Genomic DNA, 262355 nt, shown 5'->3' on the forward strand with positions numbered 1-262355 from the left:
ATAAACTTAAAGAAATATATGAATAACTCCTGCTTATGAAAAATAAGATGTGAAACATATATGAATAACTCCCTGCTATGTCCTTACATACACAAGGAAATGTAGACTTTCATTCACATCATGGAGTGAGATCAAGGTTGGAGAGAGGATGAAGCTTACATTTATACTTCTCTGTATTCTTTGGTTGAGGCAGGGAATATTACTGCTTTTGTTTTGGAAGACCTGGCAGAGATTGATATTTGCCTATTCAACACTCCTTCGCTTCATTCTCTTCAGTAACAGAAGTCCATTGTAACCAAGAATAAAGGACTACATTTCCCAGCTTCTTTTGTAGCCAAATATGGCCATATAATCAAGTTGTGGCCAATGATAGGTATTTGATGTTTTGTATGGAACTTCAAAGAAGTCTTATTAAAATGGAAAATTAAGTCCTTTTTTTCTTTTTTTTTTTTTAATGCTGCCTGGAATGTGAACGTAATAGCTAGAGTACTTGCAGCCACAGTAAGCCATGAAGTTACCTGGAGGATGGTAGAGCAGGAAGAAGGAGCCTGGAATCCTGATGACACTGTGGAGCCCCTATAATGACTCTAAATTAGTTACTTTTAGACTTATTTTGTGTGAGCAAGAAAGTTCTATCTTGATTTAACTGTTGTTATTTTAGGGCTACATTCACCCAAATATAACACTAAATAATAAAAAAGGAAAAACCCAATAAAGCATTTAACAAATGAAAAAAAGAGCCTTGTTGACTATTTTCCCCACTTCCTGAGAGTGATGTTGGAGATGAAGTCTGTAACCTACTAAATGGATATACAAGATCTAAAACAAGGGTTATGTGTTCCTAAAACAATATAGTCCTAGAAAAATTACACATATCTACTTGTTATTCTAACTTAAATCTTACTTCAACCATCTTATAGATGGCATTTATCCTAGAATGTGTCTTCCAATTCCTCCAATAATTTTTTGTCTTTTTACAATCAAGTCCTATATTACCAAAAAGTTTTTCAGGTCATAAAATATTTTCTCCATGGGTTGCAATATTTCCTGGCATTTGTTCACTTCAGTAAAATGATCAGTGCATTAAAAACCCAATGGAGTTTCTGCCAAAGCCAATGATGGCATGGCACCTCTCTTGTGGCACGCGTGAAATCTGCCCATCACTATAGACATTCTTCTGCAATATGACACTTTGTCCTTATGTCCATTTTACATGTGGTGTCCAGTGTGCTGGGAATACTGAAAAATAAAAGATTCTTTTTTAGGGACTACTCATATAGAATCAAGACGTTAAACCTAGAAGGGGCTTCAGAGGTCATTTTTTCTAGTCCCTCATTTTACACAAAAGGAAACTGAGGCCTAGAAAGGCCACTTGACATTCTTAGAGTAACTCAGCTGGTTGATGATGGGTCGAAAAATAGAACCCAAGGAACTGACTTCAGATTCTAGCCTCTTTCATTTGTTTCATCTGTTAATTGATACTCTCATGAAGACTCAGGACAAAAAAAAGTTACTTTTTCTTTCAAGGAATATCTAGCTTTATATTACCAAATTGGCTGTTTTCTGGCTGGCATTCAGCTGTTTAGCATCTAAGAGCAAGGGAATATTTTAGAAAAGCAAAACAATGTGCTCAGTCTCACTATGTGGTTGAAAAAAGGCTTTCTTTATAGAAGATGTTCATTGACCTTCTTAACTGGCTTCCCTCCCCCTCCCCACCACATAGCTAAAGCATGATGCTATTGAGTTCTAAGTTGAGTTTCCATCCTTATATGAAAAGTTAGCTTGGCACAGAGTTTGGTAGAGCTAAGTCTGACCAGCTGCGCTCTCAGCCACAAGGGAAATTAAACGAGACAGTGTGGCTGGTTCAGTACAAATCAATCAAAGTCCCTCGAAAATAATCTCAAAAACACATACCAATAAAGATACGTGAACAGTCGTCTTTCCACATGAACTAATTTTAGTCTTGGTCTCTGAGGTGTTACACATGTGGACAAAGAAAGCAAGGTGTCTTTTTTAGTTTGACCATGTGGTAGTTCATACTTCTTTGTCAGTTCCATGAGAGTTTTGGGAGAAAGTGGCCAAATCTGATATAGTTTGCCAATATCTGAGGTTACATTTGTGTGTCTGTTGGCCACCTTGAAACAAAACAATGGCTATAGGTCTATCTAACTGTATTTTCTCATGGCCCATATATTTTTAAGTGAACAATTCCGTGGTTTTTAACACATTCACAAAGTTATACAACCATCACTACTATCTAACTCTAGAACACATTTTCATCACCCCCCAAAGAAATTCCACATCCATGATCAATGACTCCCAATTCCAGCTCCCTTCAGCCCCTGGAAAAAAGTCAACCACTAATTGACTTTCTGACTCTGGATTTGCCTAACATGGGCATTTTATATCAGTGGAATTGTATACTGTGGTCTTATGCACCTAGCTTCTCTCACTTAGTATAGTGTTCTCAAGATTCCCCATGTTGTAGCATGTATCATTATTTCATTCTTTTATATGCCCGGTATTTTTTTTCAGGACATTTCTTGAAAAAAGGAAAATGCTAAGTATATCCCAACAGAAACACTTGCTATTCTTGCAAAAACAAAAAATAAGGCAGGATTTTCAGTATAGAAATTTGGCTTGACAAATTAATATTAACATATTACTGAAAAATGAGAAAGAAAATTAAAACCAATAATTGAGAACTGATGAATACAAAAAGCCAATGGGAGCATAAACATTGTCATCTGAACACAGAGATTTTTTTCCTATAATCTTAGTGAAAATTAAGGTATATGTTGAATTGGCATATTATGATTTTTAATTTAATTTTTTATCATCCAGCAAACATTCTGTACTCCTGACTTGACACATGCCTCATCAGACAGAAAGACAAGAGTAAGAAGGAACACGGAGCTGCAGCTGAATTTAGAAAGTTAGAGGTGTTCTCAGAGCCACACGAGATGGACAGGAGATTCCTTCCAGTAGGGGAGAGAGCAGAGTGCAGACAACAGATGTGAGAAAGGTCCTCATAGCTGTCAAGTTCCAGCATCCTTGTGTTGAAGAAAGGGCGGTGCCAACGTGATTGCTGTGCAGACACAGTATAAAAGCACTGGACTTCTCCCCAACTGCTTGTCACGCTGACCTGCACCATCTCTCACTGTCTGTGGGGTTTCTGTCAACTAGTATCAGAGGGGAACAAACTTTTGGAGAATAACGTTTTATTGTGGTCATGCCAGAACCCACTAAGAAAGAGGGTAAGACTCATCCATAAATCTCTTTGTTGTACTTTTGAATACAGTATGCTCATTTGGGTATTTATTTTCAAACAAATACCCAGTTTCTTAAACAGACTATAAGATATAGAATCACTGTGATTTAAGGAAAAGATCCTTTACAGTACACAGACCAGAGGAAAAATATAGGAAGAGTATAACGAATTGAAAAATATCTGAGAAAGATGGCTTATGAAGGGATAGTGACTAAAATGATCAAATTATAATTTTATCATTCAGTTGAAAGGTATCCTCAAAGTGTAATTTAAGGATGTTAATTGCTCATGGTGAATATGAGCATCATGCTCACCATGTATTTGCAATTTGTGGGTGGTGGGAGAAGCTTGTAATGCTTTCTTAGTTAATGAATTTGATCAGATTTTAAAAAATAATTTGCAACAAATATCTCCAGATTTGCTATATGTTTTTTCATGGGAAGACATTTAAAATATACAGATATACAGATGCAGCTATTTTTTTATCAGTGCTTTTGGAGTTTCTTACTTATTATATTATTAAATTCTTGCATGCAAAGAAAATGAGACAACTGGGTAAAAGAGAATGTCTTTGAACATCGCTGCTACATTATGTTCTTCAATGGTTTTTCTTATAGACATATTCTTAATATGTAGCCTTTTAAGGATAATTACACTGAAAATAGGATAAGATTCTTCATTAGAAGAAATGCTTCCTCTAATAAAGTTTCTCCCTTTTATAAAAAAATCAATATTTAAGAATTACTAATTAGTAACATAAATAAATTAGAATTAGAAATTACTAAAATGACTAATGAAAAACACAAATTAACAGCACAAGTACAGGAAGCTTAATTTTTAATGGAAATGTCTTTTTAAAATATTATTTCATTCATATTAGTCTTCATTAGTGCTTACCAAATCTTTATTTTTGACATCTTTTTTTTAAAAACACTGCTCATTTTATTTTATTTTGTTTTTCTAGTTTTTGCATTTTTTTCTTTTCTAATTTAAAATTTGAGTTAGTTAACATACAGTGCAGTATTGGTTTCAGGAGTTTATTTTTGACTTCTGCAAATAAAAGCAAAAAAAAAAAAAGATGAGCAGAAGCATAAAAATAGTATTCAGTATTTTCACTTTTAATTCTTAAAACTGCTTTTAGTCATTGTTTTGAAGAACCTTGAAAAAGATGCTAGACATGGGGCCTAAAATTGAAATACTACCCAAATTATCAAAAGTCTTTGAAATATATTTTCTTTATGTAATTAAGTAACCAGTGTTGACAGGCTGTGGTGATCAGTTTACAGGTTGGCTTTACTTAGTGGTGGAGGCATTGATGGATGAAGTCTTCCACCCGAAATAACCACACCAAATGCATGCATTAATATGGGAACTTAATCCCAACTACCAGGCAGTGAGTCCAACCCCTGCTAAAGTGTCTTATTTGTAATGCAAATGATTTACATGTGTATTAAGTGTCCTTTTTATTTGATCTGTCACTTGACTAGCCTCTTCAAGGCTTATTTGGATGAAATGCATTCTATGTTTCCTGGCTAAGGACAGAATATTGTTTTAATTATCTTGCATTTAGTGGATAAATTTGCATGTGTTTTTTTAATGTTCAATTGAAAATGACAAGCTGAAAAACTAATAAATAAGATGACAGACTGTAGAGCTTATAAAGCCAATCAAATTACGTTGGTTGCTAGATGTGATAAAGTTTTACTTTTGGTCTGGTTTTACAACTCAATCTGACCCACTCCGCTTTTAGACACCATGAAATTTTAGAGCTACAAAAAGGAAAATCTATCTTTAACTTCAGCATTCCCCCCTCCCCCCAAATATTTATTTTTTCTTTTTGAATAAATCAATACAGATGCCAAGGTCCCCATGATCTTCTTTTGCTATAAATGCACGGTTGATATTCTGTGTAAGAGTCCCCCCCCCCCCCAGGACAGTAATTTTATACTCATAGATTCTGCGGTTAGTTTAAATTTGGATGGTGGGGAGTGGGGATAAAAAGAGGGTTACTGATGTATTTAAAATCCTTTAAGGAAGTGCACGGATTTTTTCCGTTTCCTTACCAGCAGAATGGGTTCTTAAAGGAACTGCACCTTACATAATTTTCCTGGTGAAATCATTGCACTTTCATATTACTTACATTAAAGAGTAAGATGTATGGCAATTCAGGAACTATTCTGGTCCTTGTACCTCCTCCTAACTTACTTCATTTTCCCTGGGGTTGGTTTTGTTCCATCCACTTGGATCCCTCTGAAAGATAGCCTCAAGAATAAAACCTGCCACCAAACCAAGTCTTCAGAGTCACTTTAAACTATCTGCAGAAACACTTCCAAGGGACAGGTTCCTCCAGCTCCTATAAATCTTACATCTTCTCTCCACCTGGGAGAACCATGCCCAAGAAGGACATGACCACTTGCTGTGACTCTTGATAGGACACATGAACCTAGGATCCAGGAGGATGCAGTAACTCCTCAAAAGAGGCTGAGTTTTCAGCATCTGAATGTGTAAAAGATATCTCTCTTAACTGCCTCCCAACCTACAGTGACCAAATTCTGGGAGCTTCATGTTGGGTCTTGGGAGAACTAAAATCTTCTAAGGAGGTGGAGGAAGGACAGGTGTAACTTTGGACCTCAAGGAGGAAGTCTAATGGAAGTAATTAGTCAACAGTTCTGATTTAGATTCTTGAAAACATTCTGGATGGCTCAGTAACCCCTTCTGGAGAAAGAAAGCATTATTTTTTTTTAACTTTAGTTATTTATTTTGAGAGAGAGATAGAATGTGTGAGTTGGGGAATGGCAGAGGGACAAAGAGAGGTAAAATCCCAAGCAGGCTCTGCACTGTCAGCCCAGAGCCCTACATGGGGCTTGAACTCGCGAACCACGAGATCATGACCTGAGCTGAGATCAAGAGTTAGACACTTAACTGACTGAGCCATCCAGTTGCCCCAGGAAAACGTTATTTTTAAGGAGTAACCATTTCCTATTGCCCTCCTCTCCACCTTCATCAATTGTATATTTATTCATTAGACAACTATAGTATTTTTACTGTCAGTTCCAGATAAAAGGGCTATCTTTTGCTTGGGATTCATGCAGAACCTGAGGCTTAGTTATTCCAATCAAATAGTAACAGGATGTGGATGGAAGTTTCAGATTTGTGGGAATCTCCCAGAGTCTCTGATACATGTATTTATGCATCAACTATTAATTGAGCACTTACTGTAAGCTAGTCTCTGGGATTTCAGAGACATATACAACATGGTATCTATTCTAAAAGCCCTCATGATTAATTGCCTCTGAGCATTTAATGTGTAAAAGAATCACTTTTCACTGGAAATTTCTCTTTTCCTTCAAGGAGTGACTTTATCAACATGAAACTTGAAAATTTCTAATTAGAAATTAGAAAATACTTCTGTGGTAGAACCTCTAATATTTTAAAAATGCCATGAATGGCCTTTAAACCCATAAAATGATTTCATCAGAATTTTATCTCTATAGTATGTGATCATTAAAATCTGGTTCTTTAATATACTTAGACAATTGTAAACTATCAGAATCTACAGGACCTAGAAAAATTATCTGAGGCCTTAACACCAATTTCACTTTTTGTTATGTGATATACCAGGCCCTATTGTATTTCATGTACTTAACTCATAGGAAAAACGCAAAAGTTCTCCTTGTTGCCTGGGTATGATTCAAAAAGCTTTGGGAAAGACACTATAGCTTTCTCACCTTCCATGTCAAATCTCTTCTTGAAAACTCAAACATGACAAAACATAGGTTCATTTATGGCCATAACTTGAAGGGACCATTCTGATAACTCCAGGAATCAAAGGTATGGCATTGTTGCTACAGACTCTTTTGTTATATCAACATACAGGATCTATCTGTCAAAACTATCTTGACCTTTCTCAGTAGGAATGGATGGGAACGTGGTAAAGGAGAATAACTTTCTTTCAGTCCATAGAAGTTTTTCCTCTGCTTTATCTTTTTTTCTTGGTCCCTAGAGATTTCATCACATCTTAAAGTTCTGCCCCAAATCTATCTGAATGTAGAGCAGGATTCATCACCTCTTGCTTATTTCTCAGCATCGCCCAAAGCTTAGTCATCATCAGAAAAGGTGCCCTGGTGATGGCCAACCTCCTCTCATATTTACTCCTTGACCTTCAGTTTCCACCTGCATGAGACTGGAAGGCCTATTTCAAACACCAAAATAAATTTGTTTTGGGAGAAGTCACCTTACATATAGAATATTACCTTTCATTCAAATTGGGGAAAAGTTAATTTGTAAGAAGTAAGGGAAAGAACGGGAGCAGAGGGAAGAGCTATTTTATCAAGGGCGACTATTTTCCTCCAAATCTGAAATGGTTCATTTAGGTCAAGTTGAAGATTTGGATGAGGAATGAAGAAGTTGTATAAATGAATGTCACAATATTTTTCCCCCTGACAAAACTTTGCCATTCTGTACAGGAGAGAAGTGGTGTAGATCTGAGCTCTCTGCTGTTGGAAGGAATACTCTGGGACAAATGCATGCACACCAGAGAAGCTTAATACTTGGCAAAATCATTCTTTTTCAGTAGCCTGCTTTTATGACTGTCCGGGCTGCACCTGTTAGGAAGATAAATAAAGGACTGGCCAATTCTTTCCTCTCAAGTGCCCTAAATATATCGCTTAAAAAAAACTTTGGAAAAAACAAGTTGTATCCTTGTTTCTCATCCAGTAAATCTGAAGAAGTCTTCTCCGGGTCTTTCAAAGTACAACAAAGTCAGCTGTAAGGGAGTTCCTGAAAATGAGCAAAGAAAAAGGCTGGGCTCCTCAGTGGGTCTGAGGGTCCCAAGTGAAAGAGACAAGGAAAGCATTTGCAAGCCTCTGTTCCCTCAATGACTCCCTTTATTTTGGACCTGAGACATGGCCTTGAAACATTTTATTTTAGGCCCCTTATGGGCACACAATTCACACTTTCCTTATTTATAGCCATTTCAAAGTATCCCCGAATCCTACATGAATGGTGAAGAAACCACCCTGGCTGAAGTCACTTTTAAGAAATGCACAGGCATAATAATAAATAAACAAGTGGTCTTTCTAAAAAACTTGAGCAAATATGAAAACAATGTTTTTGCCATACTTTTGTAAGTAAATATATCCCTTTTTAAAATTTTAGAGAGTTGTTGTGAAAGAAAATAAGTTCTGTGGTTTTTACAGCCCTAAAAAGCAAAAGCATTTTTGTTATTTTTGCAGAAATTTCTTATAAGTATTTTCTCTAACATGTATTTGTAGGCTCTTTAGGCACACACGGAGAAAAATTTTTATTATTGTTAATAATTACTATTTTTATCTGCACTCCTCCTTAATTTGTCTTTGAAACCTATATTAAGAGACACAATATACTCTTGGCAGCCTGTGATTTCTGGTAATTCTAGATCTCATCTCTAGACACACTTGGGTGTGTTAGATAATAAAGAACAGAATTAAAGCCCTAGAAATCAAAAATCAAAAATCAAAAAATCAAAACCCATTTTATGTGTGTACCTGAGGGGATACGGCCATGTCTCCTTTCTTGGTTTTTATCCCATATCAGCTCTTGATAGGAACAGCTGTCTTTTCTGGAGTCCTTGTTGGTCCAGTCTGTTAAACCTGAGGAAAACCCAATAAATATGTGGAAAGGCAGTTACTGAATTATAGTGTTCCTAGTTGGGGTAATTATGAAGTAATCATTTATTCAAGAGCAGTTTCCGAAAATTTGAAAGCATAGTGATTAAGGAATATGAAACTGTGAAAAAGAAGACTTTATCAATGAATTTCCTGTAAGTATGCAAAGCGTCTCATAACCAGAGAGAACAGGGCTTCTGTCCCCACAGCTTTTTATAAAAACAGTCCCAAACCATCAAAGGGACAATATCATGTGCTCTACTTTGCGTGGCTAGGCCCAGTTTTAATTTATAAGAAGTACATTTGTTTTGGACAGCTACGCAGATAGACAGTAAGCCAAATTTCAGGATGTTCCCATTCGTGGGGCAGATTATTTATGGGTTTTCCATTTCTATATTATCGGCAGTGTATTATTTATGCATTTCCAGAGTAAAGTCTTAGATTCCTTCAGATTGGGGAGTGAAGTGGTCGATTTGGCAAACCAGGATCATTTCGTTACATGCTTATTTCTCTCTCTAAAAATGAGTTCATAAAAAGCTAACTGTAATCTGGCTTCTGTTATGCCTTTCAAGTCTGAAATCCACTTTGATAAGTCTTTTGCCCTTTTACGGTCCCTCAGGAATCTTTTTTATGGGCCAGTTTGGCACATCAATATAAGACCTAAAGTTATGTTTAATATGTCAGATGTTAGATCTTTACTTTTGTTTTATTCATTTTCTTTGACTTGTACTATAGATATTTGCAAGAACTAGGCTAGAAAATGTTTTCCTTTTTCTCCAAAATCATCCAATTCTTCCTGTAAATAGTATCAAATCTCTTTTCAAACTCCTAAGAATTCTTTGCTTGTATCAGATATTACCTTCTGCATTTTATAAAATTTTATATATCTTGCTCTACTTGTAACTTAAAAATAATATATTTGTATGATTCTTTCTTTTCATTTCTCATTTTTTAAAGTTAGATGGATTTAGAATTATTCTGCATAGTATTTTGGCTTTTCCCTTATGCATATTAAGTCATAGTCATTATTAAACACAGTAACATAAACAAGGTATACTATTCATAGAACATTCTAGGCTGTTCAAGTTCCAGCTGTACCATGTATTGAGTTAGTTACACTTCATATGCTTCAGTTTCCTCCTCTGTGAAATGTGAATAATAATAGTACCCGACCCATTAGGTCTTTGCATGAAGGAAATAAGATAAATAAAGTAAAAAGCTCAGAATAGGACCTACCATGTAAGAACTTAAGTATTTTCCTTCTAAAACAGCAAACTCAGAATCTGGCATAAGATGTTAAATGCCTTACCCTTAACATAAACTTTGAGGGCATTTCCACCAACATGGAGCAACCCCTGTAAGGTACATAATAACCCTGCTCCTCTCCTTAATATTTATTTAATAACTATTGTTAATATTTATAATATCTTCCAAAGAAGTTGCTGTTATTATCATAGCCATCACTGCCACTGCCATGAGAATTTCCTTTTTTAACTTGGGGTGAATCATCTTAGTTTTCACCCACAGAAGCCCAGATAAAATAAGAGGTCTCTACTCCAGAGCCTATGTTGTGTTCCCACTGAAATATATCATGTCCACTTAGGGGTCTCCAGTTGTTAAACAGACGAAGATAACCAGTTATTTCTCCACTGTTCCGTTGTGGGAGCATGGTCTTTCCCACTTAGTTGAAAGAGTCACCCTGTGCAGTTGAACATGTAACTATATCCGCCACCAACGGCTGAAAGGCTTGGGTTTGTGGAACATTAAGATTTCTCTCCCCACAGGGGTGCGTTTAGCAGGTGGGGTCTTCCAGGTCTGAGTATTTCTGAGATAGTCACATAAAGAACTCTCCATGACCACATATGGTTGTGATTGATTGAGTGCCTTTGTGTTTACTGCTGTGGAATTTTATTTTTATGACCCCACCTGGCATCAGGCCTGTCCTTCCTCTATTTTTAAAAAGTCACCCAATCAGAGGCCCAGCAATGCGTTGGGGCAAGGCCTTTAAGGGATTTATCTGATAACCGTATAACCACATGAGAGTGCTGTGATTGTGGTGATGGTCTGCCCAGGAACAGACCCCCGGGAGAGGCAGAATAAGGGACTAAAAGGGGAAATTGTTAACAATTTGAATCACTTTTGCAATAATTTCCTTGTGACCTGTGCTAAATTTTTAAACTTTTTCAATTTGAGTAAAGATTTTCCCACACCACCTCCACCCCATCTATGCCACTCAACCCCCGTTTGACTCTTACTTCAAATATGGTAAGAATCACGCTAAAGAAACAAGTCATCAGATCTTAGCAAAAGGCTTCATTTTAATCCAGCCCCATGTTAACAGTGAGAAGCTATTTGTTGCTGTGCAATTCTAACCCTGTTTCAATTCTTTTCCTGTGTGGAATGACATTCCGAAGTTGAAACATGCATAATTAGAAAGACATAAGACCAACCTGACTGGAGGTTGGGGTGGGGGTGAGGGGGCACCTGGCTGTCTCAGTCGGAAGAGCTGCCAACTCTTGACTTCAGGGTTGTGGGTTCAAGCCCCACACTGTGTGTAGAGATTACTTAAAAATAAAATCTTATAAAAAATAACAATTCTACAAGGAAAGGGGAAAAAATCCTGTGGGTTCAGGGAAATTCCATCAAGCTGAATAATGAGTCATTGAAAATTTGCATACCTGATGCCCAAGTAGACTTCATGTATTCAGAACCTTAGAATACATTTTTTGGCAATATTTAGCCACAGTAAATGAATATGGATTTAATTGACTGAAGCATTCTGAATAGCTGGTCTCCTTGGAATCTCAGAGTTTATTTTGTTCTCAAACCGTATTATTTCAACCAATTTAGATAGAAACATGCCTTCAATGTAACATTTTACTCCTTGCTTTTTTTTTTTAATTTTTATTTATTTTGAAAGAGAGAGTGTGCATGCATGCATGCATGCACAGGGTAGGGGCAGAGAAGAGAGAGAATCCCAAGCAGGCTCTGTGCTGCTAGCTCACAGAAATGTGAGATCATGACCTGAGCCGAAATCAAGAGTCAGATGCTTAACCAACTGAGCCACTCAGGTGCCCCTACTTCTTACTTTTAAAAACAAAGTACAAGGGTGCCTGGGTGGCTCAGGTGATTGTCCAACTCTTGATTTAGTCTAGGTCATGATCTCATGGTTCATGAGTTCGAGCTCCACATCAGGCTCTGTGCTGACAGCCAGGGCCTCCTTGAAATTCTCCCTTTCTCTCTGCCCCTCCCTGCTCTCATTCTCTCTGTCTCTCTCAAAAATAAATAAATAAATAAATTAATTAATTAAAAAAACCAAAGTACAGTGGAAATAACTTTGTCTTAAATTATAGATGTCAGTTATTGTGCCACGTGACGCCTTGAGAGCCCAAATTATTTGCTTTTGTATTAATTTGAATCATATTATTTGCATTTTGAATGCAATTTTCCATAGCTCTCCTGTTTCATCCCTTGCTAGAAGTCCACTATCTTCTTTTATTACTCTTGCCAGGCAGTATTTTAAGCTGTCCCCCTCTCTTTTCTGTGGACCCCAGGGGGATTCTGGAATCCCCCTGAGTGGGGCTACACTGTGGAGTGTCCACAAGGCACCTAGGGCATCACGTTTAAGGAGGCACGCACTCTCAGAGTCATGCAAGGGTCGAGTTGGCACTTGTGAGTGAGTGCCTCCTTAAATCCTACCCCTGGCCTGCCTCACCAGAGTCCCAATTCCCAGGCTTGTTAAGGACCTGGGTGGGCTCTCTTGTGAATCAAGCACTTAGGCTTTTAGTGTCCAGGGCTTGAGAAGCTTGAAACAAATCCATTTTGCTCTTTGGACACCCTTTTAAATTGACTGGTCAGCAGCTGTTCTCTGGATAAGTGAGGTTGCTAGATAGCTGAATTCTGAATAGGGGAGGTATTACCAGACAGTATTTTGCCTCTATTATTGTCTCCATTATTGTACACATAGGAAAATAAGTTATATTTAAGCCCACCAAACCAATTTATAGTTTTTATTTTGACTGCTTCATTCATTTAATTCATCAAGGCTACAGATTTTTCCTGAATGAGGCATATGACATAAGTTTATTTTTTTAAGTGTCCACGCACAAAATAATTTTTTAAGAAGATTTATCATAAATTCTAAATGTTTCTCAAACTTTGTGGTCTCAGATACATTGGCACTTAATAACTATTGAGAAACTAAAAAGCCTACACACATTATATCTATCAATATATACTGTATTAGAAATTAAAACTGATAAATTTTTAAGAGATAAAAATACACAGCACATGTTCTATTAGTTGTCAGAGAGTTGATGTCATCACACATTATATATCCTTTGCATATTTGTGAGAGAATATGAATGAAAAAGGCAAATAATGTCTTAGTATTATTATGAAAATAGTTGTGACCTTGTGGACTCCCCAGAAATGTCTCAGGTGCTCTCAAGGATCCCAGATCATACTCTAAGAATCACTATTATAAACCAATAAAGAATTGTCTCTAAAAAATGTCTAATCCCAAATCCCTAAATCCCAAGGTATAAGATATCCACACCCACAGCCTATAATGAATATAATAGGGAACAAATTAAGCATCTAACTGTAAAAACGTTAGATTAAACATTAATTTATTTCTCAAACCTAGATTCTGATGCCTAAGGAATATGGCCAGTACAAAAGGCATCGTCATTGTGTTTGCTGATAGTTTTGGTGACAGTTATAATTCATATAATTAAAACTTCTCTAAGTATTATGAACACCTCCATACAAATAATATTTTATACTAAAGCAGTTTCCATTGTGCTGGGCATAGGCTGCAACATGCACACAGTGTCAGATCCCACTATCACCAGGGGATATACCTGACAATGTTTATATATTTAACCTGGGAAGAAAGATAATTTGCTATACTACCAAACATGACAAAACAGAAGTCGGCCAGATAAAGCCTCATTCACCACGATGCTTACAATATATAAAGCATTCACATATTTTATTTCAAACCAAGAATGTGACTTTGAGAATACATAATGAGGAACAACATAACAATTTTCTCCCGCACAGAAAATTACCAAAGGATGGTTTTAGCACAATTATTTTATCCAAAAAAGTGACAAAAGGAAAGCCACAAAAAAAGACCTGTAATTCTACCACTCGATGATAACATAACAAGTGTTATTACATGTTCTTCCTGTCTTTTCTATGCCTCTGCAACATATTCATAGGATGTAATTGTGTTCTCCATGCTATCAAAAGGCTAAATTAAACTGCACCTGAGAGCCCATAAAACATTTTTAAAGAAGCCAAACAATGTATTATCTGAGTCAGTGAGCCCATGGGAAGGAGAGAGCTGGGATGTTTATATCATTTTGGTGTAGAGACACATACATAGAGAGAGGCAGGTCAGTTAATGCCTCCTAAGACCGGATTGGTTTTTTTCCCCCCTTTAATTTACTGACCATGGAACCCTTGATTGTAGAAAACAGGAATGGATTGCATCGGAGAAAGCAGACCATTTATGGAGCTTCTGGGTTCCTGGTCTTTCAGCAGACCCCAGAGGCCACATACGGGCTGTGTGTTTAGCAGCTGCCACCAGTGCCCGTCAGTTAGAGTGCCCTGGCACTCGCTGCGCAGACATGCCATTGGTGGCATACCTGTGCTTCTTACAGTAGGTGGTCATAGGAAAAATCCACCATAAATAGATCAAGCCCTTTAAAAACGCTTCAGTGTTGCAGAGGGAGGGTAAGTCTATATCTGTGAACTAGAAAGGATCAAAGAACAGCCGTCCTTGACTAAGGAAGCACGAGGTAACTTTAGTTGCTGGTTCAGAATCTAATTAATTTTTATGTTGTCCACAAAAACATTTTGGGGTGCCTGGTTGGTTCAGTCGATTAAGTGTCTGACTTCGGTTCAAGTCACGATCTCACAGCTCATGGGTTTGAGCCCCACGTAGAGTTCTGTGCTGACAGCTCAGAACCTGGAGCCTGCTTTGCATCCTATGTCTCCCTCTGCCCCTCCCCTGCTCATGTTCTGTCTCTTACTCCTTCAAAGGTGAATAAACATTAAATATATATATATATTTATAAATATATATATTTATAAATATATATATTTATAAATATATATATTATATTTCCTTGGACTTATTACTTTCTGGGTTTCCAAGTTTCTTCCTTTTATTAAAAAAAAAGTTACATCCCTTGTATATCCTTTACTCCATCCTGTCTGTATGTTTCCTAATCAAGACAACGGGGGAGGATGAAAGAGATGGACAAAAATCCTACTTTATTCACCTGGCAGAAAAGTTCTGAAAAATTTGCCTTTTGGTTTTTGAATTAGCAGAAGTAGAGCAGGGCCTCACTTCAATAAATAACCTTTGCTCCAAATCTAAAGATTTGGAGAGTTTCCCAAGGCCAAGTGCCTCCTGACAGTTAGGACAGGGCTAAGCTAGTTGACCGTGGAGTTAGCATGGCTGATTGAGGGTTATGTGCTAAGAAATGCAACCCAGATTTTGAGAGGGGGAATTCCTTAGAAAGGCCAATGTTGTACCGGCACTGAGGGCCAAAACTCTAGCCTAATTGCTCTCCTGCCCTTGTTAAGAAATGATGGGGTTGGGTGAATGCCTCACAGCATTCAGCCAGCAGAAGGGTCGCCAATGGGAGACATAGTGTTCCCTGTGGGTAGTGCAGATGAAGAAAGCTGCCCTTGGAGTGCCAGCGGACGGTTCTTGATATCTTGGCAGCGAGGAGAAGGGGCTTTTGTGCCGTACTGAACAGGCTGCCAATCAACTATATTTATAGAGCACCTGCTGTGCAGAATTTGAAAAGGAGGAGGAGACAGGCCTTGTCCTCAAGAAGCTTGTGATCAAAGAGAGAGGAAAAGTGCCCATGTATGGTAACCCCTTACATTCACAATCACATTTGAAATGCGACAGAATTAGGTGATATTTAGGACACAGTCTGAGACTTCTTACTCAAAGTGTGGGTTGTGGACAGACAGCATCAGTATCAGCTGGGAGCCTGTTAGAAATGCAGAAACTTGAAGCCTGCCGCTGACCCCCAGAATCAGAATCTGCACTTGACCAAATCCCCAGGTGATTCATATCCACACAGCAATTTCAGAAGCACCAGACAGACTGTAGAGGTGTTGAGTCTCGAATGTTCTGAGAGAGCAAAGCCACTTGGTTTGGTCACTAACTTGATAGAAAAGGGTAGTTCCTTTACCTGTGAGCTTCTTAAACACTGGCACCTCATCTTTGCCTCTCTTATAAATGCCTACTCTTGTGAGATTTATGTTGGATTTATGCTTAATGAGTTCTGGTTGGGTGGGCCCTTCTTCCTATGGTCTCCATTCAGTGAGTACCGTGGAAATTGTTGTGAATGAGTGATTGTTATAAAGGCAGCTAATGAATCTGGGAACATGCAAATGGCTTTTAGAGGGGTGGGCAAAGCTGGGCACCACAGAACCTGTCAGTGACAAAATATGACTTGGAGTAAGAGAGATGCATTAGCAGCTCTTTTAAGGCAAAGGAGATACCTCAGGTCCTGAGACTCACCTGCAACTATGCATTTCCAGTCCAATTCCTTTGCTGCTTGACCTTCACTACACCCAGTTCTCCATTTCTCTAGGTTTAGGACAGCGGGAATTCTTTGTTTCAAAGGCTTGGAAAACTATGGAGGGTTCATCTTTTCATCCTTTCTGTCCTACCAAGATTGATTGACTGATTGGTCAATGTATCTACATTAAACAAACTCTACAATGTATGTAATTTTCATCAAAATCAATTATTATTACCACTGCACAGTAGAAGAGCATGGTCCCTACAACCTCTGCTCAGTTCCCAGATGCTTCCTCAGCCCCCACCCCAATTCCAAACATGTTCTGACATGATGCAGCCACAGACCTAGAAATAAGGCAAATCCCTAGCAAGTGGCATGTGTGGAAAGGCATGAGTGTCATTCTCACAGTTGTGTCAGAGTAAAATTATGACAATAATGATGATAGCCACAAAAAGAGAGATTGCATATATGGTATTTACCCCTGTAGGAATTCATCTGTTTCTGTCAATAACTCTTAAGATAGGTTATGCTATTATTTCTATTGCATAGATAAGGAAATTGAGGCATATTCCACTCCTACAGAAAGGACAGCATCCATATGAGGTTATGTGGCCATAACAATAAGTCCAGTCAATTCACTAGGAAAAATGCAGTAATATTTCTGAAAAGTCCATCAATCCACTTCTGCCTCCACAAGTCTGAGCAGCTGAGAAGGGAAGTGCAGCCCCATCTTGGGGAGCCCAGGTTCTGAGTCAGGCAGACCTGACTGCACCTGGTGGGGCAGAGCTTGCCTCCATCCTTCATGGGCTGTAGGACCTTGCCTCAGTTGCCATCTGCAAAATGGGGATAATTAAAGTACTGATTTCAGGGTCACCTGGGTAACTTAGTTGGTTAAGCATCCAACTCTTGATTTCATTCATGATCTCATGGTTCGTGAGTTTGAACCCCATGTCAGGCTCTGCACTGGCAGTGCAGAGCCTCCTTGGGATTCTCTTTCTCCCTCTCTCTCTGCCCTTCCCCTGCTCATGCTCTTTCTCTCTATATATAAATAAATAAATAAACTTAAAAATATTTTTTTAAAAAAGTACTGATTTGATAGAGTTGTAAAGATTAAAAGAATTAATATACACTATGTCCTTCATGCAGTTGGTGCCTGTAAGTGGTTGTTATTTATTTATTCCTCCAATGGCTATATAGTAACAGGGTTTCTATGATTTTAAGAAGGAAAAGTTCTGGCTCTACCGCCATGCCAGACAGGCATGCATTTTCCTACTTCCATTTCCTGAAAACATCCTAAAAATATCAGTATTAATATCCTATAGTATTTCTATAGTTCTCTAGTATGATATAGTCGGTTGTTAATGACTGAAATTCTGTGGATTTGTTGGAAGTTGAACTAAACCTTTTAAATTCTCATTTTGTTTCGATCTTGGGGCTTTTACATAGAGCACTGGGGCCACAGACACAATGGAAATGGACAATTCACATTCAGAATACATTTACGGTTTCAGTGTCCAAGATAATTCTCCTTTATTTATTTGTTTAGAATTCACCCTTTGCCTTACTTCCAAATCAGGATTTTGAGTAATCACAGCTTCCCTTACAAAAATTGGCCTTTGTTTAGCATGGTCAATGTGATAACCAATGAAGCCCTTCGAATTCTTTTTTGTCAATTCACTATGCATTTAATGTATTTCCAACAATAAAATGAGGTCCCAGGGAGATGGGAAAGGAATGAAAAAAGTCTCTGTTCTTGTTCAGTTGGGAGGGAAAAGAAACACATATATACTGAGATAAATGGAAAATAGTTAAAAAATAATTAGTGAATAAAGAGTGTATTATCATGTGGTCCAGAATGCAAAGAGAATAAGGGAGGGGAGAAGAAGGGAATAATTAGCTCTGGGAATCTTAAGAGAAATGTCAAGATAGAAAAAGATTGACAAAATAATGATGGTAGTTATAGTTGTAAATTATAGAGCTCTACCTATAGGCAGGAACTGTGCTTGCAGTTTGCATAGATTACCACCTTATTATTGTTATTTCACAGATGAGGACACCAAAATTGACAGAGATTAAGGAATTGTCCCAGATTACACAACTAATAAGGCGAAGAGTCAGGATTTGAACCAAGGTCTATCTGATAAAATCACATGCAGAGAATAATCAAAGGTCTGTCGGGGAGAAGACCATCATCGTCTTCTTGGTGGCAGACAGGTCAGAAGTTGAAACGAGAAACCAGCTCTAGAACAGAGGGGTCACCGGGGTGCACTTAAAAAGAGGGAGGGAGGAAGTGTCCACTGGCAATGGCTTTGAATATGAACTTGAAGAGTGTAGACCTCACTAAAGAGATAACCGAGACCCTCTAGAGAGAATAACAGGATGAAACACAGTTGTGTCATTAAGTAATCCCTGCAGCTATGGGAAAAAAGAGACCAGAGGACAGAGAAATTTGCCTGCAGGGAGAGCCAGGAAGATGTTCTTGGGCATTGGCTGACAATGACCCTGTCCAAAAGATAGTGTGCCAAAGAAGTTGGGCTCTTGCTCTGAGTATTCTCATATCCGTGTGCTGCAACAACTCACGCAAAGCCAAGAGGTCAACATTAGATTTCCATCTGCACTCAGATCTCTGAAAATAAAAGGCTTTTACCAAGGGTTTTGTCTTCTGGCTAACACTGGCACCACAGATCCTTTCCATGATGTGGTGAAGAAACTAAAGCATGTCCCTTGATGCCATCTAAAGGACACTTGTTATATCTTCAAACTACATTGTATCCTGCCATGTTAGCTTCTGCTATAAGCGTATATGCTTATCTCTTTTGGTTTTATATTTTTCTCTCTCTTTAGTAAATGATAATATATTTACTTATGGTCATTTGAATGAAAATAGTTATTTTTTTAAATTTAAGTTTATACCCAACACAAAAAAATTAGTGATGAAAAAATATATCAATGCATCCTAACAGCCTGTGTTGCTCCTTTCTGATTTTTTTGAGGTGTAGTTCATTCTTGATATACTCATTCCAGCCTGTCTAGACTGCACATAGTGATGACTGTTAGACCAAACTGGGTTTTTTTTAAATTTTGTTTTGTTGTTGCTTTTTTTAAAAAAAGACTTTAATTTTAAGTAATCTCTACTTACTTAAGGTGGGGCTCGAACTCACCGCCTGGAAATCTATAGAATTCCATTTAGTCCTCCTGGAAATCTATAGAATTCCATTTAGATCCTTACCTCACACCATATACCAAAAGGCAGTGTGACTTGGTCACAGGTTGATGCTTTTCCTGCTCTGTCCCTCTTGTCAGTGCAGGTGATTAACTGCCTGGAGTTGAGCACAGCCTGGGGCTGTGGAAAGTAGCTTTTCTCTCGGAGAAGTGAGACTAATACTTCCATTATTCTTTTCATTTCTAGAAAATGAAGTGCCTGCCCCAGCCCCAGCTCCAGCCCCAGCCCCAGCTCCAGCCCCAGCCCCAGCTCCAGCCCCAGCCCCACCCCCAGGTGAGTAAAAACACTACTTCATACGTCTGGGCTGCAAATACAGAACCTCCATCCCAGCATGATCTGGCCTCCATTGAAACTGTGAGTTTTAATCTAAGTCCTCCAGAGAAATTGGATGACCACAGTTGTAACAGGTTTATAATAATAATGATAATAATAATGATATAAAAAATAATATATTGTGTTTGTATAGTCCTCTCACATTAATCTGATTTGGATGGCACATCATACACTTACGGAGACCCTTCTAGTTATGCCAAAGTTGTTGTCATGCGCACGTTTTAGCGTTGTGGAGCCTGGGCCTCTGAGGGGATGAAGGATTTGCAGAGCTTTTTCACATATAGCTAAAGCCAAACAAAGCCCACATCTTTCTTGTGAACTACGTCACCATCAACTCCTCAAGAAACAGTTTCCAGGACAGTTCGGTGGCCTCTGAGGCTCAACGCCTCCACTTCATAGTACCCTGTTGTCCCCCTGGTGATAACAACAACAAAAAAAACAGGAATAAAGAGTTCCAGCAAGAGGCATCTGGGTGGCTCAGTTGGTTAAACATCCAGCTTCAGCTCAGGTCATGATCTGGTGGTTCAGGAGTTCAGGCTCAGCGTTGGGCTCTGTGCTGACAGCTCAGAGCCTGGAGCCTGCTTCAGATTCCATGTCTTCCTCTCTCTCTCTGCCCCTCCCCTGCTCACACACTCTCTCTCTCAAGAATAAATAAACATAAAAAAAAAGAGTTCCAGTGAACCCCTTGGCAGGTAGATGTGATGCCCAGCGACAGTGGGCATTACTATTTCACACAACAGGTGGAGCCTGCTTTTACGTTCACATAGACCTAAGGAAAAGAACAATATTGGAACTCTAAGAAGAAAACATTATCTTGAATTCAGTTTGCTTACAACCACATAGAAAATAAAATACAGCCTGGAGAACCACCAAATATAATACAACCACTAAATTGAAACACGAGGAAATACTGTGAGAATCTCACAAGGCAGAAAGTGATTTAATGCAGGTTTCTTGAATTGACAATGTGGTGTGAAGTCAAGGGGTGAGAAGTCACTGTAGACCAACCCAGTCTAGGTGAAAGCAGAAACTGAAAAGGCCTCAGTTGCTGGTGATTTTTTTTGCATGGAAATTTGAAAGGTGATTATGAAACTCTTCCATCTGGAGATCATTTTCAGGAAGCCACTTTGAGAAATTTGACTGTCCACAGGAGCCCCTTTGCCCGGCTAAGAATACAAGATTCACACACTCAAAACCCTTAACCAGTGTAGAAGAATATTGCCATGTGTCAAAATGAATGAAGGAAGCTCAGTGCCACGTGAGTTCAAATAGGGACGATCTCAATTTAGTTTTCTTTTAGCCAGTATAGATGTGTGACATTCTTCTTAGGATCTTCTTCTTTGGTGTGTTTTCTCCTTGCAAATAAAAATTTATTTTTGCCAATATTGAGTACACTGAAAACCTACAGGCCATTGAAGACATAACGTCTCCCTTCTGTTCTTCAGATCTGTTGAAGTCACTGGGCTGCTCTAAAGTTCCCCTTATTATGGCATAGGCATATTTCATATTCATCACAAAATACTGACTTCCTGTTGCTAAAGCAAGTCTCCTCCCAAACTGTTAAAGTAGTTATTAGTTAACTAAGATTCAGACCTCTACTTCACCCATCCAGAAAGAAAAAAGAATCCATGCTTAAAATAATTCTTTTCTCACATATATCACAAGTCAGACATATTCGCAAATATCTAAACTAATATAATTCTGGATGGAGAGAAGCAAGCTAGATGGTCTGCCTCAGCTGATGAAATTGGATGTTACTGCTCTCATGTTGCATTGATTATTGCCTCTCCATTCAACCTAGAAAATTAGTATATGCACCAAAATATTTGCTTTGAAACTATTGTATAATTATAGATTGTATACCCTGGCTTATTGCTATAATATCATCTCGAAGTCCAAACAATTAGAATCACTACGTGGGTCAAACTTCCTTAAAAAGTCAGTCCCTTTTGGGGTCTAAAATGAAGTGACCCACATTTTATACTCACTTCTACATAAGCACATTTAACATAGTCTCAGCATAGCTAAGTATATTTTAACAAAATCTGTATTGCATGTCCCTATGTATACTTTTTTCAAAAGTGATCAGAGTTATTCATTGCTTTTATTAAGCTTAATGGGATTCTACATTATAAATTCCCAAATCCATAACTCATGTATAGTGTAATAAGTGAATATGTGGTGTCATTTATGACCTGTACTGTTGTCATTAATTTCTTCTTTCCCACCCTCCACCCCATTGCTCATCACACAATTAAATGCTTTCTTTGAGACACTTTTAAAAATGTGCTTGTACTTTCCATACAGAACCAAATAAACAGAAAGAGGCCGGAACTACACCAACAAAAGGTGAGTTAAGGGGGAGGGGAAGTGAGGCTGAATTCAACAAAAGGAGGTCAGTAGAAAGAGGTCAGTAATGACTGCCATAGTGGTCCTATAGAACTTCTCCACATTACCTTTCATCGGTGTGGTTTAGAGTTCTTCTGCATCTTACCTGCATGACCAGTCAGCATAATGAAGGGTGCTTTGATCAGTTTTCATGATACACCTTTCTAAAAGAAAAACAACAGTGATAAAAATATCACAAGCATTTGTTGAGATGCCAGCAAATCAATTGGTAGTTTCCAAGTTACCATGTGCATGTGAAGGAAAAGAGTTATCTGGTATTCTTGGGATTGTGCCAGTTTGGAAAGTTATCTGGATTACACATTTTTTTTAAATGGAATATTTTCATGTTACTGATGAACTGTTCCAAGTTTCACTAGCAATTTTTTAAGGCTAGCATCTCATTTTGTAACATTGTATATTTGCATAGATTTATATGATGGTTTAAATATATTGACAGTACAACCTTAAGCAAACATTATGTTGATCCTTATTGAATTGGAAACTCATTTATGATTGTAATATTATTCTATTTTTACTTTATATGAAGATAGTCCAGTCTTAGAAAGTGAATAATCTTTATCATGTACTACTTACTACTGTGGATCCATGAAATATTCATTCCTTTGTCTCTCCATGGAGGAAGGACCAACTGTCCTAAGCTAAGGAGCATTACCCTTCTACAAAAGAAAGTTTTCACAGATATAGATTAGAGAATTCTGCCTATATGTTTGTATCATCATTTTTAAAAGTTCCTCTTTTATTTGTGGATCGAATAACACAGTTTAAATTTTGGAATAACGAATTATTTCTTGATTGCAATATTTCTTTTTTTTTTTGGACACTACTCAAAAGCATGCTAAGTATTTCTTTGTTCTGTCATATTTCATTACCTAATTCCTATGGTATTATTGTCTCCTATACATTAGTAAAATGCTTTTTTCTTTCAGTACATTGGACCTCTTTTCTTCAGTTAACTTGAATTGACAATATCATAAATGAACACATAATGTTGGTGCTTTTGTCCTTGACCTTCAGTGGCACCCATGGATAGTAACATGAATAGTAATCCTGGCCACATGGGCTACAGTCTGAAGGTTATTTGCTTATGGAATGTAGACAGTGCAAACTTCTAGAACTCCTTCCATGAGAAGGGTTCAAGGATGTTTAGACATCCTGGCTGAAGCTATTGAAACATTATTCTCTACAAGGCCAGTGGCATACCCCTCTGTTTCCAAATTTAGAAAGGTGGTTGGGCCAAGCTGTAAGGCTCAACCAACAAAGTAGATGATATAATACCAGAGGGCAAGCTGTCGATGTTTAAACAAAGCCTGTACCTGACCCTTAATGTGAAAAGTCATCATTATATTTGTATGCTTAAATGAGAAAATGTCTTCCTATGAGTTAAAATCAACCAATCAGCCAGTCAACTAATCAACAAAAACTCTTCTCTAAACACAGAACCCAGTATGATGAAAGAGCTAGACCAGATGACTAGGGAATTTTGAAATTAGCAGCACTTTTTCTAACATTTGCAGAATTAAGCAAGCCCATGGCCACATGCAGTCATGGTCCCAGCCACATAAACGGTCATGGTTCTATTTGCTCTCCATGACTAGGAAGCAAATCAGTTTAGGATAGAAAGTGACATCCCTAAATAAAGAAGGTAGATGGATGGAAGTTATTTTCTAATACACAGTCCTCTTGAACTATTACTTACTTTCATCAAGGAGAGGGAAATTTCAAAGAAAATGCTATGTAAAAGGTAGACACAGTAATCACCGCTTTATGTATTTCCCTAGTTGAGAAAGAAGGTTTGCATAAGCATAAACAGAATTGACAGGTGTAGCAGACCTTTTCTTTAGCCTTGACTAGAATGTCCCTATCTGCCCTTCACCCTCCCTCAGCCCTCAGTTCATCTCATTGTTTTTTAACCCGTTAATTCAGGTTTCACTCCTCGGTGCAGCTTTCCTGGACTGTCTTAGCTGTCTTTCATCTGCCCTTCCTCCTCCTGATTCCTCTTGGACCTATGGCCTCTGGCATCAAATCACTCTTTTCTCAACTTAATCACGTATTAGTGGTTCAGTCCTTCCCCTAACAGGTTTCAAGTTTTTTGACAGTCAGGCACCATGTCCTAACACTTCTTTGGTCCCCTTAGCTCATTTCTTCCAGTGTTTGGCAGAGAGCTGCACACAGCAATCTCCTAATAAATACTTGTAGAATGAATGAACAATTGAATTTCCAGGCAGGCTTAGCTATTTGGTCATATAGACAGTGGTACCCTGGATAGATTTTTATTTCCACTTACCATGTTTGCTGGGCAGGAGTATGAACATCCCCACACTCTTGAGTCAGTGAGATTCAGGATGAGACACTGGTGCTATGCATCCCCAGAAGAGATGGATGATTTTTACTGTGAGGCCAACTCACTTAAAACCATTGAGAATGGCCACTCCTGGATATTAGTGCATTCTCAGCACTTAGTCTTCTATCTAATTAGTTGAAGTATATTCAGTTAGTAGCTCCAAGACTGTCACTACTAAGAAAATTTTGCACAGCAGTGTAGACTTAATATTTTTCTCAGGTTGCCTGGATCTTTCTGGAACAATCTGGAAACGTTCTGAAAATTTTTTGATAGCCGCAGAATGTTGCTTCATTCCTCTATCAATCTTACAAGTAGTGTTTGAGGTTAGATTTGCCAACTCTTTCACATTTACTAAGAGTCTCTGTCTGGGAAATAGCTGATTTCCCAGGAAGGGGTTTTAATATTTGTTTGTTTATTTGCTTGCTTGCCTCTGGAGTTGTCCATCCAGCTACCCTGTTCCCTAATACTGATAACTTTGTCCTGGAATTGAAACAATAGAGATGACAATATAGAAATGTGTGTAACCAAGCAGCAATACCAGAAATTAGATGCACAAATCCCTTTTAGAGTGATCATACTGGGAAGCAATGTCTTTTTAAAAACAATGCTGCTATGGCTTAGAATTCTTTCAGAATAACACAGATGGCAAATCAATGGGGTGCTAGGTACAGGTTCTTTTCGACATGCTCAGTGGGGCCAAAAGATCTGTCTTTTATTCCAATGTCCATTTATTCAGCAAGTTTTCACTAAGTGTCGGCTCTGTGCCAGGCATGGGTCTGGCTGCTGGGTCCTGTTCTCCTGGAGCCAACTTTGGGGAGCTTTGGAGGGGAGAGCACCCATCAGCAGAGGACACTGGCTTTCAGTTTTGGAAACAGACAATTGTCATGGAGGGCCATGTGTAGAGAATAATGTTGGTGATCAAGTGGGATCATACTTTTTTTTGGCCAGTCAACCTTGTACACGTGAACACAGGGTAATGAGATTGGGTCTCATCTCCACCTTAACACCTGATCCCACGGGAAGTTCAAAGCTGGTCTTGGGAGTGATTCCAGGTGTGCCAGAGCATTAGAATCAGAGACTACTTTGAAAATCATTATTCACTTCAATACCTAAGTTCGGGCATTTAAAAACAATTTTTTTTTTAATTTTTGCGTCTTGATATATTTTGGTAAGCCCAAATGGGATATTTACTGCCTCTTTTTATTTTTCTTTCAGAAAAATATTCGCTTTTGGTAATCACTGCAAGTGAATAAAGACTTAATTTCTTTTTTTCCAGGCATTAACTTCAATATTATCCCATAAACTATCATGAATGAACCTTGTGCATATTAAAGATCTCACATAACTTGAGATGAAGAGCCTTTCATTTGGCATGAGTGTGGCTGGCAAATGAGGAAGTGAACCAGCGCAAGCTCTAGCAAGTTTTCTCCTAAATGATGTGATCCTTTTTTTAAATTCAAAGAGTGATTCCAATTTTTTGTCTTCATTTAGATCCCTTTTCTGCAATAGCATTGTTCTGGTGTTTTTAATTCACATGCTAACATTTTTTTGTGTCATTTTACCTTTAGGTATCAGACAACCAACCATCCAATGTACTTTATGCTTTCTAATTACATTACTTCTTTGTAATGATCTTTGTTAAAAACTAATATCACTGGGGTGCCTGGGTGGCTCAATTGGTTAAGCATTGGACTCTTGAGTTCAGCTCAGGTCATGATCTCCTGGTTCATGAGTTTGAGCCCTGTTTTGGGGCTGATAGCACAGAGTCTGCTTGGGATTCTCTCTCTCCCTCCCTCTCTGTCCCTCCCCCACTCTCTCTCTCTCTCTCAAAAAATAAATAAACTTTAAAAAAAATGAGAAGAAAAAGTACTACTATCACCACACATTTCAATTTTACGACACAGCCATTATAAGATACAACATTGATTTAATAGATTTGGAAAAGAAAAAGACTCAATAAATGTATATATTTACTGTAGGATGAATCTTGACTTTAGAAGTATCAAGGTGCAAGGGACGCCTGGGTGGCTCGGTTGGTCTAGGGTCCAACTCTTGATTCTGCTCAGATCCTGATCTTGAGGCCCAATTCAGGCTCTGCCCTGAGTGTGGAGCCGGCTTGGGATTCTTTCTCTCTCCCTCTCTCTCTCTGCTCCTCCCCTGCTCACGCTTTCTCTCTCTCTCAAAAATAAATAAATAAACATTGAAAAAATAAGAAGTATCAAGGTACGAAGGCATGTGCCTTTTCATTAAGAAAATATGATCGTAGGTGCCTGGGTGGTTCAGACAGTTAAGCATCTGACTTCAGCTCAGGTCATGATCTCAAGGCTTGTGGCTTCGTGCACCATGGTGGGCTCCATGCTGGCAGCTCAGAGCCCGGAGCCTGCTTCTTATTCTGTGTCTTCCTCTCTCTCTGCCCCTCCCCCGCTCATGCTCTGTTTCTCTTTCTCTCTCAAAAATAAATAAAGGTTAAAAAAATTTTAAAAAGGGGTTCCAGGATGGCTCAGTCAGTTGAGCGTCCGGCTTCAGTTCAGGTCATGATCTCACAGTTTGTGGGTTCGAGCCCCGCATTGGGCTCTGTGCTGACAGCTCAGAGCCTGGAGCCTACTTTGGATTCTGTGTCTCCCTCTCACTCTGCCCCTCTCCCACTCACGCTCTTTCTCTGCCTCTCAAAACTAAAGAAATGTAATAAAAAAATGTTTTTAATTAAAAAAAAGAAAATGTGATCAATTAATCAAATGCCTCCAAACATGATGAATTCATGTCAGCTGTTGATATTATTTCCTTACATACATGATTGTTGTTGCTGCTGTGGTTAATTTGGTAACATGAGCCAATGTTTTCCACAACTGATTACTATGCTTGAGGAATTCAGAACTTGGTCGCAATCAAACAAGGTTAAGTGGTTAAGTGAGGTTTGTTGAGAGTCACATATACTTTAATTTCATGTGCTTTTTGGTCTTTTTAAAAATCTCATCAATTGTCCCAAGTTTTATATGACTTAAAAATTAATTTAAAAAGGCAATTTATATCAACCATAGGTAGAAATTATTTTATGCCAAAGAGAATGTGTAGAATCATAAGAATCTATATATTCTATAATCTCTAGAGTTCTCTCCCTGCATTCCAGATTTTACATGTGTCCCCCTAAAATCCCAAGCTTGTAATATGAGACAGAGTTTTTCCTCTACTTTCCAGGCCCTCTTCTCTGGGAACTTCAGTTATTTAAAAACCGTTTTTATGGTTTTACAAAAAGTGCTATTTTCCCATGACCTAAGGACAAGTAAAATTCTGTGTTGGTAAATCTCCCTTCCGTGAGCTAGGGGAGGGTGTCTGGTGTTCTGGTCTGTGGTCTTCAGATATGCCGTATTCTGAAGACCCCAAAACAGATGTTTTTCATCGTCACTGTAGTGACTTTTAAATAGAAAAAAAGAAAATATGACTTATGTATTGTATTTTTTGTTCTGTTTTGTTTGAAAATGTTCTTTGTACGATGCCTTGGCTTTAATATATGTGTTGTGGAACTAGGCACAACCCAGAACAGTTGGATATTTTGTTTCCCTTCTAGCAGTAGAACCTGTTTTTCCATAGTAAATAAGAAAATTAGATCTTTCGTTCTCATCCAATTCAACCAAATTCAAGCAGGCACCTTTTTTAGAATTTAAGATGAGGATCCAGCATCTTAACTACATTCTCCAATCTCTGGGATGCCAGGACCAAAGCTACTTTTGAAAGGAGGGAATCATAAAATTTGCCCCTTGTCAATTATATTTTCTAGAACTTCAGTAAAGTTGAACATTTATGTACAATGAAGTGCCAGTTGGGAAGTAATTGATGTTTGGAAGTAATGTGGGATCATCCAGAGTATCATTTCATGATACTTCGAAGCACTGCTTTAATATGTGGTGCCTTAATAGTCTAAAACAATTGTGAATGTCCCTCCGATTAGTTTTAACATTTAGTAGACTCTGAAACTACTGCCCATCAAATTTCTGCTCAACAAATGGCTTCTCTTTTCACTTTCATTTTATGCAAGTATGTAAATATTCTTTTCTCAATTATTTTGCATTCTAAACAATTAATTCACTATGCACAGTGCACAAAGCAAACTAGCAACCACAAAAACCTGTATAAAATGTTCATTTGACTCAAAATGGTTCCAGCTTCTAGTTTCTAGTTAAAGAAGCTCCTTCCCAGGATTTGGTTCAGTTTTAAAACTTCATTTTCAAGAATTTTGACAGGACTGGGGCACCTGGGTGGCTCAGTCAGTTGAGTGTCCGACTTCGGGTCTGGTCATGATCTCACGGTCTGTGAGTTCAGGGCCCGCGTCAGGCTCTGTGCTGACAGCTCAGAGAGCCTGGAGCCTACTTTGGATTCTGTGTCTCCCTCTCTCTCTGCCCCTCCCCTGCTCATGCTCTGTCTCTCTCTCCCTGTCAAAAATAAACATTAAAAAAAAATTTTTTTTAAAGAATTTTGACAGGACTTTAACTCAAGATCCTTTACATACTTCAGTAAATAAAAGCCTTCGAATAGGTTACAAGAATAGAATACTAAATAATGAATTAAATGCATGACAAATGATACAGAAAAATCTCAAGGTATTTTATTTTTGGTTATGTAAAATTTTGATTATCTAACAATCTTCTGGAATAGCTCAGAAATACCTATACCTCCCCAAATGCACGGTTTTGTGGAATGTTAATGGATGTTCCAGGAGAAAAGGATTGAAAAGTGAACAAAATTTGGGAAGGGCTAACTGCTGTATCATTTTTGTCTCCACCCCTCAGTGCCAGTGTCCATTAGCATACAGAAGTCTGCGATACCCCTCAGTAAGAGCACATCCATACAATATAATAAAATACATTTGACTTTATTTAGCTTAGCATTTTCCAAGCTTTTTTGACCCCAGAAAGTTTCCTCTGAAGAATCCCAAATCCCAGTGTTCAGTGAATCCCCTCTTGTATTTTGAAGACATGACATCAAGTTTCTTGACATATTACATTAGTTATTTTGTAAAAAGCAATAAAACATATTCCTGTTCGGCAGTTTTAGAAAAGAAATCTCAGGCTAGTAAATAATCTTTGTAGTAAATATTCTAATAGTCTATATTATGTATAATTATATATAATGTTATATATTATAATTATAATTATGATATATTATATAAAAATGTGCTATTTTACCTTTTGTCAGGAATTTTTAAGCACTTTAAAATTAACAGCCATGTACATGTATTTTCTGTATCCTATTTTATATAGTCATAAGTTTGTTTTGAAATTCACAATTATTCTAGTGTTTTAAGTACAAAGATTATTATTATTTACACCGACATTAGTTTTTATGCTTCGAGAAAGGAGGGGCAGAGGTTCAGATAACACTGAATGCCTATTTAAGCATCTAAAATTATATAGACCCTTTGAAATTCAGTTTACAAAAGGAGAATATTCAGTGCCCCTGCACATGAACACTCTAAAGCAATTTTGTTTTGAATTTTACAAATGTGTTTTCATAAATATTTTTTTTAATTACACAGCATTTGGCCAATACCAATATAATCATGAGGAAATGCTCATAAAGTTCCTAAAATAAATATTGGTAAACTTAGTAAGTATGACAAACTGATTTATCTTAATTAATGTAGTTAGTGCTGTCTTTTGTCTCCTAAATATAAAAGGGGAATTAGTCACAAGGTTTTGGGGGGCAGGAGAGAACAAATTCTCTTTTTTATGCTTTTTTTATGCTTATGTTCAAATGACTGTGGCATGCAAATTATATCTGACACTGACTTTAGTTACAAAATAAGAACTCTAAAACACGTGTGTTGTTGATTTTGTCAAGGTTCAATTTTTAGCATTAATTTTTTTCCTAACCTACAGTCACATGAAATTTTTGCACAGAGCTCCATTTCTTAATCTACACTTTCACTGGATTGCTCTATTCTCTCACGCTTTTATTTATTTACTTTTCTCTTTGGTCTGTAATACTGAGTTTAATCTTTCAGGTACTGAGTCTTCTAAGGCTGACTCATCAGTTCAGGGTGTTTTGTGTGTTCTCTCTTTTTTCAGCCTTCTCTTTTTGCAGGAGACTTCTCTTTTGCAGGACAAAGTCCTTTTCTTCTTGACTTTTTCTTCCTATTTCTTGTTTCAGATGAAGAGGAAGCCTCCACGCCTAGTGCCGTGCCTCCAGGTTAGGATGATTCCAACTCCTTACCCCCACTTTGTAATTTATTGTTAATTGACAATAAAGAAAAAGAAAAGGCAGAGAACCTTGATGAGACAGTGTGCAAAGCGGGGTCACCAGCGTTTGCCTCTGCCAACACCAGCAGGGAAAACTTGGGCTTTAATGGTGATTTTTTTTTTTAAATGAAAGGAAACTTTCTTTGTGAAATAAATAAGATTAGTAAATCTTGGGTATGAATTTTAAGGACAAAAATGTTTTTCTTTCATTTCCAGCTATATGTCCTTGTTCCCTGTTCTTTAGATATTTGAATTCTTTTATTTTATTATTGTTCTTCTACTAATCTTCCAAACAAGCTGACTTCTATTTTTTTTTTCCCCAAGACGATTTCTAGTTTTTTTCCCCCATCATGAGGAGAGACAGGGTTTAGGGGAATCCAAGAAGGTTGGAGTCAGCTGTCCATTTTCACCCCTTGCCCTTGTATCATCCGAATCACACTTTCCTTTCAGGTGTGGGTAGTCGGGCCCTGGAAAGAAAAGATTCAGGTGAGCGCTCGCCTGCAGTAAGGCGTCCCGACCCCATCCTAATATAGTCACTAATGACCTCATTTCTTGAAGCTGTTTTAATTCTAATCTTTGTTTTATTCTGTTTGTAGCTTTTTTAAAAAAGCAATATTTTATTACAAATCTTCTTACAAGAAAACTAATGTATTGAGAAATGATTAATTTTGCATGACACACACACACACACACAAATACAGGAATTTAGCCACACATATCACAGATTTGTTTGTTTTATTGTAGATATCATTTTTTAACATTTAGCAAATACAAAGAGATCAAGAAACTGAAAATCTCCATATTTGGGATATGCTAAAGTTAGAGAATAATTCACACTTCTCTAGAACTTTATTACAGTTTGTAAAAACCTCCAAATGTATCTTGTCAGCAGTCACTACAATTTTGTGAGGTCGTACATTCACTCGACAAATTCGTGTTAAGGGCTCACTACAATCCCACTGTGGGCCTCTAAAGGGACAGGCACTTTTGCAGGCACTTGTGGGTATACAAAGGAACAAAACAATACAAATTCCTGCTCTCTTATTCCAAATATGAATGGCCATAATTCATTCTTACCATGAATATCACAGACATTCACACGCACACGCACACACACACACACATCATCATGTAACTACATTGTATAACTTCATTGTGAAAATGATGATTTCTAAGGATAGCATGACTGATACCTGAAAACTAAAATAACTAAATGTACATTTCCTTCTTTTCAAGAAACATTAACAGAGAGTTGGCAACCCATGCATTTTTTTTTCCAGTTACTAAGTGGCTGAAACTGAACTTCTCTGCGTTTAGCTTTTGGAGACAGAGGGAAGGGATGTCTACAGTTCTCTCTCCTGCCCTTCTTGCTGGAGTTGACCACTGATTAATACCAGCCTAGCACTTGGAGTGCAACCTAAAAAATGAAAATAAACTTCAACTTCACTTTCAGCTTCTCTCTCTTCATGGGAAAGCCTCAGAGTTGATTTTTCTTTTTCTGTTTTTCCCCCTTTGCAGGATGCACCTAGTATTCTTGGAACTTGTGCCTGCTGGTCATGATCCGTTACTTAATTGTCAAACTACCGCCTCATTTATGCAAATCCAGTGGAATCATCTAATCATATAAAAGCAAGGAATCTAGAAATATCAGGCTAGGTCTGGCCCTAGCCCTTCTCAGTTGACCAGCAAAGTGATTTTTTCCTTTAGTCTTTTCCAGTTCTGTTGTTGTATGGATGTGGCACATTATAGTCATTCACCTATTATGACACAGTTCTGCTTTAATATACTTCCCATCATTATTTATCTGTTAGGGGACAGACAGGACGGGGAAACTCTGGCTGCCAACAAACACAAAGTAACAACCTACCTGAAAAGTTTTACTATTTCTAGGAATTAGAAAATGTTCTATATGGAAGAGGCACCCCTTGTAAGAATGGGAATCTGTCACTCTACTGATGGCTCCAGGGGAGATGGATGGAAAGAATGATGTTATATTTATCCAGGTTTATTAGACAAAGAAAAGCTTCAGCATTGACAAGAACGACAAACCCAGGTAAGTCTGCCTAAGAAGGATCTGGCCCTGAAATGATCCTTTCCTTTCTTTCTTCTCAATAGAATGGTCTGTTGGCGAATCGCCTGCTACGGAGGAACAAGACAAGCAGAACGCCAATTCCCAGCTGTCCACCCTCTTCGTGGAGAAGCCTCAAACAGGATCAGTGAAAGTTGGTGAGTGCCAAGCGTTAAATCTTGCTTTCCTGTTGAAATGGAGGTGAAATTCACACCGCATGAAATTTACCATTTTAAAGTGAACAACCAGTGGCTGTTCGTACACTCAGTGCTGTGCAACCACCACCTCTATCTCAACATTTTCATCACCCCAAACAGAAACCATGTACCCCACTAAGTAGTTACTGCCCATTCTCTGTCCCCTACCCCTCCCCAGCCCCTGGCTAATCTGCTTTGTCTCTATGGATTTCCCTGCTCTGGATATTTGGTGTAAATGGTATCACACAATATGTGACCTTTTGTGGCTGGCTTCTTTCCAATAGCATAATGTTTCCAAGGTCCATCCAAGCTGTAGCATGAGTCAGTACTTCATTCCTTTTTATGGCTGAATACTATTCTATCATATTTATATACTAGATTCTCATTTTTCTAACCTGAAATGGAGAGTGAAAGCTATCATTTTAGGAACCTTTAGCACATAGTTGTTGAGTTCCTAGACTCAGGAGTCAGATTGGGTTCAAATCACTTTCCTCATCTGTAAAATGGGGATACTACCTGTGAGGTGCTTTGAACAATGTCTGGTGTATCTTAAAGCTCTGAGCCAGTTTTGCTGTCATTGAGGCATACTCATTCCATAAGATGATTACAAATCTGCACACACACCATATGATAACAAGTAGTATCTCAGCAGAAACTAGTGGGATAGAGGGTTCACTTTGGAGACATTCATTCCAAAAATATTGATTACACACCTCCTGTTTTAGACACTGTCCTGAATACTAGTATAACATGTGAGAATTCAGAACTTACAATCTTTTTAAAAATTTATTTATTTATTTTGAGAGAGAGAGAAAGTGTGGCAGGGGCAGAGAGAGAAACAGAGAGAGAGAATCCCAAGCAGGCTCAGCACCATCAACACAGATTCCAAGGCAGGGCTCCACATAACAAACCGTGAGACCATGACCTAAGCCAAAATTGAGAGTCAGATTCCTAACCAACTGAGCCACCTAGGTGCCCCAGAACTTACAGTCTTAATGGGAGGAACAGACAATGAGAAATTAAACAAACAGATAATCACAAAAGCCAAGTGCCATGAAGGAAATAAACAGGGTGGTAAGTTAGAGAGGACCTAGTGGTCCAGGAATTTTCACAAAGTAAGTTTTTATAAGGAATATATTGTGATCAGAACAAATGAGCCACCTAGCTGACTGGTTATATTCTAAAATGACCTCTTTCAGGTCTAGAATATAGAAGTACATTGCATGTGGATGGAAATATTTGTTCCCCTTGTATTTCTAGAAGACACCAAAGTGCTTGGCTGGATGCTAGGCTAGAATTTTTATGTCCTTAGGGCCCAAAAATCAATACAAATGGATAAGTAGTTTTATTTTGAAAAGGTCAATTTTATTTAGTCACATTTAGTCATGTAAATCCAGACTTCCCATCATCTTGCCTAATAAAGAGGATGGAAAAAATCCATACATTTGTGAGGCTTTCCATTTTTATTTCATTTATACATGATAAAGCCAAACAAAAATTACTTCCTTATTAACCCAATGCTCCTTTTCTGCCTCATAACTTCAAAAACAGAACAAGTTGGAGTACCCTAAGAACTCCTAGGGCATGCATAAAAAATCAGGGCACCAGTCACATCACAGCCTCTGCAGGGCAATCCTGTGTAACTCCTTCCAGCTGAGAGCAAAACTAATGGCACTTTTTACGCCACAGTCTGAATTTCTTGTGCTTTTTCTAGGTGAAAATATCACCTTTATAGCCAAAGTCAAGGCTGAAGACCTTCTTAGAAAACCCACCATCAAATGGTTCAAAGGGAAATGGATGGATCTGGCCAGCAAAGCTGGGAAGCACCTTCAGCTGAAGGAAACCTTCGAAAGGCAAACCCGGGTATGGCCCTTATCTCCTGGCACAGGGTTCAGTTCGGTCATTCCTTCTGTGTCATTTTGAGGTTCAGCTTTGAGAGATTTCAGCCCCAGAAAATTCTCTAGAGTTACCACTCCTAGTGCCTATACTTGAGCCTGGTTGCCCTGCTGTGCCAGAGGCTGGGGAGCACATTGACCCCCTCCTATGTTGACAGCACTGTGCTGGAGCTCCCAGATAAAAAACATTAAGCCAATGCTGAGGAATTTCAAAAATACCTGAGATGTGATAGCTTCTGTCCATTGGCAAGGTGGGGCTGAAATATGCCGGATGCATTTTGTTGCAGATGTACACATTTGAGATGCAGATCATCAAGGCCAAAGAGAACTATGCAGGAAACTACAGGTGTGAGGTCACCTATAAGGATAAGTTTGACAGCTGCACATTCGATCTTGAAGTACATGGTAAGAAAGTCTTCTTGTCTGGATAGATGTGTTTTTTCCCCCATGGGATGTGAGGGGATAGAGGAGAAGAGAGTCATTTAATACTATGAGATTTTGAAAATAAAGTTTTCTTTCAAACTGTGTGTGTTTCTGATTGTGGTAGTCTCAGCAAGCCTGCTGAGTTAAATTGTTATGAAGCAATTTAAAAATGGAGTTTCAGGGGATTTTACTGCTAGGTACCTCTTGTCCATGCTATCTGTATTCCTTCAATCTTCTGGATAAGGGGTGATGCCATTTGTTCTTCTACTGAATGTGCCTCTTTCATTGGGTCAACTTATTCCCACTCAAGTTTGGGGGATAATTTCATATGGTACCAAGGATGTCAGGATACCCAGGTGGAAGGGAGGATTTCTCTTCTAAGGACTAATGTCAGATGGGGAATTTCTCCATCCATATGTTCTGTGTGCTGCCCAGAGTGAATTTAATAGGGTAAATGTAAATGTGTGCATGTAGATTAGGAAAAAACCACTTCTATAAGTATACAAACAGAAAGGTGACTTGGCGGCAAAGATCATAAACTTAAGATGAATCCAAAGTGTGATAAAGCCACAAGAAACAAAGCTGGTGTAATTTAATACTGTGATATAACAAGTGGAATAGGATCTAGGCTTAGAAAATAACACTACTCTCGCAACATGCTACTTGTTCCACATTTAGAGTAATGTCTTTGGCCATGGGTACCATACATCAACCTGGTTCTCTTCTGGAGTAAGGTACCCAGCAGGATGAAGAACCCAGAAACCACACCCCTAATCAGCTGAACATGGTGTGAACGAGGCCAGGCATCCATAACAGATAAATAGGGGAAGTGCTGTCACACGAAAGTGTTTCAGACAAATTAGAATCTAAAGGTAGGAGTTATGAGGAGGTGAAAAAAAAATTTTTTTTTACTTAACTTCAGCATGAGTTCTTTCATTAAAGCTATGTACACAGCCTGGAAAGAGTATGAAACCCCATTTCAGGAGACGTCAAGTAAAGCCTGGGTGATCACGGACGTGCTGTAGAGATTTCTGTATCAAGTGGGAATCTGGTCCTGAGCAGGGCCTCTTCAACCTGGCCAGGAATCTCTGAGAATCACCTGAAGGGATTTTGAAGAGTATTAATTTCTGGGTGCCTGTCCCTTATCTGGTGAATCAAAATCTCCAGCAAGGAGATCAAGAAGCTGATTTTTTTTTTTTAATTCTTCAGGTAATTCTAGTGGAAAGGCAGGTAGAATGACAGCTAGATATGGTACCTCCTGTAGTCCCCACATCAATTCTGTGTGAGGGAGGATGAGGTATGATGCCTCAGCAGCTCAGCCATCCAGGAGGAGAGACATCCCCCACTCCACCTGGCGTTCCTTCCATCTGAGGAATTCCCACAGCCTGGAAAGGAACTGAGCACAAAATTGCCTTCTTAATGGGTATTTATTTTATTGTTTTCTTTCCTTTCAAAGAATCTACTGGGACTACTCCAAACATTGACATCAGATCTGCTTTCAAGAGAAGGTAACTTCAAAAGGGGAATGTAGGTAGCTTTGGTATACCGTGCAAGTGCAGGGTTTTCAAACACATATTCCCTTCCTCCACACTCTTGTCTTCCAGATGAGAGCACCTCTTCACTCTAGTCAAACATACTATGTATCCAAAGGTTAGTGTTCTAGAAAAGCTGTAGGTTTAATTTCAAATCAGATGTATACTGATCATTTTTTAGATTATTCTGGTCATAGTGAAGCTCCTATTTTTTTGAAAACACACTTTTAGTCTCTTCACGTGTGACTTTGTCCTTAATTACATTATTTTCCACCAAATGTCCAAGAAAGATGTATAATGATATAGCATCAGTTGAGTGATGTCAGAAAACTTTTATTTATATTGCTTTTCATCTAGAAATTGCTTATGGAGCCATTCTCCACAATTAAGTAGTGACTTATTGAAGTTAGCGCTATTTAAATATTGGATTATTAAATGAAAGACCGCTGAGTCCACTAGAATAAAGACTACTGTAGAAAGGCAAAATATAGATACCCATTGGATTTATTTTGCAACTGCCAAGGCTGAAAAATTGGGGGTTGGGGACATGGAAGAAAAATGAAAAACAAAAAAAGTTCCAGTCTACAGGAAATGTAACTAGCCCCTTCCAGACATTATCTTACTCTCTGTATTTAATTTTTCCATAGTGTAAGTTCATTAATGAGAGCAAATATTTTGTTCTTCTTAAGACTGAATCCACTTAGTTTTGTTGATAAGGAAAATCATCCCAACCTATCATAAAGCAATGATTTTGTCTGTTAATAAAAGTCATATTTCTCTCCTAAATTATGAATAAATGAAAATTTTAATTACTTAAAATATATTTAATGTTACCTGATCAATAAGTTGTTATTTTTTTTAAGTCATAAGTTTGAATCCTATTACTTTCCTTCCACCTTCCCTTTCTCCATGATCAGCAAATGCATAGGTCTAAAACTATGCTCATCCTATGAGCATAGTTCTAAGAGAGGGAGACATAATCTACTAAGTTTTGTGCTTTAAAAGAATAGAAATGTGTTTTCTTCAAAAGGTCTTCTCTAAATACCTGCTATTAAAGAAATTTTGGGAACACATTATTTGAGTTTAATTCTTATAACCTACGTGTTATACACACTGTTTTTAAACCTGCAGACTCTTTTCTTAGAAACCATAACTAACATTTGTAAAGAGCAGGAAACAAAATCTTCATTAAAAAATTAAACATGTAAGTAAATATGTAGTGCCATTTAAATGTCAGCTCCATAGCTTCTATTTAGAGTTTCTATGAAATCATGAAGGTGGCTGCATGCCTAATTTAAGATGCATTTCTCTATAGGAAAGTATTCCTAGTAAAGGGATCATCAATAATTTAAAGTCAAATTTTTGAAAAATACATTTGAAAAGGTATAAATATCAATAAGAAAATGAAAAGTTTATAATGATTTCCCTTTAAAACAGAAAGGAATGCATCTTTTAAAAAGCTCTGCACTAGTTCCATTTTTGTTATGTTGGTATCACATTATCTGATTCAACTATTGATGGACACAAAGAAGTTACCTTTGAATATAAGCTCTGTACTTATATATTTGACACTGGTATACTTCGTTCTCCAAGCCAATCTCTGACATCAGTAACAGAGATCAGCAAAAGTCCTTTGCTTTTTACACAGGTATGTTTCTACAGCCCCCAAACTTGGAAAAACAAAGTACTTTGTGTTGCTTGGCTTAAGTGCATTTGTGTTACTCTGTTTTAACACAAATCCAAGCAGTTTTATATATGCAATCTACAAAAATGCGTCTTCTGAAATCATAGAGTAACACAAGCTCTTCATGTTTACTTTTCCACAAGTACATACCCCAAAACTTAAAATGTCACTTGTGTGAAAAGAAATAGTTTGTGTTTAGTCCCATGACTTGTGTGCCAGTACAAAATTGCATATACGTTATATGTAGAGTGTTTGGGGGAAACTGTTGTGTATATGTCTCAGCATTAAACCCAGATTTGCTTTTTTTTTTTGTTAATGACAGTGGAGAAGGTCAAGAGGATGCAGGGGAGCTTGACTTTAGTGGTCTCCTGAAACGTAGGTGAGAACCGAGCGATGGAGTGAGGCGCTGTGGCCTGGAAATCTTTTAGACACTCACTGAGAGAAGTCAAGTTTAAAGTGGATGTTTTTCGAAGAATTTCTCATTTCTTAAAACGTGTTTCGCTTATAGAATATAACACAGAGTCAACTAAGAAAGAGACAGAGAAACCACTGCATACTAATCTGCTAAAGATTTTAGTTGATGCTTTTTAACCTTCTTTTTAAATCTTTCATGAGTTTCACATGTTTTCTTATTTGGGGATGAGGAGATCTGAAAACTGAGGCAGAAGACTTAAATACCTAGAAGCCTCTGATTTCTCTAATAATTTCTATCATTTCAAGCATGATCAAATAACTAGAGCCTCTATTCTCCTGCCTTTGATATTTTACCAAAAAATCAGTTCAGTTTCACAATTTTGGTAAAAGTCTGCAGGTGTATGTGTGTATATATATATAATGTTTTTAAGGGAAGACCTATTTTAAAATAGTATTTGTGATTGTATTTCATCAAATCTAAGACACCATTCATTTTAATATATGTGTTTTATAAATCAGCAAGCAATGAAAACATTGCTCCAAGGTGTTTATTATGACACACTATTGATTATAGGATACATCCTTATTTTAAAAATGTTTAGAAGTCAAAAAATATGCATTTTAGAGATAAAATAAATTAGTAAAATAGAAATAAATGTTTAGTATTATCAGTCACACTCCCTAACGTTGTTCTCTTACAATAAAATTTATAGATTTCATTATGAATATTCAGTACATAATGATTTTATAGGATTTCTCCCCATATATGCATATACATAATCATATAATGTATTATGTATGTGTTTTGTATAAAGCTATACATATTCAGATATTTATTATAGCACAACTAAAAGAAATTGATATTTGCTGAGATTTTATTTACCTACCAAATGTGCAAATAAATCATAAAACTATGATTCTAAATTAATAATATATAATATTGATATCAGTTTTCATTAACTTTTCAGGTTCACTTTTTATTACTTTTAGTGCTTTCTATGGTTACTAAAGAAATGTGTATAAATACACTTCACAACAAATTACAAGTAGAATAAAATGGACTTGTGTCTGTTCTCAGTTTAGTTGGATGGCTTTATTCAAGTCCTTATGAATGAAAAATTCCCCCAGGTCTAAAAGTTGAGGTTGAGAACAGAAATATTAACAGTATTGTTAATATTTAATAATTTAATAAATATTGGTAATTTATTAATTACCAGTGGATATTAGCCAATCAAGAGACGTTGGCAGTATCAAATATACCTTTCCCTCTTTGGCTACTTCAAATAATCATTAGTCTCAATAATATCTATTAATTCCCCAAATTTATTTAAAGCAATAGTATATGAAGTGACCCTAAGTGAAACTTACCCTTCCTCACTTTACAGGTGAGAAATCAAAGACCAGACCTATCAAGTAACTTACCCCAAGTCATACAGCTAGAGACAGGGCAGGGACCTAAATCCACGTTTTCCTCTGAGGCAGCTCATTCCATATAAGAAATACCACACTGAATCTACTTTGGAAGTTGGTGCTTCAGTTTATAATACAAATTGACACTGTAGGAAGACAAGAGATTTTTTTTCCTCCTGCAATCATTTACTCAACCAGGAAAACACTAAGTGCTTCCTTTGTGCCTTCTGTGTGCCAGTGCCTTCCAGTGCCTGGAATGCAGAAAGGGCTGTAATACACATTTGTGGGAAGGAAAAGGTGGTGGTAAAAATATGGATGTGGGTCTCAACTCTCCCAGTTACAAACTGCATGACTGGTCAAATTACATGTCCTCTCTGAGATTTGTTTTCCACATCTGTAAACGTGGAGAACAAAAACTACTTGAATCAAATGTAAAAAGCTGGCTCATAGTAGGTGTCAAATATTCACCCCCACCAAAAATGTGACATTTTCCTTTGAAGAGCCTTTATTCATAAAAAGACATAATACACACACACACACACACACGTATCAATCAATCAAGATGTAATACAATAGATTATTAAACACCATGCTCTGATTAAAAAGGAAAAAAGAAAGAAAAAAGAATGACTACTAGTAGTTTGTAGAGTCAAAGAAATCTAATTAATGATCAAAATTACTGAAGACAAAATGGGCAGCAAACATGTCTCCAGTTCTCACTTTCTTTACATCCCCTAATTATGATTTTGACTCATAATTAAATTGTTAGCCTAAGACTATATTCATTTAATATACTATACTAATCACCATTATAACTTTAGAAATCATTGTGTTTTCCTACTAATTTGTGAATTGCATGTGTTTTCATTGTGGCAATGACACCATTTCTACTCCAAGAGTGTGTGGCAAAATCCCTATCAAAATAAATATCTTTATATCTCTCTACAACATCCCTCTACAACAAAAGATCTCCTTGACCTGAACAAAACTGGAGTATTTCAAATAGACATTAGCTAAATTGGAATAAATCTATTAGGCAAAATCTTGTTATGGGATATTATATATATATATATATGTATATATATATATATATATATATATAGCAATTATAGAAATTTTATATAGAAGAAAACTTTCAAGTATATATATAGAAATTTTATATAGAATATAAATATATATTTATATATAAATATATATTTCTATATATATATAGAAATTTATATAGAATAAAACTTTCAAGTATATATATACTTGATGGTCCTAGTAAAGTACAAAGCAATCATAGAAATTTTATATAGAAAAAAACTTTCAAGTATACTTAAAAGTTTTATTCTATATAAAATTTCTATGATTGCTTTGTACTTTACTAGGACCATCAAGTTATAGAAATTTTGATGTAGATGAAAGTACTGTGAATGTTATATAGGTCTATCCCAATGCTTGAAAAGGAATCAGTAGTGCCTATAGAAGACGAATTTCTCTCCTACTGTAATTTAATATAACCATGCAGATAGGGCCATGCACAGCCACCATGGTAAGTAAAGATCTATTCTGGATGAGTTAAGGTAATGCTACAGGTAGAAGTCTTGACTTCACATTCAAGTAAAAAATAATGAATACTTCTCCTTGCAATTTGGAATTGAATTAAGTAATAGAAAAAGATGGACTAGGAAAGAGGTTACTGGTTTGTGGATACCAAGTTTGCTAAGATTAAGAAGATAGTAGAGCAAGGTGTATTTTGGTGTTTTAATGAAAAAAAAATGGTGAGGATGATTGGTTTTATGAATCTACCAACAAAACTGACTTAAGAAATCACACTGACAACAATGATCTTTATACTGGCTTCCCTTATATAAATATTCACATCATGGATCCAGGTATGTCTTAGTATTTGACTTGTTCTTCTTGCTATTTTAATCTAGTTTGGTATCTTTAAATCCTTTTACCAGTGTTGGGAGGATACTCGAAATGTGGATGTAATTCTTCTTGGTTGAAATACAAATTTAACACAATGTAATATGGCATATTTTTTACAGTGAGGGGACTATTTAGGCTGGAATACAAAAGAAAATAGAGCACTAATAAAGTGGTTGAAGAAACACATACAAAGACTATACATAGGTACACAGACACATTTTAATTGCAGTTTTCCAAGACTTTCTACAAAATATTTAAAGGATGTATTTGAAATTTAGACTGCTTTCAGACAGTAAACCTAGTAGATCTGGCAAATTATTACCAATATTCCAACTTCAGGACAATTTTCTTAAGCTTTTCAATATATCTGTGTTAATAGAGTGTGTAGTTATTATCTCAGTGACATATGAAAATAATACTTGCGTATTGAGCTTTTAAGAGGCACATTTCCCTAATGGTGTTATCTGGTCCTTCCCATAAAGGTTACTGACAGGCCAATGACCTCCCACTTCCTTCCACTTTCCAGGAGATTTGCCTCAGCATCCTCCTCCACTGGGCAAAAAGACTTACACGACAATGTAAATTAGATATTTAGAAGTCATCCTTGCCTAACGCCACCCTAAATTCTATGTTAATATTTATATTCTCCTCTCCTTCCCTATGATTACAATCCAGTATTTTCTCAAAAAGTACAGAAACAGGTGTAATTAATGTGACAATGCAAACACATGTAACCCATCATTTGCTAACATGATAGCAAGAATCTGTTTTCTCACTGGTGTTTAAGATGTGTTGACCAGTTTTCCTGAAAAATCATACCCAGACCAGCATTATTCACAGTAAGTAGTCACTGTAACATTTCCAAATTAACCTGATAAAAACAGTCACCTAAGTCTTTCTTTAAAAATCAGGATTATTTAGCCAACAAAGGAAATCAATTTAAGTTACATTTTGCTTTTAAACTAGTGTTTATTCTTGATTTTTTCTTTCATTTATTGGTTTTAAAATAAGGACAGACAAGTGTACTTTAAATCTCATATCGTGCGTGTCCTTTATATTTTCTGTATGTTCTTTAGTCAGTGATCAAAATTTGGGATCATAATTTTGATTATTACACTAAGAAGTTATTTTCCCGTTGTTCATGGGACCTTAGCCATTTGCTTTAAAAGTTTAACATTTAGGGGTGCCTGAGTGGTTCAGCCGGTTAAGTGTCTGACCTTGGCTTAAGTCATGATCTTGAGGTTCGTGGGTTTGAGTCCCGTGTTAGCTCTGTACTGACAGCTCAGAGCCTGGAGCCTGTGGTCTCCCTCTCTCTCTCTGCCTCTCCCCAACTCGTGCTCTGTCTCTCGAAAATAAATAAACATTAAAAAAATTAAAAAAAAATAAAAGTTTAACACTTATATTTTTATAATTCATACCCAACCTGCTTTCAAAAAATTTCAAGACAGTGCTTTAAGACGAGATATGAGAGCATTTTTGGCCTCATTTTCCTTTTCTCCTGCCAATTTAGAAAAAAAAATATTTAAAAAAGTGAATGTATCCACAAAAATCATATTTAAGAAAAAAACAAAAAAAACCATTCTGGCAGTGTCAAATTTTTTTTTTTTTGTATATAAAACAGCAAAAAATGGTTAGTGTACACATTTACTAATATGGTAGGAAAATGCAATTTGCAAAATCCTAAGATTTGAAATACTTATTTGTATGTACTGTCTTCACATATAAGCTAGAATGTATACAATGAAGGGAGAAAGAGATCATTTTTCTTTTATAGACCAATATTTAAATCTTCTCATTCTTAATCCACTTTTCCGAATTATTGCAGTTGCCTATAGCCTAGATGCCAACTGATCTTAAGTTCCTCAAAATCTCACCTTCTCTTTAAACTTTCAAGTTGAAAATAAGTAAAAACATCTTCAGAACACTTCCTGATACCTTTCTCTCTCCCTAATATTGTATTGTTAACTAGGAAAGCGAGGGCGTCAATATAAGCTCACACACCTGATCTTTATATGGAAGTTTCCTTGAGACCGCGGCCTTTACGTACTCAGTCTTTAAAAAGGGGGACTTTTAACACTGAACCGACAAATCGGTACTATACTCCAGCCTTTCCTGTGCTTCGGGGCCGGTGGGCGGCTACTAAACTAGGCAATGGTTCTCCCCGGTTAGGGAGGTGAAGCCTCAGGAGGAAGAACCCGAGGTAGACGTGTGGGAGCTGCTGAAGAATGCGAACCCCAACGAGTATGAGAAGATCGCCTTCCAGTACGGCATCACCGACCTGCGCGGCATGCTCAGGCGGCTCAAGCGCATGCGCAGAGTGGAGAAGAAGAGCGCAGGTGAGCTCTCCTGGGGGAGGTGGCAGCGGGGCCAGCATCCAAAGCGGACCAAAAAAATGATGGCGAACCCCCTGCAGGGATGCTTCCTGTCTCTCTCTGGGTTTGGGGCGGGGATGGATGGGGCGGAATTTGCAGGGGTTACACTTCTTACCTTTGGCTTTGGGCGGAGGAGTTCACTGCTCTGCACATCAGTAGCTATGAGGGTAGCAGGTAGCTAGTGAACACTTAAGGTAACGGAGATTGACTTTACAAGTACCTCATACAGTGTGTAACAGAACAATAAATATCTTCCTTCTCACTGGGAATTTCTCAGTGGCCCTTTCTCCAGACTCCGTATCTCCCTCACTCTGAAATTCTTGATTATTACTTACAGTAGATTCAATGTCTCTTTGTTTTGCCATCATATTCTTCCACCCATTAAATGGGGACTGGGGAATTCACTTCTCACACCCAGTGCGGTTGTAAAACAGCTATGCTGCTCCCTTGAGATCTGAAGTGAATGGATTTTGTTGTGGTTTTAAATATCTCTTAAAAAATACTTTGAGATGTTGAAATTTAAAATTTACAGAAAGAAAAACAAGAGCGACACATTTTAAACTGATCATAAGCTCTTCAAAGTTTCCTATATTTGGTCATGGTCAGTTATCCGTTTTGTGACACATCAAGGTAACATATCAATCCTATTATTGTTTACTGTTTGTTAATGTCCAAATCGAATTTATTTATTTATTTAGGCACCCAACCTGGATGTCCAAGCAGAATTTAAAGTCTCTTGCCATTTCTTTTAAAAAATCTGCCCTTTATTTCTAAACCTCCCTGTAAACTGGGTGAGAAATGGACCCAGAGAAATATAGAAGTGTTTTGTTTTTTGCTTTGTTTACATAAGTCAGCCATTCCCACTATTTCAAAACTTCAAAACCTTCAGAAGTTTAATTCTTGAGAGGTATCTGAGATGATATAGTCATCACAAACATGTTAAATGCCAAAGTATAGAGCCAGCTGATATCTCTTTTCCCCCACACTGGCCTAATTCTTGCCATTAGCTCTGAATTGATGTCATGAGGTATATGATAAATAACTTTTTTAAAGCTAGTATTTATTATATCATGTTAAAATATGAGGAAGTGAGTTTAAGCAATACTATGGCAAAGTCTCAATGATGGAAATAGAAGCAGAAAAATTCCATGAGGCATTCCACAGGTGTACATATTTTCCAAACTGTCTAAATGAGTATTATCTTTAAAATCAGGGAAAAACTATTAAATTTATTTTTTTAAATTTTTTAATGTTTATTTATTTTTGAGAGACACAGAGAGACAGAGCACAAGCAGGGGAGGGGCAGAGAGAGGGAGACACAGAATCCAAAGCAGGCTCCAGGCTCCGAGCTGTCAGCACAGAGCCAGACACGGGACTCGAACTCAGAAACTGTGAGATCATGACCTGAGTGAATTCGGACGCTTAACTGACTGAGCCACCCAGGTGCCCCAAAAACTATGAAATTTTAAAAGAAGTTAATTTCTGCTTAGGACCTCAAAGATAATCTTTTTTTAAAACTACTATGTTCTATGTTATTTAAAATGTTTTGAAGTCCTGAGTTCCTAACCATATATGTATGAAGTATTTAATATGTGTCACTATTTGGACAAGTTTCCACAGTACAAAACTTTGATAAGTCTACTATTTCAATTAGTCAAAGGCATTCAGTTTCATCTTATGAGTCATTGAATTTATCTCATAAATTCTGTGTTAAAAAACTGTGACATATAAGAAGTACAGAGATAATGCCAATAATCCTGATAGGAATCATGCTAGAATAGGCATATTCTTCGAGTTCACTTTCATCTGGATCCTTTATAATTTCCTGAAGAGTTAGGACAGTCATTTTTTTAATATTAAATTTATTGTCCAGTTGGTTTCCATACAACAGCCAGGGCTCATCCCAACAGGTGCCCTCCTCAATACCAGGACAGTCATTTTTAAAGGCTCTTCAATACTCTTATGTTTCTTTCAAAAACATGTGGGTTCTCTTCAAATTGCTAAGTCATCTTATGATATATAAATCAACACAGAATTCTAAAATATAGAGGATAATTTGGAAGGTTCCTAATTTATTTCTACTTTGAGTCTCCATTTTTCATTTAGTTTTAGGTTCTTATACATACATCGACTATTTAAATTCACAGCATATGTATGCACATATTGACATAGTTTTGCTTTTTCTCTCTACCAGCTTTTGCAAAAATTCTTGACCCTGCATATCAGGTTGATAAAGGAGGCAGAGTAAGGTTTGTTGTGGAACTGGCAGACCCAAAGTTGGAGGTGAAATGGTATAAAAATGGTCAAGAGATTCGACCCAGTACAAAGTAAGTGGGCTTTGCAAATAATCAGTGATAGCTACATAAATCAAACAGTAGTTTGACTTAATTTTCTATGAATAAAAACACGCTTTTGTTATACCTTTTTAATGCAAAATCACATGGAGGGGGAGTAAAAACTTTTCATGTGTTTTGGAGCCATTAAGATTACAGTGCTATCTAAATAAAACTTTGTTTTATGTTTTAATTCTATACAAACTATTTTGAGTTCAGTTCCAGTTTTGTGTCAATATAGGTTATATCTGATTATTTCAGAGCACTGTCAAAACTTCTCCCAATTTTTAAAAGAAAATTTTGAAAATTTTGAAATATATATTTGACATACCAGCTGGGAATCACACCTTATAATTAGAGAAATTTTGTTTTTCCAAAAGAGCATCTAAAGCCTGTATTTTATTTCTTGGCCCTCTCTCAAATGAAGGAAACAGACTAATCCCTGATGTCTGATGGTATTGCTAGTCTATTATGAAACTACTTTACACAGATCCTTCTCAGCCTGAGAGATTTTCAACTCCAATATATTTTTTTAAGTTAACAGGAGCCGCACGCACATTTATAAAAAGACTTTAATCCTGAAAATCTGTCACTTCTGGAGTGCAATTAGGTGGTTTCCAATTTCTTAATGTGGTCATGCCTACAGAGTGACTTTGTGATAATAATGTTTGTGTCTGATAAAAATCTCTTGAAAGCGGCTTGAATTTACCAAAAACATAATTTTAATCGGTTATTTTTATCTATAAAATGTTGTGTAATGCTTTATTCTTGAAGTCTTCAATTAGAAGATTTTCCAAATAAGAACTTTTTCTTTAGTTTGTTATAATGCTCTAATATACTCATCCATAATCCAGATCACAGACAATTAAATTTTGTGATATTCCTGGCTTTTAGTTTTTTGTCTCCAAATGCTCAAGTTCTTTTTTAGTAGATTGTTACTGTGATATGATAATACTAGTTCTTAAGCTCATTTAAAAGAACATCACGTTCTAAAAAATTACTGCCTGTAACAGTGATTAAGTTCACATTATTGCTTAAATTGTATAACCACTTATTCACCTAACAAAATCTATTGTGTCACTGCACTAAGCCATGAATGGAATCAAGGAATCAATGAGTAAGATTGAGTCCCTGTCCACCTGTAAACTAGATGAATCGGCAGGGGTGGGGGTGGTGCCTGAGTGGCTCAGTGGGTTAAACATCCGACTTTTGATCTCTGCTCAAGTCATGATCTTGCAGCAGTTCATGGGATCAAGCCCTGCCTCAGGGTCTACACCGACAGTGTGGAGCCTGCTTAGGATTCTCTCCCTATCTCTCTGTCCCTCCCCTGATCTCTCTGTCCCTCTGCCATGTTCTCTCTCTCTCTCTCTCCCCCCTTCCCCACATTCTCTCTCTCAAAAATAAATAAATAAACTTTAAAAAAATAAACTAGATGAATTGGTCATTTAAAAAAATTTACAGAGTTCAAAATCTCTCTGACAACCTTAGCCAATCCTACTTTCCAACAATGGGTTAAAAAAATTAAAAAGCAAATATGTGAGTACTAATTTATATATGAAATAAAACTTCTATAAAAATACAGATGTTAAATATTATGTGTAAATATGAATATGTATTACAGTGTGCATTATGAAGCTAACAACAGTTTTCACATTTTCTGTTAACTATGTAAGATATGCTACATAAATGGCAGATCATAATTATATCCTTGACTTTCAAACATTGCTGAATTACAAGCCAAATTTGCTGGTAATAAAAAAATAAAATCAAGTTCACAGACTGTTATCTCCCTCCCATTTCAAACAGATACATCTTTGAGCATAAAGGATGTGAAAGAATCATGTTTATCAATAACTGTGCGCTAACGGATGATTCAGAGTATTATGTGACAGCTGGTGATGAGAAATGTTCCACCGAGCTGTTTGTGCGAGGTAAAGTACAATCTCTTACTGTAGTCTTCAACAACCTTTGGCACTCCTTCTCTCAAGGGTAGTTATCAAAATGAGTGGGACAGGTAAGCTCTTGAGCTCTAGGGCACAGGTAACAGCACGCCTAGAAATGGGTTTGCTTGGGGACAGACTGGCTCTGCATGGAAGCTCCTCTACACTGGCCATTATTACGTATCCTAATTAATCTTTAAGTTTGTTGAAGACTAGAAAAGCTGAGGGGGGGGGAGGGAAGACTGGTGAGTCTAAATACCTCATGTTTTTGACTCAAGCAAACAGTATAATTATTCTAGTTATAGCTTCTGAAACCCAACAAACTTTACTGAATAATCCTCATTTCACACATTCAGCTGATTGCAAATACACTTCTCTCAAAATCAGTTTTATTAGTGAAAGGGAATCAATGGTTGACACCGAGGGTGCTGAAGACAATCTTTTACTAAAACATTGTGAAAAGAGCTGGAGGGTGTAGATGAAGCCCTCTGAATACAGAGAGCTCTGCAATCAGAGCTCCAACCAGAACCACCAGATCCTCCATCACAAACGTCTACCATGTGGTTTCTTATTTGCCAAAGGAAGGATATTTGATACATGTTTTGTCTGCTCTCCAGAACAATAATTGATTTGATTTGAAGAGTCTGAGAAAATTGGGAAAACTTACCCAGGGCTGCTAACTATTTATTTTGCCAACAAAGATATAAAACAAAACAAAACAAAAAACCACCTGCCAACTATCTACCACCATCTAACCATAACCCTATGGTAGATGATACTTTCTTACTGTTGGTCTTTTATCTGTGAACAAATCTGTGGTCATGAGCAGATTTCAAGCATTTAATGATTCTGATTCTCTTTTTTTTTTTTTTTTTTAAACAGAGCCTCCAATTATGGTAACCAAACAGCTGGAAGATATGAATGCTTACTGCGGGGAAAGAGTGGAATTAGAATGTGAGGTGTCGGAAGATGATGCTAATGTGAAATGGTAAGTAACTTTCCTGAGGTCTGTCCATTTTTAATAGATTTTTAAAAATATGCTTTTATAGATTGGAGAACAGGAAATGGCTTTTACACATATGAAAAAATTCACAACCTCATTTGTGTTAGTAGAAATGGTAACTAAAACTACAAAGATGCTGGGAGTTTTTTCACCTATGAAACTAGAAAATGATCCAGAAAATTAGACTGGTAAATGTAGGGAAGTAGGCACTTAGTAAGAAATGGATAGCTCATGGTTGTCCAGATCTGTTTGACTCCAAATCCCATGGATGCTCCTAAGTTCCAAAAGTTGCTTACTCTCACCATGCCACACTGGCAACTTACATGGAAAAATATTATATATTTTCCCTAGTTACCTTATTTTTATAGTACCTCAGAAAAATGTTTTAGGCTAAGAATCACCAATTATTTTAAAAAATAAAAGCATTTTTTTGTCCAGTTAAAGAGTGTTTTCGCAAGTTCTATGTGAGTAACATCAAAATTAAAACTAAGAGATCCATAATAAAATTAAATGCTTTGTTGAAAAGTATAGTAAATTACACAGCATGAATCTGTGGTAATTGGTACAGAGTAGATTGTTCATTCTAATCTATAATCATAGCTATCTTTAAAAAATGTTAAGTGAGGGGCGCCTGGATGGCCTAGCCAGTTAACCATCCAACTTTGGCTCAAGTCATGATCTCATGGTTGGTCCTGTCTCGGGCTCTGTGCTCACATCTCAGAGCCTGGAGTCCGCTGCAGATTCTATGTCTCCCTCTCTCTGCCTCTCTGTCTCTCTGTCTCTCTCTGAAAAATAAACATTAAAAAAATTTAAAACATATTAAGTGATGCAATTCTTATTAGTGAGTGGAAGAGTAATATTCTCTCGTAGCATATTCAACTGATTTTGAATGAGAAGAAAGAGCTTCTGTTCTTTTAATGTAATTTTTTAGACAATCCTTGTTACATTATTAATCCATTTGATGTAGTGATCGTACATTCTTTAATTCAACAAATAGTTCTTAGATACCAGGATATAGCAAAAACAAAAACAAACAAACAAACAAAACAAAACCAAGACCAATAAGGTCCATTTCCTGAAGGGTCTTTTATAAAACTTTTTATAATCTATTTAAACTCAGGTTTAAGAATGGTGAGGAGATTATTCCTGGTCCAAAATCAAGATATCGAATTAAAGTTGAGGGCAAAAAACATATTTTGATCATAGAGGGAGCAACGAAGGCTGACAGTGCAGAATATTCTGTAATGACAACGGGAGGACAATCATCTGCTAAACTTAGTGTTGACTGTAAGTAAGATCTCCTTGGGTATCTTCCAAGTTGCGTATCTACTGGTGTTGCATTTGTTAATTCAATTTTAGGAAAGTTTCTATCTTTTATTTCTACTGGCGGCAATTTTAAATATGTAAAATTGGATTCATTCTGAGTGTCTATGTCATATCAGTCAGGGTCTCTGAAAAAGAAATCTACTACTCAGTTTAATAGTAAAACACAGGATTGGGAAGGAAGTATAAAAATCACCTGCCACAGAAATGGTCCAAATGGTTAAGAAGCACTGTAATCCCAAGACCACATAAGTAGATGATAAATACTTAGATACAATATAAAATCCTGAAAATGTTTGTGTAACCCACGAGTGAATTTGCTATCAATTCATTAAATAAACATTCAACATTCTGCAATTACATTTGGAGTGAGAAGGAAGTTACTCAAACCAAGGGGGATCAAATGAGAACATTGTAAGAACCCATTTGCTACTAAGATCCAGAAGCATGAGAGAATTTATGTACTTCCCCAAATACCTCCAAATAGTAGTCACTCCTCAATGGCAGAGTCTGTCTCTTCCAGCTGGCCATGAAAATTAAGATAGCAAATCTCACAGGAAGTTTGGTAGTAACACATGCAGAGCAGAAATCCTGCTTCCTTACTTCTTTCTTAGTCCAATTATGATTCATAGGATCACTGAATTATTCAGAAGTTATCTCAGTTACACTCACTCTTTATGCATCGCGGAGTTGTGGTCATTTTCCTTTAATACCAAAACAGTTTTTTCAGCCGTGGACAGATATTTGTATCCATTTAAAGCAATTACAGTCAGTTCTGCTATAATACAACATATGCATTTCTAAAATCAATATGCTATACAAAGTTATGCAATAAAACCACAAAACTAATGGGCAAAATGAAGTTATGGGCATGACACTCAAAAGTTTTGTCAGCCACACATTAAAACAAAACAATAAGAACCTAATAAAAAACAGTATCACAGTTTTACACAGGCCAAATGGTTAATAAATATGGCACTTTATGTTAAATGAGACCTAAAATTTCCTTGTGGAAGCAGTGTGGGGAGTGTTGTGGTTACTGAGATACTGTGACATGGTGAGAAGAGGTTATTTAAAATTGGATGGACACTGGTAATCTCAGATGTGCATGAGTATGGTTTGTATTGCATGGGTGAATTCAAGCAGCTGGTAGATGTTTGATGTGTATGTGTGTGCACACGCGTGTGTGCATTTTGTACAGTTCTACCTGGCTCAGTTCACCTGGGTGCCATATCCTCTTTTTCATGAATGAAATCATGCATCATCAAACACAAAATTTGTGTTATGTTCTGGTTGTCCCCCAATATATCAATTGCACTGGAACAAATTCTCATTTTCAAAACAAGATACTGTCTTGGCCTGTCTGGAGTTTGGGTTTGGCACTTATAAATATTGTTTCTGTAGTGAAACCTCTGAAGATTTTGACACCTCTGACTGATCAAACTGTAAACATTGGAAAAGAAATCTGCTTGAAGTGTGAAATCTCTGAAAACATATCAGGAAAATGGACTAAAAATGGCCTACCTGTTCAAGAAAGTGACCGTCTGAAGGTCATTCACAAAGGAAGGTAAGCAAGTTAGGCGATCTGTAACTTGTCTCAATATGCACTCTTCCTCTACTTCCTAAATTACATATTTGGTGAGGAAGTTTGGAGAGTAGTCATAAAGAGAGGATCTTCTTCTGGTTCTTTGCTTCCAAATAGCAAGAATGTCTGACTTCTCTGTTCTATATCATGTCCTACCAGTAATCCTTTATCTGCACCTCATGGTATGGTACTTTGTCTATTCAAAAGCCATCAACTTGGGAATGCCAGCTGGTGCAGCCACTCTGGAAAACAGTATGGAGGTTCCTCAAAAAACTAAAAATAGAACTACCCTATGACCCAGCAATTGCACTACTAGGTATTTGTCCAAAGGATACAGGTATGCTGTTTCAAATGGGCACATGCACCCTAATGTTTATAGCAGCACTATCAACAATAGCCAAAGTATGGAAAGAACCCAAATGTCCATCGATGGATGAATGGATAAAGAAGATGTGGTATATATATACAGTGGAGAATTACTTTGGCAATCAAAAAGAATGAAATCTTGCCATTTGCAACTACATGGATGGAACTGGAGAATATTATGCTAAGTAAAATTAGTCAGAGAAAGACAAATATCATGACTTCACTCATATGAGGACTTTAAGAGACAAAACAGATGAACATAAGGGAAGGGAAACAAAAATAATATAAAAACAGGGAGGGGGACAAGACATGAGACTCATAAATATGGAGAACAAACAGGGGGTTACTGGAGGGGGTGTGGGAGGGGGGGATGGGCTAAATGGGTAAGGGGCATTAAGGAATCTACTCCTGAAATCATTGTTGCACTATATGCTAACTAATTTGGATGTAAATTTTAAAAAATTAAATTAAAAAAAGAAAGAAAGAAAGAACAATGACAAACGAATGAACAACAACAAAAAAAAGGGGCAAAAGAAAAACAAGCCATCAACTGATTCTTTCCATATAAACAGAAGGTTAAAAGAATGCTACTGAATCCTATGGATTCAATCAAATGGATTAACTGTCCCTAACCGATAAGTGCCACATGACCTTCCCACAATTTTGGGGGGCAGACATAATATCCTAGAATCTAGCAAAGATCTAAGGCAAGAGTTCTTAAACTTGGATCTAGGGATCCTGGTTGTGAATCTGGTTAAGATCATGAATGTACTCCAGGGGGGTCCCACAAATCCTCTGAAGTTGTAAGCCAAGTCTGTGTGTACAAAAATACATACTGTTCTCCAGAGAAAGGATCAATGGTGTCCATCAGATATTCGCTGATCCCCAAAAAGTTAAGAACTACTGCTTTTAGATTTGGCATATAATGCCAAAATCAAGAATGTTCTTGGTAATTTTTTAAATCTTAAATTATGGCACTAGTGAGATGTTGTATTTTAGCCTTTTTTTAAAGCTATGTGATGAAAAAGGAATATTAGACTCTTGTGTGCATAATAATCAGGCTGTATTTGTACAAATAATTTCATATACTCAAAAATGAACATTTGATGAAGATCCATAAATAGGATAATTAAGCCTTCGCATTTATATTCTCTCTCTCTGTTTCTTGGTCTGTCTTTCTCTCCAGCCTGGAGATAGGCTTATCTCTTAATCAGATAAAGTCCAGGTGTCTCTTCAGTTGGGCCATATACAATCTAAATCTTTGCAAACTCTTAGAAATGTTTTTCTAATTTCCTTAGAATCCACAAGTTAGTGATAGCCAATGCTCTTACTGAGGATGAAGGTGATTATGTATTTGCACCAGATGCCTACTCTGTTACTTTGCCTGCCAAAGTTCATGTTGTTGGTGAGTAGATAAATCATTGCAGAGTTGTGTTCTTGTTTTTTTGTTTTTGCTTACCATGGAAATATAACACATTCAAAACTGTGATATACATGAATTGGTGTAAGTCACTAAGCATAATAGTTGATTCTTAAGAAGTCTTACAATGGAGTAGCTTTGCAAGGTGCCAGGCACCAACTACTTTGACTCCTCTTATATTCTTTTTGGCCAGATAAAACGTTGGTTCTACCAATATTTACCACTAGCAAAGTACTGGCCCAGATATTCACATGGAAATGATTGTCTGATAACAAAGGCCATATTTAATATTCTAGATCCTCCTAAGATCATCCTGGATGGTCTTGATGCTGACAATACAGTGACAGTAATAGCAGGAAGCAAGCTTCGTCTTGAAATTCCTGTCACCGGAGAACCACCTCCCAAAGCCCTTTGGAGCCGAGCCGATAAGGTTTGTTTTAAGTACACACACAGACACACACACACACACACCCCACCACACCTCCTGCCTTCCATTAGTCAAATGAAAGAAGAAAGCAAATAAATGTACAAGGGTACAGTATAGATGTAATTCCTTGGATTAAGAAAGATCACTGGTTTGGGGCGCCTGGGTAACTCAGTTGGTTGAGCATCCGACTTCGGCTCAGGTCATGAACTCACTGATCGTGAGTTAGAGCCCTGTGTCGGGCTCTGTGCTGACAGTTCAGAGCTCTCTCTCATAGCTCTGACAGCTGTGACAGCTCTCTCTGACAGTTCACAGCTCTCTCTCTCTCAAAAATAAATAAGGATTAAAAATTTAAAAAAAAAAGAAAAATCACTGGTTTTCAGGCAAATATAATCATCATTCATCTACTTTTCATATTTCTGATTACCTACTATGTGACCAGGCATGTTTTCATGTGCTGTAAAGATCCCATTTTTCATTCTAATAAGTGTCAGGGAATGAAGTGGAAGAGAAATAGATAATGAATTAGTAAATAAACAATTGAACAAAATCACTGTGATAGTAATAAGTGCTGTGAAGATTTTTTTAAAACAGTGTAATATGATTAGCAAGTGATTGCAAGGTAAATGACAATAGTCTCTATGAATGACAAAGAAACCATTATACAAAGATCAAAGGAAAAAGATTTCCAGGTAAAGTCAATGCAAGGGCAAAGGACAAGAAGAGAGGAAAAAATGAGCTTGATGTGTTGAAGGAACAGAAGAAAAGCCAGTGTGACTGGGTCAGAGTGAATAAGGAGGAAAATAATAAATAAGATTGGGTGGTAGACTAGTACTAGCTCAAGTGTCATTCTGTGGCTCCTAAAATAAAATGTGTTATGGGCAGTAAAACTATTCCATATGATATTATAATTATGGACATATGTCATTATAGACTTGGCAAAACTCACAGATGTACAACATAAGAGTGAACCCTAATGTAAACTATAGACTTTGAATGGTAATGATGTGTCAGTGTAGGCTCATTGATTATAAGAAATATACTGCTCTGATGTGGGATGTCAGTTGTGGAAGAGGTTGGTTTGTGTGGGGGAGGGATTATATGAGAACTCTCTGTACTTTCCACAATTTTGCAGTGAGTCTAAATCTGACCCCAAAAATAATTTATTAATTAAAAAAAAGAGTTGAAGAGTGCTTTTTCCTTTTCTGTTTTCTGGAGGAAAAAACAAAAGAGCATCATTAAGCTTTGGAACAACTTGAAACAGTGAAATGTATGTGTAATTAGAATCCCCAAAGAGAAGGACAGAAGAATATGTAAAGAAATTAGAGCTAAAATTTTCCAAATTTGATAAAAACTAAAATTGCAAATATAAGAAGCTCAATAAAATCTAAGCACGAAGAGCATTAATAAAACCACACCAACTTGATAATAAATTATATTAAATAAATAAATAACAAAAATAAAAAATATAAAGAAAAAAAGAAAAAACCACACCAAGACCCATTAAAATCAAATTGATCAAACCCTATGATTAACAAAAAAAAAATGTTTTTAAGTAGACAGGGAAAAAAGTCACATTAAATATACAGAAATAAAGAAAAGAGTGACAGCAGATCTCTCTGGAAGCAAGGCAAGTGAGAGGACAGTGAGGCAACATCTTTAAAGAAAAAACTGTCAACCTAGAATACTATGAATTCTAAAAAATTCTATAAATTCTAAAAAAATATATCAACCTAGAATTCTATACTGAGTAAAAATTTCAGAAACAAAGGCAAAATAAAATTATTTTCAGATATATAAAAGCTGAAAGAAATAATCACTGGCAGACCTGCACCACAAGAAATGCTAAAAGAAGTCCTTAAGTCATAAGGAAAATAATGTCAGGTTGAATCATTTTCACAAAGGAACAAAGAGCATCAGAAATGATAACCGTGTGGATAAACATAAGAGTTTTTTTGTATTATTTCAATCTCTTTAAAAGATAATTGACTGTTTAAACAAAAATAATAACAATATACTGTGTTGTTTGTACTGTAAGTAAAATTTATGACAATAAAAACATAAGGTCAAGAAAAAAAAAGAAGAATGGAAAGTAAGAATTAGGAGGGTGAAAAGGGAGGTATTGTTGTAATATCGCATGAAAGTAGACTGTGAAAAGTTAAAGATGTATACCATAAACCCTAAAGGAACCACTAAAATAATGAACAAAAAGTTATAGCTAATAAACCAACAAAGGATATAATATGAAATCACAAAAAATATTTAATTAATCTAAAAGAAGGCAGAAAAAGAGGCACAAAGAACAGGGCAAGTAGAAAACAAATAGCAAGATAATAGAATTGCAATAGAAAAATTGCAATAGAAAAACAGATAAATTAGAGATTTCAATACTCTTCTCTTAGTAGTTGCTAAAACAAGAAGACAGACCATCAGTAAGGATATTTAAGATGTGAACAATACTGGCAACCATCTTGATCTAATTGACATTTACAGAATACTCCAATGACACATACAGAATGGGCATTATTTTATAGTTTTTTTTAATGCTTTTATTTATTTTTGAGACAGAGAGCATGAGCAGGGGAGGGGCAGAGGGAGAGGGAGACACAGAATCTAAAGCAGGCTCTAGGCTCTGAGCTGGCAGCACAGAGCCCGATGCGGGGCTTGAACTCACAGACTATGAGATCATGACCTGAGCTGAAGTCAGACCCTTGACCGACTCAGCCACCCATGCGCCCCCACAATGAGCATTATTTTAAAATTGCATATGGAGGAGCGACTGTATGGTTCAGTTGGTCAAGTGTCCAACTTCACCTCAGGTCATGATCTCAAAGTTTGTGAGTTCACGGGGCTTTGTGCTGACAGCTCAGAGTCTGGATCCTCCTTCTGATTCTGTGTCTCCCTCTCACTCTCCCCCTCCCCAGCTTGTTCCCTCTCCCTGCCTCTCTGTCTCTCTCAAAATAATAAACATTAAAAAAAATTAATTGCGTATGGAAAATGTCTAAGATAGACCATAAGTAAGTCTCAACAAATGTAAAAGGATTAAAGGAATACTACTAACAGTAAAGAGGAATGAATTACTGATGTATGCAACAACTTGGATGAATAATTATGCTGAATGAAAGAAGCTCAACAACAACAATTATTTTAAAAAACTGCTAATACCAAATACAAGGATATGGAATAATCAAACTCTCATACATCACTGGTAGGAATGCAAAATGGTCCACCCACTTTGGAAAACAGTTTGGTAGTTTTTTTTTTATAAAGTTAAACATGCACTTTACCATATAATCCTATAGTGAAATTCCTAGCTATCTACCCTAGAGAAATGGAGACATATGTCCACACAAAAACTTGTACATAAATGTTTATAACAGCTTTATTTATAATTGTCAAAACTTGGAAACAACCCAAAAGTCCAATTGTACAAACATACAGTTTGTACATGCATAACCCAACTGCACATGGAATATACAATAGAATACTACTCAGCAGTAAAACAGAAGGTACTAGTAATACATGTAGCAACATGGTTGAATCTAAACAGCATCATACTGAGTGAAAGAAGACAGATCCAAAAGGCTACATACTGTTTGAGTCTGTTATATGAACATTCTGGAAAAAGGAAAACTAGAGAGATAAATAACAGATTGGTGGTTGCCAGGGACCAGAGTGTAGGGGTGAATGAGTTGACAGTGAAGGAACATGGGGACACTGTTGGGGATCTTGGAAATGGTATGTATCTTGATTGTGGTGGTGGTAGTTACACAATCACACAAATTTGTCAGAATTCACAGAACTCTATGTATAAAAAGTGTGAATTTTACTCTATGTAAATTATATAGCACAACAGACAAGCAAACAAAATATAGAAAACTAAAGAAGATAATGCAACACCACCCTAAGTATTTTCTTTTCACATTAAAAATAAAGCAGAAAATCTTTTACAATCTTAAGATTTGAATTTGGCTAATATGAGAAAATTTTGTTCTATTATAAAACAGAAGAATTATGAAAACTATCTCAGGTATTCTTATTGTTCTCACAATCTTATGTTATTGAAGACTTATGAGTCCTAATCCAGACACAAAAAAGTAAAGAGTTAATTTAATAGTTATTAGAAAATTACCCAGTTTCTAAATTACCTTGACCTTCTCTGTTTTTTCTCTTTGTATGCTGGCTATTCATTGTCATATAGGAAATCTGACCTAGGAATCAGAAAAATGGAATGCTACTTCAAATTTCTGGTTTAAGAAAGAAAGAAGGAAAGAAGTGAGGTAGAAGAAAAGGAGAAAAAGGAGGAAAAGGAGGAAGAGGAGGAGAAAGAGAAAATAAAGAAAGAAAATATAATGGAAGGCCCAACCTCACTCTGTCTTTACTTTGGGAATTAGATATTCATTCATTCATTCTGTCCTATTAGAAGGGAAAAATCAGTACTCAATAACTTGTAAGGAAAACTGGCATTGTGGTCTTCTTCAACCCTTTTCAGTATTTCTAAATTTTCAAGACACATAAATAAGCAAGTCATGATTAGTTCTTAAATATTTAATTTCATGTACAAAGAGACTCCTCTAGTAAAATAACACTTCTGCACTCCTATTTTTAGTCCTCCAGCTTTCTCTTTGGTGGGTTCGTGCTTAGTGGGCTTTGGAGACAAATCCCAGTTCTTCTCATTGTTAGCCATGTGGCCCTGAGCCACAGCTTTCTCCTGTAATATGGGATGTTAACACCTTTATCTTTAGGGTTGGTGGAGGATTACATTAAGAACATGTATTTTAGGCCTTAGCACCACATCCAGCTTAAGTTCTAAGGTACTTTGGAATAGTCCTTATCATATAGGTCATGCCGTATTTTGTTTCTCTCCTCCTTAGGCTATTATGGAGGGCAGTGGCCGGATAAGAGCAGAATCTTACCCTGACAGCAGCACTCTGGTTATTGACGTCGCTGAAAGAGATGACTCTGGTGTTTACCACATAAATCTGAAAAATGAAGCCGGGGAAGCACATGCAAGCATCAAGATTAAAGTTGTGGGTAAGTCCTCTAGGTCAACAAACTTCTAGAATCAAGTTTACATGTCCATATCCAGAGTAGACTTTGCCAGCTCTTGGTTCTCTCAACTCTTCTGGGTAGTCAACAAATGAGACACAGATAGCTATGTTTTATAAATCACCGTTGTTCTTTTTCTACCTTTCCCATTCCTTTTCTTTCCTGTCCTTCCCTTCCCTTCTCTTCTCTTCGTGTATTCTTTTATCTTGCCCAGAGGTCCAATTGCAGGAATGTGTAACTAAAGTTAACTGTTTGGGGTTGCTGGTCATTAGCTCTCCACAGTTGTATTCCTTTCAGTTTCCTTTAAAGTCACTGAAACAATCACTAAACAATTTCCAACATCACAATCATTGTAGAAGAGTAAGATTTGCCTTAGTCCTTAGATGACGACTTAGGTGTATTTTTCCTAAGCTTGAAACCAAGTGAAATGAGTCTAGCAGATTATTGGTGGTCCAAGCTCTCATGATCTCTTCATCTCACTTTATTTCTCCCTTAAGAATCCTATTTCAAATGGACCAGAAACTAAGGTCACTTTATCAGACACTGAATTCTGTTAATAAGATATGGTAACTTGACATTTTTGACTTGGATTTTTACCAATCAACATCTTGATTCTTCCAACTGATTTACAGTTCACTTTGTAGTTCAAAACAAAACACAACACTAAATCACATCTGATATTTATGCAATAATTTCTTGTTTACCGTTTTCAAGGTAAAGGACAAGTATCTGGAGTTCCATATGGGGCTTGCTCTCTAATGTTGTGACACTGGTTTAAAGGACTTGAATACATATTATATTTATCTTTATTGGGCTCACCTTCCCTTATCCCATATGGAGCATGACTTTTTGCCCAAATTAGTTACTACATGCATTTCGATAAACATGGAAAAGTATTCAGAAAAAACACTGCTTCTATGATTATTACCAAAAACTGATTTTCCAATTAACATTTGTCTTGTGCTCTCACTTACTCTTACTTTTTCTATCCTATTCTATTCTATTCCATTTTTTGTTTGCTACAGACATCCCTGATCCTCCAGTGGCACCAAATGTGACAGATGTGGGAGATGATTGGTGCATCATGAACTGGGAGCCTCCTGTCTATGATGGAGGGTCCCCAATCTTAGGTAACTGCATGTCGGTCAATCTGTGAAACCACCATTGAAGTTGAAGTCCTCTTTATGCTTATTAGTACAGAGCATATTTTAAAATATTACATGTAGAAGAAAACCTATTCTACTTTGACTTTAAATATCCATTCAAATTGAAATATATTTTGGGATTCTTTATAAGTACTTGAGATTAAAATAACTCTGATGAATATCATCTGACTGTTCCCTTTTTTGTTTGACATCTACATTTAATATCTAGTTTTGCAACATCTATAGGTTTAACTTTAAGTTGTTCTAATCAGTAAATATCTAGTTCCATAGAATTATGTCTATGAAAAAAATTTTTTTAGAGATAAATACTTAGAAGAATTTGCTTCCCTGTGGAACAAGAATTTTTTCTATTTGAAACTCACAAAAGTGAGTTTTCCCTCTTCTAACCTACGTTGTTTGGACTCCTAGCCAAATCTATTACTCAACTGTAACAATGGTATTTCTATGGTCTATATAGGTGTGATTTATTTTTCTCTCTTATCTTCCTGTACAATTTTAATTTTTTTCTAGTCCTATTACTTTTATCTATATCTTATGATGTTAATGTTTGTATTCCCTATAATTTCTCTCAAACAACTGGTGAAATAAGGTGGCTTAAAAATATATGCATACCTGACTATTTTACTTAGAGATTTTATGAATTCTAATATCTGACAAAGTTTAATTTTGGAAGCCATGGAAAAACCTTAGTTTCCATTTCGTGTCACCTACAGGATACTTTATTGAGAGGAAAAAGAAACAAAGCTCCAGATGGATGAGGCTAAATTTTGATCTCTGCAAAGAAACAACTTTTGAGCCCAAGAAGATGATTGAAGGTGTAGCTTATGAGGTCCGCATCTTTGCAGTCAATGCCGTTGGTATCTCCAAGCCCAGTATGCCCTCCAAGCCTTTTGTTCCTTTGGGTAAGTCAGGAGATGTGTCTCTGTCATGGAAATCATTGCCCTGACTTGTGACTGCTCCCTCCAACTTCTAACAAGGCTTCTTAGAGTCGTGGGTGAGCAGGAGGTTGGAGGTGGTTAGGGGCACCTAAGAAATTGAAAAACAACTTTGGTAGAACTGTATGTCTTCATAGTGTAGACCCTGGAATTTATTACCAGAATTCCGGTGAAAGCTGTATGTGGATCTGGTTGCTGCTTCCCACTGAAAACACAAAGCTGAGCCATTGACACATGACCACTCCCCATTTGTCCTTCTGAAGGTATAACTCAGGACCTATGTGTAAACACTATAACTAAACAGAGACCACTTCTACAAAGCACTCTTGAAAACTAGTCTCTTTGCTTTACCATCACACCTTAAATGTTATCTAATGAACTAACAAAGTCAGCTCAGTAAAGGCAAAGAAATAGAAGATAAGATGTTTTCCTCTTTTATGGTAGTGAAGTACTACTTTTTTTCAATAGAAAGAAGATTCAGTACAGGATTTATACTTTAAAATTAGAGCGTTATGGGAAATTTACTCTGGATCATTAGATCTCAAACTCTGACTTTTTTCAACTTCCTTGGGCCTCCCAGCCTCTCATGCCAACCTCCCAAACTGGAGGGAAAGTGTGGCAGCTTTTCTGAAATTGTCCACGCCTAGCAGATCTTTACCTTCCACGCAGCATATCCTCAAGGAGTCTTCACTGAATTTTATTAAGACATAGTCCTCTCTGTATATTTTTATTTATATCCTAGTTAATTTTTAAAAAAATTTTTTTTAACATTTATTTATTTTTGAGACAAAGAGAGACAGAACATGAACGGGGGGAGGGTCAGAGAGAGGGAGACACAGAATCTGAAACAGGCTCCAGGCTCTGAGCTGTCAGCACAGAGCCCGACGCGGGGCTTGAACTCACGGACCGCGAGATCATGACCTGAGCCGAGGTTGGCCGCTCAACCAACTGAGCCACCCAGGCGCCCCTATCCTAGTTAATTTTTATCACAGCTTGTGCTGTAACACCATAGTTAATCATTTCTTCTGTTTCTTTCTTTCTTTTTTGTTTTTTATCTTTGAAGCTGTAACCAGCCCTCCTACACTTCTGGCCGTTGACTCTGTAACTGACACCACTGTCACAATGAAGTGGAGGCCCCCGGACCAGATTGGTGCAGCAGGTTTAGATGGCTATGTGCTAGAGTATTGCTTTGAAGGAAGTAAGTACAACTTGTAGTTAAAATGAATACCATCATCAATAGGTGAGATACTCCCCCCTTTCTTTTGTTATCATTCTGGGGAACTCTTCTCCTTCCTACCAAAAATGACAACAAGCAAAAGTCTTCCTTCTAAGATGGATAAAAATTTAGCCCTTTTTTGGTACTTGATGCTAACAAATGGAGATCTCAAAAATATACTAGATAGGCAGCCAGATTAGGCACCACGATAAGTCTAAGACATAGAAAGAAGGGATTCTGACAAAACTTCAGGGATTTCCACTTCTTGAATTGGTGGAGTTAAATTGCACCAAGAAAAATAAAAGTCTAGTTAGGATGAAGCAAGTTGGACATTCTAAACCCTATACAGAGTAGAGGTCTGCTATCAAAAAAGCTGCCTACTTCTGGGTAATAAAGGGAGACTATATATTTGGCTAGCTGCTGATTATGCCTTAAAGAAGAAGAAGAAGAAGAGGAGGAGGAGGAGGAGGAGGAGGAGGAGGAGGAGGAGGAGGAGGAGGAGAAGAAGAAGAAGAAGAAGAAGAAGAAGAAGAAGAAGAAGAAGAAGAAGAAGAAGAAGAAAAGGAGAAGCAGGAGGAGGAGGAGGAGGAGGAGGAAGAGAATTAAGAACAACTTTCAGTGGCAGCATTAAATCCCAGAGGGTGTAAGCAATAGGTTTGACATGTGACAGGAATTTGTCTCAGTATATAAAAATGTAATCACTGAAATTTAGAAGAGAAGAGAAACAGTTAAAAAACTTGTTGATAGAAATAATAGACAAAGAGAAAATGACACAAGAAAATATGGGCCAGAGTGTACCTAAAACCAAAAATGATGTGAAATTCACTGAAAGCCTGTTGTGTTTTTGGTATCCTGCTTGTCATGATTTGAAAATGGATGTCTAAAACTGTCCCAGTTTGAACTCAGGCTCCACTCTAGATGAGGTAAGTAAACAACCCACTGGGGAAGCTTGTACATATCACCACAAATGATAGGCCAAGATTTAGCCTCTGAGAAAGCTCTTTGGACTCCAAACTTTAATGTGGATCTTATCTGAAGGAAAGGGAGACTACAGAGCACATTTGGGAAATGAGGAATGTGACTACAAAGGCACCCTCCCAGGAGGAAAACCTCTGGAGAAGAAACTTCCTATGAGAGAAAACTGCGGCAAAGGAAATCCCAGGCCCCGGGATTGGGGCACCCCTGGAAACCACCATTGGTGCTGGTTGGGAGGGAACAAGAGACGGGGGGACAAGGCATCCTGGTAACAGTTCCATTGACATGTGCTCTGCTCACAGAGCACGCTGCTTCATTTCTCCAGGGCTTAGAAAGCCACTAACTAAAACTAGTAGGGGCATTATGAGAAAGTTCCCAGGCATCCCAGCATAGGAGGGGGGTAGTGTCACTAATGCAAAAAGGTAAATTCTTGAGCACTTCAGAATATGGTTTATTCCCATTCTATTCCTCTCCCATTTCAAAAACTCATGAGTACTCCACTCTGTTATTTATATCACCCCACCAGCAAAATCTCCCCATCTTACATGTGATGTGGCTGCTGAGCACGAACATTTGTGTTTGTATGAAACAGAGCAAATTCTTTACTCTTTTCTTTCTGCTAGGTTTAAAAAGTAAGAAGATACAGCAAAATGATAGATGCCTGTCATTTTGATGTTACCCACCTTAGATAAAATACAATGAAGTGTATTTTACATAATTTTGTGTGTGATCTGTGTAGATACATATGTATACGGGTATATACATATGTATATGTACACAGTCATTATTATGTATATATTTTGCCACATAACGTTTTGGAATTAGCTTTCTATGGAAGTTCTTTCATAACGTGTATATCTTTCTTCTCGCAGTCTTTTCTTTCTTTATGTGGCTGCCCTATTCTTCATTCTTTTTAATGGCTGTTGTCCTCCAGACTAATTTTCTGTAGTGTTTAATGCTTTTAGATATGTCAGGTTTTATTCTGTAAGAGAATTCTTTCTTTTATAAGATCGTGTGTTGGTTTTGACTCTGCCTTTCTCTTGTTTTTGTTTTTTTTAATGCCTGCAGCACATTACTCTTCTTTGTTTTCTTCCTTCACTCTAGCTCTTTCTTTTCGTTCTTAAAAATTCTCCTCATGTATCAAACAACTTTCGTATTCCTTCCCCATCCCCTGGACACCGTTTTCTTTCTCTGTTTTCCTCAATTAAAGTGGTTCAAACGTGAAGGGATGGGCTATTTTTGTTCCCCTCTGATCTTGTTTCGTCCTGTCTTCTCTTGAAATTTCTCCTTTACTAGTTCTTCACTATTCCAAGCACGTTTTCTGTCTCCTATTTTCACTTTCTCATCAACTGTCTCTTCACTATGAAAATATCAGCACAGTGACTCCCAACCTGACCATTGGCTTAAAGAGGTATTTCTTTTTCAGTGTCCTTAAGTAATTTTTATCATCCACATGCCCTTGCAGCCACCAGGATATTTTGGCTCCCTGCTCCTTTTCCCAGATACTCCTAGAAGGGATGGGATAAGAGAGAGGAGAAGGTTCCAAGGGGTTCCACTCCCCTGCTCCTCTCCTGATAACAGGTGAAAAGGCATCATCCCAAACCAGTGGGGGTATGCCCACAACCACCCCATGAGCCAGCAACATTCCCTCCAGTCACGTGGAACGCAGGGACCCAGGCATGCTCAATTTGTTTTCTTGACTGCAGAACTTGTTGTTATGGCAACCAGAGGCTGCCTGGGAAGACAGGGCTGGCTTTATCCTGAGTGCCTTCACTCCCAGACTGTGATGATTGAACCCCATAGCAGGAGTTCTGTGTTACCTGGGTGCCTGGGAGGACCCTCCTGGCTGGGGTCGCAGGGACAGGTGAAAAGATAGACTGTTCCACTGTGTGCTGCTCCCTTATGGAGTCCGGGACCCGCTCCTCCTTTCTCTTCAGGGTCTTGCTTTGTTCCTTTCTACCTCTTGTTCCCACAGCTGGAGGTGCCCAGCCTCTTGTCTCCTCTTGTCTCCTCTTCTTCTCTGTGGCAGATGCCTCAGGACAATAACCACAGTCTGAACACAGTAGGCTGTGGATCTCCTGAGGAACTACCCACCCCCCCACCCCAATGTGTTTGGTCTCTTCCGTCACTGCTCTGAAGACAAATATCTTTGCATACTTTGCATACTTTACTAACAGAGAATGCTGACTACTGATACGATATTCTTCTGGTGTGAAAGTGGGTGTCTTTAATTAATTTTAATGACGGATTCTCAAAGGTACATCAGCAAAACAGTCTGATGAAAATGGGGAGGCTGCATATGACCTACCAGGTAAAGTATTCTATGAAAGCTTTCAAACTTTCTTACTATATGATACAGTTTCTGGGAATGTTCCATGACCAAGCATGAAGTACACCTACCACCCACACATGAAAAAGTCCTTAGAGATCAAGGGGGTGGGCAGGCATTGAGCTAATAATGTGGGATCCAAGCCTCCCCAACCAACCCTGTGGGCATAATGCATGCAAACTTTCAGAAGTTGAAATATTTGCAACCCTTGAATGCTGGGTTCAAATTCTCTTGATGTTATAGATAAAGCTACCAAAACCTTTTAAAAATATCATCATTTTTGATTGAAGTGAAAGAATTATGCCAATACCTTATAAGCCTTGTCTCCAGGGCTGTGTTTCCTGTCTGCCGTGGATATTAGCTTCTTATATTCATAAATGGAAGCATTATCAGACTCCCTATGCACATATGAGTGCCTCATAAGAAAAAAACAACCAAGATAAAACAGGGAGATTATATAACTATAAAGGTTTGTGTCTCTCATTCGTAAGAATACTATTTTCTTGTTCTTCTGAACTTTAACATATGTAGATGGCTAAATGTCATGAGTATGTCAATCCTTATGAAACTGAACTGGAGTAAAACTGCTACAAAATTCTTGGGGACAGGTACTGTGATTCAGGATACTGTAGTATCACCTCAGTATCCTGAATCATAGTGACTGTCCCCAAGAATTCAGGATACTCTAGTATCATAGTATCCTGAATAAGAGGTTTTTCAGAAATAGCAGAATCTGATTATCCTTCTTCCTGTTACTTACATTAGCCATTCTAGGCCATTTTCATTTAAATATGAAAAATGCCTACCCATGTAATGTGAGTCCATACCAAAATCATATTTCCTCCAACTGATTTAATTGTAAGTAAAATACTAGTTTGGAGTCGACCGTACCAGTTAGGATGATTTTTTTTCACTAAACACCATTTCTCCTTCTTGTCCTTTTCTTTTATGAATTTTAGCCGAGGATTGGATAGTTGCAAACACAGATCTGATCGATAAGACCAAGTTCACCATCACAGGTCTGCCTACAGATGCAAAGATCTTTGTTCGCGTGAAGGCTGTGAACGCTGCGGGCGCCAGCGAGCCCAAATACTACTCCCAGCCCATCCTGGTGAAGGAAATCATAGGTAAGTGGCAAGGCTTTCAAAATTTTGTCTCCATTTCATGTTATTTGATTTTGCTTTTTAACCCCTTTCTTTTTCAAAACCTCCTATTTTGCTGTCCCTCCTTTGATGTATTGTAAATGCCTCCTGGGAGTTAGAAATGAACAAAACAGCTCTTATTTACCAGTGTGGAGGTCAGCTCAGAGTCTGTAACTTGGAATGAGGACCAGCTAGCTAACCTCCCCAGGCTCTGAGCCGGCTCTGGCGGGGCTGCCTGTTCCCACGGAAGGAGCGTGAATGCAGAGGTGCCAACTTCAGCAACGTGGCACCAGTGGGTCTGCGAGGGCAGAGCCGTCTTCATGGTGAGATGAACGCATTATTTGCCCTTTTCAGCGTCTGACCTCCGCCCTGACGGTGCAAAAGCAATGGCGAGTAAAACCACAGGTGCCTCAGCACAGGTCAAGTCAGAGCCACGGAACCAGACTAGTTCTTTCCGTCTTCCTCACCACCTTGCACTTGGAGTTAAAATCAGACGGCCGGCTTTGCCTTGGCATGTTCTTGCTGAAGCATAAAAATTATCCATTTATTAAACCTTGGTCCTAGAGTACACATTTTTCCTACCTCTATGTGGCAGTGAAATGCAAAGTATATATAAAGACCTCACGCTGCGTGCTATAGCACAGTGGTTGTCTGTAGAAAGAGGGCTGGTACAACTGAGCCAGAGGCTGAACTAGTGACTTTTCTCACACAGTTCCATTTTACTTGAAAAAATGGCCACTTGGCAGGCATTTTTAAGAAAACAAATGGAATGAGCCTGTCACTGTGAAGAAAGCAACTTAGAGTTTTTGTTGTCAGCCTTTCAATGAAAAAATGTGAACTTTGAAGCAAAAATTGGAATTTTGGGAAACTCATATCCATCGCCATGGACTTGACAGCCCTCAACACTTAAAAACTTTTCTCATGAAAAAAAATTTTTTCTCATGAAATAGGCGGTGATGTTAACAAATATAGTTTTTATATTGAATAAAGGAATATGTCAACATTTAGAAGATCTACGTAATGTGGTGAAGTGATGTTTTCCATTAAAAACATGCATGGGTAAGATTTACATTAAAAATGTAAGATAGAGGGGCGCCTGGGTGGCTTGGTCGGTTAGACGTCCGACTTCGGCCCAGGTCATGATCTCGCGGTCCGTGAGTTCGAGCCCCGCGTCGGGCTGTGCGCTGACCGCTCAGAGCCTGGAGCCTGTTTCGATTCTGTTGTTTCCCTCTCTCTCTGACCCTCCCCTGTTCATGCTCTGTCTCTCTCTGTCTCAAAAATAAATAAACGTTAAAAAAATTTTAAAAAAACGTAAGATAGATTAGTGGATTTTAATGTAACAGAGTATGAAAAATTAATTGAAGTGGCTTCAGATTCCACGCTGCAGCTCACCTTTAAGAAATCACAATTTATCATGTTTTAGTGTAGGATCAAAAAGGAATATCCATAATTGTCTGAAAAGTTTATTAAAATATATCTCCTGTCTGTGCAAAGCCAGATTTTCTTCATTTAAATGACTTCAGCCAATACAACACATTACAACAACAGACTGAATACAGAAACAAATAGGAGACTCCAGATATCCTCTATTAAGTCAGACATTAAATAGATTTGCTAAAATATAAAATAATTCCATTAAAACATCATTTATGTTATCTTTAAATTAATAACTAGATATTTGAAAAGTTCAGTTTTAATTTCTAATATGGTAAATATTGATAAACCCACATAAGCAGAAGCTGAGAAATTGCTTTTTTGGGAAGGGTCCTTGATAATTTTTTTTCTTTTTCTAAATTTTTTTTTTTGACGTTTATTTATTTTTGAGACAGAGAGAGCATGAATGGGGGAGGGTCAGAGAGAGAGAGGGAGACACAGAATCTGAAACAGGCTCCAGGCTCTGAGCTGTCAGCACAGAGCCCGACGCGGGGCTTGAACTCACGGAACCGCGAGATCATGACCTGAGCCTAAGTCAGACGCTCAACCGACTGAGCCACCCAGGCGCCCCGGGTCCTTGATAATTTTTAAGAGTATGTTAGAAAACTGAGACCAAAACATTTGAGAGTTCCTGTTCCAGGGGAAAGAACACTGGACTGGGGGCCTGGATATCTAAGTTCTAGACCATGTCTGCCACAGACAATTGGGAGTGAGTTACAGGATGGATGGATGGATGGATGGATGGATGGATGGATGGATGCAAGAAAACATGAAGAGTGGGGCGTCTGGATGGCTCAGTCGGTTAAGCGTCCGACTTTGGCTCAGGTCACAATTTCATGGTTCAAGCCCCGTATCGGGCTCTGTGCTGACAGCTCAGAGCCTGGAGTCTGCTTTGGATTCCATGTCTCCCTCTCTCTGCCCTTCTCTCACTCATACTCTGTCTCTCTGTCCATCTCTTAAAAATAAATAAACATTAAAATTTTTTTCTAAAAAAAAGCATGAAGAGTATACATTTTTTTAGTAGATTCAGAAGCCAATCTTTTTAAGTTGAATCCTGTTTCCATCATTTATTAGCTAGTGACCTCAGATAAGAGACTTGATCTTCCTGAGCCTTAATTTGTTCATCTGCAAAATGGAGAAATAATAGTATTTGACAAGAGTGCCTGGGTGGCTTGGTCAGTTAAGTGTCTGAGTTCGGCTCAGATAACGATCTCACAGTTCATGAATTCGAGCCCCATGTCAGGTTCTGGAGCCTGCTTTGGATTCTGTGTCATCCTCTCTCTCTCTGCTCCTCCCCTGCTCACACTCTGTCTCTGTCTCAAAAATAAACAAACTTTGAAAAAAAATTTTAATAATAGTACTTGACACATCAAGAGGCTATCAGAATTAAATATATTGATCCATGTTGCTGCTTTACAGAGTGTTTGTCACATAATAAGCTCTCAATATGTGTTAGCTTTTATTATGATGATGGTTTAGTTTACTACAGAATCTGGCTGAGTCTCCTTTTCCTTATATGTAAAGTTAGGGAGTTACACGATCTCCAAATTCTCTTCCAATCCCAACAATCAGTAATCACCATCATCATCATCATCATCATCATCATCATCATCTCCTCAAATTTATTGAACACCTACTATTCTCAACCATTAATTCTCACAACAATTGTACAAATTAGGTGCTTTCATCATCCTGATTTTATGGAACAGGTGTCTGAAACCAGAACTACCATGTATCAGATCCAGGACTCAAACTCAGATCTCTAACTCAGAAGTTCATGCTTCTAAGTAGAGCATAGGACTTAAGCCTGACTCCAGGTTCTTTTTTTTTTTTTTTTTTTTTTTTTTTGAGAGAGAGGACACAAGTGAGCAAGAGGCAGAGAGAGAGAGAGAGAATGAATCCCATGAGGGGCAGAGAGAGAGAGAGAGAGAGAGAGCGAGCAGCATGGCTCACCCAAAGCGGGGTTCATGTTCACCTGAAGTGGGGCTTGAGTTCACCTGAAGTAAGGCTCGAGCTCACGCATTGCAGGACTCAAACTCTCGAACTGTGAGATAATGACCTGAGCCAAAATCAAGAGTCAGATGCTGAATCGACTGAGCCACCCACCCAGGTGTCCCAAGGCTAACTCCAGGTTCTAATCCTGGCTGGGTCACCAAGGGCACATTACTCAACCTCCTATCCTCCTGTTTCTTTATCATAAAGTAAAACAGTACCTATCCTACAAGGTGGCCTTGAGGTTTAAATTAGTCCCTTCATCAAAAGTGTTTAGTCCAGTGTCTGCCACATACTAAGCCCTCAAGTGCTGGCACCTGTCTCATCCCTGTGAACCTATGAGCCTTTGACTTCCTGCTTCTGATGGGTTTGCAACAACATGCTCTAGTATCTTTATGGTGTTTAATTAATGAACATTAATACATAGTGGGCTAGGGCCACCTATTATGTACCTCATAGCCACATGGGGAGAAAGTTACTATCCAATTCCAACAGAACTACCTAAATAACAAGTGCTAGGTACTAAAACTTTGTTTTGTTTTTTTCTGGTGAGAAAAGGTGGGCACTCCTATCAGCTAATGTGGTGCCTATGGATCTTTTGTGGAATGTTCATTGCAGGACGCATTTGCTGTCAGAAACTGAAAAATATATATAAAATCCTAAGAGAAAACTTGGTGTTTTTCTATAAAGTTGTTTTAGACTTATAATGACTGTAAAAATAGGAAGTTGCTATAAAATCAAGGATGTCAAGGATAAGTTCTGTTGAGTCAGACTGTGAAAATATCTCTGCTTGAAGAAAGCATTTAGAACTAAAATTACCATACATAATCTTTTAATGGCACATCTAAGATTTTACTGTAGAGACATCAGCACAAGAATATCCCAGTGACTCTCATGCCAGCATGCTTATGTAAGCCTATTTCCAGTGTACTCTACTGATCGCAAAATTATGCTGTTCTGCCCTCACTCAGAGCCTCCGAAGATTCGCATCCCAAGGCACCTGAAGCAAACCTATATCCGCAGAGTTGGAGAAGCTGTCAATCTGGTTATACCTTTCCAGGTAATAATTCAGGGGCACTTATTTTCTCTTTCCAGTGCTGGGGTGTTTAAGAAGTAGAGACAGGTACTCTAGCACTTAAATTCATCATGACCCAGGACTTCCTCAGAGGAAAAGTAGATAAATAATGCAAGAGATCTGGGGAGTGATTAAACAATCTCGTGCTTGTTGAGAAATCTATCAAACTGATAGATTTTCATTCTGCATGAGATAAATGACACCTAGCTTGGACTGGTCTGAAGACAGGGACTACAGTGGGGCAGAGAGGAAACACCAAGGAGATACCAAAACAAGAAATGCTTGAAGATTCTTTCTGGTCCTATATATCCATAAAACTAGTCTTCATTTTAAGTGAAGCTCTTGGAGTAATATTCAGGAAAACATCATGTGCTTACTTCCCATGGTTACCCGAAACCAAAGGAAGAGGGATAACTGAATGTTGAAATCTTGATGCCACTAACTGAAAGATGCAAACACTGTTAAATCATGGCTCCAGCAAAAGATTCTGTTGTTTACAAGATTGACCAAGCCTCACCTATAATAATCAGTTTTGGTCTCATAAACACACACACACACACACACACACACACACACACACACACACACACTGTACCACCACCCCATTACTTGTCTGACTCCTTTTAGACCCCTAGACAGCACTATTCAATGGAACTTTCTGTGATGGTGGAAATATTTCACAGGTTCAATGTCCAATATGGTAGCCATGAGCCAAATGTGGCCATTGAACACTTGAAATGTGAAACTTGGAACCAGCGCAACTGGGAAGATTAATTTTTAGTTTTCCTTAATTTTAATTTGCTTTAGTTTAAACAGCCTTGTAGTTGTTACATCAGACAGCAAGACTTTAGAATTAGAATTTAGGTCTCTGCACACATTTGAACACACACACAGCTCATTCAGACCCGGGCTCCCATGACAAGCAAGCTAAAAGACAGCCAATTCCAGCACCAGCACCTGGGGCCTGCAGCTCGAAGAAGTGATTACCTTCTACATAAAGTGTGCGAAATCAAAACGAAAGCCAAGGAGGACATGAGTATAAACAGGGCAGGGGAGGAAGGAGGTGGCTTGACAAGGTTCCTCCCACTTCTCTCCCCACACAGCCTCAAATAAAACCAGGAGTTGGCACTAGGCAGGCACGTGGGCTGGAGTGGGGCTGCTGAATCTGGGCTGCAAAATCTCCAGTTTTTGTACCATGTCTACTGCTAATGCTAATCCCAATTCCCACATCTTGGGAGTCTGTGTGTCTAACTTCTGACTGGGTCTGGGGGGAGGAAAGACCATGAGAACAGGGACCTCACAGGTATGGCATCCCAGAGGCTGCTCAGCTGCCAGGAAGCAGGCAATGAGACCATTGTGTCATGTTCATCTATTTGCGGAACCTCAAGAGTTCTCATGAACATCTCGTTTGATCTTAAGAAATACCTTGTGAGGCAAGAAGGGCAGATTTCCTTACCACCACTTGACAGAAGAAACTGATGTTCAGAGAAGTTAGGTGACTTGCCCAAGGTCACACGAGTAAATGGCACTTTCAAGAGCAGAGTCCATGTCTGTGGACACTTCCTCCAGTGCCGTTTTTTTTTTTTTTACACTGCATATATTATCGGAAAACTCTGTTTTTTGTTTCCCCAGTAGTGAAAGCAAATTGTACATTTACAGAAGTGAAACCTGGAACTGTTTTTCCTTATCTTTAACAGTATTGTTCTCCACTTCCCATGTGTAAGTCTAAGCACCCCGACCATTCTTCAAGCTCTGTAGGCAGGGGTTTGATGTGGGTCTCTCACATTTTTTATCATAACCTATCAACAAGCCATGTTAGGAGTCCAAAGGAAGGCTATGCCTTACCTGACTGAATTAATCTTTGGCTCCTGTCTGCAGGGTGAGCCTGGGTCTTTGGAAATCCTAGGAAGTTCCTTTGCAATATAAACCAAAACATGTATTCTTGAATTAGATTATAATCCCCCAAAACTTTCTGTTAAAGCATAGTTTTGACAGCTAGAAAGAGCAGAGAGAGAATTGTAGACAAGTCTGAAATGAGTGGCACGATGCTGTGGAAATAATATCATGTACATTTAGATAATAATAAAGCACGTATGTAGTGTGCAGAAGCTTTAGGAACTTCAGTCTTGGGGCACCTGGGTGGCTCAGTCAGTTAAGCGTCCAACTTGGGCTCAGGTCATGATCTCACAGGTCGTGAGTTCAAGCCCCGCATCAGGCTCTGTGCTGACAGCTCAGAGCCTGGAGGCTGCTTCAGATTCTGTGTCTCCCTTTCTCTGCACCTCCCTTGCTTGTGCTTTCTCTCTGTCAAAAACAAATAAACATTAAAAAAGAAATTGGAAAAAAATAATACTAAAAGTACTTCAGTCTTTATAACTATTCTGTGAGATAGGTACTGTCATTGTTCTCATTTTACAGTTTGGGAAATTGAGGCAGAGAGAGTTTAAATAACTTGCCCAAGGTCACACAGCTATTAAGAGGTAGAGTCAGCATCCAAATACAGATTCCAGGGCCCATGTTCTTAACCATTATGCTATGTTATACAGGTTTTGGAGCTAGAGAGACCTGGAGGTAAGACCTGGTTCCAGCACTTAAGTCACAAGGCCTTAGGCAAGTCACTTAATTCCTTTATCCAAAAAGTGAGGATAATGACATTTATTATCTTGATGGGAAGATGAAAGGAAATAGTAAACCTCATGTATCTAATGTAGTGCCTTGCACACAGAATGCAACCAACAGGCAATGTGAGTATTACTGTTTCTGCCATAGTCGCTGACCACCAGGCTGTCTCCAACCTTGCCGAAAATGGGATCAGCAACTGTCATTTTTTGTAACACTGAAAAAAAATCTTGAAACCATCTGTTTTCCCTCCCCCTCTACTTTTTCCTGTCTTTCTCTTTAGGGAAAACCAAGGCCAGAATTAACTTGGAAGAAAGATGGTGCAGAAATTGATAAGAATCAAATAAACATTCGCAACTCTGAGACTGATACAATCATATTTATCAGAAAAGCAGAAAGGAGCCACTCTGGGAAATATGATCTGCAAGTCAAAGTGGAAAAATTTGTGGAAACGGCTTCAATCGATATCCAGATCGTTGGTAGGTTTGGAAGAATGTTCTATCAAAGCAGTATTTGTACTAATTGTCCTTGTCATTAAGGCAAGAGTAAGAATTTGTGTTAGAATGGCTTTCCATAAAATTCTTTTTTTAGAATTAAAATTACATTGGTAAAATGTGTATTTCAAAATACCTTTTTTCTTACTAGAAAAACTAATCATGGAGACTTAGGGCATATATGTTAAAGAAAATTAATATATGTACTTTTTAGTGCAAACCATCTGTACCGCTTCATAATCCAGTTCTCTCTTATTCTGTTTCTCAACTCCTTGATGATGAAACTATTTCCTGTTTTGAGTTCTGGCATAAAAAACAAAGCAGATTCTAAACATAGTTTAACATGTTTCTTACCACACCTAAATTTTTCAACTAATACAGTTTTAATGGAGAGGGAAGAGTTTTTTTAAATGTAAGGAAGATGTACCTAAATAGTTAAACACCTAATTGGTTATTCCTACAGGGCTAGATACTCATTCTCCTGTCCAAATAAATGAATAAATAAGTGTAGGTCTTACTTCTGTCCAGAGTTAGGGTAATAGAGGGAGGATGTCTCACAGATAGGCCCCTCTCACTTGAACTGTTCTGTAATTTTTGCAATGCGAAGAAATGCATCTAAGAGCATAGCTACAGAAGACTTGTTTCCAGTCCAGTCATTTTTATTATTATATTTCAGCAAATTTGCTGAAACTAGGAGTTTCTCACTAAAGGAGAAACTTCCTGTTGGCTGAAATTTCACGCCCTTTAAGCTAAGTACTGTCTTCCTACTGGCTAACCGTTCTTGATTTCTGTTAAGTTGAGGGGAGTGCTGAGGCTACCCTGTGCCCTTGGATCTGGCTGGGCTCCATTCTAATGGGAACCCCCATGGAAGCCCCACTCTAATGGGAGCCTCCAGGTCTGGAAGAGCACCTTCCCTCTGAAACACACAGAAGGACTTCTCTTTTCCACTTTGCCACGTAGTTACTTTAACAGGTAGTTCTAAGTGCCCAGGACATTGCTTGCACACTCAAAGTGTTCAATAAATAATGATTATTATTCTAGTTATTTTATTCGTTCCAAATTTAACATTGGCAGAGAGATAAAATAAGTTTTCTTCATGCACGTTAAAGGCACCTTTTGGGTACAGCAAAGGAACCCACTCACAGGCTGTGGCCTCCGTGCCGCGCACCAAAAGCCAGAGCTGCTTGGCCCAGATGGGCTCTAAGATTTGGAGCCCAGGGTCAGCTTACATTTCCCATTAGGCAGTGTAACCTTGTGATTCATTGCCAGTAGCCTGCTCTTGGAGTGAAGGTTGATGAGGTTTAAAATTTCATTTAAATTTTCCTTTCAAAATCCTTGTCTTTCCATGAAGATAAAAGTCAAGAGTTTCCAGATGAGCTTAGCTGGAGTGCATTCCACTCTCCTAAAGTTTAAGAATGGTGAAAGAAATGTGGGTAGAAATGCAGGGAAGGAAGGGCATTTTAAAATATCTTCCTACAATGAAGTACAGCAGTCCTGTTTATTGATGGAGACAGGTTCCCAGACGTCTGAAACTGTGAGTAGTACCAAACCCTATATATGCTGTTTTGTCCTATACGTACATACCTATGATAAAATTCAATTTATAAATTAGGTACAGTAAGATTAACAAAAGTAACTAACAATAAAACAGAACAAGTACAACCATGTACCGTAATAAAAGTTAATCTCTCTCACAAAATATCTCACTGTACTGTACTCACCCTTCTTCTGATGATGTGAGATGATAAAATGCCTACATGGTGACATGAAGTAAGGTGAATGATGCAGGCGTTGTGACGTAGCATTAGGTTACCACTGACTTTCTGACACTATATCAGAAGGAGGAGCATCTGCTTCCGGATCTTGGTTGCCTGGGGTAATGGAAACCTCTGAAAGCAAAACAGCCATTAAGGTGGGGGACCACTGCATATGTTGGGAGGGAAAATGACCTCATAATGATGTCATGAATTCGTCCTCTAGACCGTCCAGGTCCACCTCAACTGGTGAAGATTGAGGATGTCTGGGGAGAGAATGTTGCTCTATCATGGATACCACCAAAGGATGATGGAAATGCAGCCATCACAGGGTACACGATCCAGAAAGCTGATAAGAAGAGCATGGTAAGGTCTGGCCATCTCTGGTTCAGCAGCAGCAAAATCGCATTTCATCAAAAGTAAAGGGGGGCAGGGCATGAGGTCCTCTTAAGGACATGAATATTTACTTTGCTTGGTTATCATGAGGCTAAAACAGTATGAAGCAGCTGACATAGTGCTCAGTGGAATTCAATAAATTCATTTGTTCAACAAATATTTAGTCACTCTGGATTCTGACTCAGATTTATATCCATGCAACTCTTTCTCCTTGTAAAATAAATGTTGGATAACATGTATAGAAAGAGACCAGTTAGAAAAGAAAGATTCTGAAGAGAACAGCAAGTGCAAAGTTCCTGAAGAGGGAAGGAGCTTATTAGTGTGTTCAAGAGGCAACCTAGTCGGAGTACGATTTATTATTACCTGTATTTAATAGATGAGGAAACTGAGGCTCAGAAAGGATAAATGACTTGCTTGAGATCACCATTTTAAATGTTAAAGTCTAGGTGCTCCTGCATCAGAATCCATCCTCTACACCGTACTACTGCCCTACCTGTATGTGAATGAATGAATAAATGAATATTTGGGCACACAATGGCATCGAGCCCCTCTTCCTTCTTATAGGAAGAGTGAAATATCATACTTAATGATATTGACAGGAAGTCTTCAGGCATTTACACTAGTAGATGTCAGTAAGAACTTGTCTTCTTGGATAGCCAGTCAAGTCCAGGTGAACCTGGACGGACTTTCTCACTGTTGACTGAGTTCTAACTGGTGACAGAGACTGATCCCCAACCTCTGCATCCCTGTGTTTCTGTCTGCCCAGTGTAACTCCCAGGAGATACCACACCATTGTCTCATTGTGGCTACAGATGCTAATCTTCACTTAAATTCCTGTTGTCATTCATAACTTCATAGACATTTTTTTCATTATGTGTGCCAACACATTAATTTATTCTTCACTATATGTTGAGCACTGTTCTAGCTACTGGATCGGGGGGAAAAAAAGGAGCACTCACAATCTAGGCAAGAAGAAAAACATCATAAAACCAAATGACAAAGCAATACAATAAATGCTGGAATAAATTTTGGAATAAAGTGCTCTGGGAATAAAGGAAGTCATAACTACATTTGCCTGGTGTCCTAAAAATATTCAAAATATGGACCACCCGGGTGGCTCAGTCAGTTAAGTGTCCAATACCTGATCTCATCTCAGGTCTTGATCTCAAGGATGTGAGTTCAAGCCACTTTGTGTTGGGCTCTTACTCTGGGCATGGAGCCTACTTAAAAAATATATTGGAGCCTACTTAAAAAATATATATCTAAAATACTGAGATAATGATGGCCCCTAAAAATTCTAAGAAAAATCCTTTTCCTTATGCACTTTTTATCAGAAAATGTATTTTCTTGGGGCACCTGAAAGCATGTGGCTCAGCGGGTTAAGCGTCCAACTCTTGATTTCAGCTTAGGTCATGATCTCATGATTCATGGGTTCAACCCCAAGTCTGGCTCTGACAGGGCGGAAGGGCGGAACCTGCTGGTGATTCTCTCTCTCTCTCTCTCTCTCTCTGCCCTTCCCCCATGCTCTCTCTCTCTCTCTCTTTCTCTTTCTCTCTCTCAATATAAATAAAAATAAAATTTAAAAACATCTAAAAAATGTATTTTCTCAATTAGTGGTACTAAACATCTGTGGTTCTCTACTGGTTGCAAGATAAACTTTGAGACCACTATATTTCTTGGTATGGTGAGGAAAAATTGAAAAGAAAATTACTTGTTTTAGCTTCTCATTCATTCATTCATTCATTCGGGTAGTCAATAAACATTTATTTTGTGCATAGTACCTACTATGTGCCAGGTATTATAATAGGCACTGGAGATACAGGGGTAAGAAGAAAAGTTGTGTTTTCTTCTCATCATGCTGTGTCCATTTCAGTGGAGGAGGTAGACAGGAAACAAGTAAAACAGTAAATATATAATGTAATTTAAGGTAGCAAGTGCTGCAAAGAAAACCTAGCCAGGTTAAGGTGAGAGAGTATAACCAGCACAGAATGGTGGGAGGGTGAACAGTCAGGGAAGAGGTTTAATATCTGAGCAAAGACCCAGAAGAACCTACTTTAATATTAAGCAAACTTATTGGGTGATATTAATTTTTCTCTAGTGATTTAGCATCATCTCTTCTTCAGAATAGATGTTTGCACAAAAATCCCTTTTTAATGTTTTTTTTTCAAATTTATTCTTGAGAGAAAGAGAGAGCGGGGGAGTGGCAGAGAGAGAGGGGGCCAGAGAATCCAAATTGGGCTCTGCACTGACAGCAGACAGCCTGATTTAGGGCTCGAACTCACAAACCGCAAGATCGTGACCTGAGCCAAAGTTGGACGCTTAACTGACTGAGCCACCCAGGTGCCCCTGTTCACACTAAAATTCTAAAATCAGATGTTTTTATACAAAAGATAGGTGACAGACACTGTACACTTAGGAAGAAAATATAAAGGTAGGAGTTGACATCTAGGGTATATGAATCTAATGTGTAAATGACCATTAAACTATAGGGGTGCCTAGGTGGCTCAGTCGGTTAAACATCTGACTCTTGCTTTCAGCTCAGGTCATGATCTCATGGTTCGTGAGTTCAAGGTCCCTCATCGGGCTCTGTGCTGATAGTGTGGAACCTGCTTGGGATTCTCTGTCTCCCTCTCTTGCTGCACTTCCCTGACTCACGCTCTCTCTCTCTCTCTCTCAAAAAAAATAAATAAAGATTTAAAAAAATATTAAATTATACATAATCAAGTATATTATAAAATGTTAAACAAATTAAATGTACGTTGTTAGTACTCTCAATATAAAAATCAGTGCTATTTTTCTCATAGTTAATAAAACATCCCCACTGTTTATTCTAATCAACAGTTGGAATAGTTGTGTGTTTTTAGATGATTTTTCTCAAAAAAAAATTTTTTTTTTCCTTTAGGAATGGTTCACTGTCATTGAGCATTATCACCGAACCAATGCTACCATTACTGAACTGGTCATAGGAAATGAATATTATTTCCGGGTCTTTGCTGAGAACATGTGTGGCCTCAGTGAGGATGCAACAATGACTAAGGAGAGTGCTGTGATCGCCAAGGATGGTGAGTTAGCAGTGGACTCATATAAGGAGGTTCTGGACTCAATTCCAGTATGTGGGGGTGTGAGGGGTTTCCTTTTGTTTTTGTTTTGTTTTGTTTTGTTTTGTTTTGTTTTGTTTTGTTTTGTTTTGTTTTATAGAGGCTTCCCTACCACAATTAATTCCAGTCTCCAGGCCCTCTCCCTTCCCTGGAGGTCTGGGGATGGGACTGAAAGTTTGAAACCACTAATCACAGCTGGCAACAAGTCCCCATCCTTCAGTCCAAAGGTCACCTCATTAATTTAACAAAAGACCCTTTTATAACTTTCCTCCCTTAGGAAATTTCAAGGGTTTTAGGAGCTCTGTGACAGAAATGGGGCCAGAAGACCAAATATTTACAGTGAAGTCTTGGATTGCGAGTGTTCCGCAAGACACGAACATTTCTAATGTATTTTTATGAGATAAACGAGTTGTCTTGCAGTGCTAGTAGTATGTGATGCCGGTCATCACGTGATCATAACTAAGCCAATGTTTCCTGAAATTCACTTTGATATACCAGTGCTTTGGATTACAAGCATGTTTCCGGAATGAATTATGCTTGCAAACCAAGGTTTTAATGTATTTCTTATTGTAAATCACAATATTACAACTGGACATCTGGAAACCCCAGTTTTCAATGACTAGATGTTCTCAAGAAGACTGGCTATAGAGATGTGGTGAAAGGGAATTCAGAAACTGATAAACACACATTTTTAAATTGTGGTAAAAATGTTTGAGTAAAATGTTGATTTTACCAGTAAAAAATTTTATTTTTATTTATTTTTTAACTGTTTATTTATGTATTTTGAGAGGGGGTGGGCAGAGAGAGGGAGAGAGGGCATCCCAAGCAGTCTCCACTCTGTCAGCACAGTGCCCAACGTGGGGCTCAATCTCACAAACTGAGATTATGACCTAAGCTAAAATCAAGAATCAGAGGCTTAACTGATTGAACAACCCAGGGTGCCCCTTGTTTGTATTTTTAATATTGCATTTTTTAAAAAATATAAACTTTCTGACTTCTTTCCAACTTCTGGGCTGTGGGTCTGGATGGCTAAAATCAGAGATAGGAATTTCATTTCCTCATAAACCACTGTCCTTAAAGTCCTCATTGCTCATTGCCTTTACATTAAAATATACTGTCGATCAAAATATTCAGATACCAGATTCTTCTCAGTATTTCTTTCAGTCTCAGATGACCGTACTGACTTTGTGTCCCAGTGCGATTGTCCGTTTGTACACTTCAGAATGAATGTTGTGTGGAATTCACCCATATTTTTACATGTTTTTATAAGCTCAGGGGAGTTTTAACCATGAATAAAGTATGCCAAGAATGACATATTCTCAGGCCAATTTGTGTTTTTCTAATGCTTGTTTTTAAGGTAAAATCTACAAAAATCCAGTGTATGAAGATTTTGATTTCACGGAGGCACCCATGTTTACTCAGCCTTTGGTTAACACCTATGCTGTGGCTGGTTACAATGCCACCCTGAACTGCAGTGTGAGAGGAAATCCTAAGGTACCATTTTTTCAATCACATTAGTTAAATTTAAGAATTAGTCCCAAATTCCCCTTTGTTTTAAAATTTTTTTTTAACATTTTTATTTATTTTTGAGAGACCGAGCATGAACGGGAGAGGGGCAGAGAGAGAGGGAGACACAGAATCCAAAGCAGGCTCCAGGTTCTGAGCTGTCAGCACAGAGCCTGATGCGGGGCTCAAACCCACAAACCGTGAGATCATGACCTGAGCTGAAGTCGGATGCTTAACTGACTGAGCCACCCAGGCGCCCCCAAGTCCCCTTTTTGTTTTATGTTAGACACATTATAATTGCAAATAACAATATAAGTTGTGCTATTGTATCTTTTTCTGGGATAGGGAGGAGAGTGCAGCATTGTGGTGTTGGTGGATAATTAGGTCCACTATTTAAATACAGTAGTAAAAAAATGCTTATATTTCTTTACTAAATAAAAGATGACTATTTAGGAAAACCCAAAACACCCATTTTAAAAAATACTGAGAGGTAAGGAGATGGAAGTAATATTGTTTCACCTGAAAAATCTGGTGGTAATATTGATTCATCAAATTTTCTAAAATAGATTAAAGCAAATGATGATACTGTAATGCAAGGCAGAATATAAAATGTGCTGTCCTAGGAAGGAAGAAATCATATCTGATTGAAGAGATTTAGAAAGGTTTTAAGGTTTCTTGATGGCATTTGAAAAGAGCAACGAATTAATGAATGTTTCCCATAGAGATATTTTTTTTCCTGGTGGCACTGTGGGAAAAGTGCCCTAGAATTTGGAAACATTGCAAAGTGGTATGATTCCTGCATATACCATCAGCAGGAATAGACGAGTCAAGGGAGAAGTTACACTGAGAATGAGAGGAAGATCCTGAATTCATCTTTAGTTGGAAGTGATGTCGATACAAGCAGGAATGACCAGGAGGGAGAGGAGAGGTCACCAGAGCTTAAGAGAAAGGCCAGAGCTGTGACTCATCCTAGGCATGGGGGTGCTATATTCCATCTCTTGGAGCCGAAACTATAGAAAGGAATATCATTGAGGAAAGAGACTAGTAATCAAAAAGCCAAAGTCCAAGGGGTAAGCCTCAGTGAATGCTACCATTTGAAAGGGCGAAGAAGGATGGAGGGAGGAAGATGATGGTATGAAGGAGACAGAAAAGAAAGTCTCTAGAGTCTGAGCAAGGCAAAAGCATATAAGAGGCAGAAGAGAGAATATGGAGAGTGTACATTTACCAAAGGGAGAAGAGAATATGGGAAGGCAGGGGAGGGTCAAGGGTGATCGAATGTAATTCAGAGGCCAAGGAGAATAGAGTCAGCTTCCTGGGTGACTGGTCATTACTGATCTTGCATTATCTGAAGTGGACCCATTCCACTAGATGATGAATAGAGCTCTTTGAGGAGAGATGAAATGGTGAGGAGGCATAAGCAGCCCCTGAAGAATTAGAAAAGAATGTCAGGAAAAGGAAGTGGGGAAAATCAGATGGTTGTGACACCTTATGAGGATTCTCTGAAAAATGCCCAGCAACATACACTCTCCAGGGTAAGTTGACATCAGGAACCTGTAGATCAAATTAGAATGCATCTGAATTCATTTGGGAAGAGAGCCCCAGAGCTGTCTTCTGAATAAGTCTGGCTTGCTTCCGACCTGCCCATTTGTTTTCTTGCCAAGCACCATGTAGAATTTAATTTGAAAGGAACAGTGCTCAAGTAGATGTGGATTCTTCTCAGATATACTTTCTTTCTAAGCCATGCTTTAAAATTTGGTCACTGGCTTTAATGGTCTATTATTTATTATGCTAAATACTGATATATTTTGACTTATTTTCTTCAATCTTAACTTCAGCCCAAAATAACCTGGATGAAAAACAAAGTTGCTATTGTGGATGACCCAAGATACAGGATGTTCAGCAACCAAGGGGTCTGTACTCTGGAGATTCGCAAGCCTAGCCCCTATGATGGAGGCACTTACTGCTGCAAAGCTGTCAATGACCTTGGGACAGTGGAGATCGAATGCAAACTGGAGGTGAAAGGTATGACATCAAAGATCTCATGTATAAGCTGAAATGGAAGAAAATCATTTATTTATCGTCCTTACTGCAAAATCCAAATTACGTGCTAAAATGTTTGGGGGTGGCAGAGGAAGGGGAGAGAGAATTCTGGGACAGAAGACATTATTACATTCTGCATTCACTCTGATTTGTTTAAATAGACTTATTCTCATCTCTTGCAATTCTTGTTAACTAAATGAATATTAATGTCAGTGGAATGCTAGCATGTGTACAGCATGGTGAGGATGAGTAAAGTCAAGGGAATATGACTTTCATGATATAATCCATTTATTTAAAAAAGTCTAGTGCAAAAGCTCATCTAATGAAGCTACAATTAAGGAATTTACACTATTTTTAATTAGTTTACTATTTTGTGAAACTTCTAATATATAATGGGTAAGTTTGCTAATTTAGCATTTAATATTGCACATAGAGAATATAGCATATCCATATTATTGTATTATAATCAGTTGCTTTTAAAATCTCATTAAAAATTTTCCATTTATAGGTATGTATTTCATTTATATTAGTTTTTAGAAATGCTGTAACTAATGTAAACCAAGAAACATATAAGGATTTATGTGGTAGAAAAGTCTCAGAATAACCTGTCATCTTAATCAATTTTTATAGTAATTGGGTGTAATTTTTATACTGGAGTTTTTTTCTTGACAATCAAATGGTACTTTGGGATACCATGAAAACTATAGCTGTCAGAGTCTCTGTTATGAGATAATGGGTGACATGATCCTAATGTCTTTTCTCTTTTTCTTATTATGTTATATTGCTTTTCTGTGATAACCAAAATCTTTATTTTTTCTACCTCTCTGTAATGAAGAAATTATGATTCAAAAGTCAGAAAGATAACTTTGTAAATATCTATTTTAGAAAAAAATAGTAAATACTTAAGGTATTAATGTTAAAAAAGAGGTTTTAGTCTTAAATCTAGTATAAATAAAGACACTTTTTGAAAAAATTTTTTCATAACTTAAAAAAAGTATTCTTTCTGCTATGATTTCTGTCCATTCTCAAGTAATACAGTATAGTAGATTGATAACTGAATAAGTAGAAATTTTTAAATTTTTTTCTCTCAAATATAAAACAATAATATTCTTACAAAGTGTCAAACATGACTATTGAGAAAGTGTTTACAAATTTAAGCATTATTTTTATCTGTTTATTAGTTCTAAATTCAAACTAAGAGTTGCAAATATATCTGGTTTCTCAACCCCTAGCTTTTTTAAAGTATTGTTGGTACTTATGTCTCAATATCCAACAAAATCCAACAAAAAACTAGTACTACTTCTGCATGCTTTGAAAATAAAAGCATGTTGCTAATGGTGTAAAATGATTATTTCATAAATGGTTCAACATTTGAGATCCTCCATAGAAGCAAATAATACTATACAGATAGATGATATATCATTTATAGTAATTATATAGTAAATTATATAGTAACTGAATTTAATAATATAAAGAATGTATCCTAGTACATGAGTTCATAATAAGGCATCAACTGTGGTATATTGGTGAAAACTTTTAGTCCTAAGAGTAAACCCAAGATTGTTTATCATCAGATTGTTATCTGATAATAGGTGACTTGAATCAAGTTAAGCTGTGAAAAAAAAAAAAAAAAGAAAAAGGTAAGAATGTCAACTGAGAATAAATAAATACTGGTACAAATATTCTAATTCTACAGTGATATATCAAGGACTAAATACCCCTGGACAACCAATCTTCCTGGAGGGGCAGCAACAGGTTTTAAAAGTTCATATCCCACTGGATATTTCTACTTTCTGTTCCATTCCTCTTACATGAAATCGCACTTTGCATGTAAAGCTTGACTTTCTCATTTGCTTTTCATTGTATCTGTTAGCAGCTCATGGCATACAGTGTTTATGCCATGAACAGGAAGGCCAAATTATTCAAGGATATTAATTAATGTAGGCACTATGTTTTGTCAGAAAACTAAGTACTATACCACACATCCCCATAAATAAAGCCAAAGAGCTACATTTTAAGATGACCTCACTGGAGATATCAGATTATCAAAACTTGGGAATCAATGACATTTCTTTAATATTTTCATTTTCCAAATGAAGAGAAATATGATCTTCCTTTAAGATAATTTCTGCTATAGTTTCCTTAGATTCATGTTGAGCATTTTTAATTTACTAAGTTGTAGGAAAAATATTCTAGACATTTTTGATGAAGAAAGGACACAAATATTTAGAATATTTGGATCCAATATTTGGAAACTTTCATATTTAAGATTTCCAATGAAATATTTACCAATAGAATATCTATGACCTCTCCATCTGTTGGACATTTTGGATATTTTCATGGAACTAAAATTATTTCATATATTTATGAACTTGAAAGAAAATTTTGGGTCCCATTACTAAATGTATTAAATAATAAATGAGTGCTATTCTACAAGTATAATTCACCCCCATTTGGAATAATGAATTGAGAAGTTCTTTGGGACTGGGTAAACAACCTGATGTAAACTCTAATGTTGTAAATCTATGCCTGAGTTTACAATTCCCAGAGATAATGTCAGCTTGCAAAAGATGACCAAATTAGGGCTCTTTCTTTAAGGTTTTGTAGATTATACATAGAGTAGCTTTCTACCCTAAGTTTGTTTAGGCCTTGTGTTTATTTAGATCAGTCATATATAATCAGTTCAGAATACAATATTATAGAATATACTAGTTTAATATTTTTATCTACTTGATAATTTTGCCTTTTAGCATTTCAACATATATATATGTACACTAATGCTTTGTCTCTTGTCTCTGTTTTTCTTTTGTTGAAAAACACAATATATATATGTTGTAGGTTTTTTTTTTTTTTAAGCTAATGGTTTGGAAGCTTTTACCATAAATATTCACTGTACAATCAAGTTGGCTTTGCCACCTGATCAGGCAAAGTTGTTGTGCATATTAATAAATGTTTTACATATTAATTTTCCTTTTGAAGTGACTGGATCCCTGCCCTTCACTCCATATGCTTCTATTTTCCTACATCTTTCACATGACTAAGGATTAATGAAATCACCTCATCATAATCATGACTATAATTTCATCCAACAAGTACTCAACTTTGGTTTTAGCACTTTATTAATGCTTACAACTTCTCTCTCTCTTTCTCTCTTTCCCTTAGTTGTAGCACAGTAAGGATTTTTGAATGTATATTATCATCTAAGGTAAGCTTTCATATGGTTTTGGCATATGAAGCTTATGACTGTCATAAGCCATACAAAGCCTGTGGAGTATGGCATGATTTTCATTCTGGAATCCAATGAAAATAGACTATTTAAAATCTCTAACTTTGTAGTTTTAATTTGTATTTAAGTATCTTGACATTAACAGCTAGTACTTATTCATCACAACAATCTCCTGTTGACATGAAGCAAGTTGTTGAATGCAGTAAAGCATGAATTAATGCATTTAATGTTGATGAAAATGATACCCAAGCATTCTGAACGCTTTGCATCAAGGAATGGACATGTACATAAGCGGCATCGTTTCTACCAATATGTGACTTGAATTTTTTTTTTTTTAAAAAAGGAGAATGACTTTCCCAAATTTGCATTAAAGAAGTTTTAAGAATGTTCAAATGGCATGCTGTTTTTGCCTGGACGTGAGTTTATTAGCAAGTAGTGAAGCACTTCCTTAAAGGACCATGAATTTTTATAGTTTCATGGGTTCTCTTGTGAAGGGGTACTTTTATTTTATAAATATAATTCAGACACATGGAAGGTAAGTTTGAAATAGTAGTAGGATTTTTCACGTTCAGAAGGCATTGGACACGTTTTACTATTTTTAACAAAATCTTTCCAATTTTTGCACTTTGATAGTGTATAAATAGCCAAAATTAAAGGAGTGGTTCCTTTTTTCTTCTCCACTGTGCTTGAGTTGGAGTTCTTTGTGCTAAATTAAAAGGAACATTAACGAACAGGAAAACAGTTCTTCTCACTGATTCATAACATGGTCTACATCTACTCTGCCATTCAACCAGAAGGCTTAAATCATCTATAGAAGAATCCCAAAACCCAAAATAGCAATAGATCCTTTCCAAAACCAGTTAGGAATTTAAACTAAGATGGAATAATAGCAGGGAACAAGAAACTGCTATGGATCTGCCGGGAACTTGCTTTTCCTTCTAGATGCCAACTGCTTTAAATTCTAAATGTACTAAATGCAGGAGATTTCCCAGTAGGACTGAATGAATCTTTGTGACTAACTGGAACATAATTAGTCACATTTCTAGGCAGCTAGTCAGGAAGTAGTATTTCAGTAATTTTTCATGTAGACGGTTTTGACTTGGCCTTTTCCTTTTTGTCCTCTCTAGGTGGTCTTTCCTTCTGCAGGCTTCTCTTGCAAGGCGTACCTCCTAACATAATTGATTCATATTTGCGAGACTTGCAATCAAGCAACCCTGAGGAATACTAAGGGCCTGGGCCCTGCCTCCCTACACTCCACTGCTTTGAAATCTGATTGCAATGAGAAAGCATTTTCTGTTTTCCACCAGCACCCAAGTGTGGTTGTTTTCTTTCCTCCTGATGTTAAAGAAAAAAAAATGTTTGCACGGGATTGCTTAATTAAAAATTGCATACAAAATTTCATTTGAAGTCAACATTTTGCTCATGATTGTCTGTGCTTGGTCACTGTACTTTACAAAAAAAGCAAGCTAGAAAATTAGCAAAAGCTGTTGTTTCAGTTTAAAATAGTAGGCTGTAAATGCTTTCTTTTTTCCAGAATAAAATGACATAGTACCATATACCACGGTCAGATCTTGAAAACCCATCTTTCTCTTGAAAAGTCACTCTTTTCTTGATCTAACAGATTTTTCTAAGCAAAACAGGGTTGTTTATTTCACACAATCCTTAACACCAGTGGATCTGTACGCTTTTTCCCATTTGTATTCCCTATAAGACGACTTCATAAAGTCTCTCAGACACAGTTTTCTCAACAGAAGGGAAATTGTATTCAATAAATGGTACAATAAGTTTGAAGCACTTATGATGAGATCACACAGTATTCTTTTATGTGCTTGGGGTTGTGTGCGCAAACAGAACTGAGGACAAAAGGCTGGGAGCCAGGTGCCACCAAACTCAGGCCTGACCTTCATTTGTCTCTGGCACAGCCTCCAGGCCAAATGTACCAGAGCTCCTGCCAAAACAGCTAGTCCTAGTGACAGAGAGTTACTGCAGACGACAGAGCGGTTATAGATTTAGAGATTGCTGATGGCATCCATTCAGACTAATGAAGACCATCAAAATCCTAGAAGCTGAGAAACATTTGCAGGAGCGCATCATCTTTTCAGCGCTTCCTTTGACTCTTCCTGCTGTTCTAGAGAAAGTTTCAGTTAAGGAAGTGAAGGGTAAGTAAGTCACCTCACCATTACTGTTTATTCCCTCGTCGCCCCCCATTTCTTCTTTTTGGTCTTTTGTCCTAGGAGATAAATACATTGTGACCTGTAGGTGGGCCCATAGGATCCTGGGACAACATTTTAAAATATCTGCCCTGCTTCCTTTCCAGGTTAGAGCTGGGTGGTATGGGGGAGATCACACTCCTGGGCTGACGTGGGTCTCATCAAGGGAAGGAGTGGTGTATTCAGGTAGCTGCAGTACCTTTGGGAATAGCAAGGGAAAATTTGGGTTCTTGTCCAAACTATAATGGCTGCCTCTTCTGTTCTGATGAGTTGGTGATCCTGCCTTATCGGTTGTGAAGAATATTGGCTACTACCCCATATCCTTAATCATTGTGAAGCAGTAATGTGCACAACCCCTATGTAAATACCCATTTTAATCAGAAAATATATTTACACATTATCGACTAAGATATTTTATGTAAAAGAAACCTGGCATCTCTATAACGTCAAGAAGATCATATCCTTATGTGCGAACCCAATAAACAACTGTCTGGCAAAACTAATTGGTGTGGACCCCTGCAGCCCAGCTGCTTGGTCTGAACTCCAGGACAGCAACTAAGCTGGTTGCCTAATTCACTCATTGACTGATTTTGCCAAGTCAGGGTCAAGTTTGTTAGGCTTTGTATAAACATTGCCTAAAAGTGACTGTAAAGTATCCTTACAAAATATTGGTTCCCAGTCATGACTCATGCTCTCAAATATATTTTGTACTAGATAATGTTATTTTTCTACATATGACCTCTTTAAGGGTACTCATGCACCACAAAATTCCAAAAAGGAATAAAAAGCCTATTTTGAAATGACAAAGAGCAAAAAATGTCAGAAGCTGTCATTGCTATTACCTTTTGTATAACTTTGTTCTAATTTTGTTTGAATTTGACTTTATTAAAGAAAAATTATATGTCACAGGAACTTACCAAGAATTCTTTTTGGAAACTAAACATTTATTAAATGTTGTAAAGGATCATATTTATTTACTTACTTTAGAAGAAAGCTTAATGAATGTTTCATCTAAATTAATACAGAAATAGGAGAAAAACCCACTAGTTCCAAGAAACATTGAAACAAGGTAATATATCCTTAGCCACTCGTTTTTAATCTTTCAGAAAAATTCTATTCAGCTCAACAAATGAATTATTGAATGTCTGATGTGTACATGGCACTGTGATGAATTCAGCTAGAACCCAATGATGAATAATCCACTTCATGCCTTCAAAGAGTTTATAATGTAGAAGACTAGTAAACAAAGGGGAAGACATAAACAGGGAAGACAGCAGGTGTAAGAGATCCCTATAAGGATTCAGAAGTTGGATAATGTGGTTTATGTATTTGTTATTATCCATGTATGTATCACACTAGAATGAAGTATAGGCCATGCCACATGACTTTATTTTTCTAAATCAAATTAAAATATGAGCTCTCCACTAGCTAGATGAGCTCTCCACTACCTAGTGAAATTGAGAAATTCTCTCTGTCCTGTTCGGGGGTCCTACCTCAGGCCCTGGGTCAGCTGGAATATTTTCTGTGCCTAGAAAATGGAGAGAAGGAAAGTCTCTCCATTTTATTCCATACTGGTGGAATGTCTGTGTCCAACCCACTATGGTCCACTCAAAGACTCTGAACTTCCTGGACAAGTGTGGATATAAGTGTGGACCTCTAAGGCCATAGCTTCACTATTTACCTGCTACTTTTAAAGATGTTCTTTGTGGGAACACTGGACAGTTCTACCACTTAGTACTAGCCTTGGACCTGGGCAAGAGGGAATTCTACACTTTCAAGAGCCTCACTCTGGCCCTCCTCCACCCATTAATTCCCTCCACAGGGCAGGAGGGCCACAAAGCCAAGGGGATGTGCCTACTTAGAATCCTTACCACATCCTCCTTATAAACTGCACCCAAGCTAACTTTTAGGGAATTTGTGGGCCTTTTCCCTGAGTTCAAACCCCCTAAAAAGAAACACATGGCCAGTTTATGCACATTGAGGCTCAAAGGTTAGGACAGAGACACCTGTTTGCCAGGAGGCAGGGGTGTGGGGATGTGACTAGAGCTTGTGCATGAGGTGGGGCATCTGCTCATGTGGGTCTAAGAACCCTCCTGGTGTGGTGCTGGAAGGAGCTAGGATGTAGAGTGGGGAGACTGGCAGTGGGTCACCATATTGTGGCAAGTATCTCGGAAGAATCTGACAGTTCTACAATTTAAACCTGGCCTTCCAAGTCATTATGGATTTAGCTCATGAAGACTGGAGAATACAACTAGTTTATTAACCATCCATTAGCGTCATTTATAACTTCTAAATATTTATGTACATGAGCTATAGAAGTTAGGAGTAGCCAGTCCTCAGCATTACCTTGATTCCAAAACCAGACAGACTCCACTAAAAAGAAGAACTACAGACCAATTTCCCTGATGAACGTGGATGCAAAAATTCTCAACAAAATACTAGCCAACTGGATCCAGCAATACATTAAAAGAATTATTTACCACAATCAAGTGGGATTTATTCCTGGGATGTAGGGCTGGTTCAATATCTGCAAGTCAATCAATGTGATACATCACATTAATAAAAGAAAGAATGAGAACCACATGATCCTCTCAATAGATGCCCAAAGATAAATCAAGGAATCGATCCCATTTACAATTGCAACAAAAACCATAAAATACCTAGGAATAAACCTTACCAAAGAGGTGGAAAATCTACACACTGACAACTGTAAAAAGCTTATGAAAGAAATTGAAGAAGACACACAAAAAATGGAAAAAAAAATTCCATGCTCATGGATTGGAAGAATAAACACTGTTAAAATGTCGATACAACCCAAAGCAATCTACATATTCAGTGCAATCCCTATCAAAATAACACCAGTATTCTTCACAGAGCTAGAACACACAATTCTAAAATTTGTATGGAACCACAAAAGACCCTGAATAGCAAAAGCAATCCTGAAAAAGAAAACCAAAGCTGGAGGCACCACATTTCCAGACTTCAAGCTGTATTACAAAGCTGTAATCATCAAGACAGTATGGTACTGTCACAAAAACAGACACATAGATCAATGGAATAGAAAAGAGAACCCAGAAATGTACCCACAAACATATGGCCAACTAATCTTTCACAAAGCAGGGAAGAATATTCAATGGAAAAAAGACAGTCTCTTCAGCAAATGGTGTTGGGAAAACTGGACAGTGACATGCAGAAGAATGAACCTGGACCATTTTCTTACACCACACACAAAATAAACTCAAAATGGATGAAAGACCTATATGTAAGAGAGGAAGCCATCAAAATCCTAGAGGAAAAAGCAGGCACAGACCTCTTTGACCTCAGCCACAGTAACTTCTTACTTGACATGTCTCCCAGTGCAAGGGAAACTGAAGCAAAAATGAACTGTTGGGACCTCATCAAGATGAAATCTTGTGCACGGTGAAGGAAACAATCAGCAAAATGAAAAGGCAACCAACAGAATGGGAGAAGATATTTGCAAATGACATATCAGATAAAGGGCTAATATCCCAAATCTATAAAGAGCTTATCAAGGTCAACACCCCAAAAACAAATAATCCAGTGAAGAAATGGGCAAAAGACATGAATAGACATTTTTCCAAAGAAGACATCCAGATGTCTAACGGACACGTGAAAAAATGCTCAACATCGCTCATCATCAGGGAAATACAAATCAAAACCACAATGAGATACCACCTCACTCCTGTCAGATAGCTAAAATTAACAACTCAGGTAACACCGATGTTGGCAACAATGCAGAGAAAGAGCAAACCTGTTGCACTGCTGGTGGGAATACAAACTGGTGCAGTCACTCAGGAAAACAGTGTGGAAGTTCCTCAAAAAGTTAAAAATAGAACTACCCTATGACCCAGCAATTGCACTACTAGGTATTTATCCAAAGGATACAGGAGTGCTGTTTCGAAGGGGCACTTGTACCCCAATATTTACAGCAGCACTATCGACAATAGCCAAAGTATGGAAGAGCCCAATGTCCATTGACAAATGAATGGATAAAGAAGATGTGATATATATGTATACACACACACACACACACACACACACACACACACACAGTGGTATGTTATTTGGTGTTCAAAAGGAATGAAATCTTGCCATTTTCAACAATGTGGATGGAACTAGAGGGTATTATGCTAAGTGAAATTAGAGAAAGGGAAATATTATATGACTTCACTCATGGGTGGAATTTAAGACACAAACAGATGAACACAAGGGAAGAGAAGCAAAAATATGAAAACAGGGAAGGGGAGAAACCACAAGAGACTCTTAAATACAGAGAACAAACTGAGGGTTGCTGGAGGGGTTTTGGGTGGGGGGAATGGGCTAATTGGGCAAGGGGTATTAAGGAGGACACTTGCTGGGTTGAGCACTGGGTGTTATATGTAGGTGATTAATCACTGGATTCTACTCCTGAAATCATTATTGCACCGTATGTTAACTAACTTGGATGTAAATTTAAAAAAATAAGTTAATTTAAAAAAAATAAAAGGAGTAGCCAGCCCTGAACCACCTCTGTTTCCTTCCCTGTATCTCCATCCAATTTCTCTCCCACTCCAGCCTTTCCCCACTCACCAAACTCCAAGTCTGACCCTCCATCTCCTTCCTCACTTAAGTTTTATAGAAGAGAATTCTAGAAATACAAGTTTGGTCTCTTTTTCCTGGAAGTAGGAATAGAATCAGAAATAATAATACCAGTACCAATTCTCCTATGATATTAATTGAACTCTAGATTGAACCCCACATTTATTTTATTTATTTTATTTTTATTTTTTTTATTTTAGAGACAGAGAGCATGCACAAGTGGGGGGAGGGGGCAGAGGGAGAGAGAGAATCTTTTTAAAATATTTTTTTAATGTTTATTTATTTTTAAGAGTGAGAGAGACAAACCGCAAGCAGGAAAGTGGCAGAGAGAGAGAGAGAGAGAGGGAGACACAGAATCCAAAGCAGGCTCCAAGCTGTGAGTTGTCAGCACAGAGGCTGATGCAGGGCTCAAACTCGAGAACCATGAGATCATGACCTGAGCCAAAGTCGGACACTTAACCGACTGAGCCGCAGAGAGATAGAGAGGGAGAGAGAGAGAGAGAGAGAGTGAGAGAATCTTAAGCAGACTCCACACTCAGTGCAGAGCTTGAAATGAGGCTTGATGCAGGGCTCAATCTTAGGATCCTAGGATCATGACCTGAGCCAAAATCAAGAGTCAGAGGCTTAACCAACTGAGTCACCCAGGTGCCCATGTTTTAGTTCTTATTTTAGCTGAGCCATTAATTACCATCCTTGTACCAAAAATTCAGGTGCTTGCTACATGTATATATTTCTAAAATCCTTTGTTATTAAACTTTGATAACTCAGAATGGACTAGAGAAACAAACCACTTGATGAACAACCAACTGCTCTGGTCTGAGGAACCTATGGCCTAGCTGAATATTTTTCTACTCTCTGGAGTAGATTACTAGGAACAAAATACCAGAGAGGCAGCAAAACAGTTAAACACTCCCAGAGAAGTCACTCAGGGTGGCTTGGGGCACTGGCTGACTCTAGTCATGAAAGGAAAAAACATCGCACTCAAGCGCATAGTCCACCATAATTTCTTTCACTCCCAAGCAATAGCTTTAGAAAGCATCTTTCTGTTCTTCGTAGATAAGCACTTACACAGCTATCCACAGGCAAGAGGCTCCCTCCCTTATTCCTGAACTCTCACCTTCATCCTAGTCTTGGAGCCCAAGAAAACATTTTAAAGACATTACATACCAATTTTATTGGCGTGTATATCGGCGCTTTTTTTTTGTTTTGTTAATGAAAAAATAAATAAAAAAGAACTAGGGGTTACCAGAAACACTGTGGCAAGGAAAGGAACCATTATTTGGACTCTGTAAGGCATCCTTCTTGGATGATTAGGACAAGGGGTAATTGGAAAGAAGCCATGTTGCAAAATAAACCAAAACTGATTTGGAGTCATGTGGTCATTTGGAAAATTCCAGACACTAGAGACCCAAGTAATGTATCCCCTGAAGTGCCATTGGACAGGTCATCCCAGCCACACTCCTGAGTGTCCACTGGGGGGGTCATTGTCCATTCAGTTCCCATTCCTGCCCTGGGGAGGTACCGCTGAGCTGGAGCCGGGTTGGGTGGTAGCAAAGACTGCCAAGAAGAGGCAGAGCATCTCTGCACAGGATGACTTTATTCACTTGTCAATAGCTCTTAGTTAGGGTTCAACAAACATTAGGTAGCAATAGTAGGAGTTCCTTGGTGAGACAAGTTTCTCCATGATTGTTGAGTCCTCATAATAGCAAGCATGGACTCTGAACCAAAGTGTCACCAAAGTAGTAACTCCACTCTCTGAGGAAGTTAAGCAAGAGTGATGGACAGATCAGCAGGAGATGGCAAGAAGGGGCTTGGTGGAGGGCAAGACCAAGAATCAACATCAAACCAGGGGGAGAAAAGGAGAACTGACTAACACATTATTATTTTCACCAAGGAAGGGGAAATCAAGAGCAGTGAGATAAAAATGAAGCCAGAAATAACCTCACAAGGCAAGGAACTAAAGAAAGGGGAAATGGCAAAGAGAAAATCAACAGTAAAAAAAAATTAAAAAAAAAAAGCACCTACTTCTGTGTTTTACAGGCATTATCTCAGCAGTGGTTTCTTAACCTGTCCCCCACCACCCTCCCTATTCCTCTTTGCAGAAGAAAAGAAAACCTTGGACAGAACCTGAGAGCATAGCCTGAGACTACCACCACAACCCCTTGTACGCTTCCCCATTGAACTTTATGCACATGTTATATTCTTCTCTGTGATATAGGAGTTTATTTTAATACAAAACACTTTTTTATTCCCAGATCTTCCAATGGATGTTGTTCCAGACACACTGTCAGGGAGCTAAAGGTGTCCCAGTTCTTGGAAGCATGGCATAATCTTAGAAAAGCCTCATCAGCAACCAGCAGCCAACACCTTCACCAGGGACCAACAAGTGGATCTCAGTTCCACTGGTGAGAACATTATGTAATGAGTTTTAAATAAATATATACATATATATGTAATATATATAATATAAAATCAGAAATATAAAATAAAATACAAAATCTTAAATATCTATCATCTAACTCTTCTTTGTCCTGGAAAAAAACAGCTTTAAACAGAATTAAGTGAGCCAAACTGGTCTTTCTTTTCTTGTCCCTTAACTGCCCTGAGTGCTTTCTCTCTTTGTTCTGCCCTAGCCCCCTTCCACCTGGGGTTTAAAGGGCTTCTTCAGAGCAATGCCTATACCCAAGCCTTCTAAGAGTGGATGTTGCACTTGAAATGTGGTCTTGTGACCAGCAGCATGGGCATCATCTGGGAGCATGTTAGGAAAGAAAACTCAGCACCATGCACTCTCCACATCTCCTCACTCGGAACCTTTATTGTAACAGGATCTCCAGGTGAGTCCTGTACCTGTTCCTTCAAGACAGGTGTGGCTCCAGCCCTCTTTGTCTCTAGCTCCTTATATGGATATTTATTTGGGCCATTGTCTCTCACCTGCCCAAAAGAAAGTCAGTCTGATAAAAGTGTCCCTCCTAAGGTATTCCTGATAACAACCTAACTTAACACTGACATGTGACCTAACCTGTCACTCCTAAAAGCCCTAACCGGAAGACAGGAATAACTCTTAGGATTTCAGGCACCCTAGACTGCTGAAGAAGGAATTTTTGAGGAAGAACATTCCCACTAGTGCTCCTCAAATCATATTGTGGAAAAAATCTTAAAGCAGTAGGATGTGAACTCAGAAAAGGTTAACAAATTAAAAAGGTTAAAGGATATAAAAAAAAGAGTGCTAAGAGCTGTCTCTGAGGGAAATCAGTTTCCTTAATCCTAAATTGCTTTCACAATTTCAGATAAAAAGCACAATTACAACATCTCAGGGACTATATTGTGAAATATTGTTTTCTGATTTCGTTCAGGAAATCAAGTATTTGTAAAAGAAGAGAGCAAAGGGTTTTGGCAACCTACTATTAAACACTGCATGTCTGCTCATGGATTTTGTAAGGTATCATAGTTCTATAAAGCATGGACTTTAAAGTCTCAAAGTACAAAACTATAAAAACATAAATTAGATCAAAGCAAGTAAATGAAAAAAGAACTGCAGAACCATAGTAATCTTTATAAATACTCCATCCTATGAGTCTAAACCTCTAAACACCCAGCTTGACTCCCTAAATGATAACATTCTGCTACACCCCAAATCTAGCCAGTGATTTCTTTTTTTTCAAGTTTATTTTTTTATTTTTGAGAGGCGTGGAGGGGCAGAAAGAGAGGGAGAAAGAATCCCAAGCAGGCTCCCCGCTGACAATGCAAAGCCTGACAGGGGACGTGAACCCACTAATGGCAAGATCATGACCTGAGCCGAAATCAAGTGTCTGAGGCTTATCAGACTGAGCCAGCTAGGCAACCCTAGCCAGTGATTTCTTGATTGCAACCCATGCCTTTTTCCAAACCAATGGAAATCAGCGGCTTTTTGAAGCTGTTATATCACAACAGATGCACCTGATCTGACTACATGAGACTATGTTACCTTTTGTGGGAAGTTGGCTGAGATGCTGAGGAAGGAGTTTTGAAATGTAAGTGAAAGTTACATACACAAAGAGAAGCAGCAGTAAAACCAAGATATCCTTTCTCTTTTGGGAAAGAAATTCAGTTTAGCTAAACAATCAAGTAAAAATTTGTGGACCTATTGTACTGTGAATATGTTAAGATGTTACCATTGGGGGAGGGTAGGTGACAAGTACAAGAGACCCCTCTGCATTATTTTTGCTACTTTCTGAGTCTATAATTCTTTCAAAATGAAGTTTTTTAAAAGCATGGATGTCTATTGAGTGCCAGGTATTGAGGAACACACTCAGTGCAGGAATGTGATCCTAGTACTCTATAAGCTGGGTGAGAGGTAGATTGGTATATAAGTAAGTGACCAAAGACAGAGTGGAATACAAGTACAAAGGCTCTGGTTGTGTGGAAGCAGGAGAGGTCAAACTGGAAGAATGTGCAAGGTCATCTCAGAGAAGATGGAATTTAAGCTGAGCCTTGATTGGCGGGCAATGTTTTAGGGGTAATGAGGGATGGAAGGTACTCCCCAAGCCCAGGGAGAAAATCAGGACATGAGAAAATGCTGGGTGTGCTTGGCAACAGCTAATGAAAGTTGGAGCAGGAGACTTAGAAAGGGAAGTGAGGTTAGAGGAGATATTTGGGAGGTAAGACTGGAAAAGTAGATTCAGTCTTCAAATGCCAAGCTAGGGAGGTTGGACTTTACCAAAGGCATCTGAGCAAGGGAATTCTTCATCAGTTTCAGTATTTAAATAAAACCATTTTTTACATAATATCTAGAATGGCATAAAATCTACATGATATATAGAAACTGGACAGTTGAATATTGACAAAAATATCCATCTAAGTCCAATATTTATGTATGTAATTTAGTAGGTGGCATTTAGCTATGGTTAGCAGTATAGGCTCTGGAATCAAACTATGTGGTCTTGAATCCTGGTTTTACCACTTTTCTAGTTGTGCAGTCATGGCAAGTTATTGAACCTCAGTGGGATCCAATGACAAAAATCTGCAAATGGGGATGAGAATCATACCTACTTCATAGGATTTTTAAAATATTAAATGAAATAACTCCTGATGCTTAGAACAGAGCCTCACTGGAGCTCATAAATGTAAGCTACCATGTTAGTTCAAAAATGGAAAACTTGTGAACATCAATCACTATGTGATAAACTATCACTATGTGATAAACCATGATTCAAAGGAAGCCATGATTCAAGAGGTGAAATAATAGGAAATCTCTAATCTACTTTTCTTTGACATTAGACAGGTAGACCTTAATAGGTCTTGAATTCATTTGAAATTTCCAAAAATTTTCCCCAAAAAACAAGGGTAGAAAGCAGCTTAAGAGTATGAGTGTTAGAGAAAATGTGCTTTTAATTTTTTATTACTTTTACTCCTTTTTGATGATATAATATTCCACATTTGCAAAGAAAAATGATTACACATATATAGCATAAATAAAATAAATACCATGTTCCTACTACCTAGTTTAAAAATTGTGGCTGAGAGGGGCGCCTGGGTGGCTCAGTCGGTTGAGCAAACGACTTCGGCTCAGGTCACGATCTCGTGGTCCATGAGTTCGAGCCCCGCGTCGGGCTCTGTGCTGACAGCTCAGAACCTGGAGCCTGTTTCAGATTCTGTCTCCCTCTCTCTGACCCTCCCCCATTCATGCTCTGACTCTCCCTGTCCCCAAAATAAATAAACGTTAAAAAAAATTTTTTTTAATTGTGGCTGATATAGCAAAAGGGCCCTTCAATATCCATTTTCCAACCTTTCAGTAATAACAGAAATTATTTACCGGGGAAAATGGTTAGCCAGCTAAAGACTACGTTTCTAGCCTTTCTTGCAGCTACACATAGCCATGTGACCAAGTTTTGGCCAATAGGATAAGAGCAGAAGAAACAGGTACAATTTTAGGCCACGCCCTAGCAAGGAAAAGAGCACAGCTTCTCTTTTTTCCCATTTGAATTGGTTGGAACTTGTGGTTAGTCATTTTTGACTACAAGGACAAGGGGCAACATCCTGAGGGTGACAGACTAATAAAATGGACCTCTAGAGCTTGTTTGGAGGTTCTAGCAGGGGAGCGCAACTACTCGTATACCCTTGACCGAAGAATGATCCTCCTGTATTGGGGAAGGTTGTCCTCTTCTACAGGGTGCACAGCTTCAGGAGGGATGCACATGGAGCAGCGAGGGAAGAAAGGGACACCCGCCTACCCAGCCAGATAAGCCGAATCAACCCTGGTGATCAATGGGGTGACAGATGTCACAGCCAGATCACCATCACGTCCTAATAAAATGGAAGGAATCAGTGTTCCTGACACTTTGGAGTTGCCATACCAGCCCAGAATTGCCTGACAATAGGTGAGAGAAAAATACTTAGACCATGGGGTTTTGTATCCTAATTAATATAATTACCAATACTTTGGAATCAATCTGTGTGCCCTTCTACAATCCCATTTCTGGAATTTTATATATCATTTTTTTTTCCTTTTCTTCATAGCTTTTGTCACATATGTACATATTCCTAAATGCAAAGTCATACATGTTTTTGAACTCTGTGTGAATTAAATAAATCATATTATGTGCATTTTTTCTGTAACTTGCTTTTTTTCCGTCTCTCAGTATTATACTTGTGCAATTCATGTTAATAAGTGTAGCTATGGTTTATTTTCTACTGCTATATTAAACTTGCTGTATAATATTAAATTGTGTGAAAATACCTCAGCTTATCCATTCAGTATTGGTGGACATTTAGGGTATTTATAGTTGTTGATTATTGTACAAAGATGAATATTCTTATACCTATCTCCTAGGACACATGTGCAAGAATTTCTCTAGGATGTACTCCTGGGTCAGAATTATTTTTCAAAATGGTTGTCCCCTCCTATTCCTCCTTGCTAATACTTGCACTCAAGGCCACGTGATTAAGTTCTGGGCTAGTGGGATGCATGTAGAAGTGTTGTTTTGGAATTTTAGAAAAGCACCTTACTTTGCTGGCTCAGCTGAGTGGTATCCAACTTATTTTTTTTTTTTTTCACTCCCTTTCTCTTTCCGTCTACTTGAAATGCAAATAGAATGGGTGGAGCTTCAGAGGCCATTCAGAACCAAGTGATGACCTTAAGGTACAAGTCAGAGAGGATGTTAGAGGAGAAAGACAGAAGAGCCTGAGTTCCTGATGATCATGAGGCCACTGCAATTATAGATTTTTATGCGAGAAAGAAATAAACTCTTATTTTGTTTATGTCACCAGATTTTGGGGATTTTTCTTACAGGTATCTGAATATAAGCCCAGTTGATTGTTTTTCTGTTTCTTGTTGATTTTAGGAATTCTTTATATAATCTGGGTAGTAGTCAATGTGGATTTTATTTGAGGGAAATACCTTTTCCTGGTTTATGGCTTGTGTCTTTTCATTCTCCTTTGATGTTTTGATGTGCACTAGAAATTATCTGTAATATAGTTAAATTTATTGATGTGAAAAAGGATTTCTCCCTGGATTTTTCATGGCATTGATAAATTAAAAAAACAGATGTCTCCAAGTTTACTGTACATAAAACCAGCATAGTTAAAAATGGATCTCTGTCATTCTGATTCCTTTCCTGCATTTTTCAGCACTTTTTTCTTCACATGAAAGATTAGGAGGTATATATCCAATGAATGGTTTGGTCTATAGACACCTAAGGCAGGGGTCACCAAACTTTTCTGTGAGGGACCAGACTGTAAACATTCCAGGGTTTGCAGGCCCGTGTGGTGTCTGTCACAACCACAGAACTCGGCTTTTGAGTGAGAAAGTAGTTTAAACAATATGTGAGGCATAAACGTGGCCTTATTTGTGACACTGAAGTTTGAATTTCATATAATTTTGCATCAAAAAAATTCCTTTGATTTTTTCAGCCATTTAAAAATGTAAATACCATCCTTAGCCCGTGGGCTGTACTAAAACAGGTGGTGGGCTGTTAGTAGTTTGCGGACTCCTCTCCGAGGTGTCATAATGTGAATCCTGCGGGACAAACTGCATCTGCTGATACATGTTTCTTAACACACTGTCTTGAAAGCAGTCTCTGAGCTTGTTCTATGCCTTAGAAAATTGCATAAAGATCAGAACCAGGAAGTAAAAAAAGGCAAGAGGGAGGCTTATCTCAGGCTGTGCAATGTTTATGGCAGGATGTCCCCTGTGTAAAGAGGTGCATTGTGAGGTAAGGGGCTGGTGAACTACCATTGTGTGGCAAGTGTGCTCAGTCCACTGTACAGTGGGAGGACGCTGCCTGGATCCCTGTCCTCTATCGCCAGAGAAGGCTGCGTGTAAAAATGTCCAATTACTGGTACTGGATGCTCTGAAAAAAGGGCATTTGAGTTTCAACCATTCAGTCCCCTTGTTAGCAAGCCTTTTCAAGTCCTGATTTTTCCTTTCAATATCTTGGTCTTTGAACCCACAGCGAGAGTTCTATAGAGCTAAAGGGCCCCTGTTCTTTGGGTTGGAAGAAGAATTGTTTTTGTGGTGCGTTTATCAAGTAGGACCTCTTTTTGGACAGACAGACGGGGCCATGAGGCCGGTGACCCAAGATGTGCAAAATCATGTTCTCACACAACCAACCGCCCTCCCCTCCCGCCAGACTCCACACGCAGCGACGTCCTTCAGTAGTTAGCCAAAGGCCAGGGCACACCCACACCAGGAGAAGAGAGTTGTGCACAAGACCACAGGTTAGAGGAACCAGCCTCTAACTGCCCAGCTAGCGAGGAGTTTTTCCTCACGGGAGCCCGACCAGACATCCTTGGAGAAGAATCGAACTTTAGAGGCAGGTGCATCAGCCCCTTGGGGAAGTCAGGGCCCTTGCACGCCAACCAGAAAGTTACTGTTGGCGGGACCCTAGTGGTGACCTGGTGGCCAGCGAGAGCCGGTCCAACCCTCCCTGACACCTCGCCGGACTCTCCCCAACCCCTCCCCCAGGTCCTCTCCCCGGAGGCCCCGCCCTCACTCCACCCCCGCGGTCGCACGAGCGGCCGGGCCGCTCTGGGGGCGGGGGCCCCGGGACCTGAGGCGGCCCCGCCTGACCTCGACCTCGGTCGAGCGAGCCCGACCGGAGAGTCCCACCCGGCAGCCACAGGCCCCGGTCCGCAAGCCCCTCCCTTCACCTCTCCCCGCCCTGGCGCCGGGCACGGGCCGCGCTCCCTCGAAGCGGCAGGGCCCGCAGGCGGCCATGGCGGCGGGCGCCGGGGCCAGGCCGGCGCCGCGCTGGCTGAAGGCGCTGGCGGAGCCGCTGAGCGCGGCGCAGCTGCGGCGGCTGGAGGAGCACCGCTACAGCGCGGCGGGCGTCTCGCTGCTCGAGCCGCCGCTGCAGGTTTACTGGACCTGGCTGCTCCAGTGGATCCCGCTGTGGATGGCTCCCAACTCCATCACCCTCCTGGGCCTGGCCATCAACCTGCTCACCACGCTCGTGCTTATCTCCTACTGCCCCACGGCCACCGAGGAGGTAGGGCCCACCTCCCGCCCGGCCGCGGAGGAGGGACCCCCAACTGCTGTCCCGGGAGCCCCTATCCCCCGCCCGAGCCCCGCCCGAGATGCCCCGCCGTCCCGCAGCTGGAGGTGCCCGGGAGAGCCGGGAGACCCCCGCGAGGCTGAGCCTCGGGGGTGGGGGATGGGGGGTGGGGGGGGAGACCGCCACTGCCCCGCGCTGCGTCCGCCCTGACACTCCCCGGGCCACCTGGAGGCTGTCGCGCCGCTACCCTAACGGTGCGTCCACCCCGAGCCTCCCGGGGCGGCGGAGGGGTTGTCAAGGTCACTGCTTCAACCCGGTATGCACTCAACCTCCCCCGGGCCACAGCAAGCCTGCCTGCCCGGCCTCCATCCCATCCGGCGCCGAGCTGTGGGATGGACAAGCTGTCGGTTACTTTGCACACTGGGGACTGAACGCCCCCAGTCTCCGTCCTTCCTGTCTGGCACCAGGGCTTGAGGTCGGGTTGGCCAAGCCGGAGTTACCCTTTGGACACTTTTATAATCGTCTGTTTCTCACGGTTGTGCTAGTGATCCTGAAATTACTGGTAGCACTGATCAAAGATAAGTTACTTCCAAGAGGTAACTTCCACTTTGCCTCATTGACCTGCAAAACAAACTAAGGTATTATTAGCAGGCGATAATCCTTATTATCACGACCCAGGGGTCACAAAAGCCAACAGATTTTGTTAGCAATGCGTATTTGACATATATCTGAAATAAGAGTAAATTAAAAAAAAAAAAAGTAGATAACGTGGGTTTTGGACAAGTGTTAATCAGAAGCCCCCTTGGGCTCAGTGTGGATGGGGTAGGAGGCCGAGGGGGTTGACTCCCATTTGTAGCTTTAAGGCATAGTACATGAGATAAGTATCACATTGCACATTCTGTGACACAGCTTTCTTGTCTTTTTTCTCCAAATAGTGAAATCCCTTTTATAATCCTATTTGAGGATAGGTTCTGTGGGGAATTAATTCAAGTTGAAATTGGATAGCAGGAATACAATGGAAATATTTTATGCCTTCCATACTATCCGTCCATTAAAAAAATATTTAATGGAGCCTACATTTTAAACATATCTTGCCAATTGATGGTTATGTTTATTACATATGAGTTCTTGGCAGATGTTTCCATTGTTATTCATTTCCATATTTGCAAAAAGTAAGTTTCTTTAGTTTTTCATTTTTGCAGTCTGTTTGCAGAATTTCCCAGAGTTGGTGCACTGGATTTACAAGTGGAAGGTTTGAAGGGAATTAACCTCTTCTATGTAGGTAGCTTTAAAAAATTTTTTTTTAACGTTTATTAATTTTTGAGAGACAAAGTGCAAGTGGGGTTGAGGTAGAGAGAGAGAGAGACAGAGAGAGAGAGAGAGAGACAGAGAGAGAGAGAGAAACTGAAGCAGACTCCAGGCTCAGAGCTGTCAGCACAGAGCCCCATGAAGGGCTCTAACCCATGAACCATGAGATCATGACCTGAGACGAAGTCAGACACTTAATCGACTGAGCCATCCAGGAGCCCCATGAGTAGGTAACTTTAAATGGAGACCAGCTTTCCAAGCTAGAAAGCTATGCTTCAACCACTGGGTTTTGTAGGTTTCCTGTGGAACTTCTCCAATTTTTTTGCTTATGTGTGTCCTTACTGAGCAGGACAACCTACCAACTTTAAAGTTCAGAGATTGCCCATTTGTACATTCTGCACTGCACAGCACCTTGTATAAAGCAGAGGCATGGTAAATATTTGCTAAATTATTGACTGCATGAATGAAATGTCATCTTGGGAGGTAATGTTTTTCTACTCTTATTCAGTTCAAGCTGGTCTTGGAATAAATACTTATCAGTTTGGCCTGGGAATTTTAAGAAGAGTAAGCAAGAATTAGGGCTACTAGAGAAAACAGAAATTGAATTGCCCCCTCCTCACCTCGATGAAGCATTTCTATCTGAATTTTACTCTGTATGTAGTCCTTGGCCCCCATTCCTTGCTACCTAATCCTAAAATAGGATCACAGACTTCTACATAAAGGACTTTAGAGCTTATTTAATGCCATTCCTACATTTATATATAAGAAAACTCAGTGATTTGAATCTAGTTCTTTAGGCTCCAGCCTAATAACATTCTTTATCACAAAACACCCATACACTTACTTTTGACTGGTATAAAGTGTGGCTCCATTCTCTTTTAACCTTACTTGAGTAAATGTCGGAGACACATCAGTGTCTCAGTTAAGAGTAAGAATTATAGGGGTGCCTGGGTGGCTCAGTGACTCTTGATTTCAGCTCAGGACACGATCTCACGGTTCGTGGGTTCAAGAACCATATCGGGCTCTGCACTGGTTGTGTGGAGTCTGCTCAGAACTCTCTCTCTCTCTCTCTCCCTCTTTACCTGCCCCTCCCCCATGTGGAGACGCCCTCTAAATAAATAAATAAGTAAACAAACAAACATTAAACAAACTTAAAAAAAAAGAGTAGGAATTATAGCAAATAGGTACCTATTGGTCAGGGAATTAATACATTTATTTTATTTGTGATGATAAAAAGTTGAACCAAAAAGGAAGTTTTTCTGAAGAATCAGAAAGACTTTAAGAAATGGTTTATTCCCTCTATAAATAATTCAGATTATAGTTGCCTTTGCTCTGTAAAGGGTTATTTGTTGGGGACTATTAAGAAAAGGAAAATAATCTTTAGATTCCTATTCAGACATTTTTTTTAAAGGTTTTTTTTTACGTTTATTTATTTTTGATAGAGAGACAGAGCACAAGCAGGGGAAGGGCAGAGAGAGAAAGAGACACAGAATCCAAAGCAGGCTCCAGGCTCCGAGCTGTCAGCACAAAACCTGACGTGGGGCCCGAACCCACAAACCGCGATATGATGACCTAAGCCGAAGTCAGACTCTTAACTGACTGAGCCACCCAGGCGCCCCTAGACATTTTTTTTAATTGGGTTTGGTTTCTTTGAAATCTAGTGTTTTCTTTTTTCTTACTTATCTCCCTCTTTTTTTTTTTTCTTAATTTTAACCAGCTCAATAAAATCAAGCATCATTTATTAAGGCAGGACTCTTGTAAGGGAGTGGCCTCCCTTACTAAAACAAAATATAAACTCCAATTCCTTTCAGGATTTGAAAATTCTAGAATCTGGACAGGGACTAAAGTGAGGCAAGCAAGTACTCAGGCCTCAGGATTTAAGGAAGCACATGTATGATCCTGACCCTGGGGGTAAATGCAAGCCTCTGCTTCTGAAGCCTGGATGCCTCACTTTCCTCATGGTAGAAGGAGCTTCTAATTGCCTTGGGGTTTATCCCTCTGATTCCTAAGGCTTGCCTTAACTTGATTCCCAAGGTATATAAGCTGTTCCTGTTTTAGACTTTTGACCTGGGCAGAAAGGCTCTGACCACTTGGGTTTTGCAAAGTTAAAGAACAGAGCAGATGTTAAAGCACCCAGTACAGTGGATGTTGATAGATCTGACCCCAGGGAGTCTCTTCATATCCCTCCTCCTTCTTGTTCCCCTGAGCACAGTGAGAGGCTGGCATTTTCAACAAGAACTCTAGTAAGTACTGAAGAAGGCTTAAAAAAAATAGGGAAAAGAAAAAGGACTATTCCCCAAAATATGAAAAGAAAGAAATCTACATTTCAAAGTACAAATTTCTGTTGTCATGAAAGAACCCTTTGGTCCCAAAGTGTTGGTTGAACTGCATTTGTATAAGCTGCTGGCTTTCCTTCCCCCATTTTATTACCTGCTTCATTCCCTGAAAATAGGTATACTCTTCTCAAATGCTGGCCCCTAATCAGAGCTGAGGCCTGAAGGTCTGGGTTGAAACCAGAAAGCCCCCAAGGCCCTTTCTGATTGGCACTGAGAATGATCTTACCCTTGCTGACCACCAACTGCTTCTGGAGCCTTGGAAACCTCCCTTGGGAGCCCTCCCTCTGTAAACAAGGAAGTGCTCCACCAGCCAGAGGCACACAGTAAACAGTCTCTTAATCCTCCTTAATCACTGTTAGAACAGTGTCAGACTAGTAGTCTGTTAGAAATTCCATGAATTTTCTTTTAAAAATCCACTTTTTAACACCACACTAACATTACATTTTTCCACATGTGCATGATCTGTCTTCTAATTTTCTTTCTTCCTCCCTCTTATAAACGCACTTTTCGTTTTTATGGAGAGAGAGGTCAGTTGCTCTTTTGATAATTGAAATCTCCCTGTTAGCATCTGATCCAGTTGTTACTGATTATATAATACCTTTTGCATATGTGTCATCTCACACCCAAGGCCATTTAAAGCAAAGAGGTAATTTTTTCAAGTATAAACATTTATATAAATAAGCATTATATAGTTCCAGTATTTCCTAGATTTTAATTTGGGAAGATTTTTACTTTTGTGTATTACCCATATATACTATTTTTTATTTACTATTTTTCTTTCCATCAGCTTTAAATCACTTTTTAAAGACATGGACTCGTTCTAAGCCTTAATATCTATAAAGTCATAGATTTGACAGCTATGCTAGCTATTTTTCAAATATGTTAAAATATTTCCAAAATATATTAATATAAAGTCATAAATATTAGAATGAAAAGTTGACCCATGAATCATCTAAAAATGTCTTATGTAGTATCAGTAATAACAATAACAGTAATTAAAATTTGCTGAGCTCCTTCCATATGCTGGGCACTTAACACTTTCCGTATAATTCTTTCTTTTTTTTTTTTTTTTTAATTTTTTTTTTAACGTTTATTTATTTTTGAGACAGAGAGAGACAGAGCATGAACAGGGGAGGGTCAGAGAGAGAGGGAGACACAGAATCTGAAACAGGCTCCAGGCTCTGAGCGGTCAGCACAGAGCCCGACGCGGGGCTCGAACTCACGGACCGCGAGATCATGACCTGAGCCGAAGTCGGCCGCTTCACCGACTGAGTCACCCAGGGGCCCCTGTAATTCTTTCTTTGATCCTCACAGTGAGACAGGAGCAGTGATTATTTTCATTTTTCATAAAGGGAGACTGAGGCACTGAGAGGTTAAGTAACTCATCCAATTCACTCAGCCAGTGATGAAAGCAAGGATCTGGGTACAGGTAGAGTCTGGGACTCCACACTTCTAACAGGTGTGCAAGAACAGCCCGGGGCATGAATTCTTCCCTTTGGAAACTGTTTTACCTGATAAGGAACAATTAGATCATCTAGTTATTTTAGCTCCTGTGGTATGGACAACAGATTTTAAAAACAGACATGTCTCATATCCTTGAGAGGATTATATTCTAATATGAAAGATGGGACCTTGGAGACTATCTAGTCTAGCATTTTCATTTACAAAAGACCTAAGGATGTGTTCCAGAAAATCAAGTATTTTAAGGTCCAAGCTTGTAAGTGAAGTTTGTCCAGTGAGCAGAGATGTGCTCACCGATCACTTTCTAATAAGTCTTTTCTTCCTTTTCCTGATTCGTGTGTGCTTATTCAGATGCATGTATCAAAAGAGGATAAATTGGTTTATATGTGAGTGTTCCCTCTGACCCAGAGTTATTTTTAACAAGAATAGTTGCCATATGATCTGGTTCAGAACTCTGGTTTCTCTAATTATAAAATGAATAATAGCATCCTATAATTTAAGTAACCGAAAAAGTAAAATTTCCCACTTACTTTTATACTGCTGTTTTTTAGTGGTGTTACTGAAAAGCAATTTAAATTTATTAGTGCTTTAATTTAAATGACTAAGGGTTATGATTGATTCTTAGTAATTATTTTTGTTTTCTAGAATAAACTTACATAATAATTTTTAATGCAATAATGCAAGATTCATCATTAATGAAGTTATTACTTAAATTGTGATATAGCCACATCATTGAATACCATGTTGTCATTTACAAGAGTAATGTAGGTCTTCATGGTTTACCTGAAAAGATTCCTATGACATACTGTTAAATTCTGATCCTAAAACATAACAGTAGATATTATGAAAATTACAGAATTTAAAACTTTACACGTTAGGAGTTCAATATTACCGGAAGAAGTTCTACTTTGGGGAATAGGTTCCTTCTGTAGTAGTTTTTTGATAAATTGCTTATGACTTTATAATGCATAATCTAAGCCTGACTTTTCCATGCTTATGTTTAAAATTTTTGAAAATAAGTTCACATGAAAACCTGAAATGAATTGGGGTGGCTCTTGTAGATCCTCCTTACAGAAGACCCAGAGTCTTCTGTAATTACACCTGTTTTGAAGACTCCTGGAAGGAAGGGTCATCCTGTTCCTGGCCAGTGCATCTCTAACCTGGAGCTGGTTTTGCAGAGGTAACAGGTTAGAAAAGAAGATGACAGTTTGCAGCCTACTTAATAGCTTCCAGCTGGGGGTGGAGGTGATGACAGCAGGGAAGAAAGAAGGTAGGTTAGGTCCCTGTGGCCTTGGGAAGACTGGAAAGGAGTGAACCAGGTACTGGGGACCAGTGTGCCTTTCTGGGCTTAAAAGGAAGGAAGTGTCACATGGCTCACAGCCATTTCCTAGGGCTCACTGCACTTGAAATTGGATTGTGTGAGCAAGAAAGTGCTTCTTAGCAGGTTTAAAGAAATAGGTAGTCAGTGAAGTAAGAATTCATGTCTGTGCAGCCTGCAGCCTGATGGATCCCATAGCCTGGGGAGGTCGGAAGACCTGATTCCTGGACCATCTGGCCACTCATCTGGATGGGACTTCGTCATCCCTTCCTAAGTTTTACTTTCCGTCTTTAATAAAGAGAACATGGTAACTGCCCTGTCTCTGTGGATTGCTGTATCAAATAAAATAATGTTGAAAAATGCCCTTTGTTGTACTGTTTTAGATAATGTTATTACCTTTCCAATCTGATCTCTTGGTCCCAAAACAGGAATCTGGTCACTGACTCATGAGTAAACCTTTCATTTTCCAGGCCTCAACCTTCGTTTCTGCAGAGAGTTCCTCTCTCTTTTTCTTGTCTAAATTCCCCTGCACTCTTACCTGTTTAAGCTCTAAACCTTTAATTCTTCTAGTATCCTAATGAAGTAGTCTTAAACTAGTGAACCAGTCTTCCTTTATTTTTTCCAAATGAGGGGCAGAATCCACCCCCAACTGTCGTGTCCAGGAGTGAGCGAATTTATTTCAGTATGGATTTCCGTTAACACCTTGACCTTTCAATTTGCCTGTGGCCAGTCTCCCAGACCAGAGGTCAGAATTAAGCTTTTAATGCTTAATTGGACCTTGGCTCCAGTTGTTTCAGTATAAGAAGGTTCTGGGCATAGAAGGGAGAAATGGAATACGTCTCAGGTAGATGATGCACTTTGAGAAGTCTGTCATTTAGGGGGAAAGTATTTGGTGGAAAATAGATGATAAAAAAGTGACTTTTTATGTCATTCCAGAAATTTTAATAATTTCAAGTTTCCAATTTTACATAGATTTGAAATGTCACTTCTCTCTCCTTTGGTTTTCAAAATGAAAACAATATAATTTTTCAGAGCAGGAAAAAAATGGGTAAGAATTTGCTTATTTGAAAAGTCACTGGGATTGTTCTCTGCAAAACACTTTGGGATTTTTTCAGAAAGATTCGAGGTGGTTTGTTTTGTTTTGTGTTTTCCACTCTTGTACTGTCAAGATGATTTAGCAATTCTCTGTTTTTTTGCCCTCTCTTAATTATTTCACAGTTTGCAGATAAGCTTTTAAAAACATGCTAATCAGAACTGAATGTGACATTTAATTTTTTAATTTTTTATTAAGTTTTTTAATTTTAATTCCAGTATGGCTAACATACAGTATTATATTAGTTTCAGTGTTATGTATAGTTTCTATACATTACTCAGTGCTCATCACGACAAGTGCACTCCTTCATCCCCTTCACCTACCTCACCGTCCCCTCATCCACCTCCCCTCTGGTAACGCTCTTTGTTCTCCATCATTAAGAGTCTGTTTTTTGGGTTGTCTTTTTGTTTTCCCTTTGTTTATTTTGTTTCTTAAATTCAACATGTGAATGAAGTCACAGTATTTGTGTTTTTCCAACTGACTTCACTTAGCATAATTCTCTCTAGCTCCATCTGTGTGGCCAGTAGCAAGATTTCATTCTCTTTTATGGCTGAATAATTTATATATATATATATATAAAATTAATATATATATACACACACACACATATATGTATGTATGTATATATAGTTATTTATGTGTATATATGTGTACACACATATACACATATACGTATATCCACATACCATATCTTTTTTATCCATTCATCAGTTAGTGGGCACTGGGTTTGGGCTTCTTCCATAATTTGGCTATTGTAAATAATACTGCAGTAAACATCGGGGCACATATATCCTTTCAAATTAGTGTTTTTGTATTCTTTGAGTAAATACCCTTACTGGGTCATAGGGTAGGTCTATTTTTAATTTTTTTGAGGAACCTCCAGACTTTTCCACAGTGGCTGCACCAGTTTGCATTCCCACCAACAGTGCATCCTCACAGACACTTACTGTTTCTTTGTGACATTTTAATATGCATATTCACAGCTCAGGTTACTTCTATCCTTAAATTTTTTCTAATTTATACTGCTTTTTTTTTTTTTAACTAGAAGAGACTTGATAAGTCCTTTTAAGCAATTAGTAGTGTAATCGTTAATACTGGGCATCTAATATTAACAAATAATGAAACTTCTATTAAAGTTAAGTTCAAAGTAAACTTCTATTTACTTAAAAAGATTGAAGAATAAAGTAGCAGGTTGATTGGATATTTGTAGAATTACCACATAAACCATACATAGATTGGTATATTAAAACTTATATTTGCCACTAAAAGTGTACAAAACAATTTAATGAGAATAGCTAACCTTTACTGAGCACCTCCTTACTGTGTGCCAGGCTCTGTTAAAGAGCTAAGAATTTTTTATCTGATACAACTGTAAGGATTATTCACATCTTACATGTGAGTACCCACAGTTTAGAGAGGTTAAGTGATTTGCCCAAGGTCATCTGGCTATTAAGTGACAGAGTCAAGGGCTCAAACACAGATCCAACTTCAAAGCCTTACTTCTTAATAATTTTGCTATACTTCCTCCCTAAGACATAGAAATCTGGCTTGACCATCGCTATCACCACACACGTGCCTGAGGAAAAAGAGTATATTTATAAAGTGTGAAAGAAAAGAATGGTCATTTTAAAATCTCTTTTTCTCTGTCTTCTTCAAATTGAATCATTTCTATTCATCTGTATTCAACTTTACAGACTCTTTCCTCTCTCTCACTATTATCTATGCTTCTATATATGATGTTTCTGTTTTCCTCTGGCTTCTGATTATCATGTGCCTTGGTGGGTTTTTAAAAAGTATTTATTCTGTTGTGTTTGTTGAGCTTGTTGGATACGTGAGTGTATAAATTTCAAATTTGGAAACTTCTCCAGCCATTATTTCTTAACATTTTTTATGCCCAACCCTCTCTTATCTCCTCTGAGACTCCAATAAAAATGTTAGAGTGCTTCTGTTGTCCCACTGGTCACTGGTACCCAGATCAATTATTTGTAGTCTTTTTTCTTTCTGTGCATCATTTTTGATAGTTTCCATCAGTATTCTGCAAGTTCACTGATCTTTTCTTTTGTGTTGTCCAATCTCATCCAGTACATTTTACATTTCAAATACCTTTTTTTCATATCTAGAGGTTTCACTTGAGTCTTTTATATTTTCCTTCACCTTCTTGAACATGCAAAACGTATTTATAATAACCTTTCATGTCCTCATCCAATTACATCTAATTCCATTTTCTGTGTCATTCCTAGGTCTGATTGTATTGATTGATTTTACGATTAGTTGTAGTTCATATTCTCCTGATTTTTGTATGACTGGTAATTTTTGTTTGTTTGTTTGCATGACGTAATTTTTTATTGGATGCCAAACATTGTGAATTTTACATGTTTGAGTACTAGATTTTTTTTTTTATATCCCTTTGAGATATTGCACTTTGTGTTGGCTGTAGTTGAGTTACGTAGGATCAGTTGGCTTCTTTTGAGGCTGGACTTTATGTCTATTAGGACTCTTCCAAGAGGCCTTTAGTCTTGGGCCAATTTCTCCCCAGTGCTAAGGCAATACACTTCTGAGAACTCTACCTAATGTATTACAAAGTCTTTGTGTTGTGCCTCGAGGGAGCATGAAAAATTTCCAGCTTTGTGTGGCCTTCAAGAATTATATGGCCTTGGGGTGCCTGGTTGGCTCAGTTGGTTGAGCATCTGACTTTGACTCAGGTCATGATCTCACTCACAGTTTGTGAGTTCGAGCCCCGTGTCAGGCTCTGTGCTGACAGCTCAGAGCCTGGATCCTTCTTCATGTTCTGTGCCTCCCTTCTCTCTGCCCCTTCCCCACTCATGCTTTCTGTCTCTCTCTCAAAAATAAATAAACATTAAAAAAAATTTTTTTTAATTAAAAAATAAAAAGAATTATGTGACCTTATACTGTCCCATGGTTCCTTCCTTGGCCTTGGTTAGTAGTTTTATCTCATTTAGGCACAGGTCACTTCTCAGCCAAAGACTCAAAGATACCCTTCTGTAGATCATGTGTCCCTCTTTTCTCTGATGCTATGCTCTACAGATTCTAGCTGCTTTGACCTTCCAGAATTCTGCTACATTTCTCCTCAGCAAAACAAGATCACTGGGCTCTGTTCAGGTTCCCATTCCTGTACTGTGGTCTGAAAACTGCCTGTAGGTACTAAACTAGACCACTGTTGGGCCCACCTCATTTGTTTCCCTCTGGCAGGGATCACAGTACTGCACTGCCTGCCATGTCTGAAAATTTGTTGCATTTGTTTTATTGCTTTTCTAGTTGTATAAGGTGGGGACATAGATCCAGTCCCCTGACACTCCATCATGAATGGAAGCACAGGTCTGTGATTTGTCTTTAAGATCTTTTTTCCTAGCAAAAACTTACTGAATAATTTCAAATCAAAAACCATATATAAATCATATATTGAAAGGGCTGTGAATTAGGAACCAAAATCAAGGTCCTCATCCTTTCTCATTTAATCTTGTGTTTCTCACTCTTTGGACTTCTGTGTCCCTCTACCCAGATGACCTAGAACAATTCATCTGATTTCTCAGTTTGGTTCTCACCTGTCAAAGGAGGCTTATGAATGGTTTTTATAACACCCTGAGGTGATATAAGGTGAGAACACAAGAAAATGTATCAATTGGCTTAGGTTGAACTATTTTCAAACAGAAGCTAGCTTGTTGTCATGTACCAGTATTTATTATTCACGTTTATCTTTAGGCACCATATTGGACATACCTTTTATGTGCACTGGGACTCTTTATCTACCAGTCACTGGATGCTATTGATGGGAAACAAGCCAGAAGAACAAATTCTTGTTCTCCCTTAGGGGAACTTTTCGACCACGGTTGTGACTCTCTTTCCACAGGTAAATTAGCGTTATTAGTGAAGGCTTTTCCCAATTTTGTTGTTGTTGTTGTTAATAATGGCTTAAAAACTAACATGAACTGAGCTGTTTGGTCAACTTTTTGGATAGGCATACATTTGGGGGCAAATTTTCACAGTGTATTTTGAAAGTATGTTCAAAAATTAATTTTGTTTGGTGTACCTTATTGTGATGCCAAGGTTACATACCCTAAAACTCTGTATTTCTGAACTCTGTATCTCTGAATGAATAATGGCAATTATTTCATTAATTATTTTTAATTCTTAATGGTTCTTAAACCTTGTTTCTTTCAGTATTTATGGCAGTTGGAGCTTCGGTTGCTGTGCGCTTAGGAACTCATCCTGACTGGTTGTTTTTCTGCTCTTTTATTGGGATGTTCATGTTTTATTGTGCTCACTGGCAGACTTATGTTTCAGGCGTATTGAGGTTTGGAAAGTAAGTATGTTTTTTAAGTTGTACATTTTTAAATATAATTCAATTTATTTTCACAATCTGTTATATTTTATTTATCCATAAGGAGAACAATGCTTCAATCAGGAATTTAAATTATCTTTTAATTTATTAGAGCATCCATAAATGCTACAGCTTAATTTAAGTCTTGCAGGGATTCTGCACGTTATAAATAGTTATGTATTTGATAGTAATTTTATTTCTTTCTCCCTTTTAGTAGCTTACTAACTCAAGCTTACATTATACAGGAGAAAGAGAAAAATAAGGGACCTGAGTAAAAAGTACTTAAGTAAACAGCATTTGACTTACATAATAAAATAATGAAATATGGAATCTAAGGGTCCTTTTTGGTCAAATCTTCATGTGCCCAAAAAGGGGCACCCCTTACATCAGTCACCAACAAGATAATTATGACACTGTTCAGTTGTGGTAGACAATTGATGAGATAATGTAAAAGCACCTTGAAAATGTTAGAGATAAACATCAGATGATAAATATGCCTCTGATGCCTTTCTTAGACACCAGGAAATAATGCCAAAAACAAGAATTCGATTCTGTTTTCCTCTTTCCCATCAGCTCCCTCTCTGCCTGATCCTTCAAGAACTATCTGCCGTTGGCTCATTCTCAGCTCTGCCTTTCCGCATCTACTGATTCTTTGTAACCCCACTTTATTGCTGCATAGGAGAAACAGCCATGGAAAACAAAAACAAAAAACCTCTGATGATACTAAAAATATCATCAGGAGAAGCCCAAATCTATGAATCATGTAACAGAGGGAAGGCCTTAGGCAACTCATCACATTGATTCTAAATTATGGAATAATTGTAGTACCACCTAGTGCACTTGCATGTTTCAGGCACTGTTCTAAGTGCTTTACATGCATTAGCTCATTTGTTCCTCACAGTACCCTGTAAGGGTATTACCGCCACTGTACAAATGAGGCAGAGAGATTCTGTAACTTACACTGCTGTTAAGTATAGAGCCAGGATTAAAACTCAAGTCTATTTGACTCCAAACCCCACACTCTTAGCGACTGTTGTTCAGTTCCCTGGGACCAGCAATGTATTAGATTCTGTGGAAGGATACAAAATGCATTTTTTAAAAAATTCCTGTTTTAGGAGCTATATAGTATAGTGTATCAAAGGGATGATATAATACTTCTGTGACACTGCTAATACAGTCCATTGCCAAGTGTAAAATGACTTGCGCTAGGTTTCCATAAGCACTGAATAAATCCTACGTAAGGAAAAGGTAATTGTAGGTTGAATTAGTTTAAGAACACTTTTATGGAAAATCTGACTCTTTTGCTGATTCCCTATCAAGATCCCAAGGATCAAAAATCCTGGTTAAAAATTCAAGGCAACTATGGAAAACTAATCTGTATCTATTTATAAATTAAGATATGCTAAAATAGAAAAGTAACTTTGCAAAATCGAATGCATTTTAATTTGCTGAACTTGCTATGGTAAACTAGAGTAATATAATAATGCAGTGTTCTGGTTAATTATTATTATTGTTGTTACTATTAATGACTAACTTACCTTTTTGGCTTCCAACTTCACTAAAAATCTTTCTGAAATGAATTAGTTCACCTTGGCCTAGATGTAAATTTTACATTCATTTGCTATTGATTGAGAGTCTATTGTGTGCCCAGAACTAGACATACAAAGATGAGTTACTTGTGGATGGACTATGCCAGACAGATGGGAGTAAATCTAGGCAGAAGCATGAGGAAAGAAAGTACTCAGAACATTAGGGAAATGGCTATTTCCTCCACCACGTAGAGGAAAGGAAATCCTGCAATGCTGGGGCAAGGCTGGAGGGGTGGGGACAGCCATTTAAAATACTAACACTGGAGAGATGCCTCAGCAGGTTAACCATCCAATTCTTGGTTTTGGCTTAGGTCACGATCTCTTGGTTTTGGCTTAGGTCACAAGCCCTGCATCTCTAACAGCCAACAGTATAAAGCCTGCTTAGGATGCTCTCTCCCTCTTTCTTCCCTTTCCCCGTTCATGCTGTCACTGTCTCTCTCAAAATAAACAGGGGTGACTGGGTGGCTCAGTCAGTTAAGTGTCTGGACTTCAGCTCAGGTCATGATCTTGCAGTCTGTGAGTTCAAGCCCCATGTTAGGCTCTGTGCTGACAGCTCAGAGCCTGGAGCCTGTTTCTGATTCTGTGTCTCCCTTTCCCCCTTCTCCTCCCCTCCTTACTCTGTGTGTGTGTCTCTCTCTTTCAAAAATAAATGTAAAATATATATATATATACACACATATATGTATATATGTGTGTGTGTGTGTATATATATATATATATATATATATATATATATATATATATATACTAAAAGAAGATAAATAAAATACTAACACTGGATTGCAGAGATCCTAGGCACTATAGTTTATCATTTGGTCAAAGTAAAAATATCATGGAGCATTGAGTAGGATGATGGTTCAACTTAACATTACAAGAAGGGTCTATATGTAGCACATCATGCCTTTAGAAATGTTTACAAACTGTGCCAGTATCAATGGTCTGTTGGCTAGGATGGATTTCCTGAAAATTTGTCACTGAGAGACTTAGTTTTTTTTTTAATTTTAATTTCAACATAGTTAACATATAGTGTTATATTAGTTAAGGCACATGATATATAGTGATTCAGCAATTCTTTACATTAGTGCCCATCATGTACTTTTTTTAAAAAATATAATTTATTGTCAAATTGGTTTCCATACAACACCCAGTGTTCATCCCAACAGGTGCCTTCCTCAATGCCCATCACCTACTTTCCCCTCTCCCCCACCCCCATCAACCCTCAGTTTGTTCTCAGTATTTAAGAGTCTCTTATGGTTTGTCTCCCTCCCTCTCTGTAAGTTTTTTTTCCCCCTTCCCCTCCCCCATGGTCTTCTGAAATAAACAAATCATGATGTACTTTTTAATCCCCATCACCTATATCACCCATCCCCCCACCATCCTTCCCTCTGGTAACCATCAGTTTGTTCTCTTTAATTGAGTCCTTTTTTGGTTTGTCTCTTTTTTAATTTGCTCATTTGTTTTATTTCTTAAATTCTACATATGAGCGGAATCATATGGTATCTCTCTTTCTCTGGCTGACTTCTTTCACTTAGCATTTTACCCTCTAGCTCCATTTATGTTATGGCAGATGGCAAGATTTCCTTCTTTTTGTGTAAGAAGTTGCTGCAGCCAAGGTCAAAGAGGTTTTTGCCTGCTTTCTCCTCGAGTATTTTGATGGCTTCCTGTCTTACATTGAGGTCTTTCATCCATTTTGAGTTTATTTTTTTGTCTGGTGTAAGAAAGTGGTCCAGGTTCATTGTTCTGCATGTTGCTGTCCAGTTTTCCCAGCACCACTTGCTGAAGAGACTGTCTTTATTCCATTGGATATTCTTTCCTGCTTTGTCAAAGATTAATTGGCCGTATGTTTGTGGGTCCATTTCTGGGTTTTCTATTCTGTTCCATTGATCTGAGTATCTGTTTTTGTGCCAGTACCATACTGTCTTGATGATTACAGCTTTGTAATACAGCTTGAAGTCCAAAGATTTCCTTCTTTTTTATGGCTGAATAATATTCTTGTGTGTGTGTTTATCTCATATCTTCTTTATCCATTCATCTATTCAGAGACTTAATTTTTATAGTATTTATATTATTGGAATATAGAAGAGAAATGTAAATGCTATTCTACTTGTGGCTGTTTTCATTGTTATTTAAAAATATATGGGTTTCAGTGCAAATATGAATTTGTTACCTTGAATTAGATCATTTAAACTATAAAATGTTAATAAGTATTTTTAACCATAATTTTTAACTCTTAAAGATTTTTTTAGTCAGTGGCACATTAGTTAGTGTTTTCCTGAGCACAATATAGACTTACAGTTAAAATCTGTCTCTGTACTAATGCTTGTCTTGTGGGATAAGGCATATCTTATTTATAGCACATTTGCTCTCCTGTAGCAAATATTTTGTGTAATTCAATAGAGCAATGCTTAAAGCTTAATCTTAAATCCTAAACCATGTCCAATGTTCAGTTGTATTGTGTCCTATTTTGTTATTTACATGTGAACATTTAGACTTGGTGTTAATTTTTTTTATTTCAAAAGCATGAGGATTTCTATATGGTATTAGGTTCATTTGTCAAAAAAATTACGGTAAAGGACTAGTTTCTACCCCTACCCTCCACCCATGGTGGACTAATAACATGCAATTAAAAACTAAAAAACAAAACAGGCTTACAAAATACCATCCTCAATATTTCATTTAACTTAACAAATGCAAAATTACTCTGTCAAATTACCACGGAAGTTTTTAAATGCTTAGTCTCAATTTCTCCCCTTCACTCCTTGCAGACTGGTAACTAACCCTAGACCACACTTTCAATAGCACTGTTGTAGACTGTCCTTCATGATAACAGTTTGGGGATTAAGGATATACTTACACAATATCCCCAGGGTCCACCTTTCTTGGATTTTTAGTATTTTTTTGGATCCAAATTTTAAAAACTTGGACCCATTAATGAGTTCTCGTTGTAAACTGTTATACAGAATATTCTTTTATTTAAATATATTAGGCATATTATATTTCTCAAGCTTCAACTCTTTCTTCATAGTTCGAATATTTGAGTATTTGGTGAGTGATTCTCTCTTTTTATCATATTCTTTCAGCTTTCTTGTTTCTAGACTCAAGAACTGTCATTAAGGGAGAATGAAACTTTGAGTTTAATGTAAAATCTGTGATATGATGATGCATATGTGAAACCCAGGTTCCTAGCTCAATCCTCGTATGTGTCATTTAGTTCATTGAGAGAAAATTTATTCTATGATCCCTGCCATCTTTCCTAGTTGCTTCTGGTCACTAGTCATACCCTGGGGAAATTATGGATAATTTAGTGTAATTCTACCCCTGTTACTGGAAAAGAGCACAGAACTCTGGTATGAGTCGTAAGTATAGTGGGAAGAGAGCTTGGCTATGAACTCATTTTCCTATGGCAATTGTCAGCTGTTCCAGTACAGGCATGGAAAAATCATTTCAGTTTCCCTTTCCAAAAAATAATTTATTGGAATAATTTATAGCTCATAAGACTCACAATAGATGCTCAGTGTTAGTACTTTTCTTCTTTTTACTCTACAAAATACTACATGTTATACTATTATGTTTACATTTTTGAGCCAACTTGACTATTTCTCTACGCAGCCTGGAGGCCTTGGTTTGCCTGCCACTGATCTTACCAAAAAAACAAAAAAACTGGCTACCATTTTTATATTTTCCTTTTCTTTGTGGGTTGATGTTCAGTTCACCTTCTCCTCTTAACTGCCCCCAAGTAACTTAGTCTGGAAGTCTTCTTCCCTGCCTGGTTTTAATTTATCATCTAATCGACCACGCTACATGTCTTATATTTGCTGAGCAGTAAGTATTCCCGTAGCATCTGAAGACTCCAGGGCATCCAAGCAGAGATGTCAGGTAGGTAGACAGATATAGAAACCTGGAGTTTAGAAAAAACGATATGAATTTGGAGATAGGAATTTTGAGGTCCTTAGCCTATAGATGGTAATCTAAGTATAGATAAAATCATTCAGAAAATCTAAAAGGAGAAAAGATGTAATTATGGAAATGGTAGCATTTCAGATGTGGAAGAAGCAGCAGTCTAGGAAAGAGCATGAGAAGAGTTTCTAGCAAGGCAAGAGAATCAAGAGAGAGCATGGAATAAATAAGAACATAGCAAAACATTGAGAAAGGGAATGATCAGCATTTTAAAGACTGCAGAGAAGTTACCCAAGATATTAACTGAAATGTATCCCTTAGATTCGATCAATTGAAAGTCATTGTTTACCTTAAACAATTTTAGTAGAATGGGGCCAAAAACCAGACCACAGTAAAAAAGCAGCAAATATGAAGAGGAAGAAATTACAAATGTAGACCACTTTTCAGTTAGTCTGTTTATGGAGCAAAGGAGAAGAGGGGTCAGTAGCTTCAGAGAATGCAGACTAGAGACTGATGTTGGTTGGTTTAGTGGAGTTTTGTTTTTTGTTTTTTGTTTTTAAACTTAACATGTTCATGTAGGGGAAAATGTCTGTGGAAACCAAAAAACTATAATGACTATTAGTAACCTAATATTAGGACAGCTGTTTGAATTTTCCCTACTTTTTAAGTGAAATTCACTTGGGTGTTTAAGAATAGCCCTAAGTTACCTGGTTGTTTTTATATTATTCCAATTTTTCCTCATTACAAGACTAATACATGATTGTTATTTAAAACTTCAAATGTTACAGAAGTACATGAAGTAGAAAGTAAAATCCTTCTGTAATTTCAATGATAAGTGCTCTCAGCAATTTTATACATGATATACAAGCTTTCCCTCCCCCATGCATATCCTAATGTTTACCTGTATATGAGCACATACTGTTCAGTGTGCTCAGTTCAACAGTGTGAATTGATAATTCAGTGATAGACCTAAAGGTACAAATAAGCTAAACTTATGAAGATTCTAACATATTTGATATTTAACATATGGTTAACTGATCTTCATATTTGGGAATTTTATTTACAAACATCTTTTCTATTCTTTGTGCTTCCTCTTTAGAGTGGATGTAACTGAAATTCAGGTAGCTTTAGTGATCGTCTTTATATTATCTACACTTGGAGGAGCAACAATGTGGGACTATACGGTAAATCTGAATATTTAAATTTATATTTAAGTACTTTACAAATATTTAGGAAAATGCATTGTTAATTTTCTTTAGAAATTCTTCACATTGTAGTTACTAGTCATACCACTTCTTAACCTTTTTTCCTTCATTTTGTAATTTTACTATCCCTATATACCTTATTATGGCATTTTTCCCTATGCACGAATATATTATCACATAGAAGAAAATGACCCCATTGCCCTAATACAAAATTTAACACGCTCGTTGAACTACCTTTTCCAGACTAAAATTTATCTCATAAAACAGATATATGAAAGAGTAAATTCAGTAAAATATTTCATGTTTGAAACTTGTCCCTCAATATCAGGAAATAAGAGTTAATAATTTGCATTTTTTATAATCTACCATGAGGTAAAGTTTCCCATATTAAGGAGTGTTTTTATTTTCTGCTTGGTTGGCCTCAGTGTTTTGGTAAAAGTTGACTCTCAGGAGGCCACTGGGATAAATTCATGCTTTGCATAGAAAGAGAATTTATGAAGAAATAAATGATTCTATCTTTACAACCTAAGTCCATAACAATGGCTGACTCACAACCTCATGCCCATAGAGTTAAGAATAAGAAGGATAATATCAATAGCTAACAAATAACATTTACTGAACACCTTATGTTCCCACAGTTTACCATCACTGTGACCCTCAGTACAATACATGAAATAGATACTATCATTATTTTGTTGTATAAATAAGTTTTAGAATGATTAAGTAATTACTCCAAGGACACATAGCTAGTAAGTACTGGAATTAAGAAATCAAATTCCAGACTCTAGGTTTTTAGTCACTCATAGATATATATATACCTCCGGTAAAAATAGTAAGAGATACAAAACTAAACATACTCTTACCATAGGATCCAGCGACTGTGCTCCTTGATATTTACCCAAATAAGCGGAAAACTTATGTCCACACAAAAACCTGAACATGGATGTTTACAGCGGCTTTATTCATAATTGCCAAAACTTGGAAGCAATCAAGATGTCCTTCAGTAGGTGAACGGATAAATTATGGTACATGCAGGCAATGGAATATTATTCAGTGTTAAAAAGAAAGCACTATCAAGACATGAAAAGACATGGAGGGACCTCAAGTGCATATTACTTAGCAAAAGAAACCATCTGCAAAGGTGGCTGCATATTGTATGATTCTAACGATATGACATTCTGGAAAAGGCAAAATGATGGAGACAGTGAAAAGCAGCAGTTGCCAGAGGTTACTGGAGAAGGAGGGTTAATAGAAAAAGCACAGGGGATTTTTAGGGCAGTGAAACTATTCTGGCATGATACTATAATGGTGGATATCTGTCATGCATTTGTCCAAACTCATGGAATGTATATACCATCAAGAGTAAACTGTAATGGAAGCTACGGACTTTGAGTAATAATGTGTCAGGATAGGTTCGTGTATTATAACAAATGTTAACACTCTGGTGGGGAATGTTGATAGTAGGGGATACCCTGGGGGTTGAGGGTAGAGAGTATATGGGGACTTTATGTATTTTTCATACAATTTTGTTCATGAATCTAAAGTTGCTCTAAAAATTAAGTCTATTAAAAAAACAGTAAGATTTCTCTAAGGCAGTTAATTTCAGAATTGCCAGCTACAGATCATAACACTGGGCTCAGACTTGGAGCATATTTTTAAGTAGTGGTACATTTCCTGAGACATTCATATTCCTTCTCATCCTGTAAGAATGATAGAATCAAGGATATGCCACTATAGGCCTCTCAAATATACTAGAGGGATGCGATGTGTCTTTTATGTTAGCTGCCCAGCTGGTTCCCGTAAAAAGGTGAATGTTGACCTAGAGGCAGTTGGGTTATTTATTAAGTCAGATGTGGTTGTCTTAAATTTAATTCTGATTTAGTTACAATGGGGAAGAATTTAATTTAATCTTAAAATCATTTCATTCAATGTTTTGACAATACCATAGGAGGAAAGCACACCTGCTTATTCTTACCAACAAGAATACTTATTTTAGATGTAGATTTTCTAAATTTGTTCATCTGTAGTTTCCACAAATGTTAGTATAAATTTCAGTCTATTTTCAAAACACATTAGCCTATAGCTTTTGGCAATTTATTGTTACTGTTTTTTAAATCCTTTGCTGCCTTTGGAAGTTTTCTTGAACAGCAAATTGACCAACAGGTAAATATACTGTTAGAGATTTAATCCTGGATATTAACTACACAAAATTCTTGCATGCACACACACTGTGATATTTGTCACATTCATGATGCAGATCATGGTGTCTGACTTTTCCTGTGATGCTACCTTTTAGAGGTACTAAATTCAAGTGAACTATCATTTTTCATGTTTAAATCAGATGAAAGCTTATGAGATTAAATATTTCATCACAGTTATGTAAGTAGACTTCCCTGAATTTGGTGGATTCATTTTTCACTTAATGAATAAAACCACTAAAAGAAAAGTGACCACTTCAGGCTACATCTAAGAGTTAAGGCTTGCTTATACAAGAAAAAGGATAGCCTATTATACAGGGCCATATGATAATGTTTCTTTACTATTTAACAGGAAAATAAATTCTATTTTCTTAATGATTTGTTTCTTTCCTCTACCCCTAAAGATACCCATTCTAGAAATAAAATTGAAGATCTTTCCAGTTCTTGGAGTAGTAGGTGGAGCAATATTTTCCTGTTCAAATTATTTCAATGTTATCCTCCATGGTGGTGTTGGCAAGAATGGATCCACTATAGCAGTAAGATACTAATTTCATCATCATTTATTACTAATTTTATTCTAAATTTTATTATTAACCAGATACAGAAATACTAAAAATATGCTGGTGTTCCAAGAACAGGGAAGGGAACTATCTTTCTTTTTAAGCATGTAATACAAAAGCACTTTAAAACATATTAACCAATAAAGCATTTTTCCTCTTTTCTGAAGCCTTTTTCTTGTAGACTTTTCTGACATTCTATTTAATCATCTACTGTCTCATTACTGGACATAATTAAGAATTTCCATTCTCAGAGAATGAGTTCCTGATTTAATAGCAGGAAAGTTGCCAAAGGTCATGGCTTCACATACAGGGCGATTTATTACTCATCAAGTAAATTTTAGTGAAATTTCACTAAAATTTATTTTTAAAAATTATTCTACTATTGGAGCGCCGGGGTGGCTCAGCCAGTTGAACGCCTGACTTCGGCTCAGGTCACGATCTCACGGTTTGTTGGTTTGAGCCCATCAGGCTCTGTGCTGACAGCTCAGAGCCCGGATCCTGCTTCAGATTCTGTGTCTTTCTCTCTCTCTGCCCCTCCCCCACTTGTGCGCGCGCTCTCTCTCTCTCTCTCAAAAATAAACATTAAAAATTTTTAAAAATTATTCTAATATTTTAAAAAGTAAAATTTTAAACCTTAATTCTTAAGTTGAATAGGTACACCGTGTGTTTCTGTTTTTTTACATTTTTTTAAATGTAATTTATCATCATATTGGCTTATGTATAACACCTAGTGCTCATCCCAACAAGTGCCCTCCTCAGTGCCCATCACCCATTTTCCCTCTCCCCCACCCCTCTGTCCACCCTCAGTTTGTTCTCTGTATTTAAGAGTCTCTTGTGGTTTGCCTCCCTCCCTCTCTGTAACTATTTTTCCCCATCCCCTTTGCTCATACTATAATACTTTTGTATTTATTTTTTTAATGTTTTTTAATGTTTATTCATTTTTTGACAGAGAGAGACAACGTGAGCAGGGAGGGGCAGAGAGAGAGGGAGACACAGAATCTGAAGCAGGTTCCAGGCTCTGAGCTGTCAATGCGGAGCCTGATGCGGGGCTTGAACTCACAAACCATGAGATCATGACCTGAGCCGAAGTTGGACCCTTAACCAACTGAGCCACCTAGGCGCCCCATGTATTTATTTATATATATATTTTTTAAACTTCAGTGCTTTTATGTGGGAAAGGGTCAGAATTCCTGCCAGCTTTTTAAGCAAATACAATATTTATGTTTTTAAAAAGCCATACTGTCATCTTTAAGATAAACATAAGACGATAAAGGGGCACCTGGGTGACTCCGTTGGTTAAGCCTTTGGTTCTTGATTTCCGCTCAGGTCATGATCTCACAGTGGTTCATGGAATCAAGGCCAAGTCTGCACTGGCAGTGCAGAGCCTTCTTGGGATTCTCCCTATCTCTCTCTTTCTATCTCTCAAAAGAAATTAATAAACATTAAAAAAACAAACAAACAACCTAAGAAGATAAGTACTTAGTCCAGTAGGACAGAAGACGTCATCTTCTGTCAAAACATTGTTGGAGTGCCTTTTCAGAATCATTTGAGCTGCAACTTACTCTCCTTGATTTCCTTGGTATTGTAGTTCAAAATTTCTGTCCTTTCAGGATAGATTTGATTTTAAGAAAAAAAAAGAAAGTGATATGGAGCCAGATTTAATAAATAAGAGTAGTAAACGTGAAATATGACATTTTTAGTAAAAAAAAAAAGTCTCATTCTCTTAAATGACTTATAAACTAGCTCTCAAGACAATTTCAAAGGAATCCACATAATTCATAAATTATCAATATTTATGAATACATATTATGTACATAATTCAAAACCAAAATATAAATCATATAGATACATAAGTCCTGATATGTTTGGAAAAATTAATTTGTCGTTTTATGAAGTGTTTTCTTCAGTTGATCTCAGGACAGCACTGCATGAGGTACTTACGAATACTTGTTGCTTGACCATGGATGATAGAGTACTACCTGGAACATGAATTCCACTAAAGAAAGTAAGATTTAGTCAGGATCAATGTCTACTTTAGAGAATATTTTATTAAGAAATAATTGATTATATTTTGAAGGAAGATAAAAAATCAAACACTATGGCTAAGAAGTGGTTGATTTCTAACTCTTAAACTGGTGCTTTTCCGATGGTTTTAGCAGCAGATTTTCTTGAATAAAATCCACAGAACCATAATACAGATAAATGCACTATTTTTTTTAGTCTAAATTTTGTTTAGGATAAGCAGTACTGAGAGAATCCTGATTCACATAGGTAAAAATGTAATGGGCTGGATTTACAGTGTTACACAAGAAGACATTTGCAGTCTAAATGCAAAAAAAGGTGAGGGTGGGAGGTGTTGGTATATAGAGAGACCAGGGCAGAATTAAACTCTTCCTAATCAGTGGTTAAACTATTTTTTAAAATTGGTAGGTTGGGATGCCTGGCTATCTCAATCAAGCATGTGACTCTTGATCTCAGGGTTATAAATTTGAGACCCATGTTAGATGTAGAGATTATTTAAAAATAAAATCTTGGGGCGCCTGGGTGATTCAGTCAGTTAAGGGTCTGCCTTCGGCTCAGGTCATGATCTCATGGTTCGTGGGTTCGAGCCCTGTGTCGGGCTCTGTGCTGACATCAGAACCTGGAGTCTGCTTCAGATTCTGTGTCTCCCTCTCTCTTTGCCCCTCCCCCACTCATGCTCTGTCTCTCTCTCAAAAATAAATAAAAAAATTTAAAAAACAAAATGTTAAAAAAATAAATAATGAAAATGGCAGGCTAAGCTTTATTCCAGTATCTGGACAAAAATATGTTAATTTAGCAATCCAAATGTTGGATTTTTACTATGCCTTCAGCATAGTAAAATTTTGTATAGAATAGATCATATTGTTACTTTTTAGTGGTTGTTAGTTTAAAATGTGTGGTGTATATAAAACTGAAATCAAACATCTGTGGCACTGTATTACCTCTTTGTAACCCTATAGTTTTGTGGAAGTTTGAAGGCACAGTTAAGATCTACATAGTCCTTTAGGCCATGGACATCATTCTCCCTTCTTTAGGTCTCTAATTCTTTTTTTTTTTTTCAACGTTTTTATTTATTTTTGGGACAGAGAGAGACAGAGCATGAATGGGGGAGGGGCAGAGAGAGAGGGAGACACAGAATCGGAAACAGGCTCCAGGCTCCGAGCCATCAGCCCAGAGCCTGACGCGGGGCTCGAACTCACAGACCGCGAGATCGTGACCTGGCTGAAGTCGGACGCTTAACCGACTGCGCCACCCAGGCGCCCCATTAGGTCTCTAATTCTTAACACAAAATAGATATTCAGAAAATGTTTGCACTGTGATAAATGTAGTGCTAAAATATAATGCTGATTTTCTGATTTATCCCTTAGGGCACTAGTGTTTTGTCACCTGGACTCCACATAGGAATAATTATTATATTGGCAATAATGATCTATAAAAAGTCAGCAACTAATGTGTTTGAAAAGCATCCTTGTCTTTATACCCTGATGTTTGGATGTGTCTTTGCTAAAGTCTCACAAAAATTGGTGGTAAGAAATTAATTTATATTTCATGGTGTAAATAATGTACTTGGTCCTCAAATACAAAGCTGGAAAGTATTCCATACAGTGGTTAGGTTTTTAATGATGTTATCATTACAATAAATAGCTATTCATGTTCTAAGTAAAACTGTGAATGAGTTAATGTTATATTCAGGGAGATAATTTCCTTTCTGTATGGTAAGTCTTTTAATTATCTGTTTAGCTGTAATTATCAACTATAACTTTTTGATATCAAGGAATTTAAATATTGGGAACTTTAACGAGCTACCTAGTCATGAATTTGAGAAGTTTTAGAATCAGTATTTCCGGATCAAATGTGAGATTAAATGGTCTCTTTATCTTTGTCTTAATAGTGAATTAAAGTTATGATTCTGTCCTGAAAAGTAAAAGCTAAAATATTTAAAACTTAATAGTGAAATTATTTTGTTTACTTTTTTATAGATAGCTCACATGACCAAAAGTGAACTGTATCTTCAAGACACTGTCTTTTTTGGCCCAGGTCTTTTATTTTTAGACCAATACTTTAATAATTTTATAGACGAATATGTTGTTCTTTGGATAGCAATGGTAAGTTCTTTTCTGCTAAGATTTTTATTTATTCTTAATAGATGTTGGATAACCCTATGCTTAAGAGTCATTTCAGTGAGATAGCAGATAGCCTCACTGTGTATACTGTAAATGTTTCTGAATATTAAAAATATACTCCTTTTAAGCCGTGAATCATTTTTGTGTGTGTATAGAAATGGCCCACATTATCTGGAGATCAGGCTTCCAACAACTTAAATCTTTAAAAACACAACTGTGTACCTTAAAAATATATTTTTCTTCCCTACCAAAAACAATACAAAGATGTCAAAAATGATTTCACTCTGCCCAGAGAACTGCAAATACTTATTAAGTGTCTGACTTTTACTTAATCAAGCTTGTTAGAATTATACCGAGCTTATAGCAGGTAACTGGTAAATTAGATGGAGTTAGTGTTAGCAAATGTGGGCACTTATTGCATCAAGAACTGTCAGCTAATAGTGAAGAAACAAAATAGAAAAGACAGTATTACCAAGTATGGGATTCTGGGACCATTTTGTGCTAGAATTAGGCAACCTGATGTACCTGTATGCCTCATGAGGACAGTGCATAATTTATATCAATAATGATGATTCATCAAGCAAAGGTTAAATTCTCATTGTCTACATTCTACTTAAGAAAGTGGTATATACGTAATACATATATTAGTTTCTATTCAAAATGATTATAAAACATAGAATTATGGTGCTTAAGAGAGAAGCTCTAGCCATCTGAAGAAAAGAAAATCACTATTGTTAACACCTTAATCACAAACATGGATAAAGGGAGCATTATTCAATTTTTTATTTTATTGAGATATTGTCTTTATGGTCTTCAGTTAATAGTGGTTCTGAACAACTTTGCTGTATTTTCCCCTACCTCTGGACCTCAGTGACTTTCACCTAATTGTTAGTGATACATAAACACATATTAAAGTGTGCTAAAAGAAATCCTTCAGTGAATCTCTTGGTAATTTGAATAATTTACTGTATTTGTTAGATTTAAGCATTAAAATATTATCTGTTCTGTGCATGGACCATAGTACATCTGATGATCCTTATACTATGTTCTACAGTATTATTTTTTTTTTGGAGTAAATAGCTTAATACCCATTCATGGTCCATTCAAAAATCTTTCATTTTTTAAATGGTAGTGAGATGTAAATCTTAATCCTCAGAAGTTTTTCAGGCAATAGTCTAAAAAGTGTTCAAAAATCAGAATGATTTTCTTTAATTTGCTATCCACTATACATATTTTTAGGGCTCCAAAACAATCTAAATTTTAAAAATAGGGGGTAATTATTCAAAATATCCAAAAATTCAATGTAGGGTTTCTTTTACTAAAGTTAAATATACATTGCCAAATGGAATTGTTAATGTAATTAAAACATCAGGTGTTAAAAATTCAAGAACCAGGTGCCTGGCTGGCGCAGTCAGTAGAGCATGAAACTGTTGATCTAAGGGTTGTGAGTTCAAGCCCCACATTGGGCATGGAGCCTACTTTAAAAAAAAAAAAAAAAAAAATTCAGGTACTTATTTTGTCATGAGTTGGTCTGGTTTATGCCACTGGTAGAGATTATGGTGATGAAGGCAAATTGAACTTTTCTCTAAAACACTATGTCGATCACAATTAAAAAACAACAAAAAACACTATATGATGACATATAGTTTGGTTGTGGACCAAACAAAAACATAAGGTCCTTGCTTCAGAGACAAAACGGTCAGACAGAACTTTTCAAGTAAATGATATGGGAGATTTTCCCCTCATGGGTGAGAATTCTCTCTCCACTGGCAGAGCTGTGAGCCTCCTTTCTCTGAAAGGAAGCATTTGCCCCTGGTCTCTGATAAACTTTTTAGAGTGTGCCTTTCTCCTTAATTTTGTATTCAACACAATTTTGTATATACCTCTCCTCAACTATTGTGTCTTTTCCAGGCCTTTATTTCTTAAAACCATCTCAAAGGAAAAAGAAATGTATATGATGGGATGATTTTATTAAGTGACTAATAGTCCCTTGTAATAGAAAATTTATGACTTTGTTGCATAGCAGAAAATTGAAAGAATGTGGAGTCAGAAGACAAGTTCTGTTACTTTCCAGCTTTTGTATTTTTGTCTAGGCCTTTTACCATTCTGAGCCTGTTTTTATAACTGTGAAATATCCTGCATGTTCCAGAGGATTATAGTGAGGTCCAAATATGAAATATATGAAAGTACTCTAAAATGTAATTTTCTCGTTGAAGAATTTAGGTTAAGGTTTGAGATTCTGGGGGGGGGGGGTAGGGAAGGGGACAGAAAAATAACTGCTGCTTCAGAAAAGATAGGCCCTAATCCTTTTTTTTTTTTTTGCTTCCAAAGGTCATTTCTTCATTTGATATGATGATGTACTTTAGTGCTTTGTGCCTGCAAATTTCAAGACACCTTCATCTAAATATCTTCAAGACTTCATGTCATGAGGCACCTGAACAGGTTCACAAGCATATTGACTAATAGCCCAAGGAAAAGAGGAGAAGCAGTTAGGGGAACCTATGAGTGAAGGAAATTCCCCTTTGCAGGAGGCTAGTATACAATAAATAAGGTTATATTTGAATGTAAAACATTAAGTCCTGTAGATTCCATTATGTTTATTTCAGTTGTAAAGCCCTCACTGTATATCGACATTTTTGATCACAGGTATTACCAGAGTATTACAATATATTAGTTAAAAAGAAAGCCAAAGAAAGAAATTTCAATTTTCTGAGGATAAGAAAGTAAACCACTGTGGTTCTAAAGATGAGTCTCTTTATCTCAGAAATCTTTATCAGATACTTTGGGTTTTCATTGCTAAGGGATTACATAAAAATTTAGGACTTGGGCGCCTGGATGGTTCAGTTGGTGAGGCAACTGACTTCGGCTTGGGTCATGATCTCGCAGTTTGTGAGTTCGAGCCCCGCATCTGGCTCTGTGCTGACAGCTCAGAGCCTGGAGCCTACTTTGGATTCTGTGTCTCACCCTCTCTCTACCCCTTCCCTGCTCATGCTCTGTGTCTGTCTCTCAATAATGGATAAACGCTTAAAAAAAAAAAAAATTAAAAAAAAATTTAGGACTTAAAGGATTTTAGCCATATTAAGGGCAATGCTTACTTTAATTGCTAAAAATTGACAAATGAGTTCATAATACCATATAAGTTCATGGATTGTAATACTGTAATTATTGAGTCAAATGATGTTATGATTTTTTTTAATTAGCCATTTTTCAAAAGAGGTATGTTAATTACTGTTGTATAAAAAGAAATACTTGCTTGCAACTAGAATTTAAATGGGCTACTGGAATTTTCTATAATTTGTATTTACTAAAAGGAATTTGTCTTACCAGTTCAGAATACAAATGAATCTTTATACATTCCTTGATATTCTGAGTTAAAATTAATTTTCACAAAAAAGTGGACTTTAAACATTCCCTTTTATGAATCATTAAACAGCAGCTAAAGCACAGTTGACATAAGAAAATTAGTAATTTATGAAAACATGGCAATATCTTCCCTTTAAAATTTCAGCAAAATTAACCTCAAATACACATGGGCTCATGATGGGGAGATGATATAAATATCAGTTGTCCCACCACTAAATACATTATGTACTGATTATCTTTCCACTCTCACTTAAAAGCATTTATGTTGCTCATTTTGAAAATTAGAACTATTACAAGGATTGTTGTGATTCACACTCCCATCTTACCTTATTTTTAATTTTATCCAACAGTCTATAGACCTTAAGCCATACGATGAAATAATCAAAATTAAAGGAGTAATGAACACATACTGTGTCTTAGACAATAAAAAGGTATATTGAAAATATAGTGAAAGGGGATTATTCTTTAAAAGGAAAAAAATATGTAAATTAAGTACATAGAAATCACTCTGGAGTACTTATTTTGCCTCTAACTATTGGTAAACTTTTTAAAGTGTTTGGATAGGACTTTTTAAAGTGTTTGAATAGTACTTAAGATTTACATTCCAACTTTGGCTTAAAAGGGAAGTCCTTTACAAAATGCAAAAAAAAAATTAGAACTGTCTCCTTAGATAATCATTAATTTTTTCTTGTATAACTTATCACAGCTAGAAAAAGAGAATCAGTATGGGCTTATTTTTTAGGCTTGGAAAATCTTAACTAAGGTAAAAGTGGGTAATAGGGGTAAAAATTAGAATTTAAAACATGGAAAAACAGGAGAAAATCACTCCTTTTCCTCTAAGGGCATATTTTTGTTTTGACTGATTCAATGAAAGCAATTTCAGCAAAAAATAGTAAGTTTAACTTATTTCAAACAAATGTGAAACAATTTAATATTTATTAAATCAAGTGTTTCATATGTTATGCTATGTTTTAAAAAATGCGTATTTTTAGAGACAAGGTATAAAATCAACTGTTCATTTGGAAATGAATATAATCAAACTTCTATATATTTACTGAATATTAAAACTGAAAAACAAAATATTTTCTAGGTAACTTAAAGACAGATGTGAAGCATTTAAACCATAAGTAATTAAGTATGTTAGATATACGTTTAATCGTTACTAAGGGCATGTGTCATTTAATTGTGGACCAAATCCAATTAAATGGCATTTTGATGTTTTTGTGGAAATGACATATTCACAAATCCACGTCTTAAAACTGATTATTTATAGATCTTGTTTGGTTTTCTTAATAGTTTTTAGCAGTTTATTTCTGAACACAAACTTAGGTTTCTTTTAATAAATTTTATAAGTCAATAGAATAGATTTTCTTTTGAAATCTTAATTTCATTAGAATTGGTTGTGCAACTTACTGAGTATACATGATAGGATGTATATATAACATAGATTTTGTACATTTTTTCTTAAGGAAGAACAATTTAACCTTTTATGCTTGTGCTTTCTACCTTTTGGGACTAATGCAGACTGAAGCCAAAACCTGAAATTAAATCATTTTTATTGCTAAAAATTAATTGACAAGTGTTAAAAAGAAAAATTCACAATTACTATTAAAGAACTGAAGGCTTAGTATATATAATTTAGGAATTGCTACTACTCACATAACTGTTTAGCTTTATGTGAAGGTTAACAGAAAGGGGTTCTTGCACTGAAGCTAAAGATTAACATGATGTATTATTTTAAACTAGAATTTTTAAACCACTCTAAACAATTACATTCTTCTTAGCTAATGTTATAATTGTATCATATCATTTAGGTTCAAGTTCTTCCTTCAAAGAGTCATCAGAATAACATGGATTGAAGAGACTTTCGAACACTTGCCATCTCTTGCTGCTGCTGTTATGTGAAAGGAAATATTAAACATTTGTTTAATTTTTAGATAAGTGTTATACATATTTCAGCAAATAAAATATTTCAGTGCTTGCATTAATCCTTATTTTTTCTCAATTTAAAATATAGTGACTTACAGTTTCCATCATAATTTTTTTTTGCAACAAAGCCATTTCTTTTCTAAGTTCGTTTTGTGCGCCCGTAAGTAGATTATCATGATTCTTTTCCAAGTCCTCCATACTCTAAAACGCAAAAGGCTAGTTCAGTTACCACCACTCAGATTCTAAACTTGTATAATTAGTATTCAAAAGTAGGATCTTCAGGGGTGCCTGGGTGGCTCAGTCAGTTAAGTGTCCGACTTGGCTCAGGTCACAATCTTGCAGTCAGTGGGTTTGAGCCCTGCATCGGCCTCTTGTGCTGACAACTCAGAGCCTGGAGACTGCTTCAGATTCTATGTCTCCCTCACTCTCTGCCCCTCCCCTACTCGTGCTCTCTCTCTCTCTCTCTCTCTCTCAAAAATAAACATTAAAAAAAAAATTAAAGCGGTGCCTGGGTTGCTGAGTTGGTTAAGCATCCCATCTTGATTTTGGCTCAGGTCATGATCTCACAGTTCATGAGTTTGAGTACCATGTTGGGCTTTGCACTGGCAGCACAGAGCCTGCTTGAAATTCTCTCTCCCTCTCTCTCTGCCCCTCCTCTGCTCACGCTCATACTCTCTCTCAACGTAAATAAACTTTAAAAAAATTTTTTTAAAGGTAGGATCTTTAAATAATGTGCACTATTTATCTAAATAAAAATTTTCTAAGTAATAGAAGAAACCAAGACATGCACTAAAGGAATAAAAAGCATCAGACAGGGATCAAATGTTATTATAGGAGGTACGACAGTAGTGTATTTTACTCAAAATAACAAGTTAATGAGCTGTTAAGGTCAAAATAGAACCAAAAAAAAGAATACCATAATTTTTAAAATTTCTAATAAGCTTTCAAAATATCAGGTAGTTATGTTATTATATTATTATGACTAATAGTGGGGTGTGAATTTATTAGAGGGAATAAAATGATCTATAATATACTTTTTTCAATTTACGAGAAACAAATTATGTTATAAATCTTTACTATTCATCTAACAAACAGTGATCTTAACTCCTACTATATAAAAAGTACTATATTAAGTGTATGGAAAAATTTAGAAATAATAATACATGATCACGTTCTTATCACAGTAAGAAGAAACATATAAACAATGCAAAATTTTGTAACAGGAATGGAAATGCAACTTGCTATGGCTATGTAGTAGAAAATACACGATTAATTCCAATTTAGTTGTCAAAAGAATGCAATTTCAATAGAGAAAGAAAAAGTAAAAGTATTTTAGGGCAAGGGCATAAGCATAATGGAAGTATATAGTGAGTGAGTTCAGAGAAAGCAATTATCTGGAGGAGTGGGAATTACCAGACAAATGTAGTAATTGAAGCATAAAAAGAAGATAACATTATGGGCTGGGGTGGGAGGGAGATCTTGAATACCTAAGAATTGAAAATGAGAAGTTACTGACTTTTTCAGGAGGGAAAAGATGTTTTAGGAAGATAGTATGACAGACCTATGAAGGGTAGTTTGAAGAACAGAAAGATCAGTTGAGGTTTAATAGTATAAGCAAAGAATGATGAGGTTGTAAACTAGGATAGTAGCACTGGGAATTGAGAGAACCACTGCAGAAGCAAAAATTACAGGACCTACTAATAAATGGATGTGAAGAATAAGGGAGATGTAGGAATCAAATACAATACTAAAATTCCTAATCTAAGTGTAACATTTAGTGATAAGATTTTTAAAAAATCTAGTACTTCATCTACCTTTACCAATTAGCAAATGGTTTTTAGAGTGCATTAAAGCAAGCTGATTGGGATCTTTTTTTTAAAAACATGTATTTATTTTTGAGAGAGCGCAATTGGGAGGGGGGCAGAGAGAGGGGGACAGAGGATCCAAAGCATACTCCACGATGACAGCAGGGAGCCCGATGTGGGCCTTGAACTCACAAACAACCATGAGATCATGACCTAAGCCAAAGTCAGACACTCAACCAACTGAGCCACCAAGGTGCGCCTGATTGGAAACACTTTTAAAAATAACTTTGGTGTACATACATATTAAACTTCTTTAAAAATAATTGTTTTAAACTATTTTACTAGTTTATTCAGAGCATCCCAATTCCTTTAAAAGGGTGACATTTTAATATTTGAACAAGATTATCTAAAAGAATCCCCCACATCAAAAAAAAAAAAAAGTACGTGCAGGATTCCAATGAACTCCTATGAACTGATACTAAAAAAATATGTATCTGCATGAATAAGAGGGCAATGCCACAAACCACAATTTGCTAATATGCATATGTGTCAGCTAATTCTCAATCCACAAATTTTTAATCAACTGGCTTTTTCATTCTATTCTATGAGCCATCTCTTACGATTATAAGATGGCATATAAAGCTATTTTTAGTCACTGTAATAATCCTAAAAGCATATATACCATAAAGCACATATATAATGCAGTAAAAAATAAGATATTCCTCATTTTCAATTGGGTACTTTCTATTTAGCAAATATTAGAGATACAAAGACAAGTAAAAGACTACCTAAAATAATTAATGGACATTCTATTTTTAGTTAAGATAGAACTATTACTAAAGTTAATAAAGTATGAATTTTATGCATAATATGTACATTTAGGTAAAATTCCCAATTCACCATTTCCTGTTTTTAATAATCCCCACGATAACATTAGAGTCTTGAAATGAAAATATATTTAACACTTGTAACAAAATGGAAAGTAAGAATTTAAAATATGTAAGCAAAATTTTTCCCTTAAACTTAGAAGGAAAAAATTATCTTCTATTTCCAAATATAATGTTATATAAGAATGTATTACATAACCAAATACAACAGACCTTTATGAACTGCTCATATAACTGTCTAATTGTTTTCAGTCTCTGGTTCTGAACAATTCTAGATTGTTGAAAAGCCTTTTGTTGCTGTCGAAACAGGTTCTACAAATGTAAAAGAAAAAAATTATAACAATTTGGATAAAATTTAAAATTTAACAAAAAATAATTCTGCATTAAGTTTAAAAGGCATAGTTTTTGTATCAACACTGTTTTAAGGGGCACCTGGGTGACTCAGTCGGTTAAGCATCCGACTTCGGTTCAGGTCATGATTTCATGGCCTGTGAGTTTGAGCCCTGCATCTCACTTTATGCTGACAGCTCAGAACCTGGATGGAACCTGCCTCGGATTCTCTGTCTCCCTTTCTCTCTGTGCCCCTCTCTCAAAAATAAACATTAAAAAAATTAATCAACACTATTTTAACTATTATTACCAAGTTCACCACCATATACAACAATAATGTAATAAACCTAACAGCCATTGAGTAGGAACACTTAACAATACACAAAATATGTTTTAATTCTTGGTGCTTTCAGTATCACCCTGGCTAATCCTTCCAATAATTTTGATTTTTCAGTTTCTTGGCCTACTTTCCACCAATGGTTTTTTTTGTCTCCCATTCTACTTTAGCCATTCATGCACATACTCATACCCTAGATGTTGTAATTGCCAGTATCTGCAACCTCTACATAGTATTAACAATAGCAAACTTCATAGTAACCATGTGTTAGATACTACTCTGAACTCTTTAAATTCAACTTTCCAGCTACCCTGTCTGTAGCTGGTCATGACTTCAGAAAACCCCACACTTATATGCTGGCAGGTCTCACTTTAAATCATGATCACTGTGATCACTAGCCTAAATTGGTCCTTAACGCTACTTGGAAATTACATTTTCCTAGTCTATTCACTGGCCCACTCTTCAGGAAAGTATTTTATACCTTCTCATTTGACTTCAAAAAGCAACTTCTTTTCTACCATCCAATGACCTTAATTATTCACTAATAGAAGTAATCCAAAAAGAACTTTGGTCCCCATCACCATATCTACCTACACAACTACATCTATCTGTGTTCACATACTCTACCTTATTTCCTATTTTTAAGGATGAACTATCCTTGTTCTCTGCTACAGCCAACTTTTTCACATGTCCCAACCATTCTAAAGAATTTAGCAATTGTCCCCCTCTTTCAATTCCTTATTTTTTCTCAAGATTATTCTTATCAGCACACAAACATGTTGCTCTTTCTCCATTCTTAAAAAACCACATACTATTTCTTTTCTACTCAGGCTACCACCCCATTTCTATCTTTCCTATTCTCTCTTATTCTCATTCCAGTCAACTTTTTGTACTCTCTTTTCTACCAAATCATTCTGATCAAGAACACCAACAACCTCCACATTGCCAAATCCACCCTATGTGGCCTATAAGTAGCATATGACAAAGTTTATCCTCTCTCTTCAAAGGCTTTCTTGACTTCACTTGGAGTCTTTTTTTCTACCTATTAGGCCACTCATTCTCAGTCTCCTTTACTGGTTCTCCCTCATCTTCTTGAACTCTAAACACTGAAGTACCTATTCCAGAGCTCAGTTCTTAGACTTACTTCTCTTTCACATTTACAATTGCTCCCTTGGTGATTTTATCCAATTTCATGGTTAAATGATGTATTTATGTTGAGAATTCCCAACTTTGTAAGTTCAACTCATGTCTCTTTCCAGAACCCCAGACTCATATAGCAATGGCCTACTCAACACATCCCCTTGGTTGTTTCATATTGACATTTCTAAAACTGAGCTGATCAACCAACCCCTAAGATTATCTAATATGAATAGTACCTTAGCTCTTAAATAAGAAATGTGTGATAATTTTATAAATGAAAGAATTAAATACAAGGATAGTTAACATAGTTATATATGGGAGGGGCTCACTTCCATCTCCTATAAAGATGGGCATGTAACAACAGTCTAGTCATTAAAAGTAAACCATGTTTTAACCATAATGACTCATTCAGGAATGGGCAAATAATCCAAACTAGATCAATGACATTCCTCCAATGGACTTTTCTTTCTGCAAATTATTGAGAAAGTCTATTTTAATTCACTGAGGTTACTAAACTTGTAGCAAGTTTACAAATGCAAGAAGCTATCTTGCTTACCACACCGAAAGAGCCTATTAAGAGCTGGAGACAGAGCCCAAATGACACTATGTAAACAATCCTTCCTTATACCCATCCTGCTATGCCTGAAACCAAACTACTCCTGGACTTCTTTTATATAAACCAATAATGTTTTTTGTACCTTGACAATTTCTGTCACTTGGAACTGCAAGAATCACAACCAATACAGGAACAACAGCTTTTATAAATACGGTGTGTACCCATAATTCTCTGGTTTACCGTTCAGTAGGGCCAAAACACATAGCCAGCATGGGAAGTGAAACCCAGCTGAGTGTTACGGATCTACTACACAGCTAGGCTCTCCATTCCTACTTGACACTTGGTTATAATAGATTAATTATAAAACTAAGTGTGATACTAACAGCTAGTTTTTCTTCTTGTTCCTCAGCTTTCTGCACATCTATATCCCACTGATGAAACAAAGCCAGAAATTGCTGAGAATACTCTTGATTAAGCTTCTGCCTGTAAAACATAAGAATGAGTATTATCATATTTCATACCAATAATAGAAAAAACATTCAAAACTGATTTGACATAATTAATACTACAATAAAGGAAGGAAATAATGGCTCCTTAAATTTTCAGATGTGAAAACAAAAAGTAAAATAATGATTTATGCTGATTCTAGAAGTATTTATTTTCCTAACCAGCTGACAGAAAATCCCTCTTGTATGCTTTAGTTCTTAAAATCTATGGAAGTTTTATTATATATACAAATTTTCCAGAAAACTTCATTTTATCTCCATGCAGTTTATTTTTCATTTTCTCCAACTGAATATAGTTTCTGATATGATAAACAGATTCAATGAAGTTACTATGTTTATCATATAAGATTTCCAAATAGAAATATTTCACTTAATTTTTCCCCATTTTGGTATGACAATGATTTTGTAAACAGTAACATTAAGCCATCAGCTAAAATATACAGATTATTTACAATAAGATTGATCTTTTTCTACATTGTTAAATAGGTAACTATCACAAGACTCATAATTTAGATGACATTTACTTTTTATTCAGTCTGTGAATTTATAGAATGAATATAAATAACCTTTATAGTAAAAAAAACTCAATGGTTATTTAAATGGAGAAAAAGATAATCACTGATTTCTAGGAAATCATCTCAAGTCTAGGAAGGAGTACGGTTATAAGACTAAAGAAAGGACTTAGAGAAAAGTAAAGCCAAATATATTTTTTACTAGAGACACCAATAAATAGAAAATGATAGTATTTTTCATAATTTGCACCAATGGATACTAAGAAATGATACAAACATTGTGTCTGTGAAAACCAACAACTTACCTTTGTTCTTGTTGGGTTTTCCAAACATGTTCAATTTTCTGGTTACTAGTCTTGAGAGAAGCCTTGGTATACATTTCTAGTCTTTTTCTCTTGGCAAGGAGAGCCTTGTTAATGTCAGCTTTATTGAAAATAAATACTTATTAAAACTTAATGTTGATGAAAATTATTTTGTTGCCACATGTTCAAATTAAATAGGGGTACAGTTGGTTCAACAGTTTTGGAAAGACATTTAAAATTAAATCTTAAAGTAGAATATTAAAAAGCAAGACTTTTTTTCTAAGAAAACTTTCAGCTATTACTATCCCGATTCTGACTTTCCTAACTAAATTTTTTAATTTAGAGATGATTTAAAAAAGCTAAACATGAAAAATAGATATCTCCTAAAACATACCTCCAAATCTTTCCAGCATATTTTGTACTTCACCCCTGTGAAATTACATCAAAAAGCTTTTAATTAAGGATCAAAATATCACACACCTAGTATTTTACATACAATAGTTGCTGGACAACCAAGTAGACTTTTCTTAAAGTACTTTATATAACAGGCAAAAATTATTTTGAGCACATCACCCCATATCTTCAAATATTCCTGCAGAAGTCCTTTTCTTCCCGTGCTTATCAATTACTGGAGTCTTCCCTGCATTGACAATAAGAAAGAAAAATATTTTCAAAACTAAGTATGCCATTTTTCATGGTAATTTTTCATGGTGTAGTATCTTAATTTTGAGGCCTTTTAGGATTTTTTGCCAACATTACTGTTTAAAGCAGACATATAAACACAGTACTTTCTCTGCAGTTTGGATGCAATTAAATCAGGATCCATGACCATTTTATAGGAACAATTTTGCAAGTCTTCCCGTCTTAATGTCATAATAGGCCAGGTTTGTACTTACTTATTTTTACATATTATATTTATTTATGCCATAAATGTTATATATTTTATTTACCAATCAATCAGACATCTGGAGAATAATGACTGTAAAGGCAAGAGATGCTGTGTAAGCTTTTCTAACTCCAAATGAGAAACGTGAAGCACATCAAAATGCTTTACAAATAAAGTTTTATCATCGTTTGCAATGTAGTGCATTCAAAACAAGTGAAGTACAGGACATGGTCACTGCCCACCAATATTAGATATACTGTACCTTCAGTGACATCCTCCTCTGAACCACTCAGATCCTTTTTATCTTCTTTCTCAAAGTCATAGGCTCTTACGACCTGATCCTCCACTGATGTCTTCCCAGATTTCCCTGTATGCTTTCTTCCAGATGGCACCATATTTAGTTGTTTTCTGACTTTTAAAAAATAAGTCTCTCAAACCTTCTGAATCCAAAGACACCATTTAAGTAAACCGGTAAATTTCAAAATTAGCGCTATAAAATAAAGATTATCTTAGGTGAATAACATCTGGGGAGTCTCCTCAATTAATCTGTTGGCCCGAAAGTTAACAAAGAAGATAAAGACAGCGTCGACGGTGAGTTTGCACCTGAGGACTGAGATCTGAATTTTAGTCCCGCTTCTGCCGGATTCTGGCTAAATTCGGGCAAATCTAGTTTGTGCATTTCAGTCACAGAGCGAAATTGTAGTTGTTGACAGGATCGGTCGTGAGCATGCCCCAAAATGAGTTTACAGCAAAATAAATATAAAATAAAAACGTTCTGCAATCTGTGCCTCGGAAAATAACAATTCCACCTAAGATTTTTCACAACATAGACATCGAGGACAAACGAAGAGACGCCCTCGGTTCATTTTCATTGTTTCTGACGGGTTTGGGGCGGGGACGAGGGAGAGATGCGCCCACAGACGAAGGCCCACCTCCTCCCCAGAGATAAATTTGCTCAGGGTCTCGAGACCTGTCAGAACCCACTCAGCCCGCGGCTTTCCACCTGGCCCTAGCCTGCTCAAGGCCCTGCCCTCGGTGAAGTTCACGGACTTGATTTTCCCGTCAGAGGCCCTACCCAGGTAGTGCCAGTCGGAAAGATTTGCCTCACAAATTAAGAGTAGCCCCTGGCTCCTTCTCCAGCGCTAGACAAAATCTTCCCCTCCTCACCCCTGAAAAAACCCCCAATGGCCGATGACCACAGATATAGGTCTTTCTACGGGTGTCCCCGCCACTCCAGCATCCTACAACCCAGCACCTCACCTGAGGTATCCGCTTGGCTGTCGCGACGTTCTTCTGAGGCAACTCAGAATTCCCGCGGGAGAAAAGCCAAGCGACCCTCGTCTGGGGGCGTCGCTGATTGGCTGGTGGTAGCGCGCATGCCTATAGAAGGCCACAGGTTCCGCCCCCACGGGCAATTGACCACAAGACTGCTGACCCAGAGTGCCTTGCGGGCGGTAGCCTGCGCGTCTAGTATGGTTGAGGTATGTTCTTTTCTAGTTTTGATTTTTAATTTAAGTTTCAAATTTTTGTAGCATTTGAAAATTGCAAGAATATGTAAGTAATGAAACATGGTTAAACACCATGTCATTTGTGAAGTAGAATTTTACCAGAACCCTTGGAATTTCTTCAGGATTGCCTTACCATCCCATCCCCCACCATTCCCCTTTCAGAGATTTTTTTTTTTAATTATCCCGAATTTTGTGTAAATCTTCATCCTCCTGTTTTCTTATTTTGTTGCCTTTCATATGTGCCGTTAAACTTGCTTGGTTTTGTTTGCGTTTGGGCCATACAAAAAAAAAGAAAAAATTGTACCGTATTCTTTGTAATATTCTGCGTCTCTTTACATTACGTCATTAAGAGAATCTATATTATTAGGTGTAGCCATAGTTCTTTCATTTTCACTGCTGTATAGTATTTTATTGTGACTCAGTGCTCCATAGTTCATTCCATGGACATGTGGATTGCTTTCAGAATATAGTCTGTATAAACAATGTCACTATGAAATTTTGATCTACATATATGCTAAAGTTTTCGCAGAGAATCTGGATGTGAAGTTGCTGGGTCATAGGCTGGATGACATTCAGTAATGGGGAACTAGTTTCCAGTTCCACCGACAGAGTTCTCATTGTTCAATATACTCACCCCTTGGAATAGTCAGATTTTTTTTTTCTTTTTTCTTTTTAAGTTTATTTATGTTTGAGAGAGGGAGTGCCAGCAGGGGAGGGTCAGAGAGATAGGGGGACTGAGGATCCCCAGCAACTTGGGGTTGACAGCAGCAAGCCTGATTTGGGGCTTGAACTCAGGAACCGTGAGATCATGACCTGAGTGGAAGTCTGTCTTAGCCAAATGAGCCACACAGGTACCCCTAGAATAGTCACATTTCTTAATTTTGCCATTCTAGTATAAAATGATATTACTTTGGGGTCTTTATGTCTCTGTAATTACTTGTAAGATTAAGCTCTTGTTATGCTTATTGGCCATTTGCATTTCCTTTTCCATGAAAATCTCTTATTTGGGGTTTTTAAATTGATTTATAAGTCTTTATACATACCAGACATTAATCTTTATGACTGTTTTCTGTATCTTTTCAAAGAAACACATCTTTATCTTGAAGTCACAAAAATATAAAGGTTTTAACGTTTTATTTTTTAAGTGTTCATCTAGAATCGATTTTTGTGCCTAGTGTCAAGGTAGAATCCAGTTACTTTTTTTGCCCTATGTGGAACCCAATTTATGCTTTCCCTGCAACAGCCATGTTTGTATGACAGGTTTCTATATGTTTTGGGGTCTGTTTCTTTATCCTGTTCCACTGGTCAGTCCCTCTATACCTGTGCCAAAAACAAGAGTTTTTCATCATTCCAGCCTAATTAAATCTTTGTTGTCTAATAGGGTAAGTCTTACACTTTATTTATTTTCTTTAGGAGTATTCTGTGTATTCTTGAACTTTTGCTTTTCATGTAAACCTTAGAATCGGTTTTCCAAGTTCCATGGTGGGGGGGTGGGGTGGCGAATGTTGGATTTTTATTGGAATTGCAATGAATCTGTAGCTCAGTTTGAGTAAATGGGAGTCTTCTGTGCTTGAATATAGTATATTTTCCATTTACTTAGACCTTCATTAATATCCCTCAATAAAGTTAAGTCTTTTTTTGTCTGTGCAGGGTTTGCACTTTAAACAGATTTATTTATAAATCATACTTTATTGTTATTTTGTTCTAACTGCTGTTGTTTAAAAATCCAGTTGATTTCTGATATGATCTTACATCCAGCAACTTGCTAAACATTTACTGCTTCTAATAATTTGTAGAGGCTGAGATTTTATAATCGTATCATCTGAATAATGACATTTTTGTTTCTAATTCTTAGGCTTTTTTTTTTCCTTCCTTTTCTGACTGCACTTGCTAGAATGCTCAGTACAACGATGAATAGAAGCAGCAATACTGGACATTCTTTCCTGTTTTAAAGGTTATGATTCTAAGATTTCCATTAAGAGAGATTTTGTTTGCTTGTTTTGTAATTCTGTTTTAAATCATGAATGAGTGCTACATTTTATTAAATTATTATATCTATTGAAATGATCTTTTCTCTTTATTTTGTTAATGCGATGAGTAAGATTTATGTTTTTTTAATGTTAAATCAAATCTACATTCCTGTGATAAACCCAAGTTGATTATGATGGATTAACTTTTTAAGCACATTGTTGTTTGGTTTGTACAGTATTTTGTGTCCATTTTCATGACTGAGATTGGCTTGTAATTTTCTGCTCTTATCTAGTTTGGAATCAAGTCTAGGTACATGGCTTACTTCATGTTACCAAGTTTTTGTTCAAATGCTACTATTCATATCAATGAGGCCTTCTCTGCCCCTACTTTTAGATATTATAAATGCAAACTCTGCACCTTATTTCGCCTCTTTCCCTATTCCCCTTCCCCATGTACCCTTCTCCCAACACTTAACCATTTTTTATTGTAAAGGTAACTTATTTACTTTATTGTCTCCCCCAACCCCCATTAGAATGTAACTCTGAAGGGCAGAAAGAATTGTATATAGTGTGAGGAACAGATCTAATTCCATCTGTTTCCAAATATCTGTCCGGTTATCCCAACATCATTTACTAAAATGTCAATATTTTTCCCCCACTGATTTGAAATACTGCCTTTATTATCACTGCCTTTACTTATTTCCATAAGGAATGGGTCAACATCTGGATTTTCTGTTACATGCCATTGGTTTATATACCAGTACCGCACTGAATTACAGACACTTATGAGTATATTTTAATATTTGATAGACCAGTTCCCCCATGGCTATTTTTTAGAGTTTTTCTAGTTATTCTTACATTATTTAAATATGAATTTTAGCATCATCTTATGTCTAAGAAAGAAAAAACCTTGACTTTTTAAAGTTTTTGTTTAAATTCCAATTAGTTAACATACAGTGTGATATTAGTTTCAGGTGTACAATACAGTGATTCAACAATTTCATACAACACCAGGTGCTCACCATAGCAAGTGCACCCCTTAATCCCCATCATCTATTTTACCCATCCCCCCCCACCAACCTCCCCTCTGGTAACCAGCAGTTTATTCTCTATAGTTAAGAGTCTGTTTCTTGGTTTGCCTCCCTGTGTCTTTTCTTTCCCCTTTGCTCATTTGGTTTGTTTCTTAAATCCTGCATGAGTGAAATCATATGGCTTTGTCTTTTTCTGAATATTTCACTTAATTGTATGACATTGCAGATGGCAAGATTTCATTCTTTTTTTATGGCTGAGTAATATATATGTATATATTATATTGGCACCTTTTTTTAAGGGAGAGAGAGAGAATATCTTAAGCAGGCTCCACAGCCAGCATGGAGCCTGATGTGGGTCTTGGGTCTTGATCTCACAACTGTGAGATCATGACCTGAGCCAAAATCAGGAGTGGGATACTTGACCGACTGAGCCACCCAGATGCCCCTATACCACATTTACTTTATCCATTCATCAGTTGATGGACAGTCCAGCTGCTTCCATAATTTAGCTATTGTATATAATGCTGCTATAAACATCAGGGTGCATGTATCCCTTAGAATTAGTATTTTTGTATTCTTTGGGTACATAGTAGTGCAATTACTGGATCGTAGATAGCTCTATTTTAACTTTTTGAGGAACCTCCATCCTGTTTTCCAGAGTGGCTGCACCAGTTTGCATTCCCACCAACAGTGCAAGAGGGTTCTGCTTTCTCTACATGATTGCCAACACCTGTTGCTTCCTGTGTTGTTGATGTTAGCCATTCTGACAGGTGTGAGGTGATATCTCCTTGTGATTTTGCTTTGCATTTCCCTGATGATCAGTGATACTGAGTATCTTTTCATATGTCTCTTGGCCATCTGTATGTCTTTTTTGGAAAAATGTTTATTCATGTCTTTGGCCCATTTATTTATTTTTTATTTATTTCTTAAATCTTTATTTATTTTTGAGAGAGAGAGAGAGAGAGAGAGAGAAAGAAAGACACAGAATCTGAAGCCAGCTCCAGGCTCTGAGCTGTCAGCACACAGCCCAGTGCGGGGCTCAAACTCATGAACTGGGAGATCATGACCTGGGCCGAAGTTGGCCCCTTAACCAACTGAGCCACCCAGGCACCCCTTTGGTCCATTTTTAAATTGGATTATTAATTTTGTGGGCTTTGAGTTTTATAAGTTCTTTATATATTTTGGATACTCTTTATCAGATATGTTGTTTGCAAATATCTTCTCCCATTCTGTAGTTTGTCTTCTGGTTTTGTGGATTGTTTCCTTCACTTTGCCAAAGCTTTTTATTTTGATGAAATCCCAATAGTTTCTTTTTGCTTTTGTTTCCCTGGTCTCAGGAGACATATATAGAAAGAATTTGCTATGACCAGTGTCAAAGAGGTTACTGCCTATGTTCTTCTATAGGATTTTTATGGTTTCAAGTCTCACCTTTAGGTCTTTCATCCATTTTGAATTTATTTTTGTGTTGGTGTAAGAAAGTGGTCTAGTTTCATTCTTTTGCATATTGCTGTCCAGTTTTCCCAATACCATTTGTTGAAGAGACTCTTTTTTCCATTATATATACATATTCTTTCCTGCTTTCTTGAAGATTGACCCAAGAGTTGTGGGTTCATTTCTGGGTTATCTATTTTGTTCCATTGATCTATGTGTCTGTTTTTGTGCCAGTACCATACTGTTTTGATTACTACAGCTTCGTAATATAACTTGAAGTTCAGAATTGTGATGCCTCCAGCTTTGCTTTTCTTTTTCAAGGTTTATTTGGATATTTGGGGTCTTTTGTGTTTCCATACAATTTTTTAGGATTGTTTGTTCTAACTCTGGGAAAAATGCTGTTGGTATTTTGATAGGGATTGAATTAAATGTGTAGATTGCTTTGGGTAGTATAGACAGTTTAATAATATTCTTCAAATCCATGAGCATGGAATGTTTTTCCATTTTTTTGTGTGTCATCTTCAATTTCTTTCATCAGTGTTTTATAGTTTTCAGAGTACAAGTCTTTCACTTCTTTGGTTAGGTTTATTCCTAGGTATCTTACTGGTTTTGGTGCAATTGTAAATGGGATTGATTCCTTAATTTCTCTTTCTGCTGCTTCATTATTGTTGTATAGAAACACAACAGATTTCTCTATATGTTTTGTATGTGGCGACTTTACTAAATTTGTGTATCAGTCCTAGCAGTTTTTTTGGTGGAGTCTTTCAGTTTTCTATATAGAATATCATGTCATCTATAAATAGTGAAAGTTTGACTTCTTACTTTCCAATTTGGATGTCTTTTATATATTTTTGTTTTCTGATTGCTGTGCTTAGGACTTCCAGTATAATATTCAATAACAGTGGTGAGAGTAAACATCCCTGCCTTGTTCCTGGCCATAGAGAAAAAGCTCTCAGTTTTTCCCCATTGAGGATGATATTAGCTGTGGGTTTTTCATATCTGGCCTTTATTATGTTGAGGTATGTTCCCTCTAAACCTGCTTTGTTGAGGGTTTTTACCATGAATGGATACTGTACTTTGTCAAATTTTTTTTCTGCATCTATTGTAATGATCATATGATTCTTCTTTTTTCTTTTAAGTTTGTTTGAGAGAGAGAGAACGTGCAAGTGAGGGACGGTCAGAGAGGGAAAGAAAGAGAATATGAAGCAGGCTCCATGCTGTCAGTACAAAGCCTGACTCGGGGCCCGATCCCATGAACCATGAGATCATGACCCAAGCTAAAATCAAGAGTTGGATGCTTATGGGGTGCCTGGGTGGCTCAGTCAGTTAAGCGTCCCAACTTCGGCCCAGGTCATGATCTCCTGGTTTGTGGGTTCGAGTCCTGTGTTGGGCTCTGTGCTGACAGCTCGGAGCCTGGAGCCTGCTTTGGATTCTGGGTCTCCCTCTCTCTCTGCCCCTCTCCCACCCTCACTTTGTCTCACTCCGTCTCTCAAAAATAAATAAATGTAAAAAAAAAATTAAAAAAAAAAAAAAGAGTTGGATGCTTAACCAATTGAGCCACTCTGCCCATATGGTTCTTGTCCTTTCTTTTATTAATGTGGTATATTGATTGATTTGTAAATATTGAACCATGTTTGCAACCCAGGAATAAATCCCACTTGATCGTGGTAATTTTTTTAATGTATTGTTGGATTTGGTTTGCTAGTACTGAGAATTTTTGCAGCCATGTTCATTAGGGATTTGGCCTTTAGTTCTCTTTTTTAGTGGAGTCTCTGGTTTAGGTATCAGGGTCATGCTGGCCTCGTAGAATGAATTTGGAAGTTTTCCTTCCTTATTTTTTTGAATAGTTTGAGAAGAATTTGGTATTAACTCTTCTTTCAATATTTGGTTCAATTTGCCTGCGAAGGCATCCGGCCCTGGACTTCTGTTTCTTTGGAATTTTTTGATTACTGATTCAATTACTTTGCTGGTTATCAGTCTGTTCCAAGTTTTCTGTTTCTTCCTGTTTCAGAAAAACCTTGGTTTTTTATTGGGATCGCATTACACTTACAAATTTACTTAGGAAAAAAATGAAATCTTAATGATGTTAAAATGTTCCAACAAAGAACAAGGAATGTCTTTCCACTAGTTTAAGTATACTTTTGTGTCTTTAAGAAGTATTTTAAAGTATTTTAATGTAGGTTTTGAATGTTTCTTGTTGTTTGTTCCTAAATATGTTGTCTTTTTGTTGCTAGCATAAGTGAAATTTATTTCCTCTTTCATTGTATAACCTAACAGATTATCTTTTGTGTATATGAAGGCTTTGGGTTTTGCATGTTACTTTTATGTCCTGCCACCTTGCAGAATTCTTTTCACGTTTGAGTGAGTTTATTCACTGAGTCTTTAGAGATCTCCAGGTATTTTTCATGACATCTGTAAATAGAGATCATTTTATTTCTTCTGATTCCTGTCTTTATTTTCTCTTGACTCTTTCATTAGCGAAAACAGTCTCAAATGGTTAAATAGTAGTTAAAACAGTGTCAAATAGTTAAATAGTAGTGGAGGTGGTGGGCATTTTGTGTTGTTCTTTACCTTAGTAAGAATGCCTCAGGTATTTCCCCATTATTAAGATGATGACTTTACAACTGTATTTTTATTTAAAATGAGTGTTAGATTTTGTTAGAGGCTCTTTCAAGCATCCATCAAGATAATCATACAATTTTTTCCTTATACCTATTAATATAAATTATATTAAAATGTTTGCTAATATTACTTCATCTCTGTATTCTTAGAATAATTCTTACTTGGCCATGGTGTGGTATTTTCTTCTTGTAATATTGAAGTCTGATCAGGTTTTCTGCATTAACATTCATAGTAATATTATTTTATAATTATCTTTCATGTTGCTGCAATTATCAGGTTTAGATCATGTTATACTTGCTTCATAAAAAGAATTTAGAAGTTTTCCTTCATTTTCTATGCTCTGAAACAACTGTGTTGGGATTCTTTGGTTCTAAATGCTTTTTTTGTAAATTTCTTTGTAAAATCTGAGCCTCGTGATGTCATGCGAAGTAGCTCCTTGATAGTTTTCTTGATTTCTCTTATAGAAATTGGTCATTTTAAACACTTGTCTTTATTAAGGTCAGTTATAGTAAACTGTCTTTTTCTAAGTAATTCTTGATTTCATTTAGTTTTGTAAACATGTACATAGAGATGTATAGAGTAGTCTACTTAGATTTTTAAATTTCTGCAGTATTATTTCCTCCCTGTTCCTGTCTGTTTTGGGATTTTTTGGTTTGAGTTTTGTGTGGAGTTGGATTGTTTTTGTTTTGTTTTTGTTTTCCCCTATTCCTGGGGTTTGTTTGTTTGTTTTTTGTGGATGGTGTTTCTAGCTCAAGAGCACCTTCTTCTGTCAGTATAATGAAGTGCAGTTTCTTTAAGTGATAATAACGTGGGAATGAGGAGGTTTGGTTAGGTGACTTGTTTAGCTTTTGCTTCTGCAGGATGTTTAATTATACCCTTCTAACTTTCTGGTATCTCCAAGGGGCACCACCCCTTCTTTATTATCTGATTCTCTCTGGAAGCAATGGGGCCCTGAGGCTGCCACCACTACTGGGTCATGCTTACCTTCAAAACCTAGCTGGTACCATGAACTACCAAATCCTAGGCCTGTGTTCTGTATTTTGGCTCTTAGTATTAGACTTTGTCTTGCTCGACGTTATTCTATCTTGTTTCATCTACGTGTTATGCTCCCCAGCCCACTTTTGTGTAGTCTTTTAAGCCTCCCCTGCGCAGACTTATACCTGTACCTGTACTTATACCTGGGCTCGCAGCAATGGCACAAGCTCTTTTGGAATTTGTCGTTTCTCTACTTAGAGAAGTTCATTGTATTCTCTGTCTCCTGGTAATGCTGAAGGCATGGGTTGTGTATGATTTTATTTTCACTCTTTTGTTATCTTATGGTTCTCAGAGAGGATGTGTGGAGAGATTCACGTTCAGGGGGTCACCATTAACCTCCATATGCCAAATTCTCTCCTAAATCTTTCCTTGGTTTTTAAACATCACCAGGCTTAAAAAAATAACTTTTATATTTTATTGATCTTTTCTATTAAATCTTAGTTTTCTTTCATTAATTTTTGCTATTTATTATTTCCTTATTTCTATTTTCTTTTGTTGGTCTCTTTCTAACTTTTTCTGTTGGATCATTAACTTGTTTATTTTCAAGACTTCTTTTCCAACATATTCATTTGAGAGGATAAATTTCTCTCTATGTGCCCGTTAGCTGAATCCCACAAGTTGTGATAGGCAGTATTTTCATTACTATCCGGTGCTAAGTATTTTAAAATTTCCGTTATGAGTTCTTCTTTGACTCATGAGTTACCTAGTATGTTTTTAGACTTTTAAACAAATGTAGTTCTTCAGTTTTATCTTTTTTATTGAAATATTCTAACTTGATACCTATAATCAGGATCATACCTGTGATTTGAAATGTGTTACCCCTTGCTTTATGACTTAGCACGAGGTCCATTTAAAAAATTATTCTAGGGGCGCCTGGGTGGTTCAGTCAGTTAAGCATCCAAGTCTTGTTTTCGGCTCAGGTCGTGATATTATGGTTTGTGAGTTCGAGGCCTATATTGGCTCTGAGCTGACAGTGTGGAGACTTCTTGGGATTCTCTCTTTCTCCCTCTCTCTCTGACCCTCCTTCATTTGCTCTCTCTCTCTCTCCCTCTGTCTCTCAAAATATATAAATAAACTTCATAAAAATTATTCTACGTGTGCTTAATAAGAATGAGTAAGGTCTAATTTAGAGATGTTGAGTTCTAGATATGTCCATTCAATCAAGTTCACTAATTGTGTCATTCAAATCTTTTATGACCTTGCTGATATCTTTGTCTCCTTGGTCTAGGAATAATGGAAGAGTTATTGGATATGTGTTAAAATATTCTACATCAATAGTGGATTTGTAAATTTCCCTTATAGTGCTGTCAATTTTTGATTTTTGTATTTTGAAGACACTTAATTAGGTACATATATGTTTAGAATTCATCTTTCTGTCAGTTGAAACTTTAATCATTATGTAGTGACCTTAATAATGCTCTTTGTCTTAAATTCTATTTTGTTTAATATTAATAAAATGTCCTCATGTTTCTTCAGTATTTATCCAGGATATCTTTTATCATGTGTTTACTTTTAAACTTTCTACATCCTTTTATATTTCATGTGTATCCCATTGTACATACCCATTTTTGTTTGATGCTATAATGTTTGGGAACATGTAGGCTGTTGGCTGGGGTATTTCAGTTTTTCTCAAAGTGGGCTCTCCAGGAAGCTAGTTCAAGCCCATCCACATCAGTTCCTAGGTTCTAACTGAAGCCAAAAGAGAGCAAGCCCCAAGGCACAATCATTTTCAAACTTCTGCATCTGTCCCATGTCCCAAAATTATTCAAACGACCAAGCCCAGCTTCAAAGAGTGAAGAAATAAATTCTCCCTCTTGGTGGGAGAAGCAGCATAAATCTGTACTTACAGGGACACAGGCATTATTGTATTCATCTCTGCAAATAAGTTATTACAAACCTCTGTTTTCTATTTTGCACCTCCCTGTATCTCTGCTACAGTGTGGGCAATTATATATTTGGTTAAATCACTATGTGAAATGCAAGCAAATACAATTCTGAATGATACAAAAGTGCATAACTGAATTTTTTTAACCCAGTTTGCATTAGCTAGGGTAGACTATTACTGCAACAAATAAAACCAAGTATGTATAATGACTAAAAAAAAAGTTATTTCTCCTATAACTATACTGGGAAAGTAAATAGGTCCTCAGGGCAGCTTTCATGTATGCAGGCATTTAGGGACCCAAACTGATGGAAACTCTGCCATCTTCAACTTGTGGCTTTCAGAGTTGCCACAGAAGTGGTCTCTATCCCAGCCAGCTAAATAGGAAAAGAATAGGGAGGAGCACCAGGTAGGAAGTTTTTATGGGCTAGACCTGGAAGTGACACACATTATTTCTGCTTACATTTTATCACCTAGAAAATCATCACATGTTCACACCTAACAGCAAGTATAGTATTATTCAAGGAGAAATTAATAAAAATGGTTTAAAACATGACATGAAAGTACAGAACAAAATTAAATTAGGCTCTTCCACTTGTTAACCATGAGACCTTGGGCAAATTACTTGACCTCTCTAAACCTGTTAGTCTTCACTAACATAGGGGGAATAAAAATAATAGTATTTATCTCATAGAAGCTTGGATTTTAAAAAGTGAAATAAGGCATAAAAATTCTTAGTAAGCACTCAATAATATATATCAAGTACTCAGTAAATACAAGTTATCAACATTACTAATATTATAATGGGTACTTGTTGAGTCACTGGTATACTATTTCCTGAATATCAAACATGTGAGTGCCTACCAGTGCCAGACATATTAAATAACATAGAAAATTTTAATCATAAAAATTAATGTTTTATTAACAAATGCAGATTTAGGGATAGAAAATATAAGTTTTTTTTTCAAAAATAAGAGTTACTTAGAACATAAAATGTTACAGGTCATTCTGAGTCTTTCAGGAAGTAGTTCTCAAAAAAAGACCTAAGAAGCCCACAGGTAAACAAAAGCAAGACTGCTTGCATAGGCTGGTTTGAAAGGACCCTGTGGTAGTTACTGCTCTCACAGTCTTTTTTTTTTTTAATTTTTTTAACGTTTATTTATTTTTGAGACAGAGAGAGACAGAGCATGAACAGGGGAGGGCCAGAGAGAGAGGGAGACACAGGATCTGAAGCAGGCTCCAGGCTCTGAGCTGTCAGCACAGAGCCCGACGCAGGGCTGGAACTCACAGAGCAGGAGATCATGACCTGAGCCGAAGTTGGTCGCTTAACCGACTGAGCCACCCAGGCGTCCCTCACAGTCTTGAGGCCATTCTCTCACATGTCCCATCTCATTGCACCTGTAATAGGCAAATGATATGATTTTATTAAGTTTAGTCAGGTGACACTTTGCATATCAAACAGAACAACTTCCTAGACATCTCTTTAACCAGGGAGCTCTTTCCCTCCAAGTCCGCATAAGAGGGCCTCATAGCAGCTATCTGTTCTCTCCCACTATCTCTCTCGCTTGCTTCCCCACTACACCTCTTGCCAAGTTTTCCTTTTTCCCGTTGCCTTGGATCTTCCCTTTTGGGTCACTCTATTACTTTCTTTAGTAAACAAGATAAGCTTCTCATGCTTCTGTTGTATTCACCCTGTAACTGCAGTCACCAAAACAAAGGACCCTCCTTAGAAGGTTTGAAAAGAATAAAATTATACATAACTAGTTAATAATTTTGCAATCACAGCTAGAATAAAGAGCACAATTTGGAAAGTTAATCTTTTAGGCAGATATCCCAAGCATCCTTGATATCCTTCTTGGTCTCCCTGTTCATTTACTGAACATGGTGATGTTTGGCACAATCTTCTCACCTTGACTCCTGCCCTCATCCTTTGACCTCTCGGTTCCTTAAGGCCCTCATCTAAAATGACCTGGCCCTGCACTCCATTCAAAGACTCCATTCAAAGTCCCCCCACTCTTATGGCCACACATGAAGCTGTTCTACCCTCAAAATTCCTGTCAGACATCTTACCCTCAAACCAATCAATACCTCCTACCTCTCCAGCTTAGTCTCATCTGTTTCCACTATAACAGATATATATATAACTATAACCTGCCAGTCTCATCCAGACTTTCAGTCCAATACTGTTTTACTTTTCCTTTTTTCATTGGCCCTCCTCTTGTCTTTGATTCAAATTCCATCATTTTAGTCAGTCTTTTGCAAATAACAACCTGTGCTTTCACTACATTTGTATGGCAAAATGTTATTTCTGCAAACAGCCAATTGCCTTTCTTTGTACTACCTACCCTTGCTCCAGTGCCTCTGGGGAAAATTAAATAAATTAACCAAAGGAGCAAACTTGTAGCACTTTTATTTATGAGTTCTAGCCTCAGTTGGGCCCTCAACATTGCCCTAGATTCTCCCATTTCCCTGTGGCAATTCATTGTCCCCAATTACCATTTTAAAGCCTTTTCTACTCTACTCAGCCTTCAACACTGTCACCCCTCTTTCACTTAGTACTTAACCCTCCTCCTTTTTTTTCTGAGGGAGTATTTCACACTGAAACCTCCAAAATTTTTCCATGAAAGCTACAACCTACCTACATCTATGTCCATTCTTTCCTCCTCTTACACTAGAGATGTTCGTCCTGTGTTCTGAATTCCATGGCCTCTTGTGCTCCAAGAATCTTACATTAGCCATTATTTCTTTCCCTTTCTCTGCTCTATCCCTTCCCATTAACATTTACAAATACTCAAATCTCTCCACAATTTAAATTCCTGGGCCTTATTTCCAAACAAACTGTTAGTCCCCTATGCCTTCCTTTTAGCATTCCAGATTCAAGAAAGAATTATCTAAGCTTATTGCCTCAAATTCCTCTGCTTCCATATACCCTTTAAAATACCCCAACCACCTTTGGCCCTTTCCTCTTTAAATTGGTGCTCACTCTAAAGTGACCAGTGACCTCCATGTCAAAGGGATGTTCTCTGGTCCTCATCTCATTTGCCTCTCAACAACAGGCAAAACTTTTACTACTTTTTTTCCCTCCTTGTCTTCCTTTGGCTTCTCTTATTCTTTTCTCATTCTGGCAACTTCTCAGTATCTTTGATAACTCTTCCTTCTTCAGTGGACCCTCAGATGTTGTAGTTCCCCAGAACTTGGTTTTTCTCAGTTCTCAATTTGTATTCTTTCTCCAAATGTTTTCATATATACCTGTGGCTTCAAATAATAAGAGTTTCTCAAAGTGTGGTTTATGGGCCAGGCTATGTCAGGATCACTTGCAGAGGATGAAGTGGGGACATGTTGTGGTAGGGGGGTGGGATGGGTAGAGGAGTGTTAAAATGAAGATTCTTAAGCCCCATGTAAGGCCTAACAAATGAATAACTCTGTGGGTGGGGACTGGGAATTTGCATTTTAAATAGTTCTCCAGGTAATTCTCATACCTGGATGAAAGTTTGGAACCACCAGTGTGATTTGCCACATTAACAAGAACAGCTCAACATCTCCATCTCGTGTCTTACTAACACCAGTGCCTTATTTTTTCAAACATTAGGAAACTTAATGATGTGAAAAACAGAAAGGAAATAAGAAACAAAAGATATGAATGAATTACCTGCCCTCTGAATAGCCAATATTAGATTATGTCCTCTTTTGTCTTTTCTAGCTCCAAATGAGAATTCCTTTATATTCAAGTTTCAAATTTTAATCCTTATCCAACTAAATAAAAACATAAGGATTGGAATGACTGTTTCATTCATTACACAGTCTCCTAAAATGGAACCAAGGGTATTTTATGGATTTTCAAAGTTAGCTTTCTCTTTAGTTAGCTAATAAAACGCATTCTACTTCCCAGTAAGCATTTAATATGGGTCATTAAAATTTTACCTAAAATTTATTGTTAAATTGTTATCTTAGTTTAAAAAGTAATAAATATTCATTGTAAAACAACTTTTAGAAGATAATTATGAAGGAAATGAAATCCACTTGTAATCTCACTACCAAGAGATAATACACAATTAAATTTTAGGTATTTCATTTTTTCTGTGCATAAATGGATTTTCCCCTGGATAATTTAAAAATATTTTTTGACTTTTGTATCTGCCTTAATTTGCAATTAAACTCTGCAAACTTTTTCCTATTTTTAGCCATATATTTTACCACTTGTATCTAAATTTGGCAAACAAAGGCTTCAGGGTTTTATTGACTTTGATGACACTTTGATTGCCTAAAGTCCCAGATAAAATTCGCATATAACAACATATTAGTTTTAGATGGATAACAATTTGATATTTGCATATACTACAAAGTGATCTCCACAATAAGTCTAGTTACGGTCACTATGTAATTGACTCCCTTCACCCTTTTCACCCATCCAAACCACTTCCCCTCTGATAACCACCAGTCTGTTCTCTGTACCTATGAGTTTTGTTTTCCACATTCTACTTATAAGTAACACCATATGGTATTTGTCTTTCTCTGATATCTCACTTAGCATGATACTCTCAAGGTCCATCCGTGTTGTTAACAAATAGCAAGATTTCCTTCCTTTTATGGCTGAACAGTATTCCATTGTATACATTCCATTGTATGTCCATCAGTGGACAGTTAGGTGTCCATATCTTGGCTATTACAAATAATGCTGCAGTGAACTCAGGTAATTCTTAGAAGACCACATTAATACTCCTCCATGTATATCATTGCCCATTCATTCTAATTACCTGGATTCCTGACAAAATGTCCTCTCCTTTTCTTTAGCAACCAGTGGTGTAGAATCTTGTCAAGGTCATTTGAAAGCCTAAATATTTCATCCCTTGGTTCCTTTTTCATTGCTTTAAAGAACTAAGGCGATATAGTCAGTCTCTTAGGAAACTTCTCATTAGATGAACGACTGATGATAGACTCCTACCTTGACGTAGGAGTAGGAGTCTAATGGATAGATAAGCAAGGAAAAGACAGGTCAACCAATAATATTATCTGCAAGGGTACAGAGGCATAACAGTGCACAACATGTTTGGGAAAATGCAGTGTGGCTGACAGTGTAGGCAGGGGTGAGACTGGCAGGGGAGGAAAAGCAGATCAGAAAGACAACGTAGGACCAATTGTGAACCATAATAACCATAATTGTGAACCATTTAGGGAGTATTATGTGGCAGGTACTGTACTGATGCTTTGCAAACATTTCTTTGAATCTTTCCAATAAAAAATTTATAAGGTTCACTGTATTATAATCAATTTTTTCTAATTTTTTTAACATTTATTTATTTTTTATTTTTTTTAATATAAGAAATTTATTGTCAAATTCCATACAACACCCAGTGCTCATCCCAAAAGATGCCCTCTTCAATGCCCATCACCTACCCTCCCCTCCCTCCCACCCCCCATCAACCCTCAGTTTATTCTCAGTTTTTAAGAGTCTCTTATGCTTTGGCTATCCCCCTAACCTCTTTTTTTTTTTTTTCCCTTCCCCTCCCCCATGGGTTTCTGTTAAGTTTCTCAGGATCCACATAAGAGTGAAAACATATGGTATCTGTCTTTCTCTGTATGGCTTATTTCACTTAGCATAACACTCTCCAATTCCATCCAGGTTGCTACAAAGGGCCATATTTCATTCTTTCTCATTGCCACGTAGTACTCTATTATGTATATAAACCACAGTTTCTTTATCCATTCATCAGTTGATGGACATTTAGGCTTTTTCCACAATTTGGCTATTGTTGAGAGTGCTGCTATAAACATTGGGGTACAAGTGCCCCTATGCATCAGTACTCCTGTAGCCCTTGGGTAAATTCCTAGCAGTGCTACTGCTGGGTCGTAGGGTAGGTCTATTTTTAATTTTTTGAGAAACCTCCACATTGTTTTCCAGAGTGGCTGCACCAGTTTCCATTCCCACCAACAGTGCAAGAGGGTTCCCGTTTCTCCACATCCTCGCCAGCATCTGTAGTCTCCTGATTTGTTCATTTTGGCCACTCTGACTGGTGTGAGGTGATATCTGAGTGTGGTTTTGATTTGTATTTCCCTGATGAGGAGCAATTTTGAGGATCTTTTCATGTGCCTGTTGGCCATCTGGATGTCTTCTTTAGAGAAGTGTCTATTCATGTTTTCTGCCCATTTCTTCACTGGGTTATTTGTTTTTCGGGTGTGGAGTTTGGTGAGCTCTTTATAGATTTTGGATACTAGCCCTTTGTCCGATATGTCATTTGCAAATATCTTTTCCCATTCCATTGGTTGCCTTTTAGTTTTGTTGATTGTTTCCTTTGCTGTGCAGAAGCTTTTTACTTTCATGAGGTCCCAATAGTTCATTTTTGCTTTTAATTCCCTTGCCTTTGGGGATGTGTCAAGTAAGAAATTGCTGCGGCTGAGATCAGAGAGGTCTTTTCCTGCTTTCTCCTCTAGGGTTTTGATGGTTTCCTGTCTCGCTTTCAGGTCCTTTATCCATTTTGAGTTTATTTTTGTGAATGGTGTAAGAAAGTGGTCTAGTTTCATTCTTCTGCATGTTGCTGTCCAGTTCTCCCAGCGCCATTTGTTAAAGAGACTGTCTTTTTTCCATTGGATAGTCTTTCCTGCTTTGTCAAAGATTAGTTGGCCATACTTTTGTGGGTCTAGTTCTGGGGTTTCTATTCTATTCCATTGGTCTATGTGTCTGTTTTTGTGCCAATACCATGCTGTCTTGATGATTACAGCTTTGTAGTAGAGGCTAAAGTCATTGATTGTGATGCCTCCTGCTTTGGCCACCTTCTTCAAAATTACTTTGTCTATTCGGGGCCTTTTGTGGTTCCATATGAATTTTAGGATTGCTTGTTCTAGCTTCGAGAAGAATGCTGGTGCAATTTTGATTGGGATTGCATTGAATGTGTAGATAGCTTTGGGTAGTATTGACATTTTAACAATATTTATTCTTCCAACCCATGAGCACAGAATGTGGTTCCATTTCTTTGTATCTTCTTCAATTTCCTTCATAAGCTTTCTATAGTTTTCAGCATACAGATCTTGTACATCTTTGGTTAGATTAATTCCTAGGTATTTTATGCTTCTTGGTGCAATTGCGAATGGGATCAGTTTCTTTATTTGTCTTTCTGTTGCTTCAATTATTAGTGTATAAGAATGCAACTGATTTCTGTACATTGATTTTGTATCCTGCAACTTTGCTGAATTCATGTATCAGTTCTAGCAGACTTTTGGTGGAGTCTGTCGGATTTTCCATGTATAATATCATGTCATCTGCAAATAGGGAAAGCTTGACTTCATCTTTGCCAATTTTGATGCCTTTGATTTCCTTTTGTTGTCTGATTGCTGATGCTAGCACTTCCAACACTATGTTAAACAACAGCGGTGAGAGTGGACATCCCTGTCGTGTTCCTGTCTCAGGGGGAAAGCTCTCAGTTTTTCCCCATTGAGGATGATATTAGCTGTGGGCTTTCCATAAATGGTTTTTATGATGTTTAAGTATGTTCCTTCTATCCCAACTTTCTCGAGGGTTTTTATTAAGAAAGGATGCTGAATTTTGTCAAATGCTTTTTCTGCATCGATTGACAGGATCATATGATTCTTATCTTTTCTTTTATTAATGTGATGTATCACATTGATTGATTTGCGAATGTTGAACCAGCCCTGCATCCCAGGAATGAATCCCACTTGATCATGGTGAATAATTCTTTATATAAGCTGTTGAATTCGATTTGCTAGTATCTTATTGAGAATTTTTGCATCCATATTCATCAGGGATATTGACCTGTAGTTCTCTTTTTTTTACTGGGTTTCTACCTGGTTTAGGAATCAAAGTAATACTGGCTTCATAGAATGAGTCTGGAAGTTTTCATTCCCTTTTTATTTTTTGGAATAGCTTGAGAAGGATAGGTATTATCTCTGCTATAAATGTCTGGTAGAATTCCCCAGGGAAGCCATCTGGTCCTGGACTCTTATTTGTTGGGAGATTTTTGATAACCGATTCAATTTCTTCACTGGTTATGGGTCTGTTCAAGCTTTCTATTTCCTCCTGTTTGAGTTTTGGAAGTGTGTGGGTGTTTAGGAATTTGTCCATTTCTTCCAGGTTGTCCAGTTTGTTGGCATATAATTTTTCATAGTATTCCCTGAAATTGCTTGTATTTCTGAGGGATTGGTTGTAATAATTCCATTGTCATTCATGATTGTATCTATTTGGGTCATTTCCCTTTTCTTTTTCAGAAGCATGGCTAGAGGTTTATCAATTTTGTTTATTTTTTCAAAAAACCAACTCTTGGTTTCGTTGATCTGCTCTACAGTTTTTTTAGATTCTATATTGTTTATTTCTGCTCTGATCATTATTATTTCTGTTCTTCTGCTGGGTTTGGGGTGTCTTTGCTGCTCTGCTTCTATTTCCTTTAGGTGTGCCGTTAGATTTTGTATTTGGGATTTTTCTTGTTTCTTGAGATAGGCCTGGATTGCAATGTATTTTCCTCTCAGGACTGCCTTCGCTGCATCCCAAAGCGTTTGGATTGTTGTATTTTCATTTTTGTTTGTTTCCATATATTTTTTCATTTCTTCTCTAATTGCCTGGTTGACCCATTCATTCTTTAGTAGGGTGTTCTTTAACCTCCATGCTTTTGGAGGTTTTCCAGACTTTTTCCTGTTGTTGATTTCAAGCTTCATAGCATTGTGGTCCGAAAGTATGCATGGTATGATCTCAATTCTTGTATAATTATGAAGGGCTGTTTTGTGACCCAGTATATGATCTATCTTGGAGAATGTTCCATGTGCACTCGAGAAGAAAGTATATTCTGTTGCTTTGGGATGCAGAGTTCTAAATATATCTGTCAAGTCCATCTGATCCAATGTATCATTCAGGGCCCTTGTTTCTTTATTGACCGTGTGTCTAGATGATCTATCCATTTCTGTAAGTGGAGTGTTAAAGTCCCCTGCAATTACCACATTCTTATCAATAAGGTTGCTTATGTTTATGAGTAATTGTTTTATATATTTGGAGGCTCCCGTATTCGGCGCATAGACATTTATAACTGTTAGCTCTTCCTGATGGATAGACCCTGTAATTATTATAGAATGCCCTTCTTTATCTCCTGTTACAGCCTTTAATTTAAAGTCTAGTTTGTCTGATATAAGTATGGCTACTCCAGCTTTCTTTTGACTTCCAGTGGCATGGTAACTAGTTCTCCATCCCCTCACTTTCAATCTGAAAATGTCCTCGGGTCTAAAATGAGTCTCTTGTAGACAGCAAATAGATGGGTCTTGTTTTTTTATCCATTCTGATACCCTATGTCTTTTGGTTGGCACATTTAGTCCATTTACATTCAGTGTTATTATAGAAAGATACGGGTTTAGAGTTATTGTAATGTCTGTAGGTTTCATGCTTGTAGCGATGTCTCTGGTACTTTGTCTTACAGGATCCCCCTTAGGATCTCTTGTAGGGCTGGTTTAGTGGTGACGAATTCCTTCAGTTTTTGTTTGTTTGGGAAGACCTTTATCTCTCCTTCTATTCTAAATGACAGACTTGCTGGATAAAGGATTCTCGGCTGCATATTTTTTCTGTTCATCACATGGAAGATCTCCTGCCATTCCTTTCTGGCCTGCCAAGTTTCAGTAGAGATCCGTCACTAGTCTTATCAGTCTCCCTTTATATGTTAGAGCATGTTTATCCCTAGCTGTTTTCAGAATTTTCTCTTTATCCTTGTATTTTGCCAGTTTAACCATGATATGTCGTGCAGAAGATCGATTCAAGTTATGTCTGAAGGGAGTTCTCTGTGCCTCTTGGATTTCAATGCCTTTTTCCTTCCCCAGATCAGGGAAGTTGTCAGCTATTATTTCTTCAAGTACACCTTCAGCACCTTTCCCTCTCTCTTCCTCCTCTGGAATACCAATTATGTGTAGATTATTTCTCTTTAGTACATCACTTAGTTCTCTAATTTCTCCCCTCATACTCCTGGATTTTTTAAATCTTTTTCTCAGCTTCTTCTTTTTCCATAATTTTATCTTCTAGTTCACCTGTTTTCTCCTCTGCCTCTTCAGTCCATGCTGTGGTCATCTCCATTTTATTTTGCAGCTCATTAATAGCATTTTTTAGCTCCTCCTGGCTGCTCCTTAGTCCCTTGATCTCTGTAGCAATAGATTCTCTGCTGTCCTTTTTACTGTTTTCAAGCCCAGCGATTAATTTTATGACTATTATTCTAAATTCACTTTCTGTTATATTGTTTAAATCGTTTTTGATCAGTTCGTTAGCTGTCGTTATTTCCTGGAGGTTCTTTTGAGGGGAATTCTTCCGTTTCGTCATTTTGGATAGTCCCTGGAGTGGTGCTGACCTGCGGGGCACTTCCCCTGTGCTGTCTTGAATAACTTGCATTGGTGGGCGGGGCCGCAGTCAGACCTGATGTCTGCCCCCAGCCCACCGCTGGTGCCACAGTCAGACTGGTGTGTGCCTTCTCTTCCCCTCTTCTAGGGGCGGGATTCACTGTGGGGTGGCGTGGCCCATCTGGGCTACTTGCACACTGCCAGGCTGTGGTGCCGGGGATCTGGCGTATTCGCTGGGGTGGATTGGCAAGGTGCACAGGGGTGGGAGGGGTAGGCTCAGCTCACTTATCCTTCGGTGATCTGCTTCGGGAGGGGCCCTGCTGCACCAGGAGGGAGTCAGACCTGCCCCCCCCGCCGGAGGGATGGATCCACAGAAGCATGGTGTTGGGTGTTTCTGTGGTGCAAGCAAGTTCCCTGACGGGAACTGGTTCCCTTTGGGATTTTGGCTGGGGGATGGGCGAGGGAGATGGCGCTGGCGAGCACCTTTGTTCCCCGCCAAGCTGCGCTCTGTTGTCCGGGGCCCAACAACTTTCCCTCCCATTGTCCTGCGCCCTCCCGTTCTCCGAGCAGATCTGTTAACTTATAACCTTCCAGATGTTAAGTCCCGCTTGCTGTCAGAACACACTCCGTCCGGCACCTCCGTTTTTGCAAGCCAGACGCGGGGGCTCGGCTTTGCTGGCAGGCTGCCCCTCCACCCTGGCTCCCTCCCGCCAGTCTGTGTAGTGCGCACCACCTTTCCGCCCTTCCTACCCTCTTCCGTGGACCTCTCGTCTACGCTTGGCTCCAGAGAATACATTCTTCTAGTCTTCTGGGGATTTTCTGGGTTATTTAGGCAGGTGTGGGTGGAATCTAAGTGATCCGCAGGATACGGTGAGCCCAGCATCCTCCTATGCCACCATCTTCCCAGAAGCCTTCTTCCTCTAATTTTTTTTTAAAGTATGACAGCTTGCCTTCAACTTAAGTAACCCAGGAAATTGATCTTCCACATGTACCCAAACTTTATTCTGTGAAGCTAGTGTTTTTGTCACCCCAGCACTCCTCCCCTCTTTCTTTTGGTAAAAGTCTCCATCTGCCTGTCTATAGAAGTAGGCACAAATCACAGTAACTCCTCTCCATCAATGTTTCTGTACTGGAGCCAGAGAGGAAACTTCCTGCCTCTATGAGAGATATGAGCCAGGAGCTGCCACGACCCCACTATTGGGGAGAAATGCTGACATACAAGGCAGGGATGGGCTGTGTTGAACAACAGTCCTGGCAGGGTATCTGTCTCCTCCACCCTTGTTTATCCCTTAAGTGGGTGGTTCTTTTTGAACCTTACAGTCCCTTTTTGTATCTTAGTGGCTAAGAATTAATTTTGGAGACACTTGGGTCAAAAGCTGATGCTGCCACTTAATAGTTACAGACCTTGAGCAAGCCACTTAAACTAGTTAGGTCCCAATGATAACGTAGGGATGTGGGGAGGATGAAATGGGATTATGAACATAAAGCATTTAGCACACACAATGTGTTTACAAAGATGTAGCTGTCATTAGGGCAAGTGGAAGAAGGAGCAACTAAGACTGACAAGAAGCTCCTTCACCTCTCCTTACTGAGACTTTGTACTCCATGAAGTTGGGATTTACTTGGAAATGTATCAATAAAGAAAAACAAAGAATAGCTCAAACAAATGTGGCAAAATCTTGGTAACTGTTGAACAGATCGAAGTCCTATGCTAGACTCTACTTTTAAATTTTTTATAATCTTTTTTGAAAAAAGGTCCATTGAGATGGTCTTGCAGTTGTCAGTCCTGCTGATGTAAACTGTACTGATTTTCTTTTTTTGTTTTCGGTTCTTTTTTTACTTATTTTTTTAAATTTATTTTTTTTAACTTACATCCAAGTTAGCATATGGTGCAACAATGATTTCAGGTGTAGATTCCTCAATGCCCCTTACCCATTTAGATGAGCCCCTCTCCCGCAACCCACCAGTAACCCTCTGTTCTCCATATTTAAGAGTCTCTTCAGTTTTGTGCCCCTCCCTGTTCTTATATGATTTTTGCTTCCCTTCCCTTATGTTCATCTGTTTTTTATCTTAAAGTCCTCATATGAGTGAAGTTATAGATTTGTCTTTCTCTAATTTCGCTTGGCATAATACCTTCCAGTTCCATCCATGTAGCTGCAAATGCCAAGATTTTGTTCTTTTTGATTTCGAGTAATTCTCCACTGTGTGTGTGTGTGTGTGTATATATACCACATCTTTTTTATCCATTCATCCATCGATGGACATTTGGGCTCTTTCCATACTTTGGCTATTGTTGATAGTGCTGCTATAAACATTGGGGTGCATGTGCTCCTTTGAAACAGCATACCTGTGTCTCTTGGATAATATACCTAGTAGTGCAATTGCTGGGTTGTAGGGTAGTTCTATTTTTACTATTTTGAGGAACTTCCATACTGTTTTCCGGACTGGCTGCACCAGTTTGCGTTCCCAAAACCTGTGCCGATTTTCAAGTGTTGGGTCAACCTTGAATTCCCTGAGTGGACTCAGTTTGATCAATAAAAAGAGTTGTTCCCCTTTGAAGGATAACTGAATCTGGCTTAGTTTTCATATGGGATTTTTTTTTTTTACATTAATTTATTCTTGAGAGACATAGCACGAGTGGGGGAGGGGCATAGAAAGGAGACACAGAATCTGAAGCAGGGTTCAGGTTCTGAGCTGTCGGCACACAGCCCCGACGTGGGGCTTGAACTCACAAACTGCAAGATCATGACCTGAGCACAAGTCAGATGCTTAACCCACTAAGCCACCCAGGCACCCCTCATATGGGATTCTTATGAGATAAGATGGTGTGTGGTTTTCCTCTCTTATGGTAACTGAGCCAGGCTTTGTGTTCACCTCAACGGATGAGAGGTTAGGTGGTGTTTCCTTTGTTTTCTACCATCTAGATTTTTGTGGGATCAATGCTGTTTCTTCCTTAAATATCTTGGCCTGAGTTGTGATTACACTTCCCTTTTAAATCCTTGAGCTGTTACTCATCATACTTTGTATGTTTTTTGGTATATGTAAATATAATTTTAAAAATTAACACTTTTGGGGGCACTTGGGTGGCTCAGTGTGTTAAGCATCCGACTCTTGATTTTATCTCAGGTCATGATTTTGAGCCCATCAGGCTCCATCAGGGGCTGCTGGGCATGGAGTCTGCTTAAAATTCTCTCCCTCTCCTTTTCCCCCTCTTTCTTGTGCACTCTTGCTCTCTCAAAAAATAAAATAGTTTCCGAGAAACAGGGTAGGCAAAAAAATTAATTTTTTTTAATGAGAATATGTATAACTTTCTTAGCTAAGGGCAACGTAATCATTTCATCCCAATGAAATGGGATGAAAAACCTCACCCCTGGTCTAGATAGCAGTCCTTTACACACACACTTTCACCCTGCCATCATCACCACTGACATTACCTGGCAGAAGTCATTTCCCAGGCACTGTGCTGGGTATACTACATCTGCCATTTATTTTAATCATCACCATAAGTCTCTGAGGTAAACCCCAGGTACTGCCTCCCACATTTTAGGAGAAAGCTGAATTGTAGCAAACAATGTCCATCAAATCCCAGGAGTCTGACTACATATACTTCTGACTGTGAGATCTTAGACAAATCACATAATCTTCCTAACTCTGGTGTCCTTGATGATAAAATGCAACGGGTAGTCCAGGGAGTCATTTTGAAAATTTTTCCTATCGAGGCTGAGAGTTTGGAGGCATCAGCTTGGGGTCAAGCAGGATGAGGAGCTTTCCTTCTATATTATACACTAGTGTTCGGTAGGATTTCATTTGAATTAATGGTTCTGGGGCTTTAAAATTTTTGAAACTCATCAGCTTCTGAGGTTCTTCCACTCTAATAATTCTACAGGACCATTTAGATGAATGGTTCTATGAATATTCTAGGATTCTGTTTTCTATCACATTATCTGTTATGTTCTTAATTAGATATGGACTATTCATCTAACTACAGAATCTCCAGTACACCCATTCATTTCTCTGTAATTTTTCTATAATAAATTCATGTTTAGAATACCAAGATACATCCTAAATTTTTACTGTATAATAAATCCCATTTAGAACTTATTTTCCCCCCTATAAAAGGACATTCTCCAGTATGTTCTAGTACTACCTTCCTACACTACTTTCCATTTATTATCAGTAGTGTTCAGTAGACACTGATACACTGTACAAGCACTCAAGTGATTATGGACTCTGGATAACAATAAACTCATTCCTCAAAGATTTAAAAATCAAAGCATCAGACAAAATGTAAGTTTTTATGAGATTTCACATTTTGAAATACATAACTCTTGTAGCACAAACACTGTATTTACAAGTTTTTTTTTTACAAAATATGTGTGCCATTTTGAAAGAATACTGTTGAGATCATGATCTAAAATACCTGTTAGAGTTCAAAAAGGACTTACGGAATCTGGTCTCCAGAAATCCACCATATAATGATATAAATAAAATAGAGCTGAACATCAGGGCTTACTCATACATAAAAATACTAGTTCTCTATCCCAGTGGTCAGCAAACAATGGCCTGTGGGCCAAATTCAGCTGGTGGCCTGTTTTTGTACAGCTGCAAGCTAAACACGGTTTTAACATTTTTAAAGGTTAAAAAAAATATATAACACCTAAACAATAAAGAAGAATATGCAACAGAGATACATATGGCCTGCAAATATTTACTATGTGGCTTGTTACAGAAAGTTTGCTGACCCCTGCATTATATGAAACCAGCTGAAAGAGAGAGCTACTAGAATTATACTGAGTATTAAAAAAGACACCACTGTAATGTGCCAGTACCATCAGCATTACTCATTTCTAAAATGAGGCACTTCTGTTTGAATATGTACATTTCCAAAACATAATTACATCTGAAAGGTAGCTCTGCTACTTAACTCTAGCCCTTTGTAATTAGGCCTCCACATGAAATCACATTCTTAGGGGCTGAAGTAAACAAGCACAAAGTACTTCAGATGTCAGTCACTGATCTCCTCAGTAGTTGACCACTTAGAGTCTTAAATGTTAATAAAATCCATAATTTAGGTATTTCCAGTAGGAGGTGGTATTGTTGCATTATTTAAATAACATCTATAAAAATGTGTTTAGACATCCCAATTCATTATTTTCGGAAGCAAGGGTAACTAGTTAACTTAGTAGCTACTTATTTTAAAAATAGGAAATGGGAAAAACAAAAACAAAAAAACCCAAAATGTAAAACCACAGCAAAAGGCTTTGGAATGCAAAGGCTGGGTTCTCTTAGCAATGGCTCCCAAGCTAGCCAAGGCTTCTCATGTGAAAGTTAATTGGCAATGATTGCTATGGGAACTCAGCAGCTGTCTCTTGTCAGTGAGCCTTTTCAGTAAAAGAATGATGGGTCCAGGAGCAAATGCTTTAAAAGTAAAACCAGTCCAGAGCTGCTCAACACACAAGTTTTCCATGTCTTGGTTAAACAATTACTGGTCAGTAGGCTATATTCACACCACAAAACAAGTATTGTACTGGATGCTTTTCCTTCTTCAGGCCAAGCTGGCTGATGTCACAAAGACATCTCTGTGATGCCGAGTTTTAAAATGCTCAGTGAATGCTGAGGTAGATGATTTTCAAATGAAGATCTTCTATACCCTGATTCGATCGAGACTAGCTTCTTTCTGTATCCTCCTTCTCGGAAATACCTTCCGCTTTAGTGCAATTAACTAGATAATAAAGACAGAAAATAAATTTTCTCCATGTCGACACATGTTAAATTCTGATAGTCATATGACCTTAATCATTTCTAGTCTTCTACATAAAAAAAAAAAAAGCAAACAAGTCTCCATCATTCCTCCCCAAAATAAAACCAACTACTACTTTTGTTATAGAGTCAATATGCCTAGATATGTGCCCACAAAATATTTAAACCCACAAGGATTAAAATTATTTCAGCCCAGCTCCACTATTTAAAAGACCTATAACCACAAATTTTTACATCGTGATTACCAAGCATATTTATTTTCAAGATACCTGTTTGTCAAGTCTTTCTAGAAACCTGTGTAGCTTATTAGAACACTGCCTCTTGATCTGAAAATGACTAAATATGTCAATTTTTTTTTAAACCCTGTATTAAAATCCTATCACTTTCCCCTTAAACATAGCAATATCATTTGAAAATATAGGTAATACCTAATTTGTGAAATGGGTTTTAACACAAATTGCTACCTTGTAAATTATTGGCTTAGAACTTGGATAAATACTTCTCATAGAAACCATTTATCCGGGGTGCCTGGGTGGCTCAGTTGGTTGAGCGACCAACTTCGGCTCAGGTCATGATCTCAGTTCGAGCCCTGTGTCGGGCTCTGTGCTGACAGCTCAGAGCCTAGAGCCTGCTTCGGATTCTGTGTCTCCCTCTCTCTCTGCCCCTCCCCCACTCATGCTCTGTCTCAGAAATAAACATTTAAAAATTTAAAAAAATTTATCCATGATACGTCTGAAATAAAAAACCTGACCCTCATCATAACAAAGTGTCAGTGAGAAAAACAAATGTGTTCTTTATGGTTTCAATTTGGGATCATACTGTCTACCCCTCCATCTCAAGGTAGAAGCAGGGCTTTGCCCAAGCACAGGCCACCACGGTTTGAGTGATGAGCTGGGACTGTGGGGCAGAGGAAGCAGCAGCACTGGCTGGTTTGTTGGGGAGCGTGGTAGAGGTTAAGGAATTTGCTTCAAGTAAGTAAAGAGCAAGGAGACGAGAGGATTTATTCTTCCCTTTTCTCCCTCTTCCTCTCTAGTTCCCTGTTCTCTGCTGGTATAAATGACACAGATGAAAGACTGGCCCTCTTGTTCCTTCCCACTGCCATGAACTGTTCCTTTGAGCCGAGATGCCTCTCCTTCCCCATCACAGGCAGCACACAGCTGACTCCTACGTTCCTCATTGGACCTCTGTTCTAAAGCAGGAACAATTTTTTTTGAAGATTTTTTTCTAAGATTTTTACCCACCAGGAATAATGGCAACAAATATCAAGAACAAGATTTACTGGGATGCAGGTGAAGATTAAATAGCAATCCTGTTCAACTGCCCAATCTCCATTTCCTCATTTCCTTCCATTTGCAGCAGAAGGCCCATGCACTGCTTATTCTAAGGTTCTCAATACTTCAGCCTCTTCCTCCTTCTCAGTTTATGTAAACTCAGTGCAAGTTTCCCATAAGTGACAGCTAGAAAATCTCCACTCAACAGTCACCTCAAATGAAGGCTGAGGTGAGGTTTGCATGCCCCAGTAAGTCAGGTCAGCCCAGATACTGTTCCCTTTCTTCTTCAGCCCTTTCTGTTTAGAGCATTGCATGCCTACACCAAATAAGGATTCTTTGATCCCTTTCTTTTTACCTCACAAACCTCCCTTATACTCCTGAAGGAGTTGTGTGCATGCCTGCATGGAGAGAACTCCCAGCAATTCAAAGGAAATGTAATTGAGAGAAACACAAGCACAATGGGCACTGTCCACAGAACACTGGGAGACCTGAAGATAAGACACTGTGGTGGTCACCTTTTAGAAAGGTTATAAGAAAAAATATTGGAAACCCATACAAAATCAGTATCAGATGAGGATTCTAGGTGGTTTTTTGGTTAGAAATAGAGATTTTTTGTTTTAGCTTGATGTCTACAAGTTAATCTACTGAGTTCCAGGTAAAAAAGAATACTCATAGTGTATCCAGAAGGTAAATGAATAAAAAGCTATTATGTTTGTTGCCTGAATATTTTGAAATATGTTTGACATATCGACACCTGAGTTATATGCCAAAAGAAATTAAAATTTTCTTGTTGTAAATTAATGTCACTTACTAAAACAATCAAATATTCACATATTAAAAAACAGTTTGATCCCCACATAAAATATGTAACACTTACCTGTTCAGCAAAAAATGAGAATACAGTAAACATAATCAATGTTGCTAGTACACAATGAGTCCAAAACTTCAATTTGTCTCGATATGCTCTCCTATTCAGAGAGAGAGAAAAAACAAATATGTTTGTCTTACAGTCTTTGGTTTCTGTGCATAGTTTCACTGTATTAGTTATATGCTAGTTTACCAAAAAGTCTTGAAACACAAAATCACTGGAGGCAATTTGAAAATGTTAATACAATGTACGTTTCCAACACGAGTTCAGATTTTTCATTATGTCATGGTAAACATTATATCTGAATTGTAAAAGTTATCCAGGCAGAAAAGAGGACTTCAAAAGAAAATTACTTCTAGCATTTAGAATTTAGACAAAAGTACACTTTCATTTACTTTTATTTATTCATTCATATCCATTTCTTCATAGTCACTCAGTCAATACTTCCTGTGGATACAGACGGATGAACAAGACGAAGTCCATGCTCTAAAGTGTTTACCGACCTGGGGAGTCACTGACCTGCAGATGAACAGCCATCACACAAGATGGACCCAAAAATGTATTATCAAAAGCAAAGTCTTGGGGAAAACAGCATAATGAAGAAAGCACCTCAGGGATGGTGACATTTCATTCAAGCCTTGAAGCAGAGAGGGAAAGCATTTAGCTGAGTAAGGCTGTGAGCATCAGCAGAGTCAGATTAGCAAGCTGAGTCCTGCAGAATGAAGGAAGTCAGGCCTAGGGGGCATCAGGGAGAGAGCTAAGCCACGGCAAGGCAGGTGGGCATTAACTGCAGGTGTTCTGGAAAACCATGCAATGGGGTTTGGACATAATACTCTAGTGGGAAAGCATATGAAATGGCAGGTGTGTGTCTGTGTGTGTGAGAGAGAGAGACAATCGGTGAAAAAGGTGGCCATCTGAAGGATGCATGTCAGGTGACCAGAGGTAACCAGCCAGGCAGTCACATTAGTCTGGGTATAAAAACCTAGTGAAGGGCAGTGAGAATGAAAGAAGCAACAGAAGAGACAATCTGAGAGTAGAAGCAACTGGACTTGGAAATAGGATATTGGGGATAGAGGCAGTAAAGCACAGTTTCCTCATCTGTAATTTGGAAATAATTTATTATGAAGATTAAACATATGCTTTTAACATAGGTTTGTAAGATATATTAATGACTACCAAATTTAGGCCTCTGCACTGAGTTCAGAACCTCATTTACAGTTTGGCAGTGGATGTCTCTACTTCAAGTCCCGTATTGATAATGGTACATCTGTTTTTCCTCCTGTATTTCCTATGTCTCTTAATAGGATCACAACCAATGCAGTCAGTTCTAATGTCTACAGTGTCATTCAGAATCAATATGTAATTTATTTAAAGAGCCAAGAAACCACAGACTGTAACACAACTAAAAAATTGTCCCAGCAACCAGAGAACCTTAAAAGAGCTGGAGGTTTCCTCAGTCACTCACATCCACCAAGCACCTACCATGTGCTAGAGAGGCACTATGGACTCAAAAAGAGTAAGACACCATCTCTGCTCCTGAAGTGGGCTCACAGTTTACCAGGAGAGACAAGTGCACCTTATAGACTGCTGTATAGTGCAGAAAGTGCTGTACCCAAGGAACAAGAAGAAAGCCTATCAGGAAACCAGAGAAAGGTAATAGGGGACACAGGAGCACGATGTCATGAAAGGAAAGAGAAAAAGTAAAGTTTCTAGAAGGTAGGGTGGTGTTGGTGCTCAGCAGTGAGAGATGATCCAGAAGTGGAGCAGGATGAGGAAAATGAAGCCCCCAGATCAGGGAATTGAAAAAAGGTCCTACACCTGATTTATCTCATTTGTATAGCACAGAAATCAAAGTCCTCTCAAACTACTCTTAAGCCCACTCCTTTCTCACTCAATTAGGCCCTTGAAGATAAATTAAGTCACAAACTGGATTTGGGGAAACCATCCAGAAATCTCTTTCCTTTGAGCTAAAGGAAAATAAAATGAGGAGAAACCATTCCTAGAAGACAAGACCCACAATTTAGTAATAATTTCTCATTTCAAAAATAAAAATATACAAATATTAGCAATCTACATGCTGTCTCACTTTCCCAACTCCAAGACACCAAAGCATTCTAGTTGCCGAGATTGCTAATTTTCTCTCTACAATCTGTCCCAATTCTGTCTACTGCTTTCTCCTTATTTCCTGAACTGTGTGTCCTTGCTTCACACCTTGACTGACTGTTTCATAACTACTAAAATGCTTAGTACTTGTATCCCTGCCTCCAGTTTTTAGACAATACTGCCTCACTCCAAACAACTTCCTCACCAGTCCAACCCCATACTATTAGTTATCTTTCCAAATCATGAAGTCTGATCACTACAAACATCTACAAAAATTTCTCTGGGGAGCCCCATTCTCTAAAGAAAAAAAGCCTAATTCAGATTCAGCCCTTCACAATCTCTCCCTTCTCTCCAAAGCACTCTATTTTACACTTCTGTGCCTTGCACATGCCATTTCTTCTACCAGGAACATGCTTTCCTACCCGGAAATGTCCTTTTCATAATTCAAAACCAGGTCCAAATGTCACCTTCCCCTAACAGAATTAGCTACTCCCTCATCCAAACTCCAGTAGCACCGAACCATGCCACAGCACTTGGTATCACAACTGTTTGCCTGCAGCCTGTCTCCCTGAAGGGACTGTGAATGCCTCATAGCCTGGTACCATACTCCTTTCGTCTGTGTATTCCTAGCCCTGCATGGGGTAAATAGTAGTAAAATAAGACATGAAGGAAACATTTATAAAATAGCTTTGGATTACAGTGGAACTGGAGGGTTGGAAATCAGGCTGGATTTACCACTTCTCAGCTACTTCACCTTGAGCAAATCACTCAGCTTCTGTTACTATGTTCTCCTCCCATACAGCAGGTACTCAAGAAATAGGGTAGCTATTCTTATGGCAGAGAATGAGGCTCAGCAGATGTGCTTGGCCAGTAAGCTCAATAAAAACTTTTAAGTGTATTTTTCCAAAGTAATTATAGATCAAATAATACATTAAAGAAATTTCATCGCTCTAAAACACACACACACACACACACCCCATATGTGAACATGAGACCTTACCATTCCTGCAGCTCATGCATGTGGAGGAAACGGTTTCGATACTCCCTTGGCAGCTCAAACTGGGATGGTATGGGGAACATGGACTCATAGAAGTCCCTGAGAACAGCTTTCACTGTCTGGGCATCTTTATGATTGTGGTCAATGTTGTCATTCAGGCAAACAAACTTCCTAGAGATAATAGAGATCTGAGGTTATTGGTTATGGTAAGAATTATCTTGACATAATAAAACAAGAAATGTAGATTCCAAGTATATTTTAAATGAACTCATGTTCCAAGCTGTTGCATGTACTGATATGATTCTCTGGGAGCGTAATACCCTATAAAATTTTCTTTGGATATTCCTCACCTATAAAACAAAGAAGAGCTAGGGAAGATAATCTTAAAAGTGCCTTCTAGCTGTTGGGAGTAAATTAATTTAATGATTTCTGTTTAGCATGTCCCCAGTTAAGTGTTTAATAAATGTAGTTTACTGACTAGAGCATTTTTGTTGGCAGCCAGGGGAAAAACTGTTAAGCACCTAAAAGCAAGTTCTCTAAACTGCCACAGTTATAGTACTAAGAACAGTGACATAGATATGGTATCTTATAGCTATAGATTCTGTGAGTTTGATGACTTCTTAATATATCTCCAACGAACCTATAAGATACTACTGTTCTAGCAAAAAGCACATGACAGATGCTTCCCTACTTGTTTCAAGTTCCCTTCAAGGCAAAGTCACCCACTGAAACAGTAGTCAGGGATAACACCAGTTTTGAAGTACTTGTGCATTTTAAAATAAAAAAAAGAAGTAACAGCAAAAATACCCCCACCAAATTTTAATAAAGCTCTCAGATTCAACTACCAATTTATAGGAAAAACAGAGACCTAGGAACATGTTAAAGAACTGACACACACACACACACACACACACACACACACACACACACACACAGAACTGAGACACAATCAGAGAAATCCTAAGTAAGGAAAAATACAGAATATATAACTGGATTTCTTCGTATACACACAAAAAATTATATGGCTAAGAGAGGTTGAGGGAAAACCTGTAGATTTAAATGCAGTGAATTTACTTGATACCACTTCAAATCAATAAACTTAAAAAACATAAATGCTTAGAAAAGACAACTGGAGAAATGTGTGCACTGACCAGATAGTTTATCATATTAAGGAATAAATAATGATATTCTGGTTATTTTTAAAGAGTTGTTATAATTTAGAGAAATATACATATATATAAATCTGGAGATAAAATGATACAGTGTCTGAGATTTACATAAAAACAATCAGGAAGTGGTAGTAAAGGAATGATGTGTTTAGATGAAAGAACAACCATAAATCACTTCTTATTGAAGATGAGTGATGGGTGAAAGTTCATTATCCTATCTACTCTCTAAACTTGAGGACTGCTTTAAACTAAAGGAGTACTAAAAAGGCAGGTTAACAAAATAATGCATGAGCCTTGATTTAATTATATTCTGCATTTAAAAAAAAATAGCTATAAAGGGCATTTGGAGGCAACTAGGGAAATTTGAATATAGATGATCTATTAGGTGGTATTAGTCACTGTTAAGGTTCTCAGATACATGTTAATGGTCTTTGGTATAAAGGAGAATGGTTTGAGGGTTCCTGGTGGCTCAATCGGTTAAGTGTCTGACTCTTGTTTTCAACTCAGGTCATGATTTCAGTTTGTGAGTTTGAGCCCTGCGTCGGGCTCTGCTCTAACAGTGTGTGGAGCCTGCTTGGGATTCTCTCTCCCACCCCTCTTTGTCCCTACCCCACGCACGCACATGCTCCTTCTCAAAAATGTTTAAAAAATAAAAATAAAGGAGAATGGTTTGGCTTTAGAAGATATGTACTAGAATAATGAGAAGTAAAGTATATGGATGTCTGAAACTAATTTTCAGATGGTTAAAAAACCATCCAGTAACAAAAACAAAACCTGTGTGTGTGTGTGTGTAGATAAAAAGAGATCAAGCAAATATGACAGAATGCTGACAATTTTAAAATCTGGGTTAAGTATTTATGAGATTTATTGTACTATTTTTTTTTCAATTTTTCTGTATCTTCAAAATTTTTCAGAAAGTTGGGAAAAATGAAAGAAGAAGGCAGGTGCATGAGACAAAGGGTGGGGGTGGATACAAGTAGCTAAAGCAGACCCTGCTGGGTGCCCAGCAAACACCACCCCCTTTCCTCCAAAGAGAATTTGCATTTTGTTCAGTTTTTCTCTCCCCATGAGCTGATTCAAAGGGAGGCAAGCCCACTTCACCCCCGAGGCAGCTCCTGACTCTACATGAATCCCTCCTCTTCACAGTCAGTGACTGGAGTAAAAGTGGAGGGACAGCACAAAAGGGGCAGTCCCTTTCTGCCTCAGAGCATGGCTCCATCTGCAGGGCCATCTAGAATTACTGTGGCTGCCCTATCTCCTGCCTGAAGATGAAGCCAACACAAGCAGGAGGGCAGCAGAGATGAGGAGGCTGGAAGAAAAAGCCTGGATTCAGCCTAGCCCAGACTCCTTGTTAATGGTGCAAGTGTGTCCTTAAACTTTCAGTCAGAATACTGGTTTTCCACTCCTAACATAAAAATGAGCACACATAGGGGCACCTGGGTGGCTCAATCGGATGGGCAACGGACTCCAGCTCAGGTCATGATCTCATGGTCTGTGGGTTCGAGCCCCACATCGGGCTCTGTGTGGACAGCTCAGAACCTAGAGCCTGCTGCAGAGTCTGTGTCTCCTTCTCTCTCTTCTCCTCCCCCCTTGTGTTCTATCAAATATAAATAAACATTAAAAGAAAAATAAATGAGCACCCATAAAAGTAAAACAAAGCAAATCAAGAGTTAAAAATGGTAAGACTGTTCAAGGTCACAGGAGGTATCTGGGCCGGGGAGACACTAAGCCTGGACTGCCATGTGTCTTTCTAGTTAAAATCCTGTCTCTTTAAGTACCGTGTAGGTCTATGAACTGCTCATCCAAAAACTTTCAAACTGGCACAAAGACATAAAAGTATAAGGTACAACTGAAAACTACAAATTCTCACATGGTATTGCTATAGATAACTACATGACTGAGAAAGCACACCAACAAATGGGAGAAGCAAAAAGCAAGTATTGAAATTGGTTTTTAAAGTTATTTTTAAAACTTAGGGCAGGGCATTCCAGTCAGAGGGAACAGCAAATACAGAGAGCTGCAAGCCGGGTGATTATTATGATGGCTTACTGTTTGCTTGGCTTCTGGGAAATACTTGTTATTCTGTAGGAAGTATTGTACCAAATTACTGAATATACTAAATAAGCATTAAAGGTGTTTCCATTTTTCTTAAAATTCCCATTTCTGCCCCCACCCACAACCAGGAATGAGATTTTCAGAAAAAAATACCATGGCTTTAAAATGTCTAGAAATTTTATATCTTCTGATCATTTATAAATAAAATCATAATATAAGGAAACTAAAGACTTACAAAAGCATTTTAAAAGACTCAGGTGAGAAATACTCAATTTTCCTGGAAAAAAAGACCTTTTTTTCCTGATGAAATTTTTCCTGATGAAATGCTTCCCACTAAAGTACAAAACTCAAAAATGCAGGTTTTAACCAATTTTTATCAAACTATCTTAGGCAAATGTTAGGGTGCCCAGGCTGGAAATTTTCAAGGCTAATATAAACCTGAACATTTATTCATCCCCAAGGAATGACTGAAGTTTACTGGATTCATTTTCACATTTATGAGAACATTTCTTTTTCCTCAGAAACTAATCTGAACTTTACTTTGAATTAAAAAGTCTAACTGCCAAAACAACTTTTCTGGAAGCACCTTTTTAGAAAGGCTACAAGAGTCCCAGCTCTCTGGCCTCACTCCTCACAATGGAGCCCACGGCTTGGCCTCACTGAATAGCTTATGTCACCAAACTCTTAGAAGTCCATGCTAGTCCCTGTGCCTGGGGGAACCCTATCTCAACTCGCAACTGCTTTCTCTAGCTCAAACTCTACTTCACCATTAGACCTTTCCATCTACTCCAAACAAAACAAGCCACTTCCTTCTCTTGAGTCCTATTGCCCTTTTTTTTTCATGTTTGTTTGCATAATTAAAGGTAATTGTTTAAAGTTACGGGAATTCTCTATTTTCTGTTCAACTCTGCTATGAACTTAAAAAAGTACTCAAAAAAGTTTATGGGTTAAAAAAAAAAAAAAGTACCTGGGGTTTTTCCTTATATCATCCAACTGGCCAACCACATGAGAAACATTGGTACGAATCATTTTAAAAGCAATTTCTTCTTCTCCCATGATTTCAAACCTAATTATCAAAACATTTAAAGAGTTTAAATATTTATATGGGAATAAAAACAAAATTTCAATAAGAAAAGTAGTTTATAAAACTTTAATAGTCAACATCCTGAGAATGACTTAACCTTTTGGTATTACTAAAGAAAACAATTTCACATAAATTTTAAAAGGCTTAAGAGATAAACTATTGTAAAATTATGAAAATACCAGACTCATACAATTATTCTTAAACAGAGAAAATGTATATACTACTTACCTATATTTGTTTTTGTCCTTATATGCTTTGTGGATTTTATCAGTTACTGGTTTACAGTTGGTTACTAGACTCTTAGTGACTGGTGGCTATGAGAAAATACAGACATTGCATCAGGCCAAGACCAGGGTGAGGCAAGTGAAGTACTAACCTCATTGTAAAATTTAAGGGGGAGGAGGGAACCAAAGGCTCAGTAATAAAGACAAATATTTTAATCCAATATTTGAAAAATATCTAATTGGCATGCTATATAGCCTGCAGGCTAACTGCCTGTTTTTGGAAATTTTTTTTTAATCACACATTACTATATACTATCTGTTAAAATAGTCTCATAAGTTATTGTTACAATTTTTTTTCAGAAAGAAAAATTTTTAACAAACTGTTATGAACTGGTCTACATGATACTCATAAGCTAACCTGTCATTCTTAAAGTCTAATTAGAAAATAACCTACATGTAATCAGTTACTTACAGTAATGAAGCCAACATCTTGCTAAGAGTTCACTTGAGTAATGTTAACTTATATTGCTAGTATAACTGGTACTCATGCTCCAAGCAGTTTATTTGCATAAGCCTCAAGACTAACTTATAATCGTTAGCAGACTTTACTTAATTCTTAACATACAAAGGATATTTATTTGTTGATTCTAAATCTCATGCCAGAAAGCTGGCAAATACTGAAATGCTTTGCTAATAAAGAAAAATGTATGCATTTCAAAAGGGAACTAAAATCTCTCAATAATCTTTAATTGTGCCTGTAACAACACAAGAATAACTGCTTTCTATCTGTAAATCATATTCCTGAGAAACGTGCAAATTCTGTGTAAGTGCAGGGGTTTGGTAACTGTAAAGTCTTTCTAAGAACCCAAAGTTTATAAGCTTTAGAAAGAAAACTAGAGGAGGAAAGACAGACAGTGAAGGACAGATACAGAAGTACAGGTGGGGGGAAGCCTGAATGAGTGTGAACACAGGATGTGCCACCAGCAAAACTCAAGTATTTTCACTGGCTATCTTCTGCTATACTTAGTGAACAGATGTCTGGTTACAGAATATTAGCAACCAATCTCAACGTTAGTTTATCATCCACTAGGCAGGAGAAAAGCAAGATATAAACGATTCTGGATTATCTGGACTACTGTTTTCTACCAAAGATAAATACAGAGCCTGCTTCTACTGTTTAAAGTATATTTTCTGTTTTACATAAAGGAACTCATGCCACTTACCAGATTGGGATCATAGTAGGCTTCCTGAGTTGGTGGAATACTGCTTAGCTGAGTGATATTAGCAGGAAGCATTTTTGAGCAATTTATTAGCATGTGTTCCAGACCTGTTAAATCCTAACAAAGCAAAATAAAAGGATAAACCTATGTATAATACAAGTAATAACTATGATTTAAAAATAAAAATTATGTAAATGTCTCCAAAACTTCTTTAAATGCTATCTTCTGGGCACCTGGGTGGCTCAGTTGGTTAAGTGGCTGACTTCGGCTCAAGTCATGATCTCGCAGTTCATGGGCTCTGGGCTGATAGCCTGGAGCCTGGAACCTGCTTTGGATTCTGTGTCTCCCTCTCTCTCTGTGTTCCTTCCCTGTTCACGCCTGCCTGCCTCCCTCCCTCTCTCCCTCTCTCTCTTTCTCTCAAAAATAAACTTAAATTTTTTTTAATTTAACTGCTATCTTCAAAGATAGTCTGACTAGATGATTCTTGAAATAAAAACACCCTAGAAAAAACAGAATGAGATAATACAAACACAAATATTTCATCTTCATCTAAAAGTAATACATCTTGGACTGTGAGGCTCTATTTTACACAGGATGGTCAGTGGAGTGCCCAGATGGGATGTCCTATGATTAGATTCATTTTGGCACTCTCCATTAGCGACTCTCTCACTCCTGGGACTAGAGGATGCCGTGACACTGGGGATTGTGCAACAACCTAGGCCTGGCTGAGACATAACTCCAGTTGGCCACACCCGAAACTCCCGAATGAACTTGTCACAACAATCTTATATGCAGGGACAGTCTGGCTCTTCTCCAGATAATACAATAGCAATGCATAAAGCCTAAAAACGTAATCTCATAAAATATGAACCTCAAATTTGGTTTAATTCTGGCACCAAAAATGGACTAGTTGTGAACAGCTTCATTACATAATTAAGAGAATTACTTTTACCTGCATTGTACTGAAATATGTAAGAGAAAAGGGGAAAGTTTAGGGAAAAAAATACAACACCTGTAAACTTAAAGGCAGGTCATGAATTCTGGTAGCCAGTGTTCGGATTTCTCTGTCAGATAATACACCAGATTGGTCTGTATCAACTTCATCAAAAACTTGAGATATATTCAGTGGCTGAACTGCACTCATGAGATAATAAAAATACGAAAAGGCAAACTGCATATCCTCAGAATGGCGCACTTTGTGAAATGACGTCTTGTCAAATTCCTCAGGAAACCTGCCCAAACATAACATATATAGTGAGCTCTGGGCATTTAAAAAATATATATAGACATTCATCTACATTAAAATATATTCTAACATTTGTGGAGTTAGAATCTTTTTCTTTCCTCCTTATTTAGGTAAACCTTCAACACATCAGTCACCAAGTATTAGAGCCATACATGTAGCACAGCGAAGTGTCTATTTTAAGCAGACTTAAAGCAGCTCTGAGCATGTGCAAGCAGCTCAAACAATCAATACTTACATATCCTGAAGCTCTTGCATAACGATTCGGTCAATCATGTGAGGCATGTGAGCAGGGACTTTCCGAGATGTGAATCCAAACTTGCTGTTAAGAATTTTATTTACATATCGGAGGGAATCTGCAAATGTATCTTTTAGTTGCCTCCCAGTGTGTCTGCTATCAGTGTAGTATGCTAACTGTGTCTTCAGTGACTCTTCTTCCTGAAAAGAGAATTCCATGTAACACAGCGCTGTGTTTAGTGCACAAGTGTATACTCTGTTAACAGATAAAGGTACTATGTTATATAACTAGCCACTAACAATGGCAAATGAAATGAGCACTAACAGGTCACTTTAAGGATCCTAAGTGCAGAACTAAACTAGATTTCAGTGAAAGTAACACCACTCTTGGCTTGTGAACAACTGTTGTATGATACAGTTCTACTTATAGGGTATTCTTCAAGGATAAGCATGAAATTTTATAGCCAATTCAATGCAATATTTAGAAAATGTATTTAAAAACAAATTTGATAGCACTTTGTTTAAAAAAAAAAAAAGGTTTATTATTTATTTTGGGAGAGAAAGAGAGCACGAGCAGGGGAGGGGAAGACAGAGAGGGAGAGAGAGAGAGAAAAAATCCCAAGCAGGCTCCATCCACACTGTCAGCATGGAGTCCAATGTGGGGCACAAACTCACAAACTATGAGATCATGACCTAAGCTGAAGTCAAGAGCTGGATGCTGCTTAACCAACTGAGCCACCCAGGTGCCCCTGATAACTTGATCAATATCAAGTTATTTCCACTGATGACACCAAAGCAGTCAGCACTTGAGTTCTGAACACGACTAAAAAACTGTTTTGCCATCTTAATAGTGTTAATATTATAAATCATAAAGAGCCCTGTCAAAACCAGTAAGAGGCAGAACTAAGTGAATGGGTAAAGAATATTTGCAAAATATATGAACACACTTTATGAAGATGAAATATTTTTGCTTCTCAAACTGGTAAAACAAAACAAAACACCATAGACTGACATTAACTGCTGTTTGGCTAGCCTGTGGAGAAACAAGCACTCTTGTACTATACACTGTGGAAGTATGAAGCGGTACAGGGTTTCAGAAGGACACAGTCAAATTTAACTGTAACACAGCAATTCTACCCACAGAAGTAAAAACCTCCTCCAGAGTAAGATATATGTACAAGAATAGTTATTGCAACACTATCTGTTAATTGCAAAACAAACAGAGCTATTAAAAAACAATGACATTGGCATGGGTTTGCTCACCAGTAAATCAACAGGCAATGGCAGAGCGATATAAATAGTGTCATTTCACCATTGCAAAACAGGTATTATATAGTTTGTATGTTTGCATATCTATATAAAAATACCGGAAAAGTATCCACGAAACTTTTCATAGTGATTATTTCAAGTAGAGAGGTTAAGGAAGGAAAGATGCAGATCTTTCCCTTTTTCATTGTGTATTTTTTGGATTGCTTGCAATTTTTACCACTAGCCTGCAACACTTTTGTAACTTAAAATAAAGGGGTTGCCTGGTGGCTCAGTCAGTTAAGCATCCGATTTGGTTTCGGCTCAGGTCATGATCTCACAGTTCATGTTTTCAAGCCCCCACACTGGGCTCTGTGCTGATGGGGTGGAGCCTGCTTGGGATTCTCTCTCTCCCGCTCTCTGCACCTCCTCCACTTGCTCAGTCTCTCAAAATAAATAAACATTTAAAACATAAAATAAAGAAAAGGGCTTGGAAAAGTGAGGAAATCATCATAAGCCAGAACTCCGCAGTCCCTCACTCAACAATTAGTAAATGACTACTGTGTCAGGAACAAATACTTTCCAAAGACAATGAGATTAGTAAGTTCCCTTCTTCATCCTCTTTTTCTCCCAGCTGGACATCTACTCATGACTGTGCTCTGCTCACGATCCAGCTTAGACCACAGTGTTTTTCTTGGTCAACTCCTACACACCTTTAAAAGGTCAGCTTATGGGGCACTGCCTCACGATGCCTCCCCCAATACTCTCAGTGGAGTTAAGGAATTTTTCCCTTTGGACTCCTTGCTCCTACCTCAAGAGACCCCTATCACTTTGCTATAATTATTTACACACAAATCTGTCCTCCCAGCTTGCCCCCTGAGACTCCATGAGCTGTGTTCTAATAGTCTTGCATTCCCCAGCAGTGACCACAGTGCCAGCACTTGGCAGATGTACAAATGACACCATGACACCGCGGAGGCCGTGGTACAGGAGGGTGAGCACTCAAACTTTGAGGCTTGGCTCACACTGGAAGCTAATGAATATATCTGCACCTTGGGGTATTTTCCATCAGGGAAATTGGAGAAATATTAGGTCTGGCCCACACAACATACACAAAAGCATTTTTTTTTGAAATCACAACCTGCCAAGTGAAGGTAAGGTACCATCCCTGTTCCACTACTTACTCAGGGCCTGCCCCTGGCTAACTTCCCAACTCATTCACTCTAAGGCTGTTTCACTCTAAACTGTAGCATGGGGATCCTGACAGTAGATAATCTTATAAGGTATTTTTATGTTAAGGGTATTGGGACAATTATAGTAAACCACGTAAAAAAAAAAAAAAAAAAAAACACATTTAGTCCAATGGTTGGCACAGGAAGTCCTAAATAAATGGCACCTATTATAGTTATTACTCACAAGGTTATTTATTTCTTCCTGAGCATGGGACGCAATTAGGCTGGATGTAACTTACATCAAGAAGATCTTGGAAATATTTTTTTTTCTCCCATGGCAAAAAGCCCAGGTACTGTCTGCGTGATGCTGCAGTTTTCTGCCAGGTAATACTTCATTAACATCGATATAATTGTTCGCATTTTCCTCCATTCTGTGTTTCTCTTGTTCTTTCCCTGTGATTTTTTCTTTTGCCACCTGGTCTTGCAGTGGAACAATTCGAGATGAGAGTTTTTCTTTTGACACACTTTCGCCTCTTACTTCTTGGATCAGAATTTCAGATCTAAATTTGCCTTCCATTTCTAAGTCTGGGGGTGGATTCTGACTCTGGTAGTGGCCATTCACTTTTACTGTTGCTGCTGGAAAAGTTGACTTCTGTAATCTTTCAGATGTTCCCAAGCTATATGGCAAGATGCTTTTGTGAACCTGTTTTTCCAGCGGGGCCTCTACACTGTCATTTCTTTCATCTGTTATTATAGCTTGATTTCTTTTTATTTTAGCATCTGGTACGTTCTTCAGAAATGATCTCAGCAAAGCTGACTTGGACAGGTTGTACCCTTTCACAGTGATATCTCCACGTTCTAGTTGCAAATCCAAGTTACTGAGACTCAACTGGGCCTCTTTCGGAAGGAGTGAAATATTCACTTGGGGAATTTTCATCTCCACTTGGAATCTTCCTGTTGTGTTGCCATCATGTCTTTTGAACTTTGGAAAGCGTTTCTCTTCAGGAATATCTTCAAACAGGATTTCTGCCTCTGGTAGAAGTGTCGTGGGGCTAACCAAATTTTGGTAAGATTTCTGGGTTGTAGAATTCACTTTGGGTTCCTCTCTCGTGTCAACCTCTACTATTATCTGAATTTTGAACTCTTCATCGTTTGTATTTTGAAACGTGAGATTAAAATGTATTGTGGTTGCATTCATTCCACTGTGCATTATGAGGTGGATGGTTTTCCACTTGTTGGCAATGGAAGCATGTCGAATTATTGGGTTGTCGCTATAGGCACCTTCAATTCCTCTTTTGGCTATTTCTGCAAAGCTGAAATAAGGCAGGCATTCACCTTTTGGAATAACATAGTGAGTCTGGTTTGGGAGAAGTGTTACTTTATACAATTCATGAAAATGATCTAGAGGAAAAAACACAAACATGACTTTAAAAAATGAGGCATTTTCCCCTCCTTTTCCTTTAATTCTGAGGGTTTGAGTTTTCACTTTCTAAGAATGACTTTAAATTGACTTCAAAATAGTCAAACATTCTAACACAAGAGCTGCTGTTATAGGGCTCATTTTACTATCTGAAGCAATCACTATTAACATGAAATGCAGAGTCTAACTTACTATAGAGATATGGCAAATTTCAGTGATGAACTTTCAGCTTTGTGTCCATTTGAAAAAGTATGACATTCTGCCCAAACGACCACCACTGATAAGCTATCAGCAAGATCCAGGGGCACATGGGTGGCTCAGCTGGTTGAGCATCCAACTCTTGATTTCAGCTCAGGTCATGATCCAAGGGTTGTAGGACCGAGCCCCACATCGGGCTCTGTGCTGATGGTGGAGCCTGCTTGGGATATTCTCTCTCTCTCTTTCTCTCTCTCTCTCTCTCTCTCTCTCTCTCTCTCACTGCCTCTCTACCCTGCTTGTTCTCTCCCTCTATCTCTCACTCTCTCTCAAAATAAACACTAAAAAAAAAAAAAGATCCAATATTCATTATATTGGATTTAGTACATTATAAGGTCTCTTTTTGTTATTTCTAAATTAAACCTTTACTATATATTTTCAACAAAGGTATATCTGCTTAGTACAAAATCAGCCAGACTGGTGCAATAGCAGGAAAAGCAGCAGCTCCAGTATCTACTATTTTTTAAAGATCTCTTACTTTTCACTTACTGCTAGTTTGAATGCAAGGATGGGTGAAGAATACATAGAGAGTAATTAGTTTAAATAACAACAATACAAACTCCCCTCTACTCATCAAGGATTTTGATCCCCTTATTCTAAATATGTTTTACGGCAATAAATATACCTTGCCCACAGTCGCCAGCATCAAACCCACAGGACAAGACATTGCAAGCCTGGTCACAGAACTTATCAGCAAGCCAGGAATTAGCACATCCTTGATTACAGTAAGAAACACTGTTTAGACCTCCGCCAAACTGCCAGGGCTGTCCAATTCCAATACTCCCAGTACCCCCGCCTCCTGGGACGTAGCGACTCCCGCCACTGTTACCTGTAGAGGAAGGAAGAGAACAGGATCCTGCTGTGCTTATCATCTTGAACAAAGGGCAGTTTCTCTTTCTCAATAGTGCTATTGAGATTAATGCCTACATTTCAGCCAGAAAAGGTTCGCCCAGATTTCATGTACCTTAAGAAGAAAACAAACTGAAAAGGGGACATCACTTGCCAGAGGATTAGGCATGGGATGACCAGGCCTTGGCACTTACTAGCTGTGCAGCCCTGAAGTACAAACTTGCTCCAAGAGGCGTGTGGGGGGCGTGTGGAGGTTGTGTGGAGGAGCAGGGAAACAGGAAGAGGTTATTGAAGACTGACTGTCAGAACTGCCAAAACAAGTCCAAATATGGGTGCCAATATCACTACCAAATGTTAATGTTCTATTAGGGGCTGAGTTCTCTGGACTGCACAGATCCACCGGGTATGTCTGCATTCTCTCATTGCAGCTGCTTATATTTTTCAGTGCATCGGATAGATCTGACCAGACTACAACTTAAAGCTTTGCTTTTTCTAATACTCAACAGGTTTCCAAATCTGTTTCCGCATGTGGAATATGGGGATGATACCTGTGCACATATTCTCTCTTCCTTAGGTGACTAAAAAATTCAAGTGCATAATGGAGAATGCTTTATAAACTGAAAGGCAATCAACAAATGTAAAAACACGTTATTATCAACAAGTGTAAACATAACCATGTAAGGGGGATGCTGAAGAGAGAAGATCTTTATTTCTCTTTAGTTACTCCCTAACAGCAAGCTGCTGCTGAAAGCCACCAGCTGTGAGCTCCTACAAGACTGAGTCAGAGTGATTCTTGCTCTTGAGTTTACATAATTAAGGCTATTCCTGATTCTCGTATTTTAAATAATAAAAGGCATTTTCAAGTGCAGGGCCAGCATGGAAATATGCCCTCAACAATGGAGAATATGAAAAAACTGATCTCCATGGGGACACTAGCCCTACTATCTCCAGAATCTATGGATTACTGATTGTTTTCATACAAGCAGAATGTTTAAGTCACTGTACATATTCAATAATGACTAAGAATGAAAAACCATTCAGGGGTGCCTGGGTGGCTCAGTTGGTTAAGTATCTGACTTCAGCTCAGGTCATGATCTCGCAGTTTGTGGGTTCAAGCCCTGAGTCGGGCTCGCTGTTGTCAGCATGGAGCCCGCTTTGGATGCTCTACCCCCTCTCTCTCTGCCCACCCCAACTCTCACTTGCTCAATCTCTCTCTCAAAAATAAACGTTAAAAAAAAAAAAAAAAAGAATGAAAAAAGTCCATAAACATGAACAAATTACATGTGAACACACCCTTACCAGAGCAGTCACCACCATCCCAATCACAGGCTGAATTATTACAAGCCTTGTCACAATAGCCATCTTTGATCCAGGAACCCGGGCAGCCCTCAGCACAGTTTGGCACAGGCCATGTCAAATAAACCTAGGACAAAGCCAGAAAGAAAATGGTTTCTGACACTTTCCAATCTCAAAGTAGGATTCCTTTTAAAAAACAGAAGAAGAAGAAAAGGAAAAAAAAAAAGAAAAGAAATTGAGTGAGCCTCTAGAAAAGGTTACAATTTTCCCTGGGCTGTCTGCATCCATGTGGCATATATTGCATTAAGTCTGCAGGTACCTGCAATAGTTTGCAAAGTCCTCCTGCTCTGTTGATGATTCTTACTAAGTACATTTACTCTTTTCCATTACTCAAGGAAAGCAGACAAGGACTCAATTCATGGGTTGGTTTTTCACGTGGTCTTACAATGTATTTTGAAATAAAATAGCAACATGTCAGGCTTGAATGTGAAAAAAAAACGTGACAAAGCAGGTGGAAAGTATATCATACAAGTCACTGCTTTTCTGTTAACAACTGTCATTAACTCCCAAATGTGTTTATGTATAATCTTGTCCCAAGGCTGAGAAAAGCAGCAGATGGAACTCTCAATATCCTTACGTCTGTGCATAAGGTCCTGTGATACATTATCAGCACAGTGTTCTGAGTTGTGAACTCACTTGCTTTCAAAATGAGTGACAAGGTACAAGGTTACTTTTTTGTTTTTTTAATTTTTATTTATTATTGAGAGAGAGACAGACCATGAGCATGGGAGGGGCAGAGACAGAAGACAACACAGAATCTGAAGCAGGCTCCAGGCCCTGAGCTGTCAGCACAGAGCCTGACACGGGGCTCGAACTCACAAACTGTGAGATCATGACCCGGGCTGAAGTCAGACACTTAACTGACTGAGCCACCTGGGCGCCCTTATTTTTTTTTTTAATTTTTTCAATGTTTATTTATTTTTGGGAGATAGAGACAGAGCATGAGCAGGGGAGGGGCAGAGAGAGAGGAAGACACAGAATCAGAAGCAAGCTCCAGGCTCTGAGCCCTCAGCACAGAGCCCCACACGGGGCTCAAACTCATGAGTGGTGAGATCATGACCTGAGCTGAAATCGGACACTTAACCGACTGAGCCACTCAGGCGCCCCACAAGGTTACTTTTTAAATTAATTTTTTAAAAAATGCACTCCATGCCTCCGCGTGCTCCATCTACTTGGAGTGTCTTTCTTCATCTAGTTAACTCCTATTTGTTCTTCAAAGTTCACTTCAGTTCAGATGGGAATTAGTCTCTGGCCCGGATTTCAGCCTCCTGAACTCCCACTCTTCGCACCAGGGCATACCTGCCGGCACGGAAATCGCCGTTCAAGGCCCTGATTCTGTACGTCTCCACTGCCGAGCCGCAGCTCAGCGTGGCAGCCCCACAAACACAGAGGAGGCAAGTGAACAGGGGAGGAGAGGATGAGCACTCTGGGGCAGCATAAACAGCAACAGGAAAGTAGCTCTGTGCAGTTAGCGCTTCCACCTGCAGGGTTCTGGCACTTAAAAGCTTATGACTAAGTCTCCAACTCATCACTGATTCCCTCCAACAGCGCCACAGGCGTACTCCTAGCTTCCGCACGTTGCAGACAGGAAATCCACATCTAGTCACTGGCCCAGGACGGTCCTCAACCGTTGCTCCGGGCTGTGTGCTCAAAGCCACTTCCCCATCATGCCTCTCAAAGCCAGAGTGAGACCACTGCCTTAAATGAAATTTTATCCATGGCTGTAAGCAGAAAAGTGAGCTCACTTTTATCCTGGCCATTTTGCTGATGGTCTAACCACGATTTCATATTTCATAGTGACTTTACTTTTTTCTGCTGTTATTGTAATAGAATAATTTAGAACGTGGGTTCTAGGTGTCTGACAGGGCAGAAAAGTAAAAAACTACTAGGGAACAGTTTTTGTACTCCCAAATTATTAACTCTCCTGAGCTTAGCACTCAAAACTGAATACAGTAGTACGCATACTCGATGTCCTGACCTACTGTTTATAACTTCTAAGTGACTTCTAAGCTAGGCATCCCTTCCTCTTAGGCACTCACCTTCTGACCTTTCGAGTGACTATAAAAATCATCTGGCCACACATCCTTCCCAAACATGACATCGTCGTTCAGATAAATAAACTTCTGGGACAGCCCTTCGATGCGATGAATGTGGCTTTCAATAGCAGGTGAACTAAAGGTAGGCAAGTGGCTCAAATTTCGAAAAACATCCTTTTAAGCAAATGACGACATAAAAAGGCAAGAGAAAAAGAGGGCGGATAAGAATCGTTTTGTTTTGGTTTTGGTTTTGGTTATGGGAGGAAGGAAGGGAGATGAGAAGAAAAATGAAGGGGATGCAGGTGGGGAGGGGGAGGGCACGGGGAATGAAATGAGGGATAGGTAAAGGTGCAGTGAGCAACAGAAAAACCACAGCCTTGTGATACATGGAAAGTCATGGACCTGGTGTGTGACTATTGTCACTCGAGGATTATCAAGGTTCAGCCAAGAGGGAATCTGCCCATTGGTGACAATGAAAATATTCCGAACCCATGGAGCATGCCTCTCAATGGATCGCAGGGAGTATCTCAGCTCTTCATTATCTTCAAAACGGCTGGCAGAAACATCTTCATCCTGCTTAGACTGAGAAAACCATTTCACACGTGAAGATGTAAAATACCACTTAAGTCATACCTTCTCCTCCTGGCTATCCCGCTGCCCAATCTGCTCTCAGGCTCTGGCAGACTTTTAAAGACCAAGCCCTACATTTGAACATTACAAAAAAATGCGAAACACTTGGCATATTTAAAACAACAACATAAGGGTGCCTGGGTGGCTCATTTGGTTAAGCATCAAACTCTTAATTTCAGCTCAGGTCATGGGGCCAAGCCACACATCAAGCTCCACCAGGAGTGTGGAACCTGCTTGGGATTCTCTCTCTCTCCGCCCCTCCCCACCTCTAAATAAATACATACATACATACATACATACCCAACTTTTTTTTGTACTTTTTAATTTTTTTTAAGTTTATTTGTTCTAAGAGAGCTAGCAAGCGTGTGCATGAGTGGGGGCACAGAAAGAGAGAATCCCAATCTCACAAACCCGTGAGCTCATGATCTGAGCTGAAATCAAGAGTTGGACACTTAACCAACTGAGCTACCCAGTTGCCCCCTTTTGCACTTTCTAAAGAGAGAAGTTTCTCGGATCTGATTCTAGGTCACTTCGGTTAATGTTAACCAATGGCAGTGATTGGAAAATTAGAAAAGTTCCAATCAACTCCTCTCTCTGGAAATCCTCTTCCTTCTAATATAATGACTTACAAATCTTTAACAATCTAAACCCTTGATCCAGGTTCATGCCTTACCTGGCTGATGGCACTCAGGTCCCACAATAAATATGCAGGACTTATAGTCAGTTCTTTTCCCTCAATGGTCATGTTCTTCTTGGTCTGCTTATTCAGTTCTTGGAAATCTTTGGGGTTATTCAGTTTCAGAAGTGCTACACTGGCCTCTGAATACAATTGCAACTGTAAAATAACAGAAGGGTTACGCGTAGAAAAACTCAACCTCAAAGAAGAGACACGTTTGATCCCAGTTTGATCTTTAATCTTTAAATATATACATAGTGTATGATGCATACTTAAATATATTGTATATATATTTAAAGATTAAATGTATCTCTTTATATAGATTATGAACTAGTAAGGCTATTATCACCAAAAGAAGACCTGAACAGGCCAGACACACTTCCCAAGTGAACGGAAGAGACCAGGCATGTAAAGCAGAGCGAGTGGTGGAGTTGTGGGAAATGGGACATTTCAGGGCCATCCACAAGCTGCAGCCACTGCTCAACATTGACAAGTGCGGCCAGATCCTGAGACACCAGGATCCCCGAGTGTTGTAAGAAATCTCCCCATTTTTCAATGCTGACTCGAATGTTTTTGATGGTCATGCTCTCAAACAAAACACAGCTGGTCACCAATTGTGACCTTTGTTCTAGAATATTACCAATCTGCTTCTACTGGGAGAAACCTGCAAAGTAACTGCCCAGACTGGCAGAGAGCACGCCCGTTAGCAGGGCCTCCAATCGGCTTCTGTGCCCCACATTTAAGAGGAGCACCTTTGACAGGACTGACTGTAGGACTTCCATACGAAAAGCGCTTTGGGGGGCAAAGCTTTCAAAGAAATCATGTCTAAGGGAACATCACAAACATCAACATGTTTTACAAACAGGCTTTCCCACCACTACCAGAGTCCACACCACCCTTGAGCTGTTTCATGTTCTAACTCTGTATCATTCAATTTCCTATGAAAAGAGGCTTTCAGACCTTAAAGGGTAGGGAGGATTGGAAACTACTAATCTTGGAAAGCAAAACCTTCTGCCCAACTGACTCTTCTAACAGGGACAGTTCCTTAATTTATGGCATCCTTTCTTTATAAAACAGAGCAAACATAAATCATTATTGGCTCATTTTGAACTCTTGTATATGCTACATGACTATATTTACCTCATCTTTCAATGTTTCCTCAGCTTATTTATGCCAAAAACTAGAAGCTAAAGTTAGAATTTCATTTATATTTTTCCCCTTAACACAAATTGTGTGTGGGTGTATGGGCATGTCCATGCACAAGTGGATACTGTCTTCTGACAGATTACTTTCTTCCATGCTAATGGCACCTGGCATATACTAAGCACTCACCGAAGGTCAGCTCCCACTGCTGTCATATCCTACCTTGCTATGTGGTGGGACAGGTAGGAGGCAGGGCAGATATTCTTCTATCCGGACATCTACCGAGTCTCACTGCCCACCCCAGCCTCCCCTGCTCCTCCCCTCCCTCCCTCACTGCCTCCCACAGCACCTCTGAGGGCTCCCTGGAATATAAAATCACCAAATGTTTATAAATGTAGTGTTTTAACATTGAGTAAATATCCTTATCTTAATCTCTTCTATCCGAAATGATTGTAGTCTGGGAAACCATTCTGAAATTTCATAGACATTTTCCTAATTAGAAAGATAAAAGGTAAAGAGCTTCAGGAACTATTTACATGTTGAAACAAGCTTTTCTGCTGCCATCAAGTTGTGAGTGGTGAAAAAGTTGGGGAGGAAGTATCCTCTGATAGCCACTAGGTGGCACCCTAATCCTGGACACTTAATTACGTCTGCAGGGAGACAGGAGGTGGTAAGGAAAAGTGGGTGTAGTAAGTGCCCAAGGCTGGAGTTCCTAGTTTGGGCAACTATGAGCAACTGCCTCCATATATAGCTTCTTATGTGAAACTATCATTTCATCTAAGTTCTTTAAATTATAAGTTTCTCAAAGAGAGAACAACTTCTACACCCACCCACTGCAGACCCACAACACACATTTCTTTAACCTGATGGAGAAATAAAGGTTTGTTATTTTTAAGCCAGAGGTTTCAGGATGTTTGTTTACTATAGCATTATCTAGAATAATGGATCGATCTACCTATACATGGTGGCATAAGGTTAGGGGAAAAACATGCCAACTAATATAAATGAAAAATAAACTCATTCCAGTAATTAGACAACTCAAGAATTTTCTAAAACTAAAATCAGTTCCAGAGTTGTTTGTTTAATCTACTGAAGTGCCTACTTTAGGAATAAAACAGGCCAAAGGGTACTATCCTTTAAAAGAGCAGGTGCATAAGGTAATTTCAGAGAAGTCACTAAAATGGGCATCAATACAGTATTACAATAATTTACTGTTACCTTGAATGTGCCTTGAATAGAGGTTTGAGGGAACAGAGTCCAGGTAGGACAATATGCTGTTCTCACCCCACCCGCACTGTCCTTCCTGTCGGAACAAACACCCTGGTCAGCCTTCAAGGATCTGTACAGGCTCTTAGTCTTTGAAAACTTCTCTCATGTCTCTAATCCACATAGACCTTTCCTGACTCTAAATGCCAACCCGAAGCCTCTGCTACTCTGCTCGATACCTAATATTACACTGTCTTGTCTTGCTGCTTGAATACTTCACATGCACACATACTATCTCCAAAACATGATTCTAAGTAGCTTGAAGATAAGTCCATGTTCTCCACTTCTTTTGCACACTCACTCAGCAACCAGTAGTACTGAATCATAAACCAAATGGTAGAATGTACTTGAGAGCTTTGGGAAGATTTTTCCACATGCTCTAACATATGTTAAAGAAGTGAACAAAAAATCAAAAAACAAGTGAAAACTCCACTATGAGTAAAAATGTCTGAAAATACAGAATGATTTAGAGTGAGCTAAAAAATAAAGACCAAAGGATAATCTCATTTCCCAAAAGGTGAATTCTGTGTCCATCATGTACAAAAATTCTACAGATAAAGGGTTATTAATCACATCAAACTGGAAAGCTTTTAATAGAAAAGACTTATTTGTAAAACTATAGGCCACATAAAAGTTTTAATGAATTCAAATCTATTGTTCTGCAACTGCAACTACATTCAACCCTACTTCCCCTCCTCGGGAGTGAGGAGATTCTGGTTTTGCTCTAAACAGAACGATAAATGCAAAGTTGTATGTATATGACTATGGTACCAAAACCCAAAGTGACTTCTTAGAATAATCACACTGCTCAAACATTTCCCTTTATATTCCAGGCCATGGTACACGGCAGGTATGTTCTCAGTCACAGCATTTCTTCTTGCTCATGCCTTCCACAAGCATTTCTGGAGTGGCCCCCTAGGTGCCAGGCCCTGTGGTAATCATGAGGGGTACTCAAGTGAACAGGCAGTGCCTGTCCTGGGCACTCGTGCCCAGGCAGGGTCTGAAGGACAGAACTGAGCCCTGGGTGACTCGGAGGCCACAGGCCTACCTCAAGTCCTCCTGGAGGACCCTGGGAGGGCAAAACGGTCCAGCTCGTTTAGGTCCTGAAGTCCAGTGTCCAATAGCCCTCTTCTCCCACATGCCACAAAGCACCTCTAACATAACATGCCCTAAGCTAAGCTCTGGATTTCCTTTCCAAAAAACTTGCTTCTCCCATGGAGGCTCCAAATGTGGTTAAAGCCATCACTTCCATCTTCACTAGTAACATCCACTTCCCCTTTCATTTTTCCTTCCCTCTCACCAATGGCTAATAAGTCACTAGGTCATGCTGAGGATTTCTTGCAGATGTTTTTGGAACCATTCTCATCACTGGCACCATTGCCAAGGCACTTGCTGAACCTGAACATCTTGCTGGGCTATAGCCACAGTGGCTGAACTGGTTTTTTGCACAGCCTCATCTTGCTTAATCTCTGCCTACCATACCTTCACCTATTACATTCCTTAGAAACAGATTAAGTGCTCCTGGTTGCCCCCTGTCTCCAGGATAAAGTTCAGGCACCTTAACAGGAGATCTTTCTCAATCTGGCCTCAATCTCTTTTCCCCTTTCTCGGCACCAGCAAAATCCCTGCCTGGTTTCTAGCCTCCGGGAACCAGCTGCCTTGGTTTTCAGGAAATCATTGACTTATAGGCCTCCAGTCCTTTGCCCAAGCTGTTCCCTACTGTTGGAATGGTCTTTCCCCCTCCCTTCTCTGCCAGGAGAACGGCTGCTGTGTTCAGGGCCCAGCCAAGATTCCTTCTATTCTCAAAGCCTTCCTTGCCCCAGTACACCTAAAGCCCCGGTGTTCCTACAACACTGTATAAACACTTACTTGGAAGTGATCACCCCCAAAAATTATTTAAATGCTTTTATTCACTCAGTGATCCTTAGCACACTCCCTGGCAAACAGCAGACATTTACTAAAAGCTCACACTCTAAATGGACTGGGAACCCAGTGACAGGAAACTTCATTCTCAAGGTATTCATAATAAAACCAGGAAGAGGAACCTACAGAAAAACAGTCACTCGAAGAACTGGCCTCAACTGCTGATACACTCCTCTTGTTCCCCTTTGTCATTTTCTCTTTAGCCTACAAAAACCAGAAGTTCTAATCCCTGAAATTGATCACAGGTGTTGGCATCAGGAAAATGACCTGTAATGAATGTTGTGGGTACTCAGCCTGACCCTCAGAGGGGGTGATAGCCTCCACAAAGACAAGTCTGGGAGTCCAAATAAAGCTCCAGCTGGGTGAATGAATGGTGGAAGGGGGTATCATCATGCACAGAGCACAGAGCTTGCTGGTACTCCTCATCCAATTCAAGTTACTCCCCCACCCTACTTCTACCTGCACACACCACTCCATACCCAAAATAGTTTGCTGAAGGGTTAACTGCTACTTGGATTGGCATTCTTTGGTGGCACACACCCATCCACCAACAGACGCACCAAAAGCCGTCAGCACTGGTGAGCACCTGCAGCAGCCAAAGAGCAATGGGGTGGTCAAACCCGAGTGGAGGATGGAGATGTATCATGAACCTTCTTTCCTTTAAAAATGTATTACAGTTGGAATCATATAAACAGATTCAAGAATGTCATTCTTTCTGCATAAGGAAGTTGAGCTAACAGTCAGAAGTACAGCTACACGTGTCTATAATTCTCGAACCAATAGCTTGGAAGCCAAGAAGCTAAATAAACATCGGGGGAAACGAACGCTAATCTATGCTTTTATCTGTCCAAATCAGTACGAAAAATAAGTGACGGGAGAAAAACACATGCAGAACAGTGAAAAGAGGGATCCCTCCTTCCTACCACACACATAAATTGGCTACAAATGATCAGAGACTTAAACATAAGACTTGACACCATAAAACTCGTAGAAGAAAACAAAGGGAAGGATCTCCTCCATAGCAATCTTGGCAATGAGTTTCTGGACGTGATGCCAAAAGCACAAACAACAAAATAAAAAATCAATAAATGAGACTACATCAAACTCAACAACTTCTGCACAGCAAGAGAAACAATTAACAAAATGAAAAGAAAACCTAAAGAATGGGAGGAATTTTTGCAAACCATCCATTGGATAACAGGGGGGTTAATATCCAAAATATAAAGACCTCATACAGCTTAACAACAACAACAAAATCCAATTTAAAAAGGAGAAATAAATAAATAAATAAACAATAAATTAGAATGAGCAGAACTAAGTAGACATTTTTTGAAAGAGAACATTAAAGTGGCCAGCAGACATGAAAAGATGTTCAGCATCACTCATCATCAAGGAAATACAAATCAAAACCATAATGAGATACCACCTCATACCTGTCAGAATGGCTACTATCAAGAAGTCAAGAGACAACAAGTGCTGGCAAGGACGTGGAGAAAATGGAACCCTTGTCCACTGTTGGTGGAAATGTAAATTGGTCCAATCACTATGGAAAGCAATATGGAGGTTCCTTAAAAAATTAAAAATAAACCTACCATATGATGCAGCAATTCCACTTCTGGGCATATATCCAAAGGAAATGAAAACAGGATTTTGAAGAGACATCTGCACTCCCATGTTTATTACAGCATTATTCACAATAGCCACGATATGGAAACAACCAAAATGCCCATCAACAGGTGAACAGATTAAAGAAAAAAAAAAAAAGATGTAGTATATATACATAATGGAATATAATAATATTCCATTTGGCCGTGAGAGAGGAGGATATCCTGCTATCTGTTACAACATAGATGGACCTAATGCTTAGTACATTACACTAATAAGTGAGGCAAGTCAGAGAAAGACAAATTATATGTGGAGTCCAAAAAAGTCAAACTCATAAAAAACAGAGTAAAATGGTATTTACCAGGGGATGGGGGACTGGGGAATAAGACCGATGTTTTAAAACACAAACTTTGCAATGAGTAATAAATAAGCCAGAGAGAGCTAATACACAGTATAATCAATATAGACAATACTATGCTATAATTATGTAGTGATAAATACTGCTACCATGGCAATCATATTACAATACATAAATGTATTTAAAGTAACATATCATAGGGGCACCTGGGTGGCTCAGTCGGTTAAGCGGGCGATTCTTGGTTTCAGCTCAGGCCATGCATGATCTCACCGTTTGTGAGATTGGGCCCTGCATCAGGCTCTTTGCTAACAGCGTGAAGCCTGCCTGGGAGTCTCTCTTCCTCTCTCTCTGCCTCTCTCCTGCTCGCTCATTCTCTCTCAAAATAAACATTAAAAAAAAAAAAGTAACATGTTGTACACCTTAAATTTACACAGTGTTATGTCAAACTTTTTCAATTTAAACAAACAAAAAAACTTAGAGGAAGGAGGAATATCTATTTTTTTTTTAATTTTTTTTTTTTAACGTTTATTTATTTTTGAGACAGAGAGAGGCAGAGCATGAACGGGGGAGGGTCAGAGAGAGGGAGACACAGAATCTGAAACAGGCTCCAGGCTCTGAGCTGTCAGCACAGAGCCCGACGCGGGGCTCGAACTCACGGACCGCGAGATCATGACCTGAGCCGAAGTCGGCCGCTTAACCGACTGAGCCACCCAGGCGCCCCAGGAATATCTATTTTTAAATAACTGAAGATAAGTAATAATTCAACCCTGATCTAGCTGCACACTACCATATTTCCAGGTACCATAAAAAAAACTTAGGAAAATATGAAAAAAAGAAAGAATATAAATATCATTCTATTACCATCGCACTTACAGAGGTGATGTAGTATATCTTAAAACAGTGGTACATTTATGGAGAAAAGAAGTTAAAGGGAACTTTAAGAGTGGGGCAGGGTATAAAAAATATGGTCAAGACAGGAACTCAAGAACTCTCCAATCACTGCTCTCCCCCACCATTGCTTCCTCATCTCTACCCTTTCACCTCTAAATTGTTGAACGACATCAATAGAAGGAAGTAAGAATCAGGAACCTGACCGTGGCAGAATTTAAAGAATGTTTCCTTGCAAAATCAAGAAAACCAGACCCTAAAAATTTCTGAGCCCAGAACTTTATGCCTTCTGTTCTAAGAAAAAGGCATTCATGTTTCATAACCCGGAATGTTTCTGACAGAACCGCAGGCATCTTGACATAAGGTCAAAAGGAAGGAACACCCACACAATAGAGCAAGTGGCTTGAAAACAATAAATGTTAAGGAAAAGGCATGTCTTGGGTCAGCCTCCAGAGTCAACCCTAACAAATGGCATCAAAGCATTAAGAGTTAGGGGTGCCTGGGTGGCTCAGTCAGTTGAGCATCCAACTTTGGCTCAGGTCATGATCTTGCGGTCTGTGGGTTCGAGCACCATGTTGGGCTCTGTGCTGACAACTCAGAGCCTGGAGCCTGCTTCGGATTCTGTGTCTCTCTCTCTGCTCCTCCCCGACTCACACTCTCTCTCTCTCTCAAAAATGAATACATGTTATAAAAAATTTTAGAAAAAAACCAAAAACACATAGAGTTAACAGGTACAAGTTCTAAATACGTTGGTGGCTCAATTAGCTACTAGTGAAGAAGGCTTTCACGTTATCAAAATTCCAAGTATCTGACGCATCCTCCCTCTATGAGTGAAGGCTCTTAATAAAGGCTCAGGCTGCAGTCCCTGTCTACTTACTGTGAGTTTGACCTCCCCCCCTACTCCCTCCTCTGTGCTTCCATTTCCTTGCACTGTCAGCTCCACCAGGGCTTTTGTCTGTTTTGTCTACTGCTATACGCTCAGCAGGTGTAACAGCACCTGAGACACAGTAGGAGCTCATTTGTTAAACAAATGAATCATGTTTCTGTCTGGGAATCCAGTAAACCAAGTAAGACTGCAACTTTTGCCCAAATAAAAAGAGTAAGGATCTTCCATAAAGACAACACTGTGGCAGAATAGAGACCTGCTCTGCTTATGACTATCAGCTATGCTAGAATTCAAATGGACCACAGAGAACAGTCGGGCATTACATGAAATGTGTTATACTCACTGCTCAGTTCCTATGCTCTTACCAGTTTTATTTTAGAAGAAAGATTTTCTGGCAATTTTGTTTTTAGTTGATTTGTTTCCTTGAATGTCAGTGGAAATCCACTCAGGAAAGCCAAATCTTGCATTAGCACTAACCCAGGGACTTCTTTATCCGTGGTCTAAAATAAGAGAGGGAAAAACACAACTCACTCTCCACACCATATGGCTGGTAAAAACTTACAGCTGGGAAAACTAGTAAAGATTTACTACATCTATCTACCAGCTTCAAAATCAGAACATTACAGTTACTTAAATCGGCACTCATTAATACTTGTAAGCTAGGCTAAGAGGAAAAGTATCAAAAAGCCTCTCAAGGTAAAACAGCTTTATTACTTATACTTTTATTCTAACCTACTGTATAAATATAATTGATTTAAAATAACATACCAAATAGCCCCTCCAAACTGTCTGTTTGCTGTTTCCTTTAAACATTCCATTCTGGGCATCTTCAACTACAATAAAGAATACAATAAGCAAGCACATTCTTAATGAATACTACTATGATATCTGCCAGGACACTACAAAGTATTTTGAGACTGTATAGCAGACTGTTATATGGTCTCAAAAATAGGTAGCTGGGGAAACAACATTAACCCATCCAACAAAAGGGGAATGATGTAATACCAGTGTGCAATTAAATGCTAAATTTTGCAGTGCTGTAGAAGAGATTCATACAGGCAGCAGAAACATGAAGATGACAGATTGAGAGAATCGCAGATGTAGGAGCAAACATCGACATATTTAATTAAAAAAAAAAAAAGAATTATTTGGTGCAAGTAAAACATTTGGGAGTGGTGGGTACTAGGAAAAAGGGGTAACCAGAAGAAAGGCCCTTGAAAGCCACGCCAATGACATTATGATTAACAGCAGGGAACCACTGTAGGTCCTAGGGTTCCCTCAAGGGTGACAATGAATTCCTAAAATTCATCAGGTAAGGCCGAATAGAGCAGATTAAGTTGGAGGGTGCAGAGGGGCGATGACACAGCCCAACTGGGAGAGGGTTCTAAAGTGACGGGGACAAATGAGATCATCAGCTTGCTGCTGTCATCTGGAGATCCCAAGGATCTTGGAAAACAGGAGAGGTCAGAAGGCTGTCATCTTCAAAATGGGCATGGAAAGCAGGGTCTGGCCTGTCAAGATAGCTGTCGATCCTGGGAAAGAGTTTCAGAGGTACCATAAAAATAGAACTGGTGAGCAATGAAAAAAATCAAAGCCTTTGCAGTATACTGTTAATCTTTAAAGGAAGCACTGAGCACTAAGAATTATGAGTTCATTACAAATAAATTTATCAGATATGCACCTGTCTCTTTCTGTCTCTCTCCTATGCTGGCAGATCAGAGAACTCTGAGAGATGTGGTATGTCATCTGTGCACAATTTCAGCAAGGTAGCTAATGACATCTCATGTCATCTCTATGGACATAACAGAGACTTAGCCTAGATCCTAAGTTCAGTGGATTATAACCAATTCTGACTGAAGACTGAAATTATAAAGCCACAATTAACCTAGAGAGAGGTTTCGAAGATCGTGCCATAGGTTTGTGTTGTTCAACAGTCTTTCAAGGTTTTGGAAAACATAGAAGGCATGCTTCTATGAAATGTGTGGATTTACATAAAGCCAACAGAGAAGTGATTATCCTGGATAACATACTAGGGGTTCCCCAAAGTTCTTATTTGGAGCAATGAGTGAGACCTAACAAAATGAAATCTGCTACAAAGGTTAAGACCTTTAAGCTGGTACCAAAAACCAACTACACGAGCATAAATTAAGAAGTATTGGAGCATTAGCATGGATTGTTTCTTTAGAAAGACAGGTGTTTTAGTCCAGGGCAAGTTCAGTAAGAGTCAACAATGTGCTGTGGCCATACTGAATTTCTACTGTAATTCTGTGCTTGCTTGCTTGCTTGCTTAATTTACTCACTCATTTATTTAATAGAGAGAGGGTGCTGAGTGAGGGAGGAGATGGAGGGAGGGAGGGAGGGAGGGAGGGAGGGAGGGAGGGAGGGAGAGAGGGAGAGAAAGTTCCATGAAGGTCAGAGGGAGAGACAGGGAGAGAGGGAGAGAGGGGGGGAGAGGGGGGGGGGGAGAGAGAGAGAGAGAGAGAGAGAGAGAGAGAGAGAAGGAACTGGGGCTCACTGAAAGCGGGGCTCTCTTCCCCACCATCAACCCATCAGGAAATCCTGTTAGGTTGACCTTCAATCCAACCTATTCTCTCCACTACTCTGATCCAAGTCACCTTCCCTCTTGCCTGAATGATTCTATCTTTGCCTCTCCTCAGTTTATTCCCACCACAGCAGCCAGACTGCTCCTTTTGGAACATCAGTCAGATCATATCACTCCTGTACTCAAACCCTCTAATGACTGCTCACTGCACTCTGAGTTAAAGCCAAAGTCCTCACCATGGCTGCCAGGGCAGACCCCCTATGTTCCCCATTACTTCTCTAGACTTATCTCTTGCCCCTCTCCCTTGTTCACCCTATTCCAGCCACACCAGCCTCCCTGCCAGACACACTCCTGCCTCAGGGACTTTGCAGTGGCTATTCCACTTAAGTGAATCACTCCTTCCCCATATATTCATGTTGCTGGTCCTCCCACCTACTTTAAATTTTCACTCAAAAATCACCTTCTCAGTGAGTCTGCCCCTATCACTCGATTTCCCCTGCTCAATTTTTCTGTACACCAGTTGTCTCCTACAAACTATATAATTTATTTGTATGCTGTATTTGTCTGTCTCCTTCTGCCAAGAGGTAAACTCAATGAGGGCAAAGATTTTTGTCTCTCTCTTCACTGCTGCATTTTCAGCACTGAGAAAAGTACCTGGCACAGAGTATGCACTCAATAATAAATACTTACTGAATGAACAGACCCACTCTCTTTGCAGACTGAACCACAGTGGGAAAAAAAAGGTTCTATTCTACTTGATACACTATAAAAGTAACAGAAACTAAAGCTCATTCTGAGAAGAACAAACTAGAACACAAGCCCCTAAGAGACAGCTAAAGGAGTAAGAATGAAAAGAAATGTCACATGGAAAAGGGAGTATATTACATTAGTTCTGTAAGATCCCAAAGGGTACAAATTTAACCAGCATGAGAAAGCTACAAGGAAACATTTTATAATTCCTTGTAAAGGTCAGTGTAGTCAAGAGGTAAAGTGATCTATCACAGGAGAAAATTCAATTCCTATAGATCAAAGGGAATAAGCTTAACTGGAAAAGCCACTTTGCTGAGGAAACCCAGGCCCAGGCTACAGGGCTACACTGTGTGGCTGCTGAAGTACTGTCCACTCGATAGGGTAGCAAAGTCATTGGAGGGGCAGAAATGACGTATTTCATAAGGAGAAAAAAAGTCAACAGTTTTTGATAATTAACTGAAAAGAGGTTAAATGAGATAAATGGAACATCAAACGTGGAACAAATGTTTTATCGAGATCAGGGGCGGCATTCCATGGCCAAAACTTAACCACTGCCTGTTTTAGTACAGCCCCAAGTGAAGGACAGTTTTGACATCTTAACAAGGCTAAATGTTAACTACTTATATAAATGCCTACATAATATCCTCCATTTTGCCTTTTGGCCCATAAAGCCCAAAATGTTTATTATCTGATCCTTTAAGAAAGAATTTGGCAATCCTTCATCTAGATAATTGAGGATAAAGAATGTATCTATGGCGCACTAGAAATATGAGCTCCGTGAAGGTAGGGATGTGTCTTTTTTGTTCTCTGCCATTTCCCTTTTTCCTGGAACAACCGCAATGGCCCAACAAATCTTTACTCAACAAATGAGGAAGTAGGGCAGGCAAACAGAAACCCAGGCGGGAATTCAAAAACAATGTTTAGAAGACTATAGTTTAATACAGATTTTATTTATATCAAAATTTACAACCTCTTAAGTCTTTACTATGTTATAAAATTAGCAGAGGAAAAACCCAAGACTCTCTCCATAGATATTATAACTGAATTATTATAATTCTTAACATAATGTCATTCCTTTTTCTCTTCAGATGGAATGTTATCAGAGCACCTTAACTATAGTTACTTAAAGAACAAAGCTAGGGGTGACTGGGTAGCTTAGTCGGTTGGTTGAGAATCTGATTTCAGCTCAGGTCATGATCTCACAGTTCATGAGTTCAGCCCCGCATCAGGCTCCGTGCTGACAGTGTGGAGCCTGCTTGGGATTCTCTCTCCATCTCCCTCCCTCGCTGTCCCTCCCACACTCTCTCTCTCTCAAAATGAAATACATACATACATATATACATACATACATAACAAAGCTGAATTTAGCCAAACAAGAAAACAGATTAATTTGCTATAATTTGTCCAAGATTATCCCTTTACCTTCCCTATATATTTAAACTGTAACTTAAAAACAAAAATATTTTATACAAAACAGTTCAGAAACAAATCTATAGCATAAAGGGGACGATATCTATACTTAGAAAGGTTAACTTGGAAACTTGAATTTCCTTTCAAGTTACAAATACCTCATTAAGTACCAGGAAGATAGTGTGATGTTAGATAATGTTCAGGACACAAATTGGTAAGTGATAAGGTTTCTGCTCGATTAAAAAATTAGATGAAAATACCATAAACTCCTGCACAACCAACAACTAAGTTGTGAGTCGGGTGACAAATACAGGGATACAGAAAAGTCAAAATAAATAGAATCACTGTGAATGCACTGCTCGGGATCTTCATGGAGACAGAACTGGAGATGGGGTGGGAAAGAACAGGAGATGGGCTAGGAGGGAAAGGGGACCAGGAGAGCAGCACCACATGTGATGACAAGGGCAGCCTCGAGGAGATGCTGGAGAGCTGGAATGTGAGGAACAATGGGCAGAGTCAAGGCAATCAAAGCTGAGTCCTGAACACGAGGGAAAAGGATTCTCTATCGTGTGAAAAACAAATACTACTGTATTGTCTTCAAAAAAGGAGTGAACCAATAAAATCGGAGCTTTCTGGTTTATTTACAGTTATATGCAGGACAGACTAGAGAAGAACTTTATAGGTAGGTAGGCAGAGCAGCTAGGCGGCTATCACTGGAGCCTGTGTGAAGAAATTGGGTCTGGTGTGGGGGAGGTGAGATGAGTAAGAAAGGGGAGAATCATTTGCAGAAAGCAAAAGTAATAGGGTGAGGTCAATATACTGGTGATGGAGGATAAAAAGCAAGAACACATCGAAGATACTTCCAAAGATTTAAGCTGAGAGGTATGACACTGAAAGAATGGGAACTTGAGACTAGGCCTCAATGCTATAAAGGGAACGTGACAGCTTTCATTTTACACAAGTGAAAAACATAGAGCCTCTAAGGAGAGGGTCTCAGTGCAGAGGAAGCATGAGAGACAGCACACCAGAGGAGACACAGGCATGGGGCTCAGCAACTCAGTGGCCAAGTAGGAGGATAGGATCTCTAGATGCAGGTATTGTTCTAGGCCGGAAATTACAATTTCAATTCTATTATCTAGCCAAATCAACTGTATAACCAGTTATTTCAGGATGTAAAGTAAGAATGTTCCAGGTATGTTCTGTCCATACTGTAGAAAACAACCTTGCTGAAGAGTTATATGGTGGTAATAATAATAATAATAAGCCTCCACAATGACTCAGAGGCTAGAGAATAAGGTTAATCTACGTATCAAAGTTAAGGTCCACAGCACAGAAAGACAAGTGTATTACACAGAGTAAAATGTATTCAATCCCTTTCTGAAATTAGGGCTGAAATACAGCGGCAGCTCTTCTGCCTCTCTTGTTATGTTTTTAGTTTATCGGACACTTCTTTAAAATTGAATCATGTCTGTTCCATTCAGAATTTTGTTATTCAAACTGCCAATGAGAACATGATTTTCAAATACCCATAAGGTGATCTTACCATTCTTAGTACTGTCGAAAACGACAACTGAGACATTAGTGGAAGGGTTTTTTGGTTTTGCAACGTTGAATACGTCACTGGCAGAATGAAAAGAAGGATAAAGAGATGGCAGGTCCTTCAGTGTGACGCTGGCTGGCAGGGCTGGGTCCAGGATGAGCATTGGCACCTTAATGCAGTATGTCAACAAACATTCCAACTGCTTCTCGCTGGAAACAAACACCAACATGCTCACAAACGTTCGTGAAAATGTGATCAAAACTAAAAAGCTTGTTGGTACTACTAAATTTTGCAGATGTTTTTCTAGATCCATAAAAAAATCATAATTTTTTAATAAACAAAGAATTTTTATCTCAAGAATAGAAAAAGAGAGCAAGTAGGACATAAAATTATTAAACAAGTACAGCTCTCAAGCTTTCAAACTCCTATTAAATTCACTAACTCAGAGGTGCACAAGAAACTAAGCATTTCATTTAAGCATTTCATTACTACCATTTTAAAGATTATTCATAATTCCAGTGAAGCCTATCATTTGGCAGAGCAGGAATAGATAAATTCTGTTTAACAGAGTATCATCCTACCAGATACAATTTATCAATTCTGATCAGAATACAATAAAGTACATTCGAAAGACACGACACCAATGGAAACAACAGCAAATGTGACAGGGTTCTAATATGAATGTATAAGGTATTTCTATCTAAATGTAAGGAATGCCTAGAATAAACATATTACCTAAATAAACAATGGACAAAACACGGCTAGAGAATTCACAAAGAGAGAGCTATGACTAGTTAAGCAATATATAAAATTGTCCAACCACACTAATATTTAAAGAAATGCAAAAAAAAAAAAAATGAGTTATCACATTTTATTTACTAAATTAGTATTGCTCAAAAAGTGGACTCAATGTTACTGCAAGCCCAGTAAACCTATCCCTTTCAAACACTGCTGGTGTCACTGCAGATGGGTGTTCCCATTTTCTCTCTGGAGAAGCAATTTCATAGTATATGTGTGTATATTCATAGTATACGTGTGTATACTCAGAGCCATAAAAACTTACACATATGCTTCTACCTCAGTAGTTCACTTCCAGGAATCTAGTCCAAGTAGGAGAAGAGAAACAAAACAGGAAAAACAAACCCACATACAGAAAATGCCACAGACCCAAATATAAGATTGCAAACTATTTACAATAGTGAAAATACAGAAGTGCCTAATATTTAGTAAATTATAGTACAGTTACTTTACGGGATATTATACAACAATTAAAATTGATAAGTAAGAAGCATGAAGATAATTTATGAACATAGCTGTGTAGATTATATACAATTTTTAAAGCAGGATACAAAATTGCACAGAGATTACAAATTACAACTATAAATATATGCACAAAAAGGGAATAAAAAAATGATCACAGTTTGTTGAATGGGGGCCGTAGAAGTATCTTCTTTTCACTCCTCTCAATCCTTTGTAACATGGCATCATTACTTTAAATAATTAAAAATTTTATTTATGTCATTTAAAAATAACAGTTTTAACAGTGGTATATTTATAAATAAATATATAGAACATAAAGAAATGATTCAGAAGGTACTTCTAAATCTCAAAATTCCTCAGGATCATTTCTATAAAATAACTCTTTTATTTTAAAACTAATGGTTAAGTGAGAAAGTGCCATTAACAGAGATTTCTGCTTGTCAGTGAGGCAGTTTTGTTTTAAGGACCTACCAGAGTCTGGTAGAATTCAAATCACAATAGACACATCTGATTCTTGGCATTGGGCTAAATCCCCTTCCCAAGTCCTTAAATATAAGACATACAACTATGACAGCTTTTAAAAATAAGGAAATATATAATGAACACACAATTGAATGATGGATATAAATCCTATAAATGAAAACACTGGGTATAAGTTACACATTAAGTGGACCAAGAGAACAGCGCACCAAGACAGATTGATGGAAACAGCAGAGCAGAAAAACCTTACATCCAAAAACCTAACCCATCCAGAAACAATAAAGCTTTTGTTAGCTACAACCCAAACAAGAGTTCTCAATCAACTATGCCTCTGGCATTGCAAGATTTCAAATCTAAAAGAGGCAATTAATTTGGGGGTCAAAAGCTAGCAGATGAGGGATTAAACAGGAACAATAAACACAAAATACTGTATATCCAACAAAAAACAAGTAAGAACCTGGAAGTTTCACTTCAACTTCTATTCCTAAGAGGAAAATCAAAACACTTACCTCTTCTTGGTTGGTTCTGTTGCGTTCTTCCCAAGGATTTCTCTAATGAAAGCAAATATATTTCATTACATATTCATGAGCTAGTACTGGTCCTAAATGTGAACAAAAGGTAACTAACAACAATGATTTTCTTAGTTACTCCACTGGACTAACTAGTAGGTTAGGAAATACAATGCTTACAACATTTAATATGCATAATAAATTTTAAGTTTCAATGAAATATGCTCAACAATTATTATCACATACCTCCCACAGTAACCATGAAAGTTGACTTAAGCTTTTACATTTTACTACTAAAACATGATACCAGGCTGCCAAAGTTATTTTCATGCACTGGGAAGGTATCCTATTCTCTGACACAAAGAGAAAGAGAAAATTTGTTGCAGTGTAACATGGCCAATGACCTGCAACTGGGGAGCACCCATCATATTTATGAAGAAATGAATGGAGAAATGGAGAAATTCTCAGAAAATGCTAAGGAATCAGAGGGGAAGTTATATCAGCCAGATTTTTAGCTCTTAAGGCTCTCCATTCAAGTACATTGTACCTTTCTCAGATAAAAGAACTAAAATGATCAAAATTCCACATATAAAAAAATTAGCAGTTTCTAATTCCATATTGTATGATTTAACATTAAAAGGGGTAAAGGGAACATAATTTGTACTGTATTTATCAAACGGAAAAAAGTTAAGTCTGTAGGCCTGTTTTATTTTCAAGGGAATAATGGGTCTTACCATGAAACTTTTTTCCATAATAACACCTTATTTCATGAAGGTATCACACATGGGACTCAGACTGAGTAAGCAAGAACCCGTGGGAGACTCCTTTCCTTTCAGGCCCTCAGAGAGCAAGGCATCACTTAGAATAGCACAGTCATAAAATGGCCATCTGACGAAGTGGCTGAGTCCTCACTGGGTACCAAGAATCAAGGGTCAGACACATGGGTGACAAAATCTTGTAATGGCATGAATTTGAGATGCAGGTTGTTGTTTGGATTAGCACTGTGAACATCACCCTACCCTTCTGAAATGCACTGTTACTTGTATTCATAGAACTTTGTGTGTTGTTGTTTCTTTCTAATTCCAATTATTGTTAGTTTTTTTTTTTTTTTTAAAGTTCTATTTCAATTTTGGGCGGGCGGGGGGGGGGGAGGGAGGGTGAGCATGTGTACATGCAGTGGAGGGGCAGAGAGATACAGAGAATCCCAAGCAGGCTCTGCACTGTCAGTGCGGAACCTGATGTGGGGCTTGATCTCATGAACCATGAGATAATGATCTGAGCAGAAATCAAGAGTCAGATGCTTAAATGATTGAGCCACCCAAGCACCCCAGAGTGTGTTTTGTTTTTTAAAAATCCATTTACCTCATTGCTTTCTGCTCCTCCTCCATCTGTTCTCGGACTTGCTGTAGCTCCTTCAGTAGTTCAAGATCTGTGCCATTCACCCAGGTATAAACCACGTCGATTGGCATGGGCAGACAGAGCCTAGGGCAAAGCCACAGGTCCTTCAGCTTACATGCATTTTTCCAATACATTTAGGAATAAGAGTATATAACAGGACTTAAATTCAAAGATTATGAAAAAAAATCAATGAAAAGGTAATCTAGCCAACTGTATCACAGACTTGCATGACTTCAAGCTGGAGCTGGGAGATGACTTGTTGAAAACTTTCTCTGCAAGATACACGTAGATAATTTCTGCAGTTCTGCATCATTTAATCCTCACAACCACCCTGTAAAGAAGCTGCCATCACTCCACTTCTAAGACCGTCAGGAGGTCCCAGAAGCTCAGTTTACACTGCTACATGCTCAGTTTGACAAACAAGGGTGTTGCAATGCAAATGCCCCCAAACAGAGAAAAGAAACTAAAAGCAAAACAAAATTACCAAAAAGGAGTTATCCAACAGTCCATAATGAAAACCTAGCCCTATTTAATGCTGCAGTCCTCCTATTCCCTGCTGCCCCAAGCCCAGCCCCTCCCAACCCTCCTCACCCTGCCCTGCATTTTCTTGTTCATAGCACTGACCACCTTTCTAACATATTAAATAATTAACTTGTTACCTACACTGGTAATTGTATGTGTCCCTCCCCCAGAACGTAAGCTCCAAGAGGGCAGGAAACTTTCTTGTTTTGTTCCCTAAAGTACCCAATTAATTAGAAAAGTGCCCAGCATACAGGCACTCAGTATTTGTTCAATGAGTCTATGCTACATGTGAGACACTAGCACAGACCTTCCTGATACTGCTAATGTTTTTCCTTATTATCTTTTCCTCAAAATAAGGAGTGAGGCAGGCATCTAATTCTTGAGTATCCCACCTAAGCCTCATGTTTGTGTTCTGTTCAGGTTTTAACCCTGTTGAAAGCTCTCTTCCCCTTTCTTTTACCAACTTAACCAAATCCTCCCCATCTTTCAGGTCTACTTCAGATCTATAATATAGTAGTTCATTATGACTCGTAGGCAGGTGGCATTTCAGCAAAGACGTGAAAGAGAGGAAGCAAGCCATGTGAGTAACTAGGGGAAGAATGGTCCAGAGAATGGGAACACCATGTGCAAATCTTCTGAGGCAGACACCCAACAGGCACAGCCAAGGAACTAGAGGCCAGTGTGGCACAGACAAGGGGAGCAAGAGGAAGAGCATAAAGGAAGATGGGGGTCAAAGAGGAACCAGGGACCCAGAGCTTCACAGGAAATCAGGAATCACCTCATACTCAGGCATATGTGATAGCTGAGCATCTACCAACCCTCCCGTTAATGTTCACCACTGTCTGCAGACTAAAATCTAAACTCCTCCATAATGTGCCCCTTGTGCTCTAGACACTCCGATTGCTTACCCAAGCAGGGTAAGACTTGCAAGCTTTTGCACCTTTGAACATGCCTCTCCCACTGTCTAAAATATCCTCCTTCCCCAATTGCCCTCTTCCCTCACCTCCCACAAAGAGAATGTACTGCTTAACACACAGTTTCCATTGTACTCTGTACTCTAAGGAACTCTTAGCATACTATGTTGTACTAGTTTTTATGCATGTCTATCTTCCACTAGATGGAGTATCTCTAGGGCAGAAATGGTACTATGCATTCTGTGCTCTGCTTCAATTACTTCCTCTCTTTCCCATATCTTCAGACTCTCTCTCCTCACCGTAAGTAACAGTACACAAAAGCTTCCTCAGCTAGGTTTTTTAATCGCATTTATTATACCAATGGTTCTCAAATGTTAGCAGGCAACAGAATCACCTTCGGGCTTGTAAAAACAGATAGCTGGGCTCCATCCCCAGAGTTTCTGACTCATTAGGTCTGGACTGGGGCCTGAGAACTCACATTTCTAACAAGATCTCAGGTAATGCCAATGCTGCCAGTACAGAAATCTGAGAAATAATGATTTATATGCAGGTTGTAGTTCACATTTTTAAGTTAAAAAAAAAAAAAAAGCTTCCCCCACTAAAATGCCAATTCTATATGAGGTCAGTGAGTTTCTCTTGTTCATCACAAGATGCTTAAAAATAGGGCCTGGTACATGAATGGGATTTAACATATACTCATTGGCTAAATTAAAACTCTAAGTTCATTCCCTCAACATATAAATCAGTCTTTTGTGGAAGGAAGGAAGGAAGGAAGGCAGGCAGGCAGGCCTTGTATTACCCACATCTAAATTATCCAAGGTCATCTCACTCTCAATTTCTCAGACTAAAAATTAATTTGAAAAAACTGCTTAGATGACATATTTTTTAAACTTTTTTTTTTTTTAAAGAATTGCACTTTCCAAAGCTATCCTGTAAAAGTAATCACCTGCTATTAAAGATCTTTTAATAGAATCAAGAGATATCCATACATGTTCATTTGGGGAAATAATTAAGTATATAATGGATTGATGTACTAGCTCTTCTAATAAGTTTGTATTACAAGATCAATTTAATTCTCTGGTGTTAAACTAACAAACTAAGGAGATCGTGTGATCTGCCCCAGGTCAGTGAGTCAGTTGTTTTTCTACTATTAGACATGGCCACAATGAGTTTGAGTCTTTATTTCTGACCACAAGACCACTATATCTAAGTTTCCAGATGAAGGAAAGCCTTTATCTTAGAGTTGAAGACTAAATAAGTCACCTGTGACTCAGAACCAAAGCCATGGTGACAGTAATACAGCTTTTATTTTAATCAGTTTGGTTTAAGTGAATACACAGGCACTATGACATGTAAAGGATACTACGAATGTAGTCCTTTGGTTCTACATTCTATAAAGTAGGTATGAAAACTCAGAACTTAAATGGTATCTTAGTGCCAAAGAGTTGGAAGAGATTTTACACTTAATCTAATACCTACATTTTAGAGATGACAAGACTAGGCCCAGACTGACTTAATGCCTTATAATTAGTAGTAGATAATTTACATATTCACTTGTTACTGACATATAGAATAGACCTTTCTTTTAAAGGGGCACCTGGGTCGCTCAGTCGGTTAAGCATCCACTTTGGCTCAGGTCATGATTTTGCAGTTCATGAGTTCCAAGACCCACACTAGGCTCACTGTTGTCAGTGCAGAGACCTGCTTTAGATCCTGTCTCCCTCTCTCTCTCTGCCCCTTCCCCACTCATACTCTCTCTCTCAAAAATAAACATTAAAAAACTTTTTTTTCAAATAACATTAAAAAGACTTGCAGAGAAACTGGCAAAATGATGAAAACTCCCTATAAACATTATGGTATTTTAAAATGTATTAGAACATGTGATATGTTATATATGATCTATTTACATGTCATCTTCAAAATTAGGCAATTTTGAAATATCCTTATATAAAAACCAAACTATATTTTAATGCAATCTAAAATTAGGAGGAGAAATATTTAACACCCATACACAAAATTTTTCAGAAAGAGAACAAGAATGGTTGATTAAAACCGCTGACCTCAGTATCTGGATTTTCTAAAGCTACTTTTCCTTCTAAAATTTGGATGCTCCTTCAGGGCAGGAATTCATGCAACTGCACCATCAGCACCTAGCACAGCATAAGGCACAGTAGGTTGAGTAGATGCTTGATAAATATTTGATTTTAAAAAGACAATCCATTTTGAGCTTTTCTTAGGAAAATCAGCTAAAATGAAAATGAAGAAGTAGGAAAACTGTATTTCATCAAGAATCCGTAGTATTCTCCGTATTCACCAGACCTGCAGCTTCGGTACCACCAGTGAACTTGTTAGAAATGGAAATTCTGTGAGCGCCTGTAAGACCTCCAGACGCAGAAGCTCTGGGGTGGGGGAAACTGTATCTTCTCAAGCCTTCCATGGCATTCTGCTGCACACTAAGGTTTTAAGAACTGCTATGTGAGAGAAATGGTTCTCTACCAACTTTTTACTCTCCAGACCCTTTACACTTAAAAAATTAAGGATCCCCAAAAACTTTTGTTTATAGATTGTAACTATTCACATTTACCATATTTGAAAATGGAACACTATAAAAATACTTAATTCATCTTAAAATGTTGACATGAATAACTTTTTTAATGAAAATAATACTCTCCAAAACAATAAAAAAAACAGTGAGAAGAGAGGCATTGTTTCACTTTTCTGCCAATCTCTTTAATGACTTAGTAGAAAAGAACAAGCACCTTGCATCTTCTGTCTGCAATCTGTTCCCACGTGTTGTTTTGGCTGAAGTGTATAAAGAAAACCCAGGCTCACACAGATAATGTAGCTGGAAAGGGGAGTTGTATTTTAATAGCCTTTTCAGGTAACAGCAGGTTTTCTTCTTTGATCCTACCAAAATAAGTGGTAGCTGCTTAAAAATTCGTTGCAGTGTGGAATGTGAAGCCACATTAAAGAACTTTTTGTGCTTTTACACCAAAATCCATTGGTCTTTCTTACACTTTGAAAGACTTTTTTACCCATGCAAGATTTTGTAAACACCTGTAAGGATCCTGTAACAATGTATTGGTTATCTGGAAAATAACAGCTTACTGAGTTATACACATCTGCCAAATGGTGACATATTTCCTTAATTTTCCTATATAATATTAATGAATGTGATTTTTGTGGACAATGCCACATATCTATCTAATCAGAGAAGTCTTTATGATATGTGAACTGTTAAGCTCACAGTGATAGAAACAAGTTTTCCCAAATTCTAATTTACATTTGAAAGCTCAAATTTTATCATTGGCAACGGATACTATTATTCATTTTCCTTTAAGAGACAGAATTGCTTTGTTCACTGTCAAGAAAACAGCTGTCAAATGACCAGTGTGAGTAATCACACTGTCATCTCTCAAGTTATGACAGTGGTGTCCCATGAAACAGAAGGGCTGGTCTAGGTTGCAACTCAACCACACCAGGGTTTCCTCAAGACAATCACCATACGGTCAGGTGCATTTCATCACACGGAACATTAAAAAGATGTGTGGCCAAAGGGTCAAGATACAACCAAATGAATAACTTTTAGTGCTTCAACAAGAACATTTTTAAGTGAAACTAACTTTTATCTTACCCCTGCAAATATAGGGTGGTGAAGAATACAGTGATTCATGCTAAGGTCTGGCGATCTTACCCAGCACTGCTTTTACACCACCAGTGCAAATGTCAGCACAGTACAAAAGGCAAGTAACACCTTAGAACTCTTATAAAAAATAGTTTGGATTTTGCAGACCCCTAGAGTCTTTGAAAACTATCTTTAAGAGATCCTAAGAGAAAAGCCTAGAGTTTCCCTACTTCACTAATTACTTGCTTACAAGCCATTCTCCCTACCACACTATGAAATTCTTTACCACAGATAGTTACATATCAGTGTCTAAAACAGAGTAAGGCTTAAAGATTCCTTTTCTGTTAAAGGAGCAAATTGAGGGATGTCATCCACACATAGGGCACTGAGCAAAGAGTAAAGCTTTAGTCAATTCAAAGAATCCCATAGCCCTTCCTCCCTAAGATGGTCAGGACTATAACAGTGCACACATCTAATTAGCACACTAATTTTAAAAAACACTTATTTGATAGAAACCACATAGGGACTCATAAAAAGTGAAAAGAGGGACAAGGAAGTACTTCTAAGCAGGGAGCAAGGGCTCCAGAGGAATTGGTGATGCAGTCTACAGATCCTCAGATAACTCTGAAGGTGAGCCAACCGACACCAAATGTAGTTATTTGCAGTTTCGTTAGGTTTTCCGGTTCAGTGAGAGCAGAGGGAAAGATTTATGAGAACTATCCTCAGGGGAAAATGGACAGTCAGGATCAAGGGAGGTTTGTGGTTATGGCCTCTGACATTTAGACTCTGGTCTAATGAGGTTAACTACCCCTGTTAGCTACCCCACATTTGTTCTGGTCACCTACTGCTCTTAGCCCCATAACGACTGGCTATGCACCATTACAATGGAAAAGAGTCAATAGATACTGCATAAAATGAATAAAAAAGGAGAGAACTCCACTTATTGTTTTAAAGTTAGAATGATGATTACCAAAAGAATCATTAACAAAAATTTGTTAACAGGGGCGCCTGGGTGGCTTAGTCAGTTGAACGTCCGACTCTTGATCTCATGGTTTGTGAGATCAAGCCCTGTGTCAGGCTCTGTGCTGACAGCATGAAACCTGCTTAAGATTCTCTCTCTGTCTCTCTCTCTCTCTGCCCCTTCCCCACTTTCTCTTTCTCTCTCTCTCTCTCTCTCTCTCTCAAAATGAATAAATAAACTTAAAAAAATCATTAACAACAGTTCCTCTGGATGAGGGAAAATTCAAAATGGAACAGAGAGGCTTAACTTTTTATTTTTATGTACTGTTTGAACTGTTTTCGACCACAGACATAAACTGCTTTTACGATATAAAACAACTTAAGCACTAATTTTATAGACAAAAACCAAAAAGAGCCCGTGCAAATCATTTTAGCTGCAGGAAGGGAAGGAAGATGTGGGGAAAGACTGAGTCCACTCTGAGGTCTGTCTTATGAAGGAGGAAAAAAATCTTGAAGGAAAAGGTTGAAGACAGCATCTAAGAGTGGCTGCACCAGGAAGCTTGGCCTTAAAGAGAAAAAGACCCAACCTGTAAGGCTTGCTCCTCCTCACAGTGAGGCAGCAAGATATGGTGACCACAGGAGTAGGTAGGGGGTCAATTCCAGTGGCTTCCACAGAATGGCTCTGGTTAACAGAGTGAGGTCAACAAGAATATGGGCCAGGGCTTGGAACAAAAGACTACTGGCCAGAGTAGCCAGCTAGTTTCCTCATCCTGTAGGCAGATTGAATTACCTTTACCTCATAGAACTAGGGCAATAATAAAATGAGATCGTGTAACTCAAAGTACTCAATAAACCGCAAGGCAGGATTACTCTTTGGGAATCAGATTTTTCAACCATAAAATGTGAGGACAGACTACAAGGTTCCTTCAGATAGGAGTAGCCTTGAATAAGTTAAACCATATCTACACTTGGAAAGACCCCCCCCCCCCTTCAACCTGAACTGTTACATTTAAAGCAAGAGTGAAATCGTGACTCATCCTCTAAGTCCAAAGAAGCTACTCTCCAAAACTGATTTCTTCTTACCGATTCTGAAAGGACTTTCCAGCAATATTGTCTCTGTAGGAATCAAACAAAACATGGTACTGATCCCGGCTCCATTCCAGAACCACCTAGGAAAAAAAAAAAAAGGAAACAATATTTTCTCTGCATCAAATACTAAGAGTATATAACTTTCATTTCATTTCAATTTCATTAAAAATCACTAAAGGAACAGGTAAAGCAATTAAAATTCATCCATTCACCCAATGCCAACTCATGTATACCAGACACTGTGGTCGACCCAGATAAAAAAGCTACACAGATATATAAAGTTATATAGATATATAAATAAAAGCTATAGTTACTGGCCTGTGGAAAGGGGAGGGAAATCAAAGAGATTTAAAAGGATGCAATATGAGAACTGGGTCTTCAAGAATGAGTTCACCAGGTAGGGAGAAAAGGACAGCATCACAAGAGCAGGTTCCGAGGCTGAGAAGCAGCAAGGATGAATTGTTTCAGGGCAATGGTGCAGTTGGCTTTGGCTGCAGCAAAGTGGAGTAAGTGGAGAGAATGGGGCTGAGAAGGGAACAGGCCTTGACTGTGTTGTGCCCTGTGTGCCATGGGAAGCAGAGGCACTGAAGGATTTTCAAGCAAGCGACACGATCAATCCAAAACTTTGGAGACTCTCCTCAGAGCACAGAACAAAGCTAAAACAGAAGAAATTGACAAGATATGAAGCCTTACTATCTGTGAAGTTTCAGCTGATGACCTTGCCGAAGAGTTCAGGAGAGAGCGGAAGTCTTTAGATCGGAGCTCCCTCATGTCTGCACTTGAAATCTAGAAGCCAACCCAACGTGCCCCATTTCTTCTTCATTCCCTTCACCACAAAGGAAGCGTCCTTCCTCCTTGCAAACATCACATCTCTGTCCACTTGCTCTGGATCTCATCAACTCATCTTAAGACCTTGCCTGCTCTCTCTTTTCCTCTCAACAGGCATATTCCAGTAATCTCAGGAAAACCTTCCCTTCACTCCACACACTCTGCCTGCTGGTCCCTCTGTTCCAAATTCTTTCAAGGGCAAATGTCTTTAGAAGGTCACCTCCTGGGCTCTATTCACCCTTTAGCCTATTCCAATATCACTTCTGCCCTCGCCACATCAGTGGTCTTACCAATGCCTCCATGTTGTCGAATCCAGTGACATTTTTTGCCATTTCTATCTTAGTTGGTAGTGGCTGCCCAGTTCCTCCTTATTGAACCACTTGGTTTTCCTCCCATCACTCTGGTGACTCCTTTTCAGTCTCCTTTGCCAGGTCATCTTCTTCTATCTGACCTTCAAGTGTGTCCTCTCACTCTATTCCTCTTCCTGGAATGTCCTCCTTTCTGTGAAGGCTTCTTCTGGCTTCCTTCCCACGCTACAAATCCTAGGATGTGTGGCCCTGCTACACTCACATGACTACAGGGGAGCCCAGTCATTTAGATTCCATTCCAGCCAGCAGAGAGGAGAGATAGGGAATGAAATGCCCTTCCATTAAAGAAACTTCTTGGAAGGGGCACCTACCACTTCTGTTTTCACTGGCCAGAATGCAGTCACATGACAATATGTGGCTACAGGAAAGACCTTGTGAACCCATGTGCCCAACTACAACTGAACATTTCTTTGCATGGTATTCAGGCTTTCAGCATCTGGCCTCTGCCTATCTTTATAGACTTACTTCACTGGGCTGTTTCATAAACACCATAAATACAACTAATAACCCTCCCATCACTCAAGGTACTGATTTAAAAACTTAGGGTCTAATGTGCCTTGTACTGGGTTTACAAAAAGAAATAAGGTAAGTTCCTTGACTTCGAGAAACTATAGCCAGTGCTTAATAGAAAAGTTTATTGCTGGCTACAAGTGCACTGAAGGAAGACACTTAAGACTTCCCTGAAGAAGCAATGTTTAACAGTTTTAAAGGATGAACAGGAGTCTGATGGCAGTTCAGCTGGGGGACAGGGAGTATGTTACAGGGATCTGCTACCAGACTGAATGGGGCAGTGAAGAAGAGAAGCAAAGGTGATTGCCAGGTTTCCAGTATTTCTACTATGAGTGACTGAAGAGACAATGGGACCACTAAATGACATGGGAGGAACAGGTGTAGTGGGGATGAGAGCTGGTAGGATTCCCATTTTAGTCATGGCAGATTTGAGGCCGTATGTGCATACAACTGGCCTCTCCAACTGGACTGGAAATTCCAAGAGGAGGGGCAATGAGCTCTACTTTAGTATCATACATAGCACCAAACTATATAGCAGGCATATAGCTATAAAATGCCATCTTCCTTGCTAAATATAGAATACATATCTATTTTTAATAATATGATTGTATTGATTTGGATCAACTAATTGAGCTCAAACTGAAATGACTCTCCATCAGTATCCCTATGTAGTTGCAAAAGGACAACCAGTATATCTATTATTTTTACAAAACAAACCACAAAAAATGAAGCTCAGTATCATTCCTCTTGGCTAGCAGGGCTACCTAGAAGATGGGAAGATAATATCAGAGAAAGCACACTTCACAAATGGCTGAAAAATTCTGACACGCTATGTGTTGACACAACGTGCCTTCCTTCATCAGATAAATTAATCTCACCATCTCCAAACCACTTTGGTGTATTAGAAAGAACAGCAGCAGCAAAAGGTCCTTATCTAATACACTGAGGAATGCTCCTATCAGCCCAGACAGAGTTCTGCACACTATGCTCTCAGGGGAGATAGTAGGAATGCTGGGTTATGACTCGGGGGACACAGGGTTTCATCCCAATTCTGTCACTTTTATGAGACCTTAAGCAAGTTCTCTGATCTGTTTAGGCTGTTTCTTCATCTCTTTTACATTTTGTGAAGTGGGTCTGACCAAACCATCCTTGAAATACCTTCCAGCCCTAAGAACATATGACAGAAGGAGGCACAGGGCTGTGTGACTGCAGTGCGACTGGCACGGTTTTTTCCCTGCACCCACAGGTCAACACCACTGGGACACTATGTCTCTTCTCCTCCTGTCTTCGGTCTCCTCTAGGTCTTTGGTCCCAGGACCTAACCATCAACATTGAAACCGGACTCTCTTCCATCATAACCATTTCCCTTTTCTGCTTAATCCCAACCATCAACTACACTCTATTATGGAAATCTTGCCAAATTCTTTAAGTGAATGAGTAATGTGCTAATGGGGGATCAAAAAGGAGCCTTGTAAAATGAAATAAAAATCATCTAAGGGCTAGCATCAGATCATTTTCTTACACTATCAAGGATGGAAAAGAGTAGAAATTTGAATGGGCAGTTACCAAATTATTTATTGTGGGGTAAGCTGTACAAATATAAACACCTTTCAAACAACAAAGAAGCCAAAATAGACTTAAGCTTGCAATCAGAACTTGTTTTCAGCCATTATTAGCAATAAACAAAAGACCAGAGGAAAAGGCTGGAGAAACACTATACTGTAAAATCAAGTCCATTTTCGTCCACAAAGCTTCCCTATACTCTTTAGCCCAACCTGAATGCTTCCTTCTCAGAACTTTAACATTTGTCTCAACCGCTTACTAGGAAATCAATTACTCACTGCCCTTAGCATTGCTTGCCTTAGAATCCCTTAGCTTTTTTGTTATTTACCAACCCCCTCAAGGTAGCATCTTATCAGACCAATGGAGTTAGAAACTGCTTGAGGGTAAAGAACTACTTACAATTCTACTAATCAATTCATACCCAGCACAATTCATTATATACCATCTTTTTGTTCTTAAGTATTATCTGATTACAGCAGGAGTGGCAGAAGACTGGATTTGGGGATAGGGGACACCTCCAGGGGAAGACCCTCCCAGTTCTTCTATTTAGTAGCCGTGTAACCTTGGGTGCTCAATTTCCTCAACTATGAACTAAGTACAAAGTGTATTTCATCAGTCTTCTGTGTCGCTGTAGGAGAAGAGTGCTTCTCAATTGACGTGTGTAAACAAAAGGCATGAGGAAGGTACCAGGCATGTTAGAAATCTTGGGTAAAAAAAGCGTATCTTCCTGAACCATCATTTTTATAATGGTAAGACATTTAAAATATTGTATTGATAGTAATGCAAACATTTTATGGAGGAAATTCATGTGATTTTTACAGACAAAATGTTGGCCTTCAAAAAATTTCCTACTTACCGTTTTGAGCAATCCCCACGTCCCCCACCCCCCAAATCTCCTCTCTACACTATTTTCTTCAAAGTATTTACTTTTTTCTGCTATTAAAAGTAGTTTGTTGTAAAAGTTAAGACACAAGGAACTAAAATAATATTTATTAAAATACTATATGAGCTCTGAAATACCATAAAAACAATGTATTATTAATAAAGTATTGTAAAAAATCATCTAAAGGTAGTTTCTTCTACTAGCTTACAATATTTATTACTTTTAAGACTCTATTTTAATAATCCTGGCATTCAAGGTATTCAAGATCAATTGTTGATGATTTTTCACAAATTGCAGCCAAGATTAGTCTTAACGAACACTGAGAAGGGGCACGTTCACATGTTCACCAAGCACCATAATGCCAGGTGCTCCTCCCCACTGAATCCCTGCAACAAGGTACTGTAAGGTAGGCACTTCAATGGCTCATTTTCCAAAGAGAAGCTCCAGGCCACACAGCAATGTATGATGGGGCTGAGACGTGAATCAATCCAAGTCTGGAGTCCATGATCCTGTTTAGCTTTGCCCACGCTCCCTCAGCCTCACCAGGCTGCCTCCTCTGTTGCTTACTTACACAGAGCTAGCTTTGTCAAACACACATTTATAAATGTGGTCATTCAACCAGTTCTGAAACTGGTATGTTTACCATCCTTAATTCAACAACCCAAATCTGTTTCCCGTGCATGTTTCTAAATGACCACAGTCACATAATAAATTTATGTTTTTCCCCAGGGTTTTGAGAATATCTAACAGTCCTTTAACTGGCGTGTGCACACAAATACTAAAATTTTTAGATGATGAACTTTTTATTTTTATTTATTATTTTTTAATGTTTATTTATTTTTGAGAGAGAGACAGAGAGAGCAAGCAAGGGAGAGGCAGAAAAAGAGAGAGAGATGGAGACACAGAATCCGAAGCAGGCTCCAGGCTCTGAGCTGTCAGAACAGAGCCCCAACACGGGGTTCGAACTCACGAACCGTAAGATCATGACCTGAGCCGAAGTCAGATGCCTGACCGACTGAGCCACCCAGGCGCACCAATCAGAACTTTTTAGAGTTATAAAACTGATGCGTGCTTTGGTTGAAGATTTTTGTCACCACAGAACAAGTTCAAATGCATGCGTGTGGTGGAATAACAGTTAATGAGACATAAACTCCATAATCTTTTGTATCAGAGGAATTCCCCAGTTAAGGAAAACAGGAAGGTTATTATCCAGAAGAGAACTGGCATACAGTGCAATGATCATAAGATTTACATCAGACACATGAGTTTAAATCTGACACTTATCAATAAATGATCTAGGGCATGTGTCTACTCTCAATTTCTTCTTTTGTACAATGAGGGAATTAATGCCACCTATTTCACATGATCTGATGAGTAAATGAGATGTGCAGATCATACAGGGCTATACAACACCTCCACGCAAATTGTTCACCAGTTCTTGCTGCAATATAATTTACCTGTTTAAATATCTGTGTAAACTTCTGTGAGCAACTCAAAGCCACGAACTTGATCTCTTTATAATTTTTTTCACAGAACCTTGCTCAGTGCCTCACATAAAACCAATAAACATTCTAGAATGAATAAATATGGCTACTAGTTTTACAAGGCAAACATCCTAGAACAGTTTACATGACATGGTGTCACTCCAGGACTTTCTGCTTTCAGATTTCATTCCAGGATACTCAAGGTAAAAGCTAAAGGCTAGAGTTAATAAAGAGACAACAGTAGGCTAGGTACACAAGGGTATAAAACTCTCTGTAAAAGCAAATATCCCTTCCTCAATTTTTCAAGCATAGAAATGTGACCTGTTACCCTGTAAAACTTAAAATGTAGGGGCTCTCCAACCTCAAGCAGTAAGAACCCTTTGTAACACTGACAGAGCTTTTCACATATCAATAATAATACTAGAAGTTGATAATATTCTAAAAAAAAGTTTATAATATTCCTAGATTACATGTTCTTCATAGTTTCTGAAAAAAATTTATTTTTGTTCATTAAAAGGTAGTAAAAGAGAGACAAGATATTCTAAGTTTTATCTTTTCTACTAACCCTCCTCTCCTCCTTGATAGCAATCAGGAAGTCAACCTGCTCATCACCATTCCGACTGCTATGACAAAATACTACAGACTGGGTAGCTTGTAAACAACAGAAAGGTATTGCTCACAATTCTGGAGACTGGGAAGACTAGGATCAAGGCACCAGCAGACTGGGCGTCTGGTGAGAGCCTGCTTCCGGGTTCACAGACTGCCTTCTCCTTGTGTCACCTTCCATGGCAAGAGGGGTGAGGAAATTCTCTGAGGTCTCTTTATAAGAGCATTAACGTCCACCCTCATGACCTCCCCACCACCCACCGTTAAAGGCCCCTCCTGCTAATACTATCACATTGAAGATAAGGCTTCAACAGTATAAATTTTGGAAGGACACAACCACTCAGTCTATAGCATTTCCCAATGCAAAGTGACTAAATTAAAAGATTAACTCATTTCTTATTAGGAGTTGAATGGTTGTTAAAACTGGGTGACTTCTCCCATTTCACATAGAGGAAATGACCCAAACCCAAGACGTATGACCATTATCTACTCAAACATTAATTAAACTCAAGAACACTTTTCTAGACCATTTCTACATTCTTTGAATCCTTCACAGAATTAGACACACAACATATATTTGTTACACATTTTAAGGAGCACAAGATAGAAATCAGGCCTCTGACCTCAAAGAGTTGACATCCCTGTTAAGGACTAATACTTACATGAAATGATTTAGAAATATTTACTTATAAATAAATAACATTTAGGAATATTTCAGCTTTTAAATGAGTCAGATTAAAACAGATTACTGTCAGGGAAAATGATAACCAAAGACAGGGTTAATCATGGCAACTTAAAATCTCCTTTTCCTAGGAGCAAAAACTGAGATTTTTAAGGAAATGAAGGAGCAGACAGAAAAGGAGGACTGTTTGCCACAGGGATAGAAAGGTGGGCAACATCATGGAAGAAACCATATTAAAAGGCAGAATTAAAAATGTTAAACCTTTTGATAGTAGTTCACTGTAAAAATTTATATCTAAAGGGGAAAAAAAAACCTCCTACAACCACAAAAAAAAACCCTACCAAAGAGACTTTCAAAATGTATTCAAACTGACTTTCTGGGATATACGTAGGTTTACTTGTTTAACTGGTCAGAGTTTATAGAATCACAGAATTGTATAGGATGGACTTTAAATCCAGTGCTCTACTCTGCAGCCAGTGTGTGAATCTCTGCTATAATGTCCTGGCAAACAGTTATTCTACCTATGAGTTTAGACCTGCACTGCCCAAAACCATATGCACTAGCCACATATGGTTAATTTAAATTAAGACTAAATAAAATTAAATAAAAAGTTCAGTAACTTAGTCACACCAGCCACATTTCAAGCCCTCATTGGGTTAGTGGCTACCATATGGGACAGCTCAGAATTATAGAATACTTCCATCATGCACAAAGTTCTATCGGACAGTGTTGTGGCCATTCAATCCTTAAACAAGAGTCACACAAGAAGGCCCCAGTTTTGTGATTTTAGACAAGTCACTTAAACCTCTTTCAGTGCCAAATGTAAAATTTAAGTAATACCTTATTCTATAAGGGGTTGTTGCAAAAAACAAGTGAACAGATGTATATCTATATATTCTGACAACTACAAAGTACTATAGGAAATATATTAAGACTATGAAAAAACACTGAATTTATTTACTCCCTCAAAGGGCTTAAGTCTGCTGGGGAGACAAATATGATACAAATAATTGTAATGTATCACGTGAAAAATGTAACCAAAATATGAATGAAAGTATAGTCGAACCTGGTAAATATTTCCATTATAACTATTAAACCAGCGGCACCTGGGTGGGTGCGGCTCAGTCGGTTAAGCATCTGACTTAGGCTCAGGTCATGATCTCACGGTTCTTGAGTTTGAGCCCCATGTCAGGCTCTGTGCTGACAGCTCAGAGCCTGGAGCCTGCTTTGGATTCTGTGTCTCCCTCTCTCTCTGCCCCTCTCTCCCTCCTTCTCTCTTTCTCTTTCTCAAAAATAAACACTAAAAAATTTTTTAAGAAAATCTATTAAACCAGAATCCCAAACTCATCAAATTAAGGTTTCTTTTTTTACTTTTTTTGGCAAAATTAAATACAATTTTAATTTACATTAAAAAGTTTAGTAAAATGAGTAGTTTCACAAAGTATCTGCTTGTGATAATTAATGCACTCGCTTCCATCAACAAACAAATTTTATCTCATACTATTAGCTAGTTGTAAACATTTTTAAAAACGTGACAAGAAGAGATCTCTTTTTATGAGTCTGAAGTACAGAAAAGTCATAAATAAGTTGAAAAGTATGTCATATATTTTTAAACAGCTGCAAGGCCATTTTAAAAACTGCACCCTTCAGGAGAGGCAATTAGCATCATGTATCAAAGGACCAAACAAAATGTCTTCTGTTCTGGCTAACGCCACTTCTAGATATACATGCCAAGAAAATCATCATAGATGTACCTAAAGACCTGAATAAATATGACAATGGCCATTATTACTTAAAAAATAAAACCTGGACACAGTAGTTTAACACTTAAACATAGGTAATCAGGAAAATAAATTATGGTACAGTCATACAAATATTATAAAGCTATTAAAAATCATATTTTCAAATAATTACAAAAATTAGTAACTCAATTCAGTCAATAAATACTATGTGGTACCATTCTAGACTCTGAGGACATAGCAATGGCCAAAACAAAGCAAACAAGCTCATCAAAGGATAAAGTGTTTGATAAAATATCATGTGAAAAAGCAACAATCAAAACTAATCAATCTGAAGCATGATTTCAGCAAAATGGCAGAGTAAGCAAATCCAATCTCCCCCCTACCCCCCAACCCCCGAAACACTGAAAAACAAGCAGACGTTGCCAGGACGAGTAAAGAAATATTATATAAAATATTCAGAACAGGCAAATCCATACAGACAGAAATCAGAGGTTACCAGGTCCCTATTACTGCTTAATAGTTACAGAGTTTGTTAGGGGTGACGAAAAAGTTTTGGAAATAGATAGTGGTGATGGTTGCACAACAATGAAAATGTAATTAATGCCACTGAGTTGTACACTTAAAAACCGTTAAAATGGTAAATGTTATGTTATTTGTGTTTTGCGACAATAATTCAAAAGAAGAACAGTCACTACGATACTCCCTACAAGAGTAATAAAGGAATGCTTTGAATAACTCTAAGACTACAGGTCTGACAACTTAACTGAAATGGACCAATTCCTTGAAAGACACAATCTACCAAAGCTCAAACAAGAAACAGATAACATGCATAGGCATATACCTATAAAAGAATATGACTCAATAAGTAATAACTTTCCAAAACAAAGCACCAGGCCCAAAGAGGTTCACAGGTGATTTCTACCAAACACTTAAGGAAGAAATTATCCTAATTCTCTACAATCTTTTCCAGAGAACAGGAGAGGGAACACTTCCTAACTCATCCTATGAAGAAAAATATTACAAATAATATTTCTCATGAACATAGATATAAAAATCCTCAATAAAATACTATCAAATCAAACCCAACAATGTACAGAGAGAATTATATACCACAACCAAATGGGATATATTCTAGATATGAATTTTTGAATCCTCGTTCAACATTCTAAAATAGTTAATGTAACCCATCACATCGATAGGCAAAAGAAAAATCATATGATCATAATAGGTGCAGAAAAAAGCATTTGACAAAACCCAACACCTATTTTTGATTTAAAAAAATGTCAGCAAACTAGGAATAGAGGGAAAATTCTTCAATTTAAAAATACTATTTACAAAAGACCTACAGTTAACATTATACTTGATGGTGAGAAACACAAAGCTTCCCCACTAAGATCAGGAACAAGGCAAGGATATCACCCCTCACCACTGCTTTTCAACAACATATTGAAGTCCTAAATAATGCAATAACGCAAGGAAAGGAAATGAAAGATATATAGATTAAGAAGGAAGAAGTAAAACTGTCTTTGTTGACAGATGACATGACTGTCTAGAAAATCCTACAGAACTGACCAAAAAAAAATCTTCTGAAACTAATAAACAATTAGTTACAGGATACAAGGTTGCAGCACACAAAATTAATATACAAAAATCTATTGTTTTCCTATATAACAGCAATGAACTAAATGACATTTTGGGAAAGGCATAACTATATACACAGTTTAAAAAAGTTTTAAAAATCACTGATTGCCAGTGGAGAAGAAAGCAAGCACTAGGCATAGTGCAGGGCAAGGGCATTATCAGGGCAATGAAACTATTCTGTGTGATAGTGAAATGGCAGATACATGATATGACAGTACAACACAAAGAATGAATCCTAATGTAATGGAACCCTAATGTTCAATTTATTTTTAGTTAATAAAAATCTATCGGGGTGCCTGGGTAACTCAGTCAGTTAAGCATCCAAATCTTTCAGTTCAGGTCCTAATCTCACGGTTTGCAGGATTAAGCCCCACGTTGCACTCTGTAGACCACTTGGGATCCTCTCTCTCTCTCAAAATAAATTTTTCAAAATGTATCTATGTTGGTTCATCAATTATAAAAATGCACCACACTGATGCAAAGTGTTAAAAATGGGATAATACGCTGGGGGAGAGGAGGTATGTGGGAAATCTCTGCACTTTTCATGCAATTTTTTCTGTAAACCTAAAGCTGCTATAGAAAATAAATCCTATTGGGGGTGCTTGAATGGCTCAGTCGGTTGGGCATCAGACTTCAGCTCAGGTCAGGATCTCACGGTTCCGTGAGTTCGAGCCCCACATGGGGCTCTGTGCTGATGGCTCAGAGCCTGGAGCCTACTTCGGATTCTGTGTCTCCCTCTCTCTCTGCCCTTCCCCTGCTTACGCTCTGTCTCACTCTCAAACAAACAAACAAAAAAATAAACATTAAAAAAATTAAAAAAAAAAAGAAAAGAAAACCTATTAAATTATCATGATGGTTAATTTTATGTGTCAATTTGACTAGGCCAGGGGATGTCCAGATATTTGATCAAACATTATTTTGGGCATGTCATCGAGGATGTTTCTGGATAAACTAACATTTGAATGAACAGACTGATTCAAATCAGTTGAATTTTATTTAGGCATCAGTTGAAGGCCTAAATAAAATTAAAAAGCTGAGTAAGAGAAAACTGCTTCTGACCTGTTTTGAGCTGAACGCCAGTCTTTTCCTGCCTTCGGATTCGAACTGAAACATCAGCTCTTCCTCAGTCTAATGCCTGCCAATTTTACGACTGGAATTATACTATCAGCTTTCCTGGTTTTCAAGCTTTTGGACTCAGACTAGAACGACACCATTGGCTCTCCTGGGTCTCTAGCCTTGCTAAATGCAGATCTTGGAGACTTATCAGCCTCCACAATCGTGTGAGCCAATTCTAAATAATAAATCTATTTCCATACACACACAGACATACATCCTGATTCCGTTTCTCTGAAGAACCCTAATATAAGTACACATGTATATCATCTAAACCTATATACTTTCCATTAAGGTTGAATTTCGAAACTGATCATTGCAGGTGACCTTACTATATTTAGATACTAGGACAAAGTATTTCTGCACTCTACTTCTTGGTGCCAGGCTCTATTCTAGGAGCTGAGGATACAGTGGTAAATAAGACAGAAAGGTTGGATAAGACAGAAACCCTGTTCCCTGAGCTTACATTTTGGTGGAGAGAGATAAGACATTAAATATACAAATACACACACACTTTCAGACTAAGTACTATTTAAAAAAGAAAAGGGGAACTATCATAAGGAATGAGCTGGTGAAAGAGGCTACTGTAGGCTGGGTGGTAGGGAGGGCCCATCTGAGAAGGTGCTACTGAGCTGAGACCTGTAAGACAAGAAGGAGCCCGTCACATGATGGTCTGGAGGCAGTCCTCTCCAGGCTAATGGGACAATAACGCAAAGGTCCTAAGGCAGAAACAAATTTGATGGGTTTAGGGAATAAAAAGACAGTGAATACACCAGATCTAAGTCTAAACCTCAGAAAGGTCTGCAAGTATCCATCTGATTTTTTGTGCCCTTACCACCGTCTTGAGAAGAACACACCTAGGCTGGCCCACTGGTCCCAGGAGGAGGAAGGAAAGTGGAGCAGAGCCCACCAAATCCAACCCAGATCAGCCAGCTCCCATTTGTCCTGCACATCAAGGGAATGTTCTTTCAAGCCAGGGGATCAGCAAATTTTTTTCTATAAAGGGCCAAATAATAATCATCTGCATGGCCCCTACTTTCTTCAGGATGAATCCATATTCTTTCCCATCACTCAACAGGCAAGTCCTAACCTGGCGGCTACTGCCTCTCCAGCTTCAACTCCCAGTGTGCTGCAGCCCTTCAGAACTTCTTGCCTCTCAAACCAATGCCTTTACACCGAGGGCATCCTTTGCTTTTGAAAAAGAGGGTCGGGGGAGTTCCCCTTTCTTCCCTCAGCCATCTCCTTCAACATCAAATTCAGATGTCACTCTTATGTCTGAGAAACACCCATTCCTATTTCTTCAACTTAATCTATCTGCTTGCCCATCTCCCTGTCTAGAGCGAGTTCCTCAAGAGTAGAAAGAAACTGAACCATCTTTGTGTCTCTAGTAAGCAGAAGAGTACCTGGCCCAGAGCAAACACTTCCATAAATCTCTGTCGAATCATCAGCTTCAAAAAATTTGGTTTTATCCAATTTGGAATTAATCAGAGATAGAAATGAAGTTAATGGAATAAGGTAATGAAGGGGATGGGGAGGTATATCCAGTGGGAAAAATAAACTAGAACCTAAAAGAAGAAACAATTTTAGGAAGCAATTTTAAAGTGGGCAATATCCCTGCACAAGTGTGACTTAGTCTCTAACATTTTTGAAAGATCACTTTTTTTTTTCCTGCTTAATTTAGTGCAAAGTATGAATCACACATAGGCTGACTAATCACCTGCTAAAGATACTGCATGTGGATCACAAGACCGGAACGATCAATCTAAAGGACAATAAGAGATATTAAAAGATATGCATAACTCATCACTGCTACACTTGATTGTTACATTTTAGGAGGAACCAGAGTAACATGCATTATCGTAAAGCACAGCTGTATTAAATTAATGCACTTGCTCCCTCTGTTTTCATATTAACCATAATAAAGAAATTGTGAACCTTTCTGCTCTGTCACTAAGGATTAATATACTCTTCAATGGGACCTTGGGCACCAGACCAGAAAGTAGGTCTCCCGCTGCTCTCTTCATTGAGCCTCGTGGCCAAGGGAAAAACAATCCTGGGATGGGACACATGGCATTTACTGAACACCTTGTACCAGGCACTGTGCAGGGTGCCTGATAAACGTTAGGCATGTCATTTAAACCATCCTTCCTAAGGCTCGATCACAATCACTGAGTAAAAATAAAATTTTATAAGTATTCATTCAACAAAGCACCTATTCATTCTCGTAGCCTCTATAGATAGCATCTGGGAGAGATGAACTTGTCTATCTTGCTCACTTTTGTATCCCAACATGGCAGCAGAGTATCTGGCACATAATGCAACATAAAGACCAGACAATTTTGCCTCCTAAATCTCTCCAATCTGTCCACTTCTCTTAACATACCCTTCTACCAGCCTTGTCCAAGGCTCCTAAGTGCCCTGCAGCCATTCTTGCTCTCCCTCTAATCCGGGTTTTTCCACTTTGGCAGTATTGACATTTAGGACCTGAAAACACGTTGTTTGGGGGGCTATACTGTGCACTGCAAGAAGTTCAGCAGCATCCTTGGCCTCCACCCACTACCTGCCAGTACATAATAACCTTGAATGGCATCTGACTGTTCTCAGAACACCCAAATCCTGAACACCTAATCTTCCCAAGTGTTAGGAAGAGGGTGCCACGAACTGTACCAGTGTCCCCCAGATCCTCGCTTTCTCTTGCTCTCTACCCTCCAGCTACTTATGCCTCAATTCACCTTCTCAAACGTACCCCAACTTCAAGCCCTTCACATTGTTTCCAGGGCCTGAGCACTACTGATACTTGGGGCTGGATAATCTTTGTGGTGGGGGCTGGCCTGTGCACTGTAGGATGTTTAACAGAATCTCTGGCCTCCACCCACTGAATGCCAGTAGCACCAACCCCACTCTACACCCCATCTGTGACAACCTAAAATGTTTCCAGACATTGCCAAATGCCTCTGGGGGCAAAATCGTCCCTGGCTAAGAACCGATGGCCTAGAACAGACCTGCCCACCTGTCCTCTGCCTCAGCAATTTTGACCCTTCAAAGTTGAGCTCAAATTGCATCGAGAAAGCCTCTCCTGACCCAGGAACCAGACTAGACACTGCTGGTCTCTCCCACAACCCCCTCTCCTGCTTATAGCCTTTCTCACAACTGTCATTAAGAAGCATTTAATGTCTGACTGTACAACCAGAATATAAACTGGTCCTCTGCTGGAATCTGTCTGCTCTGTTCACTCTCCATGCCCAGGGGCCCGGCACTGTGCTCAAACAAAGAATTTACTGACTGAATGAATGAATGATTCTGGTGTTCTGCTGGGGCACAGGGACTGCAAGATAAGAAAGGCAATGTCTTTGTGCTGAGGATGCTGAGTACAGAAATGGCAAATAGGTTTCATCTCCAGGGCAAACTTGATTGAGTTTTCAATCAATTGTAAGTTGAGAAAAATCTAAGTTTCTTCTGAGGCACCAAAAGACCAGATACCTCGTTCCAAAATGAAGAGTTGAAACAAGAGGCAGTTCCTGGAGGAGATGGTTGAAAACTTATCCAAATTGTGGTAGAAGGGTACAGGTTAGGAAGCTGCTGGCATTCTGCACATCCGTTCCACCTTATCTAAAGAGGACAGGTGGAAAATCTTTCCATTCACCTCAAGCAGGAAAAGGGCTCAGTGAGACTACCAAGATAGCCCATTACAGATCCCTGCGATTGGGAGGATGCCACATCCAACTCACACCTGAGAAATAGAAGGGCTGGCCGGCTACATGCACTGAGGGCAAGGAAGAGGTTGCTGCTATGCTGGAGCCAGCCCACCCTCCCTCACTTCGAGCTGACAGGGTTCAGGATATGCTACCCCCAAATATGGCACATTGGCTTATTGAATATTTCAAGCTGAAGGGATCTGAGAAGCAGCAGGTGCAGGAAGGGTTTTCTGACCTTCCCCTGAAGCAGGTCATCTGACCCTCTGTGAGAAACGCCTTACCTACACCTGGAGGAAAGGAGCATCCTTATCTCGGAAGAACAAGTGATGCCAAAAGGAACCTGAACAAACAGCCCTCGTGTTTCCCCAGCCTACTACACTTAGCTCATACTCATTTCTCTCCTATCACATTTTTCCCAAACTCTCCACTCTTCATCAAACCTGCAATAAAAATACTAAGCTTTAACTGCTTCTTTGGGTCTTTATTTCCTTATGAAGGTTCCCACAACATGTAATACTTATATTAAACAAACCGGTATGCTTTTCTGTTATCAATCTGTCTTTAGTTACAGGGGCCCTAGCCAAGAACTTTAGAAGAGCAGAGGAAAAAGATAAATTCCTCCCCTACAAAGCAAAGTATGTGGGTCTCCATGCACCAGATGAGTGCCATGCACAAGAGAATACCTGCAGAGGGGCTCCTGGGTGGCTCAGTCAGTTAAGCGTCTGACTTCGGCTCAGGTCATGATCTCACAGTTCGTGGTTCGAGCCCCGCGTCGGGCTCTCTGCTGGAAGCTTGGAGCCTGAAGCCTGCTTCAGATTCTGTGTTTCCCTCTCTCTCTGCCCCTCACCCACTCACGTTCTATCTACCCTTTCTCTCAAAAATAAATAAACATTTTAAAAAATTTAGAAAAAAAAAAAGAATACCTGCAGTGGGTCAACTTAGGTCAGGTCCAGAGCCCCAAAAAGAAAAGGACAGAGACTGAGATGAGAGGCTTACGATGGCATCAGACTCCTAAGAACCAAGGAAGGCATAAGCAACCAGCCTAAAGGAAGACGCATTTGCTCTCATCAGAGTTAAAGCCAGTCATGGCTCTGAGGGTGTGGTCTCTGAAGGAGTGCATTGAAAGCACTCAAGAGGGAACAAGCTTTGACACCTGGAAATTCCAGAGCTCTGGCACCTGTTTTGGAAGGACTTTCCTGCCTCACTTCCTTTCCTTCTTCTAGGTGCTCCAACCTCTTAGGGTGCTGACCCCTAAGAGGGGCCAGAAACAGGCTATGGAGAAAGAGAAGCACCAGATGAGGAAAGAGAAAAGCATCCCACTGTGCCTCATCTTCCTTCCTCAATTGCAGGCTTTCTGCCTAGAGCTTTCTGTCAAAGGGAGACAAAGCTGCCAGAGCCGGGGAGGTAAGAGGCTATGAATTCAGCAGGCTCAAAGTTGCTGAAATGACATTATGTTTTATAACCTGAAGTGACCACAAGACTTTTGGTTACCTAGAGTGACAAGAGAAGGCTTAGGCCCACCCGAGTTTTCGCCCAGAAGCAGAGGCAGAACCAACCCCACAAGTTAATATAAAGTGCCAGCGGGAGACAAAAATGAAGATACTTGCTACACATCAGTTGTGCTCATTCAACATGACAACTGCTACACACCCATCTCGCAGTTGTGAGTTCAAGCCACACGTTGAGTTAGAGATTACCTTTAAAAAAAATCGAATCTTTTTATTTTTTATTTATTTTTTAATGTTTTTTATTTATTTTTGACAGAGAGAGAGAGACAGAGCATGAGCGGGGGAGGGTCAGAGAGAGAGGGAGACACAGAATCCGAAGCGGGCTCCAGGCTCCAAGCCATCAGCACAGAGCCCGACAAGGGGCTCGAACTCACAGACCATGAGATCATGACCTGAGCCGAAGTCGGACGCTCAACTGACTGAGCCACCCAGGTGCCCCCAAAAAATCAAATCTTTTTAAAAAAGGGAAACAACTTTTACATCTTTTAGAAGAAGGTAAACGGCTAAGAGCTATCATAGTCACAAGGTCAACATTAAATGCCCAGGAAAGGAAATGGGTTTTGGCTCGAGGCAGTGTCTAGGCCATCTGTTGCTCCAGCCCTTCGCTTGATAACAACCTCATGATTTCCCTCTGGGGAAGCCCCTCAGTTCACGTGGTTCATTTAAGGCTGACTATGCCACCCACAACCCTCACTCTGGGGGTGATTCAGATGGTTAACAACGGCATAGCAAGGGCACTCATTCTGTGGCTGGGCAGGCCACCCTGGACCTAGCTGGCACTAACGAGAATGAAACCCTCTTTTTGCTAGGGTTACTCAACTAGCAGACTAGAAGCTGGAGTTGCTGGCAGCAATCTCCTCCCATATGGGCAGCACTAGCCTGAGAACTAAACCAACAAAGCTGGAGAACAGGGACATAAATGAGATTCCTGATGACAACATGTGAGCACTTCTATCCAACCCAACCTCTCTGCGAGGGGGGATGGGCAGAGAGAGGGAGGGAGACAGAGAATCCCAAGAAGTCTGCACACAGTCAGCTCAGATCATGACCTGAGACAAACCAAGAGCCAGACGCTTAACTGACTGAGCCAGCCAGGTGCCCCCAAAACTACCTTTTTCCTTTTTTTAATGTTTATTTATGAGAGAGAGCGAGCGAGCGCGTGGGCACATGAAGGGGGAGGGGCAGAGTGAGGGAGAGAGGGACACAGAATCTGAAGCAGGCTCCAGGCTGTAAGCTGTCAGCACAGAGCCCAATGTGGGGCTTGAACTCACAAACTGTGAGATCATGACCTGAGCCTAAGTCTGATGCTTAACTGACTAAGCCACCCAGGCGCCCCTACCTTTTTCTTAAGGCAGGTCTGAGTCGGATTCTGTCCGAAGTGCTGCTAACAAACACCTGCAGCAATTTTAAACCACTAATAGTTCAAAAGGAAAAAGTTTGCCTCCTTGTAAAAAATTTCACCTTCCTCTAGGACGTTTCAACCCATGGGTTTCTTCCTTTCCTCTGATTTTCTAAGCAATTACTGTGTATCTATTCAGGCATTCAATCACTCACTTCCTTGTACTGTTACTCATATATATAGCATGGCCTCACCTCAACTAGACAAAGATGGCCAAAGATGAGCTATAATTCTTTGTATCTTTTCTAGAACCTTTCACCATACAAAGTACAATCAGACCAATTGTGTCTGAGAAATCAAAGGTAGCTAGAGACAGTCTGAACATCAGGGTAGAAATCTTATCTTTATTGTAAATAAATGAGTTTGAAGGGACGTTTGTTAAGCTCACCCCAATTAATTCATCCATCCATCTAGCATCAAGTATTTAGTTGGCACCAACTGGGTACCAAGCACTTCCTAGGTACAAAGAATATAGAGGGACTAAGAAAAGGTCCCTGCTTTGACAGCAGGACTGTGTATCTTTCCCAAATCCCACAAAAGAAAGAGACGATTTAAAAAGGCTCTATGTGGCCAAGGCATTTTCTCTGTAGTGCCAACTATGTTACATTATAGTTCATGCTTTCTCATGGGAAGCACTCTATAAATGTATATTCATAGAACATTAAAACTAAAATGGGGGTCTTAGAAATTTTGATATTTTAAGACATTATTTTTAACAATGAAAGCTTTCCTCACCCCAAAACAAATCCACAGGAGATAAGATAAAAAATAAGAGTGGCTGCCGCCGGCCCAGGAGGCATCTAGAAGTAGTAACAAAGCAGGGGAAGTAAGAAAGCACTTAGGTCACAGTTTATCCAGGAGCTAGAATCACGCCAGAGGCTGTCTTCCAATTCTCAGGCCAGGTCCCTTTGACTCCACCTATTTGTTGCCTTTGGCAAAGAAAGAACACACTCAAAATATATGTTTAATGAGTGAACTAATCAAATACAAACATGGTAACTAATTTCTTTCTTGAAATGGAGCCAGGATGAGAAACTGGTCACAGCAGCTGAGCATGACTTTGGCTGGACCCAGTTTTCAACGTTCTTTTTCGCTGAACAGTAACATCTCACTAATCCAAAATGGCAGGAAGGCAGACAAGCCAAAGGGAACAAGCAGGCCAGGGGAAAACTACCCACTAGAGGTAGATTCCATCTGAATCTGCTTCCTCATGAAAGTTAATTTTGGGGTATTTACTTGTTTCCATAAGGAAACAAGGAAGTGGTGTATTTCATATACACACAAACCACACACACACATGCAGATACACACATACACACCCAACAGTGATTTACAAGCTTCTATTCGCAATCCTGAAATCCAAAAAGTTCTCAAAAATTGACGACCTTTTTGTACCTTACTTGGCAACAAAATCTGATCTGAGCTGAACTCATTTGGTGGCAAAACTTGGCCTAAACTGACCTGAAGCTATTTATAGTCTTTATTGTCCTGAGTGAGATTACTCCTATGTTCACTGTAAAAGATACTAATGTTTAATTATAAGGTTAATTTAGTAGAATTTTCAGATATCGAATTGTGGATTTGTATATAAATGGTTCAACAAATAATGATGGCCCTGAAATAATAAAATTTTACCTCAAAAGCACATGTTTTAAACTCTACGTAGTAGCAACCAACAGAGGACAAATATTTAAAATCAGAAGTTGCTGAGCTAAAAATGATCTTCAGAGCATAGTAATCTAATCTAGTGTCCTCATTTATAGATAAGGAAACTGAGGCTCCCAGAGCCTCATGATTTGTTCAATCAACTAATTTACAACAGACAAGCTACCCTCACCCCAAGGCAGTGCACTGCGGTGGTTATTAGTCCCCATCCTGAGGGCCCTCCCTGTGCATTTGGATCTAGCTCTGCTTTTGTTTGATCAGAGTTCCCAAGAGTTCTCTAAACAGTACCTGGCTCAACTTAAAGGGAAAAATTTTTAAATACTGTTATGTGTTAATACTTCCCTCCCTCAATTACATTTTCCTTCCTCAAAATTTGGATGAGTGTACAAATGGCTCATCAAAAGGTAGCAGCCAATACCACTTCTACCAAGAGGTGGGAGAAAGATATTAATGAACTCACAATTAACAAGGACCATCTTAGTCCTTTTATCCACTGCAATTAGCAAAGTTATTAACAAGTTGGTAACATTAACTGTATGATGGTAGTATTCTATTTCAAGGGCTTATTTCAAAATAGTTGATATTTTAAATATTTTAAATATTTTGAAACGGCATAAAATAGTTGATGAGAATAGTAACAGTAACAATACTTACTACCATTTTTTTTTAATGTCTATTGATTATTTTTGAGAGAGAGAGAGACAGACAGACAGAAAGAAAGGGAGACACAGAATCCGAGGCAGGCTCCAAGCTCTGAGCTGTCAGCACAGAGCCCAACGGCACACTTGAACTGCAAGATCATGACCTGAGCCAAAGTCAGACGCTTAATCGACTGAGCCAACCAGGTACCCCCAATACTTATTACTCCCATTTAAAGAAAGTCTGCAATTACTAGGAACCTCAAGCAGTACCTTACATAAGAAGCCTTACTTAATCCTATCAACCTTGCAAGGAAGGTATTCTTATCTCAATTTCAAAGATAAGGAAGCTGAAGTTCAAAAAGGTTCAGTATCGTTTCCAAGATCATACAAAAGGGCAGCTCAGACTGTGAAAGACCAGGAAGAGTAGTATAAGCTCTGGAACCATATAGTGCCTTGATTTAAAGTCCAGCTCTGCTATGAACTAGCTGGAGTAATCTGTGCAAGTGCTTCACTCTCATCACCTATAAAATGCGCATTGTAACATTACCCATATCTCAGGGATGATGTCATGAAGATTAAATGAGTTAACTAACATATGTAAAGCAGTTAAGAGAGCACCTAGTATCTGGTAAGCCCTATCTACTAGCTATCATCATGATCATTAATACAAGCACTAGCGTTCAAACCCTGACCTGCCCAGATCCATGGCTTTCTTTTCCACTATGCTGCAAAAATTGTACTACAGGGTTATCTGGCAGGCTCAGTCGGTAGACCACACAACTCTTGATCTCAGGGTTGTGAGTTCGAGCCTCACACTGGGTGTAGAGATTACTTAAAAACAAAATCTTTAAAAGAAAGAAACTATATTACAGGCAATATATTAGTGGCATTAGACCAGCTGTCTCCACCTCCCATGCCTATTCTTCGCCTCTTATTTCTTTCGTCCATTCCAAACTCTAAGGTTTGTGACCATTTCAAAGCTGACAAGCGTCTTTCTTTTGGTAAATAAATAACCATGCGTGGAATACAGAAAATGAAAAATTCTAACAACTGATGCCTTTAAGTCACCTTCACACTGCAGGGGTGTTAGTAAATAGCTAACTTAAAATTACTCGGGGCCAAAAAAAATCTTCTATCAAGAATAAGACAACTATGCATAGATATATTCACTGTATTAAGTTGCAACATATGGAACAAAGATAAAACAGCAGGTGGTATAATAATTAGGTATATATTCCACACTTACAAGTCTGGGGCACTTTCTCACCCTTACTTGTTAAGACTTATTTTAATTTAATCTGGAAAGTTCTCTAGAACAAGAACTACTAAAATGTACACTTGAAATCATGCCACATAATTAAATCATTCACTCATTACACAAATATTTAGACTGCATATTCCGGCAGTACCTGGCACAGGTACCCTGCATCAGGATTACAGTATTTCAACAGACAGCACCTTCTCTTAAGAAGTTTACAATCCGGGGCGCCTGGGCAGCTCGGTCGGTTAAGTGTCCGACTTCAGCTCAGGTCATGACCTCGCGGTTTGTGAGTTCGAGCTCCGCGGCGGGCTCTGTGCTGACAGCTCAGAGCCTGGAGCCTGTTTCAGACTCTGTGTCTCCCTCTCTCTCCCTCTCTCTCTCTCTCTCTGACCCTCCCCCGTTCATGCTCTGTCTCTCTGTGTCTCTGTGTCTCAAAAATAAATAAACGTTAAAATTAAAAAAAAAAAAAAAAAAAAAAAGAAGTTTACAATCCAGCATGAGTACAGACCTTAAGCAAATGTGGACTGTGGTATTTCTAAAAACCGTTCTCTTAATTTTAAAATCTTCTGCAACCTCCTACCCAAAAAAGGGGGGGGGGAGGGGAAGCGGGGAATAAATATTAAAACAAGGAAACAGATTTCTAACAATTTGAAAATACAACTTTTCTCTGAGTTGCTATACTTATTTTTAAACATGTTCTCTAAAATCATATGCATGTGCTCTTCCAGTTCTGACCTAACCAGTCTCTGTACACTTGTTTATGATGAAGAATACCAAATTAGACTGTCAGTAATGTAACTATCCAACCTAAACCAAAGGGTTGTTTCATTCAAGAAAATATTTCATCTACATATCCAGAGAGGCACAAAATCTATTAAACTTGGGTGTTTCCATCTCCCAAACCTGTTGTGTGGACCCTCTAAAGAATTTACAGAGTCTAACTGAACTACTTTATTGCACATTACCTAAGGGCAGATCAACAAAGGCCTGGCTTGTGTGATTCCTATTTGGAGTCTAAATTATTAGCATATCCCATGACCCAAGGGCTTGTGTTGGCTCCCAAGACACTGGGTGCTGGAGTTTAAGACAGGGCTTCCTGGTCAATTGAAGGGGCCCAGCCTCCAGCTGATCTCAGGATAGGGAAGAATGTCTGAGGCTGCCAAGAGATCTCTCACATCCGTGTGTGCACATCTACCAGTAGAGCCTCTACAGGCTAACTGGTGATGTCCCCAATAACAGAGCAAAAGTGCAAAAAAAAAAAAAAAAAAAAATCCCTTTCACAAGTAAGTCTTTAAATTTGGGGCCACTACCCGGTCCTCACTGCAAATTCACGAGAAAGAAACACACACCCCTTGAAGAAAGTTATGAAATCCAGAAAGAAACGAGATTAAGAAGACAAAGTGCCTTTGTCAAAAGTGAAAAGATTAGAAGGGTGACTGCAGAGGATTAAAACTGTAGGAGGGGCAGGGAATGAAAATTTTGGAGAATTCAGGAATAGGAAAAGACACCGACTCTGGGTCCCGGGAGGGGGCTTCGGGGAGGACAACAAGGCCCGAGCGAGAAAATCAAATAACTTGGGGGCCCCGAAGAAAGCACCTGGAGGGCACAGGAACCGGTAGAACGAGACCCTATCCCCCAAACCCTGAGGCGGACGAGATCTGGATCCCAGATGCTGAAACTGGAGCTCGGGGAGATCTGAGTTCTAGGAGCCTCCGGGGGAAAAGGCAGGCTATCGGACATGTCCCCAGAGCTGCAGGGAGGATGGGAGGCAAAAGGCAAGCGCGCCTGGGCTCGGAGCGCCCCGGGGTCGTGCGGGTCCAAGGCGCCCCGGCCCGGGCTCCCGCGCCGCTACTCACCTCTCCGAATTGGAAGGCGGAGACGATGGTGACAACGACGCCCACGAAACAGACGTAGAGCCCATACCTGTGGGACAGGCAGGTATAGGTCTGTCTCTGTAAGAGCTTGAGCAGCATCACCCCGGCCGCCGCCACGCCACGCCACGCCACGCCCGGAGCAACCACAGCCGCCGCCGCCTCAGCGAGCCGCCATTCAGCGGCCCCAGCCCGGCCGCCACGCTCAGGTCACAAGGGGCGGCCGCCACGCATTGCTGCTCCGGGGATCGACGCCCGCTCGGCTCCGCGCCGCGGCCGCCGCTTCCGGGAGCCGGGAGCCCACGCCCTCGGCGCGGCGGAGGCGGACCCGCGGCCCGCGAGGCGGCCAGCGCCGCCCCGGTCCGGCCCGGCGAGAGGCAAAGGCGGAGGTGGCGGCGGCGGGGCGGCCAGCGCCACCTGGCGGGCGGAGGGGCGGAGGGCGGGCGAGGGCCCTTCCCGTCCGCGCGTGCGCAGCGGGCTCTCCGCAGGTTGGGTTGGGCTCTCAACCGAGAGCAGTCCCTGCAAGATCGGTGTGCCACAGAAGGCGTTATGAGTGCTTGTGTACACAAACCCCTTTCTGCATTTACAATAATTGGGAAACTATGGTAAATAATTTTTACGGCGTTAAGAGGAGATGCTGTATGGGGCTCCTTTCCCCTGTCTCCTTAACTATATTGTTTGAAAGAGGAAACCTTTGGGCTAAATGTGCCCAAACCCAAATTCAATTCATTCATGTATTCACTGAGTGTGTAGTGAGTGTCCCGTGCCTGGCAAGTGCCTGGTGTCGGGTATTCAAGAAAATGAAGTAGACCAGGCCGCTGTTGCCGGAGAGTCTGGCTGGGGAGATAAACACGCAAACCACTGACTACAAAAAAGTCAAGATAGAAATCGTGCTAAGTTATAGCAGGGGAACCAAGGCAGTGGTGGTCAATTAATCATGCTTTGGCACCAGGCGATTTCCAAGAGGGCCTCCCCTCGGTACCTGTTATTTGAGAGAGATTTTTCTTTTTTCCCAGTATACCCTGATTAATATGATTTTTGTCTTGATCTAGTCACTCTGGAAAACAGTGCACTCAGCCAATGTTGCCATCATTTATAGCATTTTTAGAATTATCTTCAGAACTAGCTTAAGGAAACATTCAAAATATGCACTTAACTGAATGGTCGATGGAATGAACAGACTTGCAAAAGGGTTACCCTCACTCCAATCCAAGGTAAGGCTTTTACACTTTTTAGTCAATTCTTTTAATCCTGCTTTAGGAAAAGTTGATTACATGCCATATATACATGACAAAAATTATGGCAGTTGTGTGAGACACATAGTTCTGAGGTCTCTTCAAGAGTGGGAAAAGGTATAAAACCATCTAGCATTCAACAGGATTCTGTTAAGGTGTTTGTTTCCACAATGGTGATGGCCAACGTTTACTTAGAATCCACTGTAAGCAGGGTTCAGCTAATCCTCACAACAACCTTATGAAGGACATAGCATTATCATCCCCCATTCTACAGATGAAGAAATTGAGGTACATGAAATGAAATAACTGGCTAACATCACACAACCAGTAAATGACAGGATTGAGATTTGAATAGTATACTTAGGCTGAAAAACAGGGCTAGGAGTAGTGAGAGGTGAGTCCTACAAGTGCAAGGTCAGACAGATTCTGTCTTCATTTAAAATTGACATTTTGTTTTTGGTGGATATTTTGCGTTAATTTTGATCTTTTTAAATACAGTATTAAATATTTCATCTTGCTTAGTGAATGTTTGGCTTTCCCTTACATTTTGCGCTGAAGGCAAGTGTCTCACTCTCTTAGTCCCGGCCCCTAGCCTTGGCCCTACCTAGAAGTCATGGGTCTAAGGAAGTTTGTTTTGATGCATGCTTTTTTTTTCCCCCTATCTCTTTATGCTCCAACCAGAGAGCCTCAGGGGTGTCAGAAGTATTGTCGAAGTCCTTTCTTCTAGAGAACTCACTCTTGCTTGCTCTCTCTTTCCTGAGCCAGTATCATTGAACTTGAGTAAAATAAGTGTTGGTATAAAATGATACATCTCGGGGCGCCTGGGTGGCGCAGTCGGTTGGGCGTCCGACTTCAGCCAGGTCACGATCTCGCGGTCCGTGAGTTCGAGCCCCGCGTCAGGCTCTAGGCTGATGTCTCAGAGCCTGGAGCCTGTTTCCGATTCTGTGTCTCCCTCTCTCTGCCCCTCCCCCGTTCATGCTCTGTCTCTCTCTGTCCCAAAAATAAATAAACGTTGAAAAAAAAAATTTTTTTTTTAAATAAAATGATACATCTCTAGTACCTACCTTATAGAGATATTAGGGAGATTAAATAAAATAATGCATGAAAGCACTTAAGTGCCTGGGACATTTTAAGTTTAGAAAAGAAATGAAAGTTAAGAAAAAGTTATAAAGTAAGAAAAGTTAAGAAAAGAATATTTAGCTTTGTTCTAATTAAGCAATGGCTTTTCAGCAGGAGAATGATCTAATTAAATATGCTCTTCCAGAAGATTAATCTAGCAGTATGAAATTTGTGGAAACAATTTTAAACTATCAGCATCTGAGCAGTGGAAAAATTACACATTGGCATCTCATTTATCTCAAAATCTCTTATCTGTCAACCTAAAATAGCCAGAAAAAACAAGAAAACCATAAGACTGCCAGGAACCCACTAAATGCATGAGTTTTCCTTTTAAGCAAACCCCTCAGTCCTCTCAAAATCTAATAAATGTGGTTCTCAGAGATCTTGTTGTCTGGGTTCTCAGTCCCTGGCAGATTGGTGTGGGGTGGGAGGGGGTGAGGCGGAATTAAGATATCTGTTTCCTGTTCTTCTCCCAAGCAAGAAGTAACTTTAACAGATGATATTTAAATTTAACAGAGTTAAGAAGAGAAAAAATATTTTTTTAAAAAGTCAAATTGATTCAAAAAATATAACCACCTTGGGGCCAATAACGTAAATAGAGGCAAGAACAGAGAGATATAGTGGAGGCACCAGTATCTCCCAGAGAGTAGGATAATGGGTGATACAGTGGTGAACCCAGTCTTTGAGAAAAGTTCAAGAAATGTTTTGTGTTCATTTATTCATCATTTATCAATGAACACTCTGCTCTGGACATGTAACCAGGCCCTGAGGGTACCTACTAGATACCTATAGGTGTTTCCTGGATTTTACACTCTAGAAGGACAAATAGGTATTAAGTTAGTATTGTGAGGGGAGCTGACTTAGCCTGGAAGATCAGGGAATGCTTCCTGGAGGAGATGCTGACACCAAAGCTTGAGGACTAAAGGTGAGAGGCAAAATTGGCACATGGAAGGCTCTAATCTAAAGCAGGAGGGGCTGGAGAGGTTGGCAGGGACAGGAGGGCCATAGTAAGAAAAAAGGACTTAATCTTAACATGAACAAAGAATTTTGAACAAAATAAAAACTGCAAAGTGACATGGTCAGGTAAGAATTTTAAGAATCATAACTGTGGTGTTGAAAATGTACTGGAGGTGACCCAAGGAGCTGAAATGGGACCAGGGGGAGTAGAGCTATCAGATAAAATACAGAATAACTTTGCTCTCCTGATCTTCATTCCCACCCCTCACCCCACGAGAGGAGGAATGTACCTGACTGGTGAGGCTGAAAGGAATTGAACCAGTCTGCCAGAGACAAGAGTTCTGATCCACTATCTGCCCAGCATAGGAGTATGTGTGCCAGGACCTGAGCAAGAACCTAGGAACTCGGTCTCATTCAAGAACGAAATATTGGTTGCCCACTTATCTGCAAACGGAAAACAACATTGTCCAATTAACTTTATCAGTACTAAAGCTAACACTTTGGTCTCTAGCTGTCTGTTTCTTGCACAGCTTTCTCAATTGGTTCAAAATTCAAGAGACAAGGAAGAATGCTTTTACATATTGGACCCTAAAACACCAACCATCCTTGCGTGAGTCTCCTTTGGCTTGGCCTTGATGAAAAATGAACAATAAAAGGAAAGAGTCTTGTACAAAGAGGAACCTCCTGCCCTGGGCCTACAAAACATACGTGTCATATATAAAGATGGTGTACTTAGAAGGCCTTACCTTGAGCTGATATGAATATTGAACCTAAACAAAGAGCTTTAACTAGCAGATTAAGCCAAGTTAAAATAATTCCTGATAAATCTGTATTTAGCTGAGTCCTTGCCTTATTCAAGATTAAGAAAATGAAATGTTTGGGGGTGCCCTGGTGGCTTAGTCAGTTAAGCGTTCAACCTCAGCTCAGATCGTGATCTCGTGGTTCATGAGTTCAAGCCCCATGTTAGGGTCTGTGCTGACAGCTCAGAGCCTAGAGCCTGCTTCAGATTCTGTCTCCCTCTCTCTCTGCCCTTCCCCCACTCATAGTCTGTCTTTCTCCATCCCTCGAAAATGAATAAACGTTAAAAAATAATTTTTTTAACAAAAAAAAGATAAAATGTTCACATTGTGAAATGCTTTTACTCTATTTTAAGCTTTAGACCTGAAAAACTTGCTTATTCCTAGGAAACATATTTTGATTTTTGCCCCCTTCCTCCTTTCAGGATACATAATACATGTTCATAAAAGATATGCCTGTTGTAAGTGACCTCATCCCTTTCTTTATTTTAAAAAAGAAAGCCAGAGCCAGGACAGTTTCTAATTTTTTTTGAAAAATAGAAAATAAATAAAATTATTAAGAAATTTAATTGTTGGGATGCCTGGATAGCTCAGTTAGTTGAATGTCCCACTGATTTCAGCTGAGGTCGTGATCCCAGGATTGTGGCCTTGAGCCCTGCTTTGGGCTTTGTGCTAAGCATGGAGCTGCTTGAGATTCTCTCTCTCTCTCTCTCTCTCTCTCTCCCTCTCTCCCTCTCCTCCCCTCCCCCTCTCCTGCTCACATGCATGCTGTCTCTCTCTAAAATAAAAATTTTTTTAATTTAAAAAATTTAATTGTTTCTGAATTTCAGGAGCCAAAGCATAATATGGCCCACTATTTATTTTTTATGAATTCAAATATATCCCGTATTTATAAACAAATATACATAATGTTCACATGTGTAACTATACTTCATTCTATTTGCTTGATATTTACTTGTGGGTGTTTTGTGTGTGTGTGTGTGTGTGTTTTATCCACAGAATATGGGCATCATAAAGGCGAGAGATTTTTCTAAGTTATTCATAACTATATCCCTACCCATGGCATTGTGCCTTGCTGATTGTAGCTAAGCAAAAAAATTTATCATATGAGTCAACATATTTTGCACTGATAAAAGTACCAAGTATAGAAATGGCAGCTCTTGAAGTTTTGATGAATTGGGGACAGCTGTTTGGCTCAGTTGGGTAGAGCATGTGACTCTTTTTTTTTTTTTTTTGCAACACTTGATCTCTGGGTCTTGAGTTCAAGCCCCACATAGAGCTTAAAGTTTTGATGAATTGAATTGAAGGAAACTAGAATGTCATGGAAAACAAGCTTAAATTTTGAGTAGAACTCACTTTTAAAACTATCTGGACCTGGATATTTTTGTTATGGGGGACTTCCAGAAATGTACTCAAATCATCTAGGTTTTAAAATCTGTTGTTTACTGTGATTTACTTTGTTTTGTCTTATGTATTCTTTGTATTTTCTCAATTTTTTCCTAATTTTTTTCACTTACTCTTTGGCTCATCCTTTTTCTGTGGTTTTCTATTTTAGTGATTTATGCCTTTATCTTTGTAATATCCTTTCCTCTTATTCTCTGAATTTGCTCCATTGCTCTCTCTCAATTTTAATACTTAACTCAATATTTTTTCAGTCTTTATTGTTTTTATTAACGTTTCAAAACTATAAACTTCCCTTTAAATGCTAATTTTATTGCATCCCATAAGTGTTGGCATGGAGTGCAGGTGCACATTGGGGTTTGGGGCTCCACTGTGAGTGCTGGGCCTGGACACACAGTGTCCACATCAGGAAAACCAAGACAAAGTGGCTCCAATCCTGGGCCAAGGCAGTAACTGTGCTCTCTGGGCATGCACGGCTGGGCAGAACATCACTGGTGTCCTCACATATTCATACCCAATCCATCCATGCAGCAGGTGGAAAAAAAAGCAAGAACCCTCTTCATCCTGTAAAAATCCCTCCGACACCCTCTGCTGGCAAAGGTTAACATCATAATCACTACAAAGAAATGTCTGAATCCAGTCTGGTATCACAGAGCAGGTGATGAAGGGGTAAATTCAGAGCTGAAGACATATGGTATCTGTCTTCCTCTGTATGACTTATTTCACTTAGCATAACACTCTCCAGTTCCATCCATGTTGCTACAAAAGGCCATATTTCATTCTTTCTCATTGCCAAGTAGTATTCCATTGTATATATAAACCACAATTTCTTTATCCATTCATCAGTTGATGGACATTTAGGCTCTTTCCATAATCTGGCTATTGTTGAAAGTGCTGCTATAAACATTGGGGTACAAGTGTCCCTATGCTTCAGCACTCCTGTATCCCTTGGGTAAATTCCTAGCAGTGCTATTGCTGGGTCATAGGGTAGATCTATTTTTAATTTTTTGAGGAACCTCCACACTGTTTTCCAGAGCGGCTACACCAGTTTATTTTCCCACCAACAGTGCAAGAGGGTTCCCGTTTCTCCACATCCTCTCCAGCATCTATAGTCTCCTGATTTGTTCATTTTAGCCACTCTGACTGGCGTGAGGTGATATCTCAGTGTGGTTTTGATTTGTATTTCCCTGATGAGGAGTGACGTTGAGCATCTTTTCGTGTGCCTGTTGGCCATCTGGATGTCTTCTTTAGAGAAGTGTCTATTCATGTTTTCTGCCCATTTCTTCACTGGATTGTTTTTCGGGTGTGGAGTTTGGTGAGCTCTTTATAGATTTTGGATACTAGCCCTTTGTCCGATATGTCATTTGCAAATATCTTTTCCCATTCCGTTGGTTGCCTTTTAGTTTTGTTGATTGTTTCCTTTGCAGTGCAGAAGCTTTTTATCTTCAGTTCATTTTCACTTTTAATTCCCTTGCCTTTGGAGATGTGTCGAGTAAGAAATCGCTGTGGCTGAGGTCAGAGAGGTTTTTTCCTGCTTTCTCTAAGGTTTTGATGGTTTCCTGTCTCACATTCAGGTGAGTTTATTTTTGTGTTTATCCATTTTGAGTTTATTTTTGTGAATGGTGTAAGAAAGTGGTCTAGTTTCATTCTTCTGCATGTTGCTGTCCAGTTCTCCCAGCACCATTTGTTAAAGAGACTGTCTTTTTTCCATTGGATATTCTTTCCTGCTTTATCAGAGATTAGTTGGCCATACTTCTGTGAGTCCAATTCTGGAGTCTCTGTTCTATCCCATTGGTCTATGTGTCTGTTTTTGTGCCAGTACCATGCTGTCTTGATGATTACGGCTTTGTAGTAGAGGCTAAAGTCTGGGATTGTGATGCCTCCCCTTTTTGGTTTTCTTCTTCAGTATTACTTTGGCTATTTGGGGTCTTTTGTGGTTCCATACAAATTTTAGGATTGCTTGTTCTAGCTTCGAGAAGAATGCTGGTGCAATTTTGATTGGGATTGCATTGAATGTGTAGATAGCTTTGGGTCGTATTGACATTTTAACAATATGTATTCTTCCAATCCATGAGCATGGAATGTTTTTCCATTTCTTTGTATCTTCTTCAATTTCCTTCGTAAGCTTTCTATAGTTTTCAGCATACAGATCTTTTACATATTTGGTTAGGTTTATTCCTAGGTATTTTATGCTTCTTGGTGCAATTGTGAATGGGATCAGTTTCTTTATTTGTCTTTCTGTTGCTTCATTATTATTGTATAAGAATGCAACTGATTTCTGTACATTAATTTTGTATCTTGCGACTTTGCTGAATTCATGTATCAGTTCTAGCAGACTTTTGGTGGAGTCTATTGGATTTCCATGTATAATATCAAGTCATCTGCAAAAAGTGAAAACTTGACTTCATCTTTGCCAATTTTGATGCCTTTGATTTCCTTTTGTTGTCTGATTGCTGATGCTAGCACTTCCAGCACTATGTTAAACAACAGCAGTGAGAGTGGACATCCTGGTCGTGTTCCTGATCTCAGGGGGAAATCTCTCAGTGTTTCCCCATTGAGGATGGTATTAGCTGTGGGCTTTTCGTAAATGGCTTTTATGATGTTTAACTATGTTCCTTCTATCCCGACTTTCTCAAGGGTTTTTATTAAGAAAGCATGCTGAATTTTGTCAAATGCTTTTTCTGCATTGATTGACAGGATCATATGATTCTTATCTTTTCTTTTATTAATGTGATGTATCACATTGATTGATTTGCGAATGTTGAACCAGCCCTGCAGCTCAGGAATGAGTCCCACTTGATCCTGGTGAATAATTCTTTTTATATGCTGTTGCATTTGATTTGCTAGTATCTTGTTGAGAATATTTGCATCCATATTCATCAAGGATATTGACCTGTAGTTCTGTTTTTTTGCTGGGTCTCTGTCTGGTTTGGGAATCAAAGTAATGCTGGCTTCATAGAATGCGTCTGGAGGTTTTCCTTCCCTTTCTATTTTTTGGAACAGCTTGAGAAGGATAGGTATTATCTCTGTTTTAAATGTCTGGTAGAATTCCCCAGGGTGTAAACAATCTTTTAAAATTTTTTTCTAAGTTTATTTATTTATTTTGAGAGAGAGAGCACAATCAGGGGTGGGTCAGAGAGAGGGAGAGAAAGAATCCCAAGCAGGCTCTGCGCCGTCAGTACAAAGCCCGATGTGGGACTTTGAACTCACAAACTGTAAGATCATGACCTGAGCGGAGATCAAGAGTCAGACACTTAACCGGACTGTGCCACCCAGACGCCCCGTCACTGTAAACAATCTTAAAGAAACTCTATGAATCAAAATAACATCAACCAGTATAGTTAAGGGCACCAAATTCTAGAGTTTACTGAAGTCCAGATGTCACAGTAGAAGACTAGTTAACTGATGGCTCTGACACATCAGGCTAAAAGAGTTAGGCAATGGCCATGGTGTGAATCTCTAGAGGATACCAAGGTAAAGGATTAAGAATTATTAGGGTTAGAGTAAACAGAGGAAAGCTCAAGGAAAAGAATAGATTTACTTTGGTCTTCTCTCATCAAGTACAAACTAGCTGCAGGTTTCTCTCAGTTGCTGCACTGTGAGGTGCACATGAAACAAAACAAATTCTAAAAGCCACAACTGTCAACGTGGACAGTTCCCTTCCTCTCTAGGGCTGATAGGCTCTTTGAGTTCTTAATTTGAAGCAGTGGCATCAAAATTACAATCCAGATAGGGTAGGACTAGTTTTCCTCATGCTTCACATCTCACTTCATATTGATCTAGATTCAATAGGTAAAGTCGTTCTTTCTAGATTTCTTTTCACTTCATAATGTGCAGATTTGCTAAGTAATTTTAAGAATGTTCCTCTAGTTACAAAACAGATGAACCTAAAGGAAGGGAAGCAAAAACAACATAAAAAACAAGGAGGGAGACAAAACATAAGAGACTCTCTTAAATACAGAGAACAAACAGGGTTGTTGGAAGGGTTATAGGTGGGGGGATGGGCTAAATGGGTAAGAGGCATTAAGGAAGACACTTGTTGGGATGAGCACTGGGTGTTGGACATAGGGGATGAGTCACTGAAATCATTATTGCATTATATGCTAACTTGGATGTAAATTAAAAAATAAATTAAAATGATATATATTTTTAAAAAAGAATGTTCCTCTAGTTAAGCTAGAAACATGCTTTCATGTCAAAACAAATTTATCTCAAAAAGTCATGGTCAAAACTTCTGTGTCTGTTGAGCAACCATGGAATAATGTTTTTGTTTCCATTTCCATTTACTGCCTTAATTATTTTTCCTCAATTTCCTTGAATATTCCCTCTTTAGCTTTTTTAAAGAAACCACATTGATTGTTGTATCATTTATATACCATAAAACCGACCTATTTTAGGTCAACAATGATTTTAGTAAATTTGTAGAGTGATTCAGCCATCACTGTAATGGAGAATTTGAATTTAGAATATTTTCATTATCCTAAAAGTTTTCTTGTACCTGTTTGCAGTTAATTCTCACTCTCACCTTCAGCCATAGGCAAACACCAATCTGCTTTTTATCTCTGTAAATTTGTCTTCTCTAGACATTTCTAGAAAATGGAATGGAATCATACAATATCTATGATATCCAGTCCTTGTGTCCACCTTTTGTCACTTAACATGATGTATTTGAGGTTCATGCATGTTGTAGCATGTATCAGTAGTTCATTGATTTTTATTGTTGAATAGTACTCCATTGTATGCTTACCACATTTTGTTTATCCATTCACTGGTTGATGGGCATTTGGATGGTTTCCAGTTTGGGGCTATTGTGTGTAATCCTGCTATGAACAATCAATCACATACATGTCATTGGGTGGACCTATGTTTTCATCTCTCTTGGGTAAATATGGAGGAATGAAATTACTGGGTTATATGGTAAGTATAGTTAACTTTTTAAGAAACTGTCAAGCCATTTTCCAAAGTAGCTGTACCATTTTATATTCCCACCAGCAATGCAGGAGCATTCCAGTTCCTTCTCATCCTTTCCAACACTTGGCACAGTCTGTCATTTTAATTATAATCACTCAATATAGTTTTGATTTGCATTTCTTTGCATTTCCCTCATGACCAATGATGTTAGCATCTTTTCCCATCATTATAAGCCATTTGTATATTGCCTTTGGTGAAATTTCTATGCAAACTCTTTGCCCATATTTAAATAGGGTTCCTCTTTAACCTTTGAAAACCTGATTTCTATTCTTACTCCTATTAAAAATGCCCTCATGGAAATAATCCAGTAGTGTTTTAAAATTTGTCTTCTCCTTGACCCTATTGCAGTATTCAATAGTGTCTTCATTAACCCTTCTTGAAATGTCATCTTACTTTGGTGTTCAGGACAAATAGTTTTTTTTTAATTTAATTTTTTATTTTTTTTAATTTGCATTCAAATTAGTTAGCATATAGTGAAGCAATGATTTCAGGAGTAGTTTCCTTAGTGCCCCTTACCCATTTAGCCCATCCCCCCTCCGACAATCCCTCCAGTAACCCTCAGTTTGTTCTCCCTACTTATGAGTCTCTTACGCTTTGTCACCCTCCCTGTTTTTATATTATTTTTGTTTCCCTTCCCTTATGTTCATCTGTTTTGTCTCTTAAAGTCCTCATATGAGTGAAGTCATATGATTTTTGCCTTTCTCTGACTAATTTCACTTAGCATAATACCCTCCAGTTCCATCCATGTAGTTGCAAATGGCAAGATTTCATTCTTTTTGATTGCTGAGTAATACTCCATTGTGTGTGTGTATATATACCACATCTTCTTTATCCATTCATCCATCGATGGACATTTGGGCTCTTTCCATACTTTGGCTATTGTTGATAGTGCTGCTATAAACATTGGGGTGCATGTGTCCCTTCAAAACAGCACACATATATCCCTTGGATAAATACCTAGTAGTGCAATTGCTGGGTCGTAGGGTAGTTCTATTTTTAGTTTTTTGAGGAACCTCCATACTGTTTTCCAGAGTGGCTGCACCACCTTGCATTCCCAAGGACAAATACTTTTTTGATTCTTCTATGATAATTGGTTTTTTTGGTTAATAGTCTTCCTCTTGCTCTAACTGGTCCAGTCTGCATGGACTAGAACTATGCCCTCTGCTCTTCTCCTTCTACATTTTATTCCATGGCAAGTTATAATATCTTTAAGGAAATGTCTAAAAGGAAATGAGATATTTAATAATGTCTTTAAGGAAATGGAGTTATCAGAACCTGTGAGGGTTGGAACTGTTGAAGGGGGAGCTGCCTGATAGGAGGTGCAGTAGTAAATTGGAAATGCGGCCACTGTGAGAAGGGATGCAGCCAAGCAGTGAGGGAACAGGAAAGAAACACCCCAAACTTTATCTATTTCCATCCTTTGATCTTATACTAGTGCCTCCCATTGGTTGAAGCCAGAGATTAGGAGAAGCTTGGTAAAGCCATCTATGGGGTCAGCAAAGGGTATGGGAAATGACTCCAGGAGCAAATGGAGAATAGGTGACATAATGTCTTGTTGTTCCTTCATATTCAGAGACTAAAACAGATGACATCATCTTAGTGCCTAAATCATCTCCCTGTTTTAAATTCTGTGCCCGTTAGGGGTGCCATTACCCTCTCGGTCTCCCAGGCTGGAACCTCAGAAAACACTACAATGCTCAGTCAATCTCTTCTGCTCATAAATTCTGTATCCCTTATTTGGCATTAATCACCTCACTGGTTTGAACCAGACTACTGTTAAGATCTTTTATAAGTGTGAGGTTGCATGGTTTTATGGTACTCAACATTGCATCATGATTTCATTGAAATTCTCAAGTATGTATTTGTGTCTTGAACAAGACTATAAGCATTTTTTAGGGCAGGGTCTGTTCCTGATACTTCTTCAAATTCTCTCTGGGGTCTATTAGGTTCTATTCTATTAGGTTCTGTTCTGTTAGTTTAGAGACTCAGCAAAGGTTTGTAAAACGAATGAATGAATGATTCAGACATGGTCCTAAAATTTGTCTAAGTCACTTGTCCAAATTACAGATTTTGACAACAAAGAGTCAGCATGTTTCACCACTAAGTGGCATCATCCTCAATGATAATTTCCAAAATGGCCCCATTCCAGGGAGCACATCAGTAAGGCTTCAATGATCATAGTAGCAAGAGTATGATAAGAACAGAACCTGTTGATAAAGCTATTCTCTTTCTGGTGAAAAATTACCAATGGATTACTGTCTGTGCAGATAAATTGCTAAAAAAATATGGCTAAGAATCAAATGTGTTTGCTTTGCTTTTCTATGAATTGTAAATTGTTTTTGTTTTAATTAGAGTTCAGTTTTCTTATCATGAAAAGTGTTGTATTCTTAGTATAGAATAGGCCAAAGAAGACAAAATCTCTTATAGCTCTTCCTGTTGTTTTTGTTTCTCTATAAACGTTTCACCTTGCTTTTTTCTTTTGCAAATTGACCTTTACTTTTTATTGTTCCAAAATAATTCATGCTTACAAAAATAAAAACAATAGAAGTGTATATAGTAAAAAGTTAAAGACTTTGTTCCCTTGAAGGTCCTGCTGCCACTCCCAAGGGGTAACCATTGTTAACATAGTGATGCATATTCTTCCAGACTATTTTTTTTTTGCAGATTTATTTTTTTTTTAAGTTTCAGCACGTTTTATTAAAATTCAGTGTAAATAATATTTCCTACCTGGTCCCTCTCACTCCACCACTCCCCTTAAATGAATCGCAAAGAAGTAATCATTTGTTACCAGTTTGCTATGGATTCTGGTTGTCAACACTTAGGCATTTGGAAATATGTGAGGACATTTGTGGTTGTCATAGTGATTAGGAAGCTCTGTGGCCCGTGGGGGACAAAGTGCTCAGATGTTAACAACTGTGGAATGCCTAGGAGGGTCCCACAAGATAAAACACTTTGTTCCACTTGGAATGTCACAAGCATTTCTGCTCAGAAACCCTAAAGATCTCTTCCCTACTGAATATAAACACACACACACACACACACACACACACACACACACACACACACACAGAGCCTTTTTTTCATTGAAAAGAAAAGCTAAACGAATTCGACAGTAAACACTCAAGTACCTACCACCTAGATTCTACTCTTGACGTGTTGCCTTCACTCTTTTTCCCACAAATCTATTCAAATATGTGCCAGTGTCTATGCCAATTCCTATTCAACTATCCATTTTTTTAATGTATTTCAAAATAGGTTGCAAAGATGAGTATACACCATCCCTAAACATTTCACCATTAAGTTGTCTTTTATCTTTTTAATTGAAGTTTGGTTGACACACTATGTTACATTAGTAAATGGCCTTTTAAAAATCTTCTTATACATGGTGATCTACAGCTTGCTCTATAAATCTATCATCAATCATTCAATAACTCAATATTTTTATTGAGGGTTTACTATGTGTCAGATACTATGCTAGGCCCTGGGGTTACACTGATGAGTAAAACAAATACAGTCCCTGAATAATGGAGCTTACTCTAATAAAGATTTTGAAACTTTCTCCATAATAGTAGTAATAATAATAATTAGTAGTAGTATAACAGTATTATAGCAATGTATAACAACATTATAACAACAAAATAATTATAATTATTATAACAATATAATAAAATTTTGTGTTTGTTGTGTACACTATATTCTTGACATTGCTCTAAGTATTTTTTTTTTTTTTTTTTTGAGAGAGAGAGAGAAAATGAGCTGGAGAGAGGGTCAGGAGGTGAGAGGGAGAGAGAGAATCATTTATTTTTATATATTTTTTATTATTTATTTTTGAGAGAGAGAGAGAGAGAGAGAGAGACAGGGTGCCAGGGGGGAGGGGCAGAGAGGCAGGGAGACAGAATCTGAAGCAGGGTCCAGGCTCTGAGCTGTCAGCACAGAGCCCAACATGGGGCTTGAACCCATGAACCACAAGATCATGATCTGAGCCAAAGTTAAACACCTACCTGACTGAGCCACCCTTGTGCCCCAAAGAGAAGGAGAGGGAATCTTAAGCAGGTTCCACACTCGATACAGACCCCCATATGGGACTCAATCTCACAATCGTGAGATTGAGACCTGAGCCAAAATCAAGGATCAGACACTCAACCAACTTAGTCACCCAGGTACCCCTAAGTATTTTAAATATATTAACTAATTTAACCCTATAAAGTAGAACAGTTATAATCTTCACTTTGCAGATGATGAGACTGAGACACAGAAAGTAAGTAACTTGCCCAGGATCACAAAGCTAGGAAATAACAGAGCTGGAGTATAAACCCAGACAGCCTAGCTCCAGAGTCCACAGGCTGTACCACTACACCACTGCCTCTCCCATATTATCACCATGTTAATAGTATATGATCTACCCTATTCTTTTTTCACAGGTGCATAATATTCCTCAGAATTAATTTCATGCAATTTTTTTAATGAATCCCTTACTTTGAAAATAATTTTTCACTGTCATATTTAATGACACAGCAAATATACATGTTCTTAAATTTTTGTGTATGCACATATTTTGGTTAAATATGTAATAGAAGTAGACTTGCTGAGTCAAAGGTATGCACATTTTAATTCATTTGATTTGATTTGATTTGATTTGATTTGATATTATTTTTTTTAACAGAGAGAGTGTGAGCAGGGGAGAGGGGCAGAGGGGAGAGAGAATCTTAAGCAGGCTCCGTGCTCAGCGTGGATCCCAAAGCAGGGCTGGATCCAATGACCCCGGGATGATGACCTGAGCCAAAATCAAGAGTAGGTCTCTCAAATGACTGAGCCACCTGGGAACCCCTACACATTTTAATTCTAATAGATATTGGATAACTGCCTTCAAAAAATGTTACACCAATCAGGTGGCATTTGAGAAACCTCACTAGTGTTTTAATTTTACTTCTGTAGTTACCATGCAGATGGAGCAAATTTCTCCCCTCTGGTGCCTAGACTATAAAATATTTATGAGCGTAGTGTTTTCATAGACTTCCAAACTCCCTTCAATCACTAAATGTTAGTCTATAACTTTACTATGTGTGATGCTTTTGAATGAAACCAATTGTAAGGGTGTCTTCCTTCCTTCCTTCCTCCCTCCCTCCCTCCCTTCCTTCCTTTTTTCTTTTTGGTCAGGCCTATTGAAATAAAATTTACATACAATGTAACTAACCCTTTTAAAATGTACAGTTCCATGAATTTTGATAAAATGTACATTTTTATAACCATCACCACAATCATGGTAGAGGATTATTCCATCACCCAAAAAAGTTCCCTCATGCCCCTTTGAGGTCATTTCCTACTTTTACCCCCAGCCTGTAGACGTAATTGATCTGTTTTTTGTATCTGTAGTTTTACCTTTTCTAGGATGTCGTATAAATGAACTCATCTGGTATATAGCTTTTTGTGTCTTTTTGTACTTACATTCATGTTGTTTCATCTCTCAGTAGTTATTTCATGTTTACTTCTGAGTGGTTTTCCATTGTGTGGTTTGTACCATGGATCAGTTCACCAACTGAACATTTCAGTTGTTTCTGGTTTATTGCCATTATAAATGAAGCTGTTGTGGGCATTCTTGGATAGATCTTTGTGTGGACGTATTCACTTTCCCTTGCATAAGTACAAAAGAATGGGATGACTGGGTCATATAATAAGTGTATGTTGAACTTTCTGTGATATTGCCAAACTGTTTTCCAAAGCGTCTCTAACTGCATTCCAGTTGACAGTTCCTTCAGAGTTCCAGTTCCTTCAGAGTTTCACCAGCAGTTGGTAATCTACTGGATATGTGCTAATGTCCCATTGTGGTTTCCATTTGCATTCCCTTATAGAGTAATGATGTTGAGCATCTTTTCACGTGCCACCCGTATATTTTCTTTAGGAAAGTGTTCAAATCCTTTGGCCATTTTAAAATTGTTTTTTTACTATTGTGTTTTGAGAGTTCTTTTTATATTGTGGATACAAGTGCTTTATCATATATGTGTTTTACAAATATTACCTTCTAGTCTGTGCCTTGTTTTTTCATTTCTTAACAGTGTTTTACACAAAGGAAAAGGCTTTGGTGAAGGCCAATTGATCAATTTTTTCCTCTTGTGGTTCATATTTTTGGTCTGTCTTGAGAAACTTTTGCCTAACCCAGATTTCTCAACCTTAGCACTATTAGCATTTGGTGATGGATAATTCTATTGTATGTGAGGGATCCCTTGTGTATTGTACAGTGTTTGCCAACATTCCTGGTTTCTACTCGTTAGATCCTAGTAGCAATTCCCCATCTAAAGTTGTATTTGCCAGAAATGTATCCAGACACTGCCAGGTGTCCCCTGGGGCCAAAATCACCCCTGGTTAAGAACCACTGGTCACTTCCAAGATCATAAATATTTTCCTTCGACACTTCTAGAAATTTTTTTAGGTTTAGCTCTTATATTTAAGTCTATGATCAATTCTAAATTAATTTTTGTATATGGTGTGAAGCACAGTAGTTTTTTTCTTTTTCTTTCCTTTCTTTTCTTTCTTTCTTTCTTTCTTTCTTTTTTTTTTTTTTTGGTATATCATTATAGCACATTTTGCAGAAAAGACTTTGCTTTGTCCACTGAATTGACACCTTTTCAAAAATCAGCTGACTTTTATTTGTGGGTCTATTTTTGTTTTCAATTAGCAATAATCACGCCTCGGATAAACCTCATTGGCTACCATACTGCCACTGTGCAAAGCCTGTGGGCCTATTTTTGGACTCTCTCTTCCATTCCATCAAACTTCATGTCTTTCCTGACACAGATACCATACTCTAACTTTATGTGAAATCTTGAAATTAGATAATTTGAGTCTTCTAATTTTGTTTTCTTTTAAAAAAATGTGTTGACCATTTGGATCTTTTGATTTTCCATAAAATTTTAAGTTTTATGGAAACTTGATTTCTACATAAAAAGGGTCTTTGGGATTTGGGTTGAGATTACATTAAATCATTAGGTCAATTTAGAGAGAATTACATCTTGATACTAGTGAATCTTTCAATTCGTACACATGAGACTTTTCTCCAGTTATATAGACTTCTTTTGTTTTGAATTAAATGCTGTACATGTTTTACAGTTTTCATCTTCTCCATTCTTTTTTCAATCTCAGATCTTTCTTCTGTACTTATTGTTCTTTCTGAAATACATTCTTTCGATGTTGCTTTAGTGAGAAAGTCTAGTGGTGATAAAGATTCTCAGTTTATCTGAAAATTCTCAATTTATCTCAAAAGAGTTTTCTGTAAAAACTTTGGAGCTATCCTTCCACACTCATCTAGTTTCCTCTGTTACTGTTTAGAAATAAGTAGTTAAGGGTGGGTAATCTGTTTTTTCTGTCTGGCTGCTTTTAATTTTTTTTTTCTGTCTTTTTTGGTGTTCTGCAGTTCCAATGCTGGCTGTTGACATTTTTAAGGCATTTAGTATTCCCATGCAGAACCCTGGAATGTTCTTCCATGTATTTATTTCTCTTTTTTAAAGAATTAGTTATCTTGAAATTTTATACAAATCTACCACCAAAACCACCCTTGTTATTGAGTCAGCTATTCCCTTCTATGAAGTGTTACCTTCTCTTAGGCACCACATTGGTCTCCTCCAGGAAATCTAAACCCAATTAAAACCCTGTTTTGACATATGACACATTATATAACATCAAAGAAATCTAGATTCTAAGAAGAAATATTTGTAAGTTATATATGTTAAATGTGTGCTCTACCTGTTAAATTAAAGGCTAAAAAAAAACAAACAAACAACACAGGAAACCATCCTATGATAATGCTTCAGATCTCCAAATATCAGTGTCAACTCCACCCCTGCGTTTGATAGCCCTCGAATACCTTTTGGAATTCCTCTTTCTCCAGTACACAGCCACCATGGTGGATGGCCATATGTCCCCTTGAGGAAGGACTGGGAGAATCATTATAGAATGCTCCTGTGGTGTGGTTTCAGGGTTCCTCCTCCTGGTGATCTGGCCACCTCTTCAGTCAACCAGGACCAGATCTGATAACTGACTCAGGCTCAAGAACTGGGCAAAAGATCATGACTTCCTAGTGGATGACCACCTTCATTTTGTCAAACACAGTTTCTTGACAGTATATATCTAGCATTAAGCACAGGGATTGACACATAGTAAGCCCTCAAAACATATTTGGTATATGAATGAATGATGTTTTGGTTTTCCTAGATATAAAAGTTTAGGGTGGTATACATACCTCAGTTAATCAATTGATTACTAAAACTTTTACCTTTCATTAAGTATCCTATTTGACTTACAGGGAGAAGATAGAGGACTCCTCAAGAGAAGAGTCTCTGGAATCAATCAGTGTAGATTTGATAACGCATCCCCTCTTACTATCCCTGAGCCTCATTCTCTCATCTGTAAAATAGGTATAATAATAGCCTCTCTGACCCATAATAGTAGGTCCCTTTCATTCATAATTGATCTAAACATTTGCACTAGTCTCCACCCCACTTGGTTGGAGGGAGAAGGGAAGCAGTAAAATGGGATGCCACAAGAGTTAAACTTGCCAAGTAAAGTTATCTTAGTGTGTGCTGTTTAAACTGTCTCTTGCTGGGTAAATATTCAATAATCTAATCTGTAACTCTACATCAAAGCCATTTCCTCCTTCCTCCCCTTCTTACTTTTCAGGGTGTCTGAGTTCAATGGGAAAAGCCGTGTACCCTCTTAGCGGGAAGAAGTCCTTATGTCCCAAAGTGGATCTTTCTGTAGGCTTTGAAATGTTTGTTGGTCTTAGAGACCCTCCTCAAATTAATATCCTAGATATCAATCAATGTCTGTGGAGACCCTGGGGACATTTGCTGTTGGAATGTGCAGAATTTAGACTATTGGCCTGTACTCCTGGTTGGACTGGGCCCAGTGATCCACAAATGCTGACTTGGCCCGACCTTAGAGAACTCAGGCATTTTCTCTGTCAGACCTGTGGCAGAGGTTGCCAAGTCACTTCTTGCTCCTACACCTCTTTCCCCGTGGTGGCCCCAAGGCAGGTTACCACTCAATTACCTTCCACTTCTAAAAGTATATGAAGGAGGGGGGATTTGGTTCCATCCAAGCCATCGAGGGAGGCTCCTTCTGTCTCAACTATTGTTGCGTCCCTGTGTTGCAGGATCTTTTACCATAATACCTGGGATCCGTTGTCTCACTGCTTTGAAGAATGAAGAGATGGACACAAATGAGCAACAGGCAAGAGTTTATTAAAGTATAAGATTAGAAAGGAAGAATAGTAGGAAAGCTTTCTTTCCAGAGAGGGGACATTCAAAAGTGAATGCCCATGCTATAATAGGCAAGGGTATTATAAGGGGTTTTATAAGGGGTTTTATAAGAGGTATTATAAGGGTTTTATAAGGTTTTGGTTAGCCCTCCCCTCACCCCTGTTCCCTCTCAGGTCCCACCCTTATTGGCCTAATACTTCTAGGTTCTGGGAGGTCCACTTCTGATTGGCTCAATTCCATGGTGTGAGGGGTGGCCTAAGGCCATACTCAGGTCTTTTTGTCAAATTCCTGAGGGAAACCTGTGGGGGAGTAGGTGGGATTCATTACATTCTTAAGAGGAAACTTAAGCCTGAGGGGGTTTGCTGTGGTCAGACACGTATGTCCAATATATGTGTTTTTCCCTACCCAAGGACCTCAGGTCCTATCCTTTCCTTCTCTGCCTATTTTATCCAATTTTTTTCCCCAGTCATATGAGGGGTGGTCCATGGCCATATAATTCCTTGTGGGTCATATGTTTTATGGCCTACTACTTATTTTTAGTTAGGTCTTTTGTCAAATTCCTGAAGGATGCCTAAAGGGGAGTAGGTGGTGTCTGTTACATTAAGAGGAACCTTACCCCTGAGGGGGGGTTGCTGTTGTCAGACATTCCCAGCCTTGTTCCAAAATATGTGTTTTTCCCCACCCAGGGACCTCAGAGCCTAGTCTTTCTGTCTCTGCCTATTTCATCCTATCTTTTTCTATCATACCTGCAGCCACTCTGAGTAGGCCTAGGGACACTCTTGAGTGGTGTTTTCTCCTTTAAAAAAAGCCAGGACACCTTTGCATTTGGTTTATCTCCTCACTGCAAACCATGGTTTCCCCTTTGTTAAAGAACAGAAATTCAACTGAGTAAATTTGAAGATCTAATTAGCCTTATTTAGTGATTCATGAATGGGAAAGCATCACATCTAGCAAGTAGAGGGGAGTCCAAGGAGCCATACAAAATAGAAGGTTTTTATAGGAAGGAGGGTGGGACAAGAATGTTATTAGCAGGAGAAAGGATTGTTGCAGGTAAGGTCATGGTCCATTAGGGAGAAAGGGCAGGAGTCTTACTAGGTAGATTACCTCATTATTCCTTTGGGGAATGGAAAGAGTCCATGTGACAAATTACCTCATTGGTGTTAGCAGAAAATACCTGACTGATTAGTTAAGACTTTTATTTCTGGGAGAGGTTGAAACTACTAGAAGTTTAGGTAGTAAGCCCCTGTTTGGAGATTTAGCCTAAGTGACACCATTTTGGGCCTGTAATTTTCTTTTTAACACCTTTTTTTTTTTTTAAGTTTATTTATTTATTTTTGGTGGGGAGGGGCAGAGAGGGAAAGAGAATTCCCAGCAGACTCTGGGATAACTAACAGCGCTTGGTGCGGGGCTCGATCTCACAAACTATATCATGAACCATGAGATCATGACCTTGATCGATGGGATTTTGGGATGTTCGTGGGGGTTTGGAGCTGACAGCCAAGAAAGAATTCTTTAAGACATCTTTGGTGCAAAAAGGTGATTTTATTAAGGCACAGGGACAGGACCCATGGGCAGGAAGAGCTGCACTGGGGTTGTGCAGAGTGACTGCTTATACACTGTGGAGTTGGGAGAGGTAAAGTCAAGAGAAAGTTTCTTAGAGATTTTCCTATGCTAAATAGGATTTACAGTTTATTGGAGGCCTAGGTATTGTCAAGCTAAGGTTGTTTTTCCCTCTAGCAAAGCATTATTAAGATAATAGGGAGTTCCTGGAGATAGGCTATTGATAAGATTGCCTTTTTCTTGTAATTTACTAAGATATTTGTAAACTGATGGAAACTCATCAGTTTAACTATTTGTTTTCTGTCCTTTCCTTTGTCCTTGGGGAGCCAGGAGTGTCCAAGAATATCACACATATCCCACCTGGCAGAGGTGGTGGTGAGGGGAGGGTTGGCTTGTGCTTTGCTCTTAGCTTGCCTTAAGCTCCCTCATCAACCTGAGCCAAAATCAAGAGTCAGATGCTTACCTGACTGAACCTTCCAGATGTCCCTTTTTAACACTTTTCTAATCAACTACAACACATTGAAGTTTCAGCAGGGAGCTTGGGCTGTGTGCCAAGCAAGGGTCTTGATGTCTAATCTCTTCTCCCACATCTTCCACAACCTGTACCAGTAGACAACAGGTGGCTTCCCAAGAGTACCCTTCTTCCTGAAGAGCATCAGAGTATGCCACTGCATATGGAGTATTTTGAGCTAAAGGCCATTGAGAAACAGCAGATAGAGGAAAAACTCCAAAATAGAATATAAATTTTCCTTTTGTAAAGGACAGCTACATTTATAAACGAAATTTCCATTTGTAAAAGGAAGCAGGACAGAGGAGTACTTCACAACTC

At 38.3% G+C, this 262355-nt stretch overlaps 4 protein-coding genes, 1 long non-coding RNA gene and 1 pseudogene across 17 annotated transcripts; 3 read left to right on the top strand and 3 right to left on the bottom strand.

Annotated features, from left to right (window-relative positions):
* The first annotated feature begins 3103 nt into the window (after positions 1 to 3103).
* MYBPC1 (myosin binding protein C1) lies at positions 3104 to 89322 on the top strand. 9 transcript variants are annotated; one of them, XM_053226656.1, is made up of 33 exons: positions 3104 to 3257; positions 19888 to 19974; positions 22342 to 22383; positions 30929 to 30967; positions 31468 to 31503; positions 33133 to 33243; positions 34997 to 35145; positions 35465 to 35582; positions 37057 to 37108; positions 39139 to 39195; positions 44727 to 44893; positions 47124 to 47256; positions 49069 to 49193; positions 50085 to 50190; positions 51326 to 51492; positions 52933 to 53095; positions 54778 to 54884; positions 55196 to 55329; positions 60198 to 60357; positions 61398 to 61502; positions 62252 to 62440; positions 63537 to 63671; positions 66922 to 66975; positions 67953 to 68120; positions 72533 to 72621; positions 75536 to 75731; positions 77727 to 77866; positions 80799 to 80958; positions 82352 to 82488; positions 84336 to 84522; positions 86237 to 86304; positions 87703 to 87745; positions 88894 to 88966. In XM_053226656.1, the coding sequence occupies exons 1-32, from the start codon at positions 3233 to 3235 to the stop codon at positions 87706 to 87708; spliced, it is 3612 nt and encodes a 1203-aa protein (XP_053082631.1). In that variant the 5' UTR covers positions 3104 to 3232; the 3' UTR covers positions 87709 to 87745; positions 88894 to 88966. The 9 variants fall into 9 exon arrangements, with proteins under 9 accessions (XP_053082631.1, XP_053082632.1, XP_053082637.1 ...); XM_053226657.1 differs by having other exon boundaries at positions 86237 to 86295; XM_053226662.1 differs by lacking the exon at positions 86237 to 86304 and having other exon boundaries at positions 88894 to 89322.
* Positions 89323 to 103586: 14264 nt separating this feature from the next.
* CHPT1 (choline phosphotransferase 1) lies at positions 103587 to 134845 on the top strand. 3 transcript variants are annotated; one of them, XM_053226664.1, is made up of 9 exons: positions 103587 to 104039; positions 115282 to 115429; positions 115741 to 115882; positions 122486 to 122570; positions 125194 to 125325; positions 128739 to 128897; positions 129351 to 129476; positions 131826 to 131936; positions 133208 to 134221. In XM_053226664.1, the coding sequence occupies exons 1-9, from the start codon at positions 103767 to 103769 to the stop codon at positions 133295 to 133297; spliced, it is 1266 nt and encodes a 421-aa protein (XP_053082639.1). In that variant the 5' UTR covers positions 103587 to 103766; the 3' UTR covers positions 133298 to 134221. The 3 variants fall into 3 exon arrangements, 2 of the variants coding, with proteins under 2 accessions (XP_053082639.1, XP_026926794.1); XR_003424276.2 differs by lacking the exon at positions 133208 to 134221 and adding an exon at positions 134672 to 134845 and having other exon boundaries at positions 103591 to 104039; positions 131826 to 132025; XM_027070993.2 differs by lacking the exon at positions 133208 to 134221 and adding an exon at positions 134672 to 134845 and having other exon boundaries at positions 103591 to 104039.
* SYCP3 (synaptonemal complex protein 3) lies at positions 133508 to 143423 on the bottom strand. 2 transcript variants are annotated; one of them, XM_015068790.3, is made up of 9 exons: positions 143308 to 143423; positions 142310 to 142455; positions 141735 to 141801; positions 141556 to 141590; positions 141165 to 141282; positions 140225 to 140324; positions 137692 to 137790; positions 134883 to 134987; positions 133508 to 134751 (listed from the first exon to the last, which is right to left on the bottom strand). In XM_015068790.3, the coding sequence occupies exons 2-9, from the start codon at positions 142440 to 142442 to the stop codon at positions 134698 to 134700; spliced, it is 711 nt and encodes a 236-aa protein (XP_014924276.2). In that variant the 5' UTR covers positions 142443 to 142455; positions 143308 to 143423; the 3' UTR covers positions 133508 to 134697. The 2 variants fall into 2 exon arrangements, with proteins under 2 accessions (XP_014924276.2, XP_026926795.2); XM_027070994.2 differs by having other exon boundaries at positions 142310 to 142459; positions 143308 to 143411.
* Positions 143389 to 174768, top strand: LOC128316479 (uncharacterized). Of its 2 annotated transcripts, none has more exons than XR_008300441.1 (2): positions 143389 to 143528; positions 172166 to 174768. It is a non-coding gene; the product is annotated as an uncharacterized LOC128316479 (long non-coding RNA). The 2 variants fall into 2 exon arrangements; XR_008300442.1 differs by having other exon boundaries at positions 143391 to 143528; positions 170631 to 174768.
* Positions 168114 to 240611, bottom strand: GNPTAB (N-acetylglucosamine-1-phosphate transferase subunits alpha and beta). Its single transcript, XM_015068788.3, is given in 22 exon segments — positions 168114 to 169559; positions 171746 to 171836; positions 174840 to 175007; positions 179028 to 179126; positions 179373 to 179458; positions 180592 to 180705; positions 181601 to 181820; positions 182070 to 182269; positions 184785 to 184840; positions 184843 to 185886; positions 186786 to 186989; positions 188309 to 188432; positions 190405 to 190575; positions 190804 to 190983; positions 191705 to 191866; positions 200142 to 200276; positions 200545 to 200609; positions 206022 to 206227; positions 208268 to 208309; positions 209630 to 209749; positions 216770 to 216855; positions 240221 to 240611. Coding segments are annotated over 22 exon segments (3768 nt in total). The 5' UTR covers positions 240338 to 240611; the 3' UTR covers positions 168114 to 169481.
* Positions 240612 to 257323: 16712 nt separating this feature from the next.
* Positions 257324 to 257445, bottom strand: LOC113602942 (uncharacterized; annotated as a pseudogene).
* Between the last annotated feature and the right edge of the window lie 4910 nt (positions 257446 to 262355).

The sequence above is a fragment of the Acinonyx jubatus genome, chromosome B4 (genome assembly GCF_027475565.1).
Source record: "Acinonyx jubatus isolate Ajub_Pintada_27869175 chromosome B4, VMU_Ajub_asm_v1.0, whole genome shotgun sequence".
Classification (NCBI taxonomy): Eukaryota; Metazoa; Chordata; class Mammalia; order Carnivora; family Felidae; genus Acinonyx; species Acinonyx jubatus.

Coding starts and splice junctions, on each gene's coding strand:
- SYCP3 (XM_015068790.3), bottom strand. CDS start 142,442: ATGGTGCCATCTGGAAGAAAGCATACAGGGAAATCTGGGAAGACATCA. Junction 141,591..141,734: donor GGAATATTTGAAGATATGGG/GTGATGTGCTCA, acceptor GTAATTTCACAG/GGGTGAAGTACAAAATATGC. Junction 137,791..140,224: donor AACAAGAAGAAAAACTAGCT/GTTAGTATCACA, acceptor TTACATTTGTAG/AACCTGTTTCGACAGCAACA.
- CHPT1 (XM_053226664.1), top strand. CDS start 103,767: ATGGCGGCGGGCGCCGGGGCCAGGCCGGCGCCGCGCTGGCTGAAGGCG. Junction 125,326..128,738: donor AGAATGGATCCACTATAGCA/GTAAGATACTAA, acceptor TTTATCCCTTAG/GGCACTAGTGTTTTGTCACC. Junction 129,477..131,825: donor TTGTTCTTTGGATAGCAATG/GTAAGTTCTTTT, acceptor TTGCTTCCAAAG/GTCATTTCTTCATTTGATAT.
- MYBPC1 (XM_027070317.2), top strand. CDS start 3,233: ATGCCAGAACCCACTAAGAAAGAGG. Junction 51,493..52,932: donor TGCTAAACTTAGTGTTGACT/GTAAGTAAGATC, acceptor TTGTTTCTGTAG/TGAAACCTCTGAAGATTTTG. Junction 84,523..88,893: donor ATGCAAACTGGAGGTGAAAG/GTATGACATCAA, acceptor TGTCCTCTCTAG/GTGGTCTTTCCTTCTGCAGG.